The sequence below is a fragment of the Chiloscyllium plagiosum genome, unplaced genomic scaffold, assembly GCF_037043375.1.
Source record: "Chiloscyllium plagiosum isolate Xiang-an unplaced genomic scaffold, Cpla_swu_hap1 HiC_scaffold_12, whole genome shotgun sequence".
In the NCBI taxonomy this organism is placed as follows: Eukaryota; Metazoa; Chordata; class Chondrichthyes; order Orectolobiformes; family Hemiscylliidae; genus Chiloscyllium; species Chiloscyllium plagiosum.
This window is the reverse complement of record NW_028270150.1, coordinates 86,432,184-86,720,541: the sequence shown is the minus strand read 5'-3', so window position 1 is coordinate 86,720,541 and position 288,358 is coordinate 86,432,184. Positions and strand designations below refer to the sequence as shown.

The 288,358-nt window shown below is 43.7% G+C and overlaps 2 protein-coding genes and 3 long non-coding RNA genes across 15 annotated transcripts in view; 4 read left to right on the top strand and 1 right to left on the bottom strand.

The window, feature by feature from the left end:
- LOC122554960 (uncharacterized) overlaps window positions 1-8,056 on the top strand; it is a 17,707-nt gene extending 9,651 nt beyond the window's left edge. The window contains exons 3-4 of the long non-coding RNA XR_006313121.2: window positions 3,392-3,489; window positions 5,548-8,056. This is a non-coding gene — a long non-coding RNA (uncharacterized LOC122554960). The remainder of the gene's footprint in view (window positions 1-3,391; window positions 3,490-5,547) is intronic.
- Window positions 8,057-51,091: 43,035 nt separating this feature from the next.
- trim13 (tripartite motif containing 13) lies at window positions 51,092-83,387 on the top strand. 6 transcript variants are annotated; one of them, XR_015758931.1, is made up of 4 exons: window positions 51,092-51,677; window positions 67,503-67,599; window positions 75,756-75,787; window positions 76,088-77,134. XR_015758931.1 is itself a non-coding variant. In XM_043700427.2 (4 exons), the coding sequence occupies exon 4, from the start codon at window positions 77,144-77,146 to the stop codon at window positions 78,299-78,301; it is 1,158 nt and encodes a 385-aa protein (XP_043556362.1). In that variant the 5' UTR covers window positions 51,214-51,677; window positions 67,503-67,599; window positions 75,756-75,787; window positions 77,141-77,143; the 3' UTR covers window positions 78,302-83,387. The 6 variants fall into 6 exon arrangements, 4 of the variants coding, with proteins under 4 accessions (XP_043556362.1, XP_043556363.1, XP_043556360.1 ...); XM_043700427.2 differs by lacking the exon at window positions 76,088-77,134 and adding an exon at window positions 77,141-83,387 and having other exon boundaries at window positions 51,214-51,677; XR_015758932.1 differs by lacking the exon at window positions 75,756-75,787 and having other exon boundaries at window positions 51,099-51,677.
- A 15,174-nt stretch (window positions 83,388-98,561) lies between these two features.
- On the top strand, window positions 98,562-113,204 carry LOC122555484 (putative potassium channel regulatory protein). The gene is made up of 2 exons (XM_043701510.2): window positions 98,562-99,133; window positions 112,748-113,204. Exons 1-2 carry the CDS (start codon window positions 98,562-98,564, stop codon window positions 112,998-113,000), a joined length of 825 nt encoding a protein of 274 aa, XP_043557445.1. The 3' UTR covers window positions 113,001-113,204.
- A 15,062-nt stretch (window positions 113,205-128,266) lies between these two features.
- Window positions 128,267-181,519, bottom strand: LOC122554962 (uncharacterized). Of its 2 annotated transcripts, none has more exons than XR_006313123.2 (3): window positions 181,370-181,519; window positions 137,525-137,645; window positions 128,267-132,914 (listed from the first exon to the last, which is right to left on the bottom strand). It is a non-coding gene; the product is annotated as an uncharacterized LOC122554962 (long non-coding RNA). The 2 variants fall into 2 exon arrangements; XR_015758930.1 differs by lacking the exon at window positions 181,370-181,519 and adding an exon at window positions 180,351-181,048.
- Window positions 168,222-280,915, top strand: LOC122554961 (uncharacterized). Of its 5 annotated transcripts, XR_015758925.1 has the most exons (4): window positions 168,222-168,438; window positions 172,672-172,819; window positions 279,046-279,158; window positions 279,494-280,915. It is a non-coding gene; the product is annotated as an uncharacterized LOC122554961 (long non-coding RNA). The 5 variants fall into 5 exon arrangements; XR_015758928.1 differs by lacking the exons at window positions 279,046-279,158; window positions 279,494-280,915 and adding an exon at window positions 225,556-225,669; XR_015758926.1 differs by lacking the exons at window positions 279,046-279,158; window positions 279,494-280,915 and adding an exon at window positions 217,550-219,786.
- Window positions 280,916-288,358: the final 7,443 nt, after the last annotated feature.

Here is a 288,358-nt window from a genome sequence, read left to right as displayed (position 1 = left end):
GCACATCTTTGGACTGTGAGAGGAAACTGGAGAAACCAGTGGAAACCCACAGAGAAACGGAGAATGTGCAAACTCTACACAGTTGCCCGAGGGTGGAATTGAACCCTGGTGCTGTGAGGCAGCAGCATTAACTACTAAGCCACCATGCTGCCAACTCATACACCACTTCATTCCGAAGGAACATCACTTTGGAGCTCAGGCACACCTGCACATTTCTGCCTGGCTTCTTTGCACGTAGCAACTCATGTGCAACTCATGCATCTACACAGGATACACCTTAAAGCGCTTAGCTTCATTTCCTCACACTCAATAATTTTGTGCTTACTTGGTGGCTTTCAGCTTCTGTGGCTTGCCTTATTTTCTCATGCTTAGGGAGAGGTGGCAATTTGTCATACTTTGGAGAATTGATGTGTTCCTGTATGGACCCACGTTATGTCATTGTCACCTATACAGCATGTGATTTGACCAAACTGCCGAGTGTGAAAGTCAAAGAAACCAATCCTTAATGTAGTCAAGTAGGGCTACAGCCAGACAAGGGGTGCCACCACAATCAATCATGGAGCTCACCTAATGTCAGTCATAGGTTGGTCACTGTGAGTCCTAGTATTTGGATGCAACCAATCCAGGCATTGCAGGTATGTCAATCAAGCGTAATAGACACATCAGTCCAGGGAGAGGGGCAAAGTTTCCTGCAACGACAGAAGGGAGGGATTGAGAATGATGGGTGTGATTGGAGAATGAGTGGAGAACTGTTAGTGGTGATGCAGGGGGAGGACAGCAGTGAAGTTTCTCCAGTGACAGAATAAAATATGCAGAGGCTAGGAAGGATTAGTAGGTAGCTTGGCAGGATGGGATGGACGATTGGGTTCGGATAAGGAATGAGTGGATAAATGTAAGCAATAATGAGAGTTGTCATTTATCAATCTCGATGACTGGTTTGTGCAATGGCAGGGTTAGAGTGAGTTGTGACTATGAGTGTGAATTAGCAGACGGAAGTTGGTGACGCTATCCCTTGCAGAGTATGGAAGATCATTAATCGTCTTCCTGCACTGCTGTGCATTACATTTCACCAGGGATGTGGTACCAACCCTGTTGGAAAGGAAGTGGTTGGGGGAATTGAAATGGGCAGTGACTGGCTGCAATGACGAGCATGGCCATCCCTGGCCTCCTCCATTGCCAAAACAAACCAAAGTGCCTGTTGGAGGAACAACACCTCATCTTCTGCCTGGGCACCATCCAGCCTGGAGGACTCAACATTGAGTTCTCCAATTTCAAATAACATCCCTCCCCATCTTCCCAACTCCCTTCCCAGCCTCTCCCCCTCCCTGTCACCAACCAGATTCATCCCTCCCATTGACCAACCAGGTCATACCCTCTACCTGTCTTCACCTATCCCTACTTCACCACTCTGCTCCTTGTATCTGCAGCTCCCCCCACACCCGCCCCCAGTCCTGAAGAAGGGTTACACCCGAAACATCAACTTCTGCACCTCCTGATTCCAGCCTCCTGCCTGTCTACTTTAGATTCCAGCATTTGCAGTTTTTCTGTCTCTAACCAAAAATGAGGTGAAAAGGCAAACAAGCTCAAGGGAGGGAGTTAGAGAGCTTGGAACCCAGGCAACCTAAAGCATCGGCACTGATGGTAAAGAAATTTAAATCTGGGACATTTGTTTTGGTTGTTAATAGAATCCCTACACAGTGTGAAACAGGCCATTTGGCCCAACAAGTCCACATCATTAGCAGAGGGATTGAATTCAAGAGTCGTGAAGTGATGTTGCAACTGTACAGGACTTTGGTTAGGCCACATTTGGAGTACTGTGTGCAGTTCTGGTCGCCTCACTTCAGGAAAGATGTGGAAGCTTTGGAGAGGGTGCAGAGGAGATTTACCAGGATGTTGCCTGGAATGGAGAATAGGTCGTATGAGGATAGGTTGAGAGTGCTAGGCCTTTTCTCATTGGAACGGCGAAGGATGAGGGGTGACTTGATAGAGGTGTATAAGATGATCAGAGGAATAGATAGAGTAGACAGTCAGAAACTTTTTCCCCGGGTACAACAGAGTGTTACAAGGGGACATAAATTTAAGGTGAAGGGTGGAAGGTATAGGGGAGATGTCAGGGGTGGGTTCTTTACCCAGAGAGTGGTGGGGGCATGGAATGCGCTGCCTGTGGGAGTGGTAGAGTCAGAATCTTTGGTGACCTTTAAGCGACAATTGGATAGGTACATGGATGGGTGCTTAAGCTAGGACAAATATTCGGCACAACATCGTGGGCCGAAGGGCCTGTTCTGTGCTGTATTGTTCTATGTTCTATGTTCTATCAGCCCTCGAGGCCACCTCCCACCCAGACTACTCTACATTTCCCTGACTAATGTACCTAACCTACACATCCCTGAACACTACGGGCAATTTAGCATAGCCTATTCACCTAGGCTGCACATCTTTGGACTGTGGGAGGAAACCAGAGCACCTGGGAGAAACCCACACAGACTCAGGGAGAATGTACAACTCCATACAGACACTTGCCTGAGGCTGGAATCAAATCCAGGTCCTGAGCGCTGTGAGGCAGCAGTGCTAACCACTCAGCCACTGTGCCATCCCATTCATGGTATGTGGACGTAGCTGACAATGCCCATGCATTTATTGCCCATACTTAATTGCCCAAAGGATCAAAGGAACATTTGCTAAATTGCTGATGACACAAACCTTGGTAGGAATGTAAGTTGTGAAGAGAAAATAAGGAGGTTACAGAAGGATATAAATAGGTTACGTGAGTGGACAAAGATTTTGCAAATGACATATTGTGGAAAAATGTGAAATTTTCTATTTGGTGGTAAGAAAAATAAAACATATCTAAATGGTGGGAGATTATACAGCCCCAAGATGCAGAGGGATCTGGGTATCACAGAAGGTTAGTTATTAGGTACAGCAGTTATTAGGAAAGCAAACAGCAGAGTTTTTGAATATTTTTAAGGCTGTAGTCGGTAGATTCTTGATAAGCATAGTGTTAAAGGCCATCCTTGATGTTTTATGTCGAGTGACCCTTCTTCAGAATGTACTAATTAGAGAATGTTTTCTGAAGAAGTGTCACTTGACCCAAATTATTAGCTCTGTTTTCTCTGCACAGATGCTGTCAACTTGCTGAGTTTTGCCAACTATTTCTGTTTTTGTTTTGGATTTCCAGCATCTGCAGTTTTTTTTATGTAGTGGTGATATATGTTATCATAGGTAGGTCAGAATGTGAAGTAATGGAATCAACCTTAATCTTATTGAAAGGCAGAGCAGGTTTGAGGGACCATGTCACCTGCTTCTGATTTGTACATAGGTTGATGTTGTTGTTGTAATCTTTTGATGCTCGGGGAAGGATCTCTCCTGGAAAATCTTCTTAATCTTTCAGGTAGCCTCATTCTGTGGACCTCTTGAACTCTATGCTTAGGCCCTCTTGAACTCTATGCATTTCAGAAGGATGGGAAGACTGCCGAAAACTGCTGAAAGGTAACTTGCAGAATCCTGTCTTAGTTGCACAACTGAGAAACTGTTTTTTCAATTAATACAGTCAGGGTTTTCAGACAAAAGTTGGCAGATGTCCAGTGCTGAAGAGCTAAATCATTTACTAGTTTGACAGGACATGCAAGTAACTTATTCCTTTTCTCTTAGGCTTAATTAAGCCAGGTTCAATTCTGATGTAAAAAGTAGTAGATCTGGGACATAGGCATTATCCTATAAGGTGTAATTCTTGTCTTTATGACCTTTGCCCAGATTCCATTCCTTAGTCCAAAATGAATTGCAATTTTTGACTCTATTAGTTTTGAGAAACCAATTAAAAACATTTAATTTATGTCTTTAAGAATTACTTCCTCAATTCTATCAGTGGAAATGAGTCCCTCTGCTTCACTTAGAGTTATAGAGTCATAGAGATGTACAGCATGGAAACAGACCCTTCGGTCCAACCCGTCCATGCCGACCAGATATCCCAACCCAATCTAGTCCCACCTGCGAGCACCCGGCCCATATCCCTCCAAATCCTTCCTATTCATATACCCATCCAAATGCCTCTTAAATGTTGCAATTGTACCAGTCTCCACCACATCCTTTGGCAGCTCATTCCATACACTTGCCACCCTCTGCGTGAAAAAGTTGCTCCTTAGGTCTCTTTTATATCTTTCCCCTCTCACCCTAAACCTATGCCCTCTAGTTCTGGACTCCCCGACCCCAGGGAAAAGACTTTGTCTATTTATTCTATCCATGCCCCTCATAATTTTGTAAACCTCTATAAGGTCACCCCTCAGCCTCCGACGCTCCAGGGGAAAACAGCCTCAGCCTGTTCAGCCTCTCCCTGTAGCTCAGATCCACCAACCCTGGCAACATCCTTGTAAATCTTTTCTGAACCCTTTCAAGTTTCACAACATCTTTCCGATAGGAAAGAGACCAAAATTGCACGCAATATTCCAACAGTGGCCTAACCAATGTCCTGTACAGCTGTAACATGACCTCCCAACTCCTGTACTCAATATTCTGACCAATAAATGAAAGCATACCAAACGCCTTCTTCACTCTCCTATCTACCTGCGACTCCACTTTCAAGGAGCTATGAACCTGCACTCCAAGGTCTGTTTGTTCAGCAACACTCCCCAGGACCTTACCATTAAGTGTATAAGTCCTGCTAAGATTTGCTTTCCCAAAGTGCAGCACCTCGCATTTATCTGAATTAAACTCCATCTGCCACTTCTCAGCCCATTGGCCCATCTGGTCCAGATCCTGTTGTAAGCTGAGGTAACCCTCTTCACTGTCCACTACACCTCCAATTTTGGTGTCATCTGCAAATTTACTAACTGTACCTCTTATGCTCATATCGAAATCATTTATGTAAATGACAAAAAGTAGAGGACCCAGCACAGATCCTTGTGGCACTCCACTGGTCACAGGCCTCAAGTCTGAACAACCCTCCACCACCATCCTCTGTCTTCTACCTTTGAGCCAATTCTGTATCCAAATGGCTAGTTCTCTCTGTATTCCGTGAGATCTAACCTTGCTAATCAGTCTCCCACGGGGAACCTTGTCGAACGCCTTACTGAAGTCCATATAGATCACATCGACTGCTCTGCCTTCATCAATCTTCTTTGTTACTTCTTCAAAAAACTCAATCAAATTTGTGAGACATGATTTCCCATGCACAAAGTCATGTTGACTATCCCAAATCAGTCCTTGCCTTTCCAAATACATGTACATCCTGTCCCTCAGGATTCCCTCCAACAACTTGCCCACCGCTGAGGTCAGGCTCACCGGTCTATAGTTCCCTGACTTGTCTTTACCGCCCTTCTTAAACAGTGGCACCACGTTTGCCAACCTCCAGTCTTCTGACACCTCACCTGCGACTATTGATGATACAAATATCTCAGCAAGAGGCCCAGCAATTGCACATATTATAGAATCTGCTTAGAATACTGTAACCTCTGACTCACCATGAGTAAGGCCATATTTATTTTATATATTTTAATCACGTAAATTCCATTGCAAAGCAGGATGCTAAAGCTAGGTGTCTCACTGTTGTAGGAACTACGGAAATGGTCCTGCATTGGTAAGAGATGTGGTTGATGCGAGGTCAGGACCAGTGATGAATTAAGTTCAGGTTGGTGCAAGGGTCCTGAACAAGCATATGGACCGTATGAAAGCTGTGAAATCACAAATGATGAGCGAGCAAAATGTACCCCGCACCTCAACAGTAAGAAAGAGTGCCGGAACCCGTAGGTTCATTCTCTCTGTCAAGGGTTGATGAGACTTCTGAATCCGAGATGGACATGACAGATGTAGCCACATCAATGTCTCTGCCGGTGGAAGAGAGTGAATTTCTACCGAGGTATTCTTGACTCAAGAGGCAAGCTGCCATTTGTTATGTGCTGCCCGTATTGGAAGCAAAGTCCAAGGTACCTGATCCAGTGCTAAAATGCCCCAGGAGGCTTTTCAAGAAAAAGGACCAACTCACGTCCTCAGTTTTACAGGGTGAGAGATGTAATGAGGTTAGCCAGCTGGACCTCACAGAATAAGAGTTCCCTGATTGAGGTTGCTAATCTGTTCCAATCAGGAAGCCCTAGCTGACAGATATAAACAAAAGTTTTTTTTTTATTTTTAACCCCCACACTACCACCTAAGTGCGGTAGTGCTTATTTTAAAAAAAAATAAGCAGAGGAATGAAGGGCAGTAAAAAAAAAATAAAGTGCTATACCCTTTGATGTGAAGGGCAGTGCTTGTCACTGGCCACCCGGGTGTTTTCCTATCTTCCTGGTGGTGGAAATTGAATAAAGATTGGTGCACTTTGTGTCTTCCACTGTGTCTCACACCTGCACACACACACCATGGGTGCTGGGGATAAAATAAGCACTACCGCACTTAGGTGGTAGTGTGGGGGTTAAATTATAAAAATAAAGAAAAAAGGATAAACAAAAGTTTTTTTTTATTTTTAACCCCCACACTACCACCTAAGTGCGGTAGTGCTTATTTAAAAAAAAAATAAGCAGAGGAATGAAGGGCAGTAAAAAAAATAAAGTGCTATACCCTTTGATGTGAAGGGCAGCGCTTGTCACTGGCCACCTGGGTGTTTTCCTATCTTCCTGGTAGTGGAATTTGAATTAAGATTCTTTCACTGTGTCTCACACCTGCACACACACACCATGGGTGCTGGGGGAAAAAAAGAAATAAAAAAAATAAACAAAAGTTCTCCACTGTCCGGACACGCCTTGGCGTGCCCATTTGCCACCGGGCGGTGGGGATCCCCAGTGGAGGGCTCTCTACGCGGGAGTCCTCCCCCTTTCTCTCGGGGATCTGGGGGGGAGGGTGCTGCACGCAGCAGTCCCCTGCAACCGCAGATTGCGGTGGTTCACGGACTCCCAGCCCAACTGCTTGTTCTGTGGCGCTGTGGAGTCCGTGGACCATGTATATATTGGGTGTGGGCGTTTGCACTCCCTTTTTGATTTCCTGAAAAACCTTCTCCTCTGTTTTTGGCTGCACTTCAGTCCCACGCTCCTGATCTTTGGGCACCCGGTACGGAGGAAGGAGGGCAGGTCTGAAGACCTCCTCGTGGGTCTGCTCCTGGGCCTGGCCAAATTGGCCATCAACAGGTCCAGGCAGCGGGCCATGGAGGGGGTCGTTAGGGCCGACTGCCTGCCCCTCTTCCGCGGTTATGTTAGAGCCCGGGTGTCCTTGGAGAAGGAGCACGCGGTGTCAACCAATACCCTGGAGTTGTTCAGGGAGAGGTGGGCGCCGCAGGGAGTGGAGTGCATCATTTCTTCCTCCAACTCTATTTTGATTTAGTCCCTACCCTCCCCTTCACTGTTTTGATCACACAGCACTGCCCTCTGATGTGAAGGGCAGTGCTTGTCACTGGCCACCCGGGTGTTTTCCTATCTTCCTGGTGGTGGAAATTGAATAAAAGATTGGTGCACTTTGTGTCTTTCACTGTGTCTCACACCTGCACACACACACCATGGGTGCTGGGGGAAAAAATAAGCACTACTGCACTTAGGTGGTAGTGTGGGGGTTAAAATAAAAAAAAAATAAATAAATAAAAAATACATTGCTATACCCCCATTTGCCACCGGGCGGTGGGGATCCCCAATGGAGGGCTCTCTACGCGGGAGTCCTCCCCCTTTCACTCGGGGATCTGGGGTGGAGGGTGCTGCACGCAGCAGTCCCCTGCAACCGCAGATTGCGGTGGTTCACGGACTCCCAGCCCAACTGCTTGTTCTGTGGCACTGTGGAGTCCGTGGACCACGTATATATTGGGTGTGGGCGTATGGACAAAAAAAAGAAAAAAAAAATAAACAAAAGTTTTTTTTTTATTTTTAACCCCCACACTACCACCTAAGTGCGGTAGTGCTTATTTAAAAAAAAAATAAGCAGAGGAATGAAGGGCAGTAAAAAAAAATAAAGTGCTATACCCTTTGATGTGAAGGGCAGTGCTTGTCACTGGCCACCCGGGTGTTTTCCTATCTTCCTGGTGGTGGAAATTGAATAAAGATTGGTGCACTTTGTGTCTTCCACTGTGTCTCACACCTGCACACACACACCATGGGTGCTGGGGATAAAATAAGCACTACCGCACTTAGGTGGTAGTGTGGGGGTTAAATTATAAAAATAAAGAAAAAAGGATAAACAAAAGTTTTTTTTTTATTTTTAACCCCCACACTACCACCTAAGTGCGGTAGTGCTTATTTAAAAAAAAAATAAGCAGAGGAATGAAGGGCAGTAAAAAAAATAAAGTGCTATACCCTTTGATGTGAAGGGCAGCGCTTGTCACTGGCCACCTGGGTGTTTTCCTATCTTCCTGGTAGTGGAATTTGAATTAAGATTCTTTCACTGTGTCTCACACCTGCACACACACACCATGGGTGCTGGGGGAAAAAAAGAAAAAAAAAAGAAATAAAAAAAATAAACAAAAGTTCTCCACTGTCCGGACACGCCTTGGCGTGCCCATTTGCCACCGGGCGGTGGGGATCCCCAGTGGAGGGCTCTCTACGCGGGAGTCCTCCCCCTTTCTCTCGGGGATCTGGGGGGGAGGGTGCTGCACGCAGCAGTCCCCTGCAACCGCAGATTGCGGTGGTTCACGGACTCCCAGCCCAACTGCTTGTTCTGTGGCGCTGTGGAGTCCGTGGACCATGTATATATTGGGTGTGGGTGTTTGCACTCCCTTTTTGATTTCCTGAAAAACCTTCTCCTCTGTTTTTGGCTGCACTTCAGTCCCACGCTCCTGATCTTTGGGCACCCGGTACGGAGGAAGGAGGGCAGGTCTGAAGACCTCCTCGTGGGTCTGCTCCTGGGCCTGGCCAAACTGGCCATCAACAGGTCCAGGCAGCGGGCCGTGGAGGGGGTCGTTAGGGCCGACTGCCTGCCCCTCTGCCGCGGTTATGTTAGAGCCCGGGTGTCCTTGGAGAAGGAGCACGCGGTGTCAACCAACACCCTGGAGTTGTTCAGGGAGAGGTGGGCGCCGCAGGGAGTGGAGTGCATCATTTCTTCCTCCAACTCTATTTTGATTTAGTCCCTCCCCTCCCCTTCACTGTTTTGATCACACAGCACTGTCCCTTGATGAGAAGGGCAGTGCTTGTCACTGGCCACCCGGGTGTTTTCCTATCTTCCTGGTGGTGGAAATTGAATAAAGATTTGTGCACTTTGTGTCTTTCACTGTGTCTCACACCTGCACACACACACCATGGGTGCTGGGGATAAAATAAGCACTACCGCATTTAGGTGGTAGTGTGGGGATTAAAAAAAAACAAAAGTTTTTTTTTTATTTTTAACCCCCACACTACCACCTAAGTGCGGTAGTGCTTATTTTAAAAAAAAATAAGCAGAGGAATGAAGGGCAGTAAAAAAAAATAAAGTGCTATACCCTTTGATGTGAAGGGCAGTGCTTGTCACTGGCCACCCGGGTGTTTTCCTATCTTCCTGGTGGTGGAAATTGAATAAAGATTGGTGCACTTTGTGTCTTCCACTGTGTCTCACACCTGCACACACACACCATGGGTGCTGGGGATAAAATAAGCACTACCGCACTTAGGTGGTAGTGTGGGGGTTAAATTATAAAAATAAAGAAAAAAGGATAAACAAAAGTTGTTTTTTTTATTTTTAACCCCCACACTACCACCTAAGTGCGGTAGTGCTTATTTAAAAAAAAAAATAAGCAGAGGAATGAAGGGCAGTAAAAAAAATAAAGTGCTATACCCTTTGATGTGAAGGGCAGCGCTTGTCACTGGCCACCTGGGTGTTTTCCTATCTTCCTGGTAGTGGAATTTGAATTAAGATTCTTTCACTGTGTCTCACACCTGCACACACACACCATGGGTGCTGGGGGAAAAAAAGAAATAAAAAAAATAAACAAAAGTTCTCCACTGTCCGGACACGCCTTGGCGTGCCCATTTGCCACCGGGCGGTGGGGATCACCAGTGGAGGGCTCTCTACGCGGGAGTCCTCCCCCTTTCTCTCGGGGATCTGGGGTGGAGGGTGCTGCACGCAGCAGTCCCCTGCAACCGCAGATTGCGGTGGTTCACGGACTCCCAGCCCAACTGCTTGTTCTGTGGCGCTGTGGAGTCCGTGGACCATGTATATATTGGGTGTGGGCGTTTGCACTCCCTTTTTGATTTCCTGAAAAACCTTCTCCTCTGTTTTTGGCTGCACTTCAGTCCCACGCTCCTGATCTTTGGGCACCCGGTACGGAGGAAGGAGGGCAGGTCTGAAGACCTCCTCGTGGGTCTGCTCCTGGGCCTGGCCAAATTGGCCATCAACAGGTCCAGGCAGCGGGCCATGGAGGGGGTCGTTAGGGCCGACTGCCTGCCCCTCTTCCGCGGTTATGTTAGAGCCCGGGTGTCCTTGGAGAAGGAGCACGCGGTGTCAACCAATACCCTGGAGTTGTTCAGGGAGAGGTGGGCGCCGCAGGGAGTGGAGTGCATCATTTCTTCCTCCAACTCTATTTTGATTTAGTCCCTACCCTCCCCTTCACTGTTTTGATCACACAGCACTGCCCTCTGATGTGAAGGGCAGTGCTTGTCACTGGCCACCCGGGTGTTTTCCTATCTTCCTGGTGGTGGAAATTGAATAAAAGATTGGTGCACTTTGTGTCTTTCACTGTGTCTCACACCTGCACACACACACCATGGGTGCTGGGGGAAAAAATAAGCACTACTGCACTTAGGTGGTAGTGTGGGGGTTAAAATTTAAAAAAAATAAATAAATAAAAAATACATTGCTATACCCCCATTTGCCACCGGGCGGTGGGGATCCCCAATGGAGGGCTCTCTACGCGGGAGTCCTCCCCCTTTCACTCGGGGATCTGGGGTGGAGGGTGCTGCACGCAGCAGTCCCCTGCAACCGCAGATTGCGGTGGTTCACGGACTCCCAGCCCAACTGCTTGTTCTGTGGCACTGTGGAGTCCGTGGACCACGTATATATTGGGTGTGGGCGTATGGACAAAAAAAAGAAAAAAAAAATAAACAAAAGTTTTTTTTTTATTTTTAACCCCCACACTACCACCTAAGTGCGGTAGTGCTTATTTAAAAAAAAAATAAGCAGAGGAATGAAGGGCAGTAAAAAAAAATAAAGTGCTATACCCTTTGATGTGAAGGGCAGTGCTTGTCACTGGCCACCCGGGTGTTTTCCTATCTTCCTGGTGGTGGAAATTGAATAAAGATTGGTGCACTTTGTGTCTTCCACTGTGTCTCACACCTGCACACACACACCATGGGTGCTGGGGATAAAATAAGCACTACCGCACTTAGGTGGTAGTGTGGGGGTTAAATTATAAAAATAAAGAAAAAAGGATAAACAAAAGTTTTTTTTTATTTTTAACCCCCACACTACCACCTAAGTGCGGTAGTGCTTATTTAAAAAAAAATAAGCAGAGGAATGAAGGGCAGTAAAAAAAATAAAGTGCTATACCCTTTGATGTGAAGGGCAGCGCTTGTCACTGGCCACCTGGGTGTTTTCCTATCTTCCTGGTAGTGGAATTTGAATTAAGATTCTTTCACTGTGTCTCACGCCTGCACACACACACCATGGGTGCTGGGGGAAAAAAAGAAAAAAAAAAGAAATAAAAAAAATAAACAAAAGTTCTCCACTGTCCGGACACGCCTTGGCGTGCCCATTTGCCACCGGGCGGTGGGGATCCCCAGTGGAGGGCTCTCTATGCGGGAGTCCTCCCCCTTTCGGGGATCTGGGGGGGGAGGGTGCTGCACGCAGCAGTCCCCTGCAACCGCAGATTGCGGTGGTTCACGGACTCCCAGCCCAACTGCTTGTTCTGTGGCGCTGTGGAGTCCGTGGACCATGTATATATTGGGTGTGGGCGTTTGCACTCCCTTTTTAATTTTCTGAAAAACCTTCTCCTCTGTTTTTGGCTGCACTTCAGTCCCATGCTCCTGATCTTTGGGCACCCGGTACGGAGGAGGGAGGGCAGATCTGAAGACCTCCTCGTGGATCTGCTCCTGGGCCTGGCCAAACTGGCCATCAACAGGTCCAGGAAGCGGGTCGTTAGGGCCGACTGCCTGCCCCTCTTCCGCGGTTACGTTAGAGCCCGGGTGTCCTTGGAGAAGGAGCACGCGGTGTCGACCAACACCCTGGAGTTGTTCAGGGAGAGGTGGGCGCCACAGGGAGTGGAGTGCATCATTTCTCCCTCCAATTCTATTTTGATTTAGTCCCTACCCTCCCCTTCACTGTTTGATCACACAGCACTGCCCTTTGATGTGAAGGGCAGTGTTTGTCACTGGCCACCCGGGTGTTTTCCTATCTTCCTGGTGGTGGAATTTGAATAAAGATTCGTGCACTTTGTGTCTTTCACTGTGTCTCACACTTGCACACACATACCATGGGTGCTGGGGGGAAAAAAAAAATAAAAAAAAATAAACAAAAGTTCTCCACCGTCCGGACACGCCTTGGCGTGCCCATTTGCCACCGGGCGGTGGGGTTCCCCAGTGGAGGGCTCTCTACGCGGGAGTCCTCCCCCTTTCTCTCGGGGATCTGGGGGGGGAGGGTGCTGCACGCAGCAGTCCCCTGCAACCGCAGATTGCGGTGGTTCACGGACTCCCAGCCCAACTGCTTGTTCTGTGGCGCTGTGGAGTCCGTGGACCACGTATATATTGGGTGTGGGCGTTTGCACTCCCTTTTTGATTTTCTTAAAAACCTTCTCCTCTGTTTTTGGCTGCACTTCAGTCCCATGCTCCTGATCTTTGGGCACCCGGTACGGAGGAGGGAGTGCAGGTCTGAAGACCTCCTCGTGGGTCTGCTCCTGGGCCTGGCCATCAACAGGTCCAGGCAGCGGGCCGTGGAGGGGGTCGTTAGGGCCGACTGCCTGCCCCTCTTCCGCGGTTACGTTAGAGCCCGGGTGTCCTTGGAGAAGGAGCACGCGGTGTCGGCCAACACCCTGGAGTTGTTCAGGGAGAGGTGGGCGGTGCAGGGAGTGGAGTGCATCATTTCTCCCTCCAACTCTATTTTGATTTAGTCCTACCCTTCCCCTTCACTGTTTTGATCACACAGCACTGCCCCTTGATGTGAAGGGCAGTGTTTGTCACTGGCCACCCGGGTGTTTTCCTATCTTCCTGGTGGTGGAATTTGAATAAAGATTCGTGCACTTTGTGTCTTTCACTGTGTTTCATACGTATACACACACACCATGGGTGCTGGGGAAAAATAAACACTACCGCACTTAAGTGGTAGTGTGGGGGTTTAGAAGAAAAAAAAATTAATAAACAGGAGATTAGAGCCCGGGAAATAAAAAATAAACAGAAGCGTTAAGCAGTACCACATGCGGTAGTGTGGGGGTAAAAAAGAAGATAAACAAAAGTTTTTTTTTTCTTTTTAACCCCCACACTACCACCTAAGTGCAGTACTGCTTATTTTTTTTAAAAAAATAAGCAGGAATGAAGGGCAGTAAAAAAAATAAAGTGCTATATCCTTTGATGTGAAGGGCAGTGTTTGTCACTGGCCACTTGGGTGTTTTCCTATCTTCCTGGTAGTGGAATTTGAATAAAGATTCGTGCACTTTGTCTCTTTCACTGTGTCTGACACCTGCGCACACACACCATTTGTGCTGGAGGAAAAAAAGAAAAAAAATAAACAAAAGTTCTCCACCGTCCGGACACGCCTTGGCGTGCCCATTTGCACCGGGCGGTGGGGATCCCCAGTGGAGGGCTCTCTACGCGGGAGTCCTCCCCCTTTCTCTCGGGGATCTGGGGTGGAGGGTGCTGCACGCAGCAGTCCCCTGCAACCGCAGATTGCGGTGGTTCACGGACTCCCAGCCCAACTGCTTGTTCTGTGGAGTCCGTGGACCATGTATATATTGGGTGTGGGCGTTTGCACTCCCTTTTTGATTTTCTTAAAAACCTTCTCCTCTGTTTTTGGCTGCACTGCAGTCCCACGCTCCTGATGTTTGGGCACCCGGTACGGAGGAAGGAAGACCTCCTCGTGGGTCTGCTCCTGGCCATCAACAGGTCCAGGCAGCGGGCCGTGGAGGGGGTCGTTAGGGCTGACTGCCTGCCCCTCTTCCGCGGTTACGTTAGAGCCCGGGTGTCCTTGGAGAAGGAGCACGCGGTGTCGACCAACATCCTGGAGTTGTTCAGGGGGAGGTGGGCGCCGCAGGGAGTGGAGTGCATCATTTCTCCCTCCAACTCTGTTTTGATTTAGTCCCTACCCTCCCCCTCACTTTTTTGATCACACAGCACTGCCCTTTGATGTGAAGGGCAGTGTTTGTCACTGGCCACCCGGGTGTTTTCCTATCTTCCTGGTGGTGGAAATTGAATAAAAAATTTGTGCACTTTGTGTCCTTCACTGTGTCTCACCCCTGCACACACACACCATGGGTGCTGGGGGAAAAAATAAGCACTACCGCACTTAGGTGGTAGTGTGGGGGTTAAAACACAAAAAAAAAACAAAAAGAGAAATGTCTCACACACACCATGGGTGCTGGGAAAAACTTAGCACTACCGCACTTAGGTGGCAGTATGGGGGTTAAATTATATATAAAAAGAGAGAGAAAAAAATAACAAGGAGACAACCCCCTTCAGGCACCTAACCAAACGCTTGGGGGTCAAGGCCTATCCCCACCCTAACATGTCCATCGAGGCCTGCAGCAAGGCCATGGCTAGTGTGGTCGGCCCACTGGCCATCGTCGCTGCGGCCTGGATGTACGGGAAGGCCGTCTTTTTCCTGAAGACCGAGCAGGCGGTCCACCTGGCCGTGGAGAGGGGGCTCACTGTGGGCGGGATACATTTGGCCGTCGACCCTTTCGAGGTTACGGCCCAGAGGGTCGTGATCTCCAATGTCCCGCCCTTCATTTCGAGTGAGCTCCTTCTTCCCCACCTCACCACCCTGGGGGAGATCCGGTCAGGGGTCTAACCGCTCCTGCTCGGTCTGAAGGACCCTGCCCTCAGACACATCTACTCCTTCCGACGCCAGGTATTTAATTGCCTGGCCCGGGAGGAGGTCACCGAGGGCAGTTTCACAGTCATCCACGAGGGCGCGGCCTACCGCGCCTTCTGGACGGCGTGCGGTGCCACCTGTGCCATGAGGTGGGGCACATAAGGAAAAACTGCCCCACCCAGAAGGCTGCCCAGCCCGCGCCAACGGCTGATGGTGGTGCCGCCGCACCCATTCCCCCTCCCCCGAAGTCAACACCTCCAGCCCCAGCACCGAAGCCAGAGGCTTCCAATACTTCAGCCTCTGGCAGGGAGCGGGGTGAGCGTCCGGCTGGCCAGAAGGCGCAGAAGACACGACGCGTCAAGCCTGCCCATGGGGAGACCACCCTTCCCTGACACCTAGCCCACGACCTGCCCTGCCCCGGCTCGACAATGCCCCTGTGGCCGTGCCAGCGTCGCCCCGGCGCGGGAACCCTGACCCTCAAATCCCCGTTCCCGTGCCTGATCCTGACCCCACACCCACTCCCCACCGCGATAGAGAAACCCCTTGGGATTCAACGTCTGCCCCTGGCACTGCAACACCTCGCCCGGGGGCACCTGAGCCCGAGCCCTGCCCAACCCAGCCATGCCCTGGCACTAACCTGGGGGGAACCACTGCTGCCCCACCTCCTGAAGCGACCGTGTCTCTGGGCCCCTGCCCCGCCTGCCACCTGATAAACCAGGGGCGGGGCAGGAAGTGACATGGCTGACCCTGGCCACGCCCCCTGTCTTCCCCCAGCCAATCGTATTCCAGGATGGGAGAGACATTCCAGCAGCGCGCCGGCGGCGCTACCCCTCTCCGGAGGGGGGCGAACCAACAGTGGCCCTCGACTGTCCCGCACCGCGGCGCGACCTACCCGGACCCCCGGGGGCTACAGCAGGGCCTACTGCTGCCTCAACTCCTCTGGCCCCTGGGGAGGACCTTAATAACCACGAGGGCCGTGGTGTGGGCGACGACGGAGGACCCTCTGCTGGGTCGTGGAGGGGAGGAGGGTGTTATCCTCGCTCCTCCCTCCCAGACTGTTTCTCCGGGTGCCTTGGCCCTGGGGGATGACCTTTTCCCCGAGGAGCCAGGCGTCCCGGTGTCGGGAGAGGAGCGGGGCCCCGAGCCTCCGCCGCCCGACGACCCGAACTCTGGGCGTTCCGGGAAGGGGTGCGCTGAGGAAGGTACCGCCGGTGACCCGGGGGGGGGGGTCGCCAGGGGTTTGAGGCCGGTTGGCGGCGCCGGACCAGCCCCCATCCTCTCGGTGGGGGAGGGGTCGGTGACCGAGGGCGACCTCCCGGAGGAGGGTTCGGGATCGGTGGCGGACACCGGGGACGACGTGGACTCCGTCTGCAGTGACATTTTTGAGTCCCAGGTGCCCCCCACCGATCTCCCCCTCGAGGAACTCCGGGAATTTGTTGAGGAAACTCGGGGTCGCCGAGATAGAGCCCAACTGGCGCTCGACCACTAGAGCTCATTTGAGAAAGTGTACTGGTCGGCCCACGCTGCTCGCCAGGCGCCTGGGCTCGACGTTAACGAGCGAAAGCGAGTCAGGAACTTCCTGGGGGCACTCCTGGTGAGGGCGAGGGACTCCAGTGCCCCTCCCTCGTCCTCCCTGTAAATATGTAGATAGGTTTGTTAATTGTACTGTTGGTGGTTGCACAACGCTTCCGACATGGAGACGACTATAGCCAGCCTCAACATCAACGGCAGCAGGGAGTCACAGCGCAGTTTCCAGACCCTCTCGGTCCTTCGGGACGGGAGGTATGCGGTGTGCTTCCTGCAAGAAACCCACACTACCCCAGGAGACGAAGCCACCTGGCTCCTGGAGTGGCGAGGGGGGGTCTACATGAGTCACCTCACCCGCAGATCTGGCGGGGTGGCTATCCTGTTGGCCCTGCATTTTCAGCCGGAGATCTTGGGGATCAGGGAGCCAGTGCCAGGCGGTTTGCTTCACCTGACAGTTCGGCTGGGGGGCGCGGTGCTTCACTTGGTGAACGTCTACGCTCCCCTGGCCGGGCCGAGGCAAGCGAGCTTCTTCGGAGAAGTGTCTGCTCATCTCGCTTCCAACGACAAGAACCAGTGCGTCGTCCTCGGGGGAGATTTTAACTGCGTCCTCGAGGGCAGGGACCACGGCGGTGCCCGCACTGGCTGGATGTTGGGGAAGAGGTTGGGGGACTTGGTCAAGTCCTTTGACCTGGTGGATGTCTGGCGGAATCTCCATCCCGACTCCATCGCCTTAACCTTCGTGAGGCCTGGGGTCGGAGCGTCCAGAATCGACCGCCTGTACGTTTCGCAGGCGTACGCCTCCTGTTTTCCGAAGGCCTCCACGCAACAGGTGTCATGTACGGACCATCACCTGGTGTGGGCGGAACTCCTTCCGTTCGGCACCAGGCTCGGCTCCGCGTACTGGCACTTTAACAACCTGCTGCTGGAGGACGAGCGGTTCCGGGACTCGTTTCGTTGTTTCTGGGCTGGCTGGAGAAGGAAGCGGGGAAGCTTCCCCTCCCTGAGGCTATGGTGATACGTGGGCAAGGCTCACGTCCACGTCTTCTGTCAGGAGTACGCGAGGGGGTCGACGAAGAGGCGGAATCCAGGATCGGGGAGTTGGAGAGGGAGATGCTCGACCTGGAGTCACGCCTCGGTCATCCCGACGCGGACCCGGCCCTGCGCGGGGCGTACGAAGAGAAGAAGGCTGTGCTCCAGGACCTGCAACTCGTCGGGGCTCGGAGCGCGTACGTGAGGTCGCGGATCCAGCTCCTCCAGGACCTGGACCGTGGCTCCCCCTTCTTCTACTCGCTGGAAAAAAGGCGTGGCACCTGTCAGCAGCTCCTTGTAATGCAGGCCGACGAGGGATCCCTCGTCTCAGATCCGGAGAGTATCAGGGCCCACGTCTGAAACTATTACACGGCTCTGTTCTCTCCGGATCCGTCCAGCGAGGATGCTCGCAGAGTTCTGTGGGAGGACCTGCCGCAGCTCAGCCCGGAGGACGCTGGAAGGTTCGATGCTCCCGTCACTTTAGAGGAGCTGACCGGCGCCCTCGACCGGCTCTCGAGGGGCAAAACGCCGGGGCTGGACGGGCCGACTGTGGAGTTCTTCAGGGCGTTCTGGGACGTCCTGGGGAGCGACTATGCACAGGTCCTGGGGGAGTGTCTAAATGCTGGACAGCTGCCCCTTTCTTGGCGCAGGGCGGTCATCGTCCTGCTGCCAAAGAAGGGGGACCTTCGTTCGTTAAAGAACTGGCGTCCGGTCTCCCTCCTCAGCACGGATTACAAAATCTTCGCCAGGGTGTTGTCTTCTCGCCTGGCTTACGTGGTGGCCCACATGATTCATCCGGACCAGTCCTACACGGTCCCGGGCCAGAGGATACACGACAACGTCCATCTGGTCCGGGACCTGATCCATTTCTGTCGACGGGCTGGTCTGCCGATCGCCTTCCTGTCTCTCGACCAGGAGAAGGCGTTCGACAGGGTCGATCACGAGTACCTGCTCGGGACTCTCCGGGCATTCTGGTTCGGGACGCAGTTCGTCGCCCGGATCCGACTTTCGTACGCCACCGCAGAGTGTCTGGTTAAAGTTAACGGGTCCCTGACAGCGCCCTTTCGCTTCGGGAGAGGAGTGCGTCAAGGCTGCCCCCTGTCCGTCCAGCTGTATTCCCTGTGTGTGGAGCCTTTCCTGCGCCTCTTGCGGAGGAGGTTGTTGGGGCTGGTTCTGCGCGGGCTCGGGGGTGGTCCTCTCGGCCTACGCCGACGATGTGCTCCTCACTTTCACTGACCCGGCTGACCTGGGGAGGATGCGCGAGTGCCAGGCCGTGTACTCGGCGGTGTCTTCCGCCAGGATCAACTGGGCCAAATGTTCCGGGCTACTGGTCGGTCTGGCGGGTGGACTCCCTGCCGGAGGAGTTACGGGGGTTCAGCTGGAGTACCACCCATCTCCTCTACCTGGGGGTCTACCTCAGCCCGGCTGAGGAATCCTGGCCGGCCAACTGGCAGGAGCTGGAGGCCAATGTCTCGGCTCACCTAGGCCGCTGGACAGGACTGCTCCGAGTGCTATCTTACAGGAGTCGAGTGCTGGTCATAAACCAGCTGGTGGCCACCATGCTGTGCTACCGGCTGGTCACTTTGGTCCCACCTCCTGGTTTTGTCGCTGACATCCAGAGAACGTTTGTCGATTTCTTCTGGGACAAAAAGATGCACTGGGTCGCTGTGCAGGTTCTGAGTCTCCCTATAGAGGAGGGCGGTCAGTCGCTGGTGTGCGTCCGCACCCAGGTTGCGACATTCCGTCTTCAGACCTTGCGGCGATACCTTTACATCGAGCCTCCTCCTAGGTGGTGCGCACTGGCGACGTATTTTTTCCGCCAGGTGCGTAACCTCAACTACGACACGCAACTCCTGTTCGTCGACCGTGACGGTTTGGAGGTCGCCCTCAAGACGCTGCCTGTCTTTTACCAGGACCTGATCACTGTCTGGAATATGGTCGAATCGCTTCGCGCCTACCCTCCGGCTGGAGTAGAGACTGTCGCCAGGGAGGCATTGCTCAGGAATCCGCACCTCCGTACTCGCGGGTTCGAGTGGATGTCGGAGGGGAGAGCCGTGGCGGCGAGGGTGACCAGGGTCTGGGACGTGCTGGGTGCCTGGGCTGGACGCTGCCGCAGGACATAGCAAGCAGGCAGCGGTAGACGTCCGGTACATGGCCACCGCAATCCGACACCTTAAAACGGCGGTGCTCGGACCCGACATAGTGCACCAGTTGGAGGACGCTCAGGTGTGCGGTGGGATCCTGTCCGCGCTCACCCCAGCCCGGACAGAATTTCACATTGGCCCCAAGGTCCCGTACTTCCCGCGGGAGCCTGTGCCCCACAACCTGAGCCGCCTCCGAAATTTTAATTTTGTCCCTTTCAAAGATATAAAAAGGAGGGCCTTGTATAGACTGCTGCTGCACACCGTCCACCTCTTCTCCCTCATCCACCGTCCGGACATGCCTTGGCGTGCCCATTTGCCACCGGGCAGTAGGGATCCCCAGTGGAGGGCTCTCTACGTGGGAGTCCTCCCTCTTTCTCTCGGGGATCTGGGGTGGAGGGTGCTGCACGCAGCAGTCCCCTGCAACCGCAGGTTGCGGTGGTTCACGGACTCCCAGCCCAACTGCTTGTTCTGTGGCGCTGTGGAGTCCGTGGACCACGTATATATTGGGTGTGGGCGTTTGCACTCCCTTTTTGATTTTCTTAAAAACCTTCTCCTCTGCTTTTGGCTGCACTTCACTCCCTGATCTTTGGGCACCCGGTACGGAGGAAGGAGGGCAGGTCTGAAGACCTCCTCGTGGGTCTGCTCCTGGGCCTGGCCAAACTGGCCATCAACAGGTCCAGGCAGCGGGCCGTGGAGGGGGTCGTTAGGGCTAATTGCCTGCCCCTCTTCCGCGGTTACGTTAGAGCCCGGGTGTCCTTGGAGAAGGAGCACGTGGTGTCCACCCACACCCTGGAGTTGTTCAGGGAGAGGTGGGTGCTGCAGGGAGTGGAGTGCATCATTTCTCCCTCCAACTTTATTTTGATTTAGTCCCTACCCTCCCCTTCACTGTTTTGATCACACAGCACTGCCCTTTGATGTGAAGGGCAGTGTTTGTCACTGCCCACTCAGGTGTTTTCCCTTTTGAGAGTTGTATCAGTGTGAGTGAGTGCGCACGTGCAAGGACTCTCCTCCTTGAAGGGGACTTCCCTGGACTAGCTGCCCTGCATTGAGAGAGAGAGAGAGAAGGGGAAGAGAGAAGGGGAAGAGAGAAGGGGAAGAGAGAAGGGGAAGAGAGAAGGGGAAGAGAGAAGGGGAAGAGAGAAGGGGAAGAGAGAAGGGAGAAGAAGAAGACGAAGACGAAGACGGAGGTGAGAGATTCTGAGTCTGGGGCCTACGTTTGGTGCTGCAGTCTGGGCCTCACCCAGGTCAAGGGAGTGTTGCTGCTGACCTGGGGGCCCACTCGCACTGCTTGTCTCTGGGACCCTGCCCGGACCTGCCTAAGCTGTTGCTGCTTGGGGCCTGCCTCACTGCTGCTGCCTGGGACTTGCCTTGGGGCCTCTCCCAGGACCTCCACCACTGCTGCTGTTGTTGTTAGAGGCCCACCTCCACTGCTGCTGCCTGGGACTTGCCTTGGGGACCCTCCCCAACAGGTCTGCCCCCCCATCGCTGCGACCAAGGGCCTGCCTAGGACTTGCCAGAGGCCTGCCTCCACTGCTGCTGTTGCCTGAGGCCTGCCTCCACCACCGCTGCCTGGGACTTGCCTTGGGCCCATCTCCACCACTACTGCTAACTGGGACTTGCCTTGGCGACCCTCCCCAACAGGCCTGCCCCCACTGCTGCAACCAAGGGAATTGCCTAGGACTTGCCAGAGGCCTGCCTCCACTGCTGCTGTTGCCTGAGGCCTGCCTCCACTACCTCTGCCTGGGACTCGCCTTGGGCCCATCTCCACCACTACTGCTGCCTGGGACTCCATTTTGGGGCTGCCTGGGACTTGCCTTGGGGACTCTCCCCAACAGGTCTGCCCCCCACTGCTGTGACCGAGGGCCTACCTGGGACTCGCCCGAGGCCTGCCTCCACCGTCGCTGCCTAGGACCTGCCTTGGGTGACTCGCGTTGGGCCCCTCCTCACAACCTCCACCACTGCTGCTACCAGGGGCACAACAATATCCAGCAGCAGAGTATGGTGAGCCCGAAGGTCGCGGGGCCCAGCCGCACCTACGCCGGGGTAGCCGCTGCCTTAGGCTCGGCTGTCCCAACCCCGGCCGCAACCACGACCCCCTTCAGGTACTTAACCAAACGCCTGGGGGTAAAGGCCTAGCCCCACCCCAATATGACCATCGAGGCCTGCAGCAAGACCATGGCCAGTGTGGTCCGCCCACTGGCCATCGTCGCTGCGGCCTGGATGTACGGGAAGGCCGTCTTTTTTCTTAAGACCGAGAAGGCGGTCCACCTGGCCATGGAGAGGAGGCTCACTGTGGGCGGGACACATTTGCCCGTCGACCCTTTGGAGGTTATGGCCCAGAGGGTCGTGATCTCCAATGTCCCGCCCTTCATTGCAAGTGAGCTCCTTCTTCCCCACCTCAACACCTTGGGGGAGATCCGGTCAGGGGTCCAGCCGCTCCTGCTCGGTCTTAAGGACCACACCCTCCGACACATCTACTCCTTCTGACGGCAGGTGTTTATTTGCCTGGCCCGGGAGGAGGTCACCAAGGGCTCATTCACCCTCCTCCATGAGGGCGCGGCCTACCGCGCCTTCATGGACGGCGGATGGCGTGCGGTGCCACCTGTGCCACGAGGTGGGGCACATAAGAAACAACTGCCCACGCAGAAGGCTGCCCAGCCCACGCCGATGGCTGATGGTGGTGCCGCCACACCGACTCTCCCTCCCCCGAAGTCAACACCACAAGCCCCGGCACCAGAGGCTAGGCCAGAGGCTTCCGATGCTCCAGCCTGCGGCAGGGAGGGGGGTGAGCGTCCGGCCGGCCAGAAGGCCCTGAAGAAGACACAACGCGTCAGGCCCGCCCATGGGAAGACCACCCTATTCCCTTCCCCGACACCCTAGCCCACGACCTACCCCGCCCCGGCACGACAATGCCCCTGCGGCCGTGCCAGCGTCGCCCCAGCATGGGAACTCTGACCCCCAAACCCGTACCTGACCCTGGCCCCACTGACACCACATCCCCCCCCAACCTCGTTAGAGAAACCCCTCGGGCTTCAACGCCTGCCCCTGGCGCTGTAACACCTGGCCCGGGGGCCACTGAGCCTGAGCCTGAGCCAGAGCCCCGCCACACCCTGGCAATAACCTGGGGGGAACCACCGCTGCCCCACCACCTGCAGCGACCGTGTCTCTGGGCCCCAGTGAGGGAACCGGGCCCCTGCCCCGCCCGCCGTCACCTGATAAACCAGGGGCGGGGCAGGAAGTGACACGGTTGACCCTCCCCACCCTGGCCACGCCCCCTGTCTTCCCCCAGCCAATCGTATTCTGGGAAAGGCTGGGGGGAGGGACCTCGGGCCCCATGACCACCAAGGTGGGCGGGGAGGGGAAGGCCCATAAACTCCCCCCGTCTGCCTGGGGAAGAGGCACCAGCCCTTGGAGGAGAGAGACACTACAGCAGCGCACCGGTGGTGCTGCCCCTCTCCAGGGGGATGAGCCAACGGTGCCTCTTGACTGTCGCGCACCGTGGCCCGACCTAAAACCCCCAGGGGCTACAGCAGGGCCTCCTGCTGCCTCAACTCCTCCGGCCCCTGGGGAGGTCTTTAACAACCACACGGGCCACGGTGTGGGCGACGACGGAGGACCCTCTGCTGGGTCGTTGAGCGGTGGAGGGGAGGAAGGCGTTATCCTCGTTCCTCCCTCCCAGACTGTTTTTCCGGGAGCCTTGGCCCTGGGGGATGACCTTTTCCTGGGGGATGACCTTTTCCCCGAGAGGCCGGGCATCCTGGTGTCGGGAGAGGAGCGGGGCCCCGAGCCTCTGCCGCCCGACGACCCAAACTTTGGGTGTTCCAGGAAGGGGTGCGCCGAGGAAGGTACTGCCGGTGACCCTGGGGGTGGGGTCGCCGGGGGTATGAGGCCAGTTGGTGGCGCCGCACCAGCCCCCATCCTCTCGGTGGGGGAGGGGTCAGTGACCGAGGGCGACATCCCGGAGGAGGGTTCGGGATCGGTGGCGGACACCGGGGACGACACGGACTCCGTCTGCAGTGACATTTTTGAGTCCCAGGTGCCCCCCACTGATTTCCCCCTCATCCCCCACGAGGAAGTCCGGGAATTTGTCGAGGAACCTGAGTCGCCAGGATAGAGCCCAACTGGCGCTTGACCACTGGAGCTCCTTTGAAAGAGTTTACTGGTCGGCCCACGCTGCTCGCCAGGCACCTGGGCTCTATGTCAATGAGCGAAAGCGAGTCAGGAACCTCCTGGGGGCACTCCTGGTGAGGGTGAGGGACTTCTGTGCCCCTCCCTCGTCCTCCCTGTAAATATGTATATAGGTTTTTAACTGTACTTGTGGTTGCAAAACGCTTCCGACATGGAGACAACTATAGCCAGCCTCCACATCAACGGCAGCAGGGAGTCACAGCGCAGATTCCAGACCCTCTCGGTCCTCCGGGACAGGAGGGATGCGGTGTGCTTCCTGCAAGAAACCCACACTACCCCGGGAGACGAATCCACCTGGCTCCTGGAGTAGCGAGGGGGAGTCTATATGAGTCACCTCACCCGCAGATCTGGCGGGGTGGCTATCCTGTTGGCCCCGCATTTTCAGCCAGAGATCTTGCGGGTCAGGGAGCCCATGCCAGGCCGTTTGCTTCACCTGACGGTTCGACTGGGGGGGGGGGGCGCGGTGCTTCACTTGGTGAACGTCTACGCTCCCCTAGCTGGGCCGAGGCAAGCGAGCTTCTTCGAAGAAGTGTCCGCTCATCTCGCTTCCATCGACGAGAACCAGTCCGTCGTCCTCGGGGGAGATTTTAACTGCGTCCTCGAGGGCAGGGACCACGGCGGTGCCCGCACTGGCTGGGCGTCGGGAAAGAGTCCTTCGACCTGGTCAAGTCCTTCGACCTGGTGGACGTCTGGCGGAATCTCCATCCCGACTCCATCGCCTTCACCTTCGTGAGGCCTGGGGTCGGAGCGTCCAGAATCGACCACCTGTACGTTTCGCAGGCGTACGCCTCCTGTTTTCCGAAGGTAGGTGTCGTGCATGGATCATCACCTTGTGTGGGCAAAACTCCTTCCGTTTGGTGCCAGGCTCGGCTCCGCTTACTGGCACTTTAACAAGCTGCTGCTGGAGGACGAGCGGTTCCGGGACTCGTTTCATCGTTTCTGGGCCGGCTGGAGAAGGAAGCGGGGAGCTTCCCCTCCCTGAGGCTATGGTGGGAAGTGGGCAAGGCTCACATCCGCGTCTTCTGTCAGGAGTACATGAAGGGGTCGACGAAGAGGCGGAAATCCAGGATCGGGGAGTTGGAGAGGGAGATGCTCGACCTGGAGTCACGCCTCTGTCAGCCTGACGCGGACCCGGTCCTGCGCGGGGCGTACGAAGAGAAGAAGGCTGCGGTCCGGGACCTGCAGCTCGTCGGGGCTCGGGGCGCGTACGTGAGGTCGCGGATCCAGCTCCTCCAGGACCTGGACCGTGGCTCCCCCTTCTTCTACTCGCTGGAAAAAAGGCGTGGCACCTGTCAGCAGCTCCATACTGGCCCACATGATTCACCCGGACCAGTCCTACACGGTCCCGGGCCGGAGGATACACTACAACGTCCACCTGGTCCGGGACCTGATCCATTTCTGTCGAAGGGCTGGTCTGCCGAGCACCTTCCTGTCTCTCGACCAGGAGAAGGCGAACGACAGGGTTGATCTCGAGTACCTGCTCGGGACTCTGCGGGTATTCGAGTTCGGGACGCAGTTCATTGCCCGGATCCGACCTTTGTACGCTGCTGCAGAGTGTCTGGTTAAAGTTAATGGGTCCCTGTCCGCACCCCTCCCCTTCGCTTTGGGAGAGAAGTGCGTCAAGGCTGCCCCTTGTCCGGCCAGCTCTATTCCCTGTGCGTGGAGCCTTTCCTGTGCCTCTTGCGGAGGAGGTTGTCGGGGCTGGTTCTGCGCGGGCTCGGGGGTGGTCCTCTCGGCCTACGCCGACTACATGCTCCTCACTTTCACCGACCCGGCTGACCTGGGGAGGATGCGCGAGTGCCAGGCTGTGTACTCAGCAGCATATTGCGCCAGGATCAACTGGGCCAAATGTTCCGGACTACTGGTCGGTCCGTGGCGGGTGGACTCTCTGCCGGAGGAGATACGGGGGTTCAGCTGGAGTAACACCCATCCCCTCTAACTGGAGGTCTACCTCAGCCCGGCTGAGGAATCCTGGCCGACCAACTGGCAGGAGCTGGAGGCCAAAGTCTCGGCTCGCCTAGACCGCTGGACAGGACTGCTCAGAGTGCTATCTTACAGGAGTCGAGTGCTGGTCATAAACCAGCTGATGGCCGCCATGCTGTGGTACCGGCTGGTCACTTTGGTCCCTCGTCCTGGCTTTGTCGCTGACATCTAGAGAACGTTGGTCGACTTCTTCTGGGACAAAAAGATGCACTGGGTCGCTGGGTCTCCCTATTGAGGGCGGTCAGTCGCTGGTGTGCATCTGCACCCAGGTCGCGACGTTCCGCCTTCAGACCATGCAGCGATACCTTTTATGTCGAGCCTCCTCCTAGGTGGTGTGCCCTGGCGACTTATTTTTTCCGCAAGGTGCGTAACCTCAACAACAACACGCAGCTCCTGTTCGTCGACCGTGACGGTTTGGAGGTCGCCCTCAAGACGCTGCCTGTCTTTTACCAGGACCTGATCACTGTCTGGAATATGGTCGAATCGTGCCGTGCCTACCCTCTGGCAGGGGTAGCGGCTGTCGTCAGGGAGCCGTTGCTCAGGAATCTGCACCTCCGTACTCGCGGGTTTGAGTGGCTGTTGGAGGGGAAGGCCCTGGCGACGAGGGTGACCGGGGACCTGGGATGGATGCTGCCACAGGACATAGCGAGCAGGGCAGCGGTAGACGCCCAGTACGTGGCCACCGCCATCCGACGCCTTAAAACGTAGTGCACCAGGTGGAGGACGCTCAGGTGTGCGGTGGGATCCCGTCTGCACTCACCCCAGCCCGGACGGAATTTCACATTGGCCCCAAGGTCCTGTACTTCCCGCGGGAGCCTGTGCCCCACAACATGAGCCGCCTCCGGAATTATTATTTTGTTCCCTTCCAGGGGGTAAAAAGGCGGGCCCTGTATAGACTGCTTCTGCACGCCGTCCACCTCTTCTCCCACTGTCCGGACACGCCTTGTTGTGCCCATTTGCCACCGGGCAGTGGGGATCCCCAATGGAGGGCTCTCTATGCGGGAGTCCTCCCCCTTTCTCTCAGGGATCTGGGGTGGAGGGTGCTGCACACACCGGTCCCGTGCAACCACAGATTGCAGTGGTTCACGGACTCCCAGCCCAACTGCTTGTTCTGTGGCGCTGTGGAATCCGTGGACCACGTGTATATTGGGTGTGGGCGTTTGCACTCCCTTTTTGATTTTCTTAAAAACCTCCTCCTCTGCTTTTGGTTGCACTTCAGTCCCACGCTCCTGATCTTCGGGCACCCGGTACGGAGGAGGGAGGGCAGGTCTGAAGACCTCCTTGTGGGTCTGCTCCTGGGCCTGGCCAAACTGGCCATCAACAGGTCCAGGCAGCGGGCCGTGGAGGGGGTCATTAGGGCCGACTGCCTGCCCCTCTTCCATGGTTATGTTAGAGCCCGGGTGTCCTTGGAGAAGGAGCACGTGGTGTCCACCAACACCCTGGAGTTGTTCAGGGAGAGGTGGGCGCTGCAGGGAGTGGAGTGCATTATTTCCCCTTCCAACTCTATTTTGATTTAGTCCCTACCCTCCCCTTCACTGTTTTGATCACACAGCACTGTCCCTTGATGTGAAGGGCAGTGCTTGTCACTAGCCACCCGGGTAGTTTCCTATCTTCCTGGTGGTGGAAATTGAATACCACGGTTAGGCGGTAGTGTGGGGGTTAATTTGAAAAAAAAAAACAAAAGTTCGGGTGTCTCTGGAAAAGGAGCACGCGGTCTCCACCAACACCCTGGAGTTGTTCAGGGAGAGGTGGGCGCCGTAGGGAGTGGAGTGCATTATTTCCCTCTCCAACTCTATTTTGATTTAATTCCTGCCCTCCCCATCACTATTTGATCACACAGCATTGCCTTTTGTGAAGGGCACTGCTTGTCACTGGCCACTCGGGTGTTTTCCTTTTGAGAGCTGGATCTGTGTGTGTGTGTGTGTGTGTGTGTGTGTGTGTGTTTGTGCGTGTGCATGTGCAAGAACTCTCCTCCTTGAAGGGGACTGTCCCTGGACCAGCTGCCCCACATCCAGAGAGCTGAAGGAAGGAAGAGGAAGGAGGAGGCAGAAGGAGGTGAGAGCTTTGAGTCCTGGGCCTATTTTTGGAGCTGCAGCCTGGGCCTCACCCAGGTCAAGGGAGTGTTGCTGCTGACCTGGGGCCCACTTCCACTGCTGGTCTCTGGGACTCCGCCTGGACCTGCCTCAGCTGCTGCTGCTTGGGGCCTGCCTCACTGCTGCTGCCTGGGACTCGCCTTGAGCTCCTCCCCAGGATCTCCACCACTGCTACTGGAGACCCACCTCCACCGCTGCTGCCTGGGGGACCCTCCCCAACAGGTCTGCCCCCATCGCTGCGACCAAGGGCCCGCCTGGGACTTGCCAGAGGCCTGCCTTCACTGCTGCTGTTGCCTGAGGCCTGCCTCCACCACCGCTGCCTGGGACTCGCCTTGGGCCCCTCTCCAAGACCTCCACCCACTGCCACTGCTGGAGGCCCACCTCCGCTGCTGCTGCCTGGGACTCAATTTTGGGGCTGCCTGGGACTTGCCTTGGGGACCCTCCCCAACAGGTCTTCCCCCACCGCTGCGACCAAGGGCCTACCTGGGAGTCGCCCGAGGCCTACCACCACCACTGCTGTTGCCTGGGGCCGGTCTCCACCGTCGCTGCCTGGGACTCGTCTTGGGTGACTGGCCTTGGGCACATCCCCAGGACTTCCGCCGCTGCTGCTACCAGAGGCCCACCTCCACCGCTGCTGCCTGAGGCCTACTAACATCCAGCAGCAGAGTAGGGCAAGCCCGAAAGTCGCAGGGCCTAGCCGCACCTACGCCGGGGTAGCCGCTGCCTTAGGCTCGGCTGTCCCACCCCGGCCGCAACCCCAACCCCCTTCAGGCACTTAACCAAACGCCTGGGGGTAAAGGCCTATCCCCACCCCAATATGATTATCGAGGCCTGCAGCAAGGCCATGGCTAGTGTGGTCGGCCCACTGGCCATCGTCACTGCGGCCCGGATGTACGGGAAGGCTATCTTTTACCTAAAGCCCGAGCAGGCGGTCCACCTGTGGGCGGGACACATTTGCCCGTCGACCCTCTGGAGGTTACGGCCCAGAGGATCGTGATCTCCAATGTCCCGCCCTTCATTGCCAGTGAGCTCCTTCTCCCCCACCTCACCTCCTTGGGGGAGATCCGGTCGGCTGTGCAACCACTCCTGCTCGGTCTTAAGGACCCCGCCCTCCGACACATATACTCCTTCCGACGGCAGGTGTTCATTTGCCTGGCCCGGGAGGAGGTCACCGAGGGCTCTTTCACCCTCCATCACGAGGGCGCGGCCTACCGTGCCTTCTGGACGGCGGATGGCATGCGGTTCCACCTGTCCCGTGAGGTGGGGCACATAAAAAATTGCCCCACCCAGAAGGCTGCCCATCCCATGCCAACAGCTGATGGTGGTGCCGCCACTCCCCCTCCCCCAAAGTCACCACCACAAGCCCTGGCACCGGAGGCTAAGCCGGAGGCTTCCAATGATTCAGCCTCTGTCAGGGAGGGGGGTGAGCGTCCGGCCGGCCAGAAGGCGCTCAAGAAGACACAACGCGTCAAGCCCACCCACGGGGAGACCACCGTATTCCCTTCCCCGACACCTAGCCTACGACCTGACCCGCACCGGCACGACAATGCCATTGCAGCCGTGCCAGCGTCGCCCCGGCGCGGGAATCCTGACCTCACATCCATCCACCCCCCGTCGATAGAGGAACCCCTGGGACTACAACACCCAGCCCGGGGGCTCCTGATCACGAACCCCGCCCCACCCAGTCACACCCTGGCACTAACCTGGGGCGAACCACCGCTGCCCCACCTCCTGCAGCGACCATGTCTCTAGGCCCCGGAGAGTGAACTGGGCCCCTCCCCCACCTGCCGTCACCTGATAAACCAGGGGCAGGGCAGGAAGTGACATGCTGACCCTCCCCACTCTGGCCACGCCCCCTATCTTCCCACAGCCAATTGTATTCCGGGAAAGGCTGGGGGAGGGGACCTCGGGCCCCATGACCACCAAGGCGGGCGGGGAGGGGTCGGCCCGTAAATTCCCCCCTGCTTCTGTGGGGAAGAGGCGCCGGCCCGTGGAGGGGAGAGATACTCCAGCAGGGTGCCGGTGCCGGTGCCGGTGGCACTGGCGCTGCCCCTCTCCGGTGGACGAGCCAACGGTGCCTCTCAACTGTCCCGCACCGTGGGACCTACCCAAACCTCCAGGGGCTACAGCAGGGCCTCCTGCTGCCTCAACTCCACCGGCCCCTGGGGAGGACTTTAATAACGACACGGGCCGTGGTGTGGGCGACAACAGGGAACCCTTTGCTGGGTCGTCGAGCGGTGGAGGGGAGGAAGGTGTTATCCTCGCTCCTCCCTCCCAGACTATTTTTTCCTGGGGCCTTGGCCCTCGGGGAGGACCTTTTCCCCGAGGAGCTGGGCGCCCCGGTGTCGGGAGAGGAGCAGGGCCCCAAGCCTCTGCCGCCCGACGACCCGAACTCGGGGAGTTCCGGGAGGGGGTGCGCTGAGGAAGGTACTGCCGGTGACCCTGGGGGTGGGGTCGCCGGGGGTTTGAGGCCAGTTAGTGGCGGCGGAACAGCCCCCATCCTCTCGGCGGAGGAGGGGTTGATGACCGAGGACGACCTCCCGGAGGAGGGTTCGGGATCGGTGGCGAACACCGGGGACGACGAGGACTCTGTCTGCAGTGATATTTTCGAGTCCTGGGTGCCCCCCACCGATCTCCCCCATCACCCTCGGAACTCCGGGAATTTGTCGAGGAAACTCTGAGTTGCCGGGATAGAGCCCAACTGGCGCTCGACCGCTGGAGCTCTTTTGAGAAAGTTTACTGGTCGGCCCTCGCTGCCCGCCAGGCGCCTGGGCTCGATGTCAATGAGCGAAAGCGAGTCAGGAACTTCCTGGGAGCACTCCTGGTGAGGGCGAGGGACTTCAGTGCCCCTCCCTCGTCCTCCCTGTAAATATATACACGGGTTTGTTAATTGTACTGGTGGTGGTTGCACAACGCTTCCGACATGGAGACAACTATAGCCAGCCTCAACATCAACGGCAGCAGGGAGTCGCAGCGCAGATTCCAGACCCTCTCGGTCCTTCGGGACGGGAGGTATGCGGTGTGCTTCCTGCAAGAAACCCACACTACCCCGGGAGACGAAGCCACCTGGCTCCTGGAGTGGCGAGGGGGGGTCTACATGAGTCACCTCACCCGCAGATCTGGCGGGGTGGCTATCCTGTTGGCCCCGCATTTTCAGCCGGAGATCTTGGGGGTCAGGGAGCCAGTGCCAGGCCGTTTGCTTCACCTGACGGTTCGGCTGGGGGGCGCGGTGCTTCACTTGGTGAACGTCTACGCTCCCCCGGCCGGGCCGAGGCAAGCGAGCTTCTTCCAAGAAGTGTCCGCTCATCTCGCTTCCATCGACGAGGGCCAGTGCGTCGTCCTCGGGGGAGATTTTAATTGCGTCCTCGAGGGCAGGGACCACGGCGGTGCCCGCACTGACCGCGCGTCAGGGAAGAGGTTGGGGGACTTGGTCAAGTCCTTCGACCTGGTGGACGTCTGGCGGAATCTCCATCCCGACTCCATCGCCTTCACCTTCGTGAGGCCTGGGGTCGGAGTGTCCAGAATCGACCGCCTGTACGTTTCGCGGGCGTACGCCTCCTGTTTCCCGAAGGCCTCCATGCGGCAGGTGTCGTGCACGGACCACCACCTGGTGTGGGCGGAACTCCTTCCGTTCGGCGCCAGGCTCGGCTCCGCGTACTGGCACTTTAACAACCTGCTGCTGGAGGACGAGCGGTTCCGGGACTCGTTTCGTCGCTTCTGGGCCGGCTGGAGAAGGAAGCGGGGAAGCTTCCCCTCCCTGAGGCTATGGTGGGACGTGGGCAAGGCTCACGTCCGCGTCTTCTGTCAGGAGTACGCGAGGGGGTCGACGAAGAGGCGGAAATCCAGGATCGGGGAGTTGGAGAGGGAGTTGCTCGACCTGGAGTCACGCCTCGGTCAGCCCGACGCGGACCCGGCCCTGCGCGGGGCGTACGAAGAGAAGAAGGCCGCGCTCCGGGACCTGCAGCTCGTCGGGGCTCGGGGCGCGTACGTGAGGTCGCGGATCCAGCTCCTCCAGGACCTGGACCGCGGCTCCCCCTTCTTCTACTCGCTGGAAAAAAGGCGTGGCACCCGTCAGCAGCTCCTTGTGCTGCTGGCCGACGACGGGTCCCTCGTCTCGGATCCGGAGGGCGTCAGGGCCCACGTCCGAAACTATTACACAGCCCTGTTCTCTCCGGATCCGTCCAGCGAGGATGCTCGCAGAGTTCTGTGGGAGGACCTGCCGCAGCTCGGCCCGGAGGACGCCGGAAGGCTCGACGCTCCCGTCACTTTGGAGGAGCTGACCGGCGCTCTCGACCGGCTCTCGAGGGGCAAAACCCCGGGGCTGGACGGGCTGACTGTGGAGTTCTTCAGGGCGTTCTGGGACGTCCTGGGGAGCGACTACGCACAGGTCCTGGGGGAGTGTTTAAATGCCGGACAGCTGCCCCTTTCTTGGCGCAGGGCGGTCATCGTCCTGCTGCCAAAGAAGGGGGACCTTCGTTCCTTAAAGAACTGGCGTCCGGTCTCCCTCCTCGGCACGGATTACAAAATCTTCGCCAGGGTGTTGTCTTCTCGCCTGGCCTCCGTGCTGGCCCACATGATCCACCCGGACCAGTCCTACACGGTCCCGGGCCGGAGGATACACGATAACGTCCACCTGGTCCGGGACCTGATCCATTTCTGTCGACGGGCTGGTCTGCCGAGCGCCTTCCTGTCTCTCGACCAGGAGAAGGCGTTCGACAGGGTCGATCACGAGTACCTGCTCGGGACTCTGCGGGCATTCGGGTTCGGGGCGCAGTTCGTCGCCCGGATCCGACTTTTGTACGCCGCCGCAGAGTGTCTGGTTAAAGTTAACGGGTCCCTGACGGCGCCCCTTCGCTTCGGGAGAGGAGTGCGTCAAGGCTGCCCCCTGTCCGGCCAGCTGTATTCCCTGTGCGTGGAGCCTTTCCTGCGCCTCTTGCGGAGGAGGTTGTCGGGGCTGGTTCTGCGCGGCGCGGGCACGGGGGTGGTCCTCTCGGCCTACGCCGACGACGTGCTCCTCACTTTCACCGACCCGGCTGACCTGGGGAGGATGCGCGAGTGCCAGGCCGTGTACTCGGCGGCGTCTTCCGCCAGGATCAACTGGGCCAAATGTTCCGGACTACTGGTCGGCCCGTGGCGGGTGGACTCTCTGCCGGAGGAGTTACGGGGGTTCAGCTGGAGTACCACCCATCTCCTCTACCTGGGGGTCTACCTCAGCCCGGCTGAGGAATCCTGGCCGGCCAACTGGCAGGAGCTGGAGGCCAAAGTCTCGGCTCGCCTAGGCCGCTGGACAGGACTGCTCCGAGTGCTATCTTACAGGAGTCGAGTGCTGGTCATAAACCAGCTGGTGGCCGCCATGCTGTGGTACCGGCTGGTCACTTTGGTCCCTCCTCTTGGCTTTGTCGCTGGCATCCAGAGAACGTTGGTCGATTTCTTCTGGGACAAAAAGATGCACTGGGTCGCCGCGCAGGCTCTGAGTCTCCCTATTGAGGAGGGCGGTCAGTCGCTGGTGTGCGCCCGCACCCAGGTCGCGACGTTCCGCCTTCAGACCTTGCGGCGATACCTTTACGTCGAGCCTCCTCCTAGATGGTGCGCCCTGGCGACGTATTTTTTCCGCCAGGTGCGTAACCTCAACTACGACACGCAGCTCCTGTTCGTCGACCGTGACGGTTTGCAGGTCGCCCTCAAGACGCTGCCTGTCTTTTACCAGGACCTGATCACTGTCTGGAACATGGTCGAATCGCGTCGCGCCTACCCTCCGGCTGGAGTAGCGGCTGTCGTCAGGGAGCCGTTGCTCAGGAATCCGCACCTCCGTACTCGCGGGTTCGAGTGGCTGTCGGAGGAGAGGGCCGCGGCGGCGAGGGTGACCAGGGTCGGGGACGTGCTGGGTGCCGGGGGCCTGGGCTGGACGCTGCCGCAGGACATAGCAGGCAGGGCGGCGGTAGACGTCCAGTACGTGGCCACCGCCATCCGACGCCTCAAAACGGCGGTGCTCGGACCCGACATAGTACACCAGTTGGAGGACGCTCAGGCGTGCGGTGGGATCCCGTCCGAGCTCACCCCAGCCCGGACGGAATTTCACATTGGCCCCAAGGTCCCGTACTTCCCGCGGGAGCCTGTGCCCCACAACCTGAGCCGCCTCCGAAATTTTAACTTTGTTTCGTTTAGGGAGGTGAACAGGAGAGCCCTGTACAGACTGCTGCTGCACACCGTCCACCTCTTCTCCCTCATCCACCGTCCGGACACGCCTTGGCGTGCCCATTTGCCACCGGGCGGTGGGGATCCCCAGTGGAGGGCTCTCTACGCGGGAGTCCTCCCCCTTTCTCTCGGGGATCTGGGGTGGAGGGTGCTGCACGCAGCAGTCCCCTGCAACCGCAGATTGCGGTGGTTCACGGACTCCCAGCCCAACTGCTTGTTCTGTGGCGCTGTGGAGTCCGTGGACCACGTGTATATTGGGTGTGGGCGTTTGCACTCCCTTTTTGATTTTCTGAAAAACCTTCTCCTCTGTTTTTGGCTGCACTTCAGTCCCACGCTCCTGATCTTTGGGCACCCGGTACGGAGGAAGGAGGGCAGGTCTGAAGACCTCCTCGTGGGTCTGCTCCTGGGCCTGGCCAAACTGGCCATCAACAGGTCCAGGCAGCGGGCCGTGGAGGGGGTCGTTAAGGCCGACTGCCTGCCCCTCTTCCGCGGTTACGTTAGGGCCCGGGTGTCCTTGGAGAAGGAGCACGCGGTGTCGACCAACACCCTGGAGTTGTTCAGGGAGAGGTGGGCGCCGCAGGGAGTGGAGTGCATTATTTCTCCCTCCAATTCTATTTTGATTTAGTCCCTACCCTCCCCTTCACTGTTTTGATCACACAGCACTGCCCTTTGATGTGAAGGGCAGTGTTTGTCACTGGCCACCCGGGTAAAAAAAAAAAAAAAAAAAAAAAAAAAAATAAATTCCCCCCTGCTTCTGTGGGGAAGAGGCGCCGGCCCGTGGAGGGGAGAGATACTCCAGCAGGGTGCCGGTGCCGGTGCCGGTGGCACTGGCGCTGCCCCTCTCCGGTGGACGAGCCAACGGTGCCTCTCAACTGTCCCGCACCGTGGGACCTACCCAAACCTCCAGGGGCTACAGCAGGGCCTCCTGCTGCCTCAACTCCACCGGCCCCTGGGGAGGACTTTAATAACGACACGGGCCGTGGTGTGGGCGACAACAGGGAACCCTTTGCTGGGTCGTCGAGCGGTGGAGGGGAGGAAGGTGTTATCCTCGCTCCTCCCTCCCAGACTATTTTTTCCTGGGGCCTTGGCCCTCGGGGAGGACCTTTTCCCCGAGGAGCTGGGCGCCCCGGTGTCGGGAGAGGAGCAGGGCCCCAAGCCTCTGCCGCCCGACGACCCGAACTCGGGGAGTTCCGGGAGGGGGTGCGCTGAGGAAGGTACTGCCGGTGACCCTGGGGGTGGGGTCGCCGGGGGTTTGAGGCCAGTTAGTGGCGGCGGAACAGCCCCCATCCTCTCGGCGGAGGAGGGGTTGATGACCGAGGACGACCTCCCGGAGGAGGGTTCGGGATCGGTGGCGAACACCGGGGACGACGAGGACTCTGTCTGCAGTGATATTTTCGAGTCCTGGGTGCCCCCCACCGATCTCCCCCATCACCCTCGGAACTCCGGGAATTTGTCGAGGAAACTCTGAGTTGCCGGGATAGAGCCCAACTGGCGCTCGACCGCTGGAGCTCTTTTGAGAAAGTTTACTGGTCGGCCCTCGCTGCCCGCCAGGCGCCTGGGCTCGATGTCAATGAGCGAAAGCGAGTCAGGAACTTCCTGGGAGCACTCCTGGTGAGGGCGAGGGACTTCAGTGCCCCTCCCTCGTCCTCCCTGTAAATATATACACGGGTTTGTTAATTGTACTGGTGGTGGTTGCACAACGCTTCCGACATGGAGACAACTATAGCCAGCCTCAACATCAACGGCAGCAGGGAGTCGCAGCGCAGATTCCAGACCCTCTCGGTCCTTCGGGACGGGAGGTATGCGGTGTGCTTCCTGCAAGAAACCCACACTACCCCGGGAGACGAAGCCACCTGGCTCCTGGAGTGGCGAGGGGGGGTCTACATGAGTCACCTCACCCGCAGATCTGGCGGGGTGGCTATCCTGTTGGCCCCGCATTTTCAGCCGGAGATCTTGGGGGTCAGGGAGCCAGTGCCAGGCCGTTTGCTTCACCTGACGGTTCGGCTGGGGGGCGCGGTGCTTCACTTGGTGAACGTCTACGCTCCCCCGGCCGGGCCGAGGCAAGCGAGCTTCTTCCAAGAAGTGTCCGCTCATCTCGCTTCCATCGACGAGGGCCAGTGCGTCGTCCTCGGGGGAGATTTTAATTGCGTCCTCGAGGGCAGGGACCACGGCGGTGCCCGCACTGACCGCGCGTCAGGGAAGAGGTTGGGGGACTTGGTCAAGTCCTTCGACCTGGTGGACGTCTGGCGGAATCTCCATCCCGACTCCATCGCCTTCACCTTCGTGAGGCCTGGGGTCGGAGTGTCCAGAATCGACCGCCTGTACGTTTCGCGGGCGTACGCCTCCTGTTTCCCGAAGGCCTCCATGCGGCAGGTGTCGTGCACGGACCACCACCTGGTGTGGGCGGAACTCCTTCCGTTCGGCGCCAGGCTCGGCTCCGCGTACTGGCACTTTAACAACCTGCTGCTGGAGGACGAGCGGTTCCGGGACTCGTTTCGTCGCTTCTGGGCCGGCTGGAGAAGGAAGCGGGGAAGCTTCCCCTCCCTGAGGCTATGGTGGGACGTGGGCAAGGCTCACGTCCGCGTCTTCTGTCAGGAGTACGCGAGGGGGTCGACGAAGAGGCGGAAATCCAGGATCGGGGAGTTGGAGAGGGAGTTGCTCGACCTGGAGTCACGCCTCGGTCAGCCCGACGCGGACCCGGCCCTGCGCGGGGTGTACGAAGAGAAGAAGGCCGCGCTCCGGGACCTGCAGCTCGTCGGGGCTCGGGGCGCGTACGTGAGGTCGCGGATCCAGCTCCTCCAGGACCTGGACCGCGGCTCCCCCTTCTTCTACTCGCTGGAAAAAAGGCGTGGCACCCGTCAGCAGCTCCTTGTGCTGCTGGCCGACGACGGGTCCCTCGTCTCGGATCCGGAGGGCGTCAGGGCCCACGTCCGAAACTATTACACAGCCCTGTTCTCTCCGGATCCGTCCAGCGAGGATGCTCGCAGAGTTCTGTGGGAGGACCTGCCGCAGCTCGGCCCGGAGGACGCCGGAAGGCTCGACGCTCCCGTCACTTTGGAGGAGCTGACCGGCGCCCTCGACCGGCTCTCGAGGGGCAAAACCCCGGGGCTGGACGGGCTGACTGTGGAGTTCTTCAGGGCGTTCTGGGACGTCCTGGGGAGCGACTACGCACAGGTCCTGGGGGAGTGTTTAAATGCCGGACAGCTGCCCCTTTCTTGGCGCAGGGCGGTCATCGTCCTGCTGCCAAAGAAGGGGGACCTTCGTTCCTTAAAGAACTGGCGTCCGGTCTCCCTCCTCGGCACGGATTACAAAATCTTCGCCAGGGTGTTGTCTTCTCGCCTGGCCTCCGTGCTGGCCCACATGATCCACCCGGACCAGTCCTACACGGTCCCGGGCCGGAGGATACACGATAACGTCCACCTGGTCCGGGACCTGATCCATTTCTGTCGACGGGCTGGTCTGCCGAGCGCCTTCCTGTCTCTCGACCAGGAGAAGGCGTTCGACAGGGTCGATCACGAGTACCTGCTCGGGACTCTGCGGGCATTCGGGTTCGGGGCGCAGTTCGTCGCCCGGATCCGACTTTTGTACGCCGCCGCAGAGTGTCTGGTTAAAGTTAACGGGTCCCTGACGGCGCCCCTTCGCTTCGGGAGAGGAGTGCGTCAAGGCTGCCCCCTGTCCGGCCAGCTGTATTCCCTGTGCGTGGAGCCTTTCCTGCGCCTCTTGCGGAGGAGGTTGTCGGGGCTGGTTCTGCGCGGCGCGGGCACGGGGGTGGTCCTCTCGGCCTACGCCGACGACGTGCTCCTCACTTTCACCGACCCGGCTGACCTGGGGAGGATGCGCGAGTGCCAGGCCGTGTACTCGGCGGCGTCTTCCGCCAGGATCAACTGGGCCAAATGTTCCGGACTACTGGTCGGCCCGTGGCGGGTGGACTCTCTGCCGGAGGAGTTACGGGGGTTCAGCTGGAGTACCACCCATCTCCTCTACCTGGGGGTCTACCTCAGCCCGGCTGAGGAATCCTGGCCGGCCAACTGGCAGGAGCTGGAGGCCAAAGTCTCGGCTCGCCTAGGCCGCTGGACAGGACTGCTCCGAGTGCTATCTTACAGGAGTCGAGTGCTGGTCATAAACCAGCTGGTGGCCGCCATGCTGTGGTACCGGCTGGTCACTTTGGTCCCTCCTCTTGGCTTTGTCGCTGGCATCCAGAGAACGTTGGTCGATTTCTTCTGGGACAAAAAGATGCACTGGGTCGCCGCGCAGGTTCTGAGTCTCCCTATTGAGGAGGGCGGTCAGTCGCTGGTGTGCGCCCGCACCCAGGTCGCGACGTTCCGCCTTCAGACCTTGCGGCGATACCTTTACGTCGAGCCTCCTCCTAGATGGTGCGCCCTGGCGACGTATTTTTTCCGCCAGGTGCGTAACCTCAACTACGACACGCAGCTCCTGTTCGTCGACCGTGACGGTTTGCAGGTCGCCCTCAAGACGCTGCCTGTCTTTTACCAGGACCTGATCACTGTCTGGAACATGGTCGAATCGCGTCGCGCCTACCCTCCGGCTGGAGTAGCGGCTGTCGTCAGGGAGCCGTTGCTCAGGAATCCGCACCTCCGTACTCGCGGGTTCGAGTGGCTGTCGGAGGAGAGGGCCGCGGCGGCGAGGGTGACCAGGGTCGGGGACGTGCTGGGTGCCGGGGGCCTGGGCTGGACGCTGCCGCAGGACATAGCAGGCAGGGCGGCGGTAGACGTCCAGTACGTGGCCACCGCCATCCGACGCCTCAAAACGGCGGTGCTCGGACCCGACGTAGTACACCAGTTGGAGGACGCTCAGGTGTGCGGTGGGATCCCGTCCGAGCTCACCCCAGCCCGGACGGAATTTCACATTGGCCCCAAGGTCCCGTACTTCCCGCGGGAGCCTGTGCCCCACAACCTGAGCCGCCTCCGAAATTTTAACTTTGTTTCGTTTAGGGAGGTGAACAGGAGAGCCCTGTACAGACTGCTGCTGCACACCGTCCACCTCTTCTCCCTCATCCACCGTCCGGACACGCCTTGGCGTGCCCATTTGCCACCGGGCGGTGGGGATCCCCAGTGGAGGGCTCTCTACGCGGGAGTCCTCCCCCTTTCTCTCGGGGATCTGGGGTGGAGGGTGCTGCACGCAGCAGTCCCCTGCAACCGCAGATTGCGGTGGTTCACGGACTCCCAGCCCAACTGCTTGTTCTGTGGCGCTGTGGAGTCCGTGGACCACGTGTATATTGGGTGTGGGCGTTTGCACTCCCTTTTTGATTTTCTGAAAAACCTTCTCCTCTGTTTTTGGCTGCACTTCAGTCCCACGCTCCTGATCTTTGGGCACCCGGTACGGAGGAAGGAGGGCAGGTCTGAAGACCTCCTCGTGGGTCTGCTCCTGGGCCTGGCCAAACTGGCCATCAACAGGTCCAGGCAGCGGGCCGTGGAGGGGGTCGTTAGGGCCGACTGCCTGCCCCTCTTCCGCGGTTACGTTAGAGCCCGGGTGTCCTTGGAGAAGGAGCACGCGGCGTCGACCAACACCCTGGAGTTGTTCAGGGAGAGGTGGGCGCCGCAGGGAGTGGAGTGCATCATTTCTCCCTCCAATTCTATTTTGATTTAGTCCCTACCCTCCCCTTCACTGTTTTGATCACACAGCACTGTCCTTTGATGTGAAGGGCAGTGTTTGTCACTGGCCACCCGGGTGTTTTCCTGTCTTCCTGGTGGTGGAAACTGAATAAAGATTCGTGCACTTTGTGTCTTTCACAGTGTCTTACACCTGCACACACACACCATGGGTGCTGGGGATAAAATAAACACTAAAAAAAAAATAAATTCCCCCCTGCTTCTGTGGGGAAGAGGCGCCGGCCCGTGGAGGGGAGAGATACTCCAGCAGGGTGCCGGTGCCGGTGCCGGTGGCACTGGCGCTGCCCCTCTCCGGTGGACGAGCCAACGGTGCCTCTCAACTGTCCCGCACCGTGGGACCTACCCAAACCTCCAGGGGCTACAGCAGGGCCTCCTGCTGCCTCAACTCCACCGGCCCCTGGGGAGGACTTTAATAACGACACGGGCCGTGGTGTGGGCGACAACAGGGAACCCTTTGCTGGGTCGTCGAGCGGTGGAGGGGAGGAAGGTGTTATCCTCGCTCCTCCCTCCCAGACTATTTTTTCCTGGGGCCTTGGCCCTCGGGGAGGACCTTTTCCCCGAGGAGCTGGGCGCCCCGGTGTCGGGAGAGGAGCAGGGCCCCAAGCCTCTGCCGCCCGACGACCCGAACTCGGGGAGTTCCGGGAGGGGGTGCGCTGAGGAAGGTACTGCCGGTGACCCTGGGGGTGGGGTCGCCGGGGGTTTGAGGCCAGTTAGTGGCGGCGGAACAGCCCCCATCCTCTCGGCGGAGGAGGGGTTGATGACCGAGGACGACCTCCCGGAGGAGGGTTCGGGATCGGTGGCGAACACCGGGGACGACGAGGACTCTGTCTGCAGTGATATTTTCGAGTCCTGGGTGCCCCCCACCGATCTCCCCCATCACCCTCGGAACTCCGGGAATTTGTCGAGGAAACTCTGAGTTGCCGGGATAGAGCCCAACTGGCGCTCGAGCTCATTCGAGAGAGTTTACTGGTCGGCCCACACTGCTCGCCAGGCGCCTGGGCTCGACGTGAATGAGCGAAAGCGAGTCAGGAACTTCCCGGGGGCACTCCTGGTGAGGGTGAGGGACTTCTGTGCCCCTCCCTTGTCCTCCCAGTAAATGTGTATATAAAGGTTTTTAACTGTAGTGGTGGTGGTTGCACAACGCTTCCGACATGGAGACAACTATAGCCAGCCTCAACATCAATGGCAGCAGGGAGTCACGGTGCAGATTCCAGACCCCCTCGGTCCTTCCTGCAAGAAACCCACACTACCCCGGTAGACGAAGCCACCTGGCTCCTGGAGTGGGGAGGACGGGGTCTACATGAGTCACCTCACCCGTAGATCTGGCGGGGTGGCTATCTTGTTGGCCCCGCATTTTCAGCCAGAGATCTTGGGGGTCAGGGAGCCCGTGTCAGGCTGTTTGCTTCACCTGATGGTTCGGCTGGGGGGACGCAGTGCTTCACTTGGTGAACGTCTACGCTCCCCTGGCCGGGCCGAGGCAAGCGAGCTTCTTCGGAGAAGTGTCCGCTCATCTCGCCTCCATCGAGAACCAGTGCGTCATCCTTGGGGGAGATTTTAACTGTGTCCTCGAGGGCAGTGACCACAGCAGTGCCCGCACCGTTTGGGCGTCAGGGAGGAGGTTGGGAGACTTGGTCAAGTCCTTCGATCTGGTGGACGTCTGGCGGAATCGCCATCCCGACTCCATCCCCTTCACCTTCGTGAGGCCTGGGGTCGGAGTGTCCAGAATCAACCGCCTCTATGTTTCGCGGGCGTACGCCTCCTGTTTTCCGACGGCCTTCACGTGGCAGGTGTCGTGTATGGACCATCACCTGGTGTAGGCGGAACTTCTTCCGTTCGGCGCCAGGCTCTGCTGCAAGTACTGGCACTTGAACAACCTGCTGCTGGAGGACGAGCGTTTCCTGGTCTTGTTTCGTTGTTTCTGGGCCGGCTGGAGAAGGAAGCAGGGAAGCTTCCCCTCCCTGAGGCTATGGTGGGACGTGGGCAAGGCTCACGTCCGCGTCTTCTGTCAGGAGTACGCGAGGGAATCGACGAAGAGGCGGAAATCCAGGATCGGGGAGTTGGAGAGGGTGATGCTCGACCTGGACTCACGCCTTGGTCAGCCCGACACGGACCCGGCCCTGCGTGGGGTGTACGAAGAGAAGAAGGCCGCGCTCCGGGACCTGCAGCTCGTCGGGGCTTGGGGTGCATATGTGAGATCGAGGATCCAGCTCCTCCAGGACCTGGACCGCGGCTCCCCCTTCTTCTACTCGCTGGGAAAAAAGGCGTGGCTCCCGTCAGCAGCTCCTTGTAATGCTGGCCGACGACGGGGCCCTCTACTCAGATCCGGAGGGTATCAGGGCCCACGTCCGGAACTATTACTCGGCTCTGTTCTCTCCGGATCCGTCCAGCGAGGATGCTCGCAGAGTTCTGTGGGAGGACCTGCCATAGCTTGGCCCGGAGGACGCCGGAAGGTTCGATGCTCCCGTCACTTTAGAGGAGCTGACCGGCGCACTTGACCGGCTCTTGAAGGGCAAGTCCCTGGGGCTGGATGGGCCGACTGTGGAGTTCTTCATGGCGTTCTGGGACGTCCTGGGGAGCGACTAAGCACAGGTCCTGGGGGAGTGTCTAAATGCCGGGGAGCTGCCCCTTTCTTGGCGCAGGGCGGTCATCGTCCTGCTGCCAAAGAAGGGGGACCTTCGTTCTTTGAAGAACTGGCGTCCGGTCTCCCTCCTCAGCACGGATTACAAAATCTTCGCCAGGGTGTTGTCTTCTCGCCTGGCCTCCGTGCTGGCCCACATGATTCACCCGGACCAGTCCTACACGGTCCCGGGCTGGAGGATACACTACAACGTCCACATGGTCCGGGACCTGATCCGTTTCTGTCGACGGGCTGGTCTGCCGATCGCCTTCCTGTCTCTCGACCAGGAGAAGGCGTTCGACAGGGTCGATCACGAGTACCTGCTCGGGACTCTGCGGGCATTCGGGTTTGGGACGCAGTTCGTCGCCCAGATCCAACTTTTGTACGCCGCCGCAGAGTGTCTGGTTAAAGTTAATGGGTCCCTGACGGCACCCCTTCACTTCGGGAGAGGAGTGCGTCAAGGCTGCCCCCTGTCCGGCCAGCTGTATTCCCTGTGTGTGGAGCCTTTCCTGTGCCTCTTGCGGAGGTGGTTGTCGGGGCTAGTTCTGTGCGACGTGGGCACGGCGGTGGTCCTCTTGGCCTACGCCGACGACATACTCCTCACTTTCACCGACCCGGCTGACCTGGGGAGGATGCGCGAGTGCCAGGCTGTGTACTTGGTAGCATCTTCCACCAGGATCAACTGGGCCAAATGTTCCGGACTACTGGTCGGTCCGTGGCTGGTGGATTCTCTGCTGGAGGAATTACGGGGGTTCAGCTGGAGTACCATCCATCTCCTCTACATGGGGGTCTACCTCCAGCCTGACTGAGGAATCCTGGCCGGCCAACTGGCAGGAGCTGGAGGCCAAAGTCTCGGCCTGCCTCGGCCGCTGGACAGGACTGCTCCGAGTGCTTTCTTACAGGAGTCGAATGCTGGTCATAAACCAGCTGGTGGCAGCCATGCTGTGGTACCGGCTGGTCACTTTGGTCCCTCGTCCTTGCTTTGTCGCTGACATCTAGAGAAAGTTGGTCAACTTCTTCTGGGACAAAAAGATGCACTGGGTCACTGCACAGGTTCTGAGTCTCCCTATAGAGGAGGGCGGTAAGTCGCTGGTGTGCGTCCGCACCCAGGTCGCGACGTTCCACCTTCAGACCTTGCAGCGTTACCTTTTACGTCGAGCCTCCACCTAGGTGGTGCGCCCTGGCGACGTATTTTTTTTCCGCCTGGTGCGTAACTTCAACTACGACATGCAGCTCCTGTTCACCGACTGTGACGGTTTGGAGGTCGCCCTCCAGATGCTGCTTGTCTTTTACCAGGACCTGATCACTGTCTGGAATATGGTCTAATCGTGCCGCGCCTACCCTCCGGCAGCGGTAGCAGCTGTCGTGAGGGAGCCGTTGCTCAGGAATCCACACCTCTGTACTTGCGGGTTCGAGTGGCTGCGGAGGGGAGGGTCGTGGTGGTGAGGGTGACCAGGGTTGGGGACGTGCTGGGTGTGGGGATCTGGGCTGGATGCTTCCGCAGGACATAGCAAGGAGGGCAGCGGTAGACATCCGGTACGTGGCCACTGCCATCCAACACCTTTCAAACGGCGGTGCTCGGACCCGACGTAGATTAGATTAGATTACTTACAGTGTGGAAACAGGCCCTTCGGCCCAACAAGTCCATACTGCCCCGCCGAAGCGCAACCCACCCATACCCCTACATTTACCCCTTACCTAACACTACGGGCAATTTAGCATGGCCAATTCACCTGACCTGCACATCTTTGGACTGTGGGAGGAAACCGGAGCACCCGAGGAAACCCACGCAGACGTAGTGCACCAGTTGGAGGACGCTCAGGTGTGCGGTGGGATCCCATCCGCGCTCACCCCAGCCCAGACGGAATTTCACATTGGCCCCAAGATCCCGTACTTCCCGCGGGAGCCTGTGCCACACAACCTGAGCCGCCTCTGGAATTTTAATTTTGTTCCCTTTCAGGGGGTAAAAAGGCGGGCCCTGTATAGACTGCTGCACACCGTCCACCTCTTCTCCCTTCCACTGTCCACACACACCTTGGCGTGCCTATTTGCCACCGGGCGGTGGGGATCCCCAGTGGAGGGCTCTCTACGCGGGAGTCCTCCCCCTTTCTCTCGGGGATCTGGGGTGGAGGGTGCTGCACGCAGCAGTCCCCTGCAACCGCAGATTGCGGTGGTTCACGGACTCCCAGCCCAACTGCTTGTTTTGTGGCACTGTGGAGTCCGTGGACCACGTATATATTGGATGTGGGCATTTGCACTCCCTATTTGATTTTCTTAAAAACCACCTCCTCTGCTTTTGGTTGCACTTCAGTCCCATGCTCCTGATCTTCGGGCACCCGGTACGCAGCAGGCAGGGCAGGTCTGAAGGCCTCCTCATGGGTCTGCTCCTGGGCCTGGCCAAACTGGCCATAAACCGGTCCAGGCAGCGGGCCGTGGAGGGGGTCGTTAAGGCCGACTGCCTGCCCCTCTTCCGTGGTTATGTTAGAGCCCGGGTGTCCTTGGAGAAGGAGCATGCGGTGTCCACCAACACCCTGGAGTTGTTCAGGGAGAGGTGGGCGCCACAGGGAGTGGAGTGCATTATTTCCCCCTCCAACTCTATTTTGATTTAATCCCTGCCCTCCCCTTCACTGTTTGATCACACAGCATTGCCTTTTGTGAAGGGCACTGCTTGTCACTGGCCACTCGGGTGGTTCCTTTCTTCCTGGTGGTGGAAACTGAATAAAAATACATACACCTTATGTCTCTCACTGTGTCTCACACCTGCACACACGCAACATGGGTGCTGGGGGAAAAAAACAGGGGTATCAAAAATCAAAAAAATTTTTTAAAATAAACAATACTTCGGGTGTCTCTGGAAATGGAGCACGCGGTGTCCACCAACACCCTGCAGTTGTTCAGGGAGAGGTGGGCGCCGCAGGGATTGGAGTGCATTATTTCCCCCTCCAACTCTATTTTGATTTAATCCCTGCCCTCCCCTTCACTATTTGACCACACAGCATTACCCTTTAATGTGAAGGGCTCTGCTTGTCACTGGCCACTCGGGTGTTTCCTTTCTTCCTGGTGGTGGAAATTTGAATAAATATTTGTGCACCTTGTGTCTTTCACTGTGTCTCACACCTGCACACACACACAACATGGGTGCTGGAGAAAAAATAAGCACTACCGCAGTTAGGTGGTAATGTGGGAGTAATTTAAAAGAGAAAAAAAAATTAAAAATAAAAACAGGAGTGTCAAAAAAAAACAAAAGTTCGGGTGTCACTGGAGAAAGAGCACGCGGTGTCCACCTACACCCTTGAGCTATTCAGGAAGAGGTGGGCACCACAGGGAATGGAGTGTTTTCCCCCTCCAACTCTATTTTGATTTAACCCCTGCCCTGCTCTTCACTGTTTTATCAAACCGCATTGCCCTTTGATGTGGAGGGCACTGGTTGTCACTGGCCACTTGGGTGTTTCTTTTCTTCCTGGTGGTGGGAATTGAATAAAGATTTGTGCACCTTGTGTCTTTCACTGTGTCTCACACCTGCACACACACACAACATGGGTGCTGGGAAAAAAAAGCACTACCGCAGTTAGGCGGGAGTGTGGGGGATTAAAAAAAATAAACAAAAGTTCGGGTGTCACTGGAGAACGAGCATGCGTGTCCACCAACACCCTTGAGCTGTTCAGGGAGAGGTGGGCACCACAGGGAGTGGAGTGTGTTATTTCCCACTCCAACTCTGTTCTGATTTAATCCCTGCCCTCTCCTTCACTGTTGATCACGCATCATTGCCCTTTGATGTGAAGGGCACTGCTTGTCACTTGCCATTTGGGTTTTTTTTTCTTCCTGGTGATGGAAATTGAATAAAAATTTGTACACCTTGTGTCTTTCACTGTGTCTCATAAAAATAGGGAATAAAGATAAACAGGAGTATCAAAGGAAAAAAAAAGAATAAAAACAGAAAGAAGGAAAAAAAAGAAAAAAACAGGGGTTCTGTTCACTCTAAAAATTTTTTTTAAAATAAACAAAAGTGCCAGAGATTCTGGCACTCTGGGTGCTAACTCTGATAAGGCGGTGCCAGAGTCAAGGATGTTGCATGTGTGAATAAAGGGTGACTTGGTGACAGGATATTGGCCTCCATGAAATTATTTCAGCCATGTTATGAGTATTCAACAATTTAAAAGAAAACAAGAGAAAGCAGTCATTAATTGGCCAGCAACTTTAAATTTATGAGAAATTACAATTGCTATATGATTCATTTTAATCAATTTTGCTTATATAAAGGACAGGTTAGCAGCTCAACATCACAACTTTTTTCAAGACCTGAATGTTCCAATGAGTGATTACCAAGAAACTTATTCATCTTTCTCTTTTCCTGTTTAAAGGTTTGCCTATTTTTAATGTAGGAGGAGAAAGTGAGGTCTGCAGATGCTGGAGATCAGAGATGGAAATGTGTTGCTGGAAAAGCGCAGCAGGTCAGGCAGCATCTAGGGAACAGGAGAATCGACGTTTCGGGCATTAGCCCTTCTTCAGGAATGAGGAAAGTTGGTCCAGCAGGCTAAGATAAAAGATAGGGAGGAGGGACTTGGGGGAGGGGCGTCGGAAATGTGATAGGTGGAAAGAGGTCAAGGTGAGGGTGATAGGTCAGACTGGGGTGGGGGCGGAGAGGTCGGGAAGAAGATTGCAGGTTAGGAAGGCGGTGCTGAATTTGATGGATTTGACTGAGACAGGCTGGGGGGAGGGGAAATGAGGAAACTGGTGAAATCCGAGTTCATCCCTTGTGGTTGGAGGGTTCCTAGCCGGAAGATGAGGTGTTCTTCCTCCAACCGTCGTTTCGCTGTGGTCTGACGATGGAGGAGTCCAAAGACCTGCATATCCTTGGTGGAGTGGGAGGGGGAATTGAAATGTTGAGCTACAGGGTGGTTGGGTTGGTTGGTCCGGGTGTCCCAGAGGGGTTCCCTGAAACGCTCCGCAAGTAGGCGGCCCGTCTCCCCAATATAGAGGAGGCCACATCGGGTGCAAAGGATGCAATAGATGATATGTGTGGAGGTACAGGTGAATCTGTGGCGGATATGGAAGTTTCCTTTGGGGCCTTGGAGGGAGGTGAGGGGGGAGGTGTGGGCGCAAGTCTTGCACCTCCTGCGGTTGCAGGGGAAGGTGCCGGGAGTGGAGGTTGGGTTGGTGGGGGGGTGTGGATCTGACGAGGGAGTCACGGAGGGAGTGGTCTTTACGGAATGCTGATAGGGGAGGGGAGGGAAATATATCTTTGGTGGTGGGGTCCGTTTGGAGGTGGCGGAAATGGCGGCGGGTGATGCGCTGTACATGGAGGTTAGTGGGGTGGTAGGTGAGGACCAGTGGGGTTCTGTCCTGGTGGCGGTTGGAGGGGCGGGGTTCAAGGGCGGAGGATTGGGAAGTGGAAGAGATGCGGTGGAGGGCATCGTCGACCACGTCGGGGGGGAAATTGCGGTCCTTGAAGAAGGAGGCCATCTGGGATGTGCGTTTTTGGAACTGGTCCTCCTGGGAGCAGATGCGGCGGAGTCGAAGGAATTGGGAGAATGGGATGGCGTTTTTACAGGGGGCAGGATGGGAGGAGGTGTAGTCCAGGTAGCTGTGGGAGTCGTTGGTTTGTAGTAGATGTCCGTGTTGATTCGGTCGCCTGAGATAGAAATAGAAAGGTCGAGGAAGGGGAGGGAGGAATCTGAGACTGTCCAGGTGAATTTGAGGTCGGGGTGGAAGGTGTTGGTGAAGTGGATGAACGGTTCAACCTCCTTGTGGGAGCACGAGGCGGCGCCGATACAGTCATCGATGTAGCGGAGGAAAAGGTGGGGGGTGGGGCCAGTGTAGTTGCGGAAGATGGATTGTTCCACGTATCCTACGAAGAGGCAGGCATAGCTGGGGCCCATGCGGGTGCCCATGGCTACTCCTTTCGTTTGGAGGAAGTGGGAGGATTGGAAAGAGAAGTTGTTCAGGGTGAGGACCAGTTCAGTCAGTCGTAGGAGGGTGTCTGTGGAAGGGTACTGGTCGGTACGGCGGGAAAGAAAGAAGCGGAGGGCTTTGAGTCCTTCGTGATGGGGGATGGAGGTGTACAGGGACTGGATGTCCATGGTGAAAATAAGGCGTTGGGGACCGTGGAAGTGAAAATCATGGAGCAGGTGGAGGGCATGGGTGGTGTCCCGAACGTATTTTTAATGTAATAGATCAACACAGTAGCCTAGTTGGTAACACCTTATCCTATTTGTATATAAATCTTTAATAGTTCAGGATTTTCTAAATATAACAGAATAAAAATAATGGCAATACGCAGTTTTTTTGAAATTCCATAGGGCTCTCTCAGTCTCTTGCCAGAATCTCCAGGGAGGTGGCATGAACTGTGGTGTTTAGCTTTCTCCATTGGAAACAAGGTGAGAAATCAACGGAATTTCAGAACTAGTATCTTTCTATAAGGAACGCAGTTCTATAAAAATTATTCACCACTGCACAGAATGAAATGTTCACTCGATGGCTTCAAAGCTTCTAAGTTTGATTTTGAAATCAGAATATGCTGAAATACTCAGAGCTTCAGAAAAATCTATGGAGAGAGAAACAGTCAACGACTCATATTGATGGCGTCTCATCAGAATTGCAAGATGTTAGAAATGAATAGTTTTCAACAAGTGCAGAAAAGGAGTAGGGGAACATGATAAAGAACAAAACATAGGCTATGTGATAGGGTGAGGTATTTAAATGGCAAAAGGATGATGGTGCACAACAAAGTAAAGAAACAAATGATAGGTTGAGAGGAAATGTAAAAGGTTACAGCAGAATAGCAAAACAGGAGCAGAGGATGACAAATAAGCAACTCCTGAAAGGTTCTAATTTTAAAATATCCTTCCCAGAAATGGATTTCTGCATTAGAGGAAATGGTTTCTCTGGGCAGAATCTTATAGGCGCCTGAGCAATATAGGCTATAGAGGGATCTGTAGCAAAATTGCATGGGAAGCCCAGCGAAGACTTTCTCGAAGTCAGGAGCAACTTGTTGCATTGTTTGTCTATTTACAAAATAGTGAAGTAAGTTTCTCGCTCAGCAACAGCAGGTTGTCAATTAAGGGGGATTATTACTTGTTAAACACATTATTAACACCACAACTCACCTCACTAATGGTCACCTTCCTATCTGGCCAAACATGCCAAGCAGGCTGGACATCAAGAATTCTCAACACATATGTCAGAGCAGACACCTGGTGACTTCAACTTGCCTTTAGACCAGCGCCATTTGGCTCCTTGAGCTTGCTCTGCCATTCAATAGGATCATGGCTCATGTCCATTTCCCCCATAATCCTTGATTCCCCTACTCATCAAGAATATATCTGTCAACCTTAAATACACACAAGATCTGTGTCCCCACAGTTTTTGTGGCAAGGAGTTCCAAAGAGTCGAAACTCTCTGAGAGAAAAGATTCCTCATCTCAGTCTTATATTGGTACCCTTTTATTCTAAGGCGATGCCCTCTGATCTTCGACTTTCCCACGAGGGGAAACATCATCAGCATTTACTCTGTCAAGCCACTTAAGAATCCTATATGTTTCAATGAGATCATCTCTCATCCTTCTAAACTGCAGCGAGTAGAGTCACCATCTGTTTGACTCTTGCTCATAAGGCAATCAATCAATATCAGGGATCATTCTGGTGAACTTTCTTTGAGCTTTCTCTAATGAAATGATATCTTTCCTTAAATAAGGGGAGCCCTGATGGGGAGGTGTCGGTGTTGGACTGGGCTGGACAAAGTCAGAAGTCACATGACACCAGATTATAGACCCAACAGGTTTATTTGAAACCACAAACGTTTGGAGAACTGTTCCTTTGTTAAATGAAGCACATTCACTTCCTTCCTCAAGATCATTAACATACAATGTAAATAGTTGCAGTCCCAGCACTGATCACTCTGAAGCCCCCCCCCACCCCCGTCACTTGCTTTTCCATCTATTTTTGTCTTGTCTGCAAATTTGGTTAAAGTACACTGATTTCCTTCTTCAAGGTCTCATATATATACTGTAAACAGTTGCAGTCCCAGGACTGATCTCTATGGAATATCAGTGCTCATGAGTTGCCAAACTGAAAATGACTCCCTCATCTACACTCGCTGTTTCTTGCTCATTATCCAATTCTCTATCCATTCCAACCTACTGCCTCCAAAACCAAACGCTCTTATCTGATGATTTAACCTTTTGTGAGGTATCTTATCAAATGTCTTCTGGAAGTTTAAATACAACACGTCTACTGATTCCTCTCTATCCACTCTGTTTGAGAACTCCTCAAAAACTCTAATAAAGTATTCAGACAATATTTCCCTTACATGTTCAAGTCGCCAGTAACACTGTCCCTGATCATTTCCGCATCCTTAACTCTTGGAGTAATGTTTGCAATTTTCAAATTCAAAGGTACAGCCTTCTGAATTGTGGGACAAAGGCTCAAATCTTCCAATCTGGGTTTGAATTTCTATTTGTCTTGCCGATCAGAAAAAATGTTGCACAGGACATTTCAGTCTATATTCCAACAGAGGATTTGGCAGAAATCTCCAAGCATTCTGTCAGCATAGAGTGCAGGAAATCTGTGAAAGCTACCTCTGATAATGGGATTAGAAGTTGTATTCCAGTAAGTAAGCAAAATTTAAGGTCCAAAGCCTCTTTGAAAGATGATAGAGAGACAGTAAATTTTAGGTGTAGGGTGAGTGGATAGGCCAGATAAGGAGATCAGAGAGGGTGCTCAAGTGAGGTAAGGTTGGGGCATGATGGGTGGGGTTGGAGTCGGGAGTGATGCATTGAGGGGAGGTTCAATTATTGGATGAAGGGCCAGGAGATGGTGAGAACGAGCGTGAATGACTGAGGGGTTAGTTGCATAGTTATCTAGGAGTTAGAACTGATTTTAATCCTGTAATATTTCCTGGGTAACTATCCAGGTCAGAATCCTCCAAAATCTCAAGAGTTTAACTCAAAGTTGGAGATCTTCTGGGATGGTTACAGATCCTGTGTAATGTCCATCAGAAATTTAAAGTTCGTTTTGTGTTGTAAATTACTCTACTATCTACTGAATATCCAGCATTTATCATGTTTGCCTTCCCTTATTATTCATTATCTCCACTGACCCTAAAAGGGCCCCCATTCCCCCTTTTTGATTTCTTTTCAAATTGTTTTATGTATTTTTTTGCAATTTGGTGCTTTTTATAATTCCTAGCTTTCTGGAAAGTGTGCCTGCATAGGAAACGAATACATTTACAGTATTATAAAATGGTGCTTCCGGTGCATTTGAACACTTTACTCTGACGCTTGCTCAGTGTAGCCTTCGTGGTGAACAACAAAGCGATACACTGCTACCTGGCAAACCTATGGAGATCTGCTGACAGTTGTTAAGACGACAGATGCTTTATTTGGGTAAGCATACATTCAACAGGAGTGCGGGAAACGTTTTTCCGCTGTTTCATTTGCAATATGTTATCCTTTTTCAAAACCAATCGCTAAATATGGGCGTGTATATGCGATGGCCTTCTGTGTGTAAGTGGAACGTGCCCGACTCCTGTCGGAGCTTGCAGGCAAACCAGGAAGTTGGTGTCGAGAAAATGAAACTCCATTGTATCATGGCGACGCGATGTTTCCAGTTGGGGAGGTATCAGTGGTTAGACGCTGCAAATGCCCAGCAAGCAAAGGAACAACTGACAGTCTCAGAACAGAAAATGGGTTATGATTAGGACACTTTTTAAATAAATAAATACCCGTAGTCCAAATATATGAACCGTGGCAGTTCAAAGGGAGACGAACTGTTAGCTCGGTGTCTGCATTTCAGGGGCTGGTTCAGCTTGGGTGTAACGGCTGGGAAAATGTTGTTAAGGCCAACGGTATTCGCTTGGAGACAAACGTGCATTTGTTGGTTAGCGGAATCAAGCCTGATTGTAAAACATCTGATGCTTATCATTCCCGATGATCTAGTAACTGAAAAATAAATTTGCTACAGCAGTTTGCTTTGCAAGTGACTGTTTAATTCCACATTGTTGGCACAAAAAACTGAGCAGATAGTATTTGCTAACCTACGAAACGGATCTAGGTTTTCACCTATATCTCCAGATATAAACATTACTTTGAATTCAGACAGATATTGTGACTCATTTTGTAATGTTAGAGGTGGATAAATCATATTTATAGTAAGTTGGAACCAAACACTCATTTTGATATCAAACAGTGATTTAGCCATTGGCAAAATTGGATGTGGGGGTGTGTGATAATATTAATGTATCCCTTTTACTACTTGTATTTTGGTTATTTAGGTCAGGGTATGTATTCTATACTATGCCCTTAAAGCTGCCCCAGCATTTCATTTTTAACACTGGCTGAAAAATCTTACCTCATAAAAATTGTATTATTCTATCTTATTGGGACTGGGAGATCAGCTCAGGACATGGTCTTTAAATACCGTGTGATAATCATCTGTATCCTATGTAACCTGCAGTGTGCTGATTTGGATGTTTGGCAAGTCGTTCAGCTGTCAACCATAGTCTACCATGTCCCTCTCCACTGATCCACAAGCGTACCTCTGACAGAAACAGGCATTAGTCATGTGTGTAAATGGAAATCAAATTGAGGATTTCCTGGAATGTTACAAGGTCATAGACCAGTTCGTTTAGATGCTTTATAACTTTATGGACTCTATTAAGTTCAACAATTTCATACTGTTATCTCTGCCCCATTTTGTTTTCTGTATATGTTTGCTTTTCGCCACAGTGCCTCTGATGCAAGCACATCATGGTTTGTTTTTCTTGCCCAGTCTCCATTATCTGGAAGCAGAACTCTCAGCAGACCTCTTCTGATTTCCACCCAAAGATCAACCTTTTGTCCTTCCACTCAGTCCTTGCTCAAAACCTAGTGCAGCCCTAACTTTTTCAGTTCTGATACTGCAGCTGGTTAAACCACAGATCTTAAGTGTTAACTCAGTTTCTCTCTCAAAAACAGATATTTCATTGTTTTTTCCAGCAAATTTTTTTGTTTTTATTTTGGATTTCCAGTATCCACAGAAATCTGTTTTCATTAAGGATTTTTTTTTCTAAATTGTCCCTGAGTTAATCATCTTCACAAATAGGGAATAAAGCAGTTCAAGAAGTTTGAAAGTGTCTGGGCATACATAGTAATTGTTTGTTGACCACCCTTACTGTCGCAAAGAATTTCAAGTAAATGCCTGTTATGGGCCAGACGTCCTCAAAACTATTTCAAAAAGGTAGCCTAGACCCTAACTTTTTTTCTTATTTTTAAAAGCAGATGTGAAGTGGGTGTTCCAGGTGTGATGCAGCTGGTTAAACCACTCATCTTTAAGCAAAGCAGAATTTATTTAAACATTACAGTTGAAACATGAACAAAAGAAGACAGAATTTAGAATAACTTAACTATTTGAAAACTCAACCAACTCAATATCACAACTTAACTAAGGAGCTGTTCAATTCCCTTACTATCCCATAAACACATCCCTTGACAAAAGGTAAAGTCAAACACAGGCAGGAGAGATTTCAGAGAGAAAAGTCAGACAGGGATCATCTGCTGAAGTATGGAACCTTTCCTCATTGCAGCAACTTCTGACTACCTGTTTTAAAAACTAAACCAAACTGGAAAAAAACCTGAACTGAGAGAACTGGCCATTCACCTGCCATTGTTAAAGTAGACAATTCAGCATATCTGCTTTTATGACCTCTCTTGAAAAATACCAAGGACAAAATAGCCTTGTTAAAGGGGCAGCAGTGTCACATATCCTGATGTACATGTTCTGAGCTGTTTACAATGCCAGATATGAATGTGCTGAGTGCAGTATCTTGTTCTTCATTCCTTTCAATTCTTACTTTCTTCTCCCTCCTATTTCAAAAAGGAGCAACTTACATTGGACTCACAATGCATCTGTTGTGTAGCTCTGTAGCTCATTGTATGATAATTTCTAAAATAAAGACCCAGTTATTCAATTTGGAAGATTGATGGACCGTGGGACCCTAACAAATGAGCTTGATCATATTCTTGAATAACATGCACCAGTGATCGTTTCCGTTGAGAGTAGAAGCAGATATGGGACTAGATTGGGTTGGGATATCTGGTCAGCATGCACAAGTTGGACTGAAGGGTCTGTTTCCATTCTGTACATCTCTATGACTTGCTGATTTTGCTCTCCTTAATCCCAAACATCAAAACTCTGTTTTGTTTTGTAATGCCTAGCTACTTTCTTGGTTGACATTAACTGACACAGCATTGACCATCTCACCTAGAAGATTTTCTGTCTGACTAGGATCACACTAAAAGATGTATTAATCTACTGAGTCACTTGACAAAATGCAAAACCTACAGTAGATATGATTTCCATTGTCACATTTACTAACTGAGGTTTGCTATGTGTCACAAATTAGTTGGTTACAGACAAATTTTGAATTACAATTTCGTGGAAGGGTGATGGGTAGGGGAATGGGAATATCTAGAAAATTAATCTTCAACTCACTTGCTGGGAAAGCCAGGTTTATTCAAGAGATCCCTGCAGCCCTGAAGTGCTTCTCTTTTGTGAGTGGTAAACTATACAACCAGGAATAGACTCAGCTCTTGTTTGAAGGAATTGAGCAGATTCACCATACAAAATGGCAAGAGTTCCAAAGATTAACTGTTCCTGGGAAGGAAACCACCTCCTGAGATCTAACATTTCAGTGGAACCAATCTATTCTTCAATCAGCTTGTGTGCCTCAATCAGATCATCTTAGGTCTACATAGACTGAGCTAGGACTTTACAGCTTATCTGGATAACTGTATTGGGTAATAGTCTAAGAAGTTTTCTCTTCATCCTTAGTATGATATACCATCACGTGAGAGACCACAACTGGACATGACATTCTTGACCAAGATTTTGTACAAGGATAAATAATATCTGAATGCACCTGAACACAATATTTCCTTCAGAACATTGCTTATGTATTCATTATACCAAGGATTAAAGGGGACAAGTTAGCGAATTTTGAGAAGATTTTGTAGTTCAGGTTGAGGCTCTGGATGTAGGTTTGCTCGCTGAGCTGGAAGGTTCATTTTCACAGGTTACATAATTTAGGCTGCACAGCTTGAATTTCCTTGACTACTGAAGACTGAGAAGTGATCTGATCAAGATATAAAAGGATTCAATGAGGTACATCAATAAAAACTGACAGTTTTAAAAGGGAATATAAATGAAAGCCATGTATTTCTAGATTGAAATCAGGAAATACCACTTTTGTAAAAAGCATGGAAATCTGGGACGCTCTTTCCGTTCAAAGGCCATCAATACAAATGAATTGCTGTTTTTGAGATTGATAGGTTTGTATTGAGTAACGATATCAAGACTTTGGAGTTGATATATTCATAGCTATGATTTAATTGTATGCTCGGATGTTTGTTTTCTTTGACAATTTGCATTTGTATAGCACCTTAAAAATGTAAAACATCCCAAGGCACTTCACAAGAATGTTATCAGACAAAACCAAAAACAAGATCTTGGCCTACTCTTGTCCCTGTGTCACATTTTGTGAAGAGCTTTAAGTTGTTACAATCATTGCTTTTGAAGTGCAGTCTAGGCAGATATGGCAGCCAGTTTTTCTGCTGAGATCAACAAGTGAGGAGAATCAGTTATGTTAGACTATATTTATTTCTGTTTTGGTTTGGGGAGGAATGTTGACTGGGATCCAGGAGAACTTCTTGTTCTTTGAGTGGTGCTATGGGATATTTTGACAGGCATCTGAATTGAAAAGTCAGTGCGTTTGGTAATGGCGTGATGCTGTTTATCTACACATTGATTCCAAGTTTAAAGGGAATGAGCTGAGAGGAAAGATGAGAGAAATTCCAGCCAATGTGGGGGGAAAAAACATAAAACAGAATAGCTGTAAAGTATCAATATTAAATGCAGCATACACAGTCATTCCAGAGTATTGCTTAAAAGGAAAATGGGATAGAAGTGACAATACCTTTTTTTTAAGGAAGTAAAATTATCTGGTCATCATCATGGAACCATGGAATGGGGAGGCAATTGCCTAGTGCTATTATTGCTCAACTATTAATCCAGAAGCTCAGCTAATGTTCTGGGGACCTGGGTTGAAATCCTGCCAAGGCAAATGGTGAAATTTTAATTTAAAAAAAAATCTGGATCTAAGAAACTACTGATGACCATGACACTAGTGTTGATTGTTGGAAACAATCTGGCTCACTAGGGAAAGAAATACACTATCCTTTCCTGGTCTGGCCTACATGTGTCTCCAGACCCATAGCAATGTGATTGACTCTCAACTGCCCTCTGAAATGGTCTAGCAAGCCACTTAATTATACCAATCGCAATGATGTCTCAACAAAGAGATGAAACCAGACAGGCCACCTGGCATAACTGAAGCACTGGAAAAGGCAATGACAAAAACAGACCTGTAGAACCTGCAAAGTCCTCCTGACTAACATCTGAGGGCTAGTGCCAAAAATGGGAGAGCTGTCTCACAGACTAGTCAAGCAACAGGCAACATTGTCAGACATAATTCCACGAATATAGAACATAGAACATAGAAGAATACAGCGCAGTACAGGCCCTTGGGCCCTCGATGTTGCGCCGATCCAAGCCCACCTAAACTACACTAACCCACTATCCTCCATATACCTATCCAATGCCCTCTTAAATGCCCATAAAGAGGGAGAGTCCACCACTGTTACTGGCAGGGCATTCCATGAACTAACGACTCGCTGAGTGAAGAACCTACCCCTAACATCAGTCCTATATCTACCCCCCCTTAATTTAAAGCTATGCCCCCTTGTAATACCCGACTCCATACGCGGGAAAAGGTTCATACTGTCGACCCTATCTAACCCCCTAATCATCTTGTACACCTCAATCAAGTCACCCCTAAACCTTCTTTTCTCTAGTGAAAACAGCCCCAAGTGCCTCAGTCTTTCCTCATACGATTTTCCTTCCATACCAGGCAACATCCTGGTAAACCTCCTCTGCACCCGTTCCAATGCCTCCACATCCTTCCTATAGTATGGCGACCAAAACTGCACACAATATTCCAGATGCGGCCGTACCAGAGTCTTATACAACTGTAACATGACCTCAGGACTCCGGAACTCAATTCCTCTACCAATAAAAGCCAGTACGCCATATGCCTTCCTCACCGCACTATTTACCTGGGTGGCAACTTTCAGAGATCTGTGTACATGGACACCAAGATCCCTCTGCTCATCCACACTACCAAGTATCCGACCATTAGCCCAGTACCCCATCTTTTTGTTATTCTTCCCAAAGTGAATCACCTCGCACTTAGCTACATTGAATTCCATCTGCCACCTTTCTGCCCAGCTCTGCAGCTTCTCTATATCCTGCTGTAACCTGCCACATGCTTCCTCACTGTCAACAACTCCTCCGACTTTCGTATCATCCGCAAACTTGCTCACCCAACCTTCTAACCCCTCTTCCAGGTCATTTATAAAAATGACAAACAGCAATGGTCCCAAAACAGATCCTTGCGGAACACCGCTAGTGACGGCACTCCATGAAGAAACTTTGCCATCAACTACTACCCTCTGTCTTCTTCCATCCAGCCAATTCCTAATCCAAACCTCCAACTCACCTTAAATGCCATATCTCCGTATTTTCTGCAGTAGCCTACCATGGGGAACCTTATCAAACGCCTTACTAAAATCCATATATACCACATCTACCGCTTTCCCCTCATCAACCTCCTTCGTCACCTTTTCAAAGAATTCAATAAGGTTTGTGAGGCACGACTTGCCCTTCACAAAACCATGCTGACTATCCTTGATCACATTATTCCTATCTAGATGTGCATAAATCCTATCCCTTACAATTCTCTCTAAGACTTTGCCCACAACAGAAGTGAGACTCACTGGCCTATAGTTACTAGGGCTATCCCTACTCCCCTTTTTGAACAAGGGAACCACATTTGCTATCCTCCAGTCTTCTGGCACTACTCCTGTAGACAAAGAGGACATAAAAATCAAGGCCAATGGCTCTGCAATCTCCTCCCTTGCTTCCCAGAGAATCCTAGGATAAATGCCATCAGGCCCAGGGGACTTATCTATTTTCACCCTTTCCAGAATTTCCAACACCTCTTCTCTACATACCTCAAAGCCATCCATTCTACTTATTTGTGCCTCAGTATTCTCTTCGACAACAATGCCCTGTTCCTGAGTGAATACTGAAGAAAAGTATTCATTCAGTGTCTCCCCAATCTCCTCCGCCTCCACACGCAACTTCCCCCTACTATCCTTGACTGGACCTATTCCTACCCTAGTCATTCTTTTATTCCTAACATACCTATAGAAAGCCTTAGGGTTTTCCCTAATCCTATCTACTAAGGACCTTTCATGTCCCCTCCTTGCTGCTTTTAGCTCTCTCTTCAGGTCCTTCCTGGCTACCCTATAACTCTCAATCGCCCCAATTGAACCTTCACGTCTCATCTTGAGATAGGCCGCCCTCTTCCATTTAACTAAGAATTCCAATTCCTTATTAAACCACGGCTCCCTCGCACGACCCTTTCCTTCCTGCCTGACAGGTACATAATTATCAAGGACACTCAAGAGTTGCCCCTTGAACAAGTTCCACATATCATTTACACTCTTGCCTTGGAGTCTACTTTTCCAAGCCACACATCCTAAGTCATGCCTCACCGCATCATAATTTCCCTTACCCCAGCTATAATTCTTGCCCTGTAGTACACACTTATCCCTCTCCATCACGAGTGTAAAAATCACCGAATTATGGTCACTATCCCCAAAGTGCTCACCTACATCTAATTCTAACACCTGGCCTGGTTCATTACCCAGAACCAAATCCAGTATGGCCTCACCTCTTGTTGGCCTGTCTACATATTGTGTCAGGAAACTCTCCTGCACACATTGAACAAACACTGACCCATCTAACGAACTTGAGCTATAGCTTTCCCAATCAATATCAGGAAAGTTAAAGTCCCCCATAACAACCACCCTATTACTGTCACTCATCTCCTGAATCACCTTCCCTATCCTTTCTTCAATGATTCTAGGACTATTAGGAGGCCTGTAAAAGACTCCTAACAGGGTGACCTCACCTTTCCTATTCCTAACCTCAGCCCAAACTACCTCAGATGGCAAGTCCTCATCCATCGTCCTTTCCACCGCTGTAATACTATCTTTGACAAGCAATGCCACACCTCCCCCTCTTTTACCCCCACCTCTGACCCTACTAAAACATTTAAATCCCGGAACCTGCAACAGCCAATCCTGTCCCTGTTCTAGCCATGTCTCCGTAATAGCCACAACATCGAAGTCCCAGGTACCAACCAACGCTGCAAGTTCACCTACCTTATTTCGTATACTTCTTGCATTGAAGTATACACACTTCAAGCCACTTCCCTGTTTACAGGCACCCTCCTTGGAAATTGATGCCATGTTCCTCACCTCCCTACACTCCAGGCCCTGCACCCTGAAGCTACAATCTGGGTTCCCATGCCCCTGCCGAGTTAGTTTAAACCCCCCCCAAGAGCACTAGCAAACCTCCCCCCAAGGATACTGGTTCCCCTCAGGTTCAGGTGTAGACCATCCTGTTTATAGAGGTCCCACCGTCCCCAGAAAGAACCCCAGTTATCCAAAAACTGGAACCCCTCCCTCCTGCACCATCCCTGAAGCCACGCATTTAATTGTTCTCTCTCCCTATTCCTCGAATCTCTATCACGTGGCACGGGTAACAAACCAGAGACAACAACTCTGTTTGTTCTAACTCCAAGCTTCCAACCTAGCTCCCTGAAAGCCTGTCTAACATCCTCAGCACTCCTCCTACCTATGTCGTTGGTGCCAATGTGGACCACGACTTCGGGTTGCTCCCCCTCCCCCTCCAGGACCCGGAAAACACGATCAGAGACATCACGTACCCTTGCACCTGGGAGGCAACATACCAAACGTGAGTCTCTCTCGTTCCCACAAAACCGCCTATCTGTGCCACGAACTATCGAGTCCCCAATTACTACTGCTCTGCTCTTCTTCACCCTTCCCTTCTGAGTAACGGGGACAGGCTCCGTGCCAGAGACCTGAGCCCCGTTACTTACCCCTGGTAAGTCATCCCCCCCACAAGTATCCAAAACGGTATACTTGTTCTTGAGGGGAATGGCCGCAGGAGGTCCCTGCACTGGCTGCTTCCTCCCAGTCCCCCTCACTGTCACCCATCTATCTGCCATCTTTGGAGTTACTACTTCCCTATAACTCTGATCTATGACCCCCTCTGCCTCCCGAATGATCCGAAGTTCATCCAACTCCAGCTCCAGTTCCCTAACACGGTCTTGGAGGAGCTGGAGATGGGTGCACTTCCTGCAAGTGTAATCGGCAGGGACATCGATGGCATCCCTCACCTCATACATGTTGCAGAATATGACTCTGTCCCAGACACCATTATCACAATCGTTGAATAGGTCCTGTCCCAGCGGCAGGACAGATCCTTCGGTGGTGGAGGGACAGTGGTATATGGTCAGGAGGGAGTTCCCTGGGAATCCTCAACATTGACCCCATGAAGGCCTGGCAGCAGCACAGTTGAGTAGCTGCTAGACTAGGTCTGTGGCAGGTGGGGAGGGAACCAACAAGAGGGAAAAACATTCTGAGGAAGGGTCACAGGTCCTGAAGCATTACTTTGATTTCTCTGCACAGATGCTACCAGACCTGCTGAGCTTTTCCAGCAACTTCTGATTTTGTTTGTGAAGAGGGAAAAACATAATTGACCTCATCCTAATCAATCTGCAAATGCACCTCTCCATTGAGAGAATACTCTCCAATTGTGTTGTGTGGCAATAATATGGGCTAAGTTGGATAAATTTTGAACAGATTTAACAAGTGAAGTCTAAGCATCTGTGAGACACTGTGTGCCATCAACAGCAGCTGAATGGTACTTGAGCACAATCTCATGGCCAAGCATATACTCCAGTCGACTATTATCATCAAGCTGGGGATAAACCCTGGTTCAATGGAGAGCGTAGGAGGGCATGCTAAGAGCAGCATCCAGCATTCCTAAAAATAAGGGCTTATGCCCGAAACGTCGATTCTCCTGTTTCTTGGATGCTGCCTGACCTGCTGCGCTTTTCCAGCAACACATTTTCAGATAAGACAGGTGTGCCAAACAGCATAAGCAGCAACTGATGGACAGAGCTAAATGATCCCACAGCCATCACAATACAGAAGAACTAAGCTCTGCAGTCCTGCCACATCCAGTCATGAATGGTGGTGGACAATTAACTCACTGGAGGAGGAGTCACCACAAATATCCCCACCTTCAATGGTGAAAGAGCCCAACACATCAGTACAAAAGATAATGCTGCAGCATTTGCAGCAATCTTTAGCCAGGAGTGCCTAGTGGGTAGTCCATCTTGGCTTCCTCCAGTGGTTCCCAAGATTACAGAGGCCAATCTTCAGCCAATTTGATTCAATCCATGTGATTGTCAAGAAATGGTTGGAGGCACTGGATACTTCAAAGGCTGTGGACCCTGCCAACATTCTGGCTCCAGAACTTGCCACTTCCCTCGCCAAGCTCTTCCAGTACAGTTGCAAGACTGGCATCTCCCAACAATGTATAAAATTGCCCAAGTAGGTCCTATACATAAAAATCAGGACAAATCCAACATTGCCAATTACTGTCCCATCAATCTATACTCTGTCTTCAATAAGGTAATGAAAAGTGTCATCAACAGTGCTATTAAGCAGCACCTGCTCAGCAATAACCTACTCGCTGACACTCAGTTTGGATTCTGCTAGGGTTACTCAGCTCCTGATCTCATTAGAGCTTTGGTCAAAACATGAACAAAAGAGCTGAATTCCAGACGTGAAATAAGAATGATTAGCTCTTAAAATCAAGGCCACATTTGACTGAGTGTGGCATCAAGGAGTCTGAGCAAAACTGGAATCAATGGTTATCACCAAAGATCCTTAGACATCACCTTCCAGACCACTTCCATCGAGAAGGACAAGAGCAACAGATACATGGGAACATAATCACCTGCTAGTTCCCCTCTAAGCCACTTACCAACCTGACTTGGAAATATATAGCTGTTTCTTCACTGTTGCTGGATCAAAATCCTTCAATTCCCTCCCCAAGGGGAAGGCCCTCCAACGGTTAGAGTCATACCTTGCACATGGAAGATGGTTGCAGTTGTTGGAGGTCAGTCATCTCAGCTCTAAGATACCTCTGCAGGAGTTCCTCAAAACCATCTTTATCTGCTTCATCAATGACCTTCCCTCCATCATAAGGTTAGAATTGGGGATGTTTGACCACGATTGCACAATGTTCAGCATCATTCACTCCTCAAATCCTGAAACAACCCATGTTCAAATGCAACAAGATCTGGAAATATCCAGGCTTTGGCTGACAAGTGGCAAGTAACGTTCAGACCATACAAATGTCAGGCAATGACCATCTCCGATAACAAACAATCTAATCACTGCCCTTTTGACATTCAATGGTATTACTATCACTGAATCCCCTGATACCAACATCCTTAGGGTTATCATTGACCAGAAATGCAACTGTACTCATCACAAACACATTGGCTATTGAGCAGGTCAAAGGCCAGGAATACTGTGGCACGTAATTCGCCTCCAGATTTCCCCAAAGCGTGTCCATCTGCTACAGGGCACAAGTGGGGATTGTGATGCAGTACTCCCCACTTGCCTGGATGGGTGCAGCACCAACAATAGTCAAGAAGCTTGACACATCCAGGACAAAACAGCCCACTTGATTGACACCATATCCATTTGCATCCACTCCCTCCACCACCGACACTGAATCACAGCAGTATGTACTATCTACAAGATGCACTGCAGCAATTCATGAAAGATCATCAGACAGCACCTTCCAAACCATGACTACTCCCATCGAGGACAAGAGCAGCAGATACATGGGAACACCACCACCTGCAAATTCCCTCCAAGCTACTCCCCATCCAGACTGAAATATATTGCTATTCTTTCACTGTTGCTGGGTCAAGATCTTTCAGTTCTCTCCCTAAGAGCATTGTGGGTCAATCTGCACCACATGTTATGCAGTGGTTCAAGAAAGCAGCTTACCACCACCTTCTCAAGGACATTTAGGTATAGACAATAAATTCTGACCAGTGACTCCCATGTCCCATGATTGAATATTTTTTTAAAAAAAGTTGTGTGTAAATGGGCTGCAGAATTCCCCACAAATATTTTTAAAGTATGTCATTAGCTATACTGGGATGGCCTAAGTAATGTAACATGCTATATAATGCAATATTTCTTTAAATGTAAAACCAATATTAAGATGAACTTTTTAACCAAATAAAGATGTTTGAAATAACTATTGGACTTCGTCAGACATGAAATATTTCAAACATCATGAAAGCAACTAGATGCTACAATAGGAAGTTGGTTTACTGGAGGGACAAGTTTAATTAAACTGAATAGTTGCAAAATGATTATACATAGAAATTGTTAATATCATGTCTCCTTTTAGTGCTGCACTGTGTGCAATTAGTTGCTTACCAGTGTTTTAACAATCCACACAACCCACCCTGAGAAACAATATGTTTATAGGAAATGATCAACTTCAGCTTATTAGCACAAGTTCCTTATTTGAAAGGTCAAAGTGATATTTTGAGTATGCAGTGAATGCCACATCAATTCACAGCTGTGTAAAGTGTTAATCACAACAATTTCATAAACTAATACAATGAAAAATGCTATGGTTGTTCAGGTTCAAATGATTTTGGATTTATCGGCATGTGGACTGACCATTGGGTCTAACAAGTCATCTCACTCTCACAGATCTATTTCACTATTTCCTTCAAAGCCTCTTTCTCAAGGAACTGTATGAATTGTGCCTCAAGGCTATTAACACTGTCTGGGTAAATGTCGTTCCTTGATTTCTCACTTCCAAACTTTTGTTCCTTAAATGAAACAGTTGTCTCCAGATTTTACCTGACTTGGAATAATTGAATCAGGTGGTACTGAGGCCTTTTTATTTTACCCTGTAGAACTGTAGAGTTTTAGTTTCATGTATGTGTCCAATTTTTCTTTTGAAGATACTTATGTTTGCTTCTTAAAATCTTTTGGATAGATGATTATATTTTCTGCATTTAAAAAAAAATCCTTCAACTCCCTTCTGATTCTTTTGCCAGTTATTTTTAAAACCTTAAAGTCTGATTGCCAACCTTCTTGCCAGTGGAGATCGTTTCCGTTCTTAGTTTTAGTCAAAACTTGTCATGATTTTGAACACTTCGGTTAAATCTTACTTTAAATTTTTTTACGCTAAAGAGAACGACCCCAGTTTCTTTAGTCTGTGTGTATAATTAACGCATATTAAACACTTCCCATTTTAAATTTTTGTTCCCTAGTGTTTGAAGTAATAACTTTCCTTGATTAATTTAGGAACTATCCTTCATGATAAATTTTTGAATCCCACGTCCATTCTCTTCAATTTACTTTATCTTTTCCTGGAATCTGATTTTAGTTGCTGCTTGGATCCTGTACTTTAAGAATACCAGTATCCTTCTGACCATGTCATTTAGATAAGCAGGGTCGACAAGGCAGAGTTACCTGTTTTTGTTTCCATTCCCTCTGTCAATGTTGGGTGGTCCCATTTTGTTTCCTTTCAAACTTTTTAGCAGTTTGATACAACTGAAGGGCTTAGTGAGTCATTTTAGAGGGCAGTTAAGAGTCAACTGCATGGGCTGTGGATTTGGAACCACACATAGACAAGATGAGGTAAGAGTCATAGAGATGTACAGTGCAGAAACAGGCTCTTCGTCTATGCTGACCAGATATCCTTGGCACTTGGCCCATATCCCTCTTAAACCCTTCCCATTCATATACTTAGATTACATTACTTACAGTGTGGAAACAGGCCCTTCGGCCCAACAAGTCCACACCGCCCTGCCGAAGCACAACTCACCCAGACCTATTTCCTACATTTACCCCTTCACCTAACACTACGGGCAATTTAGCATGGCCAGTTCACCTAACCTGCACATTTTTGGACTGAGAGAGGAAACAGGAGCACCCGGAGGAAACCCACGCAGACATGAGGAGAATTTGCAAACTCCACACAGGCAGTCACCCAAGGCTCGAATTGAGCCTGGGACCCGGGTGCTCTGCTGTAAGGATAATAGCCCCAGTTTTTTTTCTGATTCTCAATGTAACTTGCATCCTTTCTACATCTGCAGTACCATTTTATCTCTTTTCTCTAAAGCCTTGTGAACACACTTGGTGGAGGATACCTGAATTGGATATCATTACTTCACCTGGGAACAAATCAGCATAAGCTCCTTGCTTTTGCATGCTGTATTCTGTTTATAAAGACACTTATAAAATTATAAATACACAAATTGTTGACATTGACATTATACATTTCTTTAGTAGCCCACCAACTTGGTTTGTCACCTTGACAAATTAGTGTCGATGCACGTTAAGGCATCTGATTTTACATCTCTTTTAAAATTGTGACATTTGGATTTACTTGTTTCTCCTCATTCTTCTTGCCCAAAAATTATCTCTTAACATTTTTTTTCTGTTTGGTTATTATTTACCCTGTGACTGTACACAGAACTGTTTTCTCCTGAAGTCTATTACAATAATATTCATTGCTTACTAGGTTTCTGAATTTTATATCATCTGAACAATTTGAAATTGTGCCATGGAATCCAAGTTCAATCTATTAATATTGCTCACCGAGTCATTGTCCTAATGTCAACTACAGAGGCACTCGATTATCCGAATGAGATGGATGGGCACTATCTCGTACGGAAAATTGATTGATTATTTGGTTAATCGATTTCCTCTGAGCTCGGAGTTTTCTGAGAAGTCTGCTCCCCGTTCAGGAGTCTAGGCAGCAGCACACCTAGCCACTGCCCTCCCATCTGCCCCCATTCACCCCCAACCCCGTCCGCTCCCACTCTGCCCCCCCCAAACTCTGTCTGCCCACCCCCCCCTCATCCAATTCCTGTCCGCGCCCCCGCTGACACACACATACCGCCCACCACCAACCCCCACCACCACCCCGTCCAGCCTGGGGCAGCCAGACTGTACACCAACAGTAAGACTGCTGCTGCCTTTTATGGGATAAGTTTCCAAATTGTGTGTGTGCACGCAGACACACCACTTTTTACTGCAACCTTTTGACAAGTTCCACCTCTGCTCTGTACAGGACAATGTTGGAGAGATTATATGAGGAAGAGAGGTTTAGGGTACACCCCTGTGTAGAACTCCAGGGAAAGTGTGGGGAGAGCGCGAGCGGGAAGTCAGTCATTTGGAGACGTGACTTGATTGTCTAGGACTGTTCTCGGCAGCATTTCAATGAGCCGAGTTTGTTTTTAATCACTGTACTGGTAAACAAAAGACGCAATCAGGGTTGAAACGCCTCTTTGACGTACTGTTTCTTATCCTCACCTCGCGATCTCCTTCGGATAATCTGATATTCAGATAATTGATATTTGGATAATCGAGGTTCCTCTGTACTAGGGTTTCCAATGTATTATTCCTGCATTTTAAATAAATTGTTCATTGCTCCTTCAAGTTACTGTCTGTGTGACTTTCATACCCGTGTTGTCACTGCTGCTTTGAAATTAGAGCAATGAATGAGGAAGTGACCCAATTTTAACTCACTTCCTGCCTTACACTTTAAAAACAGTTGCTTGTAAAAATTACCTGAGGTAATGAAAGGTGGGTGGTATTTAAATAAGTCTCTTTTTGAAAATATATATATATCCAACATAAACTGAATTGCCTTCACTAAGCCCTACTAATCAGTAAAGAACTTAATAAATTGCTGAGTTGGCTGTCGATTTATTAATCCTTACTTTTCCCAATGAGAATTAAACTAGTCTTGAATTCTTGTTTCTCTCTGTCATCAACATTGGACTGAATGGCTGTAATTTGCCTGCTTTATTTCTCTCCCTGTTCTTAATAAGCTGTGATATGTGCAATCCTCTGGCACAACCCTTGCACTTAAGCAGGATTGGAAGATCTAAAGTCACAGATATTGATGCCTCCCTCAGCAAATTAGCAAATATGCGTCCCATATAGTCTGTCAATCTTTTAAGTACCACTGCTTATATGTTTTAAATCCTGTCCAATTTCTGTACTGCCACCTTGCATATTGTAACATTAACAGCATCCTCATCTTTTAAAATTTTATTTGATCATTTGTTGTCACATGTACCGATGTACAGTGAAAAGTGTTGTTTTGCTATACAGGCAGATTACGCCATGCAAAGTGCATCAAGGTAACAGAACGGAGTGCAGAATACAGTGTGACAGGTGCAGAGAGAGTGATCAAACTAACATTTGAAAGGTCAGTTCAAGAGTCAGATAACGGCAAAGAAGCTGTTTTTGAATCTCTTTGTACACATATTCAAACTTTTATATCAGCAAAATACTCAACTAGAATCTGAGCCATAGCTTTTTCATTCTTAATCAGCCCCTCCGTTCCTTTGACTATTTTCAGGTTCCCCATTTCTGTTATCTTGCAATATATTTTTATGTAGTCTCTTTGCCCTTAATTTCATTTTTAGTTCCCCATGTACTCTCTGAAGCTAGCACGATCTTCTACTGTATTATGAGCCTGACATTTTACCACGCATCTCCTTTTTCTATTTCATTGTAATCTCAAAGGCTTTTGTGATCCTGAGACCTATAGCTTTACGTATGCTGCCTTTCCTTAATGTGGTAACGTCAGCAGGAGAAGATAAAAGGTAGGGAGGAGGGACTTGGAGGAGGGGAGTTGGAAATGTGATAGGTGGAAAGAGGTCAAGGTGAGGGTGATAGGTCGGAGTAGGATGGAGGCGGAGAGGTCAAGAAGAAGACTGCAGGTCAGGAAGGCGGTGCCGGGCTGGAAGGATCCGGCTGAGACAAGGTGGGGGGAGGGGGGATGAAGAAACTGGTGAAGTCCAAGTTCATCCCCTGCCTTTCCTTAATGTGGAAATGTCTTATCTGTAATCCAACTTGAAAGGCTCCCATTACTTGTGAAAATAAAGCAAAGAACTGTGGATGCTGGAGATCTGAAATAAAAACAAAAATTGCTGCAGAATTTCAGCAGGTCTGGCAGCATCTGTGGATAGATAGAAATCCGAGACAATGTTTCGAGGCTGGTGACTCTTCTTCAAATCTGCAAGTAGCTATGAAAACATGGTATACGTGTTGAAGCTAAACTGGGAGGCAGGGTGGAGATGTTGGGGGGGAAGATGAGCAAATAGGTGGAGGCAGACCCCATAGAGAGAGGGAGATATGAAAGGGGTTGATAAACAGGGAGATTATGGATAGCAAGCCAGAATAGAAAAAGAGCAATTCTGGTCTCCTTCCTATCAGAAAGATGTTGTGAAACTTGAAGGGTTCAGAAAAGATTTACAAGGATGTTGCCAGGGTTGGAGGATTTGAGCTACAGGGAGAGGCTGAACAGGCTGGGGCTGTTTTCCCTGGAGCATTGGAGGCTGAGGGGTGACCTTATAAAGGTTTACAAAATTGAGGGGCATGGATAAGATAAATAGACAAAGTCTTTTCCCTGGGGTCGGGGAGTCCAGAACTAGAGGGCATAGGTTTAGGGTGAGAGGGGAAAGATATAAAAGAGACCTCAGGGGCAACTTTTTCACACAGAGGATGGTACGTGTATGGAATGAGCTGCCAGAGGAAGTGGTGGAGACTGCTACAATTGCAACATTTAAAAGGTATTTGGATGGGTATATGAATAGGAAGGGTTTGGAGGGATATGGGCCGGGTGCTGGCAGGTGGGACTAGATTGGGTTGGGATATCTGGTTGGCATGGACGGGTTGGACCGAAGGGTCTATTTCCATGCTGTATATCTCTATGACTCTAAGAGCTGAATAAAACATAATAAGTGGGTAAGCTAAGTGGATTAGCTGTGCTGAATGCAACCCATACAGTGTGGTAATGGGCCTAGGAGAATGTGTGAATGGATCACTATGGTTAAAGAAACCTACGTTATAACAGGACCAAGTGTGGGGTGGGTAAAAAACATAGAAGGAGGAAATCAGGCTCTAAAGTTATTGAACTTGATATCAAGTCCTTGAGGCTGAAGGGGTCCCAAGCAGAAATTGAGATGTTGTTCCTCAAGCTTGTGCTGAGGCGAGCTGGAATACTGCAGCAGGTCTATATGACAGAAATATTGGCATGGGAACACAGTGATGTGTTGAAGAGGCAGGTAACCACTTGGGGTCATTTCTGCAGACAGAGGTAGGTATTATGTAAATGGTCACTATAAGTGCATTTCCTTTCTCCAGTGTAGAGCACATTGTAGCGAATACAGTCAACTAGGTTGAATGAAGTACAGATAAATTGCTGGTACGTCTAGGGCTTTAAATGGTGAAGAGAGAGGAGGTAAACAGCTAGGCATTACATTCTTCTGTGATTGTATGGGAGAGTGCTGTGGGAGTGTGAGGAGACTTTCTTCAAGTCAAAGGTGAAGCCATGCGTGCCCACATGGGTCCCAGTTATGCCTCTGTCTTTGTGGGTCTTTGGAACATTCTTTGTTCCGATCCTAATCAGGTCCCTTCCCACAATTCTTCTTCAGTACCTTGATAACACTAACAGTGCTACTTCCCTCTCTTGTTTGGAATTGGAAAAGTTTATTAATTTTGTTTCTAACTTCCACCCTGCACTCATCTGATCCATCTCTGACTCCTCCCTTTCCTTCCTCAACATCTATATTTCTATTTCTGGGGATATGCTGATCACCAATATACACTACAAACCCACTGACTCCCACCGTTACCTCCACTACACACCCTCACACTTTGCTTCCTGTGTGGGGTCAATTCCATTCTCCAGGATTCTCTGTCTCTGTTGTATCTGTTCGTCTCTGTTGTATCTGTTCTGAATATGCCAAATTACCCGGGGGGGCGGGGGGGCTCAGAAATGTTAACCTTTTTTCCTCAATCGAGAATTACCTGCCACTACGGTTGACAAGATCCTTATCCATAATTGACCGATCTCCTGCACTTCTGTCCTTACCCCTTCCCTTCCCTCCCACGACAATGATAAGATACCTCTGGTCCTAACTTATCAGCACCACCAGTCTCTGCATCCAAAAATATAGTAAGCGTCCATTTCCATCATTTCCATCTCCAATGAGATGCCATGACCAGACACACATTCCCCTCCCTTCCCCTGTCAGCATTCCGCAGGGACTGTTCCCTTTGCCTCCATCCCCAACATTTCCTCACACTCACAAGACCCCTTCCCATGCAATCCTAAAGATGTAGCTCCTGCCCATTTAACTCCTTCCTCGTAACCATCTAACGCCCCTGACATACCTTCCAGGTGAAGCAATGAGTTACCTGCACTTCATTGAATCTTGTGTACTGAATTCATTGTTCATAATGTGGTCTCCTGTACATTGGGGAGATGAAATGCAGACTGATTAACAGCATCCAGTCCCCTGTCACTTCAACACACCACAGATTTCCCATGTTAACATTTTTGTCACAGGCCTGCTGCAGTGTTTCAGACAGCCTCAGCATAAGCTCAAAGAACCACATCTAATTTTCTGCAAACCTCAACACAAGCATGAAGAATAACATCTCATTTTCCGCTTGGGGCCTTGTAGCCTCTAGGACTCAATACCTGAGTTAGTAACTTTGGAGCCTGATTCCATCCTTCCATATTTTATTACCCACTGCACACCCAGTCCTGTTATGACATGGGTTGCTTTTAGCACTGTCACCCATTTGCAAGTACTGCTAGGTCAATTATTACATTATATGGGTTGCATTCAGCACAGCTAACCCATATTTTCACTCTTGGCTCTTGTTATCACTTGTTCAGCTCTTTTGTCTTGGCCAACTATCCATAATTTCCTTGTTTACTTATCCCTTTCATCTAGAGGGCATAGGTTTAAGCTGAGAGGGGTAAGATATAAAAGGGACCAAAAGGGCAACGTTTTCACACAGCGTGTGGTGCCTGTATGGAATGAGCTGCCAGAGGAAGTGGTGGAGGCTGGTACAACTGCAACATTTAAAAGGCATCTGGATGGGTATATGAATAGGAAAGGTTTAGAGGGATATGGGCCACGTGCCGGCAAATGGGACTAGATTGGGTTGGGATATCTGGTCAGCATGGACGAGTTCGACCGAAGGGTCTCTTTCCATGCTGTACATCTCTGACTATGATTATGACTATGACTATCTCGGCTCTGCCTCCACCTATCTGCTCCCCTCTCCCTTTTTCCTACCCCTATCCCATTTTGGCTTCAGCTTAAATACCACTTTTTCCTGTTTATTTACTGTTCTGATGAAGAATTATTGAACTCAAAATATGAACTCTGCCCTCTTCCCACACGTTGCCAGACCTGCTAGGTTTCCTCAGCAACTTCTGTTTTTGTCCCAATACTCATTCACTGTTTTATCTGCCAATTTTTGATTCTAATCTATCTGATCATGAGCTCATTGAAATTACCACCCTTCCAGTTGAGTATTTTCATGTTTGATTGTTCTATGTCCTTTTTTTAAACTTGATATTATGATGACTGTTTTCCAAATGCTCAACTGCTGAAGAATTTTCCACTTGTCTCATTTCATTGCCCACAAAGAGATCCAGCACTGCCTTCTAGGGTGAATTTCCACCTGAAGCAGTGACTGTTGGAGTGAATCACTCACCCATTTGTATACCAAGAATTTACTCTTGAATCGCTTCCTCTCTTCACCCTTAATGCTGCTAATGTTTGGTCTATGTTAGAGTAATTAATGACTCTCTCATTAGTGCTAATCTTTACATGAGTATTGCTGGAAAAAAAGACACACTTTACTTAAGCTTCGTTCTTGCAATCATCAGGACAGTTTGCAAGAAATACAACATAAATGTTTGTTTGTATTGATATGAGAGCAGTATACAGGTGTTGCCATGGAGAATGTGTCAGTTAGATTGATTTACAGTTAATTGCCAGGCTCTGTTCAAGTTTTAACCCAGTCAGCTTGACTCTGGTCAAGGTATTGTCCTAAGAAATGAACTAGAGAATGTTTAAAAACAAGCTGTTATTCTGCATTTCTGAATGAATATTTAATCTGTACTGCTTATACCTTACAGAAATAAATTTTAATGGAAATTTCACAATGTCGTTTTTATTTGGTAACCTAAAATATAGACCTGTAAGATTAGTGGCTCCTATATTGTTCCTTAATTTCAACCAGATAGATTTTGTCTTTGACCCATGAAGTACATCATCCCTCTTCCCTTCATTATCTTTCCTAAATACTTTATAGCCAAGAATACTGTCTCCATTCCTGTTCCTGGTTTGAGACAGGCCTGCAATTCTCCAGTATTATTTACTGCGCTCTGTATATTTGCTTTAAACCCATTTTTAGTATTCCTCATTGTTTTACGAATGTAACTGACACTAGAAGATGGGAAAAGGTACATGTAATAGAATTGGAATTCAGACTCACTAGTAGGTTTCTGCTCTGCCTGACTTAATTATACATTGCAGAGGGAGAGCATTGGTTGAAGAGGGGGAGATTTCCTTTTTTTCAACATTTATCTGCAGTTTATGGGGTGAATTTCCATCTTGAGCAGTGACTAATGGAGTGGAACAGTCATCCATTTGAATTTGACTCTGGATCAGTGGTGCTGGAAGAGCACAGCAATTCAGGCAGCATCCGAGGACAGGCCTGAATTGCTGTGCTCTTCCAGCACCACTGATCCAGAATCTGGTTTCCAGCATCTGCAGTCATTGTTTTTACCCCATTTGAATTTTACCCCAAGCAAAGCTTTCAGTCATTTACCTGAACTGTCACCAAGAGCATTTCTTTATATCCCTGACATGGTTGCTTATTTAAGACAGATGAGGAATTTATTTTCATAGATGGTAGTGAACCTGTGGCATTCGTTATCACGAGGGTTGTCATGGCTGGATCATTAAGTATAGTCAAGGCTGACATAGAGAGATTTGTAATCAGTAAGAGAATCAAGGGTTAGGAGAAAAGGCAAGACAGTAGAGTTGAGGATTATCAGATCAGCAGCCTTGATCTCATTGAATGCCAGAGCAGACTTGATGGGCTGAATAACCTACTTCTCCTCTAGGTCTTACGGTGGAGTTTGCAAACAAGCATGAAATGTGCACTCCACTTTGCTCTTTTATTTCAAAAGGAATGGGATATAAAAGTAAAGAGGTTTTGCTAAAACTTAACATGGCACTAGTCAGACCATAACTGGAATACTATGAACGGTTTTGAGTCCCTTGTTTAAGGAAAGATGTAGTGGTATTGGAGGCAATCCAGAGAATATTCACTAGATTGATCCCAGGTGTGGAGAGTTTTCTTTAAGAGGAGAGGTTGAATAGGTTAGACTGCACTGATTTGGAGTTTAGAAGAATGAAACCTTATTGAAATATTAAAGATTCTTGAGGGACTTGACAGGGTTGCTGCAGAAAAGTTGTTTCTTCTTGGACTGGCTAGGACCAGAGGTGACAGTCTTAGAACAAGGAGTCACAGATTTAAGACCACAGATGGGGAGGAATTTCTTCTCCTCAGAGCATACTGAATCTGTGGAATTGTGTATTGCAGAGGGCTATTGAGGCTGGGTTGTTAAGTATATTCAAAGCTGAGATAAACCGATCTCTAATCATTCAGGGAATCATGGATTATGGGGAAAAATGGAGTTGAGGATTATCAGATCAGCCATGATCTGATTGAATGGCAGAGCAGTCTCAATAGGCCAAATAGCCTATCTTTTGTTCTTGCAACTTAAAGACATCATTAATTCTGCTCCAGCTTCAACTTATTTGCTGAAATCCTCATCCATGCTTTTGTTACCTCTAGATTTCATTATTTCAACAGGCTCCTGGCTGGTTTCCCACAAACTACCTTCCATAAAATTGAGGTGATGCAAAAGTCTGTCGCATAGCTCTCATCCAATCCCATTCACCATCTCCAAAGCTCTGTTGAATTCCCTTTGCTGTGTGTGAAGCATTGTTGTACTGCACTGCCTCTTTAACATTGCCATACAACCATGTGTTTAAAGGGTTTATTGCTCATGTGCAAACTTTGTTTGGGCCAATGTGGCACATTCCTGATTATAGAGGTGTACAGCACAGAAACAGACCTCTTCCATGCTGACCAGATATCCTAACATCATCTAATCTCATTTGTCAGCACTTGACCCATATCCCTCTAAACCCTTTCTATTCATATATGCATCCAGATGCCTTTTAAATGTTGTATTTGGACTAGCCTCCACCACTTCCTCTGGTAGCTCATTCCATACGTGCAACACCCTGTGTGAAAATGTTAGCCCTTAGGTCCCTTTTTTTAAAATCTTGACCCTCTCCTAAACCTATGCCGTTTAGTTCTGGACTTCCCCACTCCAGGAAAAGACCTTGTCTGGTTGTAAGTTTGCTTGCTGAGCCAGCGGGTCTGCTTTCAGATGCCCTGTTGCCAGGCAACACTACAAATGAGCCTCCATCGAAGCACTGATACTCCATCCTGCCCCCTATCCATGTGTCCTGGTCCACTGGGGCATGCAACACCAGGCAAACTCCCCATCCGAGAGGCTAGTAAATGGGGCCCAAACTGATGCGCCCACTGATGGCGGTCTGGTCCGAACGCCAGGCCCCCAGGAACACCCGTGCGCGTCCCTGCAAGCTGCTCCATGCAGCTAAGAGAAATGTTGTCCTGTTGAATTACATTCATTGGTAAATCAATATCTAGATTTTAATGTTTTCCTTCTTGCTTTCAAATCCTGCTATCGCTTGGCCCCTCCATCCTCTGCATTTTTTTTCAACATTTAGTAACCTGCCCTCTTGAGCATCGCTGCATTTGATCATTCTGTCATTTTGTAGCTGTGCCTTCAGATGCTAAGGACCAAAGCTCTGGAATTCTTTCTACCTGTCTGCGTTTTCTCCTTGGATTTTGAGTGCACTATGCTGCAATCTTATTTTCAGGCATGTTCTGCTATGATAGTTACAAAATCCTATATATTCTCAGGCAGTTGAATAGAATTTTCCGGCGCATTTTCGGCTTGATTTTAGTTGTTATAGAATAAGTTTGGTCTTCAGATTAATGATGTGATTAGATTCACGCTTTAGATTGAAACAGCTAAAATTCTTGAAACTGCATTCACTTGAACCACAGCATTTTCACTTCAACTTTTAAATTCTCTTTTTTTTTTTGGATGTGACATTACAGACAAAAAGATTGGCATGGTAGTATAGTGATTAGCACCAGAGACCTGTGTTCAATTCTTCTAACCTTGGTGACTCTGTGTGGAGTGTGCGAGTTCTCCTTGTGACTGCGTTGGTTTCTGCAGAATGTTCAGGTTTCCTCCCACATTCCAAAGATATGTAGGTTAAGTGCATTGGCCATGTTAAATCACCTTGTACTGCAGGCTAGGTGGATTAGCCATGGTAAATGTGAAGTTATGGGGATGGGGTGGGTCTGGGTTGAATGCTGTTTGAAAGGTCAATGCAGACTCAGTGGGCTGAATAACCTCTTTCTGTATTGTAGGAATTTTTTGAATCTATGAAAGGAAATAACTGGTGAGCAAAGAAAAGTGAAGCCTTATTGCTGTTTCCATGTTGATGTCTTGTATCAATAATGTCTTTGTCATGACAGGTACTACTTCATGCTTTAACTCACAGCATTCAAATATAATACATTTCCTCACAATTCTTATTGTTAAACTTTAAAAAACATGAATATTAAATTATTTTCTTGCCATTACAGTTTACCTTTGGTCAACCCAGTCTTCTCTTTTGCACTATTGTTGTCTTTTTTTAACTTTGTATTTAACTTCATCAAAATTATGCATTAGTTTCCTTCCTTGATTTTGAATCCAGGCCACATGAATCAGATGGAAATCAAGAAAAGAACTGGTCACTTTGGAGAATAATGTACATTATGGAAAGAAATCTGCTATCCTTACCTGATCTGGCCTAGATGTGACATGAGTCACAACCCACATGGCTGTCTGTTGTCTGTGGAGTGGCCTATCATAAGCCACTGTTGTATTGAATGACTTCAGTAGTTCAATGTCTTTGGGATATATTTAAATACGGTTATATAGAGGGTTTTCCTTCACCATAGTGGAGGCCTGGCTGCATTATGTACTTAGAAAGTAGCTGACCCCCCAATTCATTATTTGTACTTGCTGTGGTGCTTCTTCAAAAACTGAAAGGCGTCAGATTGGACCTCCAACTTCAAAAGCTCATTCACCACTCTTAGAGACAGGCTTCCTGTAAAGTTATGTCAGTTTAAGGATTAACCTCCATGAAAATCTTGATCATTTTCCCACAGGAAGCAGGTTTGAGAAAAACAGGCCTGATTCCTGATTTCTATGTCTCCTCAAATAAAATTGTTCAGCATTTTAAATTTCTTTGTCATGTCACTTCTTAACCGTCCTGTTCATCATTTCCTGATAGTTAATAATGTTGCAGCTCTGGCATATCCTTATAACTCTTTTTTGTAACCTTTCCAATACCTCCTACATGGTTTTCATGATATGCATTATTGATTTTAATAAAGTTCTATTTTTAAGTTGTTTTTTTTTCCCCCAGTGGTGCCATATTCTATCCCAACTAAAGCCAGGCCAGTTATATGCTTTCCGTTGCTTCTTCTCAAATTCATTTTTAGAAGTACGGTATGGTTTGACTTGTCCATGAACTATTTGCTCTCTCTTTGTCTCTTGTATGTGTTCATTACTCACAGCCTGGCTGAGATTAGATACTCATCAGGAGTGTTAAATTCATGGTATTTCTAAACAATTTATTCTGCTTCAAACCTATTATTCATTTAAGGTTGGTTCCAATACCAACCAGCTAATTATTTGTAATAATTTTGAACATATTAGTATATTTGTAATGTTAATTGTTTTCTGTTTTCCTCAAATAAAGACAATGGAACTGTTTGAAGAAGAATTGACCTGTCCCATCTGTTGTTGTTTACTTGAAGATCCACGGGTTCTCCCTTGTTCACACAATTTCTGTAAGCGATGTTTAGAAGGCATCTTGGAAGGAAATGGGAGAGGTATGCATTCCAAAATCCCTTTTAAATGTCCAACTTGCCGCAAAGAAACTCCCACCATGGGAATTAGCAATTTGCAAGTGAATTATTCACTGAGGGGAATAATAGAGAAATACAACAGGATTCAGATCATACCAAAAGTTCCAATCTGCAAGAAGCATAGTGGACAACCACTGAATATCTTTTGCTCAACAGACCTTCAATTAATCTGTGGATTTTGTGCTACCATGGGAGATCATGAAGGTCATTCCTTCTGTGCCATCAATGATGCCTACAAAGAGGAGAGAGAAGCTTTTGATGGACTTTTCCAAGGCCTTGAAACCTGGTGTTCTGCTGATGTGCAGTCATGTCTTGAGAAACTAGAAAATGACAAGAAAAAGTCCCTGCAATTAATAAGCAAGGATGCAAAAAAGGTCATGGAATATTTTACTAAGTTGCAGCACACACTCGAACAGAAAAAGAATGAGATTCTTTCAGATTTTGAAACCATGAAGCTGGTGGTAATGCAGGCCTATGATCCAGAAATAAATAAATTGAAGATGATTCTTGAAGAACAGAAAAAAGCTTTTGCTTTGGCAGAGACATTTAAGGATGTCACTGATCCAGTCTTATTTCTACAACAGATGCAAGAGTTTCGCAGTAAAATTAAAATTGTAAAGGAAACCCCATTGCCTTCCTGCTCTGTAGAGGTGCATCCTGTAATGAAAAATTTCAATACTAGCCATTGGGATAGGGTGAGGCTGAAAGATGTTGATAAGGTTACTTTACCTACAGAAACTTACACCTTCAGATTTAAAACGCCCACTAAAAAGTCAGGTAGAGTCCTTGCAGTTTTTATTATTTTCCTCCTGCTTTTTGCAGTGGCATTCTGTCATTGTGAGGTAGTACTGAGCCTAGAGATTTTGAAAAGTCAAGTGATCGCATTCACTGACTTGTTGTATTATAGTGAGATTACAGATGTATTTTCACGTGCGTGTAGAAGTACTGCTGAAGAGCTGTGGCAGTATATAGCAGAATTTATGCAAACATAAGATGCTGTAACTAGATTGAAATATCACTGCTGAATCTGCAGTTACACCATTGACCAATGTGGAGTTGCATCTGAGATCTGTAGGATCAGATATCTGGGACTAATATCTTTCACTAACAAGGTACAATACACCAGAATGTAATCAATATTTTAAGTATTTTCACAAATGAGGATTTTCAGTTTTAGATTCATTTTCGAATTTACAACAGTTGTGATTCTAAATGTCATTAGATAGACACATTTTAGCTGTTTATATTGTGCCTAAATGACTGGAGACTGTTGTAATTGAATAGTAGTCTCCCCCATCAGATTTATTTTGTCTTTGCTGTGATGATCTGGAAAGGATCTAATGAAATTAAATGTCTTTGGTGAGTAATAATTATCAATTTTCTAAACTACCACTTGTATTGAATATTCCAGATGCATATGCTTGCACACAGTGATGCGTATCTATTTCTGTAAAAAGTAGTATTGCAGCTTTTCTTTCTACTTGTTTCACCGAAATGAATGTAATGTTATTTTTATGGTCTGAGTATTTTTATGGATGAGTACAGTTGTGCATATTATTATAGAATTGTAAAGTACATTCCTCAGTATGGTGCATATGCTGACTAAAACTGATTCTGGATACTTGTGTTTAATAAATGTTTTAATAATTTATGGATGCCTATTATTTTAGAAATCAATTCCGGAATACTTAGTTTTATTATAACGTAATATTTACATATGTTCTCACTTGGATTGAGATTACTGTCCTTGTACATCATCTACACCTTAAGTGTATCAATAAAAGAAATGGTGATTTCTACATAATTCAGTCTACAGAAGTAGAAAGCATAATATCTATCATTCTACGGTTCTGTTAAAATACATTTCATAAATTTTCTTAGCTTTTTTAAAGAAGTGAAAAATTCCATCACTGGATTACCAGCAATCAAGAAAATGATTGGCATTAAAATGCAAACTGTGGTATATTTGGCTCCGTCTGATTTTTAAATTTTGTTTGGGATTCACCGTACAGGGCTGAACTAGCTGTCATATTCGTACACCTTTTTTCCTCCCTCTTCCCTTCTCCACCCCCACACCCTTTTTAATGCAAAACTATAACTCTCCAGTTAAAATGTTAACAATTCTTACTGTAAGCAGTGAGCCAATCACAAGGTTTTCTTGAAATAAAGAAGGAGCAAGTTTATTAGTGCGTATTCCAAGAAAATTATTAAAGATGAAACAAGTGTAGAGCCTTTGTGCTGTCATTTAGGATTCTCTTGTTGCCTCTTTCACACTGTCTTTCTCACACAGACAAACAAAGTTAAAAGTAGATTATATCCAATACAAATGAATTTGTCTTAAGAATATACAGTTGTTACAGGCGAGACCCCCTCAACACATTTCAAGAAAGTAGCCCGGACCCTAACGTTGCTAGTTGGTTTAAGCAGGCATTAAGTGGATATTCCAGGAGTGATGCAGGTGGCCTAACCACTTAACTTTCAACAAAACAGAATTTATTTTCAAGATTGCGGAATGAAACACAAACAAAAGAGAACAGAATAATTTAACCTATCCGCAAACCCAACAGACTATCCCAACTTAATGATGTTGTTGCAAGTAGTTGCAACATAAACACCCCTTGGCCAAAAAAGGTAAAATCAAAGACAAGGTCTTACAGGAGAAAGAGAGAGAGAGAGAGATTCAGCGTGAAGCACCTTCTTCCATGTAGCTGTTTCTTGGACTAGTATCCTCAAAACTGATGAGCAGCTCTGAACCCAAACCAGAGAAAAGCTGAACTGGGAGAACTGGCCACTCCCCTTTCATTGTACAAGTGTTTCTTTTAAAACGTAAAAGCTTCCTCAAGTAGATCAACCCCAGACATTTTGGAGTGTGTTTCTTTATGACCTCCTGATTTAAAAAAAATCAAGGACGACCTAACCCTGTTAAAGGAGCAGCAGGATCACACAATTTAAGCGTCCTCAAGGTATAAGACCTTAATCTGAGACCATGGTTAGTTAATTGATGTCATCGGCAGTAGTGAATATTGCAGTATTTTTTTTAAAAGATTCTTTGTTCTCTGATGCTTTTTTTTTCATTTCCAACATGTGAAGATTCTCAATGGTGTAAAACAGAAGAAGGCGATGTTTTTACACATTTCATAGAGCCTGACTGTCTTTGTGGGTCAGGTAATCCCTATAGATATTTAAGATTTGTATTTTGGTTCTTTTTTCAGTCTGTGTAAGTCCTAGCTATTAACTCAGCCAATGGAATTCAATGATCGATGTTCTATATTGTGCGTCATGCCAAAATGCATAGGCCAACTATGCTTAGAGTCTTTTCCTTAGATTATGAACTGATCTGTACTTATGCTTACCTGCTTTTCTTCCATATTGCTTAATACTATTTCCCTTAAATAAAATATATCAGAGTCTTAAAAAGAAATGATACTTCAGCCAGAATTTTCAGAGAGAACTACAGATCTTCACCATCCTTTGGAAAAAGATGCTCCCTGATTTCATTTGATTTTGTTAATATAATTAACAATAGTCCATTGACATGTTTCTGAAACTTACTATAGTACTCATAGAGCCCCTACAGTGTGGAAGCAGGCCCATCAAGTCCACACCAACCCTCCAAAGAGCATCTCACCCTGACCCACCTCATCCCTGTAACCCTTCATTTCTTATGGCTAACCTACCTAGCCTGCTCATCTCTGGACAGTCCACTTAACCTGTATCTCTTTGGACTGTAAGAGGAAACTGATGCAAACACTTGGAGAATGTGCAAACTTTACACAGACAGTCCAAGGCTGAAATGGAACCCAGAGTTCTGGTGTTGAGACAGCAGTGCTAACCAGTAAGCCACCATGCTGCCAAGATGGTGTCTGACCAAAGTTCAGTACAATTGCAATATTTTTTGTATTACAAAACTCCTGAAATAAAGGCAAGTTTTCTATTTGTCTTTTTGGTTACATTTGTAGTTGCCTAGGGATTTATTGCAAGAAAACCACCATTTCTGAAATGTCTGCTGTTGCACCTTGCCAAGTTTTGGTTCTCCTAGCATATTCCCCACCATTACAATGTAGACTGTATTTCATTAACAAAACTCACTGGTCTCAGGTATACGTGGGTTATCACTGGAAATGGGCCCTATAATAAGACCATAAGAATTAGGAGCAGACATGGGCCATTCAGCCCTTAGGTCTGTTCTGTCATTCAATTAGATCATGGGTGACATGGTAATCGTCAACTCCACTTTCCTGCTTTTTTCCTATAACTCTTGATTTTCGTACTTATTTAAAAATTTGTCTACCTCAGTGTTGAATAAACTTAATGACCCAGTCTCAACAGCCTTCTGCTGTAAAGAATTCCACAGATTCATAACACTCTGAGGGAATCTCTGTCTAAAATAAGCAATTCCTTATGTTGACATTATACCCTGTGATCCTAGATTCTCCCGCCTCTCTGCATCTGCCCTCTAAAGTCACCTAGGAGTCTTATATGTTTCATTAAAATATCCTCCCATTCTTCTGTACTCCAATGAGTAGAATTCCAACTCATTCAACATTTTCTTATGACAAGGTGAAAATTGGTACTGTAGATGCTGGATTAGAGTAATGCTGGAAATCACAGCAGATCAGGCAGCATCCGAGGAGCAGGAAAATTGACGTTTCTGGCAAAAGCCCTTTATCAGCTGCCTGACCTGCTGTGCTTTTCCAGTACTTCTCTAATCTATTTTCTTATGACTGACTTGGTTAACATACTGGAAATTGAACCCTGACATTTCTGATATTATCGCAAAATGTAAAGGTTTTAGAAAGTATGCAATGTTTGCCAATTCACATGACTTTCAAACCCAGATTGAGAAAAAGCAAAGACTATGTTTCTATATTGAACAAGAACAGGTACAGCTAAAGTATAGGTATAGCTACAGGTAAAAGCATTATAAACCATTGGCACATAACACTATTAAATAAAACTCTAATCTCTTATAAGTTCCCTCTTATAAGTTGCAGGAAAGATAAACTGGTCTTCCTCAGGTTTGCAGTGAGTTTTGACTTCAGAGAACAGAGATACTACTTTTAAGTCAAGGAAAAACTGATCTCTCTCTCTCTCTCTTTCCTTGCTCCAAGTTGTTGAGTTGTATGAAAATTTAGATACATGAAAGGTTTTGGTCCCTGTATCTCAGGTGGGGTCTGACTAGTGACTTGGCTAGTTTAGCAAGATCTTCCTTTTTTATATTCCCTTCCCTTTGCAATAAAGGGCAACAGTCTATTTGCCTATTACCCATTGAACTTGGATGTTTTGTTTTAAATTCATGCAGCTTTCTGCAGTCCTTTGCTATTTAAATAACATACTACTCTTTCATTCTTCCTGCAAAAGTAAGAAGTCTCACATTTTCCCACATTTCCACATCCCAAGATTTGCCAACTCATTTAATCTGTCTGCACCCCTCCGTAAACTGTGCTATCTTCACTACTTGCCTTCCCTACTGTCCTGGTCTTTCCTTGTAGTCACGACAGTCAAGAAGACACAATAATGCCACCTTTTTCTCAAGCGGCTCAGGAAGTTTGGTATGTCCATTAAAAACCCTCACTAATTTCTACAGATGCACAATTGAAAGCATACTGTCTGGGTGCATATCTGCCTGGTATGGCAACTGCTATTGCCCAGGATTATAGGAAACTACAGACGATGGTGTGCATAGCTCAGGCCATCAAGGGAGCCAACCTTGCATCCATGGACTTGATTTACATGGCTCGCTGCCACAGAAAGCCTGCCAACATCATCAAAGACCCTTTGCAACACGGTAATGATCTCCTGCAGGATCTTCATCAGGCAGAAGATAAGAAGGATGAACACATGCACCAGTAAGTTCAGGAACCGCTCCTTCCCCATTATTAGACTATTGAATGGACTCTCTAGACTTGAATAGTGTTGATCTTGCTAATGTTGATCTCTCTTGTACTTCCTGTGTAATGTTACGTATATGTCTCAGTCTAAATCTTTTGTTCTTGCTTACTATGATCTGCCTGTACTGATCATTGAACAAAGCTTTTCACTGTACTTTGGTACAAGTGACAATAAATAAAACAAATCAATCAATCCTACTTAGTCCTGTGTCATCTACAAACTTGGTGATAGTACATTCAGTTCCTTCATCTAAGTTATTAATGTATGTCGTAAATAATTGTGGCTCCAGCATCAGTCCCTGTGGCACTCCACTAGTTATAAGTTGTCATCCTTAAAATGCCCCATTTACCTTAACTCTCTGTCTTCTGTTGGTTAGGCAATCCTAGATCCATACTACTATACTATCACTGATACCATGAGCTTTTATTAGGTAGCTTTGTGTGTGGTACCCCATCGAATGCCATATTACATCTACTTGTCTATCCTTTATCTATCCTGCTTGTTACATGCCCAAATGACTTTAATAAACTTGTTAGTCATGATTTCCCCTTCATAAACCAAAGTTAATTCTGCTGGATTACATCATATATCTTCAAATGCTCCACTGTTGCATTCTTTTCAATAGATTCTAATATTTCCCAATAACATGTTAGCCACTGGCCTACAGTTCCTGTTTCTATTCTTCACCACATTGTATTTTTTCTTCCTTCAATTATAACTATCCTAACTTCCTTGGTTAACTGTGGTCTGTTTATTCTCTTTCCAGAATCTTGCTTCCTCACTGAGATATATCTTTGATCTGAGTCATGGACTACTTCTTTGAACATTGCTCTTTAACTATCCTTTTTGCTGTAATGGCCTTTTAAAAAAAGTTTTGAACAATTGTTTCCAACCTAAGTTCTCAACATTAAAATGAATGCAAATTTTTACCAAGAAATTGTCACTGTTTTCTAGAGGGTCTTTTACTCTGAGATTATTTATTAAACCTCCACCAAAATAATCTGATCCCTGGTTGGATCCACCATATATTATTCTAGAAAGTTGTCCCAAATACTATAAATTCTTCCTCATGCCTACCTTTACCAATTAGATTTTCTCAATCTATATGAAGACTAGAGTCACTCAAGATTAATGTACTGCTTTTTTACATGCCCTCATTTTGTTTAATCTCTTTGTTCTAAAGAAAGCTACTGTAACGAGGTCTACTCACAACTCACACTGATGTCTTCTTCCCTGGTCATTTCTTACCTCTATACATATGCATTATAATCAACCAAACAAAAATAATTTCACTGCCCTTCCATTCCCGTCTGTCTTTTAGTAAAGTTACATATTCCTGGATATTTATTTAACAGCTTTGACCTCCTTGCAACCATCTCTTCACAATAGATATGAAATCCTACCCATTAATCTGTATTTGTGCTTTGGAAAACCGACATATCGCAACTCCTCCCTTCCCTAAGTAGTCTAAAACCCTGACGACATCAGTTTCCCAACGACAGCAATAATAGAATGTTATCCAAAATGTTTGCTTTATTTGGAATTGGGGGCCTCGGAACTGTCAGAAATGGGATGAGAACCCACTCTTTTTAATGCAAACTCATAACTGGGTATTGCCAGCAGGATTAAAATTGGGCAAATTGACAACCAGATTACCCCAATTCCTGATGATGTAACGGAACTTTAGGAATTTCGAATTTTCAGTTAATCGATCTATGTTTATCCACGCACATTTAATAGAAAACCACTTGGAGCAGTCTATCTCTGGAATGCGTTATCTGCCTTTTTGTACTGTAGCAACAGTTTCCCTCAAAATTCCTCATGAATTAATTCAATTTAATCTTCCTCTCCACTATCCGCCTCCTTCCTTCTTTACATTTGTTTTCATAATTATTTGTTCCCTGCTAATACCTCCAGTTCAGTCCTCAGTCGGAAGTTTAACTTCTGCATTCCCCTAACAGGAATCTAAAGACATTTGCTTTGAAAAGCACAATGGGTACGTGAGAAGCGAGCGGAGGCACGAAATTGTGGGAGTAGAAACACTTTGATCGGCCGGATGGAATCTTTCTGGGAAATTCTAGAAAATCCATTTAATAAGATTACACCAAATTCAGGTGACAACTTTCCAGAATTCTGCTTTCTCAATGATGATACCGTTTGGAAATGACATTCAAAGAGCCTCTACCGGCAGACAAAAACAAAACCGCTGGGAAGTTCGAGAGAGAGAAAACATTAGATTGAAACAGGCACAGCCACAGAACTGATTTACGACTCTACCACCGGCAAGAGAGTGAGACAGTACAGAGAGTTAAAGTACTTTCTGATCAAAATAAAATAGGCATGGAGCAGAGATAGAAAATGCGGGAAATATTCAGCATTGCGTGGAGAAACAGTCGGTAAATCCAGGTCGGGAAATGGACAAAAGACAGAAGAAAGCCTTGAAACTTGAACTTTTCCAGCACCACACTCTCGACTCTGAAACTTGAACTGGTTTCTTCTCCACAGAATGCTGCCAGATGTGCTGGGTTTTTCCAGGATCTGAGGTACTTGGTACCGCCATTCGTTTTGATTGAGCATGTCCCAACTAACTAAAATGTGGAGGTGCCGCTGATAGACTGGAGTGGACAAAGTCAAAAATCACGACACCAGGTTATCCTCCAACAGGTTTATTTGCAATCACAAGCTTTCGAAGCGATTTTCGTTCTTCAGGTGCAGTGAGAGAGGGCACACCGACACAGAGCTTATAGGCAGAGAGGTCAAAGCATCATACAACTGGTGTAATTGGAGTGAACATACGAAAGATGGCCGCTGAGGAACTCTGTTAGAAAGGAGATGTAAGTTTCATTGATTCAGATTCAAAGTCAGAATCTGTTTCAAGTCACTGTCCGAGATAATTAAATGTTTTATCAGTGTCTGCTTAAATTTCCAAACATCAATCAGGCAGAGATACAAAAGGTGACATCTCAGGTCAGACACTGAATTGTAGGTGTGATGTGCCTCCTTCAGAATGTGTCAGGCTGGGAGAAAGTGAGGACTGCAGATGCTGGAGCTCAGGTCGAGAGTGTAGTGCTGGAAAAACGTAGCAGGTCAGGCAGCATCCGAGGAGCGGGAGAATCGACGTTTTGGGCATAAGCCCTTCTGATGAAAGGTTTATGCCCGAATCGCCAATTCTCCTGCTCGGATGCTGCCTGACCTGCTGCGTTTTTGCAGCACTACACTCTGGACTTTTAAATCAGGCTGGTCTTGTTCCGAAAGCAGGAATTTATAAAATGCACACTGACTGACTGACTACAAATTGTGTGTTATTTGAACAAGATGCAATGTATCTGCTTAGAAACAAACATATACAAATCTATGGGGTGAATCATTTCATCCAATGCGTATGTGTTTGCGCTCGAGAGAATGTGTGAGTGTGAGACAGTATGTGTGTGTGTGTAATCCCAAACTATATAAACTGACTAAGGTGGAGAGGTCGTAACAATTTATCAAGGTGATGCTGTCAATACAGGACAGTAAAGAAGATTTTACAGATACAGAATAGTGTGACATGAATCCAAGATCACGGATGAGGCCATCTTCATGGGTTTGGTGTTATGAACCAGGACAGACCCCCTCAAAACATTTGAAGAAAGTAGGCTCGACCATAACTTTGCTAGTTGTTTTAAGCAGGTGAACTGCAAATATTCCAGGAGGGATGCAGCTGGTCAAACCATGTACTGTAGTTTTCAACAAAACAGAATTTATTTTTAAGATTATCCCCCCCATTTAAATAAAACATTACTGGCTCAGTGGTTAGCACTGCTGCCTCACCCAGGTTCAATTCCAGCCTCCGGCTGGGTGGAGTTTGCACATTCTCCCCATGTCCGCGTGGGATTCCTCTGGGTGTTCCAGTTTCCTCCCACAGTTCAAAGATGTGCAGGTTAGGTGAATTGGCCATGCTAAATTGCCTGTTTCCTAACTGTAGGGTTTCTAGTTCTAAACAAAAGAATAGAGAATAACAATCTATCTGAAAACCCAATAGATTATAACAACTTAATGATGCTGCTCCAAATACTTGCAACAAAATCCATAAACACTCCTTGGCAGAAAAGGTAAAATCAAACACAGGGTCTTACAGGAGAGAGGGATGGCATCCTGGAACACCCTCTTCCAGGTAGTTGTTTCTTGCATCAGTAGCCTTAAAACTACCTGTCTGCTTTCAGTGAATAGCCACACTGTCAAAACCAGAGAAAAGCTGAGCTGGAGGAACTGGCCACGCCCCTTTCAGTGTACAAGCTTTTTCCCCCTAAAAACTTGAAAGTCATTTGCGTGAGGCAGTATATGTTAGCTATAATCAAATTGGCCCTAAAACCCAACCAAGCCAGATCTTTCGGAATCACTGCTTTTATGAACTCTCTGAAAAAAAAGTCAAGGACAACATAACCTTGTTACAGGAGCAGCATCTTACAGCTCCCCCCTTTAAAAAAACCATCAATATCCAAAGATGGCTTCATTTTAAAACCCCTTAATCTTAAACTGTTAGTACTCTACAACGCACATATATATAACATTGACTATAAACATGCACTACTACATTTTGTTTCCATCTGTTTTACTCCTGCCACTGAACGCCTCTGTTTCTCATTCAAGTCTCGGCAATGCTTTGGCAATCATGTTTAATTGTCCTGCCACATGCACAATTTTCAAATTGAATGGCTGTAACAACAAGCTCCATCTAAACAGCCTGGCATTTTTGTCCTCAAAATTTTCCACAAACTTCAATGGGTTATGGTCAGTGTATATGATTATCTCAGATATGTTACTGGTAACATAAACATTGAAATGTTGTAACGCCAATACCAAGCTCAAAGTCGCCCTCTCAACTGTCAATACTTCCACTGATGAACTTTCAATTTCCTGGAGAAATACCCAATAGGTCTTTCTATCTTCAAGTTGTCTTCCTGCAAGACACAGCACCGACACCCACATCATTTGGATTGATAGCCACCCTGAATAGCTTTGCATAATCAGATGCGGCTAAAACTGGGGCAATGGTTAATACAGCTTTCAGGCTGTCAAATGCCTCTGACAGTCGAATGTCCATTGAAACATCTTGCCTTTCTTTAGCAATTCAGTGACTGGAGCAGCCACACTGCTAAAATTAGGTACAAATTTTCAATAAAATCCACTCAATCCTTGGAATCGTAGTACTGCTTTTTTTGTCGATGGTCTGGGAAACTCCCCAATTACCTTTGTTTCTGCATCCCGTGGGGTCACTTGTCCAATAACATGGCCCAGGAGGATGACTTGGGCTTTGGCAAATTCACTTTTAGCATGGTTTATCACCAAGACTGCCTTCTGAAGTCAATCAAAAAAGTCTGATAAGTGTTGCAAATATTCCTTTCATGTATGACTAAAAATCACCAGGTCATCAACATACACAACAGCAATCACCTTATTGATTCGTCTCTGAAATTTAGCTGGCGCATTTTCATACCTTTAAATTGATACAGTCCATTCGGTGTTAAGAAAGCCGAAAATGCCTTCGCTGTTTCTGACAGAGGTACCTGCCAGTATTCTGTGAGCAAGTCCCACCTTCTCAATACAGTCTTTCAAACACGGAATTGGATATGCATCCATCCTTGTAACTGCATTGACTTTATGATAATTCACACATTAACATTGGGTACCATCTGGTTTTGGCACCATTACTATGGGTGAGCTCCAGTCACTGTAAAGCACTTCAATTATGTCATCTTGGAGCATGCGTTCAATCTCCTTTTGAATCTGTGCCAACTTTACAGGGTTATGCCTATAAGGATGTTGCTTAATCGGAACAGCATCTCCTATACCTAGATCATGCATATTTAGGTTAATACTTTCCAGTTTATTTCCACAAATCTCCTCATGTGATAGTAATAACTCTTTCTGGTCGTTTCGATTTTCCTCTGAAAGGTAACACAATAATTTATCCTCATTGTTCAGCTTTATTTTAGGAATATCCAATTCAGAATCCTCTGAACTTTTTTGCTGTGATACTGTGTAATGGTATGTCTCTGGAAATCTAGTGGACACATTCATTATTGCTAACAAATACTAATTCCCACTTTTTGTTTTAGATAGGGGTCCTACATAATCAGTTAAGACTCTTGTAAAAGGTTCCTCAAATGCAGGAATAGGTATTAAAGGTATGGGTTTTGTTACTGCCCGTGGTTTTCCAATTACCTGACATGCATGACATGTCTGGCAAAATTCAACTAAATCCTTGTGCAGTCCAGGCCAGTAAAAATGATTTTGTATTTTCTCTCTCCTAAATGACCCCATAGTTGTAGCTCATGTGCTACTTGCAACACCTCCATTCTATAACCCACTGGCAATACAGCATGGAAACAGACCCTTCGGTCCAACTTATCCAGATATCCCAACCCAATCTAGTCCCACCTGCCACCACCCAGCCCGTATCCCTTCAAACCCTTCCTATTCATATGCCCATCCAAATGCCTTTTAAATGTTGCAATTGTACTAGCCTCCACCACTTCCTCTGGCAGCCCATTCCACACACAAACCACCCTCTGCCTGAAAAGGTTGCCCCTTAAGTCTCTTTTATATCTTTCCCCTCTCACCCTAAACCTATGCCCTCTAGTCTAGACTCCCCGACCTCAGGGAAAAGATCTTGTCTATTTAACCTATCCATGTCCCTCATGATTATTTGAACCTCTATAAGGTCACCCCTTAGCCTCCGATGCTCCAGGGAAAACAGCCCCAGCCCATTCAACCTCTCCCGATAATTGAAATCCTCCAACCCTGGCAACATCCTTGTAAATCTTTTCTGAATCCTTTCAAGTTTCACAACATCCTTCTGATAGGAAGGAGACTAGAATGCTCGCAATATTTCAAAAGTGGCCTAACCAATGTCCTGTACAGCCGCAAAATGACCTCCCAACTCCTGTACAGAGGAACCTTGTCCCCTGCCCATCCCAAACCCCGTCCACACCCCTGCCCTTCCACCGACCTCATCCACCTCCAACCCTGCCCCCGCCCGCCCACCAACTCTGTCCGGCCCAAACCCGTCCCCTCTTTGTTCCCACCCCACCCCCCATCCCACCACCAAACCCAATCTGCCCCCACCCTGCCCCCGTGCCCACCCCCCACCCCCATCCACCCTGCCCCCACCCGCCCCAATCTCGTCTGCGCCCCCCCAGGGCAGCCGGACTGGATACCAACAGTAAGACTGCTTCTGCCTTTGTGGGGTAAGTCTCCAAATAGCGCGTGCGCGCGCACACACACATTTTTACTGCAACTATTTGACAGGTTCCACCTTTGTCCTGTACAGGACAATGTTGGAGAGATTACCTGGGAAGAGGGATTTAGGGTTCACCCCTGTGTAGAACTCAGGGAAAGTGTGGGGGGAGAGCAGGAGGTCAGTCATTTAGAGATGGTGCCTGGACTGTCCAGGACTGTTCTCAGCAGCATTTCAGTGAGCCGAGTTCGTTTTTAATCATTGTACCTGTAAACAAAAGACGCGATGAGGGTTGAAACAGCTCTTTGACATAATATTTCTATCGGGACCTTGAGATCCTCTTCAGATAATCCGATATTCGGATTATCTGAATATCAATTATCGAGATTCTTCTGTACTCAATACTCTGACCAATAAAGGAAAGCATGCCAAACGCCTTCTTCACTATCCATTCTACCTGTGACTCTACTTTCAAGAAGCTATGAATCTGCACTCCAAAGTCTCTTTATTCAGCAACACTCCCTCAGACCTTACCATTAAGTGTATAAATCCTGCTAAGATTTGCTTTCCCAAAATTCACCACGATGCATTTATCTAAATTAAACTCCATCTGCCACTCCTCAGCCCGTTGGCCCATCTGATCAAGATCCTGTTGTAATCTGAGGTAATCTTCTTCGTTGTCCACTACACCTCCAATTTTGGTGTCATCTGCAAATTTACCACTATACCTCTTATGCTCACATCCAAATCATTTACATAAATAATGACAAGTAGTGGATCCAAAACCATTCCTGTGGTACTCCACTGGGTCACAGGCCTCCGATCTGAAAAACAACCCTCCACCACCACCCTCTGTCTTCTACCTTTGAGCCAGTTCTGTATCCAAATGGCTAGTTCTCCCTGTATTCCATGAGATCTTGCCTTGCTAACCAGTCTCCCATGGGAACCTTGTCAAACATCTTACTGAAGTCCACATGGATCACATCTATCGCTCTGCCCTCATCAATCCTCTTTGTTACTTCTTCAAAAAACTCAATCAAATTTGAGACACGATTACCCTCACACAAAGCCATGTTGACTATCCATAATCAGTCCTTGTCTTTCCAAATACATGTACATCCTGTCCCTCAGGATTCCCTCCAACAACTTGCCCACAACCAATGTAATGCTCACCAGTCTATAGTTCCCTGGCTTTTACTTACCACCCTTCTTAAATAGTGGCACCACGTTAGCCAATCTTTAGTCTTCCGGCACCTCACCTGTGACTATCGATGATACAAATATCTCAGCAAGAGGCCCAGCAATCACTTCCCTAGCTTCCCACAGAGTTCTCGGGTACACCTGATCAGACCCTGGGGATTTACCCACTTCTATACATTTCAAGACATCCAGCACTTCCTCCTCTGTAATATGGACATTTTTCAAGATGTCACCATCTATTTCCCTACATTCTATATCTTCCATGTCCTTTTCCATAGTAAACACTGATGCAAAATACTCGTTTATTATCTCTCCCATCTCCTGTAGCTCCACACAAACGCCACCTTGCTGATTTTTGAGGGGTCCTATTCTCTTCCTAGTTACCATTTTGTCCTTAATGTATTTGTAAAAACCCTTTGGATTCTCCTTAACCCTATTTACCAAAGCTATCTCATGTCCCCTTTTTGCCCTCCTGATTTCCCTCTTAAGTATTCTCCCACTGCCTTTATACTCTTCTAAGGATTCACTTGATCTATCCTGTCTATGCCTGACATGTGCTTCCTTCTTTTTCTTAACAAAACCCTCAATTTCTTTAGTCATCCAGCATTGCCCATACCTACTGGCCTTTCCTTTCATTCTAACAGGAATACACTTTCTCTGGATTCTCATTATCTCATTTCTGAAGGTTTCCTATTTTCCAGTCGTCCCTTTACCTGCAAACATCAGCGCCCAATCAGCTTTTGAAAGTTCTTGCCTAATACCATCAAAGTTGGCCTTTCTCCAATTTTGAACTGCAACTTTTAGATCTTGTCTATCCTTTTCCATCACTATTTTAAAACTAATAGAATTATGGTCGCTGGCCCCAAAGTGCTCCCCAACTGACACCTCAGTCACCTGCCCTGCCTTATTTCCCAAGAGTAGGTCAAGTTTTGCACCTTCTCTAGTAGGTACATCCACATACTGAATCAGAAAATTTTCTTGTACATGCTTAACAAATTCCTCTCCATCTAAACCCTGAACAGTATGGTAGTCCCATTTTATGTTTGGAAAGTTAAAATCCCCTATCATAACCGCTCTATTATTCTTACAAATAACTGAGATCTCCTTACAAATTTGTTTCTCAATTTCCCTCTGATTATTCAGGGGTCTATAATACAATCCAAATAAGGTGATTATCCCTTTCTTATTTCTCAGTTCGACCCAAATAACTTCCCTGGATGTATTTCCCTGAATGTCCTCCTCAGTACAGTTGTAATGCTATCCCTTATCAAAAACACCACTCTCCCTCCTGTCTTGCCTCCCGTTCTGTCCTTCCTGTAGCATTTGTATCCTGGAACATTTAGTTGCCAATCCTATGCATCCCTAAGCCATGTTTCTGTATTTGCTATGATATGCCAGTCCCATGTTCCTAACCAAGCCCTGAGTTCATCTGCCTTTCCTGTTAGGCCTCTTGCATTGAAATAAATGCAGTTTAATTTATCAGTCCTACTTTGTTCTCTGCTTTGTCCCTGACTGCCGTGACTGTTTGGCTCACCTCTTTTCTCAACTGTACCAGTCACAGATTGATCTCTTTCCTCACTATCTCCCTGGGTCCCACCCCTTTACAAATTTAAATCCTCCCTCGCAGCTCTAGCAATCTCTCTGCCAGTATATTAGTCCCCTTCCAATTTAGGTGTAATTCGTCCTTTTTGTACAGGTCACTTTTCCCATACACCAGCTTGTCAGCCATGCATTCATCTGCTCTATTCTCCTATTCCTGCCCTCATTGGCTTGTAGCACCGGGAGTAATCCAGATATTACTACTCTCGAGGACATCCTTTTTAAATTCTTGCCTAACTCTGTATTCTCCCTTCAGAATCTCAACCTTTTCCCTTCCTATGTCATTGGTTTGATGACCTCCTATTGGTCCCTCTACCCTTTAGGAACATTCTGCACCCTCTCTGAGACATCCTTGATCCTGGACCCCGGGAGGCAACACACCATTCTGATTTTTTGCTGCTGGCCACATCTGTCTGTGCCTTGGACTAGACAGTCCCCTAACACAATTGATCTCTTGGAACCCGATGTACCCCTCATTGCATTAGAGCCAGTCTCAATACCAGAAACTTGGCTGTTTGTGCTACATTTCCCTTAAAATCCATCACCACCTACATTTTCCAAAACAGCATACTTGTTTGAAAAGGGGATAGCCACAGAAGACTCCTGTACTACCTGCCTACCTCTCTTACCTTACCTGGAGTTAACCCATCTCTGTGACTGTATCTGTGACTTTTCTCCCTTTCTATAACTGCCATCTGTCACACCCCTTTGCTCTTGTAAATTCCTCATTGCCTCTGTCACTCCAACCTGATAGGATTCACACCCAACAGCTTTTGTTGCAGATATAATCCTCAGTAATATGTAAACTTTCCTTAAATTCCCACACCTGACAAGAAGAGCATATCAGGTCAGGCAGCATCCAAGGAGCAGGAGAATCGATGTTTCGGGCATGAGCCCTTCTTCAGGAAGAAGGGCTTCTTCTTCCTGAAGAAGGGCTCATGCCCGAAATGTCGATTCTCCTGCTCCTTGGATGCTGCCTGACCTGCTGCGCTTTTCCAGCAACACATATTCAGCTCTGATCTCCAGCATCTGCAGTCCTCACTTTCTCCTATAGAAGAAGAGCATATCACTCTACTAAATGACATTTTTGTTTCTTCCAATCTGCAGATCCAGAAAATAGCTCTGTCTTATTCTCTAGGCTAACTTAATAGTTATGGTTTATATTTTTAAATTTAATCGAGACATATCTCAATAAACATATAATTAAGACAGAACCCACTCTATTCACTACTACAGACTTACAGCTAGGCCCCAAGGCCACAATTTAAACTAATCACTTATCTGTCTCTGTGACCTTATACAAACAGGGCCCTCCATGATCAGTTGTGTATTTCACTGTTTGTTAATTTTCCCAGATGCACTCCGGTGTCCAGTGATACATGATATGAACAGAAAGGCAGTAATTGCGCAGGTTCACTGCTGTTGATGAACTTCCGCCCATTTCTCATCTTCCTAATATGTGTTGGTCTCCATTTCCTCATTAAGACATCATTTTTAAGATAATAACACCCAGGGATACGTTCAGATTCTTTCTGTTTGTTTGCCTTTTGATCCAATTGCTTTAAATTTTCATCTTTCTGCTATAACTCAGTCAATTTATCTTAGCTAATGATGTCTACTTTGTCATCCATCTGCTCCTGGTTTGTGTCAACTATCTGATCAAACAGGGTCTCTGCTAATTCCACTTCAACTTTCTCATCTGTACTCTTTAGTGTCTCCTGTTTCAACTGGAGACTTTGTGACCTCATTACCACACAGTCAGGAAAAATCCCAGGATATGTGTCCTGCAATAGTTCAGTTGTCTGAGGTCCACTGGCTTTTAAACCACAGTAGACAGCATTCCTATCTATGAATCAGCTATATCATTAGCAAGGACAAATTGTATTCCTGGAGCTGAGAGTTTGTTCAGTACTCCTACCAAGACTTTTCCACTCTTCACCGGACACTCTAACCTCACTTTACATAATTGATTGTTTCTGGTGTTTAACATATGAGGAACGGCTGAGGATACTGGGATTGTATTCGTTGGAGTTTAGAAGATTAAGGGGAGACTTAATAGAGACGTACAAAATAATACATGGCTTGGAAAAGGTGGATGCTAGGAAATTGTTTCAGTTAAACGAGGAGACTAGGACCCGTGGACACAGCCTTAGAATTAGAGGGGGTCATTTCAGAACAGAAATTTCTTCAGCCAGAGAGTGGTGGGCCTGTGGAATTCATTGCCACGGAGTGCAGTGGAAGCCGGGACGCTAAATGTCTTCAAGGCCGAGATTGATAGATTCTTGTTGTCTCGAGGAATTAAGGGCTACGGGGAGAACGCTGGTAAGTGGAGCTGAAATGCGCATCAGCCATGATTGAATGGCGGAGTGGACTCGATGTGCCGAATGGCCTTACTTCCACTCCTATGTCTTATGGTCTTATGGTGTAACGGTGAATTCCTGTTGCTAGCACCTTTTCTGGCAATAGTCCTTCAGAGGTACATATCTCCACATCTTTCAACATCACATATTGAGAGGATCCTATATCTCTTAATTTTGTAACCTCTTTACCTGCTGACCCTGACCTATGCAAGTAAACTTTACCTTCACAGGTATATGACTTAAGAAGCTGGAAATGTGTTGCTGGAAAAGCGCAGCAGGTCAGGCAGCATCCAGGGAACAGGAGAATCAACGTTTCGGGCATAAGCCCTTCTTCAGGAATCTTAAGAAGATTCCTGACTTATGACTTAAGAAGATCTGGCACTTCCTCCTTAACCAACCTCTCACCAGGTTGTACATTCTGGTGCAGCTTTTTAGCCTCCACTGTGCTTTCCGTTATCAATTCAACAAAATTCACTGGATTATCCTGTTTTCCTATACCTTGCTTTTCCTAACCCACCAACACTGTGATTTCATGTGGCCTACCTTATTGCAGTGAAAACATCAAAGCTTTGTAACTTCTCTTTCCCCAATTTATATCCCTCATGGATTGAAATTGATTTTAGAAGCCAAACATTGATTTATGCGCCAACTCAATCATCAACTACTAACTTTGCCGTTTTAACTCTGTGTTCTTCCACATGAGTTCTCACTATTTCTGGAAGTGAATTTTTGAACTCCTGTGTATGTACCAATTTCTGAAGTTCAAACTCCCTCTCTTTCTTCCTTTCCTCTCTCTCCTTTTCTCTCTCTTCTGCTTTTAATCATAATTCAAACTGTTTCATTTCTGTTGTCCTTTCCTTGTCTTTTGCCTCATACTCAAGCTGCTTCATTTTCAATTGAATTTTAGCCATCTCAAGATTCTGATGGCATTTCCAGCAAATACAGAATAACCTATCCGAAAACCCAACAGATTCCACCAACTTAATTATGTTGTTCCAAATGTTTGCAACAATCCCTATAAACACCCCTTGGCACAAAAGGTAAAAATCAAACACAAGATCTTACACGAGAGAGAAAGAGAGGTGGCAATCTCTAGACAAGAGTGTTCACTCCCAGTCGGGGAACACTTCAGCAGTCAAGGGCATTCAGCCTCTGATCTTTGGGCAAGCATTCTCCAAGGCAGACTTTGAGATTCACAACAACACAGAATCACTGAGCAGAGATTGATAGCCAAGTTCCATACCCATGAAGATGGCCTCAACCATGATCCTGGGTTCATGTCATGCTGCAGGTGTCCCCACAACACTGTTCTGTATGTGTAAAATCTTTGTTACTGTCCTGTTTTGACAGCCTCATAAATTGAAATAACCTGTCTACATTAGTTTGTACAGTTCAGAGTTACTTATTACACTCTGTCTCTCACACACACACACTCTCACACAGACACAAACTCACACACACCCACAGGTGCACACAGGCCCTCTCTCATGCACAGACAGTCACACACATTTGCACACTCTCTCAAACACATACTCTCTCACACTCATATACTCTCTCACACACTCTTTCACACATGCACACACTCACACAAACACAGACTCACACAGGCCCTTTCTCTCACACAGACTCTCTCTCATACACACACTCTCACACAAACACACAGACTCACACAGGCCTTCTCTCTCACATACTCTCACCCACACGTGTTCACATTCTCTCTCACACACACACTCTCTCATACTCTCTCTCAAGTGCATACACACATACATAAATCTATGGGGTGAATCATTTCATCTAAGATGTAGTTTATTTGCAGATACATTGCATTTTGTTCAAAAAACACACAATTTGTAGTCACAGTCGGTCAGTGTGGCATTTTATAAATTCCTGCTTTTGGAACAAGACCAGCCTGATGTAAAACTTGGAGACAGATTCTGAAAAAGGCCTCAAACCTACAATTCAGTGTCTGACCTGAGATGTCACCTTTTGTATCTCTGCCTGATTGAAGTTTGGAAAGGTAGGCAGACACTGATAAAACCTTTAATTACCTCGGGCAGTGACTTCAAACAGATCCTGAATTTGCATCTTAGTCAATCCTTTCTAACAGAGGTCTCAATCAACCATTTTTGGTTTGTTTACTCCACTTACACCAGTTGTATGATGCTTTGATTTCTCTGGAAGAAAGTGAGGTCTACAGATCAGAGTCAGAGTGTGTTGCTGGAAAAGTACAGCAGGTCAGGCAGCATCCTAGGAGCAGGAGAATTGACCTTTTGGGCTAGAGCCCTTCATCAGGAATGAGGAGCTCTGGCATGAAACATCGATTCTCCTGCTCCTCGAATGCTGCCTGACCTGCTGTGCTTTTCCAGAAACACACCCTTGGCTTTGATCTCCCTTCCTCTAAACTATGTGTTGATGTGCCCTCTCTCACTGCAACTGAGGAAGGAACATTGCTTTGAAAGCTTGTGATTTCAAATAAACCTGTTGGACTATAACCTGGTGTGTGATTTTCAATTAATCAAAAATACACAAGAAAAAAAAACTGTTGTCCAGTCATTGAACTTTTCCCTGGTTGATATCCTAATCTTTGTATTCTTCTAGCTATAAAATCTATTGCTGAAGAACACAGTTTTGTAAGGGTTGGGTATGTCACATCTCACTTAAACAAATCAATCATGAAAGCCGAGGAGAGGTGATATTAGTTGATATGAAAAGAGAATACTGGAGAAACTCAGCAGGTGTGGCGAGGGAAACAGAGTTAACGTTTCGAGTCCCCTATGACCCTTCATTGTTCCTGTTTGTTGGGATACCTCGCAGTAACATTTCCTGGACACCATTGCCGGGTATGTGTACAGTCGAGTTGCTTGGAAACGAATCCAGTCACGAAGATTGTGGCTTTCGGTGCTGGGGTGTCAAAACCGTGCACTCAGGAGGGAGAAATAGGGCCATCGGGAATAGGGTTGAAATAGCCAAAAAGCCACAACAATGAGTAAAGGAGAGGTAGTCTTTCTGAGCGTTGGTGGCATGAAGTTCACTACCTTTGCTGCCACGCTTAAGAGATATCAGGACTCGAAATTGGCACGCGTGCTGGAAGGAGGCGACCCTGACTTCCGAGTGGTCAACGGACATCTTTTCGTAGACAGGGACGGTAGTTTATTTCGATACATCCTGGACTTCCTGCGGACCCGCCAGCTCATTCTTCCTCCCGGATTCTCGGATCATGACAGGCTGGTGAGGGAGGCAGATTTCTACGACCTGCCCTCCCTGATTGATCTCATCAACCAGGATCGGCTGAAGCAGAGGCTTGAGATTCTGGAGGTGAGGTTCTCCCTCCAGGAAACCTACTCTTATTTCCGAGTCTTCTGTTCTTGCAACAGTACAATTGAAACATTAGCCGGTCGCATTACAGTGTCTGCTGAGCAACCCAGTCAGAACTGGAACCCCTCCTTCTCAGCTCACAGATCCTTGGTTTCGATTCCATTGCAGAGACCTTCCCACCACGATCTGGTTTTCCAATGTGGAACCGACTATTCGGCTGGGGACGAGTTCTCGACAAGGTAAAGCCCATTTCCCCAAACACCCTCTTCCAATATTTCAGATCACGCAGGAAAGAACACCTGATCATATCTTTCACTACCTCATTTAATCCCAAAGCAATTTACCCCCAATTAAGTTATTTTGAAATGAGTTAATGTTTACAGGAAGTACCTATGTTTGTATTTCTTTACGTAGCAAGTTGTCACGAAAAGAATAGTGGTAATGGTACTAGTTATCATTTTTTTTAATCAACCAGTTCAGACATGTAATTGCACACCCCTGGAACAGGTAGAACTTGAACCCGGACCTTCAGATAAAGGGACACTACCACTGTGCCACACCAGCCCATAAGACTTGAATTTGAAAACTGACATTGATGGAGCGTTCAATATGTTGGCCAGGGCACTTCGGAAAATTTGCTTAAAATAGTACGGGGCAGGTGTAACATTTCATAGACGAATTTAGTTATTGTTCCTAAGAAACCAGCTGTGCATCTGATTTTTAATTTTGAAATTTATGTTTGACGGTTATGTTTGAGGGTTACCTCCAGCAAAACGCAATGCGGACTTACCCAAATATGGATAACTAGATCTGATAAAGACCACTTTAATTGCTTAGACTGTGCTCTGAACAATAGGGAAAGATGTGACTTTAAACCAAGGGACTGTAGAGGATGTTACAATTTTTTTAAAACAATAGCTACTGGTATTGATTTTGCGCTCTGTCAACAAGCTTGCCGTATTCAAACAGTGGCGGAATATGCTAGGCACCTCGGCTCCATGAGTGTGTCTTCAGGGCAGCATTGTGGGTCTACCTACGTGGACTGCAGCAGTTCAAGAAGGCAACTCACCACTACCTTCTCAAGGGCAACAAGAGGAGGGCAATAAAAGCTAGACCAGCCAGCTACGCTCATGCACCCTAGTGAATAAAAACAGAACTTAAACATTCAGCTTGTGAAAGGGTAAACCCATCTTTACACCTTCTGTGAGTGGAGAAATACAATAAAGTACTGAACAGCTGGCCACTCTGCAAATTCCCTTCTTGAAACGAAAAGGGGAAACCATCTTTAGAGACTTTTAGTAAATTAAAGATTGGGAATCAGTGTGTGCACAACCTCGTGTCCTCATCAGAATCCAAAGGAATCGGAAGAAAACAACTAATCAGTGCCTGTAATCCAGAGTGGTGCAAGAACTGTGCTTCACTGTCTTGATTGTTCCTTCCCACCTGAAATATTTGTTTCTTGTCTCTTTCTGTATCCTCTTGCATATGTATGGGAATTTTTTGAAGTTAAAGTTGTAGAATTATAAGTTAGCAATTCATTGGCAAATTTCTTTTGTGCCTTTGGTTCCGGGTTGAGTCTTGATTTCGAGGAATGCATGACAATAATATTTGGTGTATATAGTGTATATAGCTTTAGCTACCTTGTTGTCGGCCACACTATATTAATGAAAGCTTAAGAATGTTCAAATCTACTTCCAATTGGTTTCAATAGCAATTAGGTCCATTTCTGTTAGTTTTGTATGTGATCAAATTCAGTGATAATATAATACAAATGGACAAAGAAATTCTCCATTGTTTTTATTTGCCCATCCCCTACATCAAATATAGTATCTCATGAGGTGTCAGCTAACTGATCCAGTTTTTATCTACACGAGATGTGCCATATAAATGCATATCATTTTACTTCTGGATTTCAGTTCAATGCAATTAAACTGTTATGTACAAACTTATGCAAGCTAATTTTGAGTACACATCAAAACTAAAATTCATAGTTTTGCTATCTTATGCTTTGTCTTTTGAGCTTCTTCACGCTAATTGGCATAAAATGTTAAACCAGTTTTAATTCATAGGTTCAGGGAGGTGACTTCCTCTTCTATAGGTTAACTTGTCATACCAAGAGTGTTTCAAAAGTAATAATTTAGCTGCACTACAGTTTGGGATGCTCTGCACAGATTCGACATAAACATAGTGTCTCCCACCATTTACAACACACATATGGCCATCTGTAACAAAAGGGAGTCTAACCATAATCTCTTAACATGCAATAGCATTATCATCACTGGGGATCATAATTGACCAGATACTTTACAACATGGATACTGCCACACACCATGGTGTAAAATATTCTCAGTATGAGGGTGGAGCTTCTTCTCTGAAAGGACGTGTTGCGGGCACTTTGACAAATTCTGTCATGGTCAGATGTATCTGTGGCAGACACACTGGTGAGGATGATGTCAGTTCCTTATAAGGTTCCTTCCAACTAAAGGATACTCATGTTCACAATCATCTTTGGAGGGCTGTATAGAATAGATAGGGAGAAATTGTTCCCAATTGTAAACCAAACAAAAATGAAAAGGATAGCTTTAAGGCAATTTTCTAAAGAAGGGAACATGAGAAAAAGAAACATTTTTAATTTAGTTAGGGTATAGAACCTATTGTCTGGAAGTGTGATGCAGCAGGTTCAACTGAGGCAATCAACAAGATACTAGACGACTATTTGGATAAAAATACTGTGCAAAGGAATGGGGATAACATAGAACATTGACATATGGTTTATTTGAACTGCCTGAGGTGGCATGCTAAGCCATATGTGCAGACATGATGGGTCTTCTGTGCTGTGATTGAGAGATTAGTTGTTTCAAAGTCATAAGGATGGGACCAGGAGTTTGTTGAGAAATGGAATGGCACTAACCATGTAAGTATAGAGTCTACAGGAGCAGATCAGAGTCTAGGAATCCTGCAGACAGTAACTCACCTTCTGACTTCCCATAGCCTATTTGCCATCTAAGAGGCACAAGGAGTATGAGGGAATACTTTTCATTTCCCTGGATGAATGCAGCTGCAATAACACTTTAGAAGCTTAATATTATCCAACATGCTTAATTGGCACTACATCTGCAAAAGTCCACTCCTTCTGTGACTAATGCTCAACAGTAGCAATGTTACCATCTTCAAGATGCACTACAGAAAATCACCAAGATTTCTTAGATACTGCCTTCCAACAGATCACCATGTTTTTTCAGAAGGTCAAGGGCAGCAGACACATGGGAACACTACTACTCTTAAATTCTCCTCTAACCAATCACAATCCTGACTTGCAAATATATTGCTGTGTCTCTGAGTCAAAATCCTGGAGCTCCTTCCGTAGCATTATTGTGGGTCTACCTACCGCACAAGGACTGCAGCTATTCTCTACCTCTTCAAGGGCAACTAGAGATGAGCAATAAATGCAGACACAGCTAGCAATGCCCACATCTATAATGAATAATTAAAAACTGCTCTGTTAACAGTCCCCCTTTTGAGTTGGAGAATGACATCCACCAGAGAGGGCAGATGGGACCTTCGTGTATCATTGCATCCGAAATCTGCTACATCCAAAGGTTATTACAGATAATAAAAGCTCATGGTGGATCCCAGCTAATGTTAGTTCTGGACATGTCAGATCCAAGGCAGGAACCTGGCTTGATAGATCATATATTAATTTGTTTTGGTTTTAACAAAGCATGTAATGCTTAAGCATGTAATGCTGCAGATATTGTTAACAATAAAACAGAAGTTTATGAACAAGAGAAACGAAGGTGAAGAACAATAAACCAAACCATCTAATTATAATACAGATTCAAAGATTTTGATTGCAGCGGAAAAGTATAATCTCATTAATCTCAAAGTGCTCTTTCATAAATTAAAACAAAACAGCTTTTGTACTGTACCCAAAATACACTCCTGGAACAGTACACTGAAGCACCACTCATACAATACTCGCATCAGAATTGTTACATCTGTCACCTTATTGAGATTTAAGTCATCTGTGACTTCAACTTTTAGACTAGAACTATAGATAGTTTCTCGCTGGAGTGATTATACATCTGCTTAAACGTGATCTGCTTTAAGTAACCTTTTCAGCATTTTATCCCAACGATTCTGGTCTTGGACTAACAGTAACTTCTCATTACAAGAAAATCTAGTCTTTCAATAGTTTTCCCTTCTCAGGAGCACTGCTCCATACACTTGTCCTAATCCAAAGAATGCCCAAACCTTAAAGTAAAAATTCTAGTGCAAAAGTCACCTTGTCAAAGCTTTGCAGAATACCTTAGGGTTAGAAAGACATTTCTGAAGACTCTAACAAACCTTGAGACCCCATTATTTATCTTACTGAATTATAAGTCCATTAGTAACACATAAACACCCTGTTACTCTAAAGCCAGGTCTCAAAAGTCGATTTACAAGAAATCACCATGGCTGCAGAAACATTTCCAAGTTAATTATCCACATTCAGCACATAGAAAACTTACCAGTTACTAGTTCAGAAACCACAAAACCTAAACTTGCAATAAAGAATGTTCACAAATTAAGACAGACATCGCACAGTTTACATTTCAAGGGCAGTATATTGGCGTGGGTCATCTTCTGATTGGAATGAGGTAACAAAAGGTGTGCCACGGGGGTCTGTGCTGGAACCTCAACTTTTTCCAGTTTATATAAATTATTTGGATGAAGGGACCAAAAGTTTGGCTAATAAATCTGCTTATGATGCAAAGATAGATAGGGAAGTAAGCTGTGGTGATGACATAAGGATGATATACAGTCGGTTCTGATATAATGTGATTGTTCCGTTCTTGTGCAACCTCGAGTTATAAGAAAATTGCACCATAGCCACGCCATTTAAACAAATGGGGTCGGAAACACATTATAGTCAATACAGGTAAGAAAAGCTTGCATTCTACAAATAATGGCTGAAATTCTTCATTCACATATAAGCCAATTCCTGCTGAAGAAACGTGCATTATACTAGGACCGACTTGTATTAAGTGAGTGGACAAAGATGCGACAAATGGAATATAATATCGGAAAGTGTAGAATTGTTAATTTTAATAGAAGGAATAAAATAAATGATCCAAATGGGGAGAGAATGCAGATCTCTGACAGTCAGAAGGATCTGGGCACCATAGAGATGTACAGCATGGAAACAGACCCTTTGGTCCAACTCGTTTCCTACATTAATCTAATCCCATTTGCCAGCACCTGGCCCATATCCCTCTAATCCCTTCCTATTCATATACCCATCCAGATGCCTGTTAAATGTTGTAATTGTACCAGCCTCCACCATTTCCTCTGGCAGTTCATTGCATACACGCATTACCTACTGCATGAAAAAGTTGCCCATTGGGTCCCTTCTCCAACATTTCAAGGAAAATAGCCCCACCCTATTTAGTCTCTCCCAAGAGCTCAAATCCTTCAATCCTGGCAACATCCTTGTAAATTTTTTCTGAACCCTTTCAAGTTTCACAACATCCTTCCTATAGGAGGGAGACCAGAATTGCACAAAATATTCCAAAAAGGGCCTAACCCATGTCCTGTACAGCCACAACATGATCTCCCAACACCCATATTCAATTGTCTGACCAACAAAGGAAAGCATACCTAAAGCCTTCTTCACTATCCTATCAATGACTCCACTTTCAAGGAGTGGAAGAACCTGCATCCCAGTGTGTCTTTGTTCAGCAACACTCCCCAGGACCTTACCATTAAGTGTATATGTCCTGCCCTGATTTGCCTTTCCAAAGTGCAGCACCTCAAAGTTATCTAAACTAAACTCCATCTGCCAGTCCTCGGCCCATTAGCCCTCTGATCAAGATCCCTTTGTACTCTGAGGTAACCTTCTTCGCTGTCCCACCCTCTGCATGAAAGAGTTGTCCTTTAGGTTTCTTTTAAATCTTTCCCCTCTCACCTTAAACCTATGCCCTCTAGTTTTGAACTCCCCTACCCTGGGGAAAAGACCTTGCCAACCACCCTATCCATGCCCCTCATGATTTTATGAACCTCTATAAGATCCTCCCTTAGCCTCTGACACTCCAGGGAAAATAGCTCCAGTTTATTCAGCCTCTCCAACCCTGGCATCTTTGTAAATCTTTTCTGAACACTTTCAAATTTTATAGCAGGGAGACCAGAATTGAACGCAGTATTCCAAAAGTGGCCCAACCAATGTCCTGTACAGCCTCAACATGATCTCCCAACTCCTATACTCAATGCACTGACCAATAAGGGAAAGCATACCAAACTCCCCCATCACTATCCTATCTACCTATGACTCTACTTGCAAGGAACTATGAACCTGCACTTCAAGTTCTCCTTGTTCAGCAACACTCACTAGGACCTTACCATTAAGTGTACAAGTCTTGCCCTGATTTGGCCTTTCCAAAATGCAGCACCTCACATTTATCTAAATTCAACTCCATCTGCCACTCCTTGGCCCATTAGCCCATCTGATCAAGATCCCGTTGTGCTCTAAGGTGTCCACTATACCTCCAATTTTGGTCCTTGTGCGTGAATCACAAAAGGCTGGAAATGTAAGTAACTGGGAAAGCTGAAGGAATACATGGTTTATCAGAGGGGCAATGAGTATAAAAGTTAGGAGGTTATGCTTCAGTTATTCAGGCTTGGTCAACTTACTTGAGGAAGATGTCAGAGGCCGTTCTGATAAGCTCTAGCAGGCTAATGCCTGAGCTGGATGGCTGTCTTACAAGAAATTGTTGAGGCTCTTAGGCTTATGTTGGCTGGAGTTTTGAAGTATAAGAGTCACCTTGATGGGGTAGATGTGGAGAGGGCATTCTCTTTGATGGGACACTGAGCAATCATTATTTAATAATCAGCAGTTTGCCCAATTAGGACAGAGACCAGGAGAATTTCGTTTAGGAGGGGATTACAAATCTTTGAAACTCTCTTCCTCAAGAAGCAGTGGAGGCAGTCTTTGAATTTTTTTAAGAGGGCAGGGGTAGTCTCTTAATGATGTTGGGAGAATTTCTTTGCATTTAGAATTGCACAGTATAGAAGAGTCCCTTTGTACCATTGAGTCTATACCTCCAAAACTACACTAAATCGACACTTGTTTCCCTCAGTCTTGAATATTATGACACTATCCCATTGTTTGAAGAGAGAATGACTTGCATATGTCTAGCACCCTCTGCAATCTCAGACTGTTATATTCCATTGCCAATGAGATACTTTCTGAAGCATGGACTCTGTTGTAAGGTACAATATGCAGCAGCTCATACATGTACAGCAAATAACCTTGAGACAGTCTTTTCTAGGGGGAGCTATCTCCAAGCTGATGTGCTGCACTGTAGGAGGTGCCAGATTTTGGGTGAAATTTTAAACCAAGCTACTATACAAGATTCCAAGGCATTAATTCTAAAACCCAAGTTGCTCCCCTGGTCAAGTGCCCATCCAAGTACTCAATTTCCCTCTTGGGTAGTACATTCCAGATTCATACCACCCTCTGGGTGAAATTTCTTCTCCTGAAATACCCTCTAAACCTCCTGCTGTTCACTTTATAATCATTGCCCCTTGTTGCTGACCCTTCAACTAAGAGTAACAGCTGCTTTCTATTCACCCGCTCCTTGTAATCTTATACACATCTATCAGGTTCACCTCCAACCTTCCCTGCTCCAAGGAAAACAACCTGAGCTTATCCAGCCTCTCTTCATCGTTGAAAGGCTCCACTCTGGCAACATCCTGGTGAAGCTCCTTTGCACCCACTGCATACAATCAAATCCTTCCTATAGTGTGGGGGCCAGATCTGCACACAATACTCTAGCTGTGGCCTAACCAAAATTCTGCACAGCTTGTTCGTATAATCTACGCATTGACTAATAAAGGCTCCATCTGTTTTCCTAAGCACCCTATTAACCTGTCCTTCAGGGATTTGTGGACAAGCATCGCATGATCCTTCTCTTCCTCTGAGCTTCCTCGTGTCCTGTCTTTCTGAGTGCTCCCTCGATGTGTTTACTTCTTCCAGAGGGCTCCGCCTCACCCTTCCACAAACTGGAAGCAGTGTCTTTCCCAACTGTGGGATGAAGTGGGGGAAACCCAGCTTTCCCTTGAGGGTTCAGTTTTAGACATTGAGACAGCCTCTCGCTTCACATTTTGCAGGCCAACTTGAAAGAGCAGGCATGGTGTCAGCTGAACATCCCACTGAAGAACCTTGTATCTCTATCAGTGCAGCACTCCCTCAGTACTGCACTACAGCATTATCCTTGCTTATCTTTATTAGTTAAATCTATTAGTTTAAAAAATTGTTAAAAGCATCCTGTCAAGGACCATGAACAAGTGATTATCTTTCTTAAAAAAAATTGTATTCAATCTCTCTGTCTCTGCCAACTCATTGTCTGGAAATTGACAGAATATTGACTGGCTGATGAGAGAATGACCGGGGTAGCTCCCTATTTTCCACCCCTTTCTCCATGATCGGAGGCTCTCTTCCAGCACCGTGCATTGAAGAAATTATTGAACTGCCAGACCAGAATGTGTTGTCTGTCATTGCAGGTGCACTGGAGTATTCAATGACTACGATGCACAAAGTTAGGTGAAACATTATTCAACTTGCCACTATTGTTGGATCACAAGACTATCAATATCACTCTCTTAGAAGTCTTGCAGTGTGTCATTTGGAAGTAGGCAGCAGGTCAGAGATGAGAACATACCTGCGAGCTACATGCTGCACTGTAGGAGGTGCCAGCTTTTGGCTGAAATTTTAAACCAAGGTACTAGAAAAGATTCCAAGGCACAAATTCTAAAATCAAACTTCTTCCCCTGGTGAATTTTTCTACTTCTCAAAACTCCTCAAAGAGACTGTCTCAAACTTATTTGCTGTATCCATATGGGCTGCTGCATTTTGTACCTTACAACAGAGTGTATGCTTCAGAAAGTATCTCACTGGCTATGGAATGTAATGACCTGAGATTGCAGAAAGTGCTAGACAAATGCAAGTCATTCTCTCTTCAAACAATGTGACAGTGTCAACATCACAAAAATCTTATGCTCTGGTTCATAGAATCATACAATCCCAACAGTGTGAGAAAAGGCCATTCAGCCCATCAAGTCTGCACCCAACCTCTGAACAGCACTCCACCCTTTTCCTGTAACCCCACATTTCTCATGGCTAATCCACCTAACCTGCACATCATTGGACATGTGGGAGGAAATCAGAGCACCTGGAGAAAACCCTCACAGACATGGGGAGAATGTGCAAATTCCACACAGAAAGTCACTCCAGGCTGGAATCAAACCCAGGAGCTGAAAATGTGTTGCTGGAAAAGCGCAGCAGGTCAGGCAGCATCCAGGGAATAGGAGAATCGACGTTTCCTGAAGAAGGGCTTATGCCCGAAACGCGATTCTCCTGTTCCCTGGATGCTGCCTGACCTGCTGCGCTTTTCCAGCAACACATTTTCAGCTCTGATCTCCAGCATCTGCAGACCTCACTTTCTCATCAAACCCAGGACTCTGGCACTGTGAGGCAGCAGTGCTAACCACTGGGGCACCATGCCAGTCCTCTCAGACACTTTCTAAGACTGCAATCTGAACACAAGCTGAGGCATTTCTGTAAACAGAAGGGGTGAAGTGTGATCTCTGAGTGAAGAAAGATCTCTGCAACAGCCTCTGGGTCAGGGGCTCAGCTCATACTTATGCATAGGTTAACAGAAATTAAAAGTGCTGACCTAGCAAGGTCACACAAAGCTGCTTTGTAAACACAGTAAGTACTTGTCTCCACCTCCAACCCACACTCTGCTCCACCTCTTTCTCAAACCATGACAATGGCTGCTTTCCAAATCAATGCGATCACAAGCTGACCCATGGGCTGCAATAGATCATGTTCCATCCAGGGAAGGGGGAAGTATAAATCCTTAATCCCTCCCTCTGATCACTCCAAACACCATCTGCACAAGCTCCTGCTCCATGTAACCGATCCAGTCCTTACTTAATCCTGGTGAGCTGTCCTTGTCTTTTAATGTGCGACACACCAGCCTGTGCACAGAAAAATGTGAGCTGCCCTTCACTTTTAACATGCGAGAGAACAGCTGGTGCACAGAACAAAACTAAAAGCCTAATGCTGTTTAGCAACGTCAAGGCACTTGAGAGTAACCACTGGGACTCTCACTGACACCTTCTCAGGTCTTCTCATTCTTTCTCAATTTGTAGCCTTGTTACCACTGGCTGTTCACAGAGGAATTCACTTCATCCAGTTGGTGGCTATTTGCTGTCCGCTTGCAAAGCTTCACTCAGCTGTCGTCCTCGGGCAGTTCCAGAATTGGCTCCTCTGAAATCACTCTCTCACACATGGCACGCCTCAGCTGCCTCTGTTCAAGTGTCGGCTGTAGCTAAATTGGTAACAGCCCTGTCTATGAACAAGATAGGTCAAGACTCCTGGGAGCTGAAAATTACATCCACACCGACAGGGTCAGCACAATATTGAGGGAGGGCTGCAAGGCCTCCAATACCACCTTTCAGGAAAACAGGGGAGATCTTTTGAAGTCCGAGATAAAATACATCTATCAAGGAACATCACTGAAAACAGATGATCTAGTCATTACCCTTAGTGTTGGGTAATGTTGGATGATGCTGAGAGCAAAATGGCTCCATCACAACACTGCCATTAACCTTAACAAGCACAAACAAGGTCTCCACATTAGATAGACCCGAGAACCTGGGGGACACTACTCTCCCTTAGCCTGTCCTGATCTCAATCCTTGCCCCAGCTAAATTCAGCTCTTTCAGCACAAGGCAGGCTTCAGGTCTGGACTAGCTCTCAGTACCATATCCACTAGCATGCTACCTCACTGAGCCGGAACTGTAGCCCTATTTGTTGTTCTAAACTGCTCCATTTATGGGTGCAGGTTGGGGTAAAAAAGGCAGTGACAGTTTACTGTTTGCTTAAAACCCCCACAAAGGTGAATTGACCCATTGTTTGCGGTTGGCCAATCGAGTTACTCTTATCAGGATATTTCCTGAATGAGGCTATGCTGATGCCTGCACTCGAGCGGTGTTTCCCAAGCACAGGGAGACTGGTGAGGGTATTCACTTCCATTTGAATACCTTGCAACTCATGTATTCCACTTGCCACATTTTCCACTGATAAAGCCAGTTGTAGTATCTGGTTTAAGTCCAATTGAACTTCAGCTCGTAGGTGTTTTTGCAGTCACATGATTAATCCTGCATACTCGATGGTTTCTAAGTATCTCATTTAGGTTTAAACCAAATTTGCAGGTCTCTTCCAGTCATCCTAACCTAGTCAAAAACCCCAATACAGACTCCCTGTTTTCAAATTGCAATAAGAGTAGTAGCATCTCAGGATGTCAGGAGGCTGGGGTCATAATATTCCTTAACTATGTCAATTAATTCTTGAAACATTTTATTATCTGGTGCCTCAAGAAAAGTTAAGACTCCCAATGACCGAAAAAGCTGAAGCTCCACAGGCTGTCAGAATTATTCGTCATTTTTCATCTGCCAAAATGTTCTTTGCACAGAAAAAAGAATACTGAGTTCAGGCCTTGACAGCAGGATCGAATAAGTCAACACTTCCCAAACAGAGGCTTGATTAAGAAGATGCTTTCTCCCAACTTCAAAACTGCTGCAAGTGAGTTTCTTTAGGATTGTACTTCACTCTCATCTCCACTGAAATAAATCTTCAGAGTCCAGCATCCCATCACCAATTACCCTTTATTTACAAATGAAATAGACTTTGACAATAGCATTGCCTCTTCACTGAGTCAGGTATTCAGGGCTCAATATTCCTGATATTCATCATTTTATGTCAGCCACATCTACCTGATTGGACCAGGCTAACAGCTGCAATTAGGGAACTCAAATTCTGTGATGTCCAGCCTGGCTAACCTCATTACAATCACTACACCCTCACTTTCTCCCAAAGATCCATTCCATGGACCCTTGCTGCTTTATTTGACATTAACTTGCTTCCAGAAAAATAGGGACTAGAAGGGATGGGAGACAATGATATGAATAGATTAACTGACAGCAGACAAAGCAATTTTAAAATTAATTTTGGCTTTAGTAGCAACAAATGCTTGCAAGTGTAGACCAATTTATATTGAAGATGCATTTCTGCAGGGAGATCAAATTAAGAGGGATGTGTTTCTTTATCCACTAAAAGCACCAAATACAGTGGGTACAGCGTTTTTTAAAAAAAAACATGGTCATGGCCTAAATGATGCCTCTAGAATTTGGTACATCTCAGTAAGGTCTGTCTTATTAAAATTGTGTTGTTAAAAGATGACCCTACCATGTTTTACTGGCATGATAAGGGGCAGCTTTCAGGCATCATTATACTGTACGTGGATTATTTTTTTGTGTCATAAGAGCATGAAATTTAGAACATTGCCAGAAACGGGCTTAAAGAGAATTCAAATCAGAAGTCAGGTTTCTGGGCGTTTTAAATACAGTGGATTGGAAATCAGGCAGAATGAATTGATTGTTACTGTGCATCAGCAATCTTATTTGGAAAAGGTTGGTCTCATTGCTGTTGGTCAAAGTCATAGTCAGAAGAAGATGCAGTGGCTTCCAAAACTGACATAGAGGACTTGCGAAGCCTAATTAGACATCTGAATTGGCTGGGCACCAAAGCAAGGCCAGATGTGACATTTGAAATATTACAGTTCAGCACAACTATGAAAAATTCGAAGGTAGAGGACATTATTCAAATAAAACATAGGAAAAATTTAAATTGTAATACTTTTTTGAAATTTCCATCATTGGGAGTTGCCAAGAACGTTAAACTTATTGTTTTTAGTTTCCTGCTTATGCAAATCTTTGTGATGAGATCTTGAGCACAGGCAGGTTTATAGCTTTTCTTGTGGGAATGCAAGACAATTTTGGAAGGTGAACACAGATGCACCTCCTGTCCCTACAGCCATCTCTTTCAATACTCTGAAGAAGCTAAATGAGTGGGCAAAAAACTTGGCAGATGGATTGCAATGTGGAGAAATGTGAGATTATTCATTTCGGCGAGAAAAAAGGAAACACATAATCTTTCCTAAAAAGTGGGAGTCTGGGAAGAGTTGAACTTCAAAGGAACGTGGGTGTCCTTGTTCATGAGTCACTGAAAGTCAACATGCAGGTACAGAAAGCAATTAACTAGACTGCCCTTTATTTTAAGAAATTTCAGGAATGGAATAAAGATGTTTTAATGCAATTATACAGTGCCTTAGTGAAAACACATATTGAGGATTATGTGCAGCTTTGGTCTCTGCGAAGAAAGATGCACTTACCATGGAGGCAGAGTAACAAAGATTCATCAAACTAAATTCTGGGATTGAGGGGCTGTCATATGAGGAAATATTAAACAGACTGGGTCCATATTTTCTACAAGAGTTAAGAACTGATCTCATTCAAACATAAAATAGTCTTACAGAGCTTGACAGGTTAGGTACAAGATGAATACTTTTCCTCGTTGGTTTAGGTCCGGAACATACACTCTTGATAAGGGGCAGGCCATTTATGTCTGAAAATAGGAGGTATGTCTACAATTAGAGATTGCTGAATCTTTGGATTTCTCTGCCTCAGAAGGCTGTGGAGACTCAGTAATTGACAATGTTTCAGACTGTGACTGATAGATTTCTATATATTAAAAATATCAGGATGGTATAAAAAGAATTGATGAAGTACATGTTCAGTCATGACCTTGTTGAACTGCAGAATGGGCATTAAGGGCTGAATGGTCTCCACCTTTTCCTGTTTGTCATCTTCTTAAGCAGTTTTGTTCTGAATTCAATAGATAAATGTATGATTAATGACTATTAAGTCCTTCAACAATAATTAATAAATCATGATATAATTTATTTCAGATATGTGTCCATTCAGCCTGATCAAAGAAAGCTTATCAATGGCAGCAATGTACTGGGATTACTTGTTGATACTTTATTAAGAGAAGGGTTCCGTCTTGTAAGTACTCGGACAGTTTCCCCCAAAGAGAAGATTGAGTGTTACACATTTGAACGAACCAGGAGAAATGAACTTCTCAACATGTCAGTTGAGCAAGGAGCAAATCGAAATGTAACACAATTCAAGGCAGAAAAATCACAATCCAAAAGGAAGTAACAGATTCCACAATATAAGAACTCGTCTTCTTAATCAACTTTTCCTTGAGACCAAGAATGACTTAATTTGAGTGAATGAGTTGGAAAATATATGGACAACTGGTAGCAATCTATTGTCTTGGTCATGATTCACATGTAACTTACTGACATGGCTAGCTTAGGCAGCCTCAGTCAAACCAACATAATTCAAAGCTCCTGAAAAAAAAACCCAACAACAGTAGAAGATGCTTTTGTATTTGCATTATGTAAACATGCCCCATTATAACTGTGGAGCTCCTTTGTTAGCTTCTCTCCAGTTAACACATGGAACGATGGATTCAATGTGCCCAATACCAAATAACTTTGTGCTAAGAATGTTTTTCATGTTTTGAATCACTAAGTATGGAAAGTTTGAGGAGAAAGAAATCTGGATAAAATGTGATTTTGACTTATAGCAGTCCACACTCTGTTGTTTCAACAGAGAACATCTAAATGGGTGTACTGGTGTATCAAACTTCTACATGGTATAAACTCTCTAGCATCACTTGCAAGTCCAAGAAGCACAATTATGTTTCCCATCCTTAAGCAGAACATATACAGTGCAAACAACTTTAAGTACTTGGACAGCTTGATTTTAATAATTAAGAAAGCAGTCAGAAATCATAACTTTGTCAGACCATTCAGTTTTTTGATGGAAAGGCAAAGACATTTGGCTCATCTGCAAATACAAAATATTCTAAACAAACATATTATTGTTTAAATGGCCTGAAGGTATACAAGCCACTTACACAATACCCTTACAACATATAAGGTAGAATTCAATTGATGAATTTCCATTGTTCTTTAATAAAATTTATAATTATGTTTAAGAGGAAGTACGAGACACCATGAAAATCCTGCTTGTTTTGGTAGAACCAAATGCTGAACCCACAGCGGAGGTGCTTAGCAAGGCTGTTGACTTGCTTGCCATGAGCCAGGTGCTCGTGCTATACTGCCTGAATGCATTAAGCATAGGAAATAGGCATTTTCTGACAAATTAGTTAATAGGCTCTTGCAGTTACTGTCTATATGGTAAGAGTTGGAATCTAATAATCATGAAGTTAGTTTGTACCTTTCACTTGTTTTAGAGTACTCTAAGATCTTATCTGGATTTTCCTGGAAAACACAGATGCATTAATTCTCAAAGCACCTCCTTGCCAATGGCAAACAAGACTTCAAGAGATCTTTTCCCATGATCATTTATTATTTGATCTGTTAAGCAAAGCTACATATATTGCTTGAATATCTTTAATTCAATGGAAGTATAATTATGGATTGGACAGCCAATTATGTCTACTTTCCATTTCTCGTTGAAGAGCTTTGAATTTTGATTTTACTTTCATATGTTTTGGCTTCTCTCCTTTTATTTTTCTCATTCCTGCTTCTGTTTCACTATTGCTGCTCCTTTACTGAGCTTTAAGATTGCTCTCTTAAGAAAGAGGATGGTATCGTTCTATTACTGGATGGCACTTGTGCAACCACAAGGTAGGCATGGTTAAATTAGAAAACTCTAAGAATTTCAAAGGCTGCACTTTGTTTAGGAAAGCTCCAAACTTATGCCTATGGCTTTCTGTTTACTTCTAAAAAATGAAGTAGGCTAATAGTTTGTTTTTAAAAGAGAAACAGGACTTACATTTTAAGCAGAAAGTAGCTCTCCCTGAATTTTACAGATCTGTACTCAGAGCCTGTGTTGTTATTTATCTGATTGCTTTGATGTTCAGGGCTGTCACGCAACTGATGTTTACTGAGGTTTCCAAGTGTTTGCTACTTGGAACTTCTTATGAAGAGCCATTGTTGCTTACCATGATGTGTCACAGTGATGTGGGCTTTAATTCCAGCAGGTTGCTGTACCTGATGTGAGAATGCTTATGTGAGCTCTTGTAATGTAAGAACTAGACAGGAGAAATGTGCTATTGAAAAATTCAACACAAACAGTTCTTGATATATACATACATACAGTAATAGGTACATCTATGTCTCAGCTAATATTAAGGTATTCAGTTACAATCATCACCATACTTCCATGTCACATACTTATGACATCTTGATGATATCATGATCATGCCCCTTAAAACTATACTGAACATGAATCGTGAGACATAATACATCATCAACAATATAGAATGCTTGATCCTCTTTTGAATTTTGCCTTTTGCTCAGGAGACTGTATACTTCAATGTATTTGTGTGTGTTCTTAATATTTTTAATGCCATTAGAGTTATGGATTGTATGTCACGTTGGTCACTTGTATTCTGTTCTGGGGTCAGGATTAGCCTTTTAAACCATATTTTCAGTGCGTGCATGCCCAAGGTCCTTTGATATGAAGAAAAGCTGCACAGCTTTTGGCTATGTGTGACAAGTCATATCCATTAGAGATCCTGTTGGCTTGATATATTTTGTTGACTGTGGCTATAGTGTTGGTTGCACTAATGGATGTAATAATTGTTGGTGTGCCATCATGGCTTCATACTTGCATTCACCTTAAATTAGTGCATCAATGGAATAGCCTTTTGTCTTGCCCAAAAGATTCCACCTGAAGCTTTTAAGTAATATAGAGTCAATAACTATCTCATTGATTCTTTATGAGTTCCATGTTGGAAAATTTACATTCATTTTCTTTGCTGTAGTATTATCTGACAAACTGGTCATTGGCTTTTAGGCTTGCCGTGTATATGACAATATGGAATCTATTATTCCTGAAGTTAATTTTTACATTGAGCTGATCCTAGACAATCTTCCAGTTCTGAAAGACCACCACAGAAAGACTAGATAATAGACAATAGATGCAGGAGTAGCCATTCTGCCCTTCGAGCCTGCACCACCATTCAATATGATCATGGCTGATCATCCTTAATCAGTATCCTATTCCTGCCTTATCTCCATAACCATTGATTCCACAATCCTTGAGAGCTCTATCCAACTCTTAACTGAATCCAGAGACTGGGCCTCCAATGCCCTCTGGGGCAGAGCATTCCACACAGCCACCACTCTCTGGGTGAAGAAGTTTCTCCTCATCTCTGTCCTAAATGGTCTACCCCGTATTTTTAAGCTGTGTCCTCTGGTTCGGCACTCACCCATCAGCAGAAGCATGTTTCCTGCCTCCAGAGTGTCCAATCTTTTAATAATCTTATATGTCTCAATCAGATCCCCTCTCAGTCCCCTAAACTCAAGGGTATACAAGCCCAGTTGCTCCAGTCTTTCAGCGTAAGGTAGTCCCGCCATTCCAGGAATTGACCTCGTGAAACTACGCTGCACTCCCTCAATAGCCAGAATGTCTTTCCTCAAATTTGGAGACCAGACCTGCACACAATACTCCAGGTGTGGTCTCATCAGGGCCCTGTACAGCTGTAGAAGAACCTCTTTGCTTCTCTACTCAATCCCTCTTGCTATTAAGCCTTCTTCACTACCTACTGTACCTACTGCATGCTTACCTTCATTGACTGTTATACAAGAACACCCAGATCTCTTTGTACTACCTCTTTACCTAAATTGATTCCATTTAGGTAGTAATCTGCCTTCCTGTTCTTGCCACCAAAGTGTATAACCATACATTTATCCATATTAAACTGCATCTGACCACTCACCTAACCTGTCCAGGTCACCCTGTAATCTCCTAACATCCTCATCACATTTCCCCGTCACCCAGCTTAGTATCATCAGCAATATTACTAATACCATCTTCTATACCATTAATATATATTGTAAAAAGCTGCTGTCCCAGCACTGATCTCTGCGGTATCCCACTGGTCACTGCCTGCCATTCCGAAATGGAGCCGTTTATCACTACTTTGTTTCCTGTCAGCCAACCAACTTTCAATCCAAGTTAGTACTTACCCAATACCATACACCCTAATTTTGCTCACTAACCTCCTGTGTGGGACTTTATCAAAAGCTTTCTGAAAGTCCAGGTACACTACATCTACTGGATCTCCCTCATCCACCTTCAGAGTTACATCCTCAAAAAATTCCAGAAGATTAGTCAAGCATGATTTCCCCTTCATAAATCCATGCTGACTCTGACCTATCCTGTTACTACTATCCAGATGTGTCGTAATTTCATCCTTTATAATAGACTCCAGCATCTTTCCCACCACTGAGGGCAGACTAACTGGTCTATAATTTCCTGCTTTCTCTCTCCCACCTTTCTTTAAAAGTGGTACAACATTAGCCACCCTCCAATCCGCAGGAACTGATCCCGAATCTATCGAACTCTGGAAAATAATCACCAACGCATCCACGATTTCTCGAGCCATCTCCTTCAGTACCCTGGGATGTAGACCATCAGGCCCCGGGGACTTATCAACCTTCTGTACTAACAGTCTCTCCAACACCAATTCCTGGCAAATATAAATTCCCTTAAGTTCAGGTCCTTCAGCCACTGTTACCTCAGGGAGATTGCTTGTGTCTTCCTCAGTGAACACAGATCTGAAGTACCAATTCAATTCTTCTGCCATTTCTTTGTTCCCCGTAATATATTCCCCTGTTTCTGTCTTCAAGGGCCCAATTTTAATCTTAACCATTTTTTTGCCTTTCACAGACCTAAAAAAGCTTTTACTGTCCTCCTTTATATTTTTGGCCAGTTTACCTCCGTACCTCATTTTTTCTCTGCGTATTTCCTTCTTAGTAATCCTCTGCTGTTCTTTAAAAGCTTCCCAGTCCTCTGTTTTCCCACTTATCTTTGCTATATTATACTTTTTCTCTTTTAACTTTACATGTTTCTTAACTTCCCTCGTCAACCACGGCCACCCATGCCTCCTCCTAGGATCTTTCTTCCTTTTTGGAATGAACTGATCCTGCATCTTCTGCATTATACACAGAAATATCTGCCATTGTTCCTCCACTGTCATCCCTGCTAAGGTATTGCACTATTGAACTTTAGCCAGTTCCTCCCTCATAGCTCCATAGTTCCCTTTATTCAACTGAAATATTGTCACTTCCGATTGTATCCTCTCCCTCTCAAATTGCAGATTTAAGCTTATTGTATTATGGTCACTACTTCCCAATGGCTCCTTCACTTCAAGGTCCCTGATCAATTCTGGTTCGTTGCACAATACCAGATCCAGAATTGCCTTCTCCCTGGTAGGCTCCAGCTGTTCTAAGAATCCATCTTGGAGGCACTCCACAAAGTCTCTTTCTTGGAGGTCCAATACCATCCTGATTCTCCCAGCCTACCTGCATGTTGAAATCCCCCATAACTGTAGTAATATCTTTGCGACAGGCCAATTTCAACTCCTGATTCAACTTACATCCGACATCCAGATTACTGTTTGGGGGCCTGTAGATAACTCCCAAGAGGGTCTTTTTACCCTTAGAATTTCTCAGCTCTATCCATACTGACTCTATATCCCCTGATTCTGGGTCCCCCCACGCAAGGGACTGAATATTATCCCTTACCAACATGGCCACCCCACCCCCTCTGCCCGTCAGTCTGTCCTTACGATAGCACGTGTAGCCTTGAATATTCATTTCCCAGGCCTTGTCCACTTGAAGCCACGTCTCAGTTATCCCCACAATATCGTATCTGCTAATTTCCAAAAGAGCCTCAAGCTCATCCATCTTATTTCTAATGCTTTGTGCATTCATATATAGTATTTTTAATTTGTTACTACCCTCACTCTTCCCATCAGCTCCTATTTCACTCAACTTTACAGTATGATCCCTTTTTGAGTTTTCTGCTTCATTGATACAGTGGTCTTTCTTGACTTCCCTTATTCTAACTTTCCCTTCAATTTCCTTCTTAAACATTCAGTTTGTTCCCTCCCCTCCGCTACTTAGTTTAAACGCAGCTGTGTTGCAGTAGCAAACCTGCCTGCCAGAATTCTGGTCCCTAACCTATTAAGGTGCAAACTGTCTCTCTTGTATAATTTACGCTTACCACAAAACATACCCCAGTGATCCAAGAATTTAATTCCTTTAAATACCAATTCTGTGAAGCCCCTTCTAATCAATCACAAATAAGATTTTCAGTACCCCTTCTGTGGATCATCTATTGTTGGATCTGAAAGTAGAACTGCAGGCACTGTTTGTTACAGTTAGTATAATTGATTGTCCAGTCCATAATTAAATGATTGCATCTTTTTACCTTTGGAGGTCCTTGTTTTATTCTTGGAGTAAAGTGTGGAGCTTTGAGAATGAATGCATCTGTGTTTTCCAGGAAAAACCAGGTAAGATCTCAGTACTCTGTTTGTTAATTTCTTTCACTGGTATTGCGTCTCTCCTTTTTTTTCACCTTTGCTGCTTCTGTTATTTTTGGCTGTTCCTGCTGCTTTCCTAGATGATGTGCATGCAAAATAAAGAATGAAGACTTCATAAGGGCTTCCCTTCACTCTGTGCTGATTTGTTGAGGTAGAGTGGTGTAACCAACTGACCTTTGCACACAGCTAAACCACTGTGCTGATGTGGCATATGCAGATTTTCAAAAGGCATTTGACACAGTACTGCACAAAACTTGAGAGAAAATTCAGTTCATGAGATAAACCAGACAACAGCAACATTGGCTCTTCTGACTGAAAATTGTTACAAATACTTCAGCCTCACCTTTTGAGTTATACTCTGGGTTCTCCCAGGAAGGAGGATGTCAATAGTTGTGGAGTCTCTTCCTCCAGTGAGTCATTTAATTGTCCACCACCATTCATGTATGGATCAGAAGGACTGCAGAACTTCGACCTGGCCTGTTGGTTGTATAATTGCTTAGACCTTTACCACCTGTTGTATTGTGTGCTCAGCCAGCAAGTACTGACTAAATGTTGCAGCTTCATCAGGTTTATACCTCAGTTTTAGGTAAATCTGGTGCTGTCCTTCTGTAGTCCCTGCTCTCTTCATTGAATAAGGCTTGATAGTAATGATACAGTAGAGATATAGCTTGCATTAGGAATACGGTTCTGTTGGTGGTGGTGGTACACACTAGCACCTCAAAGGCTCCGTCTTGAACTACTAAATCTGTTGAAAAATCTATGGCATTTATTAGCATTCCCTTGAACTTAGAGGACTGAAGAGTAATCAAGTGGAACTATATAAACTAATAGAGGAAATTTAAAAACAAAGGGATAACCCTTAGTACAAAACAGACTGCAAGAATTTAAACCCAGAAGCACATTAACCATACAACACAACAGTCAAAGTTTCTAAAATGTTTCCTGAAAAGGCAATGAATGCTATTTTAATTTAAATTCTTCAGATCAAGAACTTCTTAGGAATAGCAAGCAAGGGACATGGACTAAAGGTGAGCAAACTGTGTGGATTCATGACTTTGAAATGAAAGCTTAGGTTGAATTGCTTATTCTTACTCCCTCATAAAAATTCAATAACTTAAAACAAATACTTTGAATTCGGCATCAATTCCTTAAAGTTCAAATAAAGGATAGTCACCTTTTGACTTTTAGGGACTAAAGAAAATTTAAAAAAAAAGCTATACATGCACGAAAAGGGATAATAGGGTCTAAATAAACAGGGAGTTTATGGCTTGCTGTAGGAAGATAGACTGCATAAACATTCATGACAAGGTTAATTAAAATAGCCCAGTGTGTTATACAGCAGATCTGAGTGTCAGTTATTATTTTGTTTAACTCTAGAAGTAATCATGCTACATGGAATCATTTGTCACAGTTAAATGAGAAAATCTGGCAAGCAGGTTTAAACTTATCTGGGTTACACCATTACTTAGATCACCACAGAAACTCTAGTGGGCACAATACTTTCCACTGTTACCACAATTTATGATTTTTATATGCCTTTGTCTCTTTGTAAATCTAACTTGTAAATCTAAGAGAGAATGTTTTGAAAACTCCAAAGTAAATTTGTATTTAATAATATCTAATATTGAACTTCCAACAGAGTTGTTTTTCGCAAATAGCTAATTAATAAGTTAAACAAATTAAATTATGGAATTATTATTTACTTTATGCTCCAATTGAAATAACATTCATAATGTTACTGGATTGGTAATAAAATCTTCTCAATCCTTTTCTATTTTCTTCCAATTTTATTGGCTCTGTTCCTTAGTATGGATGGGATGGTGAATCTGCAGATTTTGAAGTGCTTACAATTTAAACTTAAAGAAACAAATTAATAGTTGAAATTATTTTAATATGAAACCAAGTATCCACTATCTCTGAAGACATGCTTTGCGCAGTTTAGAGATGGAAATGTGTTGCTGGAGAAGCGCAGCAGGTCAGGCAGCATCTAGGGAACAGGAGAATCGACGTTTCGGGCATTAGCCCTTCTTCAGGATTCCTGAAGAAGGGCTAATGCCCGAAACGTCGATTCTCCGGTTCCCTAGATGCTGCCTGACCTGCTGCGCTTCTCCAGCAACACATTTCCATCTCTGATCTCCAGCATCTGCAGACCTCATTTTCTCTTGCCCAGTTTAGACTCCTACTCAATGAAGCTTGAAGAAACAAGTACAATAAAGGGGCATCATGGTGGCTCAATGGTTAGCACTGCTGCCTCACAGCACCAGGGACCTGGGTTCGATCCCAACCTCAGGTGATTATGTGGAGTTTGCACATATTCTCCCAGTGTCTGCATAGGTTTCCTCCCACAGTCCAAAGAGGTGCAGGTTAGGTGAATTGGTTGTGCTAAATTGCCCTTGTGTTCAGGAAGTGTAGGTTAGGTACATTAGGCAGGGGTAAAGGGTTACTCTTTGTAGAGTGCCAGTGTGGACTTGTTGGGCTGACAGACCTGTTTTCACATGATCAGGATTCTAGAAATATTGTTATTTAAGCTTTCACCTTTATCTACAATCTGAAAAGTTATTAGATAAGAACTTGTTAATATTCTATTGTTTACAATAATTTCAACAGCTTGCAATAAAAACATTTAATTGTTAACATGACACCCCTATTAAAAAAGGGAGTAGGGCAAAATAAGAAAAATTACAGGCCGATTAGCCTATCCTCGTTCATGGGTAAGATTTAGGTGTCCATTGTGAAGGATGAGATTTCTGAATACTTGGAAATGCATGGTAAAATAGGCAAAGTCAGCATGGTTTCATCAAGGGGAGGTCATGTCTGACAAATCTACTAGCATTTCTTGAGGAAGTAATGAGCAGGTTGGACCAAGGAGAGCCAACAGATTTTACCTACCTGGACTACAAGGAGGCCTTTGATAATGTGCCATACAGGAGGTTGCCAAGCAAGATAAGATGCGAGAGGCAAGGTACGAGCATGGATAGAAACTTGGCTGTCTGGCAAAAAGCATAGTGTATCAATAAAAGGATCTTTTTCAAGATGGCACCCAGCAACAAGTGGTGTTCCACAAGGGTCAGTGTTTTCACTTCATATATTAATAAACTAGAAGAAGAAATGGAGGGCATTCTTGCAGACAATACGAAGATATGTAGAGGGACACTTCGTATTGAGGTGGCGGGGAGGCTGCAGAAGGATTTAGACAGGTTAGGAGTGGGCAAAGAAGTGGCAGATGGAATAAAACATAGGGGAAAAAAGTGTGAGGTTATGCACTTTGGTAAGAATACAGCATGGATTATTTTCTAAAATGGGAGAAAATTAAGTAGTCAGAAATGCAGAGACTTGGGAGTTCTAATCCAGGATTCTCAAGGTAAACTTGCAGGTTGGGTCAGTAGTTAAGAAGGCAAATGCAACGTTGGCATTAATTTTGCAAAGACTTGAATATAAAAGCAGGGATGTGCTTCTGAATCTCTAAGGCTCTGGTCAGGCCACATTTGGAGTATTGTGCATGGTTTTGGGCCCCTTATCTGAGGAAGGATGTATTGGCCTTTGAGCATGTTCAGAGGCAGTTCACGTGAATGATCCCAGGAACAAAAAGGTTAAGGAGGAACATTAGAGGACTCTGGAGAGGGAAGAATCTAATTGAAACTTACAGAATACTGAACAGCCTGAATGTTGGGAAGAGGTTTCCATTGTTGAGAGAAACTAGAACCAGAGGGCACAGCCTTAAAGTAAATGCAAGGCCTTTTAGAACGGAGATATGGGAAACTTGTTCAGCCAGAGTGGTAAATCTATGGAATTCACTGCCACTAAAGATCATGGAGGCCAGGTCAGGGTATATTTAAGATGGAGACGGATAGCTTGATTGTGAAAGGGATCAAGGGCTACAGGGAGAAAACAGGAGAATGGGGTTGAGAAACATGTAATCCATGATTGAATGGCAGAGCAGACTTGATGGGCTGAATGGCCTAATTTCTGCTCCTGTGTCTTATGGTCTTATAACAGCCAGGCTAAATGTGCAATTGAAAAAGTTAAGTGAACTTAAGAACAGTTTGGTTAAGCTTAGAATGTCTATAGGTGAGACCTAGGATTAACTGGGACAGATCTGATACATGGGAAATCCTCACTGCTGACTGAAATGCATGGGAGACAAGTAGTCAGTAAGGACTTGTGGGTGGGGGGAGAGAAAGAGGAGCGAGAATAAAAAAAAACAGATAAAAAGTGGTAGAAAAAAGAACCTGTCAGAAGGGGAAATGGTCAATCCAGCCAAAGCTACTCTGAAGGAACTGCCACACACAATTCGGTCTCTACAGGTACAAAATAGTACAGTCCATAATCTTCCAAAATGAATAGCTGTCAAAAATCATCCACATTAAAATGAAGAATTATCCAGATTTTCCAAGGCTTTATATCAGACAAGAACTGGGATGATGTGGTGGCAGAGACTGTAACATTGACTATTTTGCAAATGAGGAAGCCAACAAAGTGAAGACAGACAAGTGGCAGGTAAAATTCCTTGTTGATCAAGGAGGAGTTCATCCATTTGGGGAAAAAAGCCACATGGAAGGGTGCGTATTTGAATGCAAAGACAATAAACATTGCTACTGTAATGAGAAAGAATATTTATCAGGGGTCATCCAGTGAAAATACATGGGTTGAAATTAGAAAAGAAGAAATGGATGATCGTTTTGATGAGTGTGCACTAAAGGCCCATTAATATAGTCAGAGGGAAACTGAGGAGCAAACATGTAGAGAGATATAAGACGGATGCAAGAATAACAGCATTGTAGTAGTAGAGGATTTTAATTTCCCAAACATTGACTAGGACTGACAGTGTTAAAGTTTAAGACAGGGAGGAATTTGCTAAGTTGGTTGAACAAAATTTTCTTTATCAATATATAAATGCTTCTACGAGAGAAGGAGCAAGACTTGACCTTGCTTGAGACTGAAGTGTTAGTAGGGGAACACTTTGGGATTAGTAATCAATCAGGCGACTGACTGTGTGGAGTTTGCACGTTCTCCCCATGTCTGCATGGGTTTCCTCCGGGTGCTCCGGTTTCCTCCCACAGTCCAAAAGATGTGCAGGTCAGGTGAATTGGCCGTGCTAAATTGCCCGTAGTGTTAGGTAAGGGGTAAATGTAGGGGTATGGGTGGATTACGCTTTGGCGGGTCGGTGTGGACTTGTTGGGCCGAAGGGCCTGTTTCCACACTAAGTAATCGAATCAATTTTGTTTTAAAATTGTTATTGAAAAGGATAAGCCTTCCATAAAAGTTAAAATTTTAATTGGAGTAAGGCAAATTTTAATGCTAGGGGACAAGAACTTTCAAAAGTTGACTGGTTGCAGGTACAGGACTGGCTGACAAATGGGAGGCTGTCAAAAGTGTGAAAACTAAAATTCAGAGGCATTGTGTTCCTGTTAGAGTCAAAGACAGAGCTGGTAAGATTAGTGTACAATGAATGAAAAGATACTCAAGTTCTAGCCAAGGATAAAAACAGAGACAACTGGAATCAAATGAATCTCTTGAAACATATAGAATAAAAGAGAGAGCATTCTTAAGAAGAAAATCAGGAAGGCAAAGAGGGAATATGAGATAGTCTTGGCAGAAAAGGATAATCCAAAGACATTTTACAAGTACACTAAGAGCAAAAAACAACTGGAGAGAGTAGGGCCTCTTAAAGATCAATGAGGTCATCTTAGTGTTGAACCCCAGGAGATGGGGGAGATATTAAATGAATACGTCACGTCAGTTTTTACTGTGGAGAAAAAAAAAATGAAGGCTAGAGAACTCCAGCAAATACTGGTGTTTTGAAAACAGCTCACATTACAAAAGAGGAAGTAATGAGGTCTAAGAAAGATAAATCTCCCAGAACTGATCAAATGTATCCCAGGATGTTATGAAGTTAGGGAGAAAATTGTGGAGAAAATATTTGTATCTATAACCATGGGTTATAACCACTGGAAGATGGTTAATGTTGTGCCTTTGTTTAAGAAAGGTGGTAAGGAGAAATCTTGGACATTTAGACCGACAAGTCCAACATTGGTGGTGGGTAATTCTTAAAATGATGGATTTACGTGCATTTGGAGAGGAAAGGAATGATTAATCAGCATGGCTTAACGTGAAGGAAAGAGAGTCTCAAACTTGGAGTTTATTTCAATAAGTAACCAAATAGGATGCAGAGCAGTTGACATTGTTTACTTGGACTTTACCAAAGCCTTTGAAATTCCGCATGCTAGATGAATTAGTAAAGTTAAAATTACATAGGATATAGGATGAGCTTGCCAATTGGATAAGAGATTGGCTTGATGGTAGGAGACAGAGGTAGGTGGACGAGGGTAGTTTGTCAGACTGCAGGACTGTGACCAGTGGTGTTCCATGAGGATCGGTACTGGGTCTGCTTTTGTCTGTCATTTATAAGCGATTGGATAAGAATATAGGAGGCATAGTTAGTAAGTTTACAGATGATACCAAAATTAGTGGTATAGTGGACAGTGAAGGTTACTTAAGATTACAAAGAGATATTGATCAATTGGGTCAATGAGCTGAGGAGTAGCAGATGAAGCTTGATTTGATAATGAGGTATTGCATTTTGATAAAACAAACAAGGGCAGGATTTACACAATTAAAAGTAGGGCCTTGGGTAGTATTGTAGAACAGAGACATAATTCTTTGAAAATTATATCATGTATAGTAGGCTGGGTAAGAAGGCATTTAATGCTTGCCTTCAGTGCTCAGACTTTTAAGTTGGAATATCATGCTGAAGTTAAAGATTGGCAGTGAGCCTCCTCTAGAGTATTGTACACAGTTCTGGTCACTCTTCTTGGAAGGATATTAAATTGGAGGAGATTCAGAAAAGATTTACCAGGATTTGCTAGGAACAGAGGGTTTGAGTTATAAAAATTAGGTGGACTTGCCATGCCTTTTTTCACTGGACTGAAGGATTTGAGGAGTTACCTTATAGAGGTTTATAAAACCATGAGGGGCCTGTAAAACATGAATAGCAAGTGTTTGGAATGGACGAGTTCAAAACTAGGAGAATATTTTTAAAGTGAGAAGATGACTTAAGAGGACATAAGGGGCAACATATTTTTGAAAAAAAGTGACTTGTGTATGGAATGAACTGCCAGCAGGAGTGGTAGTTGCAGGTACAGTTACAAAATGTTCAATAAGTACATGATTAGGAAAGGTTAGGAGGAATATGGGCCAAAACATAGATCAGTGGACTAGTTCAGTTTGGGAACATTGTCAGCCTAGTTGGATTAAAGGGTCGGTTTTCATGTGGTATGATGACTAACTCACATGGATGAGCAGAAGAAAATCAAAGGGTTAAAACACAATCATTGAAGGGACATTAAAATAACAAAAAAAAAAACCCCAAAATTCTAGGCTACATCAAGAAACATAAATCAGTAATGCTACATTAACACTACATAAAGACAGTATATGAAAATGTTACGACATGGGGTAAATAGTCCTGCTTAACTTAAACCAGCAACACAATTTATCCCATGCAGTTATCTGTGAAAATTTGAGAGGCCAAGAACGAGTTCAAGTAAAAGCTACAACATTATTTCTTAAAGTATAGCAGAGAATAATTAAGTAATAGCTATTTACAACCCTTTCCTCTAACCTATCTTTTACTTTCCCTTCTATAAGAACAGGCCAATAATTGGTTGGGCGAGGGGTTAACATGCCAAATTTCAAAACCACTCATATCGAATCATCTTTTCTTCTTTGGGGTTTTTGCTTCACAGGTTACTGATCGATAAATGCTCCTTTAACAGAGCTAGACTATTAAATTGTGTAATTATATAAATATAATTTAAACTGATTGGCAAAATTCAAATTGGTTTGTCACCAAGCAACCAGCTACACTAACTGGTGGACCACGTTACATTGTATCTTATTGAGAACACTGGTGCTGTCAGGTAGTTCTACTTAGCTTTTAACTTTCTTAAAAAGGTACAGTACACCCACATCTTCATAAGTGCAATCACGAATGCAGTTTTGAGTGATCGTTAAATTGTAAAAATATTAAAAAGGCACAAATCAGTGTAGATCCAGTTGTAAGGAATTTGAAAGTACAGTCATAAAGATAAACTAGAGATACTGGAACTATTTGAAATGCAGCCAGTGAAGAGCAAGGGGAAATCAGATAGTTTCATAAATTATGAATTTTTGATAGAAGGGTACAGTTGGACTGCAAGTTACAGTGAACTCAAACACCGTTGAAGAGAGAAGTTTAGAAAAATTTCTAAACAGAGCACTGTTGATGCATAGAGCATTTTTCTGCAAGGTGGTGGATGAGTTACAAAACGTTCCCATTTGTGAGACAGTTAAATGCAGCAAATAAAGCATGGAGTTATTTCGACAACCATTCTTCTGGGTAATAGGATCATTTGCTAGGACAGCTAGTTGGTTACAACATATGCAGATAGAAATAAATTGTCGACTGCCATATGCTAACTCTAGCAGTGCCTTTTGGCGAGATTGTGACCCTCCTGTGGCTGGGTAAGTGCCCCACTGCAGACCAGGTTTAAGTCCCACCTGCTTCGGAGGTGTACAATAACATTGGAACAGGATTAGAAAATCTGCTAAATACAAAAAAAAACTATAGAGAGTCATAGTTACTCCCGCCGTTTACCCGCGCTTCATTGAATTTCTTCACTTTGACATTCCGAGCACTGGGCAGAAATCACATCGCGTCAACACCGACCTGCGGCCTTTGGGATGCTTTGTTTTAATTAAACAGTCAGATTCCCCTGGACCGCACCAGTTATAAGTCAGCTGCTAGGCGCCGGCCGAGGCCACTCGCCTGCCATGGAAGGACGACGGGCACCGCAGCTGGGGCGATCCACAGGAAAGGCCCGGCGCGCGTCCAGAGTCGCCACCAGCCCCCGTGCTGAGGTCAATTGTAAATGTTATAATCTCCAAGTCTCTGATCAATGTTTTCCCCCCCACCTCTTTACTCCTCCCCATCCTTTTAAACATTACTAGCAACATTATGCACAGATGTTTTATTAAAAGTGATTGTTACATTTAAGTTGTGTGACAACCTTCACAAAATATAAACTTGTTACAAAAAAGAAAGTTAGATTATCTAATACCTTGACTTGTGCACAAGGTTGAGGCTAATTTTCTTTATCCAAAAAAAAAAGAGGGTCAATATTTACACAATAGTGGAGTTGAAATCCACTTTCTCCCATTGACTCACTGCCCACATTGTCAGATTGGAGACTGTTCCTGCCAATCCTTCTCCCAAATTTGTATAAAAGGAACCTTAACTTGTGCACACAGGACCTGAACAGTTGCCTTCACTAAACATGCTATTCCATGATCCTATCAATTAATTGCATTTGGATGAAGGCTGGTTTGACTTCAGCAATGTGTGGTAAATGCAGGTGGCATTGCTGTCTCGCAGTCCTCGGGACCCAGGTTTGATTCCAGTCTTGGGTGACAGTGTAGAGTTTGCATTTTTCTCGTGGTGTCTGCGTGGGATCCCTCTGAGTGCTCCGGTTTCTTTTCAGTCCAAAAGATGTGCAAGGTGGATTGGTCATGGTAAAAACTCCATGTGGGGTTACAGGAATAGCATGTACATGCATGGGATGTTTTTTGGAGTGTTGGTGCAGATTTAATGGGCGAAATGGCCTCTGCCTGCCTTGTAGGGATTCTATGATTCTATGTCGAATTTGGATTTCTCAGCGAAATGAAGAGTCAACTTTTACTCAAGATTGACCACTACTCAACTCTAAATGGCAACATTTGTACAAAATAAAACAATAAATCTGTGAGCTGCAGTAGTTCGTTGATTTTTAATTGTTTATTTCATAATTAAAACAAGATAAAATACAGTTACCATAAGAAATAATACACAAATTGGATTATTTTAAACTAATACAAGAGTATTGGTTTTCAGTATGGTATACAAGAATTGTTGTGGTAGTAATTTCAGCTGCTCTCTGCTTTATAGGATGAACTGATGAGTATCCAGGTTAAGTTTGTGTCATGTTTGGAGACTTAGAATTTTATATGTTAACATGAGCATTTTAAATTACATTTTGTAAATTGTATCAAATTACAAATCAGTTACAAAGAAGATACGAAAAGATATCCGCTTAGTGGCAGATTACAAAGCAATGTTAAGATTTCTCATACAGCAAAAATAACCATTACCTTACTCATCACAAATGAGGAGTGTGCAACTCCTTGTAGTGGCAGAAGCAGTCAGCCTTGCTCCAGCAGCACAATCAATATTGGGGACATTCACAGGAGCTTAACTCCAATATTTACGTGCTGCTAAGGCACTGCTGACATCAGAATGGTGTTTTGCTTTCAGTGTTTAGCATGACTAAAGCACCAGGGAGCAATTTGATTTTGAAGATGAAAAGACATTGTAATGAAATCAGATTATTCTCCTGTCTTCATGTGGCAGCACAATATGGCCTGCATCTCCGTACAACTCACAAACCATTATGTGCTGCTAGTTCACTACAGGATCACCATATAGAAATATTTTTCTTCTCAAAATTTTATGCAGCTCTTCTTTATCAAGGAAAGAAAATGTACCAAAATCAGTTGTGCAAAACAATTAATTATTAATTATCTTAATAATGAATGAATGGCTGAGATCAGAAATACATTTGTGGTTAAACTGTTTTATTGAATCTTCTGGGAGTAGAAAACAAGCTAAGAATTACAATATAATATGAACAGTATAGTTGTCCAGTCTAAAATAGCAAAGATAATATTCTCAATTTTTAAAAGACCTTAGAAACTAAACATAGCTGCATAAACTAAAAAAAATTCTAAATATTACACATTACAACAGTTTGATTGGTCTCCAGTTTAAATCCACTCCAGAATACAATTAACATGATGAATAAATATTCAATTTACTGTATTGTATTCTTCTACAGTAAATACAGAGTTACACAACACAGAATTAGACCCTTCAGTTCAACCAGTCCATGCTGACCATAATCCCAAACTAAACTCATTCCACCTGCCCTTATCCTTTCAAACTGCTCTTATTCATGGTCGCATCGAAGTGTCTTTTATACACTAACTGTCCCAGTTACTGTCACCACTTCCGAAAGTTTATTCCACAGATGGACCACTTTAAAAAAAAAAAATGCCCCTGGTCATTTTTTAAAAAAACACTCTCCTCTCACCTTAAAAATATGCCCCATAATCTTGAAATCCCTTACCCTTGGGAAAAGACACCTGCCATTCACTTTATGATTTTATAAACCCAAATTTAAAAAAGGTTACTCCACAACCTTTACAGTCTAGTGAAAAAGTCGTCCCAGGTCTATCCAGCCCCATTTGATAACTCAAACCCTCCATTCTCAGCAACATCCTGGTAAATCTTTTCTGAAAAATGTTTATTGCTAGTGTCACATGTATAAGGGGAAAGATCATCTTGTTTTAATGCTAGATTTGAGATTAACTTTATTGGTGACTATTTACGACTGGCAATCACATCACAAGTCGAAATTGTTGGAGACATTCAATAAGTCCAACAGAATCTGAGGAGAGATAGCACATTTACTATGAAGTCCATGAACCTTCTGTACTGGAGTCAAAACATTAAGTCTGCTTTCTCTCCATAGATGCTGCCAGATCTGCTGAGTTTCTCCAGCAATGGCTGTTTCTGTTTCAGATCCTCAGCATCCAGTTCTTTATTTTTTCACATTATGAAAGGTTCTAACCAGGATGGAGCTTAGACCACCCTCCAGGAATTTCATACCTTTGCATTCTAACAAGTAAAACCAACATGGAACATTATTTTTCTTCAGCAAGGTCTGAACATGGAGTTATTGAAATGCATTATGTTTTAGTGGCACAAATCTAATCTAATCTAAAAAAAAAATGGCCCAAGGCATATCTCAGAACAAAGAATGAGTTTTTGACCAGGAGCTTAGAAGCATCGCCCTCTTATACTTGAGGAGTGGTAATATTGCCATTTATCTCCCAGCACGAATATTGGACCTCTGGCTAGAGAGACTAAAACCAATTGTTTTAAAACCTGACTCATTCAGGAACTCATGACCAATATAATCCCCATCGTCTGACACCATTATTTGTGTCTGGTAAAACAAATAACCTACTGTTAACATCACTACCTTCAACACACTCACCAGAAAGCCTGCCTCAAATCCAATCAGTGTTCAGCTAGCTCATAAAACAACAATTAGAAGGAATTGGACCCTTGAGCCTGATCTTATGAATGACAGAGCATGGTTGGTTTGACTAGTTTACATATCCCCATTAACCTTCCACCGCAGATTGATTCTTGATCAACAATCTTGAAAAAAAGTTCTAGGATGCTGCCTCTTACAAAATTACTTCTTGCCTTCATTTCTCATCTCAACCAAACCTGCTTTAATATCCTGGCTTCGCAAATTTAGGCCTTCCCTCTCGATTGTGCTCTTGCCACCATCCATTAACCTCTAGTTTTTCCTAGATTCCTTTCCATCTAAAAGATCACATGCCCTTAAATATTTGGGTCCCAATCTCTCTCAGACCCTGTAGCCACAACATTGGTCAGATAGCCAGCATATTCATATTGTGTTGATTTGTTCTTTAAAATAGTTTGTATTGTTTTGAATAGTATGTGTATTCAGATACTGTCTTTCTGTTCTTTATAACCTTTAGCCTGATAGGAAGGCATATAGAATACAAATCTATTACAGCATGTCCCAGATTAATACCATTCTCTTTTACTCTCCTCTATCACATCTTCCCAACTTAATCACTAACCCCAAAACATTCGATTTAAAATGCTCTTGACATTCTAGTTATGCAGCTTGTGCCAGTATGGTTCAAATAGAGATCATCCTAATGGTACAACCCCACTTTGACCAGATGTGGAGAGTGCTGGCCCCAAACTTGAATCCACTTCCACCACTTGTTTTTGGGCTGCTCATTCGCTCTCTACTCATATTTGCCCTATGCCATTTTTATTTTTGTAGCTCATGTACTAATTGACATCCAATGCATTAACACCACTGAATCTACCACTAACATCCTGGGGCTTTCCGCTGACCAGAAACCAAGCCGAACTACCCGTATAAACACAGCAAACTTCTTAATTTGGTTAATCAGATATTCCAAATCATCAAGGAGGTCCACATATATCAATGGCAAAACACACTAAGTAATAGATATGTAATGCACAGGCATTATATACTTTATTCAGTGTAAATCACAAATAAAAATGTAACTTTGCCTTAAATAATAAAAAAGACTTACCAGCAGAGAGCCTTCTCGCTTGCACCCTCAACTTGACTATTTCAACATTACGGTATCGGACAATACACTGAATCAACTGTTGATATTTTGTGTGGCCATTCGATTGAGCAATAAGCATATTTAAAATGGAGGTAAGTAAATTAAAACTATAATAATTGGACAGAACATTGCCAGAAACTTCAGTATTTGAGGTATATAATTTTTGCCAGTTTATCATTAAGTGCTCTAGTTCAGAAGATGCTGGTTAAAAGTTTGTTGTAATGTGCATAATAGAGCAGGTCAGGATCTATAAATCCTGTGTGGGTAATGTGACTTGGGTCTTCCCATCAACGATGCACAAATCAAGTGGATGATAGAACACTCCTCACATGCCTGGTTAAATGCAGCTCTTAAAAACATTCACGAATGTACACCTTATGTCTTTCACTGTGTCTGACACCTGCACACACACATGGGTGCTGGGGAAAAAATAAGCACTACCTCAGTTAGGCAGTAGTGTGGGGGTAAAAGTACAAGAAAAGAAAAAAAAAGAAAAAATAGACTAAATTTTTAAAAAAAAAAAGGAAAAACGAAAAAAATTCACAAAGCTTGACACCAACCAGGATAACTGATGAAGGGCTTTTGCCTGAAATGTCGATTTTCCTGCTCCTCAGGTGCTGCCCACCCTGCTGTGCTTTTCCAGCACCACTCTAAACTCTAGTTTCCAGCATCTGCAGTCCTCACTTTTGCCTACCAACCAGGATAATGCAAGTTGTTTGACTTTGTGGATATAGAGCCACTTATTCCCTTCACCAAAGCATAGTTTCAGCATGGTGAAGCACCTACAAAATTTTACCAATGCTCTTCAGATAGCATCTTCCAAATTGCAATCACTACCAAAACAAACCAAGGGTAACAGATACATGGGAACACTTTTAGGAAGTTCCCCTCTGAGCCTTTCATCCCAATTTGGAAATGCAATTTCTGCTCCTCCAGAGTCACTGTCAATATCCTGCAACTTCCTCCTTATTTCAATGGCTAGTGGCTCAAGGCTGCAACCCTAAATCTCTACCTCAAGGACAACTCAGGATAGGTAATAAATACTATAAAGCCTACATCCCATGAATGAAAAGAAAAATCCAGAGATCATCTTTGATTTTGATTTTTGCCTAGCAACTCTGAATATGCAGAACCTCCTTTTGCCTTGCCTGTGTCATTAACACTAACATGGACCATGACGACTGGAACTACTCCCTCACACTGCAACATATTATTTCCTTTACCACTGCATTTTTTTTGCACCCACTGGCTTTCTGCCACAGATGAGCTGATTGAGCATCCAAACAAGCTGAATGTACCTCAGATCTGTTGGAGAATTTCAAAGCAGGAGACTCCTGCCCCCTTGGCACCTCCTTGCCGTCACATCCTGGTTTCTCTAGCCAGTGACCAAATCAAAAAACTCTGATCCAAAGGTTATAACTGTTTCCTGGATTAAAGTATCCTGATAATTCTTCCTCTGATGCAGTGTTTGTGGTTTTGTCTCCAATTTATGACAGAACCTGTTTAAGCTACACATCAAATGCTCTTGTTCAGTGATCATTGTGCCTTAATTTACATTGTCAGAAAAATTAACTAAGACTGTACACCAATGTCATTTTGCTTAGCCTTTGTCAGCTTTAGAAGGAATCTGAATTTTCAACTCCTACAGAAGTGAACCTTACTTGAACCTGACTTTTTAAAATCACACTTCAGAAAACATACTAACATGATCACACTAAAAACGTATGTGTCAACAATCAACCCTAAGGTTTGAATGCACAAAATCAATCATACTTTTATTTTAATCTGAAAGACCTTTTCAAATGTGACTTAAAAATGGACTTCACAAACAGGGGGATGGAGGGGAACATAGAACAGGACAGGCCCCTTGGCCCTTGATGTTGTGCCAACCTTTTATCCTACTAAGATTAAACTGACCTACATACCCTTCATTTTACTATCATCCATGTGCCTATCCAAGAGTCACTTAAATGTCCCTAGTGTATCTGACTATACAACCATTGCTGGCAGTGCATTCCACACACCCACTGTGTAAAGAACCAACCTCTGACATCTCCCCTAAACCTTTCTCCAATCACCTTATTTTGCCCCCTCACGATAGCCATTTCCACCCTGGGGAAAAAGTCTCTGGCTATCCACTGTATCTATCTCCTCATCATCATGATGTACACATTCCAATGAAAAAAGCCCTAGCTTCCCTCAACCTTTAAGGCATGGCCTCCAGTCCAGGCAGCATCCTGGTAAATCTCCTCCGCCATCGCTAGAGCTTCCACATCCTTCCTTTAAGGAGACGACCTGACCTGAACTGAACACAGTATTCCAAGTGTGGTCTAACCAGGGCTCTACAGAACTGCAGCATAACCTCACAGCTCCTAAACTCAATCTCCCTAAATGAAAGCCAACACACCATATACATTAAGAACCCTATCAACTTGGAGGGCAACTTTGAGGGATCTATGGACATGAACCCTCTTTCTCCACATTCCAAGAATCCTACCTTTAACACTGCTCTCAAATACTTCACTCAAATTTGACCTTTCAAAGTGAATCCCTTCACACTTTTCCAGGTTGAGCTCCATTCTGCCACTTAAATCATAGAGTCAGATGTAAAGCATGGAAAGATACCCTTCAGTCCAACTGGTCCTAACCTAACCAACTAGATATCCTAACCTAATCTAGGACCTATTTGCCAGCACTTGGTCCATATCCCTCTAAACCGTTCCGGATGCCTTTTAAATGCTGCATCTGTACCAGCTTCCACCACTTCCTGTGTCAACTCATTCCATACACACAACCCTCCATTGCTCCTTACATCCCTTCTTTATATTTTCCCTCTCACCAGAAACCTATGCTCCTCAGTTGTGGACATCCCCACACCCCCCGCCCCAAGAAGACTATTTATCTTATCCATGCCCCTCATGATTTTATAAACCTTCATAAAATCACCCCTCCGCCTCCTACGCTCCAAGGAGAATTGCCCCAGCCTAATCAGCCTCTGTCTATAGCTCAAATCCTCCAACCCTGGTAACATCCTTGTAAATCTTTTCTGAACCCTTTCAAGTTTCATTGCATTCTTTTGATAGGAAGGAGACCAGAATTGCACACAATATTCCAAAGGTGGCCTAACCAAAGTCCTGTACAACCGCAACATGACCTCCCAACTCCTATACTCAATGATGACCAAAAAAGGAAAGCATATTAAATGCCTTCTTTGCTATCCTATCTACCTGCGACTCTACTTTCAAGGAACTATGAACCTACAGTCCAAGGTCTCTTAACCAAGGTCCTTCACCCTACCATCCCTTCCTTGCCTCAGTGGGACATACTTATCCAGCACTATCAGCAATTGCTCCCTAACCACATTCTGTTGTGCATTTTCCTGAGAACATCTGTTCCGAATTTCGGTGCCCCAGTTCCTGCTTAATAACATTATAACTCCCCCTCCCCCAATTAAATACTTTCCATTACCATCTCCTCCTATCTTTCTCCACAACTATAATAAAGGTCAGTGAGTTGGGATCACTATCACCAAAATGCTCTCCTACCAAGAGAGATCTGACACCTTCCTGGTTCGCTGCCAAACCCAATATGGCCTCCCCTCTAGTCAGTCTGTCTATCTAGACAGTCAGTAATCAGTTCTGGCCACCTGACAAAAACTGCTCCATCCAAACGACGGAGGTTTCAATCAATATTAGGGAAGTAAAAAGTCCCCAATGATGACAACCCGGTTATTTCTGCACTTTTCCAAAACATGCTCCTCCATATCTCTTGCTACTGGGGAGGGGGGGTCTGCAGAAAACTCCCTATTAAAAAAGTGACTGTCCCTTTCCTGTAGCTGTGCTACTATCCCTGATGAGTAATGCTACTTCCTCACCTCTTTTACCCCCATCACACCCCTCCCCCCCAATTCCTTTCAAAACACCAAAATCCTGTAACATCCAACAATCATTCTTGCCCATGAAAGCCAAGTCTCCATAATGGCCACAACATCATAGTCCCAAGTACTGACCCATGCTCTAAGGTCATCACCCTTATTCCTGACACTTGAACCCATCACACGGACTGTAATTTTACTCTATCAACTGTCTATGCTCAGACTCTCTGCACACTGCTCCTGGCTGTTCACCGGCTACTCCAGCCTCTGATCCATAGTTCCAGTTCCCATGCCCCCGTCAAACTAGTTTAAACCCTCCCAAAGAGCACTAGCAAAACTCCCACCTAAGATATGGGTACCCCTCCAGTTCAGGTGCAACCCTTCCTTCTTGGACACGTCTGATCTTCCACAGAAGGTATCCCAATGATGCACATATCTGAAACCCTCCCTCCTACACAAGCCCTGTAGCCACATATTCATCAGCACTTGCTCTCTATTCCTCACCCTACTAGCCCGAGGCACTGGTAGCAATCCTAAGATGACCAGTCTGCCCATCCTGCCTTTAGCTTCCAATCTAACTCCCTATAATGGCTTTTCAGGTCCTCATCTTTTCCCTAGCTAGGTCATTGTTACCAATGTGTACCATGACTTCTGGCTGCTGTCCCTCCCTCTTAAGAATCCTGTAGACTCTCAAACATCCCTGATCCTGGCACCTGGGAGCCAAAGACCATCCGGGAGTATTGATCATGACCACAGAATCTCCTGTCTGTTCCTCTAACCATTGAATCTCCTATTACTATCACTCTCTTATTCTCCCCCCCTTCCCTTCTGAGCCAGAGCTAAGCTCAGTGCCAGAGACCTGGCCACTGAGGGTTTCCCCAATAGGTCCCCCCCACAACGGTATCCAAAATGGTATGCTTATTGTTGAGGGGGATGGCCTATTTCAAAATAGAAAACAATAAAAAAAAGTTAAAAAAAAGCTTCTGCTTAAGAATTGGGTGGGGGAGTGCACTTTAAAGTCACTTTAAATGTCATTTACCTCTACGTATAAACACTAGAAGCATGAAGCCTGGCATGCTTTACAGTATTAATACATTGTCTAAAACTGAAGCAATTATACCAAAGACCAAAAGGAGGTACTTTCATCCTACTCACCAACTCAAACTTTTGACTCAACAATCATGGACAAATCCAGAGCACAGCAAAGCAATCTGCCCCTCCAGTTAGTGAGCAGGAGGACCTCATCCTCATGACGGAGCTAAAAGTGTCAGTTGTGCTAGAGGAAACAAAGGAATAAACAGAAAAGTTTCTTTTAATTGCAAAACAGAATACCCCCGTTGGAGAAAAAAATTCAATTTTGGCAAAGCTTTTTGATTTGCACTCATCAGGACAAAATCACAAGAATATGAATTGAAGGGGCAAGATCAAATATACTACACAAGAAGAAAGTGCTGTTTTTTTTAAGAAAAAAAATCAGAGTCCAGTTGCCAACCATCATCATGAAGAAAGGTGCCCAGTTTACTTGCAATTACCCTGGAACGGAAACATTATCTACAAGTTTGATTAATGAGTGAAGCTACCGGTTTCGTGCTACTATGTAGGAGGAGGAATGGTTTTGCCATTAACAGAATGTTGTCAAGCCAAAGAACAGTCTGCTTATCACACAAGTGGGTAATATTGACAAAGACAGACAATTACACAAAAGACAGACATTAATTCACATTTTAGTGCTGGTGTGATGTCAGGATTGTAGCCTATGCAATCTGTCAGTCCTCGACATTTAATCAAACAGCCTATGCCTTGTGTTGTTTGCAACAAGATACAACCATATCATCTGTTCGTCCACTTGAGAAACTTGCAATTTTGCCCAACATTAGATGTTATTCTGCTACTGGACACCATTTGCTTGATAATCTAAGCATGCAAAGAAATATACAGAATCAATTTAGTAGGTAGTATTGAGGCAGCAGAACAATATACACAGTTTAGGAAAGTGGGCAATAAGTGGCAGATGAAAAATAATGTGGGAAAGTGTGAGGTCATGCACTGCGGTAGGAAGAATAAAGGTATAGAATATTTTCTAAATGGGGAGAAAATTCAGAAATCTGAAGTGTAAAGAGACTTGAGTGTTTAGTCCAGGATTCTCTTTAGGTAAACTTGTAGGTTGAGTTGGTAGTTAGGAATGGAAATGTGTTGCTGGAAAAGCACAGCAGGTCAGGCAGCATCTAGGGAACAGGAGAATCGACGTTTCGGGCATTAGCCCTTCTTCAGGAATGAGGAAAGTTGGTCCAGCAGGCTAAGATAAAAGATAGGGAGGAGGGACTTGGGGGAGGGGCGTCGGAAATGTGATAGGTGGAAAGAGGTCAAGGTGAGGGTGATAGGTCAGACTGGGGTGGGGGCGGAGAGGTCGGGAAGAAGATTGCAGGTTAGGAAGGTGGTGCTGAATTTGATGGATTTGACTGAGACAGGCTGGGGGGAGGGGAAATGAGGAAACTGGTGAAATCCGAGTTCATCCCTTGTGGTTGGAGGGTTCCTAGCCGGAAGATGAGGCGTTCTTCCTCCAACCGTCGTTTCGCTGTGGTCTGACGATGGAGGAGTCCAAAGACCTGCATATCCTTGGTGGAGTGGGAGGGGGAATTGAAATGTTGAGCTACAAGGTGGTTGGGTTGGTTGGTCCGGGTGTCCCAGAGGTGTTCTCTGAAACGCTCAGCAAGTAGGCGGCCTGTCTCCCCAATATAGAGGAGGCCACATCGGGTGCAAAGGATGCAATAGATGATATGTGTGGAGGTACAGGTGAATCTGTGGCGGATATGGAAGTTTCCTTTGGGGCCTCCTCCTTGGTAGTTAGGAAGGCAACTACAATGTTGTCATTTATCTCGAGAGGACTGGACCATAAAAGCAGGGATGTACTTCTGTTATGAAGGTGTAAGGGGCATTATACCTTTAAGAGAGTTGAAGGACTTAGCAAGCACACAGAATGCTGGAGAATTTACAATGTAACATTTGGTCCAGTAGCTTAGCAGCACCTGGGTTACTATAAGACAAAAACAACAAATTCAAATTTGACCAGTTTAAATTATGCCCCAAGATACTAAACTCCAATCAAGTTTGAATTTGGCATTTTGACAATATAAAAACCAATGAAACGGACCAATGGTTTGGGATACAAGACCAGGAAAAATTGAATAGTTGGAGAACTGCTAAAAGAGCAACAGATGTAGGCTATGAGCAAAAAGTCCAAGGGGTACCTGTCTAGAGAAAGAGGTTGCATAGAAAAAGACAGACACCGACCTGGAGAGCAAATCTACAGAGGAAGATACAAAGAGAAGATTTGACAGCTGGCTGGTTGAAATATGAATTTTTTGGTAAATCTTAACTGGGCGTTTTATCCGACCAGTATTGTCAAGGGGAAGGTGGTAGATAGGTTTAGGTAAATGAGTTGTAAATAGTTGTTAGTTGATACTCTGTTAGACCTAAAAAAATAAAGTTGTTAATTTTTACTTTAAAAATACACTGTAGTGATTTTTAGAGTAGTTCTTTGCCTCGCAAATTTTCACAGATTACAGCATAAGGTGAATTTTTTTCTGTTGCTAGTTTAAATTAGCTGTGCGGAGTTGGGGGGGGGGGGTTTACTCCAGGTTTTAGCAACCTAAGGCATTATAAGGCTCTGGTCAAACCTCAGTATGGGGAGCACTTTTGGGGCCCTATACCTCAGGAAGGATGTAATGGTCCTGGAGCAGCTCAGGGGAGATACACAAGAATAAGCCCAGGAATGAAAGATTTAACATAGGAGGACTCTGGCACTATACTTGGGGTTTAGAAGGATGGGGACAGGGGGAAATATCTGATTGAAGCTTACAGAATACTGAATGACCTAGACAGAGTGGATGTTGAGAAGGTGTTGCCATTGGCAGGAGAGGGGCCCCAAGGGCATAGCCTTAGAGTAGAGTAAAGGGAAAACCCTTTAGAACAGAGATGAGAAACTTTAGACAGAGAAGTGGTGAATCTGTGGAGGTCATTGCCACAGAAGGCGATGGAGGCCAGGTCATTGAGTATATGTAAGGCAGAGATAGATAGATTCTTGATTGCCAAGGGAATCAACAGGTTACGGGGAGAAAGTGGGAAAGTGGGATTGGGAAACCCATCAGCCATGACTGAATGGTGGAACAGACTTGATGGGCTGAATGGCCTAATTTCTGTCCCTTTATCTTATGGTCTTACCTCATACAGCATGTTCTGAAGCCAGCCACAAAGCAAAGTACTAAATCTAATGTTGTGCAAAAAACTATCCTGAAGATATTGTACAAACTCATCTAGGTTACATTTGGCCATACTTGAATTTTCCAGTCTGTAAATTGGAAGTACCACACATTCCTAGCGGAAATATCTTGCAAAGTAAAAAAGTATAGTATGGTTAAGGATATGTGTTAGCAAAAAAGTTGGTAAAGTTAAGACACAACTTCTAAAATTTAAATCAAAAATATTGCAGATCACTCATTCACTGCAGTTTTAAGCTGACCAGGCTCCATCTGGTGGCAGAAGTTGATCAGCTGGACTCCCAGGCGTACCTGTACTTATCAACATATTCCACTAGATGGCACCTAAGGTTTCAATGTTAACCAGAAGAGATTAGCAGCTAAACTAGTGGGTGGGAACAGACTCTTGGATACTTTAATGGTCTGAAGAAAAAGGCAAAAATGGGAGTTGGGGAGAAGAGGGGCTGAAGGAGACTAGAAGAGCGGCAACAAGTTTGGGAGCCAGGGTAAAGCAGGAAATGCAAATAAAGTCCCTAGTAGTTGGGATAAAGGGAACTGTAAAGTAAGAACGCAAGGTCAGAACTGGAGCTTTCAAATCAACAAAAATTGTGAAAGTTGACAGAAGATTCATATTTAGTTTTTTTCAGAGCAGAAGTCTTCATTTGTGCACAGGTAGTGCCTTTAAAACAAGAAAAAGTTGCTTTTCTAAGATCCATTAATTTTGGCTTTTTTGGTTAAAAAGTTGTTCACATTATCATTGGACTCATATTTATGGATAGTTGTTTTGACAGGATCATCTGGCCCCTAGCTCGAAAAGCCTTAATATTTGTCTTAGATATTATGCAAGCATTTAGAGTCATGACAAATAATTTCTACTTCAAATCTGCAAAAGGCATGTTGATAAGGAGTTTGGGATATGGGAAATTGCAACATCTTCGGTGATGCTCGCTCCCATTAGGATGCAAAGCTCATTGCAGATGGAGGTGAAAGAATTTATTTTTCTTAACATTCATTCTTCGGATGTTGGCGTTGGTGACTATGCCTGCATTTATTACTCACCCCTCATTGTCCAAAGGGGTGGTGATGAGCTGTCTTCTTCACAGTATCATTACAGCACAGGAGGCCATTCAGCCTGCTCTCCTGTCCAGCAAACATCTCTGGTCTTTTCCAAACCACTGCCCCCCCCTCCCCCATATCCCTGCACAAATTTCAAATCAAATAAGTCATCCAATATCCTCTTGAATTCATCCGGTCTCTACTTTTCTAGGCAGGGCATTTAGACAATAAGTAGTTAAGAGTATGGAAAAAGCTTTTCTCAGAGCACACTTGCTTCTTTTGTACATCACTCTAAAATCTATGCCTTTCTTAAAAAAAAAAAGTGGGAACAGTTTCTCCTTCTTTAGTCAATCTAGCCCACTATTTTTAAAACCTCCAAATCTCCTCTGGAGGAGGAGGACAGTCCCAACATCTTCAGTTTACCTTCATAACTGAAATTTCAGTCCTGGAAACATTCTTGCATATTGCTTATGTATGTCCCTCAATGCATTTATAGCTTACCTATATATATCTTACCGACGTGATTCCCACAACTGTACACAAATAGTCCAGCTGAGGTCTAATACAAGCATCTTGTACAACTTCAACATACTTCCCCACTGTTTTACTTTATGCCCCTATTAATAAAGTACAGAACACTAATGTTTTATTAAGTACTTTCTCCACCTGTACTGCATTGTGCACATTTGCACCTCGGTTATTTGTGCATCCTCTTTAGAACTGTAACTGCCATTTTAGACTGTCTTTCAGTATTCTTCTGGCCAAAGTGCACCACCTCACATTTTAGAGTCAGATGTGCAGCATGGAAACAGATCCTCTGGTTCAACTCGTCCATGCCGATCAGATATCCTAAATTAATCTAGCGCCATTTGCAAGCATTTGGCCATACCCCTCGAAACCATTCCTGTTCATATAACGATGCAAGTGCCTTTAAAATGTTCTAATTGTACCAGCCTCCTCCACTCCCACTGGCAGCTCATTCCAATGAGGGTGCCCTACAAAATTAGAGAGAGTTTGGCATGTTTTTTTATTTAATTCTAAAAGGTGGGGACTAACAAGAAATCAGTAAACAGTTTTAGCATTGTATAGATTTAAACCGATGCCTATAGAATCAAATAGGAATAAATATTCCTGAAGACATGGAAAACTGCTCACTTAGAAGCTCACTTACCAAAACATAGTATTTTGACAGCACTTTGTTACGACAAGAGGTAAACCCTCCTGCTTAATTTAAACCAGCAACACAAGATTTATCCTGTGCAGTATTCTGAAAATGAGAGGTCTAGAACTATTTAAAGTAAAACTTAACTTTATTTCTTAAAGTATAATCGAGAAGTAATTAGCTATTTACAACTCCTTCCTCTCACCCCTTTTACTTTCCCCTCTACAATACTGGTCTGATAAAAATCCCGATTAAGATTTACAAAACAAAACTTCTCTCAAAACCAGGCAGCTTTTGGTTCTTCTCTGTATTCCTATCTTTTCTTCTTCTTGGCAATTCTGCTTCACAAGTTACTGATTGATACAGGTACCTTTAACACAGCTATTTCTTGGGCAGACTTTACATGTTAATGGCTTGGCAGTTCTTCTCTCATCTGTTTAATTTTGCTCGGTCTTATACGCCCAAAGCATTGGATTGTGTCATTGACTTTTAAGATTTCAATATACTAAATTCAGACTGGATTGGAGTTTGCTTCTTTTTTGGGGTATAAATTTAAATTGATTGGCCTAATTTGAATCTGTTTTTGTCACCAGACAACCAGCTACCCTAACTGCTGGACCACATAATATATTGAATCATGAGAACACTTGGTGCTGCCTGGTAGTTCGACTAGCTTTGAACTTTCTTAAAAGAAAGAGGTACAGTACACCCACATCATCACTTTAAAGCTTCATTTTTGTTTATTACATATTTTCATTATTTAAAAATCAGGAAACTGCAAATGTTGGACCACTCTAAAGAGAAAAACTACAGTCAGAAGGTTGACTTAAAATATTCAGAGTAATTTAGACAAGGCACTTTTTGCTGATTTGAAGGGAGGCATCTACCACAGTGCAAAACCAGACTTTTGTCAAGTGGATATTATAAATACTGCAGTTGGAGTCAAAAAGCGCTTCTCTTGATCCATTACAAAAAATAAATCAGTTATTTATCTGATTGTCAGTAGATATTGTGGTTCACAAGAGGACGAGAAGATTGTCAATAGTAATACTGACATGGGGCTACTTTTGCTCCTTCACCCCCTTGAGCCTGCTCCAGCATTCAATAGGATCACGCTAATCTATTTGTGCTGAGAGTTACACATTTCCACCTACCTTCAACAATCTTTGAAGTAAATACATTCTTGGGCAAGCCTAAAAGTATTCAATGAGATATTTAAGCAATGACTGGGCAATCTCACTTAAACTATTCAGCATAAAGGCAGGATATGCTTGTTACTTGTGGATAACTTGTTTGCACTGTTGAGTGACACTAGGCTGAATATTAAGGCATCTTAAAATACAAGCTCAAGTACTCTCAGAACTTGAGATGAAACAATGGCTTAAACAAGCATAAACCCAGAAGAACGGATATTGCAAATCAGCAACAAAAACAGAAGTAATGCTGGAAAAGCTCAGCAAGTCTGGCAGCATCTGATGAGAAATCAGTTATCGTTTCAGGTGACCCTTCTTCACTATCTGGAATGTTGGGGAAGGTTGTGTTTGACAAGATTGATTGGATGTTGTGGATTCGGTGCTTTTTCTGCAGCTTCCGCTTGGCCTCCACACGGTGACAACACAGTGGCTGGTGTCAGCTTCTTTGCCAGTTTGAGCATTCTAGGGCAAGTGTGAATGGCAGGTAGAGAATAGGTAGTTTCTGGATGTTTAGTCTGGGGTCCATTCTCTCATTCCATGGATGCATTCACCAAGCTGTTTGTAGCTTGGCCTTGTGCATGCACACATGCTGGTGTCATTTAGAGAGCAGCTTGATGACAGAAAATGGGTGGTCTTTGTTTAACCTTCACCTCCAGGCCAAAAATCATTTCCTGTTTGCCTTGTAGGTGAGCTCCAGAGAGATGGCTGGTTTGATGCGAGCAATCAGGGTATCTAGGATCCCCTATGCCACAAACAAAGGAATCCTAAACGTACAGCTCCACCAAATTCAAGCAAGAGGAAGCAAGCCAACTGCAGGTTGAGGTACCACATCCTGGAGTGGATCAAACCCCTGAGAGTTAACTGCACCTTTACAATGTACTGTGTTCCTTTGGATGTACCAAGCCTCTGAAGACTGAATGCTTGCTTTCAGACGTGGACCTGCATTGAGGATTTTGTGAATTCTATGTGGGTTTTGTAATAGTGTTTCAATGGGGGCCAGAGTGGGCTAGTCAGTTAGTGGGGTGGCTGGCAGCTGAAGGGTCAATGACTAGCCTGGGGGGAAACAGGCTGGGGGTTGAGGGGAAAAGAGGGGGGGTACACAAGGCAGCTGAGGGCGAGGCAGCAGAGTGTGTTCGTAGGAAACCTGGTCAAGGGAGGGGCAACCAGTATGTGGGCTGGCTGTGGGCCAGAGGGCTGATGACCGGCCTGGAGGAAAGCAACCTGGGAGGAGCCTGGTCAGTACATAGGACAGGTGGGGCCAGGCAACTGATGGCGTCTTCTCAGGAAAGCCGGTATAGGGCAGGCCAGTTAGTATGCGGGGAGGCCGAGTCAGGCAGCCTATGGCAGGCTGTAGAAGGCTGACCAGTCAGTACGCTGGGAGCCAGTCAGCCGATGGCTAGTCAGCTGGCCAGGAGAAAGGGTCAGTCAGTATGCGTGGCTGTGCACTGGAAGGCACTGTAGGAAAGCAGGTCGGGAGTGGTTTGGTTTGTACGCAGGGAGTCAGTGGCAGATGTCTGTCCCAGAGGAAAGTGGGCTGGGGAGGGTCAGTCAGAACGCAGGGCAGCCAGAGACCAGAAGGCCAACAACCAGTTCGTAGGAAAGTGGCCCCGTGTAGTCTGGTCAGCATGTGGGTGACAGAGCTGGGTGGTCGACAATCAGCCTGGAGGAAAGCAGGTCTGGAGAGGGTCAGTTAGTATGCAGGGCAGCCAGAGACTTGAAGGGTGACTACTGCCAGGTGTATTTTTTACAGCTGTATTTGGTCTTTGTTCAAGCACTGTCTTGCCTATGTTTGTTACTGTTATGTTTGTGATGAATGAGAAGTAGGATTTGAGGTTTGTGCTCATCTCCCTGAAAATTGGTTGAATGGTGGGGTTTGGCTTTGCTGCCCTATTCCCTTTATATAGGGAATTTGTGAACTGCTGCTTTCTATTTATTAACTGCATTTTGTACTAATTAGTTTTTAAAAAACCCAGGAGATTTAGGAAAATAAGTCAATTATGCCACTCCAGCTTTATGGCAGCCATTTTTAAAATATCTGTTGTATATTTGAGATTCACATGAGAATTGATGGAAGGCTACATAGACTGCAATCCACTTTGTTAAGAGCTGTCAATGTAGGTGACCCACCCTCTCAAAACATATTCCTTTTTGACACCATCAGGTTTGAACTTCCATTTGTTCCCACTCAGCCCTTTATTTACAGTGACCAGACGCCTGATTGATCATTTTGCAGCTGCTCAGCTGACTTACCATTAACTCTTCCTCCCCCACCCACCACCACTATTTGGACTAAACTTGTAGGACTGACCATGACTCAATCCCATGATGTAATGATACAGAACCCTTGACCCTGAACCCAAGTGGCTAATTGGCAATGTCTAAACTCCTGAACAGAGGTTGGATGGCAGAATGTGGTGACATCTCCTGATTGACAACAGGTCACCTGGACTTTACCACTCCTGAGGCATGGCCATTTGGATTCAGGACAATAAGCATGTTTGCTGCATCAGCCAAGCACAATTTAGATGTGACATTGTGCTGTTTAGCAACTTGCTGATCCTATTGACTGATCATTGCTGACAACCATGACAAGTTGCCTGGGCTGTGTTCATAGTAGTTCTATTCTATATGGGGAATAGCCAAAAATTAAAATTGGTGACATTCAAATGCAAACCTTTCCCAGAAGAGTTTCCAGCAAGCCATAACCATCTATTCTCAAGACTGGATGGAAGAAAGAAGTTGAATATATGAAAAAAGAAACATGGAATTGGAGACCAGGTGGACAATGTAAATTAATTTGCTTATTTGTGATAAGTTAAAGATTAAAGATTAATCTTGTCAACAATATAACCAGTGTTGTTAGATCAACTAATGCTGGCATGGAAGCTATTCCAAGTGCTCGAGTGATGTTCAACTCTCAGACACGATTATGTATAAACCTCAAGGATAATATCCAAAAAGATGTGGAAAGGCAAAAATAATTCACGAACAAAAGTGAATGAGTATCTTCAATAGCAACACAATTCCAATGGATGTATGAAGGCACTTATAACAGTTAAAAAACCCAAAATGCAGTATATTAAATTTACTTGACCGTAGAAGGATTACTCGTGGAACGATGCCATTACTACGGTCAATGATAACAAGGAAGATCTACACGATATAACAGTGGATGACTCAATCCATCCGGATCTATTCTGACTCAGCCAGATGATCCCATTGAAACGGCTTTGTGTCCAAATCATGTCAATCCCTCAAAATTACTTGCTTTCAATTAAACCACAAGACTTTTGGTGTAAAGTATGGTACAAAACATTTGATGCATACAAACAAATACATAGTTATTTGTTGATTCCATAAAGTTGACGTTACTGATGCACCACTTGCATCACATGGACCATATTGTAGCTAAGAGAAAACATCAATTTTTAATTGTTGCAATAGTATCATAAAATGATTTCCTTCCTCTTCATGGATTGTTACATCTGGGATCCCTCATGGATCCTTCCTGTATCTTATCTGCATGTTGTCCCTCAAAATGATCCTAACACACATTGGAGTGTTTAGAGGAGTGCTAGTGAAGTACTGCATCAGTATACATGTTGAAAACCAATGTCTAAAATGATCAGATAGTTTCTGCAACATCCGCTGCCAGGAATTTTCTCCGACTAAATATCAAAAAGACCAAAACCAATGTTCTCTAGCCACTGACTCAATTTCTCTTCCTGGCAACAGTTTGATGTTGAACTAGTGTTTGCAGTTACTGTGTCAGATTTGATCCTGTAAGGAGTTTCAAGCACATATCTGCACCATCCTGTCTGCTCAAGTGTTGCTTACCTCATCTTGACTATTCTCAATAACTAAGAGGTTGTCTAAAATCTTGCTTCCTGTGTCCAACCTTGCACCAAGCACTGCCAACAAATCTATAAACACTGCACGAAGATCTATAGTGGCACTCAGTTAAGCACAGACATGATTGAAATTTCTCATCCTCCTTTCCAAATCCTTCCATCTCTCTAATCTCTGGTCCTTCTGATCGCTTGACTTTAACTGCACTTCCACAGGTGGCTGCACCTTCAGCAACATGGGCCCAACTTGTGGTTTTCCCCATAAGATTGCTCTGTAATAACCTCAATTTCTTTCCTTTAAAACAATCCCTAAATTCTACTGCTGGCTAAAATCTAGTTCAGGGAACAGGAGAATCGACGTTCCCTGGATGCTGCCTGACCTGCTGCACTTTTCCAGCAACACATTTTCAGCTCTGATCTCCAGCATCTGCAGACCTCACTTTCTCCTCTAAAATCTAGTTCATCCAGTCTCCACTCTACATTGCTAAGTGCCAACTTGCTTTATACAATGGACTTTAAAGTCAATGAAATAGCTAAATTCAGGAGGGATGAAAGTTCTGTTCTAAACTTGCTTTCAGCTTTTTCTTTCCTAGTTAAGCTAGGAAATCAGATTTTGAAAAGGTCAGATTTTCCTAAAGCCATAATAATTCCTCATTTAACTGGCACTCAAAAGGAGAGAGTCAAATTGAAGCTGATCTCTTGCTCTTGCACAGGGGTCCATTCAGCAACTCTGCAGAGAATTGCCAGTCTATACTACAAGGCAGATAAATTGGACAACAATCTCAAGACAAACTTCACCTGATCAATTACATTTTTGAACCATATTCAGTAGCTTGTTCTCCAGATCACATTTCAATAGGATTTTAAGAAAAATACATTGCTCAAATGTGTCTAACTTAATTGAAAACATATTTCACTGATACACACAATGTTTAAACCAATGTTTAAGAAGATCCATACTTCATACATCAAAACAGAATTTTAAAAACACATACCTGTGCAACCCAGTAAATCTCTTCAAATACTTCCAGTATAGAATAATTTAAATAAGAATTTCAGTGCTATCAGGTGCCACACAGGAGCAACACATTTTCTTTGGAGTTCTAAATGTGATCTTAGTCTGGCCTCAAAAAAAAAGCTAGTCCAACCTGTGTAGTACACAAATCCTAAGAGTCACTTTAAAGTCAGGAGGTTGTTTAAAAAAATCTTAGATCCATGGGTTACTGTAATGACAAAGTACACCCTTACCCTTCAGTTCTTTTCCTGAATATAGCTCCTTGTATTGTAGCTTGATATTTTTATCCATTACAAATCTTTTACTACATTTCCCAAGTCTGCTAGCATTTAACAGCACGGGGGTGGGGTGGGGGGGTTGCACAGAGGAGGAAGGGAAGGGACATTTGGAGGGGACAAAAACAGCACGTGAAAATATTTTACAAATACTAAATACCAGATACTTTCTAGAATAAGAGACAAAAAAAAGAAGTGTTTTTGATTTTAATTCAGAAAAAACTTTTGACAAAGAAACTGATAAGTGGCATTAGGCATAGTAAAAAAAACTAAAGCATCTCTTCTCCTATTAACTTTGGATCAGTTGCCACTGCAGATAAACAATTTTTGATTGCAAGCCACATATTTCTTAAGGAGTTTTGCTTTATGGATGAACAATTTGAGGGGACATGTAAAGTAGGCGGCATTTTGTTAAGATACTGGCACCTGGCAGGAAAACACCATACTGCTTCTACTTTTCTGTCCAAATTCAGCCAACATCATATATAGCTTCTTTTTCACGATAGTGTTAAAAAATTAAGTCAACAGCAAGCACAAAATTGAGGAAGCAAATTCTAAAGTTTAAGAATAATCAACATTGCAGTTTTTAACCGGAAGTAGTATTCTAAACCCAGTCTCAATGTACAGGATGGCAGTAACAATGAGATCAAGAATGGGGCTTGTGGGCATCTCCTGTCATTAATTTCTTTACAATTACTCACTTCAAATAAGCTTTCAGCTGAAGTAAGCCTCCAAACACCTCAATTTCTAGCAACTGGGATTGTGTCACAATTCAGTAACATTTATATCCCTGTTAAAATTTTAGTATATTCTTTATTAAAAGAAAGAGGACCTTCCATTATATTTTTATCCCTTCAGACTTCGCAATAATTCCTGTTGTTTTCCTAGGCAAATCAAGTCAAGCAGTGGTTTTAAGGGTGTGGTTGACAATGTTTAAAAAGATCCATACTTCATACATCAAACAGAATTTTAAAAACACATACCTGTGCAACCCAGTAAATCTCTTCAAATACTTCCAGTATAGAATAATTTAAATAAGAATTTCAATGCTATCAGGTGCCACATGCCCATAAAACAAACAAAAACTTCACCATTGACTACATTTCCAGGTGCTCTTGCAAATCATACAAAGGCCCACTTGAGTCAGTGTGGCTCATCGTTGGGATTTCACAAGCTGCTTTCAAATTCTCCTGTAAATCCTTTACTCTCATCTTGCACAAATTCTGTAAATTGTACGATTTTCATATTTATTAGCTTCTGGTGTCAGAGAAAGACAGTCCAAAAGCATAAACTGAATAGGTTTTTCAAAGTATTAACTAACTTACTGCTGGACATGCCACTGCTCAAATCAGAATGCTGGTTGTAATACTGGCAAAATAATTAAATCTCAGTAGCAAACGCACTGTGCTTAGTCATTGGAAAGTAGGTAGCTGAATTCAGAACCTACGTATTTTCATTGTGTTCTGATAGTGTTATCATAATTCTGAGTTAATACAAAATTCATTTCTTTATAAAAGGCCTCAGTGCATAATTAGGCCACTCAATGGCATTTTTTGCTACTACTACTTTGCCATGTGCAAATATTTGTACATTCAGGTGGTACAATTGTTTGCCGAAGCTTACAACTATATTTTTATCAACCATCCATGATCACAATTTCCATTACACTTGCAATTTACAATAAACACAAATTTAAATACTTCACATCTTGGGTTTAACTCAGATTAATTATAGCACAAACATGTAATGATAAATATCTAGAATAACTTCAGAACAAAATCAAAAAGGATACTGAAGTCAATGCAATCAAGACAGGAATATCTTTCTATAGCAGCCCAGGGTTGAAGAATTGTGTGTGATAAGATCCCAAAATTCAAAATGCTAAAAGATCTTAAAAGATAAATCTGAAGCAATTGTGTACTAGGGTTTTAATAAAATATGCATAGTATGGCATTTCATTTCTTTCAATATTATTCATTCACAAAAACAAAAATCAGTGGCCTTTGTATTTAAGACAAAATGATACTGAATTTCAAGTCTGAATGCAAAGGATTTTATACTCAAAATGATTTAATTTTTGTTTTTCAATCAGCAACTTCCTTCTAATTTAATTCAAAAAAGAGCAGTCAAAATCTCAAGAGCACAGATGGGTTTTTCCCAGTTAAGTACAAACAAAAATAAACTGAAAAGCTTCTGTTCTATCAAATGTCCACAATTTAATGTTCTTTTGCCTTTCATAGGTTGATTGCTATATTTCAAGTAGTTCTTTTGAATATATACAAACATGCTGTCATAAGATAAATGAAAAATGAGCATGGAAAAATAAACTTTGGCAACAGTGAAAAGGAAACCAGAAAAGTTTCTCATTTGAATAAAAAGATTGTCCAATCATTTGTAATATTGCATGAAATATATGCCAGAATTTTCCAGCATTTTAAGCAGCATATCAGATGAATCCTTATGATCTAACAATTAGTAAAGTAGCATAGCCATTGTCACCTTTATTAAAGCAAGATGTCGCAGAAACAAAGCACAAACAGACCGACTGCCAAGCCTCTCTGACCAGGCCATGCCAGCTCCCCACTGACATATCTTGCACTGCATACTATTTTCAAGCACACCTGATTCTGATTCTTTTCACAGCACATACACACACCCCCAATCCTATAAATAATGTCAAAAGTCGAGAAATAAGCACTGCCTTGTGTAATATCAATGCAAAATTAAAGTTTAAGGAGATTCTTGTATGGCGACTTGCCAAAAGGCGTATCTTTCTCAGTAAATTTGTAATAAGAATGTGGGTGGGTGGTGTTGAAAAGGAGGGGTAAAAGAAAGAGGGACAATTAGTGGCAGAGAAAAGATAAGAATAGTACATATTTTATTTTTACATTTTATAATATTCAGGCTGAAGAATACCAAAAAGGATTTCCTTTGCAGGATATGAGTAAGACATGTACTCAAATTTGAAGCTGTTGATATTGAACTGAATAAACGATAAAATCTCATGAACCAATAAGTAGAATTTCAAGTACTTCAATATTTAGTTCTGTTACAGATGGGCCTTAAGAAAAAGTATGCCATTAAAATATTAATTCTTAAATGTTTGTTTTTCAAATGCCATAAAAAGAAAAATGAAATATACTTAAAATAGTTTGCAGGAAATCCATTTCTGGATAACTGCAACCTTTTAACCTGAAAGTTACAGGTTTTATACACCATGAAAAATATCAGATGCTTGGCATCAAAATACAGCTGACTCAAAAACGGTCAATTATCATTTTCTTCTTTTACAGCTTGCTGTGTGGCATGTACAAGATTATTAAAGAAAAATGTTAACATCTTACAAAAGCTGTCATTCCCAAATCGAGGAAGAACAGATTATATTTAAACTGTCAATATATGCATCTCAGTCACTGCAACAAGACATAAACAAGCGAGAGAGTGTAACTTCAAATCTGATTTATTCATGCAAAATTTTAAAATTTCATTGAAGACTGCACAGATGTTTACAAGGTCAACAAATGGCATTTTCAAGAAATGAAGTTTCTTTTAAAAATATTCAAAATTACACAATTTACCTGAACAAATTTGTATTACAGTAGAATTGAAAATTTATTTTGATTTGGGAAGTGTAATTTTTGTTTTGGTTAGACATTAACATCACTCAAATTCATGCCACAACTTTCATAAAAACTGGATTTAAATTTTTCTGTCTGAAGTGAAAAGCATAATGGTGACCACGTATTTGTGTTATCATTTTCAGTTTTTCAGTCACAAAAGCTGAATACAAGCAGTTTCATTTTTCCCTGATCAAACTATGATATTCAGTTAATATAAACCTATATAGCTTTTTTTTTTAAAAAAAGTGTAAGCTAGGAGATCTATCGAAATAATAAGAGCATTAAAAAATCATATTAAACAAAACTAACATAATTAACTGGACAATTCACAGAAACTTTTGAATTGTATAGTTACCCTCACACCCCCCCCAACCCTGTTAGAACTTACCATTCAACTTTAGGAAATTGGAAGCTGTAGGGGAAGAGGTGTAACCTCAACCATTTAAAATAATTCAAGAATAATTAAATAACATGCACAACTATAACTAACTGAAGTTCAGAAACTAATGATTTCGTAACAGAAAAAAAAAAGTGTGCTAATCTACATTAACTTTAAAGAATAAAGTACCACAGAAGGCATTGCAAAAACTATTTACCAAGCTTTAAAATTTATCTTTACAAAGTTGGGGTACCAGTGTGGAGAACATTCTCCTTAAAAAAAAGTAATGACTTAGAATAGAGTATACAAAGAAATTATTTCATTTTAATTGCAGATATCAAGATTTAACACAAAAATTGTATGGAAGCAAGGTCAGGGTCAGCATGTAATGATTAATATCCTTCAATTTAATACTGTTCTCCCACTGCCCCCCATCCCTCAAACTAGCAAAAGACTGAGACAATAAACAGCCAGAGACATTCCAACAGCCACCATATTTACATTACACAACTGAAATTTAATTATATGAATATCTAAAACAATTTAATCTAACAGTAATTCAAAATTGTATTCATATTAATGAAACTCGATATTCAAGTTTTTTGTATTACATAAGATTCATTTCCCTTTCTTTCATACCGACAGGGCATAGATCCAACTAGGTATCCTATAAGTACTGACAATCTGAATTTTTGAACATATGCTGCAAGCAGTAACATTTTAAATATTTAAGACACTAAAAATAGCAAGATGCAAAATGCTTTAATTTAAGAAAGGCAGGATGAGACCCCTCCCCCAATCAAGAACTGTTCTGTTCAATAGAAAGAACAAAAGTTTGCAAAAAAAAAACAATACTCATCTACCATTTGTAGAAATTTCCCTTGGCAAAACGTAAACTGTTATTTCACTAGCTTAAAAACACTGCACAGCTGCTTGGTATAATGTCACCAAATAATAGAGGTTTGGTTCAAACAGAACAAAAAGTTAAATAACTTTGGTTGAGTATTTAACAAGCTATATTTAAAAATATAGAATATTAATAAGATGTTGCGATGACAGTTATAAACCTACAACTACACAGTTCTCAACTTTCAACAATTGTTAAACCTTTCAAATAAGTACATACAGTCTCTACTTAAATTTGGTTACTTACCCTCTAAACTATTTAAATATCTAACAAATTTGCATTGTGCAATGCAATTAATACAAAACAAAAAGGATTTTTTTAGCTTAATCCTAATGGAAATTGAGCAGATTACTCAAGTTAAAATGTGCTCCTGAATTAAGACTGCATAGATATAACACAAACAGGTACATCCATCCAAAAACATTTGATTTCTATTTGGTGAAGATTTTCAAAATATAGCTTACCTTCCCATTTAAAAGTACCAATTATTTGCTTAAGACTAAATTTTTTTAAAATCAATTAGCAGTAAAGTGCCAACTTGGTGTCTTGCACCTAGTTTTTTTTTCTGCAAAACAAACCTTCAAATTAATACAACATGTGCATATATTTCATGAGTTTTGCAGTCTCCCACAGAATTCTGTATGCAAAGACCAAATCTGGCATATTGCTACAAACCAGGAATTGTAATGTAAACGACAGTTTTACAGCATTTGATTAGTTAATTACAATCTTCCAATTTTCAACAGACCACCTGGCAAGATTCAGCAAGTCTATAATAGAGTTTCACAAGTTTTAAATTAGGTTTATCCGTCCATTGGACACTGAACTGAATTGATCAATTCTTAACAGTGAGTAACTTAGTTAACCTGCTTCCAGTACTATCCTCCACCCTCAATATCATGCAGAAAGTCTTCAATATGAACGAATAAAAAGGCATCTATTGAAGAACGAAGAGGACAAAAATCAAAAAACGTTCCACAATTTAAAACACCACTTTCTGAATAATAGCCTTTTTTTTGTGGTTCAGTAATATTTGCAGTCTATTGTTATTGTGAATAGCTAGCTTTGCTGATTTTGTCTTGTGCAAAATGTGTGTTTGTAGGCACTTTAAAGCCCTGCAGCCAAACTGGGCTAGTAAAAATTGGGCTTAAAACAATTTTATTGAAAATGGCAAGATTTGTAGTAGTACTAGCTTGCCGAGTCCATGAACAAAGTTAACACCAAAGTAATTTTCAAACCGTGCCAGACATAAAGTTCCCTGATATGATGTTATAACGATATAACATGACAGCTGTTGGGGTGAAATTATGGATCAATAATACATAGGTGTTTTGGTAACCTATGTAAATAATGAAGTTTTTTAAAAAATGGAGACATGCTCAGATCCTAAGTTCTTGAAGAAATGGCATCCACATTGTGGTTATATAAAGGGGATCTAACATCTGTAGTTCAACCCTGAGATGCATACCTCACAACACTGATCATATGAATTAAGAGGAGCAAGATATTTGGCCCCTCAAGTCTGTTCTGTAGTGAGATCATGGCTGATCAGATTTTAACCTCAACTCCACATTCCCACCTACCCCAACAAATTTTGGTCTGCTCCCTCATGCATTAGATGTGGTAATTGCATGTTTCCTTGAAAATGCAATCACCATGCAATTACACTTTATAGTCATCACAACTCAAATTATTTTTCTAACCCAAAATAAGACTGCCCTTTGTCAAGCTGATTCAAAACCAAAAGAATCCAGTAGTGTCATCACCAATTCACAAGTCGATCAAGGTTGAACTGAATTAGATAGGTAGATTGATGATGATCTGAAAAAAAATCCTTCAGAAGGGTGAAAACGTACACGCTGAAGTTTCATTTTCAAATCATAGTGCAACAAAAATATCCTTGGGTACTTCAAATGAAAGTGGACTACCGTGTTTAATACATGCAGAGGATGTTGATTTATGGCAGAGAGAACATTCTAAAAACAAAAGTACCACATCTGATCCAGTGTACGGTCCTTAGTGATTTCATAAGGAAAGTGACTCAATGAATTTGAAGAACTCTGTAGATAGTTGACAGTTTGAAAACAAAATTTAAAAACCTTGATAACCATATAGAAAATTAACATTGAAAAGATTCTCCACTTGCCTGAATGAAGGTAGTTTCAGTGTTGCTTAGAAGTTCAATGCCATCCAGAACAAAACTGGCACAGCATTCATCACCTTAAACATGTCTTCCTTCCTCAAACAAGCAAATGGCAGGACCATGTACTTTCTACAAGATGCAGAACTGCACAAACACCTTCCAACCCTGTGATCCCCACTACATCAAAAGCAAAGAAAAAGCGTAGTAGGTGCATGGGAACATCACTATTTCTGCACCAAGTCACACATCGTTCTGACTTGGAATTATGTTAGTGTCCCTTTACTGTTGCTGGACCAAAATCTTAGAACGCCATTCATAAGACCCTGGCATATCCACCTCATGGACTAAAATGGCTCAACAATGACAACCTCCACGCCTACAACACAATTAGGAATGGATAGTAAATGCTGACCTATAAGCAACAACCACATTCTAAACAAAAATACTTGTGGATTTTAAGATTACCATAGAAGTTGACATTTGTTTCTCGAAGGATGTTTGGAGGCAAAAGCAGTCAAAAACATCACGATCAACTATAACAGTCTCTGAATTCAGGACACTACAGGCCCCATATTTAGAATGTGGAAACATTATACTACTTGACAAATCTAATACTCAGACAAACATAATAATTCCAGTTGAAGATGAAGTTCTTTTAATAGCCTTCATATACAATTGATGAGTACTAGAGCAGTTCAAATTGCAAAATGTTTGCTTGCAATTGAGTACCATCAAGGGGAAAAGTTAGTCTTCAAAACTTGTACAGATTAGTTATAACATTCTGCAATACTTATCAAAATGAGAAATGAAGACCCATAAGAAAAATGCTGGAGCTCTAAATAGTACTGAATTGTACCAAATGTGCACTCTTGGATAGCTGCATAACCACTGATTGTTTAGAAAAAAACCAAATAACTAAACTGTTCAACCAACTCATCTTAGCACCTGTTGTACTCTTACAACAACAGGAAAACAGTAGAGACAGAAGTTCCAATGAATAGCAGCATTCTATAATATTGTGCTTTACAAAAAGTTTGAAAGATGCCAGTCCCTCAAAAGACAAACTTTGTTTTTTTTTAAGAATATATATTAGAGTTGACCAGGTTTTTAAAATCAACCGGTTCAAATATTTCATTACACACATCTGTCCTGGGTTAGAGGTAGGGGCACTATCACTGTGCACAGGGCCTCTAGTGGTAGGCTCTGATCTTTAAGACTATTTATTTTCTAATGAATCTGTTCAGAAGATGTTTGTTACAAAACTCTGGAGCAGGTGGGCCATAAAGACCCACCCATTCCCCCCAAAAACCTGGTCAACTCTAATTTTATTTCAGGTGTGCAGCTAATTTAGTAAAACAGAGCATTTGGAATCTCATTAAAAATTAGCCAGTGAAAGATCTGACTAGACCAATTTCACTGAATTACAACACCAGGTTGCAAGCTTTCCGTGTGCTACCCGAGGGAGAAATGCTCCAAAAGCTTGTACTTCCAAATAAACCTGTTGTGACATTTTTATTTTTGTCCACCCTAGTCTGACATCAGCAACTCCACCTCATTGGACAATAGAACTGAATAACCCTATACACAGTAAACAGAATTTAATATTCAAACTTGCTATCCTGTTTAAAATTTTATTCAGTAGAAAACTTTAATATCAAACCTTCAGGTCACAACTTAAACATTAAATCTTGATAACAGCATATTTGTCCCCTCCCTATCATCTACTTTTCAGAAAAACAACTTGTCGAATTAGCTCGAGATAACTTTCTCAGTTTTTAATTACACTCTGGGAAGAAATTCAACACTGGGTATGGAGTGTCACTGATGCCAATTTTGAAAGCAGTGTAGTTTGAAAATATGTCAGGACATAGCAAAAGTGATCTCAAAGCAGCAAAAAGGACAGATTTATGAAATTTGTGTCTTCTTCCTTCCTGAATCTTAGGCTAAGAATAGTGTGCTAAACTGAAACCTATCAAACTGACCATTTTCATGCAGAAACACTAGAATTTGCACAGTAGCTGTACAAATCATTAGTATTATGCTCAATTCCTCCTTCCAGGCCAGACTACTTGCAAATGGTTCCTTCACAGAAAACAGGAAAGAATTTAAGTACTGGGGGGAAAAAAAAACCTTGATAGGAAAAAAGTGTGGCCCAAAAACATATGTTGACACCTAAAATGCATGTTTCCAGAAGGTGAAGCTAACAACTAGCTCATGGAGTTCTCAAACCTGTTAGGCCACACTTCTGCATATCAGTCTCATGCAGTGTCAAGGTTTTACTCCTGACTAATTTACCACAAAAGTAATCCTATATATTTTGCCAACTGTATATTGCTGGTAAATCTTCCTTCATACCAGTGTTTTTACTTTCAGAAATTCACAGTAGAGCAGCCTTAGCTTTGTGAATGCAAAATTAAGGCAATTACACTATCTTAAGTACATAAAATAGTTTAAAAATTCCTGTCATGACATTCATCGAGATAGCAACCTGCTGTTTCTGGAATTCTGAGTGTCATAATATATGTAAGCTACGATATCTGGTTAATTTTTTAAAAATCCAAACCACAAAACATACAAATCTATATTAATTCAGAGCAGAAGTAGGTCGTTTGGTCCCTTGAGCCTGTTCTGCCATTTGTTCAGATTATGGCTGATTGGTGTTTCAAATTCCACATTCCCATCTACTCAGATAACCTTGGAATACTTTTAAAATGGAAACAGATTTTTATTAGAGGAACGAATGACACTACCCAACTCCACCAGTTTCTGAAGTGTATTTCATGTATTTAACTCAACATTTCTCCTTTGCCCTAAAGGCCCTGATAAAAAGAAAGCCTCACATACATCATGACTAAAGGGATCAAAAGGGTAGGCAGTGGAGGTGGGGGTGGGGGTGTGAAGAGAGAGATAAATTGGAGTATTGAGTTTGATGATCATTGAGGATATTGGAGGGCACATCAGACTCTAAGTCGAACAGCCTACATCCACTCCTATTTTATGGGTTTCTATGTTCAAACTGTGCCCTGAACTCTGTACTCACCCAAGAAACATTGTTTCCACATGAACCTTGGCAAGTCCATTTAGAAGCTTATGAACTTCAATTAACTCAGTCCTTACTAAATCTCAGGAAAAAACCAACCCAGTTCATTTGGCCTTTCCTCATAACACGAATCGCTCATTTCAGGTATTGCTTCCAATGCATTTACAACCTTCATTAAATAAAGGCAACAAAACCACAGAGGATATTCAAAATGTGATCTCATCAATATCCTGCATAAAAATAAAAGTTATGTTCAATTCCTCTAATAAAAATGCACTATTCTATTAGCATTTAATTACACATTATACCTGCATGTTAATCTCAATGTAACTCATGCAACAAAACACTAAAGATCACTCTGCAATCGTTTTCCACTAAATAATAAGTAGCTTTTATTCATTTCAGCAGGAAGAATTTTAAAAATTTCTCATTATACTCATTATTTCCATTTGCAATTTCCTTATGTCGTCTTCACAGCATATCTTCCTATCTTTTTCATTTGCAAATTTAGTTGCTCGACCATTGCTCCCTTCATCCAGTCGTTGACTTAAAATTGTGAAAAATCCCACAGATTCCATGGAACCTTGCCAATCAAAAATGCATACCGTTTTCTGTCTGTGAATTTTTTCATCCATGTTAGTACAATGTCCCCACATCACACGCTACTGCTTTGCACAATAACTGTGTAGCACGTTGTCTTCTGGAAATCTAAGTATAGTATATCAGTAGGCTTTTCTCTATCCACACCACATTATTCTTTCAAAAGAACTTAAAAATTGATTCAAATACAAAGAAAAAAAACTAGGATCTTAATTGTTACTTTCAAAAAGTTGTCAAAATATTTTAGTTGCCAGGCATGCCCGAATCTTTTCCTAACTGCCAAATGGAATAGAAATAAAAACGGTAAATATTGTAGAATAATTCGATTAACTGGCTGATCCAAGAGATCAAAACCAACAGCTGGTATCAGGTGATTGTTAGCAATTACACTTTCAAGTAACATTGAAACCTTTGCAAGAGGAGAAACATAGCTTGTAAATTCAAAAAGTTAAAAATCAAAAGAAGTCAAAATAGATTGAACAACGTTAAGAAGAAACAAGTCAAATCTGTAGGGAAAAGTTACTAAAATGTATTCGTACAAATATTAAAAAGTTGCAGTTTCAAGAGTGCAAAACAAGTTAAAAGCATACAAAAACAGTTTTGCAAGATGGCCTCCCCCTCCTGCCAAGTACAGTAGTGACATTATCATTTGTTTCAGTGTACCAAGGTGAAAAACAAAAAGGAAGAATACTGAAAGTTCACATTCATCACAAATGTGCTGTTAGGCATCTATGAATGGGGTGAAAATATCTTCAACTTGATCTCTTCTATTTGAGTAACACTTCTTGGATTGTTGGTGGCTAGTCTCGTGCATGAAAGGGGATCATTTGGCTAAGGTGCTGCAGCTTGTTGGGTAATGCTTCACAATTTCCCAAAACCAATGCCTTCAGGTGGAATAAAAGCAGAAAATTGGCAAAGGAAAGTAAAGAAATAAAAAGCAAAGAACACTATTGCATACCAGTCCAAAGATCAATATCTCTCCATTATATAGTTTTTTGTATTCCCTCCCCCCCCATTTATATTTTTCACAATATTTACCTTTATTGTCTGCTTGGACAACTTTGTTTCTCATACACAGGTTCATTATGAATTGTTTTTATTACATCAAGAAATGTTGTGACAGTAGAGAAACTGGAGAGGACCATAAACTTCAACATAAAAGTTGAGTCATAACAGCTTTCAGTGCTATCATAGATAAATGATTGAAAATCATAGAAGTGTTTTGCCAATCAAATATACAAATAAAAGTTCACAGGCAATATGAATTAGAGAAATACCAATGATAGAGTTCTGATTTGACTGGTTAGTAGCCTCTTTCAATTTCTAAAAAAATGATTGCAAAAAAAAAGGGTGTAATAAGTCTTAGTTGGTCTTGCCTTCTCAATCACTTTGAAATCAGCTGTAACAGCAGACAATGAATGTATCAACTAAGCAGTTTAAGGTCTGCTACACAGAAACTGAAGTCACATTGCATGAACAAGATGACATATGTCAGATGATGAAAGTTTTAAAAGTGCATCTAGAAGGTCAAGAAATACTCAATTTAGACCTGTGAACTAAGGAATCTGCTTACAGTTAGAGTCTCTTATCACATGAACTGAGGCCACTCAACCCATCAAGACCATGCTAGTAGAGCAAATGTCAGCCAATCTCACCTCTTTTGCTCGATCCACATAGCCCTGAATGTTTATTTCCTCAGGTGTCCCTTCATTTTTTTTGTTGAAAATGATTGACAAATCTCTGCTTCCACCTGCTTGGTAGTGACATGAATCTTGCTTCCTACAATCTTCCTCACATCTGTTCCTGCATCTGACCCAAAACTCTACAATGTGTCTGCTGGTCAGGTTTTCTTCCTTAAAACAAAAGCTTGACTGTTATCGAAACATGTAAATTTTGTATACCAACATCAATCTCCCCCAAATCTCTCTTGCTCCAATTAAAAAAAGAAAGAGAACATGAAAAAGTTTTCCAAACTAACCTTGTAGCTAAAATCTTCACCTTTGGAATCCTCTTGGTTAAATCAAGTCTACATCCTGTCAAGGACCCTAATGTCTTTCTTCAACTTTGACAATGTGTACTGGAAGTAATATTCCAGTGGAGGTCTAACCAGTGGTTTATAAAAATGTTCAACATAATCTCTTATTTTTGTGCTCAATTCTTTTATTTCTGAAGTCCAAGATTCCGTATGCTATGTTAACTGCTTTTTTGAGATGCCCTGCTATCCTCATAGATATATCTTAGTACACATGTCCCCAGTTTCCATTCCACCAACTTATTCAAAAGTGCATCATTATATCTATACTGCCTGTCTAATCAGTTTGCAGCATTTCACACTTCCCTGCATTAAATTCCATCTGTCCCTCATCTGTTCATTCTGCTAGCTTATGTCCAATTACAGTTCATTTGTTGCATCCTTGCTTTTTTTTTAAATTCAATGCTTGGGACCATTGGCAAATCTTAATTTTATTCTTTATTCTATTTCCGAAGTGAATTCCACATTTTAAAAGAACACTGCTTTCAACATTAACCTTTGGGGAAAATAACAATGCCTGACCATCCTCCAGTTTGAAAATAATCATTTATCATTATTAAGTGTAATTCATTTGCTGCTACAACTTAAAAAAAAAATTGAATTAGACCTTTAGTTCGACACATGCTTAACACTACAATAAATAAAAATGTTTTATGATAATCAGACTGATGTGATCCTCAGTAAATCTTCCCTTCAGTTACATCCACAAATTTAATTAAAAATCTAGGAGGTTGGTAAATTTTGATCTATGCTCATACATGACCTAAATGTTTCGGCAATCTCAAAGTGGCGTGAATTTTTGGTGTGGCAAATTCACACAAAAAAAATGACACTAAAGTGGATAATGACAAAATGAAAAAGGTTTCCACATTGCAGTGTAGGTACTCCTTTGCAGCTAAGGTACACTGATCTATGCAAGTGACTTTACTTTGTAATTAACTACTATACAGATTTCCTAAATCTGTATAGTAGTTAATTACAAAGTAAAGTCACTTGCATAGATCAGTGTACCTTAGCTGCAAAGGAGTACCTACACTGCAATGTGGAAACCTTTTTCATTTTGTCATTATCCACTTTAGTGTCATTTTTTTTGTGTGAATTTGCCACACCAAAAATTCACGCCACTTTGAGATTGCCGAAACATTTAGGTCATGTATGAGCATAGATCAAAATTTACCAACCTCCTAGATTTTTAATTAAATTTGTGGATGTAACTGAAGGGAAGATTTACTGAGGATCACATCAGTCTGATTATCATAAAACATTTTTATTTATTGTAGTGTTTAGGAAATCTGTATCATTAAAGTGATTATGTAACTGATCTCAGAATAGTATTTAGTTCAACTCAATCAAAACTATAGGTCCTACAGCATTCCACAAGTAAAACAGAAATCAGTTTATGAATCTCTAAAGAGTCTTAAAATGTACAGAAGTTTCAAATCATGTTTGCAATGCTCATTTTAGTGCTGAAGGGTTAAGAATCAACTTCTAATGCATTTTTAAAATAAGAATATGAAACCCTTTCAACATTATATGCATCGCTCAGTCATTTTCTTCCTCCTCTCCCCATATACAACTCTACATTATTAAATTTACTGAAGATGTACTGAAGAAAATAAATGAAGATAAAGGAATGCACTGTGGAACTTAAAAGTTCAGTCTTGAATTAGGCCTAGCTCAAAATCATGGCAATAGCGGAAAAGACTTCTCCAAGGTCCTAGTGCTTTCAATTTCATAAAGCAGCAGAGTGTTCAGTTTAAAAATAAACCAGTAGTCATCACATATGAAATTGCAGCAAATGCACAAAGCAGAAATATTATGGATTTACATAATTCTAAGATCATACCAAAGAAATATTAGTTTCCCTTGTATAATTTAGAGGTATTTGTTGACTTCTGCACAGATGCTGCCAGACCTGCTGAGCTTTTCCAGCAATTTCTGTTTTTGTTTCTAAGTTAAAATAGACATTTGTGTTACAATTTTACTGAACTTTTGCAACTTCAATCTGGACAGGAACACAAAAATAAATAAGCTACTGACTTGTTGGCCATCTTTGTCTCAGTTTGTACGCTTATCTTTTCCAAATCAGTGAATCAGAATTTCATGAGCAAGCCCTAAAATACACTTCACCTTTGCATTCAAATTAAAAAGTTAACATCTGTTGCAAAATGTGAATTAAGATACTACACAATTAATCAATCAGAAATGTTTCTGGAAATGTAATGGTTGCCATTGTACTGTTCTCTGCAGTTCTGAAATTTACATTAAAATCTGCATCTTACTTGGACAAAGTTGTCCACATTTTTGTCTTTTACCCACTTATGTACAAAATTATAAACTGTAAAAGCAAATTGAGAGACAATGATACGAGTGTAGGAGGGACAGAAAAAAATAGCAATACTATAAGTCTGAGTACTTGCAAATTAGTATGTTTATCACGCTGCAAGATAAAAATCAGAACTGTATTGATAGCTATAGTTAGGCAAACCTGAGAGTAACTAATCTATTATGCAAATGTTATGATATTGTATTTCTGATGTTAAGAAAACAACTACTTTAACTACAGAAGTTGACTTAAGGGAAAAAAGTGTATTTTGCCGAAATAATTCTTTGCACTACTTATTAAATCAGATTTAGAAAAATGTAAAAGTGATTTTCCAGCATCACATGTTTCACTATAGAAATATCTTAAAAATTACTGTATTCTTCTTGATTAAAAAAACTCCCGTGATTTAAGAAAACCCTATTATTGGCTCACAATGCAAAATCTATACCCAAGGATGTTTATAATTCTTGCGTGCAAGGTAGTATAGCTCAAATATGATCCAAAATGTTCAGACATTAAAGGCAAAAGCTCAAAAATGGTGTGTAACCTGGTTGAGAAACGAGCAAAAACAATTTAATGGTCACATAGCCATGCTGTAAGTGCTTTCCCTAAATCGGTAAAAACAATGACTGCAGATGCTTTCCCTAATTGTCAAAAGGGGCATAAACCAACCGTAATTTTTGCCAATGTTTCAGTATAGCATACACATCATCCTTAAGTAATCTCATCATTGATATAATTTCAATTGCAATCTCTCAATAGCTTGCAATAATAACTGATTCATAACAGTAAGCTACCTAATAATTTTCTTAAGATTGTTTGTGCAACCTTCCAATTAGGACTTCTGTAAAGATGAGTTGAGATGGTAGGGAAGCACAGCTCACTTCCTTCAACTTTAGTCAACAGGAGATTAGAAGGCCATCATGTCGGCTTCCTTTAGAATTGACAACAACTTCCATTTCTGAAGCATGCCAAGCATTAATTTTAGATGTCCCTGTGCTAATTAGCAATCTATGACATTTGGGTCAAAAACAAAGGTGTGCATAATTAACTTTTTCAGACTTTCTTTTACGCAAACAAAATTACTACTGACAGAATATAATTTATGTCTGTGATTTTTGAGAAAATTTGTAGCTCAGGTTGATGTTAAGCATGCAAGTTAACTCACTGAGCTTATGTATTTTGTGGGTCCACTAAATGGCATATTTAGAAGATATGCTAGAAAATTTTACATTATTTAACACATTGCAGAATTCTTTAATAACAAGCCTATCATCATATCATTTAGTCATTCTGGTAAGTCTCACTTTGATTCAGACTGGTGTTGTGCAAGGAAAATAGAGTGATGGTTTGTCAATATGAATATACCGTCGAGGAAAAGTTATCACTGTTGCATAATACAAATAGGTACAATATTTTAACAACAGTTTGATTATCTGTGGCTGTTTTCACATAAACATTATCCAGATGATTGTAAGCTGCAGCAACAATAGGCATAATTACTAAACTATATGTCTGTAGTCTTCCTGACAAACAAGTGAAACTATTTCATGGCACTTTTCTGTTTTTATTTTTTTGAATTAAAGCAAAATAAAGCACAGCATAGCTAGTAATGCCCAAATACTGATTGCACATCTTGTCCTAAACTTTTTTTTGAAGGGCTGTTTTATTTTGCCATGACTAGAGGAATACAGTATATTCTTCAGAAAACCCTGTGCATTAATGCTGTAACTTAAACTACATGCAGAAATTTGGGAAGACAGTAAAGAGAACAGCACCATTCCAACTTCACGATGTACTGATTGAGTTTTATCACCAGTGGCCTTGACCTACTATAGATGAACACATTTGGAATAAGTTGGACTCAAATTATCCTTAGCAAGTGTAACTACATTTTTAATACTGCTCAGTTTTCTGTCGCAAACCTTTTCAAGAGGTGTAAACAATCTCAAAGTTTTTTTTTTATATAGCAATTGTTCAAATACTGTAAATACATTGAAGAAATTACTACAAAAGGTTTAAGCCCACGTACAACGACACCCATTTTACGGACTTAATCGGGGACAACATTTTAAAACCCAAGTATATCTGAAACGTCGACTATGATCCACATCTAGCTTTTTCAGCGGACATTTATAAAAAAACTAAATTTGATACATTTTTCTTTCAAGGGCCCCAAGAATTACTTAACCATGGGCAACATGCAAAGTAATTAATTGCATTTCACAATTGTTACCATACATTATTAAAATCAAATTTATTTCAGATTTCACATGACTGGGTCATCAGCTTTCAGTAAGTCTGCTTATTGCCACACGTTACATTTCTTTTCTATATTTCATCCCCATAAAACTACTCTAATTCATCTCAGACATCAGCCAATAACGGTTTTTTGCGAGTCAAAGATTTCATACGTACACATACTCATTTGCGCCCACGCCAGCGAGGAAAAAAAAGTTTACTCAAATACCGTTATTCTCGCAATCTAAATGTCACGAAGTGTCTAAAATTAATTCCAATTAAAAATTGAAACTTCTAACTCACCACATTTTTAAAAATCCACTAAAAGTTTCGAGAAAATAAGTGTAGGGACTGGGTGGGAAAAATACAAAAAGGCTGACATTTATTCATGGTTACTGGGGGGGGGGGGGGGGGGGGCTGGTATTGGAGGAGAATATTTCAGATGAATCGGCGGTCTTAACATTTAGAGTTATAGCGAAAATAAATGAATGTTACAAGACAGGTACCTCGGATCGCGAACTATCCTCGCAATAAAAGACTCTCTCTCTCTCCCTTTAAAGCTCAATTAAAGCTGAGGGATGGTTTTAAAATGCAGTTTCATTTTTTGGAACGAGCGGTTCTGAAGAACTCAGCCTACCCAGAAAGGAGTGAGGGGGAAAAGAGCGAAAGTTGTGACCCCGAAGGAGAGGCTGGTGCCTGGTTACTTGCGGTAAACGCCAATGGTCGCCGTACTGTACTTACTGTAGCCGGGCGGCTAGGAAACCCAGTTCGTCCCCCCTGCCACCGTTAAAATCAGACTAAATTATACATCGACACATTTAAGAATAGTCTTGATGCCGCCCTGAAAATTTTAAAACACTTACCAAGCAGGACTGACTTCCGAGAGAAATGATAACGTGTGTTTAGTTTTTTTTTTGGGGGGGGGGGGGGGGAAGGTGGCATTTGACCAAGTAGGAAACTGTGGGAGTTCGAGATCGCCTCGCACTGTCACATACAATAAAAAAACTTTCCCCAGAATCAGCTATATTTGTGCGCATCTCCCCATCATCGCGTTGCCAATTTTTAAAACATTGCACCAATTATAACTTCGTTGCGACAAGCCACCGGATTCAACCGTTCAAGTCCCACTTTCCCCTTTCAGACACCCTATTGTTTTTTTCCTTCCTCTCTGGACAAGGAGTAAATGAAAACAAACTTTAGGGGGTGCCGGAGGACAGCGAAGGAGGAAGAGACGCGTCCCGCTCAAAACTTCTTTTAAAAAGTGCCAACTGACAAGACAGGAAAGAAACAAGAAAAAAACAAACCTGCTCATTCCACACTGGGCAGATGATATGCGTCTTTTATCCTTTTGCTCCTCTTATACTGGATTAATTATTTGAAGTGGGGGTTAAAGAGAGAGAAAGAGAGCAAGGTCCCATTGGTTACCGCCGGAGTTATCAGTATCCAAGCTGCTTTTACCTGTGTGTGAGCGGCTTGACTTCAACTCTAACCTTCCTCGCTTTTTCTGTCCCTCTCACCTCATTACTTCTTTCCGTCTCTCTTCGACCCTCAGTATTGTCTCCTCTGCTTCTCTTCACCCTATGCAATCTGCATGTAGTGCTGCTGCTGCTGTGTTTTTTTCGCTTCAGTCGAAAATGGCGCCGAAAACCGAGATTCGACTCAAATTCGTTAGTAGCGGGGGAGGGGTGGGGGAGGCACGCGGCATGATGGGTAATAGCAGCTCCTCGCGCTGACAGTTTGAAATTGGGCTCCAACGGCAGCGGCGCAAGTTACCGCCGCCGCCACTCGGCCAACGGTTCTTCACATCACAAAACAAGCTCCGCCACCAGTTTCCCTCCTTCCAACTTCTCACCGCGCTGACATTCACTCCAATGACGACCACTTCTTCAAACCATACCAGTCCGAACGATTCAGCAGTACACCAATTGCGCCGAGCTTTCACATTGAATTTACCCAACTGGCCCACGTCTTTGCAGGTCTGTTGGCTTTTTTTTGGTTTTAAAAAGGGCTCTATTATGTTTCTGATGAATATTTACAAGTACGCAGTCCTGATCCGTTTCGTACTCGCAATAAAGATTGGCGTCAATGAATTAGATGGGTGCGTTATTTTAGATGGCGATTAACTAGTTCATTCCCTGATATTCCCCCAACCACCCTTCCGTGGAGGTTCTGTCAAACTTCCCGATGTTTAGAGTATCATTTAGGAAAGATCTCGAAGCTTGTACATGTGGCTCCACTTCTGCCTCCGTGTATTTGGTACGCATCTGGAGTTTGTGGGTACCACTCAGCAATTGCGAAGATATGAAAAACATTGTTTGTAGTCATGGGAAACTTGAACTATTGGGGTCACCTGACTGATTCAGACTTGCAATCTTTTACTGTATCGACTAGGATGGCCATCTGTAATTATGAGCCCTACCAACCAGCTGAATAGAGTGGCATCACTGAGGTAAGGCAAACGATCAAGCAACTCATTGAGACGGGTAACCCTCTGAAAACAAATATCTTACTGCAAATCTTGAAATGCTAATAATTTGAAAGTGGCTACCAGGATGTAGGTTATTTTATTGCCAGTGGACTAGAAGAAATGACTTCCAGTGTTTACATTGCTCAAAAGGTTTCAGCAATCTGGCAAAGTCCAGAGGTCCTAAATGTTTGCAGAAAGTGTTAGTTATTTCCTTGCCCACATTCATCTGGATAACGTGTACCATGGAACCTTGGATTATATAGAAAATTTAAAATCTGTTTTAATTGAATTAGCCTATTTCAGTTGTTGCTACTGCTCAATATTAGTAGTCCGAATAGGATTTATTCAATAGGGTAAAAAAAAATCACCTCTTTAAAAGATCTACACCTATTCAAAGCATGAATAGAACTAAATTATCAGGGTAAAGAACTTTTGACAAATCAGTTGGTTGTGGTCCATTGGCTGAAGTATGAGCACCTATGCCTCCAGTGGGACGCCATTGCACCATCGAGAATTTCCTGCGAAATCTGATCACTGAAACAATTCTAGATTTAAAAATCAATTTCTCCATTAACCTGAATGGAAGTTTAATTTTAGAGCCCTACTGTTGCTGTAGTATTTTTATTTAGCCATTGTTTTCATAAATTGTCCACAACTCAGTGTTCAGACATTATTAGAGTGTTTGTGAAGTAGCACAAAGTGTTCACAGTTGATATTAATTTTCACTCTGAATCTAAGGGAGAGGTAGGGTAGATCTGAAAATTCCAGTGGAGGTAGAAAATGCACAATTATTCAAGTTGGGTATTCTTGCAGTTACTCATGATTAGTTATGACCTACACTTGCAGACGATTGATGGAAGACACTTATTTTCTCTTCCCTCTGATAGTAATTGTTTGACACGCAAGGAAACTGAGGTTTATATTTGTTTGAGATACCAAAGGAACATAATATAGAAGTTTATCCTTTTTCTAATGTTGCAAAACAGTTTAGTTTAAATAGAGTAATAGTAAGGAAAAATCAGCTATAAACAGGACAATACAATATGAATGTGAGCAGCCCAAGTGGCTAAATCCTCCATTCTTCTACAAATGTTTATGTAACCCAGGACACACAATTTTGAGGATAAGTACCAGATTAAATTATACACAAACAATCTTTTTTTAAAAAGTGGGGGTAGGGCATGGAATGAACTCCTTTTCTAAAGTTAATTTGTGGCAGATGATTGTGGGTAAATTATCAATGACAAATGTGCCCTCACAACTAAGTGATTGCTTATTGTATTTGGCAAGTCATTTTAAAAAGATGTTGGAAGTCAGTCAGCTTGGTCAATAAAGTAAAGAACAAGTTTAAAAATTATAATTTTCTCCAACTGACAAAGTGCATTAAAACTATATAGCATGTTGACTTCACTGGTAAAAGATTTGCATTTTTTCACACAAATGCATTCAAACCCTAACAATATTAGCAAGAGTTTCTTTGCAGTCACCCACTTATGAAAATGGTTGGTGGGAGGAACAGTTGCGCAGATATATGGGAGAAGAGGTGGGTTAGACCGTAAGATTATAGAAGCAGATGTAGGCCATTCAGTCCATTGAGTCTGCTCTGTCATTCATGACTGATCTCAATTCTCCAACTTCACTTTCCTACCTTTTCCCCCATAACCCTAGATTCAATTTCTTTTTAAAAACACTCTCAGCCCTAAATATATCTAGGGACTCAGTTGACAGCCTTCTACAATAAAGAATTCCACAAATTCACAAACACCCATCTCCTGACAAGAAATTCCTCACTTATTTTAAAATACATAAGCCCCTATTCTGAGATAATGCTCTCTGCTTTATAAACATCTCCACAAGGGCAAACAATTCTTCTGCATCTACCCTGTCAAGGGACCCAAGAATCTTATGTATTCAATAAGGGTGCCTCGTTGTTTTGTTTTCCCAAAAAGTACAAACTCAATCTATCCAACTTCAAGAAATCCCTCCACAACTTGCATCAGTTTAGAAAATCTTCCCTGAATCTGCCTTCCAATGCCAGCATCTCTCAGAAAAAAGGGGCCCAAAATTGTTCCGTATTCCAGCTGGAGTTTGACTAATGGGTTGTGTAGTTTTAGCAAAACCTCCCTGCTTTTATACTCCATTCCCTTTGAAATAAGGCCAACATTCCATTTGCCTTCCCAATAGTAGTTGAACTTGAATGCTAGCTTTTTGTGATTCATGAATGAAGACTCCCAAATCCTTTGTTCTGTTGCATTCCTGCAGTCTTTCTCCATTTAAGTAATCTTCATCTTCCTACCAAAATGCACCACTTCATATTTTATTCCATTCACCATGTTTTTGCCCACTTGCTTAACTTGTCTATAGCTGTCTGCAGACAGATATTATCCTTGGCGAAAACGTGAGGACTGCAGAGTAGAGTCAAGAATAGAGTGGTGCTGGAAAAGCACAGCAGGTCATGCAGCATCTAAGGAGCAGGAAAATCGACGTTTGGGACAGGAGCCCTTCATTATCCTTACCAATTGCCTTCCCACCTATTTGTGTCAACTGCAAACCTGGTGATTTGTATATGCACTTTCCTCATTCAAATAATTTGATTTATATGGTAAATAATTGTGGCCCCAATGCTGATCAGTGGCACACCGCTAGTTAAGGACTGCCACCCTGAAAGTGTCTCCTTTATCTCAAATCCATTACTTAGCCAGTCATCTAGCCATGCTACCTTCAACACCAGGGACCCTAATCTTAGCTTATTAAATGATTGTGTGGTACCTTATTAAACGAGTTATGAAAAGCCAAATATTATATCCACTGCTTCCTCTCTATCCATCCTGTTTGCTGTCTCCTCAAAGACTTAGTAAATTTGTCAGGCATGATTTCTTCTTCATGAAGCGATGGTGAATCTGCTTAATCATGTTTTGTATTTCTAAATGCTCTGCTATTTCATCCTTTAACAGACTAACATTTTCCCAAAAATAGAAGTTAAACTAATTGCCAATAACTATCTTATAAGAAAAAGTTTACATTTGCAGTTTTCCAATATTCTGGGATTTTTCCTGAATCTAAGGATTACTGGAAGATTACTATCAAGGTATTCACTATCTCTGTAGCTAGTTCCTTTAATATCCTAGAATGTACTACATCAGGTTTGGGGCTTATTGGTCTTTAGTCGTAGTCATTTCCCAAGCACTGTCATCTAGTGATATTTGTTGTATATTTATTTTCTCTCCACCTTTTGCCCCTAGAACATTTAGTCCTTTTGGAATGCTTTAGAGACTTGATGTGTGTGCAATATCATGCAGGGTCTCAGCTAAATAAATGGAGAGAAACTATTTGTACTTTCAGATGGAAGAAGAATTCAAGGATGTGGATTTAAGATGATTGGTAAATGAACAAAAAGATTGCTTGAGGAAATTAATCTTTTTGGGAAGAGAAATAAAAACACACTAAATGGTTAGGGCCTAAGAATGCATTGCATGTACAATGTCCACCAGTGGCTTCAAATGTGATGCAAATAGGCACTCAAAAAGAAACAAAATGGCATGGCTTCTAGAATGGTACATGGGAGTGGGACGAGTTGAGTCACACTTGCATAATAAATCGGTATGGGTAAAACTATTCTTTGATCCAAGTGGTCGAAATATTCACATGCTAGTCAACAGACTAAGAGGTAACAATATAAAACTGACTGTAATCATTTTATATGAACATGGTAATTAATGCTACACATTCTTTACAATTCCAGGAATTGTGTCCAGCTACATTTATGTCCAGTGGAGCATCATGCTGGATTGTTAAAGTCCTAATCACCACTTATCAGGACAGAAGTCAACAGGATTCAAAATGCTACACTTGACCCAATGTGAATTTGATAATTAAATTGAAAGCTTGAGGTTAGTAGTTGTAAATTCCATTTATAAAAATATATTAAAAATGAGTTATCATTGCTCTGAGGGAAGAGTTTCTACTTCAGGAAAACAGAACTAAGAGGAGAGTTAGTACTGTTTAATATTGACAATGGTGTCAATATGGTTACAATTGGTTTCAGTTGAGAAGCAAGGTACAATTACACTCCTGCTTGTATTCTATTGGTCACCAATAGGAAAAAGCAGAAGTGTGAATTTGCAGGAAAGTTAGTAGTATAGGAGCACTATTGAGTAGATTAGGATGGTAATATACTGTAAAGGGAACAGAAGAAAGCTTCTGAAGTGCATTCGGTAGCATTTTCTTTTGATCATTATGTTTTCAGGCCAACACAGATGGAAGCATTGCTAGATTTGAATCTGGGAAGGGAGGTGGGTCAAGAGATCAGAGCAATGTTTGGGGAATTGTGATCATAGTATTATGGCTCGCTATTGAAAGGACAAGGAGCAACTGTAGTTTAAAGATATTCAATTGGAAAAGGACCAATTTCATTGGGGTGAGATTAGACCTTGACAAGGTAAATTGGAATCAAATATTGCTAGGCACAGCTGTAACAAACTAACGGGCTGCATTGGAAATAAATTCTCAAAAACTGAGGAGAGAGAAAGGAAAGACAACCAATGCCAAAACTCATTGCATGACAGGCGAAGCAGAAAATGACATGTATGACAGGTCTCAGGATGACACTAAGTGAGAAACAGGCAGAATATTGAAAGTTAAGGGGAGATATGAAAATGAAACTAAGAAGAAACACAATAAAAGGGAGCTATCAGAAAGGGGAATCCAAAAATCATCTATGGCAATTTAAATAGTAAGAAGGAAGAAAAACGAGAGCCATGAGGTTTCTCAGGTTAGATAGAGACAAACGGTTTTCAATGGCAGAAGGATCAAGAACCAAAAGATAGCAATTGAAGAAAGTAACAAACGCAACTCAAGAAACAAATTTAAAAAAATACAACCAAGTGGTTAGGATCTGAACTGCACTTAGTGTGGTGGTAACTAATTTAATCATTGCTTTTAAAATAAAATTGATTAGTACCCAAAGAGAAAATCTGCAAGGTTTAGGAAAAGGGAGGGAAATTGGGGCTGGCAGAGTTGCTTTAGCAAATAGCCAGCAGACAGGATGGGTTGAAAGCTTGAGGGCTCCAGTCATTCTATGATTCTGACACTAAAGCTAGTCACTAACAACATGTAACTAGAACCATTAACATTAGTGAAATATCTGAAGCTCTTTACAGAAAAAATAATAAACAAACCTGGAGCCAGAAGGAAATATTAAGGCCAATGACTAAAGTCTCTTAGTAGCAAGGCTTAAGGAACATCTTAAGAAGCAGCAAAAAAGCAGTGGCTTCCAGAATTTTGGGCCTTGGAAGCTGAAGACGTTGTCGCCAATTGAACAACTCTCATATCTCAAGTTGTAAGGTTCAAGGAAATTACTGAGACTTGAAGGATTGAGATGAGGGAGTGATTTCAGGGGAAAGAAAAAGCATTTTGTTAGTGAAAGGCATTGCTCAGGGGGAAACTAGTCTAGGTCAGTGAACACAAGGTATGGGTTAGAACATGAATAGCAGAACTTTAAAAAGTGACGAGATTAGACAGTAGAATGTTGAATCCTATACAGAACTGTTTGTTAGAGTTCTTTGATGAAGTGATCAGGAAGGTTGACAACGGTAGGGCATTAGTCCCAGTCTGTATGGATTTCAGTAAGGCCTTTGATAAGGTTTCACATAGTAGGCTGCTCTAGAAGGTTAGAGCACAGAATCCGGGAGTAGCTGGCAAATTGGATACACAATTCACTTGATGGTAGGAAGCAGAGAGTAGTAGTGGAAGGATGTTTGTCGGACTAGAGGCCTGTGACTAGTGAAGTGTCTCAGGGTTTGGTGCGGACCCATTACGGTTTGTTATTTATCAATGATTTGGATGAGAATGTACAAGGCATGATTAGAAAGTTTGCAGATGCCACTAAAATAGGAGATATTGTGGGGCAGTGAGGAAGATGGTCAGAAATTGCAGCAGGACCTTGATCAGCTGGGGAAGTGGGCCAAGAAATAGAAAATGGAGATTAATATAGATCGGTGTGAGGTCTTGCATTTTGGAAAGTCAAATCAAGGTAAGAGTTCCATGATGAATGGTAGGGCCTTAAGGAGTGCAGTGGAACAGAGGGACCTTGGTATTCAGGTTCACAGTTCTGAAAGTCGAGTCACAGGTAGACAGGGCAGTGAAGGAGGCTTTTGGCACACTGGCCTTCAGTCAGGGAGTTGGGACGTTATGTTGCTGTTTACAAGTCTTAGTGGGGTCACACTTGGGAGTATTGCGTTCAGTTTTGGTCACCTTGCTATAGGAAGGTTATTAAACTGGAAGGAGTGCAGAAGAAATTTATAAGGATGTTGCCAGGACTCAAGGATTTGAGATATAGGGAGAGGTCAGCCAAGCTAGGACTTTCTTCGGAGCGTAGAAAACAAAGATGGGGATCTTATAGAAGTGTTTAAAATAATGAGAGGCATGGATAGGGTGGAATGCACTCAGTCTTTTTCCCAGGGTTGGGGAATAAAGTACTAGAGGATGTCAGTTTAAGGTTAGAAGGGAAAGAATAAAAGGGAACCTGAAGGGCAACCTTTTTTTAAAAAAAAAAGAAAAACACAGCATGATATGCATGTGGAATGAGCTGCCAGCAGAAGTGGTTGAGGCAGGTATATTAACAACATTTAAAAGGCATTTGGACAAAAACATGGATAGGAAAGGTTAAGAAGGATATGGGCCAAGTGCAGGAAAATGGGGTTAGCTGATGGACATTTTGGTTTGCATGGACCAGTTTGAGCCAAAGGGCCAGTCTCCATGCTATAGGACTTGAACTTCATTCATAACTGCTTTGGAGTGCCGTTTTCTGAATTGGAAAAATGGCCATGCTTTGTAGGAAGCTAGTGTTCAAAATATAAAATGTTGTAGACATGTAGTAAAAGAATTGCCATTATTGTCACTGTCACACAAGACAAAATTTATGACATTGAGAGCTATTTCAGTGTTGTGGCAGGGGTAGAAACTTGGAGAGATTCAGAGTTCTAGGATAAATGGGCATGAATTTGGGATGACAGCATGTTTGAGGGCTTTGGAGAGGAAAGGGAGATTGGAAACAGGTTCATTAGTTAGCAAGCTCAGCTATGTCAAAGGTTACCCAGAGTAGACTGGCAATAAACAGCAGTTAGATGGTGGCATTTGAAAGCAGACAGCATGTTCATTTAGCAATGTAGGGAATATCAAAAACTTTCTGAATTGCTTATAAAATTTCAAGTTTTATAATTACAGAAACATGATGAGTGTTTTTAAAAGGAATACATGAGAAAAACAGCAGCTGTTCAACCAGTTCTTGTTAAATTACACAAAGTGTCTTTACCCCAGCCACACAGTGCTATCATAGATATTTTTAATCAACTGGTTTAGACATATTATAACATTTTTGAAGCAGGTGGAACTTGAAAACAGACTATCTGGCCCCAGAGATAGGTCTAGTATCACGGTCCCATAAGACCCTCAAAAACTTAATGCCTCTGGCATTCTCAGATGGTCTCCCATCCAAAAGTATTAACCAGTCCAGAGTCTGGTTAACTTCAAAAAAATTCAGACCAAATAAGGTGTTTTCAAACTAGTATGGCAGTAGTCAGTGCTATTGAAGTTATTTTTAATGAACTTGTTTTGACATGTTATGACACTTTCAGGACTTGAACCTGGACCTTCTTGTCCAGATGTAGGAACACTGTACTACAAGATTCCAAACACTGCACTTTGCCACAATGGGAACAAACCAGGGACCTTGAGATCTTCAGAATAACACTCTCCCAACTGAAATACTGATCATAATACTACTATACTTTGGTCTAATTGAAATGTTAAGCAATTAATGAGGAAGGAAAGAGGAGGGTGGAAGTGTGAGTGCACTAAATGGCAAATAGCTGAAGTTCCTCTTTATCACAAAAGAAATAATAGTTAAAATAATGTACCTACTGAAAGTCTGAAGAATGCTGGAGAAACTCAACAAGTCTGGCCACATCTCTACAGTGAGAAACAGAGTTTGCATTTAGTTCAGAATAGCTCTTCTTCAGAATGCTGGAGTGTCTTACTGGACTCGGAAAAATTAACTTTTTCTTTCCACAAATGCCAGATGTGCTATGTTTCTCCAGCATTCTGTTTGTCACAAAAATGTTTTATACAGTAAAGGGTTTCACCCCTTTCAGTCTTTTGCAGTGACCTTCAATGCTTTATATAGAGTTTTGCAAATGAGTTACAAGGATGCACAAACTCACTACAACTCATTCTTTGCCTTGAAATGAAGCAAAAATGAGAAGGGCTCATGTAACTATGTAAAATACAATGAATAGAAAAGGTAAATTTGCAGCTTAGGTTAACACATGGCTTCAGGTCAAGGAAGCAAATATAAAGTGGCAAAATATGGTGGTAATTAATATAAGGATATACTTTCTCTTGCTAGACAGAATCAGTATCTGGATATTCAGAATGCAGTGGTGGAGACAAGGTGATGCAATTGTTCTAGGCTGACAGCAGTGTAGTAGATTTCTATATTTACATAGGCTGTATGACCATTCTTGTCTTTTGAGATTTGTGCTTTGTTATCAAACAAAGGATGTAAACAGGAATGAGTTTACTGTTGACAATTGTGATGGAACAGCTTTGACTTACCATAAATGTAAATTGGATATCAAACATTAAAACTATGTTTGTCTTAGCTTTACTCCTGTGATAGTATGAATATCCTATACCAAAACATCTTTTGAAAAATAAACCTATACTTATGAATTAATCTTTACGCTTTGGATAGCTTTAACTCCAGAACTAAGAAAAACAAAGGCTGTGAAGAAAATGAACTTTTTCCTCCTTGTCTGCAGCTTTTTACAGTTGACCACAACATTCTCCTCTAACACCTAGCCATGGTCATCCAGCTAAGTAGGATTGCATGTCTATTTCCAGTCAGTCAATCACAAGAAATAGTTTTATCTTCTTGATCTACACCATTATTCCCTGTTGCCAAAGAATCTAACCTGGGATCCCTCTATTCATGTTTTGACTCTCAGCAGCAAAAAGCATGAGCATTTAAGCTGTTGAAAAACAACTGTGTCATCATTACCTCCTTGGAACCCTCTGTCTCCAAGCTCTAGGAGAACTTAACCAACACCAAGTACTAGAAAAGCAGAATCTTCCAATGAAATACTGGGAAGACCAAAAGAGGAAAAAGATTGTTTGCAATTATGATGTTATATCTGAATCAGAGATGAACTCCCACCCGCACATCCATTCCATCTCTAATTTTGCCCATTTCATATCCAATGTTGCACAACGTTTCCCCACCTCCACTATCTACTGCGGAAATGCTCATCCACGTTTTAGTTACCTCAACTAAACTATTCTGAAAAAAGAAAAAAGTACAGGAATAGACCACTCAGTTCCTCAAGCTTGTTCTGCCATTCAATAAGGCAATGGCTGATCCGATCACTTTACAATCCCATCTACCTCAGTAACCTTTCACGCTTGCTTATCTAGAATCAATCTTCCTGTGGCTTAATAATGTTTCAAAGAGTTTGCTTTCACTTTTGAGGGACAGAGTTGCAAAGACTCTCAATCCTGAGAGAAACAAGAAATTTCTATCTGTCTTAAATGGGGGACCCCGGTTGTAGATTTTTCAATAAAAGGAAACATTTTCTTCAAACACTGTCAAGACCCCTCAGGATCCTACATTTCGAATCAAATCATCTCATTTTTTAATATTAGATTAGATTCCCTACAGTATGGAAACAGGCCCTTTGGCCCAACAAGACCACACCGACCCTCCGAAGAGTGACCCACCCAGACCCATTCCCTGTATTTAACCCCTGACTAATGCACCTCACACTATGGGCAATTTAGCATGGCCAATTTGCCTAACCTGCACATTTTTGGATTGTGGGAGGAAACCAGACAGGGAGAATGTGCAAACACCACATAGTCAGTCGCTCGAGGCTGGAATTGAACCTGGGGCCCTGCTGCTGAGGCAGCAGTGCTAACCACTGAGCCACCGTGCCGCCCCCATTTTACAAACTCTAGTGGATACAAGCCTGGGTTGTCCAATCTTCTTCACAAGACGGCCCATCCAAACCAGGCATTAGTTGAGTGAAGGTTCTTTAGACTGCTTCCAACCCATTTACATCCTTCTGTAGCTCAGTAGACTAAACTATACACTGTTCTCCTGATATAGTCCCACTAATGCCTTGTATAGCTGAAGCACACAAACATTTCACATTCTACTAACAGTCAAGTCAGAACTCTGCAGTCTAAGCCCTAATTTCCATTCACCTGAAGCCCTTGTACTTACTGATCAACACAGATTCGTGGATAAAAGAAATTTCAAACCAAGGATTTTTCTGTGGACATGCCTCTTCTTAATTCTGTGATCTCCTCTGAAACCCTTCTATGCTTCACAAATTTTGGTAATCCAAATTTTAAATTATTCCATCATTTGATCAGGTCTTCAGCTGTCAAAAATCTAACCATCTGAATTCCTGAACTAAACCTCTACCTCTTTTCCCCTTTTCAACTCAGACTTCTCAATTTTTAAATCTGACCTAGCAAATGGTCATGGAGTAACATTAGGAGATATTGGGGGTCAGTGTGAAAGTTTGTTAATGGAATACTCCTGTGAAGCATTCTGGGACCTTATTGCATTAATGCAAAGAGGTTCTTAAATGTAACCCATGATCAATGATAGCTGTGTTCCAATTCTATGTAGTTGGAAAACAAATTCTAATAGCTAGTAGTTAATATTTGAGCAAACTGTACCAGTGCTCAGATAACCGTTTCAATGAATCCTTTCACGTTTGGAACGAATTCGAAGTCTCTGTCGGAGAAGTGTTCTGTTTTGATCAGACCAATAGAAGGGGGGGGGGGGGGGGGGACTCAATTTCACCAGAACGATCAACAGTGGTTCCGCTTTTAGATAGGCAGAAATTTCGTAGTTAATTGGAAACATAAATATTGTCTTGTCAACATTAAGATTGCTGGTGCTAAAGTATAACCATAGGAATTTTCAAACATTAACTGTCCAGATTGTTGAATTTTTCCAGGTAGCTAAAATGGTGCATGATACAGAAATACGCCCTTAAAATGCAAACAAACAAGATTGCGGAAAACGAACCGCTCACAAAAAGTGCCTCTAAATATGCCGTACCGACAACAACTTTTTACTGGTCTGTTTCAACAGGATGATTGTAGTAACCTGTAAGATAAAATGTATTTCTAAACCAGACTGCACGAGACCTATTTTCTTTGCTTAAAAGCACTGTATCTTGCATTTGCTGTACCAAACTTCCACCAGAATAAACATTTTCGGGTACTAAGGACCTGCTCCTCAATCGTGCTTTGAGTTACAGTCGTTTAACCACGGTGCTATTTGTAATATTTACACTTACAGCACCAATGTTTAACAGAACTACATTTGTAAATATTGTTTTTCCTAACTTTTAAAATAAAAATCCAACCCATCGTCAAGTAGTCCGATGATAATACGAACTTGGTTTGTAGCGATACTTTCCGTTTATTTCATCCACACGCAGGCCTACTTGCCTAAGTTCTACTTTGAATCGGTCATTATAAAACATAACATCTACCCTCTTCCAGTCTTAGTATTGTAAATGGCTTATTGTTTGGAACAAAGTACTCCGCGAAAGCGGATGTCCCACCCTCATGGCCACGCTGAACATTGATGATTGGGTCGGTGACGCCATCACTATCCTAATTTGGAATTTTCCCAGTTCTAAATTGACTATTGTATGGAAGTTCGGTCTGTCAATCTCCTTACGCAGAGTACCTCTGTGTATCAATGTAAATACGGTAGTATTATTGCTTCTCTACAATGTTGCCAGATTGCTTTATGTTACCTTAGCTAAGGTGTGCTGTGCTTACACATGCTGCACTATCCGGCGATGTTAGTTTAATAACAGAGGTAAACAGAGAGCAGTCGTACGCTTATTCTCTTTTCCCTTATGTTTTAACCCGACTTCAAACAAACAAATAAACAACGTATCACGTTTCTCCAGTAATTACGGACATTCTAACATCAGTTCCACAGTTTAGCTCGATAGTAATATACGGATTAAGAGTGGACAAATTATCTACGTGAAAAATCGACATAAACAAACCGGAGTATTATGTGCGAATGTCATTTTGCAGTAAAGAATTTTGTATCAGCTGTTTTAAAATTAAAGCCTGTAATTGCGTCATACCGTCGTTAGGCACAATTACTACAATCAAGTTGATGCCCGAAAGGGTACGATTTAATATACTCCAAATATGCACTGTTTAGGAATACGCTTCACACTCATCACATAAGTTGAACGCTCCACAACTAGTCTGTTTTGTATCTAAGTAATCTTTCAAGTACTGGACAAAAGAAACAACAGTCTTTGATAAAATTCACACAGGTACATGACTAAATACTTCCTGAGTTTTAATAGAAGAAAACAGTGTGAGACACTTACTGACTCGCGAACATCTCATGTAATCCAAGTCTTAGAATGTGTACTCTTTAAAATAAAAACAATCTTCGCAAAAATATCAACGCTTATGTTTTCCCAACGTCAACATTTACCCTTTTATGCAGTTTCAGCAAGCTTCAAGGAAGTTGTCCTTTTGTTCTACTATTTATAGATTGCGTCAACATTGCGAAAAGGGTAGGCGGAGCGGTCCCTGCAAGAAAGCGCACAACACACGCGACCTGCCATCCAGTTGTAGTAAACCAGCGGGTCAAATTATCCCACGTGTTTTTGTGATAAGCTTTGTAAAAGAAATCTATATCGCACTGTAGAAGAGGCAAGGTTGCAAGTAACATTTTTGCTATAAGGTCATATTGTTGTCATTACGATTGCTGTATTTTGAAACAAATGAAGTCACACACACACACCAGGTTATAGTCCAACAGGTTTATTTGAAAGCACAAGCTGTGCAGTACTGTTCCTTCATCAGATGAAGTCACTGTTATCAGGCAACTCCATATCATTTTAAAAATGTGTATCTATATTTACATATACGTGCACATTTCGTGGAAAGGACTCAGTCAGTTCAAATACTCACTCGAAATCAGCAAACTTGTAAAATGCTATTGTTTTAAATCAGCTATTATTAATGTTAATTTGTGACAGTTATTGGTTAACAAGGTTATCAGAGATAACAAACACTGTTTAATAGGTTTAGTACCATAATATCACTTTTGAATTTAAATATGTAGTGACATTTTAAAAATTATAATTTCTCCTTATAATTTGATGTAAAACAAATTGAGTTATGAGTATTGAAAAATGTGGTGCTGGAAAAACACAGCAGGCCAGGCAGCATCCGAAGAGCAGGAGAATCGACGTTTCGGGCATAAACTCGAAGAAGGGCTTATGCCCGAAACGTCGATTCTCCTGCTCCTCGGATGCTGCCTGGCCTGCTGTGTTTTTCCAGCACCACATTTTTCAACTCTGGTCTCCAGCATCTGCAGTCCTCACTTTCTCCTGAGTTATGAGTATGTGTTGGCAAATAATCTACACGATGCAATGCAACCTTCCTATCCTGTCAAATAATTTAGTAATGACAGTCAGCTTTTACTTATTGACTTCCATATAAGAGAAGAAAATTGTAATAAATTGCTTGGCTTTGCATTGATGACAGTCATAACTTAGTGTCATAGTTGTCTAAAGCACAGAAGGTACATGTATTCATGCTTAATAGATTTAATAAGGCAGAGGGTTTTCCGGGTTTTTGTCTTTGTGATTGTGTTGATGTGCACTATGAGTCTTGGGCATGACATGACAATTATATTATATTTATTAATTTACAAATATAGTATTTAAGATTGTTTGGGAATATTGAATTACTAATCCTTAACTACCAGCACAGGAAGACTGCTAAATAAAAACAATTCTTTTAAATTCATAATGTATTTAATATAGCCACCAACAGAGCTGAGTTATTTAAGCTTTAGGGCTGCTTGGGACTCTGACATCACCTGCTGGACGTTGCTGGAGAATGTCAGCTCCTTATAAACATGAAAGGAGAAAAACAGATTTAACAATGTCAGGTGTCTTTTACACAGACAAATTTAACAATATTTAGCACAAAGTTTTGCATGAAGGCTGCATTTAAAAAAAAACGTTCTGAAGCCCACAAGATGCAAATTTAAATAAAACACTGCAGATGAGCATTACACAATCAATGCAGTGTCATACACATCACCACTACACACCATAGCACTGCAACATCATGTGTCCAAATGCTGACACTCAGGGGAAACAGTAGCAATTAACACAAGAATGCACTTTGAGAGCATAGAAATGTGTGCTGGTAGCTGCTTTCTAATCCCTTGAGTAGTGGATAGACAGGAGGCTGGAAGAAGACAACAAGCCAGGCAGCATCAGGAGGTGCAGAAATCGATGTTTTGGGTATAAGCCTTCTTCAGGATTGGGGATGGATGTGAGGGGAGCTGTAGATAAAGTGGGAGGTGTGGGGCAGGGTGGTGAAGTGGGGATAGGTGAAGATGGAGAGGGTATGACCTGGTTGGTCAATGGGATGGATGAATCCGGTTGGTCGCAGGGAGCAGTGGAAGGCAGGGGGAGGAATGGGAAGAGAGTCAGGGGATGGGGAGGGAGGTTATTTGAAATTGGATAACTCAATGTTGTCCTCCAGGCTATAGGGTGCTCAGATGGAAGCTAAGGAGCTGTGGTTTGTTTTGGCAATGGAGGAGGCCAAGGATGGTCATGTCGGAAAGGGGGTCGTTGAGGGAATTGAAATGGGCAGTGACTGGGAGGTCCGGTCGAACCCTGTGGACTGTTCCCTAAGTTTATGTTCTGTCTCTCTGCTGTAGAAAAGACCACATAGGGAACACCTGATGCAGTAAACTCGGTTGGAAGAGAGGCAGGTGAATGGTCATTATATCCAAAACGTCGACTTCTGCACCTCCTGATGCTGTCTGTCCAGTTTGGATTCCAGCATCTGCAGTTTTTTTTGTTTCTAATCCCTTGAGCCAATTTTTATTGTAAAGGGAATAATTTACAATGAGGATTGCTGATATACATAGAATTTACAATCACACATCCTTTTAATATATTGGAACACCCCAAGGTACTTCACAAGACAATACATTAATTAAGAAGCCAAGCCAAGCCAAGAGATAAAAAGAGGTAGATTTTAGTAAGTGCTTTAAAGGAGGAAAGTGAGAGGTGGAAAGGCAAATGAGGCAATTCCAGAACTTAGAACCTAGCCTTCTGAAAACATTGACTATTGTTGAAGCAATTATAACAGAGAATGCACAAACATGAGAGCAGTTAACATGTAATGTTGTAATATTGGGGGAGATTACAGAGATGAGGAAAGGTGTTGACAGTGCTGTTGGGAAGGAAGTTGGGAAGGAGGGAATTGAAAACAAGGATAAGACTGGGAACTAATGTCGGTCAGCAGGCACAGGGATTATGGGTAAGTGACTTACTGTGGGTTAAGTAACAATCAGTAAAGGTTAGTGGGTAGAATGTGGGAATCCAGCTAGAAGAGTGATTGAATAATCAAGATGAGAAGTCACAAAGGCAACGATGAGGGTTTTTGCAAATCAGCTGACAGCGTGAAGCCAAACATATTATAGAAGTAAGAACACAGTACTGTGGAATTCTGAAGCAAACACAGAAAATGCTGATGAAACTCAGCATATCTGGCAGCATCTGGGGAGAGAGAAACAGAGTTAATGTTTTGAGTCCAGTATGACTTCTTTTGAATTCAGTTACAAAAGTTACTGAAGAAGTGCTGTGAACAGATGCAACATTAATAATAATTTTGAGTGTCAGTCAACTGTATGAAGTCACAGATGTAAAATCCAGTATAGATAGGTCAATATTTCACATTGGTTTCATTTGTTCATATGTGTATCTTTGTTATTGATTGAGACTCGCTTAGAAAGATAAATGTACTGGCATGCCTCATTATGCAAGTTTTGAGAATGTTTATAGCTCAGGCTGAGGTTCAGGTTGTAACCTTGCTCGCTGAGTTGGGAGGTTTGATTTCAGATGTTTTGTCACCATGCTAGGTCACACCATCAGTGAGCCTCCTGTGAAGCACTGGTGTTCGTCCCGCTTTCTATTTATGTGTCTTGTCATCACAAAACGGAATAAAGAAGAAACCTATAACATCATCAACAACATCCTTACTGGCATAAATTTCACAAAATATGAAGAGATCATCAACAGACTCCCCTTTCTAGATGTCACAGTGGAACGAACAATTAATGGAGAACTGCAGACCAGCATCTACAGGAAAGCAACACACACAGACTAGATACTTAACTACAGAAGTAATCATCCCAACACCCACAAATGCAACTGCATCAGGACATTATTTAAACGGGCCACAACCTACTGTAGCACCCAGGAACTATGAACAGCAGAAGAAAAATACCTATACAGTATCTTCAAGAAGGACAGGTACTCAATAAACACGTCCGCCGATTCTTAAACAACAAAACCCAAACAAGTAGACACAACAAGCCCCGAAACCCTAGCCACACTGCCATACATCAAAGACATCTCTGAGATGACTACCAGAGTACTCTGACCCTTGACATCATTGTCACCCACAAATCTACCAACACATTGAATCAGCTACTGATGAACCTAAAGGACCCTATACCAACAACCAGCAAAACGAATGTAATTTACAAAATACCATGCAAGGAGTGTAACAAACACTACATTGGACAGACAGGCAGAGAACTAGCCAATAGGATACACAAACACCAACTAGCCACCAAAAGACATGACCCACTATCACTAGTATCCTTACATAACAGAGGAAGAGGGACACCACTTTGATTGGGACAACACATCCATCCTAGGTCAGGCCAAACAGAGAACGGATGGGAATTCCTAGAGGCCTGGCATTCAAACTGGAACTCCATCGATAAACACACAGATTTGAACTCCATTTACCAACCTCTGAGAAAAATGATATCACCCATCTTAACAGACCAAGACAGATAAACAGAAAACGGACAGAACACCAGCGCTTCACAGGAGGCTCACTGATGATGTTACCTAGCATGGTGATTAAACATCTGAAAGCAAACCTGCCAGCTCAGCGAGCAAACTTACAACCTATGCCTCATTATGGTTACATGGAAGTTAGATGAAACATAATGACTGCTGTCATTGTGTATCAACTACAAGATACATTGTAGCAACTTATCAAAACTCTTCCACACCTGCAGTCTCTACCATAAAGAAGAACAAGATCAGCAGATGCATGGGAACATGACCTCCTGCATGATGCTCTACAAGCTACAAATCCTTCTGACATGGAACTAGATCCTGTTCCTTCACCGTTGTTGGGTTAAATTCCTGGAACTTCCTTCCCAACAGCACTGTAAACACCTTTGCATTATTATATTTACTGAAGGACTGAAATTGGAAAATCTAATTAAGTGAATGTTTTCAACGAATATATATTTGACCTATCTATATCGGATTTCTGTGACTTCACACAGTTGACTGAAACTCATGAATTGTTATTAACTTTGCATCTGTTCACAACACTTCTTCAGTTTTCTGAGCAAAGACAGTTCTAACCCATAGCAGGAGAAAGTGAGGTCTGCAGATGCTGGAGATCAAAGTTGAAACTTTATTGCTGGAACAGCACAGCAGGTCAGGCAGCATCCAGGGAACAAGAGATTCGACGTTTTCCTGAAGAAGGGCCTGTGCCCGAAACGTCGAATCTCCTGTTCCCTGGATGCTGCCTGACCTGCTGTGCTGTTCCAGCAATAAAGTTTCTAACCCATAGCACAATGACCTCTAGAGTAAGGAGACTAGTCTAAAATCCATTCCAACTATTCTATTGACAACAGTCTGACCCACCCTTGCCACCCAGCCAGTTGGGCCAATTAGACCCCAAGAAATCCAGTTTGCTTGAGCAGAATGCACTTGTATAATCACTCAAACTGTTTGGCCTTGTTATGGATATGTCTTCTTTGGCCAATTCCTGGAGTGGGATATGAACCCAGAGCTCTGAATCACAGGAAGGGAAAAGATCTAATAAGCCAAAAACGTCCTCTTTAACATTACTATTAATGTTCAATTGTACCTTAGTTAAGAACGGCATTCTATATGCGAATAGATAATGTGATAGAACAATTCTAAATATTTGCTCACTTTGTAAATTACCTTCCCATTTGAGCTCACAGGAGAAAATGCAGTGTACGTCAATTGTAAATCTGACCATTCTTTTTTACTGTTGCAACAGATTATTCCTTTTGAAATTGTAGAAGTCAAGGAAGAAACCAGACTTTTTAATGGCAAGTCTTTCTTCCCCAGCCATTTTTTATATTTTTGCATCATATGGAACACTGGTGAATATTTTTAATCAACTTTTTGAAGGATATTATCGTGTAGACCAGGTGTGAAGAGATTGTGGAGGCTTTAATAGTGATCTTTCAGGTATCACTGGAGTCAAGAAGCGTCACAGAGGACTGGAAAATCACTAATGTAACCCCCCTGTTTAAGAAGGAAGCAAGGCAAAAGACAGGAAATTATAGGCTGATTAGCTTGTCCTCAGTCATTGGGAAGATTTTGGAGTCCATTTCTGAATACTTGGAAGTGCATGGTAAAATAGGGCAAAATTAACATGGTTTCATTAAGGGGAAGTCATGCTTGACAAATCTGTTAAAATTCTTTGAGGAGGTAACGAGCAGCTCAGACTAAGGACAGACAATGGATGTTATCTATCTGGACTTCCAGAAGGCCTTTGATAAGGCCTTCCAGAAGGTGCCGCACAGGAGGTTGCTGAGTAAGATAAGGACCTATGGTGTTAGAGGCCAGATACTAGCATAGATAGAAGATTGGCTGTCTGGCAGAAGGCAGAGAGTGGGGATACAAGGTTCCTTCTCAGGACGGAAGCCAGTGACGAGTGGTGTTCCATAAGGGTCGGTGTTGGGACCACAACTTTTCACTTTATACATTAATGATTTGGATGAAGGAACTGAGGGCATTCGGACTAAGTTTGCAAAGGATATGTGGAGGGGCAGCTTGTATTGAGGAGGCGGGAAGGCTGCCGAAAGATTTAGATAGGTTAGGAGAGTGGGTAAAGAAATGGCAGTTGAAATACAATGTGGGAAAGTGTGAAGTCATGTACTTTGGTAGGAAAAATACAGGCATGGACTATTTTTGAAATGGGGAGAACATTCAGACATCTGAAGTTCAATGGACTTGGGAGTCCTAGTCCAGGTTTCTCTTGAGGTAAACTTGCAGGTTGAGTTGGTAGTTGGGTAGGCAGATATAATGTTTCATTCATCTCAAGAGGGCTAGAATATAGAAGCAGAGATGTACATCTGAGACTTTATAAGGCTCTGAACAGACACATTTGGAGTATTGTAAGCAATTTTGGCCCCATATCTCAGGAAAGATGTATTGGCCCTGGAGTGGGTCCAGAGGAGATTCATGAGAGTGATGCTGGGAATGAAAGACTTAACATATGAGGAACGTTTGAGGACTCTGGATCTATTCTTGATGGAGTTTAGAAGGATGAGGGGGGATCTGATTGAAACTTTCAGAATACTGAACGGCCTGGACAGCGTGGACGTTAGGAAGGTGTCTACATTGGCAGGGGAGACGAGGACTCGAAGACACAGCCTTAGAGTAAAGGGAAGACCTCTTAGAATGGAGATAAGGAGAAACCTCTTTAGACAAAGAGTGGTGAATCTGTGTAATTCATTGCCACAGAAGGCTTTGGAGGCCAGGTCATTGAGTATATTTAAAACAGAGATAAATAAGTTCTTCAACCCATTTTCCCACTATCAGCCATGATTGAATGGTGGAGCAGACTCAATGGACTGAATGGCCTAATTTCTGTTCCTATGTCTTATGGTCTTATTATGACACACCTCTGATGTAGTTAGGACATGAATCCAGGACCTCTGGCCCAAAGGTAGGGACACTACTACTGCAGCACAGACCACAATACTGGGAAGATGCTTTGGACTTCCGTAATTAAATGTCAATTGAGTCTTGCAGTTCCTTAATAAGACTTAAATTCCACTTGAGCCACTCAAACCAATTACTGAATGTGCCACTTAGGTGAGGGAATACTAGTAGATTATTTGTTTCTAGGGGGTCCAACAAATAGGTCAGATATGTAACTAGCAGAGTTCTAGAATCAAGTTACTTGCTTACTTTCTCAATCAAGAATTAGTGCATGGCACGGTGGTGAAGTGGGAAGAGATGGCCTAGTGGTGTTATAGCTAGAGCATTAAGCCAGAGATGAGGGTAATGTTCTGGGGACCTGAATTTGATATGGTAGATGGTAGAATTTAAACATATTAAAAATCTGGAATTAAGAGTTTAATGATGACTATTAAACCATGTAGAAAACCCACCTGGTTCACTAATGTCCTTAATGGAATAAACTTCTGACCTTATCTGTTCTACATGTGACTCTAGACCAATAGCAATTCACAGTTCTCTGGGCAATTAGGATTGGGCAATAAATGTTGGCCTAGCCCATGATGACCACATGCTGTGAACAAGTAAAAAAAAGCGGTGAGTGAAAGAAAAGTAATAAAAATTGGGAGCAAAAAGAGAATCAAACATGAAATGTCATAATTCAGAGAGCCAATGATAAGATTTATTCAATTTGATTGAAGTTCATACTTGTACAACTGTTGAGTAATGTTAGAACCTCAACACAATGCTCAAGCATTATGCCCTTGTGCAAATGTTGGGCCAAAGTGCACTGCTGTGTAAACGGAACAATGTAGACTTATTTGATGAAGGTGCTGTTGGGAGCTTATGTTATGTGGTTTGGTTTGGTGATCGTTAAAGTTATTTCCCTTATTGGAATCTGAAGAAATAATGCATATTGTACCTGTTTACAGCTAATTGTCTGATAGCTAATTTGCTACAAAAACCTGAGGACGTGAGACCTATATGCGATCAACCAAGATAGAAATTTTACTAACAAATCCCAATAATAACAACAAGAAAGTAGCATCTTCATCAGGAAATCATTTAATTCGAATGAAATTTGTTCATTCTTCAGGATACTTGAAGTTTCAAATATCCTGGAGGACCTATTATTTTTATTTCTATCTTGAAAACTTAGTTTGAGATACTCGTGACCCTCCCATTGGAGAATCTATGGGCTGGATCTTACTAGCCCCATAGGGACGAGCTAAGAGGCAGGATACTTAGTATACTAGCATCAGAAAGCAGGAGATGTGAAACCTGACGTCTTCCTATCACCATAGGTTATTCTGACAGGGGAATGACAAGTGGTGGGCAACCAATTAAACCAATCAAAAGTAACTAAATCACAAATGCTTTCCACCCTGTCCAGTACTTCAATAGGCATCAGGTGGACTGCTGCTCTGTGATGAGTTGCCAGACAAACAATTGTAGCTTCCTAGCAATGAAGGTTGGGGCCTTTTTTTAATGGTGTGTCCATGGCCAATGGTGGTGTCCCTTGATGGGAGTGGCTACTCTGTGGCTCTGCATGAGTGCTGGAAAACTCACCCCTCCTTTTGTTGGGTTCTGCCTGCCTAACCCTGGCACAGGAACTGCAAATACATACCTGACCTTCGAGGCACCTCAAACTTTAGGCACTTTCTTCTACTATCTGCAGCCTCAGCCGAGCCTTTTATTTTCCAGTAGTTCTAAATGAGGGCTGATGGCTACGGCTGGTATTATTTCTAACAGGTTCTCGCCATCCATTCAAATAGACCAAAGACCCACTTTCAATCCTGGCAGTGGGAGGATAATCTGGCATTTGGAAATAAAATATATATTTAACACCATAATGAAAATTATTGCTGAAGACACGAGCCTTGAGGAATATAAAGGATGCAAGAAAGAACTTAAAGAATTAGGAGGATTAAAAGGGGCCATGAATTGCTTGGAAAGTATGAATAAGAAGAAACCCAAGGTATTCTATTTGTGTATAGAAACAATAGGGTAGCTAGAGAAAGAGTATGTCATTTTAAGGACAGAAGAATTTATGCATGAAACCAGAAAAAGTGGATGAGGTTCTTAATGAGTACTTTGCAACAGTATTAACCAATGAGAAGGACGTGGATGATGGTAAGATTAAGGAGGGGTATGTTGGTGGCAAAATAAGGAAGGAGGGGGTGTTGGATGTCTTGAAAAACATTAAGGTAGATAAATTCCCAAGGACTGATGGGATCTAACCCAGGAATCTGAGAGACACAAGGGACGAGATGTCTGGGGCTTTTACAGTGATTTTTGTATCCTCTTTAGACACTGGCGAGGTCCCAGAAAGTTGAAGAATTGCCGATGTCATTCCTTTGATTCAGAAAGGTAACAGGGATAATCCAGGAAATTAGAGGCTGGTGAGCTTTAGAGCAGTGGTAGGGAAATTTTTGGGAGAGTCTTAGGGACAGAATTTACTTGCATTTGGAAAAGAATGGACCTATTAGAGATAGTCGGCATGGCTTTATGCTGGGGCGGAGGTCTTGTCTCACAACTTGGAGTTTTTTTGAGGAAGTAACAAAGATGATTGTTGATGATAGGATGTAGTCCTCATGGACTTTACTAAAGCTTTTGACAAGATTTCTCATAGGCTGGTCCAAAAGATTAACTCACATGGGATCCACAGTGAGTTGATAAATTAGATACAAAATTAGCTTGTTCACAGAAGATAGATGGTAATTGTGGGAGGGGTGTTTTTCTGATGAGAGACCTGTGACCAGCAGCGTTCTGCAAAGTTCAGTGCTTGGTTCTCTGTCATGATTTAGATGAAAACGTAGGTGGTTTGATTAGTATGTTTGCGGCCTACATGAAAATTGGTGGAGTTATTGGTGGTGAGGAAGATTGTCAAGGGACACAGCAGGAAATACATTAGTTGGAAAGTTGGGTGGAGAAATAGCAGATGGAGTTTAATCTGGACAAGCGTGAGGTGATGCATTTTGTGAGGTTAACTGCAAGAGGAATCAGTACAGTAAATGAGAGGACTCTTAGCAGCATTGATATACAGAGGAATCTTGGGGTGCAAGTCCATAGTTCCCTGAAAGTGGTAACACAAGTGGATAAAATAGTAAAGAAGGCATGTGGCAATGCCTTCATCGGTTAAGGCATTGAGTAGAAAAGTTGGCAAGTCATGTTGCAGCTGTATAAAACTTTAGTTCGGCCACATTTGGACTATTGTGTGTAGTTTGGTCGCCATACTATAGGAATGATATAGAAGTTTTGGTGAGGATGCAAACGGAGTTTACTAGGGTGTTGCCTGGAATGGAGTGTATTAGCTATGGGGAGAGGTTGGAAAAAGTGGAATGTTTTCACCAGAGCATTGGACGCTGAGGGATGCCCTGATGGTATATCAAATTATCAGAGGCATAGATAGTCGAAGTCTTTTTTCCCAGGATGGAAATGTTAAGTACTGGGAGGCATAGATTTAAGATGAGGGGGTAAAATTTTAAAGGAGAAGCAAGTTTTTTAAACAGTGTGGTTAAATGATTGGAATGCGCAACCAGAGAGGTGTAGAAGCAAAAATGATAGTAATGTTTAAGAGGCATTTAGATAGACACATGAACAGCCAGGGAATAGAGGGCCATGGACCATATGCGGGCAGATGAAATTAGTTTAGAATGGCATCATGGTCAGCACAGATATAGTGGGCCAATGGGCCTGTTCCTATGCTGCATTGTTCTATGCTTAATGTTCTAAAAAGACATATTTTGTTGAAGTGCTATCTCTTGCACTTATTAGGACAATTTGAGGGGAAAACCATATTTGTACCATATGGGAGGAGAGTACTGATTGTTTGTGAATCCAATTGATAGACCCATTGTTATGGAAAATATACAAGTTAATGATTGTCAATTAACTGCCAGGTTTTGTTTAAATTTTAAACACGCCAGATGGACTTTGTCTGGTGAAGGCATTACCCTGAGAAATGAACCAAATGTGGTCTAACTAAAGTTTTTTATACAGCTGCAACATGACTTGCCAACCTTTCTACTCAATTCCTCAACCGATGAAAGCAAGCATGCCAAGTGCCTTCTTTACCATTTTATCCACTTGTGTTGCCACTTTCAGGGAACTATGGACTTGCACCCCAAGATTCCTCTATATATCAATGCTGCTAAGAGTCCTCTCATTTACTGTGCTGATTCCTCTTGCAGTTACCCTCACAAAATGCATCACCTCACGCTTGTCCTGATTAAACTCTATCTGCTATTTCTCCACCCAACTTTCCAACTGACCTATTTCTTGCTATATCCCTTGACAATCTTCCTCATTACGCATAACTCCACCAAGAAATGAACCAATGAATAGCTTTCATATATTTCATTGAGTTGAAACAGGGCACAGTGCCTCACATGTTCCTTCTGTCTAGAGAAAATAGGACTTTGTGTACTGATACAAGTAGTTTTCAGTACATTCAAGTGCATAACACTGTGAACTTGACTGACAATCCGAAATTGGTTGTCAGTGTAATTGTTCACCTGCTTAGAGTGATGCAGCAAACATTGTAGAAGCACTTCTAATGTTGGACACTGTGTTGTGAGTTTTGCAAGGGCAAACTGGTTGGATATGGTCAATACCTTGTTTGTTGCGAATAGCTGAAAGCCATGCTGTTTTATATGATCCATTTGGGATGTGTGGCCTGTATACCTGGCATCCATGGGCACTGAAATTGATGAATCACATTACTCACTTGTGTGTTGGGCAGAATACCGTTTGTATTGTTAGTAGCAAGTTGTTAGTGGCTAACACTACTTGTGTTGCTCTGAATAATAGCTATGTGAAACACTTGTTGATCAAACATTTGAGATATCTTACCTAATTTTAGGTAGACTGGGCATTTTTCAGAATTAGAAGTCAGGGGCAGGTGGGATTTAAATCTTTATTTTCTAGCTCAGAAGTAGGACTATAGAGTCTTAGATTCATAGAGGTCTGCAGAATAGGAGTCCAACTTGCCCATGCTGCCCAGTTTTCACAATTCAAATTAATCCCATTTGCCTGCATACTGTCTATATCCCTCCATAGCTATTCCATCCAAGTACCTGTCTAAATGTTTCTTAAATGGCAAAATTGTACTCTCTTCTACCACTACCTCTGGCAGACCATTCCAGACACTCGCCACTCTCTGCGTGAAGATATTGTCCCTCTGGCCCTTTTTGTATTTCACCCCTCTCATCTTAAACCAATGCCCTCTAGTTATAGACTCCCCTACCATGGGGAACCAGCAGTCAGCTAGCTATCTTATCTATGCCTCTTATGATTTTATAGACCTCTGTAAAGCACTTCTAAGTCTATTATGCTGCAGGGAAAGAAAGTCCCAACCTATCCAACCTCTCCTTATAACTCGAACCTTTCAGTCCAGGTAGCATCCTCGTAAATCTTTTCTGCACTCTTTCTGGTTTAATAATATCTTTTCTATATTCGGGAAACCAGAACTGCGTACAGTACTCCAGACATGGCCTCACCAATGTCTTGTACTGCTGTAACAAGATGTTCCTACTCTATACTCAATGCTCTGACTAGTGAAAGCAAATATGCTGAAACCTTTGTTCACCCCCCCCTCTCTACCTGTGGCTCAATTTTCAAGGAGCTATGAACTTGTACCCCCAGATCTCTTTGTTCTATAACACTCCCAAGGGCCCTACCATTTACTGTGTAATTCCTGCCCTGGTTTCTCTTAAATGCAACACTTCACATTTATCTAAATTAAACTCCACATGCCATTCCTGAGTTCATTGGCCCAGTTGATCAAGATCTCACTGTTTTCCCAGATAACGATCTTTACTGTCCACTATACCACCAATTGTGGTGTTAGCTGCAAATGTGTGAACCATACTTTCTAAATTCTCATCCAAATCATTTGAATAACTGATGAATGACAGTGGACCCAGCACCAATCCCTGCAGCACACCGCTGGTCACAGGCCTTCAGTCTGAAAAACAACTCTCTACCATCACCCTCTGTATCCAATTGGTTAGGTCTACCAAGATCCCATGAGATTTAGCCTTACTCAACAACCTACCATGCAGTACCATGTCAAAGGCCTTGCAAATGTCCATGTAGATAATGTCTACTGCACTGCCCTCATCTACTTGCTTGCTCACTCATTTAAAAAACTCAACAAATCCGTGAAACACAATTTTCCATGCACAAAGTCTTGCTGACTATCCCAAATAGGTCCTTGCCTCTTCTAGTACCTGTAGATTCTATCTCTCAATCCCCTCTAACAACATACCCACAAAGGATGTTAAGGCTCACTGCTGTGTAATTCTGAGGCATTTCCCTGCAACCTTTCTTAAATAATGACACAACATTAGCCACCCTCTAATCTTTGGGCACTTCACCTGTGGCTGTCAATGATACAATAACTCTGCAAGGGGCCCTGCAAGTTCCTTCCTAGCCTCCCACAAAGTCCTGGGGTACTCTTCATCAGGTCTCAGTGTGCTACAAAACCCCAACCCCAATGTGTATTTACCAATGAAGGTAGATTTGCAGTAGCCAGTAGTAGTATACCCCCAGGCCAATTTCACAATTATGACATTGAGAAAAGGGAGCTTATTTGAATGTTCCATTTTAAAGATGAATTTAAGTGTAAGGTGAAGTCTGTTAAGCCATGTAGGTGGTATCTGATAAGTTTTTGAGGAATGTATACTTTAGTGAGATCTGTGGTAGAATCGGGTGAGAAGTCCAGTGAGACTCATCTCAACATCAGTAGCAACTCACTGCTTGTTTTATGAATTTGATGAGTGGTGATGCAATTTTCCCATTAGAAAGTCGTGAGTTGCCAATTAAGGGGGATTATAGCTTGTTATGAATGCCTTATTAACATTGCAACATATTTCATTCATAATCAATTTCCTATCTTCCCAAATGTGCTGAGCACACTGGTAGTTGTGAATTCTCAACGAAGATGTCAGAGAAGGTGTCTTGTGACTTCAGCTGGCTGCTGGCTGTAAACTGCCTCCATGTCGCTTAGCACCAAACAGCGTCTCAGGCATGAACCATGGGCACCAGTTGTATGCACTCAGCATTCCCTCTAATTTGCTTTCTAGCTGCACGGGCCTCTGACGTCCATGCATAGCAGTGACTTCTGGATCGAGAACTTCTTGAAATGTGCTTACGGGGAACATTGCATGTACTCCTCATTCATCAACATTAGCATTTCACATTTTTCAGTCTCTGATGACCATGCTACAGGTCGCATATGCAGCATAAGTTGGCACTGCAGGGCACACCGGCAATTAGTACTGAAAAGCTGCTGAAGGACACTTTGCATGCAGGGACCCAGCTCACAAATGGACCAGGTTGCGTTTCAGGGCTGCTCACTTGCTTAGTGCTTGCTTACTTAGTGCCAACCTGCCTGCTCACAGCATCCCTGTCTTTCCTGTTAGCACAGTCACACAACCAGGCTGATTGCCTTGCTGATCAGCAGACCTCATCCAATTTTGCTGTATGGCAGTGTGATATACCACTTTCACACCTACACCATGTTACAGCAGTTTACACAGCAAACCTGCTATTTGCAGTAAGCAAACACCATATTTCAAAGTATTAGGGGAGTAGTCCTCATCAAAGTCCATGGAGGTATCCATCAGTCAGGGGGTGATTACACAGACAACCTTGCAAACCAGTCTTGGGAATTGGCCAAGGTCAGGTGGAAGGATAATTGTTTGGACTCTGAGGGAGGGAGCAGCAGGACTCACTGATGTGAGGCTGTTTAAAGGGAAACAACGTTATACACAGACCCATGAATCTGTGAGATTCCTAAATTCTGGCCGGCCATGAAAAATGCTTTAGCTCCGTTTGTGTTGTGCACCTTCGGGTCCCATGCATTGCTGGTTAACTCATTCACACCAACAAGTCAGGACACAGGCCAAGGAATGATTAGGGATATTGTAGAATGGGGGGCAAAGGTGTCAGCAGGACTCAGTGCCCTGTATACGTCTTGACTATTTTGCTTTCACCTGCTGCACTAGATTCTTAACACAGATGTTGAACCATGGTATTTCCTGAATTGAGGTTTCAGCTGCCATCGTTACATTCAGGCCACGCAGTCAGTCAGACAAACAGATACAGCCAAATTAAGAATTTATGTGCAGTACAATGTGACTGATGCCACCAGAGTGCCCTCAATAGATTTTCTTCTTTTTCACCCTCCCACTATGTCACAGTGTAGTCCGTGATTCCGCAGTTGGGGTGAACGGAGCCTTCTTAACAGCAGAGCCTGTTGACCTTAAAGGTTTAGTCGGATGACTAAGGGGGCATTAGTCAAACATGCTGAGGGTCTTCTTTCTAAAGGCAAGTGAATGCTATAGAAAGTGGCTTGAACTTTCAAGGGCTGATGGGATCTGGCAGGATGGTAGTGAAGGGTCCAGGCACCTTTGGTGTGTCCTGCATGTGGTTCCTCATCCAGCTGGATGCTTTCTGGCACTCCCCTGACTCTTTGCAAGGGAGGGGCATGTGAATGCATGCCAGATTCTCACAATCTCCACATCGCCATGTCTTCAGTTCTGAGAACCAGTTTCTGGGGTGATGGGGTGCAGGTGTGTATGCCTCTCCAGCAGACCCTGAGGTTACTGGATCTAGCTCTCAATGGCAACTGCCAACCTGCCCAGGAGGCAGCCAGACAGTCGTATTACAAGTTGCTGCAGTTCTGCAGCTTCTTGGCAATGAGGGCCATTGTGTCTCACATACTTGGCTGCTGCTGCTGTTCCTCCCTGACCATGCAAACCAAATCCCTGATTGCCAACTGCACTGGTCAGTGGCTCCTCTTTGGCCAAGAGGTGAAGAGGTCCCTGATCTCAGTGGTCCTGTGAATGCCAGCAGCCTGAGGTATATCTTCTTCAGTCAGCTGTGGAGCTGTTGCAGTGGTATCTGGATGAGTGGTGCTGGAAGAGCACAGCAGTTCAGGCAGCATCTAAGGAGCAGCAAAATCGATGTTTTGGGCAAAAGCCCTTCATCAGGAATAAAGGCAGAGAGCCTGAAGCGTGGAGAGATAAGCTAGAGGAGGGTGGGGGTGGGAAGAAAGTAGTATAGAATACAATGGGTGAGTGGGGGAGGGTATGAAGGTGATAGGTCAGGGAGGAGAGGGTGGATTGGATAGGTGGAAAAGGAGATAGGCAGGTAGGACAAGTCCGGACAAGTCATGGGAACAGTGCTGAGCTGGAAGTTTAGAACTAGGGTGAGATGGGGAAGGGGAAATGAGGAAACTGTTGAAGTCCACATTGATGCCCTGGGGTTGAAGTGTTCCGAGGCGGAAGATGAGGCGTTCTTCCTCCAGGCGTCTGGTGGTGAGGGTGCGGCGGTGAAGGAGGCCCAGGACCTCCATATCCTCGGCAGAGTGGGAGGGGGAGTTGAAATGTCGGGCCACGGGGCGGTGTGGTTGATTGGTGCGGGTATCCCGGAGATGTTCCCTAAAGTGCTCTGCTAGGAGGCGCCCAGTCTCCCCAATGTAGAGGAGACCGCATCGGGAGCAACGGATACAATAAATGATATTAGTGGATGTGCAAGTAAAACTTTGATGGATGTGGAAGGTTCCTTTAGGGCCTTGGATAGAGGTGAGGGAGGAGGTGTGGGTGCAGGTTTTACAGTTCCAGCGGTGGCAGGGGAAGGTTCCAGGAAGGGACGGTGGGTTGTAGGGGGCCGTGGACCTGACCAGGTAGTCATGGAGCGAATGGTCTTTGCGGAAGGCGGAAAGGGGTGGGGAGGGAAATATATCCCTGGTGGTGGGGTCCGTTTGGAGGTGGCGGAAATGTCGGCAGATGATTTGGTTTATGCGAAGGTTGGTAGGGTGGAAGGTGAGCACCAGGGGCGTTCTGTCCTTGTTACGGTTGGAGGGGTGGGGTCTGAGGGCGGAGGTGCGGGATGTGGACGAGATGTGTTGGAGGGCATCTTTAACCACGTGGGAAGGGAAATTGTGGTCTCTAAAGAAGGAGGCCATCTGGTGTGTTCTGTGGTGGAACTGGTCCTCCTGGGAGCAGATACGGCGGAGGCAGAGGAATTGGGAATACGGGATGGCATTTTTGCAAGAGGTAGGGTGGGAAGAGGTGTAATCCAGGCAGCTGTGGGAGTAGGTGGGTTTGTAAAAAATGTCGGTCGTCATTAATGGAGATGGGGAGGGAGGTGTCAGAGATGGTCCAGGTAAATTTAAGGTCAGGGTGGAATGTGTTGGTGAAGTTGATGAATTGCTCAACCTCCTCGCGGGAGCACGAGGTGGCGCCAATGCAGTCATCAATGTAGCGGAGGAAGAGATGGGGAATGGTGTCGGTGTAATTACGGAAGATCAACTGCTCTACGTAGCCAACAAAGAGACAGGCATAACTGGGGCCCATACGTGTGCCCATAGCTACCCCTATGGTCTGGAGGAAGTGGGAGGATTCAAAGGAGAAATTGTTAAGGGTGAGGACCAGTTCGGCCAAACGAATGAGAGTGTCGGTGGAAGGGTACTGTTGGGGACGTCTGGAAAGGGAAAAACGGAGGGCTTGGAGGCCCTGGTCATGGCGGATGGTGGTGTAGAGGGATTGGATATCCATGGTGAAGATGAGGCGTTGGGGGCCCGGGTAAACGGAAATCTTGGAGGAGGTGGAGGGCGTGGGTGGTGTCTTGAACGTATGTGGGGAGTTCCTGGACTAGGGGGAATAGGACAGTGTCGAGGTAGATAGAGATGAGTTCAGTGGGGCAGGAGCATGCTGAGACAGTGGGTCGGCCAGGGTGGTCAGGCTTGTGGATCTTGGGAAGGAGGAAGAACCGGGCAGTGCGGGGTTCCCGGACTATGAGGTTGGAAGCTGTGGGTGGGAGATCTCCTCAGATGATGAGGTTCTGTATGGTCTGGGAGATGATGGTTTGGTGATGGGGGGGTGGGGTCATGGTCGAGGGGGCAGTAGGAAGAGGTGTCCTCAAGTTGGCGTTTGGCTTCAGCGGTGTAGAGGTCAGTGTGCCAGACTACCACTGCGCCCCCTTTATCCGCTGGCTTGATGGTGAGGTTGGGATTGAAGCAGAGGGATTGGAGGGCTGCGCGTTGTGAGGGTGAGAGGTTGGAGTGGGGGGGGGGGTGGGTAGACAGGTTGAGGCGGTTAATGTCCCAGCGGCAGTTGGAAATGAAGAGGTCGAGGGCAGGTAATAGGCCAGCGCGGGGTGTCCAGGTGGATGCAGTGTGTTGGAGGTGGGCGAAGGGGTCCTCGGAAGGTGGGCGGGGATCCTGATTGTGAAAGTACGCTCAGAGGCGGAGGCGACAGAAGAATTGTTCGGCGTCACGGCATGTATTAAATTCATTGATGCGTGGACAGAGGGGGATGAAGGTGAGTCCTTTGCTGAGGATCAACCACACAGCCCCGTGGCCCGACATTTCAACTCCCCCTCCCACTCTGCCGAGGGCATGGAGGTCCTGGGCCTCCTTCACCGCCGCACCCTCACCACCAGACGCTTGGAGGAAGAACGCCTCATCTTTTGCCTCGGAACACTTCAACCCCAGGGCATCAATGTGGACTTCAACAGTTTCCTCATTTCCCCTTCCCCCACCTCACCCTAGTTCCAAACTTCCAGCTCAGCACTGTCCCCATGACTTGTCCGGACTTGTCCTACCTGCCTATCTCCTTTTCCACCTATCCTCTCCTCCCTGACCTATCACCTTCATCCCCTCCCCCACTCACCTATTGTACTCTATGCTACTTTCTCCCCACCCCCACCCTCCTCCAGCTTATCTCTCCACGCTTCAGGCTCTCTGCCTTTATTCCTGATGAAGGGCTTTTGCCCGAAACGTCGATTTCGCTGCTCCTTGTATGCTGCCTGAACTGATGTGCTCTTCCAGCACCACTAATCCAGAATCTGGTTTCCAGCATCTGCAGTCATTGTTTTTACCTTGTTGCAGTGGTATGCTCATAAAATTGTGCTTCCAAACTTTCTTAGGCTAACTGAGGTGTCAGTATCTGAGCTGGTGAAGGAAAATTGAGATTGTGGTTTCTAGTGGAGCTGGCCAATTCTGCATGGAGGTGGTGAATATTCTGGCAGTACCAACAAGAGACAAGGGAGCAAAGGTATTGTGGCCATTGCTTAGTGGTGATGTGTAGTGAATGAGACTGACAGCGGGGTTACTGTGAGAGTTGATGTTAAATGAAGAGTGGTACGAACTCAGTTGGCAGGCTATGGATATCTTGTCATCCCAACAGGACCAATCTTCTCCATAGAGGCTGAGGACTGTGAAATTGGTCATCCCTCCACTCATCTAAGCTTTTTCTGTCTACTGTCCCTATTATGCCCTTTCATCTCCTGGATTGAGAGAAAAGGAGAAATTGAGTGAGTTGAAAGTGGGTGATGCAAATGTGGAAATGGTGGTGAGGTGCTCTGAGGGAATGTTGTACCTCTGCATTGTTAGATGATGAAATTGCCATTTATTGTGTGCCTCTTGTCTAATAGGAATGCAATAGTGCTTTTGCCAACTCCGATTGGCTGTATAAATGTCATTGAAATGCCAATTGCTAGTCAAAACTGGAATGCAGAGCAGCAGATGAAAAATAAATTCAAAGTTTTCCTATTGGGAGAGGTGTTCGTCTCAGACACTGACAGAACCCAAGAGTACATAGTTGTAAAGGATGGTGGCTAAATAAATTAAGTCAACATAGAGTGTAGAAGTTTCAGGAAGGGCTCATGTGGTGCCAGTGTTAGAGTCCTAACCCAGGAGGCCCAGTTTCAAATCTCACCTGCTTCAGAAGTGTGTACTACCATTGCTGAAGAGATTGCTTAGAAAAATGGAAGTCTCAGGATGTAATAATTAGAAAATGGTATATTTGCTGGTATCAAGTATGCTGGTCCGGATGCAAGGTGAAAACTTATTCTGTACCTCTGATCGATTTAGTAAATGTATTAGTTTTGGCCATGTATAAAGTTTCAAATCAGTCAAATTCTTCTCCAGTAAGAGAGAATCTAGCCACCTGCCATTAAAATGCAGCACTGTCACTAAATTCCCCACTGCCAGCAATTTGGATGAGGTCACTATTAACCAGAAACTTGAACTGGACCAACCACAAAAATGTTATGCTGCAGATCACATGAAAAGTTTAAAATTCTACAGGGGCTATCTCACTTCTTGATACTTCACCACCTACAAAACACAAGACAAAAGTATGTTGGAATACTCTCACTTACCTGGATGAGTGCTCCAAAAACATTCAAGAAACACAAAACCATTTACAAAGTGGGAAGTCAGGGGTGCAAGAACTGTGAGGGTAGGCATTTAGGGAGATGGGGTTGTGAGGGTGGGTATCAGGGTTCGGGAGCTGTTATGGTGGGTAATTGGGGTGTATAGGAACTGTGAGGGTGATGACGGAAACTGTGATTGTGGGAGCGAGGTGGGACAGGGACTGTGGAATGTGGAGTCCGGGGGGCACGGACTGTCTAAAAATAAAAAACACAAGATAATGAACGTAATGCTCAAATGGTTTTTATGTATACAGCACATACATTCACAAAAAGTTGATAGCGTGAGATCTAATGTAGGAGTAATCTGAGTCCATGCTGAAATGTCATGAAATCTATTGGTGCCAGATTTCTGACCAATAGATTTCTGATCAGTATTGTGGTCACCTCCAGTACATATCCAGATCCGCACAGCTCAAAGCAACTTTATGCCAGTAGATCTCAAATTGGTTTCATATGGGTCCATACAGGTTTTTCCCTTCTGGGATGTGTGCTCTTTAAAATTGTGTAGGTATCCTGCTTGCTTCATAAGATTCCAAAGACATAAATATACAAGATTCTGGATTAGTGGTGCTGGAAGAGCACAGCAGTTCAGGCAGCATACAAGGAGCAGTGAAATCGACGTTTCGGGTAAAAGCCCTTCATCAGGAATAAAGGCCTGAAGCGTGGAGAGATAAGCTAGAGGAGGGTGGGGGTGGGGAGAAAGTAGCATAGAGTACAATGGGTGAGTGGGGGAGGGGATGAAGGTGATAGGTCAGGGAGGAGAGGGTGGAGTGGATAAGTGGAAAAGGAGATAGGCAGGTAGGACAAATCCGGACAAGTCATGGGGACAGTGCTGAGCTGGAAGTTTGGAACTAGGGTGAGGTGGGGGAAGGGGAAATGAGGAAACTGTTGAAGTCCACATTGATGCCCTGGGGTTGAAGTGTTCCGAGGCGGAAGATGAGGCGTTCTTCCTCCAAGCGTCTGGTGGTGAGGGTGCGGCGGTGAAGGAGGCCCAGGACCTCCATGTCCTCGGCAGAGTGGGAGGGGGAGTTGAAATGTTGGGCCACGGGGCGGTGTGATTGATTGGTGCGGGTATCCCGGAGATGTTCCCTAAAGCGCTCTGCTAGGAGGCACCCAGTCTCCCCAATGTAGAGGAGACCGCATCGGGAGCAACGGATACAATAAATGATATTAGTGGATGTGCAAGTAAAACTTTGATGGATGTGGAAGGTTCCTTTAGGGCCTTGGATAGAGGTGAGGGAGGAGGTGTGGGCGCAGGTTTTACAGTTCCAGCGGTGGCAGGGGAAAGTGCCAGGATGGGAGGGTGGGTCGTTGGGGGGCGTGGACCTGACCAGGTAGTCACGGAGGGAATGGTCTTTGCGCAAGGCGGAAAGGGGTGGGGAGGGAAATATATCCCTGGTGGTGGGGTCCGTTTGGAGGTGGCGGAAATGTCGGCGGATGATTTGGTTTATGCGAAGGTAACCTACTTTCAGCAAGGGCCATCACTCACCATTTAAAACACGCATATTAAATTGCCAGGGTGTAGGAGCGTGTACCTGTAGGAGGGTCACTGTGCCTGTAAGAACCCCCTAATCATCCTGTTTGTATTGATTGCAGAGTTAAAATTGGCCCTTAGGAAAGAACTTTATGCTTCTCTGAGCTGTTTAGCTGCTTGACTATCTCCTTTGTGTATTGGTGACCAAAAGTAGATATGGTACTCAAGTGTGGACAGACTAGTACACAGTGCAGTTTCAATATGACTTCCTCTGCTTTGTGCTCTGCTCTTTGATAATGGAGCTCAGCGTTCTATTTACTTTGTTGACTTGATACTCTGCAATGATTCTCATGTTGAGCAAAGGGTGTAAAAAAAAATTCCTAATTTTTTAAAATAAAGATGAAATATTTCAGCACATGTACATATGCAAGCTATTTTTCTTCCTATTAGAAGTAAATTACATATAAATAGTATTAAATTTCATATGCCATTGTTCTAACTTGCATATTTTGTAGAAACTCATTTTGAATTTCCTGCTGAGTTAAAATAATGTTCTCCTACTAGTCTGCACACAATTTTGAATCGTATGAAGAAAAATCAGAATGTACTCAGAACATTAACTCTCCACAGTCTCTGCCAGAATTGCTGAGTTTCTCCAGCCTGTTCTGTGTTTGTTTCAAATTGGTTTAATTAAACAACATAGAAATATTAGTCTCAAGGATCACGGGTAAACGTTGAATAACTTTGTTGTGAAGAAGCTTCACCATCCAGGCCGTAGAGGTGCAAGATCCCCACAGCAACCCAAATAGACTGCAGAAGTTAGCCTGCTGTCATCTGTAAGACACCAATTCCACTGAGTCTCAAGAAATCATATCTTGATGTCTACATTAAAAATTCATTTGATGTTGTTCACTTCCCTTTTTAAATATACAATCAATTATAGATGGTTTTCTATGTTCAGGAATTAACTGAACTGTTGTTTGTGACCTGATGAAAGGAGCATCCAAATCTAAGCAGGAACAAAGTCTGTCCAACAATTTTAGTGCAGCTGGAATGGTAAGGACAAACCACATTGCATAGACTTTCAATGCATCTTACCACAGTATTTCCTTTTGCTGCCACTTTATGAAGAATATTTGCTTGATCCTAACCTTACGTTTCTTTTAGGTGCTACTTCAGTAAGAAGCGTACATGAGGTAGCTGGGTGCTGTAATTATATACGAGTGTGTCTGAGATTGATGCAGTCTTTAACTCATGACAGACAAGTCCTGACATGCTGTAAACTGCACATCTTCCCTGTTGAGTTCTATATTCTATTAGCCATTTAAAAGTGTTGGAGGATACTACTGAGAGAACATGCACATGCTGCTATATTCCGAATATCATCTTTGTTCATTCCTTGCATGCTTCCAGCATTGGATATTACATCATCCTGACTACTAATTTGCCAAAAAAAGTCTAAATTCCATGATAGCAACCAGAATCTTGATGGTGATCAGGAAGCGGTCTACATTGCATTATGGATTGGAAGAAGTAAACTCAATACAACTATACAGTCAACAAGATAGAATTGTGAAGCCCAGTGAATCAAGTGTTGGCGGTGGGCAAAAAGGTGAGGATTGGAGATAATAGTGCCATTTATAAATTGCAGCCAGGTGACACTGTTTGTCTTTCACAAGAGTATGTTGATTCTCCCCATTTGTACTACAATGTGTTTTACAGATATATAGACAATTTGGCAGAGTTCCTTGAGGATGTAATAAGCAAGATAGATAAAGGGGAAACAAGTAGATGCAGTGTATTGTGATATACAAAAGACATTTGATAAGGTGTAAGGTTTGATTCATGCAACATTGCATATTGCACCTCATGGTTTTGGGGCTTATCTATTAGTATGGATAGAGGATTGGCTAATTGAAGTTGGGATAACTGAAAATTCACAGACATTTTTAAATTCATTCACAAGATGGGGCATTGCTGGCTAGGTCAGCATTTATTGCCTATCCCTAATTGTACAGAGGGAAGTTAAGAGTCAGCCACTTTGCAGTGGGTCTGAAGTCACATATAGGCCAAACCAGATGAGGATGGTGGTTTCCTTCCTAAAGGACATTAGTGAACCAGATGCGTATTTCCAACAATTGGCAATCGATTCATGGTCATCATTAAACTTAATTTCGGACAGTTTCTCATTGAGAGAAAAAATTCCATCATCTGCCATGATAGGGTTTGAATCCGAGTCCCGAGAACATTATCTGGATCTCGAGGCTATCACCTCCCCATGTAATTAGGGGAATGCCAGAGAGATCAGTGTTGAGGAGAAAGTGAGAACTGCAGATGCTGGAGATCAGAGCTGAAAATGTGTTGCTGGAAAAGCGCAGCAGGTCAGGCAGCATCCAAGGAGCAGGAGAATCAACGTTTCGTGCATGAGCCCTTCTTCAGGAATGAAGAAGGGCTCATGCCCGAAACGTCGATTCTCCTGCTCCTTGGTTGCTGCCTGACCTGCGCTTTTCCAGCAACACATTTTCAGATCAGTGTTGAGGCCTATTTATGATTCCCATTAATGAGATAGATGAATGGGGACTCAATGTTTTATAGAAAAATTTACTGATGATACAAAGTTACAGCCTTCAACAAGAGACAATCTAACCACTGCCTTGACATTCAATGGTGTTACCATCATTGAATCTCCCACTATTAACATCCTTGGGGTTACCATTGACCAGAAATTCAACTGGACTCACCGTATAAACAATGGCTACAAGTGCAGTCAGAGGCTGGGAATACAATAACATGTAATTTGCCTTCTGATTTCCCAAAGCCTGTCCACCTTTTACCAGGCACAAGTCAGGAGTGTGGTGGAATATTCCCAATTTACATTGGTGCATCTTCAACAGCAGTCAAGAAGCTTGACACCATTCAGGACAAGTTCACCAACATTCACCAACATTCTTTAGGCAGCATCTTCCCAGCCCACAACTACTTCCATCTAGATAGACAAGGTCAACAGTTACATGGGAACACCACCACCTGCAAGTTCTCCTCCAAGCCACTCACCGTGCTAAATTGGAAACCTGTCACCATTGCTGGGTCAAAATCCTGAAATTCCCTTCCTAAGGACATTGTAGGTCTACCTACAGCACATGGATTGCAGCAGTGCAAGGAGGCAGCTCACCATCGCATTCTTAATAGCAACTAGGGATGGGCAATAAATGCTGGCCTTATGTGATTCCTGAAACCATCTTCTCATCTCTGTCCTGCCCCTGAAGAATAATTCCAACTCGCTGCTTCCATGGAAGAATCATGACCATTCCCCCACTTGAGCAAGAGACCAACAACAAAGTTGCAACAGTGCGTGGGGTCTATCAGCCTACCTATTAGTGGTATTATTGACTTTCTCTGCAGTGCCAAGGAGAGTGTAATGAATTCTGAGAGGGCTGTAACTTTTATCTGGACAGCATGGGATGGACCTCATCATATAGAGGAATTGGAAGTCAGCGAAAGAATTTTATGCCCAGCTGCAGATGCCTCATGAGCAATAGCTGCATGTTGATGTCAGACATCTGCTTCTCATTGCCAGACTCCTTCAAGTCCCTTGAGTGTGGGCATCTGGATGTGAGATGATCTGAGAGCCCCCATTAGGTATCAGTGCAATGACAGTTGATCATTGGGTGCAGGTTTACTTGTATCAGCAGGATAAGAATGTCCGCAATGGAAGAGAGAAGGCAAGACAGGTGGCGGTGTGCTTGAGATCCGTGCCCTGACATCTGCAGATGAAAAAAGCATTCAATCTGACCTGGAGAGTAGATCGTTGAGACAATAATGGGTGATAAGAATAAGAGTACAATTGTGGAAAATGTGAGAAGGGCCCAAGCTTTGTGTCCACTGCTGGGCTGAAAGGTGGAGATGATGGTGTAATAGTAATGTTACTGGATTAGTAATCGAGAAACCCACACTAATATTTAGGGGTGTATATTTGAATCTCACCATGTAAATTGTGAAATTTGAATTCAATGAACTCCAGAATTAAATACTGGCCTAATGGTGACCATAACACCATTGACAATTGCCATAAAAATCTTTTTGGTTCACTAATGTCCTTTTAGGGAAGGAAATTTCCCTCCTTAACTAGCCTGGCCTATATGTGACTCCAGATCCACAGCAAATTGGTTGACTTTTAACTGCACTTGGAAATAGCTCAGCAAGCTACTCAATTCAAGTGGAATTAAGAATGAGCAATAAATGCTGGCATCACAAGCGATGCTCAAATCCCATGATTGCAAAAAAGCACCTGGCAGGCATGCATAAGAAATGGAAATGTTGTTATTATTACTGTTCACCCAGATAGGTTTCTGCACTCTGGAAAGATGGGCTGTTGCTCTGAGCAGAAGCCTGCCACCCACCTTTGAGGAACAGTTGAAACTCACGTCTGAGGATCCAGCATTACATTATTCCCTGACACCCTCCATCTGTTCACATCAATGGGTATGTACCCATAATTGGATTTTGGTCACAAACTGGTAAGCAACTTACAGACTTGCATAAGCATCCAACAGAGACAATGATAGGTCAGGGCTCTGACAGAGGACTGTTGGAGGAAGGTCCATTCTGAACTTTGGGCTGATGATGGTGTCGGTTGCACTGAGCTAGCTGGAGATGCATTGACCAAAACAGCTAACGGAGCTGCCAGAGGCTGTGTGCAACCATGCATGAATGAGGGAGGAATGCATCCAGGTAATGAGTTCGGACATGTCTCAGATATATGTGCATTCATCGAGAGTTTGGGTATAAATCCCTCAATCCCTTTACCAAGCCTGCTTGAAGGGGGTATGAACCCATACGTTAAGAAACTCTCTCGTTTTTGTCTCCGTGGCTGTTAACTCTGGTGCAGATGCCTCATCCAGCTGTCCTGCCTACTCTGCCTCTCCTGAACATCAACATAGTCATTAGATGAATATTTCAGGTCTTCTCTCTCTGCTTTGCTAGGTTGTACACAGCAGAATAGAGGACTATGATTCAGGAAAGCCTCACTGGGACTTACTGTAGTGCACACCCGGAGTGATCTCTTTTTCCATTTTTTCCTTCACTGAAATAGTGTAATGAACAGGATCCCTTGTTCAACAGGTCACATGTTTACTCGATTGTAGCTGGGGTTGACCTTTGACAAACAGTATAAACTGTCCTTTGGCTGCAATACAAGACTTCATCCCCATCTTCAACAGCTGTGTCTTAAATGGGTATTCCTTGTCCCCAAGGATCCAATGCTGAAGGTATGCATACAGTTGGAATAGTTCTGAAACCAGGATATGTCAGAGTACATCGGCATCGCGAGTACTCCTACAGAACTAAGTATATACCTGCAACATATTTCTTTTTAGTGATAACATGTCACTTGATCGAGTGGCATCTCTTCATGTTATCAAAGCTGCAAGCTAGTTTTGCTACATAGATTCAAAATGGTCCAGGTCATCAACTTCTCTACCTAACTAATCAAGTCAGCATAGTAGAGTGCAGTCAGTTCTGATATAATCGGTAGTTCCATTCTCATGCAATCCCGTATTATAAGAAAATCGCATAATAGCAGCACCATTTAAACTAACCGGGCTGGAATCACATTATAACCAATACACGCTTTGAAAGTTCACTCTATAGAAATAGTGTCCCAAATTTGTCAATTGCATTATAGTGAATTTGCATTAATGATACGTGTGTTATATTATTAATTTCCATTTATTTAAATGCAAATGAGCCATAATTGCCCTTTTTAACTATTTTATTTGCTTTCCTATGCTTCCATACAGTATCACCATCTGGCTGTTTTGCTGCCACTGGCATAATGCATTCCAGAGTTCCCAGCATCAGGTTTCCAAAACAACACCTCTTATGCAATTCTACAGACCAACCCACCTTGTTTCCTGTTCCAACATCCTCTATTAAATTCTGTTCAAGTGTTCTGTTGGTATCAGCAAATATTTCCATAATCCTTGTCTGCAATGGTGAGGGATAAACGTTAACCCCTCTCAGGGCTTTGGTTTAATGTCTCTGGAAGATGGCTCCTTTGATAATGTATTATTCTTTCAGTGTTACTGTTAACTATTTACTCTGTTTATGTGCTTACACTTTGAAATTGGTCTCAAATTCACAATGTTCTGACTTAGATTATGAATGCTACCAATTGAACTATTTTGATGCCTAACTTAAGCCAGGCTACAGACATGATAATGCAAAAAGGTACAGATATCAATGAAGTTTATCTGGCAAATATTGTCTTATAGTTGATATATACTGACTGATATAATAATGATGAGTCGAATTCTGTCACCAATTCTTCTTCCAATGCCAATCTAGTAGTTTGTGAGTAAGGATGATCAATGGTTGAGTCTCAGAAGAATTGATACATATCTTTGATAATAAAACGTATTATATATTGTTTATGTAACCTGCATATAGTTATTACTGAGGCATATTAAATAAACCTAATAGGACTGCAGATGCTGGAGATCAGAGCTGAAAATGTGTTGCTGGAAAAGCGCAGCAGGTCAGGCAGCATCCAAGGAGCAGGAGAATAGACGTTTCGTGCATGAGCCCTTCTTCAAGAATGAGGAAAGTGTGCCAAGCAGGCTAAGATAAAAGGTAGGGAGGAGGGACTTGGGGGAGGGGCGTTGGAAATGCGATAGGTGGAAGGAGGTTAAGGTGAGGGTGATAGGCCGGAGGGGGGGTGGGGGCGGAGAGGTCAGGAAGAAGATTGCACGTTAGGAAGATGGTGCTGAATTCGAGGGTTGGGACTGAGACAAGGTGGGGAGGGGAAATGAGGAAACTGGAGAAATCTGAGTTCATCCCTTGTGATTGGAGGGTTCCTAGGCGGAAGATGAGGCACTCTTCCTCCAGCCATCGTGTTGCTATGGTCTGGCGATGGAGGAGTCCAAGGACCTGCATGTCCTTGGTGGAGTGGGAGGGGGAGTTGAAGTGTTGAGCCATGGGGTGGTTGGGTTGGTTGGTCCGGGTGTCCCTTCCCAACCTGCAATCTTCTTCCTGACTTCTCCGGCCCCACCCCCACTCTGGCCTATCACCCTCACCTTAACCTCCTTCCACCTATCGCATTTTCAACGCCCCTCCCCCAAGTCCCTCCTCCCTACCTTTTATCTTAGCCTGCTTGACACACTTTCCTCATTCCTGAAGAAGGGCTCATGCCCGAAACATCGATTCTCCTGCTCCTTGGATGCTGCCTGACCTGCTGCGCTTTTCCAGCAACACATTTTCAGCTCTATACCTAACCATAGACAGGTAAGGCACGTGTCTACATGAAGAGACTGGGCCAGACTCCAACTGCTATCTGCCTGAACTGCCTGAGATTGCTTGGTGTTCCACGAGTAGTTGAGTCAGATATCAAAATGAGTAGGACTTTCTCAGATGACCCCTTTCATATCCATTATCTTACAGAACAGCCTCCATCCAAGTTTTTTTATCCCTTAACCCAATACGCAATGTTATTAACAACAAGCTTACATATACCACGACCTCTTTTTTCCTCCCAAATCTGTGATGTCATAATTCAAGTGACAGGTTGTTGGTTTAAAGAAAAGCAAGAACTGTGGATGTTGGAACAGTGGAAGTAATGAAACAAAATCAAAAATTTATGGAGGAACTCAGAAGATCTCACAGCATCTATGAAGAGAAACCAGAGTAAACTGAAAAGCTTCTGAAGAAGAGTCACGACGTCCAAAATGATAACTCTACTTTCTCTCTATGGATGGTGCCAGACAGGTTGTCTGACAGTGCTTTCAGAATGGGTTCATTTTAAACTTATAAGATTGGTAGATTTGTTGACTTAATGATTGTTAACCTTGATATTAGTATTATTTGTTCATTTCTTCTCTGGAGGATACTTTTTTTTTGCAAAAACCTTTCACTATGGAGAGGGTTGACTATTGTTGTGGTAGTTGGTAGTCCATTATGCTTTCTAGAGACCTTTTGAGTTCATGAATGTCATTCATGGAAGACAATTGGACTGATGAAATAGTACTTCCAGTTTTAGAATGACATACTGGATACACAACTAATCTGTTTCAAGAGACTGGATGTTTTCCATGTCATGTGTTCTTTTATTTGGTGTAGCAAATTTCTTTCGTAGTAATGTCATCTGTGGCATTTATTGTTCTGTGTGATCATTGTGTGTGGTTGAAAAGTACAATGCTTGGAAAAGCACAGCAGGTCAGGCTGCATTCGAGGAGCAGGAGAGTGGACATTTCGGGCATAAGCCTTCTGTCATTGTATGTAGTCACGTGTAGCAGACTGCTTTGGTGGCAGTACTGGTATGTTACAAGTTCATCAATGATCTGCAGTGGACTCTATTGCTTAATTTTGGCAGTAGTATTTCATTGTTGTCTCAGATTTTGTTGGTAGTTACCTACTGATGATTCTTCAGTGGTATTGGGAATGGAAAACATTTTCTAAAACTCTATGCAATCTGCGGCTTCTTTACTGATCATGTGAAATAAATCCTGGACTTCAGTGTAATTGATTTTCATTTGTGAACCTTCTTCCTTGGTTGGAACAGGTTTCGGACGCCAATGTAACTGATCTGTAGGTTCAATCTTTTCAGGTTCAACCTTAACTCTTAGAAGGCCTATGAAGCTTTCCACTGGTTATGTTTTCCTGAGTCGGTTGATAGCTGTTTTTTTTAATGAAGTGATGGAATTGCAGACTGTTGAGTGGAAAAATCCCGCATCCATACTTGAGTGAGTTTTTTTTGGTTCTGGATAACAGTGTTCTTGAACATCAGATATTCTAACTTTAGGTGTTGTTCTATATGCAACGAGTGACTATAGATCTGTAGGTTGTAAATTCATATGTTTCAGCCAAGATATTTTGGTTGTCCTTGTATGAGGCTCAATTAAAGTAAGATGTCAATTGAGTATAAATTCAGTTATATCTGGTTGTGATAGATTTCCTACTTCCCCTAGGAATGTCTCAAATATCTCTTCCAGTGGAGGCATGTCTTGAAATGCCTTGAAATAGCTTGAAACATCCCTTCTAATGGAAGGAAGTAACCTTCTGTGTACAGTATGTGTGTACACCTGCTATTGCTTCCACTGTTCTAGAACTGTTTCAGATTTGTGCCTGTCTTTTGGAAGTGACCCATTTTATTATGGATATAAGAATTCTTTCGGTAGTTGGACACTGTCTTTGTCTTTGAGGCTTATTTGTGCCACAGCACTTACACTAAGACTCTTAGTATCTGATGGTCTACTTTTTTTATTGATTGTCATGTCTGTGCTTAAAGTGTTTGTACTTATAAAATTAATAGATTCCATTGCACTTCTGTACGAAGTTTGTTCTTAGTGTTTTTCTGTGATTTTTCCTGGTCTCTATTTTCAAGATGATTTGCATAGCATTTTCCAAAGTTAAATCCTCTTTGGACTGTAAAAGATCTGAGAAAAATTGATCAAAAATTCTGATGCAAATTCTGCCTATTGTGGATTCAAATTGCATGGCTCTATAATCACAGGTTTCATTTATTCAGAAGAGTCATTAATGAAATTGTTTGCAGATTCTCCACCAGTTGAACTCTTCTGTTAAATGTTGTTCATTGAAGAATTCTATTTGTGCTTAAGTTAAAGTAATTGTTCTAGATTCTATAATGTTACCAAAATTGTCGGTATCTTTCTAGCAGTCTATTACATCTTCAGCTTTGGATCTACTCAGTAAAATAGTGTATTAAGTTGTTTTGATTCTGGTTTGTGTTATGAAGATGTGGGTATATTGTACCTTTTTAAGAGAGTTAACAGCTAGCAGAACTACCTGACCGCACCAAGTGTTCTGAACAAGATATAATGTAACATTTGGTCGAACAACTCGATTAGTTGGCTGCCTGAAGACAACAAAACAGATTCAAATTAGGCCAATTGATTTAAGTTATATTCTGAAAAATACCAAACTTCAATCAATGTTGAATTTTGGGGGTATAAAACCAGGAAAAATTGAACAGTTGGGAGGAGAACTATCAAACCACTAGCATGTACAGACTGCCCAAAAAAAGCTCTTTGAAAAGTACCTTTATCGATCAGTACCTTGTGAAACAGAAACCCCTAACAAGAAGAAAAGAAGACAGAGGAAGATATAAAAAGAAGATTCGACATCTGGCTGATTTTGAAAAGTTGATAAATCTTAATCGGGGATTTTATCGGACTAGTATTAGAGAAGGGAGAGTAAAAGATAGGTTAGAGGAAGGAGTTGTAAATCATTGTTACTTAATTATTCTCAGTTATACTTTAAGAAATAAAGTTATTAATTTTTAATTTAGTAGTTCTTGGCCTCTTGAATTTTCACAGATTACTGCATGGGATAAATCTTTTCTGTGTTGCTGGTTTAAATTAAGCAGGAGGGTTTGTCTGTGTCATAGTAGTTTGGGGACTTGTCGCTGGGATTTGAACTATTTGGGGGCTCGTTGTCGGGATTTGAACAGGTTTAGACAAAATTGAATAGATTTGGAGTACAAGAAATCCCAGCAGATTTGAACACTTGCAGGTTAGGTAAAATATAGGTGAGACAATTTGTTTACTTTCAGTGATTTGTGGTTGATTAAATTAAACGTGAGAGAAATGGCGCTTAAAATTGCTAGAGATTCTGGAATTTGAAGATGATTCTCAAATTTGCCAAGGAAGTTTAGAAGGAAAGAAAAGGGCCATATTTTTAGATTTAGCAAATAGGTTAGTTTGGGTTTAACCAAGGACAAACGTAAAGCTGAAATTGTAAGGGAATTACTCAAACACTTAGGTGTGTCAGAGAAACAGACAAGTGCAGCAGAGGTAGAAAAATTTAAATTACAATTGAGGAAAATGGAGCTAGAAGTTAACCAAAGAGGGAAGAGAGGGAGAGAGAAAGCGAAAAAGAGAGAGAGAGAGAGAGAGAGAAGGTTCTTGGCTGAGGAAAGAGAGTGAGAGGAAAAAGAAAGCGAGAGAAGGTTCTTAGCTGAGCAAAAAGAGAGAATTTGAACTTGGGAAGTTGCAATTTAGCAAAGTCAAGTTAACGGATTGGAGATTAAAAGAGAAGGTAGTGATATATACAAATATGTCAAAACTCTGCAACATTTTGATGAGAAAGATGTTGAAGCTTTCTTTAAATCATTTGAAAAATTGGCTAGGCAGATAGAGTGGTCCGAGGATTTATGGGTAATGCTAGTTCAGTTTAAAATGGTAGGCAGAGCTAGAGAAGTATTTGCCGCACTGTCAGATGAGGTGTCAAGAAATTATGAAGAGGTTAAACAAGAGATTATGAAGAGGCTATTTTAGGTGCTTATGAATTAGTAACAGAAACATATAGGCAGCGGTTCAGAAACACAAAGAAGGAATAGGTCAGACTTGTGTTGTGTTCGAAAGAATTAAACATAGTCATTTTGATTAATGGATGTGGCTTTAAAAATAGATGGACCTTTGAGGCTCTAGGAGAGATTATTCTGCTGGAGGAGTTTAAAAACTCACTTCCAGAGATGGTAAGAATTCACTTGGAGGAACAGAAAGTTTAGAAATGAGAAGAGCAGCAGAACAAGCAGATGAGTACAAGTTGGTGTATACGACAAGCTTCTGGCCAGAATTTCATCCTGTGAGGGATAGAAGTTGGGAGAAGGGGAGAACCCCACTGCAAAATCAAGAGTAGTAAGCCCCAGTAAGAATTTACCACAGGATAAAAATGAAGTCCAAGAGGGGGGAAAGGAGGTGAAAGGCCTCAGGTGTTTCCACAGTGGTAAAGTGGGACTCGTAAAGTCACAATGCTGGTTGTTAAAGAAAGGCACTGTGGGAAAAGATGTGGTAAAAGAAGCTATGCCAGTGGCATTAGTGAAAATAGTAAAGATGACCCAAGAAGAGCTGAGAAGCTGCAGGACAGTGCACTGCCTAGGCAGGGGCTGGACATGGAGTTAGTGCCTGATCTCTACAAAGAATTTGCCTCTGTGAGTAAAGTTTACTCAGAAAGAACAGGGGAAGAAGGACAATAATTTTGAGAGATACAGGATCTAACCAGTCGCTGATAATAAGGGATGAGCGAATATGGACTCTTTCTGATCTGTTACCCGAGAGTGTGGTAATTTGTGGGAGAGATGGACAGAAACGTAGCGTCCCTGATGTAAAGTTGGAGTGCCAAGTCAAGACTGGGAAAGTTAGAGTGGGAGTGATTGATAGTGTGTCACTTCCAGGAACTCCGTTTGCTCTTGGGAATGATTTGGCAGGATCCAAGGTGGGAGTGACACCCCTTGAAGACAAGAAACTGATGAGTTAAAACAGAAATGTCCTGGTATTTTCCAAGACCGTGTGGTAACCAGATCCCACTATCATAAGTCACAGCACGAAGTGAAAAGTAAAGAAAAATATGAAGGAGTTGGAGTTCAGTTAGCGGATACCTTGTTTGACGTAATGGTGCAGGAAAAACCTGAACAGGCAGAGGGACAGACAGAAGTGCTTAGTCCTGAAAGGCTAAGAGACTTGCAACAGCAAGACAAGACGATAAAAGATATCCATGTGGATGCGTACTCTGAAAAGGAGGCAGTGAATATTCTGGAGGTTTATTATCTGAAGGATAGAATCCTAAGACAGAAATGGAGACCACGGCAAGTTAGTGCAGGGGAGAAATGGGCTAAATTGCACCAGATTGTGTTTCCGATAGTATACAGACAGGAGGTGTTACGGATGCACATGAACTACCTGTAGGAGGTCACCTAGGGGTACAAAAGACTCAGGCTAAGGTACAAAAACATTTTTATTCTCCTGGAATGCACAAGGATGTGGTTAACTTTTGCTGAACATGTCATACATGCCATCCCTAGGTAAGCCACAGGTGGTAATAAAGCCAGCACCTTTGTTGCCAATTCACACATTTGAAGAACCTTTCACGTGGGTTATAACTGATTGTGTAGTCCCCTCCTGAGAACTAAAAGTGGAAACAGTATTTGTTAACCATAATGGATGTGTCTACCAGATTACTGGAGGCAATTCCATTATGGAGTATCAAGGCAAAAAAGGTGGTAGAGGAGTTAGTAGCTTTCTTCACATGGAATGGGTTACCCAGAGAGATTCAGTCAGACCAACGGTCAAGCTTTACTGCTAGGCTGTTTAAGGAGGTTATGGATAGCTTAGGTATACACCACTTAAATCCAGTGTGTATCACCCTGAATCCCAGGGAGCTTTAGAACGGTTGCATCAGACCTTGAAGAGCATATTGAGAGCATTCTGTCAGGATTAACTGAATGATTGGGATAAAGGTATCCCATTCATATTGTTTGCCATTAGATGCCCCAAATGAATCTCTTCAGTTCACTCCTTTTGAGTTAATATTTGGGCATAAAGTGAGAGGTCCTTTGAAATTAAAGAAAAATTGACAGGACCAATGCCGGAGATCTCACACGAAAGTTATGTATCAGAGGTAAGGGAGAGACTAAATTGAGTTGGTGAGTTAGCTAAACAGCAACTAAAGAGGGCACAGTATAGAATGAAACAAGTGGCAGATAAAAGCTCTGAGACTCTGACATTTCCCGTGGAAATGATGTGTTAGTACTCTTACCAGTGATAAGAGATCCCTTCAAAGCCAGGTTTAGTGGTCCCTATCAAATTGAGAAAAAGTTGAGTCAGGTCAACTATCTAGTAAAGATGAAAAATAGAAAAAAAAAACAGTATGGGATACGTCATGTGAACATGCTGAAACCGTTTTGTACTAGAGAGAAAGAACTGGAGGAACACGTGTTAGTTACCGCTCCACAGAGTGAGGAATCAAATCTAGATGATGTGGATTTTGATGCGCATCAAAAATAGATTTAAAAAATGAAGAAGTCCTTGAGGAGTGGGAGAGGTTAGTTAGCTAAATGTCTTGGGAGCAGAAGACGCATTTGAAAGCTTTGGTACAGCAGTATAAGTACGTATGTAAGAATCAGATGGGGAGGACTAATGCTGTTGCACATGAAGTAGACGTAGGGAATACTGCTCCAATAAAATAACACCTCTATCGACTTAATCCTTTCAAAGCCAGATAGGTCCAAATGGAGGTGGTGGCCATGCTCGATGAGGACATTATCGAATCAAGCCAGAGCGAGTGGAGTTCGCCGATCGTCTTAGTTCCCAAACCGGATGGGATTCTGCGTGGATTATCGGAAGGTCAACGCCGTTGCAAAGTCTGAGTCATATCCAGTTCCTAGATTGGAAAACTGCATCGAGAAAGTTGAACAAGCCAGTTACATCACCAAGTTGGACTTAATACGTGGTTACTGGCAGGTACCTTTGTCAGAGTTGGCGAAAGAAATCTCTGCATTTGTAACCCCAAATGGGCTACATCAGTTTAAAGTGATGCCCTTTGGAATTAAGTACGCACCCGTCACATTCCAAAGACTCGAGCAGAGTTGTGGCTGGGTTAATAAACTGTGCAGTGTATTTGGATGACGTAATCCAAATAGAGGACGATGTAGGACTTTAGTAAGTTCTGGAAAGATCACGTGGTACAGTTGGCAGAGTTCTTTGAACATCTGCAAGAAGCAAAACTGGTGATAAAGTTAAATAAAACAAAATTCGCAAAAGCAGAGGTGATGTTCTTGAGACATAACATTGGTCATGGAAGGTTGACCCCACGGAACACAAAGACGAAGGCCTTTGAGGAATTTCTACGACCAACCTCAAAGAAAGAGATGCTTTGATTCTTAGGTCTCAGTGGATTCTATCAGAAGATTGTTCCAAACTTCAGCAGTTTCGTGGCACTGTTAACCGATTTGCTGAAGAAGAACACAGTTTCGGTGAACAGATCCATGTCAAGAGGCATTCAACCATTTGAAAGCCATATTAACCACCAAACCAGTTTTAGCTACACCAAACTTTTCAAAACTTTTTAATGTTGCCATTGATGCGAGTGACATTGGAGTTGGAGCTGTGCTCTGACAGAAAGATGAGGATGAGATTGAAATGCCAGTTGGTTAGTTTTCGAAGAAGATCAATATCTGCCAAAGGAAATACTCCACGATCGAAAAAGAGCTCAATTAGCTGGTTGCCTGAAGATGACAAAGCAAATTTGAATTAGGTCAATCAGTTTAAATTATACCCCAAAAAATACCAAACTCCAATCAAGTTTGAATTTAATATATAGACAATCTTAAAAGCCAGTGATACAATCCAATGCTTTGGGGATATAATACCGGGGAAAATTGACCAATTGGGAAGAGAGCTGCTAAGCCACCAACATGTACAGTCTACCTAAAAATGAGCCAGTTCTGTATCCAAGTGGCTAGTTCTCCCTGTATTCCATGAGATCTAACCTTGCTAACCAGTCTCCCATGGGGAACCTTGTTGAATGCCTTACTGAAGTCCATACAGATCACATCTACTGCTCTGTCCTCATCAATCATCTTTGTTACTTCTTCAAAAAACTCAATCAAATTTGTGAGACATGATTTTCCATGCACAAAGCCATGTTGACTATTCCGAATCAGTCCTTGCCTTTCCAAATACATGTACATCCTGTCCCTCAGGATTCCCTCCAACAACTTGCCCACCACTGAGGTCAGGCTCACCAGTCTATAGTTCCCTGGCTTGTCTTTACCGCCCTTCTTAAACAGTGGCACCACGTTTGCTAACCTCCAGTCTTCCGGCACCTCGCCTGTGACTATCGATGATGCAAATATCTCAGCAAGAGGCCCAGCAATCACTTCTCTAGCTTCCACAGAGTTCTTGGGTACACCTGATCAGGTCCTGGGGATTTATCCCCCTTTAACCGTTTCAAGACATCCAGCACTTTCTCCTCTGTAATTTGGACATTTTGCAAGATGTCACCATCTATTTCCCTGCAGTATACATCTTCCATATCCTTTTCCACAGTAAATACTGATGCAAAATATTCATTTAGTATCTCCCCCATTTTCTGTGGCTTCACACAAAGGCCGTCTTGCTGATCTTTGAGGAGCCCTATTCTGGAAGGGCTTGAAGAAGGGCATTCTTGAAGAAGGGCTTATGCCCGAAACATTGATTCTCCTGTTCCTTGGATGCTGCCTGACCTGCTGCGCTTTTCCAGCAACACATTTTCGGGCCCTATTCTCTCCCTAGTTACCCTTTTGTCCTTAATATATTTGTAAAAGCCCTTTGGATTCTCCGTAATTCTATTTGCTAACACTATCTCATGTCCCCGTTTTGCCCTCCTGATTTGCCTCTTAAGTATACTTCTACTTTCTTTATACTCTTCTAAGGATTCACTCAGATATTAGATTAGATTACTTAGTGTGGAAACAGGCCCTTCGGCCCAACAAGTCCACACCGCCCCGCCGAAGCGAACCCACCCATACTCCTACATCTACCCCTTACCTAACACTGCGGGCAATTTAGCATGGCCAATTCACCTGACCTGCACATCTTTGGACTGTGGGAGGAAATCGGAGCACCCGGAGGAAACCCACGCAGACACGGGGAGAATGTGCAAACTCCACACAGTCAGTCGCCTGAGGCGGGAATTGAACCCGGGTCTCTGGCGCTGTGAGGCAGAAGTGCTAACCACTGTGCCACCGTGCCGCCCACTCGATCTATCCTGTCTATACCTGACATATACTTTCTTCTTTTTCTTAACCAAACCCTCAATTTCTTTAGTCATCCAGCATTCCCTATACTTACCTGCCTTCCCTTTCACCCTGACAGGAATATACTTTCTCTGGATTCTTGTTATCTCCTTTCTGAAGGCTTCCCATTTTCCAGCCGTCCCTTTACCTGTGAACATCTGCCTCCAATTCGCTTTTGAAAGTTCTTGCCTAATTCTGTCAAAATTGGCCTTTCTCCAATTTAGAACTTCAACTTTTAGATCTGGTCTATCCTTTTCCATCCCTATTTTAAAACGAATAGAATTATGGTCGCTGGCCCCAAAGTGCTCCCCCACTGACAACTCAGTCACCTGCCTTGCCTTATTTCCCAAGAGTAGGTCAAGTTTTGCACCTTCTTTATTAAGTACATCCACTTACTGAATCAGAAAATTGTCTATTACACACTTAAGAAATTCCTCTCCATCTAAACCTTTAACACTATGGCAGTCCCAGTCGATGTTTGGAAAGTTAAAATCCCCTGCCATAACTACCCTATTTTCCTTACAGATAGCTGAGATCTCCTTACAAGTTTGTTGCTCAATTTCCCTCTGACTATTGGGGGTCTATAGTACAATCCCAATAAGATGATCATCCCTTTCTTATTTCTCAGTTCCACCCAAATAACTTCCCTGGATGTATTTCCAGGACTTTCCTCCCTCAGCATAGCTGTAATGCTATCCCTTATCAAAAATGCCACTTCCCCCTCCTCTCTTGCCTCCCTTTCTATCCTTCCTGTAGCATTTGTATCCTGGAACATTAAGCTGCCAGTCCTGCCCATCCCTGAGCCATATTTCTATAATTGGTATGATATGCCAGTCCCATGTTCCTAACCATGCCCTGAGTTCATTTGCCTTCCCTGTTAGGCACCTTGCATTGAAATAAATGCAGTTTAATTTATTAGTCCTACCTTGTCCCTGCCTGCCCTGACTGGTTGACTCACTTCTATTCTCAGCTGTACCCATCTTAGATCAATCTCTTTCCTCACTATCTCCCTGGGTCCCACCCCCCCTTACTAGTTTAAATCCTCCTAAGCAGTTCTAGCAAATTTCCCTGCCAATATATTAGTCCCCTTCCAATTTAGGTGCAATCCGTCCTCCTTGTACAGGTCACTTCTACCCCAAAAGAGATTCCATTGATTCAAAAATGTGAATCCTTCTCCCATACACCAGCTCCTCAGCCATGCATTCATCTGCTCTGTCCTCCGATTTCTGCCCTCACTAGCTCGTAGCACTGGGAGTAATCCAGATATTACTACCCTTGAGGACCTCCTTTTTAAATTTCTACCTAGCTCTCTGTAATCTCCCTTCAGAGTCTCAACCTGTTCCCCTTCCAATGTCTTTGGTTCCAATGTGGACAATGACCTCCTGCTGGCCCCTCTCCCCCGTGAGAACATTCTGCATCCTCTCTGAGACGTCCTTGATCCTGGCACCAGGGAAACAACACACCATTCTGCTTTTTCTTTGCTGACTACAGATACGTCTCTCTGTACCTCTGACTACAGAATCCCCGAACACAATTGATCTCTTGGAAGCCGACATACCCCTCGTTGCATTAGAGCCAGTCTCAACACCAGAAACTTGGTTGTTCGTGCTACGTTCCCCTGAGAATCCATCACCCCCTACATTTTCGAAAACAGCATACCTGTTTGAAATGGGTATATCCACAAAAGACTCTTGCACCAGCTGACTACCTCTCTTACCCTTCCTGGAGTTAACCAATCTACGTGACTGTATCTGAGACTTCCCCCCCCTTCCTATATCTGCCATCCATCACATACTGTTGCTGTTGCAAATTCCTCATCGCTTCTATCTGTCTCTCTCTAACCATCCACTCGATCTGATAAGATTCGCATCCAACAGCATTTATGGCAGATATCGACAATAGACAATAGGTGCAGGAGTAGGCCATTCTGCCCTTTGAGCCTGCACCACCATTCAATATGATCATGGCTGATCATCCTCAATCAGTATCCTGTTCCTGCCTTATCTCCTTAACCCTTGATTCCACTATCCTTGAGAGCTCTATCCAACTCTTTCTTAAATGAATCCAGAGACTGAGCCTCCACTGAACTCTGGGGCAGAGCATTCCACACAGCCACCACTCTCTGGGTGAAGAAGTTTCTCCTCATCTCTGTCCTAAATGGTCTACCCCATATTTTTAAGCTGTGTCCTCTGGTTCGGCACTCACCCATCAGCGGAAACATGTTTCCTGCCTCCAGAGTGTCCAATCCTTTAATAATCTTATATGTCTCAATCAGATCCCCTCTCAGTCTTCTAAACTCAAGGGTATACAAGCCCAGTCGCTTCAGTCTTTCAGCGTCAGGTAATCCCACCATTCCAGGAATTGACCTAGTGAACCTCAATAGCCAGAATGTCTTTCCTCAAATTTGGAGACCAGAATTGCACATAGTACTCGAGGTGTGGTCTCACCAGGGCCCTGTACAGCTGCAGAAGAACCTCTTTGCTTCTATACTCAATCCCTCTTGTTATGAAGGCCAGCATACTATTAGCCTTCTTCACTACCTGCTGTACCTGCATGCTTACCTTCATTGACTGGTGTACAAGAACATCCAGATCTCTTTGTACTGCCCCTTTACCTAAATTGATTCCATTGAGGTAGTAATCTGCCTTCCTGTTCTTGCCACCAAAGTGGATAACCATACATTTATCCACATTTAACTGCATCTGCCATGCATCTGACCACTCACCTAACCTATCCAGGTCACCCTGTAATCTCCTAACATCCTCCTCACTTTTCACCCTGCCACCCAGCTTAGTATCATCAGCAAATTTGCTAATGTTATTACTAATACCATCTTCTATATCATTAATATATATTGTAAAAAGCTGCGGTGCCAGTCCTGATCCCTGCGGTACCCCACTGGTCACTGCCTGCCATTCCGAAATGGAGCTGTTTATCACTACTCTTTGATTCCTATCAGCCAACCAACTTTCAATCCAAGTTAGTAGTTTTCCCCCGATACCATGCGCCTTAATTTTGCTCACTCACCTCCTATGTGGGAATTTAATAAAGCTTTCTGAAAGTCCAGGTACAGTACATCTACTGGATCTCCCTCATCCATCTTCAGAGTTACATCCTCAAAAAATTCCAGAAGATTAGTCAAGCATGATTTCCCCTTCATAAATCCATGCTGACTCTGACCTATCCTGTTACTACTATCCAGATGTGTCGTAATTTCATCCTTTATAATAGACTCCAGCATCTTTCCCACCACTGAGGTCAGACTAACTGGTCTATAATTTCCTGTTTTCTCTCTCCCACCTTTCTTAAAAAGTGGTACAACATTAGCCACCCTCCAATCCGCAGGAACTGATCCCGAATCTATCGAACTCTGGAAAATAATCACCAACGCATCCACGATTTCTCGAGCCACCTCCTTCAGTACCCTGGGATGTTGACCATCAGGACCCGGGGACTTATCAACCTTATAATGCGCAGTAACCCTTAAGCTCTCCTTAAACTCCTACATCTGACAAGAAGTACATATCACTGCAAAGGCCATTTTTGCTCCCTCACAATCTTCAGACCCATAAAATAACACCGTCTTATTCCTCTACAAACACTGTCCCAGGTTAAATTAATAGCTATGGCTAAAGTATTCTGAACAAAAGATAGATCAGATACATATATCTCCATGTGGAGGTTGGGAAGACTCCAATTGCTGTCTGCCTAAGACCAACGACTGCGGGATTGCTTCACCTTAGATCTGATTAACCCTTTTGTATGATGCTGTGTGCTTCCTATTTAAAATACAATTAATGAAGTATTGAGTAATTGCACAGAGAGCGAAAGTTATATTTCCTTTAGTCATAATTTTTCACTCTATTAATGTGTTTGCAATAATAATATGCCAATCAAAGAATCTTGCTTTGTTTCACAATCAGTATTTGTTCAGTTTTTTGCCTTTTGAGTTGGTAGAATTTCCTGTCCTGACAGAAAGCAATATTGGCCCTTATATTTATGGGAAGGCAGGGAAGGTTTGGAAAAGCTGATTACCATCTGAATATTCCATCAAGGATTTCTATGCACAGATTCTGCAGAAATTAACTACTGGACCTCATATTCATATCTTTATTTTATTTCCGATCTGAGAACGAGCCAAGTTGGCAGCCTTCCTGAGTCTGGGAGGAGTGTGCAGTAGGTCAGCATCACTTGTGATGCAGACTAGGAAGGTGGACCGGTTTGAGAAGAACAGTTGTGGCAGGAAATAAAAACCGGCAGCAGACAGCCCCTTCAAACCTTTTCTATGTGTCAGATCCAAGTGTGATGTCATAGGAAAACTGGTAGTTGATTAGTAGGTATTGCTTCCATGTCTCTTTTGTTTTAAATCAAGTGATTTAAATCCGGGGGTGTTGTTACAGATGAAGAGTACAGTTAGGAAATTAACTTTTAAAATATTTAACATTCAATTAACAAATAGATTAATTTATCAGAAGGTTGGGTAAGCAATGTGTTTCAGCTGTCATATGGGGGAGTTGGTTGATGCCTGTCTGATCTAAGGTGAACAAATCTGAAGCAATTGTTGGCTGCCCAAGGAACTTCAGCTCAGAGGTGAAGAGCAACTCTGAACAGTATTCTTTTCATCACACCAAGCAGGGGGAAAATTACTTGAATACAGTACTATATTTCAGGAGACACACCCCTTGGATTAATTACATCACATTTGATCCATGGTCAGAGACAGGAGGGTATGGCTGTGAGTGAGGCAGAAATTGTGATCCAGAATTTAACTTTGGAGGGAACTCAACTAGTGCTATTGTCCAACAGGCATGAGGTCTTAGTCCTGGTGTGGATGAGGACCCAGTTTGCAGGGAGGATGTGCAAACTGATCAAAGCACTATGATCCAGGACATCTCTTCTGGGCTAGAGAGGAACTTGTAGTGGGAGGGGAAGAATCCACAAAGATACTAATTGCATTGGCAGGACTAGGAAAGAGATTATGCTGAGGGATTACAAGCAGTTTGTGCTAAATTAAAAAGCAGAACCACAAAAGGTAACATCTCAGGATTACTACATGAGCCATGTGCAAATGGCATAGGGTAAACATAAATTGAGAGGGAAATGCATGCTTAAAGATTGGTGCAGGAGAAATACATTGAGATCAGGGTTTGATTCTTAGAACAGCATGTTGTATAACTTACCCAGGAACAGGCTGCTTTATATCTAAGAATGTGAATAGAGGCAGGATTAATAAGAGATCATATAGTTAAGAATTTTTTTATGGTGTAGCAATCACAACATGGTAGAATTACATGTTCAGTTTGAGGAAGAGCAAATTGAATCTCAAACCAGTGTCCTCAGCCCAAATAAGGGTAATTACAGATAAATACAGTTCTCCTGTAACATGCATTTATTAAAAGCAATTTGTAATAAGATTTGTGAATTGCTGACTTTTTTTTAATAAAGTGAACTCCTGTTCGCTGTTATGTGACTCTCGTCCTCGTCACTGAATGTCGTGGTGCTTGGAAGACTGGACTCCGCGTTGCCATCACATGATCAGTTGGCTCATGTGCATTCTTGTGAAGAGCTTTGTGAAAGGTATTGTGAAATGTTTGTGCTAGTGGACTTGGAAAAGCAACATGAAAGTGTCTCTATAGCCTGAGGTCAAGAAACTGGGATCAATCTGTTAACTAAAAAACTTAAAAAGAGTTGAGATAAGAGTGAAATTTCACTGGAATTGATTAACAATGAAAGGACAGTGTTGAGGAGTAGTTTGAAACTTGGCTTTGTTGGTTGTATTGAGTTTTTTCTCTCTCTTTTTGTTTAAAAAAATATGATTAGATGTTAAAGCGTATCTGCAGACACATGTGAATCTGTTTCAGTGACTAGTTACTATAGTAACCAACTGCAAAAAAAACCACTACAGGAGCTTGGACATGGTCAGTCAACTGCTCAGGGTGGTCAGGGTCAGGAAACTCTGCACATAATGGGTGAGGGCGAGAAAGGTGGGTGGCACACTGTGACCTTTGGTGCATGTGGGGAGATGTCCTGCATAGATGAGTAGGCTATGCAGAAGAGATTCAGGGTCAGATGTAAGCGAGGATGAGTGTGAGTGGAGAAGATTTTGCAAGGAATGGTGGGTGAAGTAACAGAGAGTGAGTGTGAGTATCAATGAGAAGATGGTGGCACTTTCACTGGCACAGTGGAGAAGGTCATTGATCTTCTTCCTACATTCTGTACATTCCTTCAGTTGGTTGAGACTGCACTGGGCAGGACAGTAACTCTGGTCCAGGTTGGCATGGTTCCAATAGAATGGCATTCTCTTTTGGCCTGGGAGAAAAGGACATCCTGCCTCTGCATCACCTGTCCTCATCAGCAGCATCTCCATGTCCCTGCCCACAAAGAAAGGCACCAATTTTCTATTGTCTGCCACATCCAGGGCCAATGTCAGGAACCATGCAGGGAGCCCCAGAATGACAGCTCTTGTTTGGGGGCACAATATATTTTTAAAGATGGTGCTGCATCACGGATGTTGGTCAATTCTGAGATATCCAGGAAGTGGCGAGTTGTTTTAAAAGTGGCACACAGTATGATGGTGTGAGAGGGGCATTAAAGGGTAATAAATCAGGCAGGCTTTGTAAAGTAAGATGATAGATCTCCCCAAGCATCACAATATGAAACTCTCCAAAACACTTAACAGAACTGACACTCAACAAAATAAATTAAGATTCAGCGCTTGATCTATCAAGGCAGGTTTCATTCTGGGATCTAAATTGTGCAGTATTACAATTGGATGGGATCAGATGACTGGCTAGAATGTAGTGCAGCCAGCAGGTACAGATGTCAAGCGAGTGTAATCGGTTGAAGATTCTGATGAATTGCACTATATAGCAACATACAATAGATGAGTTACAACAGGTCAAAATTTACTTAGACTGTGCTATTGTTTGAGTTCGGCTAACTATTACTTTTGTTTTGATTTTTATTGGTAGTGTTTGTGATTCGCCCTAACCCTGTTTTTCCCATGGGCTCCATTATTTCTATTGCACGTTTTTCTATAACATGGCGTTGCAAGGGAACATAACTACGGCATTATAGGAGAGCTACCTGTATCTAGGCTGGGAAAATAAACTAAGGGAAGTGTCAGTAGATGAGCAGTGGCAGACATTTAACCAGAAATATTTAACACTCATCAAAAATTTATTCTGATCAAAAAGAAGGACTTGATGAAAAGGATGAACCATCCATGGTTAACAGGGGCAATTAAAGAGCATATCCAATTAAAAACTAAACCACACAAAGTGGTGAAAACTAGTGGTAGACCAGAGGATTGGGTTTTTTTTTAGGAACCAACAGTGTATGGCTATAAAGCCAATAAAAATGGAGAAAATTGATCATAAAGCAAATTGGCGAGAAATATATAAACAAACATGAAGGCCATCTGTGAATATACAAAAAGAGAGTAACTAAAGTGAGTGTGTGGGCCTTGCAGGAGGAGACTGGGAAATTGATAACAGGAAATGGCAGGTCATTGAAACAATATGTTGCATCAGCCTTAATGCTAGAGTATTCTTTACATATCCCAAAGATAACAACTAAGTAAGGTTCTAATGGAAGAAAAGGTTTTGTAACAGTCTATCACCAGGGGCAAAGTATTTGACAAACCATGGGATCGAACGCAGACTGGTCACCAGGACCTGATGCATTTTCAAGGTTTTCAAAGGAAGTGGCTGCTGAGTTACTGGAGGCATTGGTTGAAATATTCCAGAACTCGCTGGAATCTGGGTAACTGGAAACTACTGAAACCTCACTGGAAGCCGCTAATATGATAACCCGGTTCAAGAAGGCAGGAGGACAGAAAGCAGGAAATTATAGAACAGTTAGCCTAAGGTCTGTCATTGGGAATATGCTAGAGTCCATTCTTGAGGAAGAAATTGATAGACTATAAAAAAGCTAATGCAATCAAATGGATTAACCTGAATGGTTAATCAGGTTTGACAAATTTGCTCCGGTTCTTTGAGGATATAACAAGCAGAGTTGGTAAAGAGGAATTGATATATTTTGGGTTTGGATTGGTATTTGGAATTCCAGGAGGCATTTGATAAGGTGTCATGTAAAAGGTTAATGCACAAGATAGGAGCTCACTATATTAGGAGTAAAGTGTTAGCAAGGATTGAGGACTAGCAGAAGACAGTCAGGATTAATGGGTCATTTTCAGGTTCGAAAGGCATAACTAACAGATGCCAAGGATCAATACTAAGGCCTTAGTTATTTATTATGTGTATTAATAACTTGGAGAAGGCGGAAGAGTGTATCCGAATTTGCTGATGATGGATAAATAGGTGGAGGAAAATGTTGTACTGAGAACATAAGGAATATGCAAGGGGATATAGTTATGTTTAGTAAATAGGCAAAAACTTGGCAGCGGAGTTTAATGCAGGAATATGTGAGGTCACGTACTTTGGTAGGAAGATTCAAAAGTAAATTAGTATTTAAGTGAGACTCAAGAAAGTGCAGTGTAGAGGATTTGGGTGTTCTTGTGCATGAAACACAAAAGGTGAACATACAGGTATAGCAGGTAATTAGAAAGGCAAATCCAATGTGGGTCTTTACTGCTGGAAGGCTGGGGCTTGGAGTTTAAAAATAGGGAAACCTTGTTGCAACTGTACATGCTGTTGGAAAGACTGCACTTTAAGTACATGTACAGTTTTGGTCCCGTATTTAAGAAAGGAGATACTGGCAGTTCAGAAGATACTCACGAGACTGATTCCTGGGATGAGCAGTTTGACTTATCATGAATGGCTAAATGAGTTAGTCTTTTAGTCATTAGAGTTCACAAGAATAATTGGTGATCTTATTAAAATATACAATATGAGGGGATAAGTCAGAGTTAGGGTTAGGTCCATGTTGGGAAGATAGTTCCACTAGTTGGGAATCTTATACTAGGAACATAGTTACAGAATTAAGGGGACCTTCATTTCGAACTGAGATGTGAAGAAATTTGTTTTAACAGAATAGACTCCCTACAGTGTGGAAACAGGCCATTTGGTCCAACAAGTCCACACCAATCCTCTGAAGAGTAACCCACCCAGACCCATTCCCCTACCCTATTGCTCTACATTTTACCCCAAACTAATGCACCTAACCTACAAATCCCTGAACACTGTGGTCAATTTAAGCATGGCCAATTCACCTAATCTACACATTTTGGACTGTGGGAGGAAACTGGAGCACCTGGAGGAAACCCACGTAGACACAAGGAGAATGTGCAAACTCCATTCAGACAGTCACCTGAGGCTGGAATTGAACCCGGGTCTCTGAGGCAGCAGTGCTAACCACTGAACCACTGTGCTGCCCTTTCTCATAAAGTGGATGTCTGAAATTCTCTGCTCTCGAGCATTGTGGAGGCTAGATCACGGAAAGTACTTAAAAAGGAGATAGATCGATTATTGAAATATCAAGAAGTTGAGGACTGTGAGAGTCATTGGCAGGAGAAAGGAGTTGAGGTCTGGGGCAGATCAGCCCCCGACAGACTTAAGTGGAAGAATATCCTATTCTTGCTATTGTATCTTATATTCTTACATTCCCTAGTGACTCTGAATAGTGGTGTAGCCTTGAGTGTACAAATAACCTACTCCTGTTCCAATTTCTTATGTCCCTACATTTACTAGCGGCTGTAAACTAAAATAAAAAGCAGCAAGTTGAAGTGGGGCCTCTTTTGGTATTCAGAATAGGTATGGTTGGTAGTTGTGGTTGGGGACAAGTGAAGAATAAAAAATCTATTACTTTTGTAGTCTGTCTGAACTTTACACCACTACAAAGTGAATACAAAACATCATGAGACTGTTTGGTCCTGTAAATATTACTTAAAAAGTACTGTTAACCATGGTTTCACAGTTCTGAAAGGATGGTCATTCATAAAAGTACATCTTCAAACTCAGGAATTCTCAATGAGGCATATGTGAAATCTGTAATTTCCAAATTAACTATGACTTTTTGAACTTGGATTCGATATCCCAGCACTTAAGCTGAACACTGATATATGCAAAGCAAAATAAAAGGAGAATAGCACTTTGAAATGAGAAGGAGCAAGCCTTGGCACAAACAGCCTGATGCTACAATGGCAGCAGCAGGCAGAGGTACCAGGCTGTAAGTCACCACAATACCCCTCCCTTGTATTCTACAAATGGAAATGGTTGTTGAATCCTCAATTTGCCAAAACATTGTGCAAAAACACTGCCAAATTTCTGCCCCTCGATGTCAAGGAACCACAGAACTCTCTGGATATGCATTGTTTACAGAGGTGACCATCTTCAGAAAGGTAAGACACAGGCCTCAGAGCCAGTTGATGCGAAGACAAAAATTGTTGTGCATAGTTAGTACGACTATACATCGTACACTCCAAGTTTCACATTGACTAAGTAAAAGAAAGGTAATAATAGACATGTTTAAGCACCATATGATTTTATGGATCATATTTATGTTCAGATCATCCATAAAATCTTTAATACACATGGGCTGGCCTTGAGAGTAAAAAATGTTGGGAATTAGTGTTCCAATTTATATAGAATAAATAATATTCTGGCATAACAGAATGGCTTTTTTGAACATCCTTTCATCAACAAGCTACATTAGATATTAAATAACCTTCATTTTATGAAGTTGGGAATTCTCCAGTTGTAAAATATACCTTGCTGTAGACAATTGGGTATATCTTGGGAAGATGCATATATGGCTACAATCTAATTGAACATTCAGTACAAAAAAAAGTGGTCCATATTTTGTGGTAGTAATAATGACAGAATTTAGAGCATTCACAATCATTATTCCTTTGTAACTGAAAGGAACTTCTGAAGTCTGCACATATGAACATTGAAATTCAGAAGTTACTGGCAATGATTCTATGTTTCTTATGAGCACTGTTGAGCTCCTCAAGGACTAAAATCAATTAGAAATCATGACACGAGCTCTTTTCTCTTATTAGTCTCACCGTAAAAATTCTTAGTAAAAGTTACACTTTGTTATTTAGGATATAGTGGGCTTTCAACAGTGTACAATGTTCATAAATGTTGTTAAAATTGTGAAATTTTTATTTGTGGAATGTCAAAATTTTCAATTATCACTTTATACAACAGGGTTCTTAAAGTATGATCTTAAAAGTTTGATATTTTAGTTTCTACTTTAATCTATTGTATATATCCAATCATTTATTCCATTCTCTGTAAAATGATTAGATTAGATTCCCTACAGTGTGGAAAGAAGCCATTTGACCCAACAAGTCCACACCAACCCTCTGAAGAGTAACCCACCTACCCCTGACTAATGCACCTAACACTGTGCAATTTAACATGGCCAATTCACCTGAATTGCACATGTTTGGACTGTGGGAGGAAATCGGAGCACCTGGAGGAAACCCATGCAGAATATGTAAACTCCACACAGAGAGTCGCCTGAGGCAAGAATCAAATCTGGGTCTCTAGTGGTATGAGGCAGCAGTGCTAACCACTGAGCCACCATGCCACTCTACTATTGGAAAGTGAATCATAATGAGTGCATATTTTACTTCCTGGTTTGTGCTTTGAAAATTGTTGCTAGCTGTCTAGAAATCATCTTGATTTAGTGCTAGATTTAAACCTGTGTTGGAAAGATGAAGTCAACAGTTCAGAGATTTTAAATCTTTGTGGGCAGCTTCAAGGTCAATGGCAAATGCAATTGTTTCACCAATGATTACAAAATCTGGCCATTACTTATGCAAATATGTTGTAATGATTGCAATGAGGTCAGCCATGTGGACCTCATAGTATATGTGTTTCCGGATTGGGGGTGTAAATCTGGTCCAATCAGAGAGTCCTCGCTGGCAGATAAAAGCAGGAGTGTCATACATCCTGACATACTAAGAGCTGACTCTAAGGGTGCTAGATCTGTGTCAAGGACTTTCAGCTTGTAAATAAAGGGTGAACTTTAAATGGAATACTGGCCTTCGTGAAATTATTTCAGTGGTGTGGAGAGAAGAACATGCCCCTGAAGAGATTAGCTTGAAACAGTCGTTTTTGAGTTAGGGTACATATTTCTGGCATCATGCCACTATTTGGAAAGCTTGACTCATTCAATACTGCCTTTGAAGACTAAGCCCAGTGTGTGGAAAGAATGCATTATTTTTTCGGACAAATGACATTGGGACAGACGAAAAGCAGAGTAATTCTGGATGTGTTTGCTCGCTGAGCTGGAAGGTTCGTTTTCAGACATTTCATGACATACTAGGTAATATGATCAGTGAGCCTCTGGTGGTATGGTCCATTTTTTATTTGTGTGTTTAGGTTTCCTTGGGTTGGTGATGCCATTTCCTGTGGTGATGCTATTTCCTGCTCTTTTTCTCAAAGGGGGGTGGTGTGGTAAATGGGATCTAAGTCAATGTGTTTGTTGATGGAATTCGGTTGGAGTACCATGCTTCTAGGAATTCTCGCATGTGTCTCTGTTTGGCTTGCGCTAGGATGGATGTGTTGTGCTAATCTGATGAAACATCTGAAAACTCTTCCAGCTCAGTGAGCAAACTTATATCAAGAACCTCAACCTGAGACAAATCTTCTCAAAATCTGCAGAGTAATTCTCCTAACAGTGTGTGGACAAGTAGCTTTTTTAGTTATTAGGAGACTGACTTCCCAGAAGCATCAGATACTAAACCTTTCAAGAGTTGATGGATTTAGCTAAGGAATATTACAGTCCCAAGCGTCCTCTAATTCTGAGATTTTTATCAGTTTTACTCGAGTTTGAGAACTGGGGAATCCATACTGGGATTTTTGACAAAGTTAAAATGACTGGCAGAAGAATGTGATTTTGGTTTAACCCAAAGTGAGATGTTGAGAGACTGTTTACTAATGTGGGATTAATGATGTGACCATGTAAAAGGGCCTACTAGCTGAAGCCCAATTGGACTTCAAACAGGCACTACAACTGGATTTGTCGTTAGAAAATGAGGCAAGTGGAGCTTATGAGTTACAGGATATTCCAAAGAAAGTGGACACCCTTGCCAGGCTCTCTGAACTTGGGAAACACTGCTTGAGTGAAGGCAATTGCATCGTCTCACTTAGGATCTTTCCTGAACAGAGGAACTCCCTGTCAGCCCACAGCATAACTGAAAGTAAAGCCAAGTCACAGCTAAACGGTTACAATTTTCTTCAGAATCTGGACCAGCATGCCACTATAGTTGCTACCGGTATGTAGACTTAAGACAGCAAACAAGTCTCACTAGGTCTGAATTCAGTAAGAGGACTCATAGGATGGTATTCAGGAGAGTGCACACCTTGGAAAGTCCACCTACAGCTGGCTTGGAACAGTTAAATTGCTTAGCAACATTCAAATCAAAACCAAACAAACTAACGTGCAGTTAAATCGTCACCCAGTTCTAATGGAGGGCATTACTGCCACGGTTGTTTCAGTCATTGTGGAACCAACCTTTACCAAAATTCACTTTTGACTCAAACTCTTAAGTTAGCATAAGACCTCAGCTAGTCTGTGAACCTATACCAGTGAACCCCTACAGATTAAGGGTACAACTTTGAGAAGCAGTTGGTTCAGTTACCACTGATTGTGGTAAAAGGCTCAGACCTAAGCTTGGTGAGGTGAATTTAGTTGAGAAAGATTCAATTTGATTGGTTCAACATTTTTCGATTAGAAAATAACTGCCTGAGTGAAGTCCTAACTAAATAATCAGAGTTTTTCAGGAAGATCTAGGGCCTATCCAAGGGGCAAAGGCCACCTTACATGTTGATCAAGAAACAATTCCACAATCTGCAAGGTCTCCCCTTCCCAGCCAGTGCCATTAGTAGATGCAGAAATCATGAGTATAGAAAGCAAAGGAATCATCAAGCCTGTATAGTTTGCGAATGGGCAGCACTAGCCATATCAATTGTGAAGCCTGATGTGTTGGTTCACCTTTGTGGCAATTTCAAACAAATGGTAAACCACTTTTCGCAGCTGAATAAATACCCAATCCCTCCGATAGAGAACTTATTGCAAAGCAGGCAGGGGGGCACACTGTCCTTCACGAAGCTGGACGTGAACCATGCGTACCGCAATTGCAATTAGATAAGCATTTCCAGACATATGTTACAAATAATACCAAAATAGGTTTGTACTGCTATACAAGACTACCTTTGGGGTATCATCAACTTGTGCCAAGGTATATCCCAAGTTGCCATTTATCTGGATGACATGCTTATAACTGGGAAAACCAATAAATAGCATTTAGAGAATTTGGAAATCGTACTAAAATGTTTCTCCAAAGCAGGGGCATGTTCTAGGAGGGAAAAACGTGTGTTCTAGGCACCCCCAGTAACCTACCTGGGCTACAGCATCAACAAGACTGGGTTATACCCTTTGGAAGATAAAGTGACAGTGATCAAAGGTGCCCTGGCTCCCATGTCTGTACTGGAGCTAAGATCTGGGGTTGGTGAATTATTACGGAAAATTCATATGCAACCTGGCCTCCATCCTGATATCCTTCCATTTGCTATTGAAAAAGAGTCAGCCTTGGAAATGGTCTTGGAGCCAAGATGTACCCTGACAGCATTTGCTTCCTCGATTTTAGTTGATGCCGAACAAAGATACGCCGACAAAGAGAAGGAAGGTTGGGTGGTCATTTTAGGTGTGAGAATGTTCCATCAGTACCTTTATGGACATAAATTTGTAATAGTAATGGACTTCAAACCCCAGCTAGGGCTGCTTAAGGAGTCAGGGCCTTGCAGCCCATAGCTTTCTGTCAAATTGAACAGTGAGCTCTTAGTCTGAGTGCATGCAATTACAATTTGGAACATCGTACAGAGGCCAAATGCGGATGCCCTGAGCCACCTCCCACTGGTGGATACACCACTGGTGGTGCCGCCACTAGAAGTGTTTGTTCTGATTTTAAACTTTCTGGACACCCTTCCATTCACTGCTTACAATATCAGACTATAGACACAAAATGATCCCATCCTGGCAAAACTAAAACAGCCGGTGGTGATGGGGGAAACAAAAGGGGCATCAGAACCGACATTGAAACCTTTCTGGATCTGGCAAGACATGACCATCATAGAAGACAGCATATTATTATGAGGAGCAAGAGTGATTGTACTGAGCAAAGGTCACCATAAGATTCATTGGGGTCATCCGGACGTGTCCCAAATGAGGATGTTGGCAAAACATTATGTCTGGTGGCCAAGATTGGCTGCCAACGTAGCCACATTGATGAGTCAGTGCCCAGAGTGCCAATAAGGACTAAAATTATCCATGTACATGGGAATGACCAGGTAAACCCTGGACTCGGTGACACATCAATGATGCCGGTCCTTTCACGGGCTGCATGTTTTTAGTCATTGCAAATGCCCATTCAAAGTGGTTGAACGTAAATAGACTTGATGCACCAAACACGAGGACCACAATAGAAAGATTGCGGGTATCTCTTGCAATACATAGACCCCAGAAGTGTTGGTCACAGGCAATGGGTCATCATTTACCAATAGGGAATTCAAGTATTTTCAAAAGATGAACAGCATTTGGTATGTAAGGACAGCTCTGTAATGTCCATTGTCTAATGGTCTGTCAGAGAGAACAGTCTTAAGGCAGGCTTAAAGAAACAGCCTATTGCTTCAGTCGATATCAAACTGACCTGGCTCCTGTTTGATTATAGGACCACCCCATTAGCAACTACTAATTGTAGTTGGAGGAGTGTGGGGAGTGAATCAGCATCAGGAACACCGATGCCAAACACAAAACTCCTGTAAGGAAGAGGCAGTTTACTTAGGGGGAGAAAGTTTTATCTTGAGACCACAGAAATTCAATCAACTCGCAAAGCCAACAATCTCAAAATCACTACTCAACTATTACTGTTATTTCATTAACTTCACTAACTATTCTTTAAATTGACATTATTGTGAGCTTCTGAGAAAGCAGATAATAAAGAAGAGGAGCCTATTCATCTCTCATTACCTGGGAGCTTAACAGTTTTGGCTATTCATCCGAAACCTTAATAATCTCACCAGGGAAACCCAGCAGGGCTTGGTTGTAACAGCGCAAGGCTGACCTGGGGAGGATGCGCGAGTGCCAGGCCGTGTACATGGCAGGATCAACTGGGCCAAATGTTCCGGACTACTGGTTGGTCCGTGGCGGGTGGACTCTCTGCTGGAGGAGTTACGGGGGTTCAGCTGGATTACCACCCATATCCTCTACGTGGGGGTCTACCTCAGTCCGGCTGAGGAATCCTGGCCGGCCAACTGGCAGGAGCTGGAGGTCAAAGTCTTGGCTCGCCTAGGCCGCTGGACAGGACTGTTCCGAGTGCTATCTTCCAGGAGTCGAGTGCTGGTCATAAACCAGCTGGTGGCCGCCATGCTGTGCTACCGGCTTGCCACTTTGGAGCCTCCTCCTGGCTTTGTCGCTGACATCCAGAGAACTTTGGTCGACTTCTTCTGGGACAAAAAGATGCACTGGGTCGCTGCGCAGGTTCTGGGTCTCCCTACTGAGGAGGGCGGTCAGTCGCTGGTGTGCGTCCGCACCCAAGGTCGCGACGTTCCGCCTTCAGACCTTGCAGCGATACCTTTACGTCGAGCCTCCTCCTAGGTGGTGCGCCCTGGCGACATATTTTTTCCGCCAGGTGCGTAACCTCAACTATGACACGCAGCTCCTGTTCGTCGACCATGACGGTTTGGAGGTCGCCCTCAAGACGCTGCCTGTCTTTTACCAGGACCTGATCACTGAACATGGTCGAATTGCGTCGCACCAACCCTCCGGCAGGAGTAGCGGCTGTCGTCAGGGAGCTGTTGCTCAGGAATCCGCACCTCTGTACTCGCGGGTTTGAGTGGCTGTCGGAGGGGAGGGCCGTGGCGGCGAGGGTGACCAGGGTCAGGGACGTGCTGGGTGCCGGAGGCCTGGGCTGGACGCTGCCGCAGGACATAGCAAGCAGGGCAGCGGTAGACGTCCGGTAAGTGGCCACCGCCATCCGACGCCTTAAAACGGTGGTGCTCGGACTCGATGTAGTGCACCAGTTGGAGGACGCTCAGGTGTGCGGTGGGATCCCGTCCGCGCTCACCCCAGCCCGGACGGAATTTCATATTGGCCCCAAGGTCCCGTACTTCCCGCGGGAGCCTGTGCCCCACAACCTGAGCTGCCTCTGGAATTTTAATTTTGTCCCTTTTAAGGATGTAAAAAGGCGGGCCCTGTATAGACTGCTGCTGCATACCGTCCATCTCTTCTCCCTCATCCACCGTCCCGACACGCCTTGGCATGCCCATTTGCCACCGGGCTATGGGGATTTCCAGTGGAGGGCTCTCTACGCGGGAGTCCTCCCCCTTTCTCTCAGGGATCTGGGGTGGGGGGTGCTGCATGCAGCAGTCCCCTGCAACCACGGATTGCGGTGGTTCACGGATTCCCAGCCCAACTGCTTGTTCTGTGGCGCTGTGGAGTCCATGGACCACGTGTATATTGGGTGTGGGCGTTTGCACTCCCTTTTTGACTTTCTTAAAAACCTCCTCCTCTGCTTTTGGTTGCACTTCAGTCTCACTCTCCTGATCTTCGGGCACCCGGTATGGAGGTGGGAGGGCAGGTCTGAAGACCTCCTCGTGGGTCTGCTCCTGGGCCTGGCCAAACTGGCCATCAACAGTTCGAGGTAGCGGGCCGTGGAGGGGGTCGTTAGGGCCGACTGCCTGCCCCTCTTCCGCGGTTACGTTAGAGCCCGGGTGTCCTTGGAGAAGGAGCACGGGGTGTCCACAAACACCCTGGAGTTGTTCAGGGAGAGGTGGGCGCCGCAGGGAGTGGATGGCATTATTTCCCCCTCCAACTCTATTTTGATTTAGTCCCTACCCTCCCCTTCACTCTTTTGATCACACAGCATTGCCCTTTGATGTGAAGGGCACTGCTTGTCACTGGCCACTCGGGTGTTTTCCTATCTTCCTGGTGGTGGAAATTGAATAAATATTCGTGCACTTTGTGTCTCACACCTGCAAAAAAAAAACCGGAGTGTATCCAACTCTATTTTGATTTAATCCCTGCCCTCCTTAACTGTTTGATCGCAAAGCATTGCCCTTTGATGTGAAGGGCACTGCTTGTCACTGGCCACTCGGGTGTTTCCTTTCTTCCTGGTGGTGGAAACTGAATCAAGATTCATACACCTTGTGTCACTCACTGTGTCTCACACCTTCTCACACAACATGGGTGCGGGGGAAAAAAATAAGCACTACCGCAGTTAGGTGGTAGTGTGGGGGTTAAAAAAAAGGAAAAAAAAGAAAACAGGAGTGTCAGACATCTTGTTCAAAAAAAACAGGAATGTATCCAACTCTATTTTGATTTAATCCCTGCCCTCCCCTTCACTGTTTGACCACACAGCATTGCCCTTTGATGTGAAGGGCACTGCTTGTCACAGGCCACTCGGGTGTTTCCTTTCTTCATGGAGGTGGAAATTTGAATAAAGATTCGTGCACCTTGTGTCTTTCACTGTGTCTCACACCTGCAAACACAGCATGGGTGCTGGGGAAAAAATAAAATAAAAGGAAAAGAATTAAACAGGAATGTATCACACACCATTGCCCTTTGATGTGAAGGGAACTGCTTGTCACTGGCCACTCAGGTGTTTCCCTTCTTCCTGGTGGTGGAAATTGAATAAAGATTTGTACACCTGTTGTTCTTCACTGTGTCCTACACCTGCACACACTCACAACATGGGTGCTGGGGAAAAATAAGCACTGCTGCAGTTAGGCGATATTGTGGAAAAAAAAGGAGAAAAAAAAAGGAGTGTAAACATCTTGCTCAAAGGGAATGGATCAGTGAGAGTGAAAGACTCTCCACTTTTCTGTTAAGGAAAAAAAAATAAACAGGAATGTATCGCGCAGCATTGCCCTTTGTTGAGAAGGGCAGTGCTTGTCACTGGCCACTCGGGTGTTTCCCTTCTTCCTAGTGGTGGAAATTGAATAAAGATTTGTACATCTTGTGTCTTCACTGTGTCCTACACCTGCACACACACAACATGGGTGCTGGGGAAATATAAGCACTACCGCAGTTAGGTGGTAGTGTGGGGGTAATAAAGAAAAAGGAAAAAACAGAAAGAAGAAAAACAAAGAACAATAAACAGGAGTGTCAGGGGTTCTGAAAAAAGGAAAAGAGAAAAGAAACAGAAGTGTCAGACATCTTGTTGTCTCTGAGGGAGTTGGATCAGTGTGAGTGAAGGACTCTGCTCTTTTTTCTTCCCTGCATTAAAGAGGAGAGGAGACTGATTCTGTTGGTGTTTTCCCATTGAGGAAGTTTATTTTGAAGTTTTTGTTTTTTTTATTGATTTTTGTTTTGTAGCTTTTCTTTTTTTGCTAATAAAAACAAACAGGAATGTGTCACACAGTATTGCCCTCTGGCAAGAAGGGCACTGCTCGTCACTGGCCACTCGGGTGTTTTTCTTCTTCCTTGTGGTGGAAATTGAATAAAGATTTGTACACCTTGTGTCTTCACTGTGTCCTACACCTGCACACACTACATGGGTGCTGGGGGAAATATAAGCACTACCACAGTAGGCAGTCGTGTGGGGGTAATAAAGAAAAAGGAAAAAAAATGGAAAAAAAGAAAAATAAGCAGGAGTGTCAGGGGTTCTGAAAAAAACGCAAAGAAAAAAGAAACAGGAGTATCAGACATCTTGTTGTCTCTGAGAGCTGGCTCTGAGGGAGCTGGATCAATGTGAGTGAAGGACTCTGCTCTTTTTTCCCCCTTTATTAAAGAGGAGACTGATTCTGTTGGTGTTTTCCCATTGAGGAGGAGTTTATTTTGAAGTTTTTGTTTCTTTTTTATTGTGATTTTTGTTTTCTGCACACACATGACATGGGTGCTGGGGAAAATATATGCACTACTGCATTTAGGCAGTCGTGTGTAGGTCAAAAAAAAAAACAGAAGTGTCTGGTTCCTTTCACTCTGAGAACTGCTTCTGAGGGAACTGGAAGAACAAAAAGAATAGTAGTGTCAGACATCCTAAAAAAATGTATCACATAGCTTTGCCCCCTGTCAAGAAGGGCACTGTTGTCACTGGCCACTCTGGTGTTTCCTTTCTTCCTGGTGGTGGAAAATGAATAAAGATTGTCTTTCAGTGTCTCTCATGCCTGCACACACATGCACGACAAAAACAAAACAAAAAGGAAAAAAATAAACGGAGAAATAAAGATTTACACACTAGGTCTTCACTGTGCCTGACACCTGCATACACACACAACATGGGTGCTGGGGGAAAATAAGCACTACCACTGTTAGGCGGTAGTGTGGGGATAAAAGGAAAATAAAGATTTAGAATCCCCTCAGTTTAGGGACTGACTCTGTGCTGGCAGGGCCACAGTCAATGTGTTCCTGCTATTGAGGAGGAGAGTTTTTCTTTCCCCTTGTTGAGGGAAGACCTTTGCTTTTTTTGTGTTTCTTTATTGTTTCTTTTCTTTTGTGTTTGTTTTTCCTTTTGTTTGAGCTGTGCTCAGCTGCACAAACAGCTACCACCACCACTGCTGCTGCTGCATCCTGGGAAAAAAAGAAAACAGGAATGTATCAGGCAGTATTGCCCTCTGTCGAGATGGGCACTGCTTGTCACTGGCCACTCTGGTGTTTCCTTTCTTCCTGGTGGTGGAATATAAGTAAAGATTCACATGCTTGTTGTTCTTCACTGTGTCTGACACCTGCACACACACGACATGAGTGCTGGGGAAAAATAAGCACTACTGCTGTTAGGCGGTAGTGTGGGGGGGGGGGGGGGGGGGAAGGAAAAAAAAAACAGGAATGTATCATGCAGCATTGCCCTCTGTCAAGAAGGGCATTGCTTCTCACTGGCCACTCTGGTGTTTCCTTTCTCCCTGGTAGAATATAAATAAAGATTCACGCACTTGTTGCTCACTGTGTCTGACACCCGTATACACACACGACATGGGTGCTGGGGAAGAATAAGCACTATTGCTGTTAGGCGACAGTGTGGGGAAAATTTAAAAAAAGAAACGAAAGGAGTGTCAGACATAAAAAAAAGAGGAATGTCAGGGGCTCTGTTCACTATCAGATCCAGCTTTGAGCTACCTGGATCAGTGTCATATACTATGTACGTGTAAATAAAGGATGACCTGGTGGGGGAAACTGACATTCGTGGAGTTATTTCAGAGGGCAGACAATATTTGTGAGGTCAAACAAATCAGGAAAAGTAAGACATTGTGGTCAATGCTAATGGAACATAGGTAAAAGTGTAATTAAAAGCAAGTGAGAGCAGAACAGCATTGATCAGTGATCAAAGGAATCAAAATGATGGAAGAGAGCATGTATTTGTGTTTTTAACAATAAAAGGTAATGATGTCAAAGAAACAGAAGCAAAAGGCTACATTTGCCTTCAGATTGTCCCAACAAACACTTTTTTGTTTTAATTGTACATTGTTTAACCTGATTTGCCTTTGCATTGAACAAATGCCCAATTTCTATCCTCCATACAACTTTGGAACAAAATTGTTTCTAAAAATATATAATCTCCATCCTTTCCATTCATTATTTCAAAACTCAAAACCACAAAGAAGGGAAGTGCAGGGTGGAGTTCTTGCACAACAAAATAATCTCACTGTAGTTGGTCTGAAAATCGTAATTTCTGGTCACATATATTTGTAACTTGAGTACATCTTTGCATCTTGATGAAAAGCCAATTTGGACTTTAGCAGAAACATGCATCCTGGTATTGGGGGCGTCCATGAATAGCCCCACTTGGACAATATTGTGGATTGTCAATGTATTTGGTTTTGGCATCAGTAAAGAAGAGCCCAAGCTGGGAAAAGGCAGTATAGGTTGGATGTTGGGTTTAAACATCACACCCAGTCTGAGGAAGAGCCATACCAGACTCGAAATGATAACTTGTTTCTCCCTACACAAATGCTGAGGTACTCCAGCATTTTCATTACAGTATTTGTCAATGAAGCTTTCCAATTTCAATGAAAATTAAACAGTGATGTTTCTATAATGAATCAATTAGGATCATAATGGGTGTGGTGCTCGGCCCATCAAGTTCATACTGCCCCTCCAGAGAGCATTCGACCCAGACCTGTCTTATTCCTGCAACCTTGCATTTCCCATGGTTTACCCTATACATCTCTGGACATTATGCCAGAGGGAAATCAGAGTGGTTCATTCATCCTCTGACAGCCAGGAGTAGCACTTTGGGTTTTGTATTGCAACCAATTGTTCTTATCCTTTCTCCCAACAAATATCTTGCTAATCAGGATGTCTCAGAGAAGACAAGTTACCTCATGACTCAGTGACATTTTGCAATAGTTTCTCCAGCAGGAAAGGACCTATTTCCCCATCTGGCCAAAATGGCCTGGATGACTGTCAAATTGAGGGTTAGCACCACTAAGTCACATTTCAGAACCTGGGTGAAGTGCAGGAATTAGTGAACAATCTGCTGTACTCTGCAAGGCTCAGTGATACAATACAATCATTGCAAAATTATGCTCACAAACACATCAAACAATGCAAATATGTGAGTGCAGAAAGTTAGACAGTAATTTTGTAGCAGGCCTCAGTAGCAGATGGGAGGTGAATTGAATTTAAGTGAGCCACATCAATGTTTTTCTTAACCATTTAATGAGAACAGCTCAGGAGCTGAAATAAGCATACATGCTTATAAAGTGGTTATGCATCCAGTAATCAGTTTGTGAGAAGATTTGTAGCTCGGGTGCTCGTTGCTGTGGTTCTGTTCGCCGAGCTGGAAGTTTTTGTTGCAAACGTTTCGTCCCCTGTCTAGGTGACATCCTCAGTGCTTGGGAGCCTCCTGTGAAGCGCTTCTGTGGTGTTTCCTCCGGCATTTATAGTGGCCTGTCCCTGCCGCTTCTGGTTGTCAGTTTCAGCTGTCCGCTGTAGTGGCCGGTATATTGGGTCCAGGTCTATGTGTTTGTTGATGGAGTTTGTGGATGAGTGCCACGCTTCTAGGAATTCCCTGGCTGTTCTTTGTTTGGCTTGCCCTATAATGGTAGTGTTGTCCCAGTCAAATTCATGTTGCTTGTCGTCTGCGTGTGTGGCTACTAGGGATAGCTGGTCATGTCATTTCGTGGCTAGTTGATGTTCGTGGATGCGGATCGTTAGCTGTCTTCCTGTTTGTCCTATATAGTGTTTTGTGCAGTCCTTGCATGGGATTTTGTACACTACGTTAGTTTTGCTCATACTGGGACCAGCTATCCCTAGTAGCCACACACGCAGACGACAAGCAACATGAATTTGACTGGGACAACACTACCATTATAGGGCAAGCCAAACAAAGAACAGCCACGGAATTCCTAGAAGCTTGGCACTCATCCACAAACTCCATCAACAAACACATAGCTCTGGACCCAATATACCAGCCACTACAGCGGACAGCTGAAACTGACAACCGGAAGCGGCAGGGACAGGTCACTATAAATGCCGGAGGAAACACCACAGAAGCGTTTCACAGGAGGCTCCCAAGCACTGAGGATGTCACCTAGACAGGGGACGAAACGTTTGCAACAAAAACTTCCAGCTCGGCGAACAGAACCACAGCAGTAATCAGTCATTATTTCTCTGCATGCAGGAAAAGAAAGAGAGAAGAGAATATGATAGGTCTGTGTGGATGTCTCTCAGTCATCTATTGAGGAGACCTCCAGTCTGTTGTTGGCAAGTGGACATATAGAAATAATGCCTGAAACTTTGTTGAGGAAAGGGATTGTGCATAACCATCAGCTAATTGTTTTAATTTGGTTCTGACAGCAAGACCAAGCAGAAAGGATAGCCTTTCCATAACTCTACCTCGAGCATATACTCTGAACTTAAAGACTCAGAATCAGCAAAGGATGCACTGTCATGGCATCTCCCTATAACCACTACCAAGACAAATGTTTAACTCAGTGCATGCACATTCTAGTTTGGGCTTTGATCATGATCTGGCAGCAACATTGTCAACTGTTGATGGAGGATATGAAAGCTCAGGTCTCTGACATTTGGAGGACTGCAGGGCATCAGTGCTACTCTGAAACCCATGTTGATGATGAACCTCTGGATTCTGTCATTGGAGATGTTAAAATATAAGGAATAGAAACAGGCGTAAGCCTATCAAACCTGCTTTGGTATTCAATAGGATTACAGGTATTCTGCCTACTCCAGATTCCTGCCTACCCTGATGAACTTTGGATAATTTGGTCCTGTGGATACACTATTTGAGGTCTCATATAGTCAATTATGACAACTAAGTATACTTGGGTAAAGTTTCAGCCTTGGAATGTATCTGAAAACTCATCAAGGAGTGTTCATCTGATTTATCAAGACTCAGGCTGCTGCCTATGTGTCATTTGCAACCAAGTCATTGCATGTTTTGCTGCTGACCACATGAGAGAGTTCTTAGCAAGGTATTGCCCCCCACTTGTAGAATGTTTCAGTGAGACATGGGTGACTCATTGCCACATTAAGATTCCATGTGGCTTCCAGTGTGGGCATACAGGCTTGCTTGTGCTAAGAACCTGCAGCATTTTTCCTCTCAGGTGTCAGATGTGGGATGGTAGGTCCAGGGTAATGTTTCGTTGGTGGATGATCTTGTATGTGGGGTTCACAGAAAGGGGGAAAACAGCTGGAGCATATGATGGGAGGTGTGAGGATCGGGTTAGGCATGGGGAGAATAATAATAATAAAAGAAAGCATGCTGACAATGATAATTATAAGATCAAGCGTAATGGAGATTCAAATGGGATTATGCAGTAATGTTGTGATTCTGTTGGAAGTATGTGTTACATTTCATATTGGTCTATATAAAGGAGCACAATAACTTTAACATGAAAACATAAAATTTAATGCAGCCACCAAAATGCAAGGACAATGAAATGAAACAAAAATATCCAGAGCACATCCCCTCCTCCAGTTCCTGAGCTTCCTGGGATCTTGCTGAAAGCACTGCTATGACTCCAGTATTAATTCTTCTGTATTCAAAGGGTATCTATAGAAAGAAGAACAATCTGAGCATGGTTCTCATCCAGATGATTTGTGATTACTAGAACATCCCTTCAGTAAGCAATTGTAGTCTCCTTATACTTCACCCATCTGAAAAGACCCTCTTCGCACTTCGAGATATCACATTTCCATGGTAACTAAATATAATGATGGTGTGCATCACCTTTCAAACATATTCCACTATCATCTAGTCTCCCCTGGTTACTCATCTACCTCCCTCCACCCCCAATTACGCAATGCATTAATATAACCATTCCTCACCCTTGTCAAGTTTGAATCTCCATTAGGCTTGATCTTATAATAATCATTGTTGGCATGCCTTCTTTTCCCTCTGAGTCTATGCATATTATTCTCCCCATGCCTACCCTGATCCTCACACCTCGTTACATACTCCAGCTGTTTTCCGCCTTTCTGTGACCCCACACACAAGATCATCCACCAACGGAACATTACCCTGGACCTACTATCCCACATCAACTCAAAGACCAACCCCTACTCCATTATCACCATCTTTATCCCAGCATCCTTGCCTGGAAGTTTCTATAAATATATAAAATGAAAAAGAGTGGCTAAAGTAAACTTTGATCCTTTAGAGGATGAGGAGGGGCATTTAGTTATGGGATATGATGAAATGCCTGAGGCATTGAATAGGTATTTTGTGTCTGTCTTCACAGTGGAGGACACTAATAACATGCCAGTAATTGCCAAAGAGACAAGACTTGGCAAGATGGCGGCGATTCTGTAGAACTGCTGTGGATGGTTCTGCCTAACAACTGAGGCATATTGGTGTTTTTTGCCATCCCTGGCCAACTTATGTGGTGGAATTATTAGTTTAAAACCTTACGGAACACATATTTGTTAATATTTGGGAGTGGGAAGGATGCCAAAGGGAAAAGGAGTGAGCAAACAGCAGCAGGGAGGACACTCACCTGCAGCACCGGGCACACCAGAGACTGCAGCAGCAGCAGCCTCTCCCGACACCCCCCGGGGACCTGACAGACTCAAAGGAATTGGTGGCAGCAATGGAGAGATTTACCTCGAAGGTTTGGGCTGCGATTGAGGAGATTTGTGCCCAGTTCCAACCCATCGCATCCATGCTGCATAAGCATGAACGGGAGATCCAGGGCCTTGGAGAGCAGCGGGAGGATGTGGAGGGTCGAACCAAGGCCTTAGAAGTGGTGATGGAGTCCTCATCTGGTCAGATGCTGGAATGAGAGCTGCGGGCCTTACGAGATAAGGTCAACGACATCGAAAATCGAGGTTGGAGGATGAATCTTTGGATTGTCAGGCTCCCGAAGGTTGAAGAAGGAACTGCGGCAGCCAGTCAGCTTCTTTGAAAACTGGCTGCTGCAGTTCCTGGGCCTTCAAATTGAGTCCAGCAACTGCAGATTGAAAGGGCCTACCGGATCGCAGTGCACAGGTCTGGGCCAGTGCAGCACCCTCGCCCGGTCCTAGTGCATTTCCATACAAGGACCAGCAAAAAGTAATAGAAGTGTCAAGATTACTGGGAAAAGACCCGCAGGCACTGCTGCACAAGGGGTCAAAAATCATGTTTTTCCAGGATTTCTCGGTAGCTTTAATTCAAAAGAGGAAATCCTTCGATGAAGTTAAAAAGAGGCTGAGGAACCTGGGTATCCAGTACTCCATGAGGTAACTGCAGTGCTCCGTTTCAGCCACAAGGACTCAGTTTATACATTTGACTCTGGATAAAGCTAAAAACTTTGTAGACACTTTAAAATAGACAGAATAGACATGGTCTGAAGAATATGGTTAATGTTCGTCCTCTTTTCCTGTGTTTCCCCGTGCTCATCCTGACTTTTTTTGTTGATTTATGGATCATCTTTTTTTTTAACCTAAGGCTGGGGCACAGGCCAGGCTTGAAGGAGCTGTGAAGAAGGGGATGGGCAGGGTGAGTGCCCCCTAGGTTCAAGTTTTTATAGTTGATTTTCTTTGTAGTTTTTTTGGTGGTTATGATAGAGTAGTTTTTGTATTCACGATTCTGCAACTCTATGAGTCTTTATTTACTTGTGCTTAGCGCATTGTAAGCATGGTTCTCCCTCCCAGGGGTTCAAGGGTCTCTGAAAGGGGATATGGCTAAGTGTCTTGTTAAATGGTACACCTGGAACATCAAGGGAAGTCATTCACTTGTTAAAAGGAAAAAAGTGCTTTCTAGCCTTAAGAGGGAAAGGGTTGATACCACCCTGTTGCAGGAAACCCCTATCTCGATTTTTGGAACACCTGAAGTTACAACAGGGGATTATGACCGGGTATTCTTTTCATCCTTTACTACTAAAAGTAGGGGAGTGGCAGTACTTATCCAGAAAAATCTTCCATTCAAATTATTAGAGCAGGTGAAAGATGAGCAGGGGTGGTTTGTGATACTTAAAGGCCTTATACATGGGGAGGAATATGGCATTTTAAATGTCTACTGTCCTCTGGCACATCCCTCAAATTTTTGATTAGAGCCATCTCTAAGCTGAGTGCCTTTGGAACACGGCACATTATTATAGGGGAGGGGATTTCAGTTGCCTTTTGGATCCGACAGTCGACAGGATGCCTCGTGGGCCCCCAACTATTCACAGGCCAAGCAGGTGACTGACTGATGCGAGGAGTTGGGGCTGGTGGACAATTGGAGATGTCCTCACCATACCAGCAGAGACTTCACCTTTTTTTCAAACCCCATAAATGTCATATGAAGATTGATCTCTTTCTGGCTCCCTTAGCCCTTCTGGATTCGATTACGGGTTGTAAAATTGTGAATATAGCTATCTCTGATCACGTGGTGGTATATTTGGAGGTTAAGGCCAAGAGTGAGGGGCTAGGTTTGCGGCACTGGTGTCTGGACCCTTTTCTCCTTAAGGATTCCAAATTTGTGGAAGACTTTCTGAAGGAGTTTTAGGAATTCTTGACTATCGACTCAGGCATGGCTAGTAGTCCATCTATGCTATGGGAGACCGCTAAGGCCTTTGTTAGGGGATTAGCTATTTCCTATTCAGCTAACCTGAAATGACAGAAGGGGGAACAGCAGCGTCTACATGAGACACGGTTGAAAGCCGCCAAGGCGGCGCATTTTGCGTGGCCTTCTGTGACTAAGCTGCAACCGATCACAGCTCTCCAGGTTGCCTTGAATTCAATACTTACACAAACCGCAAAGAAAGAACTAGACAAAGGCTGTTCGAGTATGGGGATAGGCCAGGGAAGTATTTAGCGTACCTGACGAGACAAAATCGTGCTCCCCAATCCATTACTGCAATTAGCGACAGTGCCAAGGTCAATTACAGAGGCCTTTCAGAGCTTTTACTCTGAATTGTATGGGTCTGAAGGTTGCAAAGACAGGAGGGCCAAAATGGAGGCCTTTTTTAAGAACCTGGACCTCCCAGGAGTAACCTTAAAACAGATCTCTTTCCTTAATGCCTTCTTGACAGTTCAGGAAATACAGGAGGCAGCGAGGCAGCTTCAAAGTGGGAAAGCGCCTGGCCCTGATGGTCTCCCGGGTAAGTTTTATAAGGAGTTTATAGGGATTCTGTCAGGGCCAATGTTGGAGATGTACAATCACTGTTTATATATTAATGCTTACCGCCATCTTTGAGAGAAGCTAATACTTTCATAATTCTTAAGAAGGGGAAGATTCCTGAGGAGTGTGCCTCATACAGGCCCATCTCTCTATTAAATTCAGATTTCAAGATTCTGTCCAAGTTCCTGGCGCTGAGATTAGAAAAGGCGTTGCCCCATATTGTTAAAGAGGACCACACAGGTTTTATAAGGGGCTGGAAAGTTGCTGAAGATGGTCCAAGTTTGTCAGCAACGATTGATTCAGGGTTGGTGATTTCCTTAGATGCAGAGAAAGCATTTGACCAGGTGGAATGGCCAGATCTTTTTTATGTCTCAGAGCAGTTTGGGTTGGGTGGGGTCTTTGCTAGGTGGGTGGAGGTTTTATATCACATCCTCTGGCCACGGTCATCACCAACTGGGTGAGTTCTCGGAACTTTCGGATTGATGGGGTAGTCGTGAAGGCTGCCCCCTCTCACCATTGTTGTTTATGTTGGTGATAGAACCGCTGGCAGAGGCCATTCATCAGAATGTCCACATAACCGCTCCGGGAATGGGATTGAGGGTACACAGATCACACTGTATGCAGATAACATCCTTATGTTTTTATCGGAACCAATGACCTCCGAACCCCATCTGATAAAATGTATCAATTCATTTGGGGCTATTTCAGGATATAAGATCAACTTCGCAAAATCAGAGGCTATGTCTTTTTGGGAACCTCAAGGAAGTGCCTGAGGTTGAAGTTGGCTCTAGGTTCCCTTTTAAGTGGTCACGGGCGGGGTTCCAATACCTAGGCATTTTTATTACCCCCAAATTTCATCGGTTATTTTGGACTAACTTTGCCCACTTGCTCGACAATATTAGACGGGATCTCCAGAGGTGGAAGACTCTTCCAATTTCATGGTTGGGCCGAATATCTCTCTGTAAGATGGATGTTCTTCCTCGTTTGCTTTATCCCATGTGTATGCTCCCTATAATGTTTCCCAGGTCAACACTGCGGAAACCTATGGGTTAGTTTGATTCCTTTGTTTGGCATCGTGGGTGACCCCCCCCCCCCCATCAAATTTAATAAATTGCAGTTGCCTCAAGGAGGGGGAAGAGTTGATTTCCCAGACATCAGGAGGTATCAATTGAGTTCCCTACTGTCCTTTGTTTGCGATTGGGCAGAGAACGATCCAGGCTCAAATGGTTGGATATCGAGGCCCTCCAGGCAAAGTGCCCTCTTATTAACCTGTTGTTCATGGATAAGAATATGGACTACTGTCGGAACCCCATTCTTATTAGTGCGGTCAAGGTATGGAGGGCGATGCGTCAGAGTGAGGGTTGCTTATCCAAGACTTTGCCACTTATGGCTATAATTGGTATGCCATGGATCTGACCAAGGTTGATTGACTCAGGGTTCAAGCTATGGGCAGCAAGAGGAGTTTCTAGTTTGGGAGACTTATTTGAGGGGGATGTTATGATATCTTTCGAGGAACTGAGCTGCAAATATGGATTGCCCAGCAGAGACCTTTTTGGTTTTTTTCAGGTTAGGGATTTCATTCAGAAGAAGACTACGCTTCTTACTAAGTCCTATAAGCCTGATACAGAGAGGTTTTTGCTGCGTTCCACAAGCACACTCTCAATTAGTGCCCTCTATCTCCTGCTGCGTGGTAGGGCCTGGCAGGATATTAACTAGTTATGTAAAGTCTGGGCGCAAGAGCTGGGAGTGGAGATCTCTTCTGAAACGTGGGAGAACATATGGGAGAATGTGCAAAAGATCTCAATCCGTAATAAGACATGCGCTGTGCAGTTAAAGGTTATGCATAGGGTTCATCTGGCTCCGGACCATTTGGCAAAGTTTTAAAAAGGGGTATCTTCAATGTGCCCCAAATGTAAAATAAGTGTAAGTACTCTTATACATTGCTTCTGGACATGCCACAGACTCCGTGTTTATTGGAGTGCTGTGGCGGGAGAGATAGGGAGGATATTGAAGACTGAAGTTAAAGCAAACCCGATATCTCTCCTCTTAGGTCAACTGAACTTATCATCTTTAGACGGGCGTGGGAAGAAACTATTTAATATTCTTGCATACTGTGCACGGAAGAATATTCTGATGAATTGGGTGTCTGAGAACCCTTGCTGGGATGGCTGAAATTAATTTTGGAGCACATTCCCTTGGTTTTTTTGTACAAACATGGTGCACCACACAACAGATAACTTTTATAAGACATAGCAGCCCTATTTAAGTTATTTGGATATAGATTTGTCGGCTATCTTAACTAGGGCGTTTGTTTAACCAGGATGGTTAGGTTTGTTGAGCCTTGGGCCCTGGAGGGGGTCTCCTGAGTTAATATGGGTATATATACAATGCTGAAAATGTGTTGCTGGAAAAGCGCAGCAGGTCAGGCAGCATCCAAGGAACAGGAGAATCGACGTTTCGGGCATAAGCCCTTCTTCAGGAATGAGGAAAGTGTGTCCAGCAGGCTAAGATAAAAGGTAGGGAGGAGGGACTTGGGGGAGGGGTGTTGGAAATGCGATAGGTGGAAGAAGGTCAAAGTGAGGGTGATAGGCCGGAGTGGGGTGGGGGCGGAGAGGTCAGGAAGAAGATTGCAGGTTAGGAAGGCGGTGCTGAGTTCGAGGGATTTGACTGAGACAAGGTGGGGGGAGGGGAAATGAGGAAACTGGAGAGATCTAAGTTCATCCCTTGTGGTTGGAGGGTTCCTAGGCGGAAGATGAGGCGCTCTTCCCCCAACCGTCATGTTGCTATGGTCTGGCAATGGAGGAGTCCAAGGACCTGCATGTCCTTGTTGGAGTGGGAGGGGGAGTTGAAGTGTTGAGCCACGGGGTGGTTGGGTTGGTTGGTCCGGGTGTCCCAGAGGTGTTCTCTGAAACGTTCCGCAAGTAGGCGGCCTGTCTCCCCAATATAGAGGAGGCCACATCGGGTGCAGCGGATGCAATAGATGATGTGTGTCGATGTGCAAATTCCGCCACAAATTCACCTGCACCTCCACGCACATCATCTATTGCATCCGCTGCACCCGATGTGGCCTCCTCCATATTGGGGAGACAGGCCGCCTACTTGCGGAACGTTTCAGAGAACACCTCTGGGACACCCGAACCAACCAACCCAACCACCCCTGGTTCAACACTTCAACTCCCCCTCCCACTCCACCAAGGACATGCAGGTCCTTGGACTCCTCCATCGCCAGACCATAGCAACATGACGTTTGGAGGAAGAGCGCCTCATCTTCTGCCTAGGAACCCTCCAACCACAAGGGATGAACTCAGATTTCTCCAGTTTCCTCATTTCCCCTCCTCCCACCTTGTCTCAGTCAAATCCCTCGAACTCAGCACCGCCTTCCTAACCTGCACCTCTCCGCCCCCACCCCACTCCGGCCTATCACCCTCACCTTGACCTCCTTCCACCTATCGCATTTCCAATGCCCCTCCCCCAAATCCCTCCTCCCTACCTTTTATCTTAGCCTGCTCATTCCTGAGAAGGGCTTATGCCCGAAACATCGATTCTCCTGTTCCTTGGATGCTGCCTGACCTGCTGCGCTTTTCCAGCAACACATTTTCAGCTCTGATCTCCAGCATCGGTAGTCCTCACTTTCTCCTCCTATATATACAATGCTCCCGTTCTTTTGTTTTGGAGCTTTGTGCCGAGCATAGCTATTTTGTGTTTTCTTTTGCTTTCTTTGCTTTTTTTTGATCTATTAGTCACTTACTTATTTATTGGTGTTGTTTTGCACAGTGTTTGGTTTTGTTTTGTATTATAAGGTAGGTTAGTAGTTAGTAGGCAGTAGCTTTTTGTAATTTGTGTGTTTTTTTTTCTCTTTATTATTACTGGTATTTGTTATTGGTTGTATTTTCAATAACTTTATATTTTTGTAAAGTTTGTTTTGCTCATAAATATATTTACAAACAAAAAGAGACAAAGGTAGTTGAAGACCTGGAAACAAGAGATAGTGTTCGGCAAGCTAATGAAGCTAAGGATAGACAAGTCTCCTGGCCCTGATCGAATGCTTTCCAGGGTACTACAAGAGATGGTGGGAGAAATAGCAAGTTCATTTGTGGTAATTTTCCAAAATTTGCTGGACTCTGGGACAGTTCCAGCAGATTGGAAAACAGCAAATGAGACACCACTGTTTAGAAAGAGAGATAGACAAAAGATGAGGAATTAGCTTAACTTCTGTAGTGGGGAAGATGCTTGAGTCTATTATCAAGGAAGGAATAGCAAGGCATCTAGATAGGAATTGTCCTGTTGGGCAGAAGCAGCATGAGTTCATGAAGGGCAGGTCATGCTTAACTAATCTTTTGGAATTCTATGAAGCTATTACAAGCCAGGTGGACAATGGGGACCCAGTAGCTGTGGTGTACTTAGATTTCCAAAAGGCCTTCGACAAAGTGCTGCACAGAGGCTGCTGCATGAGATAAAGATGCATGGCATTATGGGTAATGTATTAGCATGGTTAGAGGATTGGTTGACCAGCAGGAAACAAAGAGTGGGGTTAAATGAGTGCTATTCTGGTTGGCAATCAGTATCCAGAGTTGTGCCTTAGGGATCAGTGTTGGGACCATAATTATTCACAATTTATATTGATGATTTGGAGTTGGGGATCATGTGTAGTGTGTCAAAGTTTGCACAGGACACCAAGATGAGTGACAGAGCAGAGTGTACAAAGGACTGTGAAACTTTGCAGAGGAACATTGATACTTTAGGTGAGTGGGCAATGGTCTGGCAGATGGAATACAATGTTAATAAATGTGAAGTCATCCATTTTGGTAGGAGTAACAGTAATAAGGATTATTACTTGAATGGTAAAAAGCTGCAGCATGCTGCTATGCAGAGGGACCTGGGTGTCCTCATGCATGAATCACATTGGGTTGATCTGCAGGCACAAGAAGTAATTAGGAAGGCAAATGGAATTTTGTCCTTCATTGCTAAGGGGAATGAGTTTAAAAACAGGGAGGTTATGTTGCAGCTGTACAAGTGCTGGTGAGGCCACACCTGGAGTATGCGTGCTGTTTTGGTCTCCTTACTTGAGAAAGAATGTACTGGCACTAGGAGGTTCACTAAATTGATTCTGGAGTTGAGGGGGTTGGCTTATGAGGAGAGATTGACTGGGATTATATTCATTGGAATTCAGAAGAATGAGGGGGATCTTACAGAAACTTATGAACATAGAACATAAAACATAGAACAATACAGCACAGAACAGGCCCTTCGACCCACGATGTTATGCCGAACTTCTAACCTAGATTAAGTACCCATCCATGTACCTATCCAAATGCCGCTTAAAGGTCGCCAATGCTTCCGACTCTACCACTCCCACGGGCAGCGCATTCCATGCCCCCACCACTCTCTGGGTAAAGAACCCACCCCTGACATCTCCCCTATACCTTCCACCCTTCACCTTAAATTTATGTCCCCTTGTAACACTCTGTTGTACCCGGGGAAAAAGTTTCTGACTGTCTACTCTATCTATTCCTCTGATCATCTTATAAACCTCTATCAAGTCACCCCTCATCCTTCGCCGTTCCAACGAGAAAAGGCCGAGAACTCTCAACCTATCCTCGTACGACTTCCTCTCCATTCCAGGCAACATCCTGGTAAATCTTCTCTGCACCCTCTCCAAAGCTTCCACATCTTTCCTAAAGTGAGGCGACCAGAACTGCACACAGTACTCCAACTGTGGCCTAACCAAAGTCCTGTACAGCTGCAACATCACTTCACGACTCTTGAATTCAATCCCTCTGCTAATGAACGATAATACTCCATAGGCCTTCTTACAAACTCTATCCACCTTTGCAGTACCGTTGGCAATGATCTTCTCATCTTCACTGGCAACGGGGGTGGTACCAGGGGACTGGAGAGTAGCGAATGTTGTGCCCCTGTTCAAAAAAGGGAATAGGGATAACCCCGGGAATTACAGGCCTGTTAGTCTTACTTCTGTGGTAGGCAAAGTAATGGAAAGGGTACTGAGGGATAGGATTTATGAGTATCTGGAAAGACACTGCTTGATTAGGGACAGCCAGCACGGATTTGTGAAGGGTAGGTCTTGCCTTACAAGTCTTATTGAATTCTTCGAGGAGGTGACCAAGCATGTGGATGAGGGTAGAGCAGTGGATGTAGTGTACATGGATTTTAGTAAGGCATTTGATAAGGTTCCCCATGGTAGGCTTATGCGGAAAGTCAGGAGGCATGGGATAGAGGGAAATTTGGCCAATTGGATAGAAAACTGGCTAACCGGTCGAAGGCAGAGAGTGGTGGTAGATGGTAAATATTCAGCCTGGAGCCCTGTGAAGGCTTCATGAAATCATGAAGGTGTAGATAAGGTGGGAGTAGAGAGGATATTTCCACTGGCAGGTGAAGCTAGGGCAAGAGGGCATAGCCTCAAAATTAGGAGAGCAGATTTAAGACTGAGTTGCCCCTAATTCCCTGCCCAGTGAGGTAGTTGGTGCTACTTAAGTAAACATTTTTAAAGCTAAGATAGATTTTTTTAACAATAAAGGAATTAAGGGATACGGTAAGAGGGCAGCTAAATGGAGCTAAGTCCATGAAAAGATCAACCACGATCTTATTGAATGGCAGAGCAGGCTCGAAGGGCTAGATGGCCTACTCCTGCTCCTAGCTCTTATGCTCTTAGACCACACTTGGAATATTGTGTTCAGTTCTGGTTGCCTCATTATAGCAAGGATGTGGAAGCTTTAGAAAGGGTGCAGAGGTGATTTACGAGGATGCTGCCTGGACTGGAGGGCATGTCTTATGAATAAAGGTTGAGAGGGCTAGGACTTTTCTCATTGGAGTGAAGAAGGATGAGAGGTGATTTGATAGAGGTATACAAGATGATGAGAGGCATAGATAGAGTGAATAGTCAGAGATGTTTTCCCAGAGCAGAAATGGCTATCAAACGGGAGCATAGTTTTAAGGCGATTGGAGGAAGGTTTCAGGGAGACGTGGGAAGTTGGTTCTTCACACAAAGAGTGGTGGGTGCGTGGAATGCACTGCCAGTCGTGGTAGTAGAGTCAGATACGTTAGGGACATTTAAGCAACTCTTTGATAGGCAGATGGATGCGAATAAAATGAATGGTGTTGAAGGTTAGCTTTATCTTAGAGTAACATAAAAGGTCGAGGGCTGAAGGGCCTGTACTGTGCTATACTATTCTACATTTTATGAATCAAATCTCAACCAATCTACAAAACTAAGGATTGTGAAGATGCTTGTTCAAATACCAGTATCAATGTTTCCGATAACCCCCACCACAACGGCCACAACGGTCAAATATCCATTCTTTGTGAACAAATTAGAGATTGATCTGCACATCTGATTTTTTAAAATTTCTTTTTTTGAGCTCACCTTTATTTTCCAATCTGTGTATATGTGTTATGTTAATAATTCTTCCAACATTTAGTAATTAATAAATCTAATTATTGTTAACTCAAGAAAGCCTGATTAAATTAGCTTATTTTAAAACGTAAGTTCATTTGAGTCTGGGGAGACAGGCATCCACGAGGGAAGGGTTCCTTTTTGAATTAACCGTGTTACAACCAACCAAGAGGTTGAGTGAATAAAGAAGGGGAGCCAGTTCTTTTCTCCTCACCCATTTCAGGATATCCCTTTTGGAACTGATGAATGGGGAACCTCATCCAGGTCTGACCACAGTTGAGAATCTGAAGGCATGTATCACTTGTTTGTATTTAATATAATTCGGAAGGAAAACTTAATTCTGGTGAGATTGCTTTTTAATGAATGCTGCATTTCAGTCAAACACATGTGAAAGGACTTCCTGATGCTTGCCATCGGAAGTTTCAGACCAGTCTTCAAACTTCTCTGAACTTAATTGCTTAGTTTCTTCTATACTTGGGAATCTGAATTTTTGGCCCATCGCTCAATTAAGTTTCACCACCATCTTGCCTGGAGTATAAAATGATACCACTTAGGAAGCAGCTATCAGATCTAGCTAACTTGTCAGTTCTAATTCTGTTAGTTTGTCCAGTACTTTTTTTCTCATGGTCAAGAATATTTTAAATTCCATATTCACTTATGTCTCTTGATTTTCTACTATTCTGGGGTAAGTGAGGACTCCAGATTCTGGAGACCAGAGTTGAAAAATGTGGTGCTGGAAAAACACAGCAGGCCAGGCAGCATCCGAGGAGCAGGAGAATCGACCTTTCGGGCATAAGCCCTTCTTCAGGAATGAGGCTGGTGTGCCAAGCGGGCTAAGATAAAAGGTAAGGGGGAGGGAATTTTGGGGAGGGACGCTGGGAATACGATAGGTGGAAGGAGGTGAGGGTGATAGGCCGGAGAGGGGATGGGGGCGGAGAGGTCGGGAAGATTGCAGGTCAAGAGGGCAGTGCTGAATCCGAGGGTTGGGACAGAGATAAGGTGGGGGGAGGGGAAATGAGGAAGCTGGAGAAATCTACATTCATCCCGTGTGGTTCGAGGGTTCCTAGGCGGAAGATGGGGCGCTCTTCCTCCAGGCGTCGTGTGGCCAGGGTCTTGCGATGGAGGAGGCCAAGGACCTGCATGTAATTGGCGGAGTGGGAGGGGGAGCTAAAGTATTCAGCCACGGGGCGGTTGGGTTGGTTGGTCCAGGTGTCCCAGAGGTGTTCCCTGAAATGTTCCACAAGTAGGCGGCCTGTCTCCCCAATGTAGAGGAGACCACATCGGGTGCAGCGGATACAGTAAATGATGTGTGTGGAGGTGCAGGTGAATTTGCGACGGATATAGAAGAATCCATTGGGGCCTTGGAGGGAGGTGAGGGGGGAGGTTTGGGCGCAAGTTTTGCACTTCTTGTGGTTGCAGTGAAAGGTGCCGGGAGTGGAGGTTGGGCTGGTGGGGGGTGTGGACCTGAGGGAGTCGCGGAGGGAGTGGTCTCTCCTGAATGCTGGTAGGGGTGGAGAGGGAATATATCCCTGGTGGTGGGGTCTGTCTGGAGGTGGCGGAAATGACGGAGGATGATACGATGTATCCAGAGGTTGGTGGGGTGGAAGGTGAGGACCAGTGGGGTTCTGTCCTGGTGGCGATTGGAGGGGCTGGGTTCAAGAGCAGAGGAGCGGGAAGTGGAGGAGATGCGGTGGAGAGCGTCGTCGACCACGTCGGAGGGGACATTGCGGTCTTTGAAGAAGGAGGCCATTTCAGTTGTTCGGTAGTGGAATTGGTCCTCCTGGGAGCAGATGCGGTGAAGGCGAAGGAATTGGGAATATGGGGTGGCGTTTTTACAGGGGGCAGGGTGGGAGGAGGTGTAATCTAGGTAGCTGTGGGAGTTGGTCGGTTTGTAGTAAATGTCTGTCGCCCGAGATAGAAATGGACAGGTCTAGGAAGGGGAGGGAGGAGTCTGAGACAGTCCAGGTAAATTTGACGTTGGGGTGGAAGATGTTAGTAAAGTGGATGAACTGTTCAACCTCCTTGTGGGAGCACGAGGTAGCGCCAATACAATCATTGATGTAGCGGAGGAAAAGGTGGGGGATGGAAGATGGACTGTTCCACATATCCGACGAAGAGGCAGGCATAGCTGGGGCCCATGCGGGTGCCCATGGCTACTCCTTTGGTTTGGAGGAAGTGGGAGGATTGGAAGGAGAAGTTGTTAAGAGTGAGGACCAGTTCAGTCAGTCAAAGGAGGGTGTCAGTGGAAGGGTACTGGTTGGGTTGGTGGGAGAGGAAGAAGCAGAGGGCTTTGAGGCCTTCGTGATGGGGAATGGAAGTGTATAGGGTCTGGATGTCCATTATGATGTTAAGGGGGCCGGGGAAGCGAAAATCATGGAGGAGGTGAAGGGCATGGGTGGTGTCCCGAACGTAGGTGGGGGGTTCTTGGAGTAAGGGGGACAGGACAGTGTTGAGGTATGCAGAGATGAGTTCGGTGGGGCAGGAGCAGGCTGAGACAATGGGTTGGCCGGAGCAGTCGGGTTTGTGGATTTTGGGTAGGATGTAGAAACGGGCGGTGTGGGGTTGGGGGACTATGAGGTTGGAGGCAGTGGATGGGAGATCTCCTGAGGTGATGAGGATGGGGTTGCTTATTTGAGTCTTCTGTTCTGGCGAAAGGTAAGGATTATGATTTCAAAAGCTATGTTATTTCTTCTCGTTTTCTGTCATACTCTGATTTCTTCCTCTTCATTTTGTCATCTTTTGCAAGTCTCTATTTTTTTTCCAATCTCTGACCTCAAATGTTTGCAATATTGTAGTTTTATCTTGCAATTTGATATCATCCTTAACTTCTTTAGTTAGCCATTAATGTTGCCTTCTCCTCATAGAGACTTTATTTCTCAATGGAATATATTCTTAAGAAGTATCCTTAATTGTCTACCACTGCTTTTTACCATGTTGACTTTTCATTCATTTTGCCAGCCCATAACTCTGCCTGTATATCATTGTAATTGGTTTGAAGATCATAAGAAATAAGTAAAGAGTAGGCCACTCAAATCTGCTCTGCCGTGGCTGATCCAATATTCCTCATACCCACTTTCCTGCATTTTCCCTTAACTCTTTTCCCCCTACTGATTAAACATCTATTTACCTCAGCCTTAAATATACACAAGGACTCTGCTACCATAGCTCTTTGTGGTTAGGAGTTCCAAAGACTCACATCTCATTGAGAGAAAAAATTCTTCCTCATCTCAGATTTAAATTGGCACTCCTTTAATCTGAGGTTATGCACTCTGGTCCAACATTCTCCCATGAGAGGAAACATCCTGTTAGCATTCACCCTGTCAAGTCCCGTAAGAATCATATATGTTTCAATGAAATTACCTCTCATTCTTCTAAACACCAATGAGTAGAGTCCTAATCTGTTTAGCCTTTGCTCATAAGACAATGCTCCATTTCAAAGATCATTCTAACGAACCTTCTCTGAACTGCCTTCAATAAAATGATGTCTTTCCTTATATAAGGGGACCAAAGCTGCTCACAGTAATCCAGATGTGTTCACACTAGTAATATGTACACTTGTAGTAAGACATCCCTGCTCTTATATTCCAAGTCCCTTGAAGTAGGGGCCAACATTCCATTAGCCTTCCTGATTACATGCTGCACCCATGTGCTAGCTTTCGGTGTTTCATGTACAAGTTGTCCCACGCCCCTTCGTTTTGCAGCTTTTGCAGTTTTTCTCAATTTAAATAATATTAAGTTCTTTCGTTCTCCCTTCCAAAAATAACAACTTCACAGTTACTCAAATTATTCTCCATTTGCCACCTTTTGCCCATTTACTTAATCTATCAATCTCTCTCTCTAAACTCTTTGCAATCCTCTCACACCTGCCTTGTCACCTATTTTTGTGTTGTCTTCAAAGCTGGCTACAGTACATTCACTTCCTTCCTCCAAGTAATTAATATATATTGTAAACGGTTGTGATCCCAAACTGATCCCTGAGGAATCCCACTGGTCAACAAAATGAAAAAGAACCCCTTATACCCACTTGCTTTTTTCTAACCCACTAGCCAATTCTTTATGTGAATATACTGCCCCCAATACCATGGTCTCTTACCTTATGACTTAACCTTTTGTGAGGTTTCTTGTTGAATGTATTCTGGAAGTCCAAACACAACACATCAGATGGTTCCCTTGACATACTCTGGTTGAGACTTCCTTGAAAATCTCTAATAAGTTATTCAGACATTATTGCCTTTCAGATAGCCTTCCGACTCTACTTATTTAGATTATGTTTTTCCAAATGTTCTGCTATTACTTCCTTAATCGTTGATTCTAATAATTTTCCAACACTAGATAGTTACCCATTTTTGCCTCACTCCCTTTTGAATAGGCATGCCCAATCCTCTTGTACTTCTTCAGAATCCAACAAATTTTGGATTTTCGCAAGGATTCTATTAGGTTCGAGGCACTAGTTAAAGACTTAAGTTTTTAACCTTTAACTGAAAGTGAATTTCTATCACATTATGATTGCTCTAGCTTAGTGGATCCTGAACAGTGAGGCAGTTAATTAATTCTCATTATTCATTATCAAGTCTGAAATAGCTTTCTCCTGATTGGTTTCAGAATGTAGGAACCTGTCTTGCAGATACTCCATCAACTCATCTTCTAGGCTTTCTTTATCAATTTAATTCACCAAATCTGTATGAAGATTAAAATTATCCATCATTATTATAGTATCTTTCATGTTAGCCCCCATTATTTCTTGATTTGTACTTGAACAATAATAGACATTTTTAGGGAACCTATAGATTTCTGCCACAAGAGACTCTTACCTTTCTTATTTCTTATCAGAACAACTCTACATTTTCCAAACCGAAACAATTTCTCATTACTGTACTATCTCATCCATCCCACTTCTCTTCCCAACATGCCAAATACCCATGCTCCAAATCCTACTCAGTTGCCTCTGTCATAGCTATCCTTTTAGAAGAGGACATTAGCTACCATGTACTCTAACTGGACTGGTCCTTAATTTTGCTTGGCAAGATATACAGGGTTGTGTCATCGCTTTCACCAGTATAGCTAGCCAGGAATTTTGTCAATCTGTCATCAGGTGTACTGGAAGGATTTACAGACTCATAATTAACCTGTTTTGCTACATTGTGAATACACCCTTCAAGTCCTTAAGTGGGACTTGAATTTTGAACTTTTGGTCCAGAAGTAGGGATGTTACCATTGTGCCATGAGAGTTCCTGGCTAACATAACTTACCCACTATTTCTAAGTATTCTAGCAGTTCAACCAGCCTATTATAACAACTACTGCATTCAGATAACGAGCTTTTAATGCTCTCTAATTACCATTTTTTCCTAGTCTAAATTTATTTGTTGGTGCACTGTCATTTTTGTAGTTTCTGCCCCTTGCTTTCATAACTTCAAATCTCATGGTATTACATGGGTTCACTACAAGATTTGATGAAGCCATGGAGCTACAGCACATTGCAATCATTTTTAACCAACCTATTCAGCCATAATATGAGACATAGCCAGACTTTCAGACTTGAACCCAGACTTTCAGACTTTCTAATTGCACCACAAGAGTCTTGCAACATACATTGTAGGCTGATTACAATCTCATAATGTCTAAAGTATGAATGCAGCCATGGAAGAAGGGAGATAGATGCAATCCATAAGGTAATCTGTTGGCGTAGGATAACTGTCTCAAGTACTACATGCTCCTAGCTGACAATGGGAAAGGTGGGGAAGAGGTGGAGTTGAGGGATGTCTTTTTGGAAGGTCTGTCATTCCAAGGCAAGATTTCAATAGTTCCCATTGAATCCTACAGGGTGGAGGCAAGTCATTCAGCCCATTGGATCCACACCAACTCTCCAAAGAGCAGACCCACCCTCTAGCTTATCTCTGTAACCCCGCATTCTCCATGGCCAATCCACCTAAACTGCACCTCTTTAGACTGTGGAAGAAAATCAGACCACCTGGAGGAAACCCACGCAGACATAGGAAAATGTACAAACTGCATAGGCAGCTGCCCAAGGGTGGAATCAAACCCGGGTCCCTGGTGCTGTGAGGCAGCAGTGCTAATTACTGAGTCACCGTGCTGCCTGTTCTACTGCATCATCCCTGAAGGAAAGCTGACAATTATGCATGGTAAGTTGCATTTGCATGCTTTAAGTATCTGGCCCTTGCTCAATGTCGTCATGCACTTGAATATTTGGTTGCAAGGACCAGCACTCTACTGCTATGTAGAATGGGTCTTTCTATGGAATGAATACTAGTTGGAGAGGAGGTCCAATGAGGAACCTTGTTAACCTGAGTTAACCTGTGTTAACTCAGCATTCCATATTTAGTATTTCCTGTGTAGCATGAGACTCATCTAACTGTGTCACATTAATGACTAAAATTCTGCAAATATAAACATATCTACATGAAATGTTGTAAGAATCATCAAACCACCAAACTCCATTATCAACGCATTGTATCAAAAATAAGAGGCATTTGTTCTTAGAAATAATGGTAAACTAACCTTGAAATGGAGGTGGCATGGAGACAAGTCATCTGAGTCATAAGTAGCTGGCCAAGACTGTTGGCCAAGATAGGTTAGGACAGGTAATTGACATGGCATTGAAAGCCAGCCACCAAAACAAGGTATATTAACAAGGACAGAAGGGGAGGATGTGGCAAGAAGATCTGGGGGCAGGGAGCCACTCTACCTCCTTGGGGATGAGCAAGAGCTTCCCCTACATTAATGTGAGGGAAGAACAAAGACTGTTGGAACCAAGACCATCAAAAACTATCAGAGACCATAAGAAGAGGACACAGGACCACTGAGATGGGGGAATGTGTAGCCTCTATTCCATTCTACAGAATTTCTCAGACTATCAGATGTCTATGTTCTATTTGCGAAGAAAGACGGTGATAGTATGTGAACTGCTAGGTGTTGCAGTTTCTTTTATTTTTCAAGTGTGAACCCTGGCAGATGTGTTAGAGCCAGTGTCACTGTGGTGCCAGTAATGTTAGACTTGTGACTACAAACATTACTTGCACATAAGGCATCTACTGGCACTCAAACTTGTTTGTGACAGTCCTCTGCAGTGGTAACATTACAAAACCAATTCACAGTCATAGGAACATGAAGCATTGAGTAGACACATTCTGGCAGAGTACAGCAGATCATTCATTCTCTTGTGGCATTCAAGCTTGCCTATTATGCCATCCACAGCTGTTGATCTCCATAACCATCTCTGTCTATGATGCCTTTGCCAGTAGGAATGTCTTCCTGCTGCCATCCAAAGGCAAAGGAATTTCCTTTCTCTACTGGACATCCTTAAGGACAGCTTCAAGGCAGACTAAAGCATAATATCACTTTTCACCTGGTCTCTGACATCGGTAGGGGTGATTGTGGGTGATGAGCAACGGTTGTGTGGTCTCTTGGAGAAGAGAAAGTGAAATTCTGCTCTAGTGCTGTTTAAACATGATGCCTGGAAGTTGGTATCTAGAATGTCCAGGCAGGGCACAGAACCTCCTGCTTGCCTACCCTCCCATAACATTTGGCTTTGTTCCCTCTGTGTGCGTATGTAATAAGCTGAGAAAAATGTAATCAAACTAATTATGTAAATACCACATAGTTCAGGCCAAAGTGAGACACACAGTCTCAAAAAAAAAAGTTGCACCCAGAATTAGTGTTTTAGCTGTAATTTTTTCCCATCATCAGGTTAGCTAAAATAATACCCTGAAAACGGATGCTGCATTAAATTGACATCAAGTGGAAAATATCTTTGAGCAAACAACTCAGCATCCCTTAAATAGTAACAAATACATGAAGGTTAGTGATCCATTGGATGCAATGTTTGCAACTATTTGCAATTTGCCTGCTCTTATTTAGAACTGCCATTGGTCTCAAAACTGGAGTAACCATTGTTATATTTGAAGTTTATATTGTAAAGAACATATGTGGCTGGATCATAGGCTTAGGGTAGGCATAGATTTTGAGGATAAGCCAGCTTCTGTTTGGCCAATTAGTCTCACTTCAATTCTCTTAGGCAATGTCTCTTTAATTAGAGTGAGGCAAGATTTCCATCTATCTCCAGAATATCCCACCACTGCAAGATGTCTGGGAGGAAGAAGAATCATGGATATCCCTAAACCCAAGGAAGTTCAAGACTGCAGCCACAATAGCAGGGGGCATGTTGGAGCAGGTGAGGACAGCATTACTGTTGAGAGGTTGTGGAGGGGGAAGGATTGGGAGTCTCCAAATTACACTGGGGAGCCAGGAAGGAGGCTTTCACTGATCAGCTGTGTCGCAGGTAGATAGGATAGTGAAGAAGGCATTTGGTATGCTTTCCTTTATTGGTCAGAGCATTGAGTACAGGAGTTGGGAGGTCATGTTACGGCTGTACAGGACATTGGTTAGGCCACTGTTGGAATATTGTGTGCAATTCTGGTCTCCTTCCTATCAGAAAGATGTTATGAAACTTGAAAGGGTTCAGAAAAGATTTACAAGGATGTTGCCAGGGTTGGAGGATTTGAGCTACAGGGAGTGGCTGAACAGGTTGGGGCTGTTTTCCCTGGAGCGTTGAAGGCTGAGGGTTGACCTTATAGAGGTTTACAAAATTATGAGGGGCATGGATAGGATAAATAGACAAAGTCTTTTCCCTGGGGTCGGGGAGTCCAGAACTAGAGGGCGTAGGTTTAGGGTGAGAGGGGAAAAATATAAAAGAGACCTAAGGGGCAACTTTTTCTCGCAGAGGGTAGTTCGTGTATGGAATGAGCTGCCCGAGGAAGTGTTGGAGATTGGCACAATTGCAACATTTAAGAGGCAGTTGGATGGGTATATGAATAGGAAGGGTTTGGAGGGATATGGGCTGGGTGCTGGCAGGTGGGACTAGATTGGGTTGGGATATCTGGTCGGTATGGGCAGGTTGGACCGAAGGGTCTGTTTCCATGCTGTACATCTTTATGACTCTATGACTCTATGCTGGTAGACTGAACAATGGGCATAATTTTTGGTGCATCATGATTCTGTTTGACCAACTTGTCCTGCTTCAATTGGTTGCAGGATATGGCCCTTGATTTCCCATTAATTGTCAACTTAAGTGCTACAACTGGACCATGACTAGACAGCACCAATGCCTCTCCCACCACCTAAAATTGTGACTGGCTCAGTTAATTTCCAGGTCCAGCTGCCTGTTTACCAGACCACAGGTGGCTCATAGAATTTAACATGGTATGGAAAACTGCAGAAATGTAATATAAGATACATTCTCAGTTAAGTTCCCTTTTAGGGTAAAAAATGTGCAATGCAAGGGCCTGGAAATTAATTGATGGCTGCAAAACAAATACCTAAACATCCAATTTTGGATTTGGCAGCAGCATAAATGCAGACTTTACCAAATGTATGGGTCCCACCTTAGCGTCTTGAGCCCATGCTGGAAATAGCTTTTCCATCCTCTGTCAAGCTCAAGTCAAGAGTGATGGAATATCCTCCACTTGCCTTGATGAGTCTAATTCCAAAAACACTCAGAGGTTCTATGCCATCTATGCTTGATTGGCACCTCATCAACCACCTTAAACATTCACTCCCTACATTCCCAACATCACCTTGGCTGTGGTGTATGACATTATAGTATTCATAACAATAATGGTATTTTATTCAGGAAAATGCTAATAGCCCAAAGTCTGAATTGCATGATAACTCACATTTATAAGTTCATATAAAGGTTAAACGATAAAGATAAAACATGCAAACTTGTTACAATCATGTAGTAACTAGAAAAATGGTCAGTAACAGAGGAATGTTGATTGCAAATTAAAAGAAGGGTAAATTGGATTTAAATTCTATTAAAATTATACATCAAAACACTATTTTTCATGACTGGCATATAAGTTTCATTGTTAAGTATTCTGTTGAGGACCTAAACCATGGTAAGAATAGGGCTGTTCTGTAAAATAAGGCATTCAATTTAGTTGAACTTCTGAATTGTCTTGATTGCTCAGAGCCTGATGGAGGTAACCAGTTATGAAATTTGGCAGCATGCCCAAGGGATTTTCTGAACTTTTCAAAAAATTCAGTCATGGGATGTGGACATCACTGGGCATTTATTGTCCATCCCTTATTGCCCTTGAGGAGGTGATAATTAGCTGTCTTCTTAAACCATTGCAGTGGTGTAGGTACACTTACAATGCATTAGGGAGGGAGTTTCAGGATTTTGATTCAGTGACACTGAAGGAATAATAATAAGTATATCCAAGTCAGGAGGGTGATTGGCTTGAAAAGGAACTTGCAGATGGTGTTCCCATTTATATGCTGCCCTCACTCTTCATAATGGTGCTGGTCATGGGTTTGAAAAGTGCTGTCTAAGAAGCCTTGGCAAATGTCTGCAGTGAAACTTGTAGATGGTATTCAGTACTGCTACTGAGTGTCAGTAATGGAGGTAGTGAACATTTGTGGAAGCAGTATCAAATAAGTGGGCTCGTGAGTGTTGAACTTCTTGAGTGTTGTTGGAGTTTCACTCATATAGTCAAGTGAGAAGAATTAGATCACTTGTGACTTGTGCGTGTAAGATTGTAGACAGGCTTTAGGGAGTCAGGTGGTGAGAAACTTAGTTCAGAATTCAGAGCCTCTTATAGCCACAATATTAGCTAGTCCTGTTCCTGGTAAATGGTAACCCCAGGATGTTTGGGGGGGGAGTAGTGGTTGTGGGTGGGGTGGTGGTGATGGTGGGATTCAGCGATGGTAATATCATGGGGTACTGGTTAGATTATCTCTTGTTGTCATTGCATGCCACTTGTGTAGCATGCATTTTTCTTGCCTTTTTGTCAACCCCAAACTTAGATTTTTTTTTGGTTCAGGTATTGCTGCATTTGACAATGGACTGCTCCAGTATCTGGGGAGGTGCAAATAGTGCTGAATATTGTGCAATCATCAGTGAACATCCCTACTTCTGACCTTATCATGGAAGGAGTTCCTTGATTTAACAGCTGAAGATGGTTTTAATTCAAATATTAACTGCTTGTCTGTACAAATATTATAAATATCCTTGACTGGAAGGGATTCTTGTGGTGCAGTGTTAATATCTCTACTTTTGAGCCAAGAGACCTTGGTTCAAGTCTCATCTGCTTTCAGGTACATAATAACACCTCTGAACATGTTGATTAGGAGAATATCTAACTCCTTTTTTGTAGACTTTCAAGATTCGTGACATGATGGATGCTAGTGTATTTATGGTAGCAAGGGCCTAAGATTAATTTTGGTGCGCACTTATGTTTCCCTTTGAACTGGATTTTTTAGGTGAAGTCAGACTGTTGCACAAGAACAGCATATTCAATCCACTATTTATTTGATACACTATAGAAACTCAACAAGGTTCCTTCAATAGCATCTCCCAAATGCACGTACTGCTTAGAAGGTTAAGGTCAGCAATACATGAAAACCCTACATTCAAATTTTCCTTTAAGTCAAACACTTGTCACTTGGAAATATATCACTTTTCCATCAATGTCACTGGATCTAAATCCTGGAACTCCCTACCAAGCAGTACTATGGATATACTTTACCATGTGAATCAGAGGGTTTTGAGAAGGTGACTCATCAACATTTTTCTAAAGCAATTAGGTGTGTGCAGTAAATGTTGTATAACATCTCAAAATGCAATAATTTCTTTATTAATGAAATACTCATGCCACAAATGATAAAGAAAGTCCTAATTGCCCCTGTTGATCGTTCCCTTCATTATAGTTCCCTTCATTACTTGGTTGGAACTACTTAAGGGTTATTGCCACAGAAGCAGCCAGCATAATTTTATCTCCACCAAACCAACATACTATCTATGAATTTACAAATGCCATCTTTAATTCATTAGTACTACAGAGATAAGACTCAATTCCATGCTTCTGGTAAGCCACCTATTTCAGCCTGAAAAAAGCCAGAAACAAATTTTAAACCCAATGTCTATACAAACTTACAGAATGCATTTTTAAATGGTATATTCCAGTGGTTGTAGTTTTGGGGCTAGTTCATTTGTATAGCAATTATTATGCAGTTTCAAGGATAACCAGATTTTAAGTCATGTTTCCATTGATCAACATATTTCGAGACTATCATTAAGATTGTGAATGTAATGTTTCATGAATATAAAGACAAATGATTTATTTCAAGTATCTCAGAAAAAATATACTTGCTTGCTAAATTGGTGTTACCTATTTGTTATTTTAAAGATTGAATCAAAACAGTTGGTAGCATCACTTTGCAATGGAGGCCATTCTCTTCAGGGGGTTTGAGTGAAAAGGAATGTGGTAAGTTATAATAGTCACAGGATTAGTTTACATAAGGAAGAAAGATTTGAATAGAAAAAGTGAGCTTTTTAAGCATATTAGGACATCTCAAAAAAATTTACAGCAAATGAACTGCTACTGAAGTGTAGGTCACTGTGGCAATATGATGGCTGCAACCAAAGTATTAATCTTCAATAAAGCCAATTACAAAGGTAAAAGTGGGTATGGTAGATTGGGAAATGAGCTTAAAACATACAAAGGCAAACTTTAAAAATAATATTTCATAATCCTCAATGAATTTATATACCACCTAGAAATAAAGTTCTTTGGGAATCCTGAGCTAATTAAAGAGGTGAAATTGTTTCCAATGATTTCGAAATAAATTTCATTGCATAGCTTTTGAAAATATTCTTAGTGCTTGTTGCGGGAGTGACTATGGAAAATGCATGGAGTGCATGAAACCATAAGACTAAAAGGTGTAGAAGCAGAAGTAAGCATTGAACCAATTGAGTCTGCCCCAGCACTCTCTGAAACCATGGCTGATCTGAATCCTCAATTCCATTTTTCTATCGTTTCCCCATAACCATTGCTCCCCTTACTGATCAATACTTTAAAAATCTGTCAGTCTCAACCTTGAATACCCACAATCGCCCAGCCTTGACAGCCTTCTGTGGTAAGAAGTTTCTCAAATTCACTGCCCTCTGACAGAAGAAGTTCTTCCTCATCTCTGTTATAAATGGGTGACACCTTACTCTGAGATTATGCCCTTTGGTCCTATACTCTTCCACAAGAGGAAACAATCTTTCCACATCCACACTTTCAAAGCCCCCTAAGAAATGTATATAGAATCCCTACAGTGTGGAAACAGGCCATTCAGCTCAACAAGTCCACATCAACCCTCCAAAGAGTATACCAGCCAGACCCATTCCCCTTCCCTATTACTCTACATTTCCCCTGACTCAATCACCTAACTGACACATCCCTGAGCATTATGGGCAATTTGGCATGGCCAATTCACCTAAGCTGCACATCTTTGGATTTGGGAGGAAACCAAAGCACCTGGAGGAAACCCACGCAGACACTGGGAGAATGTGCAACTCCTCACAGACAGTCGCCCGAGGCTAGAATCGAACCCATGTCCCTGGCGCTGTGAGCCAGCAGTGCTAACCACTGAGTCACCGTGACACCACTGTCCTAACAGCAGCAAGAGTTGCCTTTCTGACTGATGCTTACAGCTCGATTCCAGTTCCCAATATTCACACACACACAAAATCTTTGCGGTGTTTAGCGAACATGTTCATAAACATGAAATGTATATATTTCTACAGATCTGTTTTCATTCTTCTAGACTCCAATGAGTACAAGGCCAAACTACTCAAACATTCTTCATAAGAAAATCCTTCATACCTAGAACCCAGTGAACCTCCTTTGGACTGTTTCCAATGTCATTGTAATGTTGCTCAGGTAGGGGACTAAAACTGTTCATGGTATTCCAGGTGTGGTCTTACTAGTATCAAGTGTTGTTTTAGCAAGGCTTCCTTAGTTTCATACAAAAACAGGATTTTTTGGAGAAACTCAGCCAGGATGAAATGGCCTAGTGGTATTATTGTGAGACTGTTAGTCCAGAGATCCAGGTAATGTTGTGGGGACCAGGTTTGAATCCCCCCATGACAGACATTGGAATTTGAATTCAGTAAAATTCTGGAATTAAGAGCCTAATGATGACCATGAAACCATTGCCAAGTGTTGGAAAAAGCCCATCTAGTTGTCGAATACACTTTAGGAAAGGAACGTGTTATTCTTACCCACTCTGGACAAGAGCTAAATCCAGACCCACAACATTGAGGTTGCTCTTAACTGCCCTCTAGGATGGGCAATAAATGCTAGCCTGGCCAGCCACACCCTCATCCTGTGAATGAATAAAAAAAATTGACAGCAAGTGTGGAGAAAATAATGTCCAGTGACATTTCTTCTCCTTCTCCTCCCTATTTTTATATTCCATTCCATTTGAAGTAAAAGCCAACAGTTTATTTGTTTTAGGAGAAAGTGAGATCTGCAGATGCTAGAGATCAGAGCTGAAAATGTGTTGCTGGAAAAGCGCAGCAGGTCAGGCGGCATCCAAGAAACAGGAGAATCGACGTTTCGGGCATAAGCCCTTCTTCAGCAATTCCTGAAGAAGGGCTTATGCCCGAAACGTCGATTCTCCTGTTCCTTGGATGCTGCCTTACCTGCTGCGCTTTTCCAGCAACACATTTTCAGCTCAGTTTATTTGTTTTCCCTATTATCTGCTGAATTTAAATGCTAGCTTTTTCTGATTCATGTTTGAGGACTACTTAGCTTGTCTATAACCCTCTGTGCACGTCTTCTTGCCTTCCCACCTATTTTTATATCATCCACAGACTTGGCGATAATAAATTCACCTCTGTCATCCAAGTCTTTAATATATATTGTAAACAATTGTAAATACCTTGCATCTTTACTTCCACTACCCCCCAAGTTGCTCATCCTGAAAATATCTCCCTTATGCCAATTCTCCATCTTCTATTAGTTAGCTGATCCTTTATCTGTGCTAATGTACTACTCCAATACCATGGGCTCTTAGCTTATTAAGTAGTCTAATGTGTGATACCATATCAAACTATCTCTGGAAATCCAAATATATTAAATCCACAGCTTACCCTTTTCCTATCTTGCTTGTTACTTCTTTTAAGAATTCCAGGCATGATTTCCCTTTCATTAAGCTATGCTTACAGGTCACCATTCTGGAAATGCTCTCTTTATCCCAATTCTTTGCCTTCTATTAGCATACTAATCTTCTATACATTGTAATATGCTATCCCTAACTCCACATATCTAACCTTATTAATTAATCTTATATACACTACTTTATCAACTCCTTTTTGGAAATCCAGATATATTACATCTAATGGTTTCCTTTTATCTATTCTGCTTGTACATCTTCAAAGAGCTAATCAATTTGTCAGACATGATTTATTTTGTGAAGTCGTGTTTACTCTGCTTGGTTGTGTTATTTATTTCTAAGTGCCTATATATTACAATGTTTACAATAAACTCAAATATTTTTGCAATGACAGATGTTCAGCTAATCCCTAAAATTAAGTGTTTTTTTTTTTGTCTCCCTCCATTTTTGAATGACAGTGTTACATTGGCAGTTTTCCAATCCTCTGGAACCTTTGTAGAATCTCAGGATTCTTGGAAGTGCATCCACTTTCGCTGTAGCTATTTCCTTTAAAATTGTCGGATGCAACCCGTTGGGTCCAGGGCACTTATTGATGTTTAGCCCCACTATTACCAGTAATAGTTTTTGTCCAGTGATAGTAAGTTTGCAGATGACACCAAATTTGGAGATGTAGTGGATAACGAAGAGGGTTACCTCAGATTACAACAGGATCTTGATCAGATGGGCCAATGGGCTGAGAAGTGTCAGATGGAGTTTAATTCAGATAAATGCGAGGTGCTGCATTTTGGGAAAGCAAATCTTAGCAGGACTTATACACTTAATGGTAAGGTCCTAGAGAGTGTTGCTGAACAAAGAGACCTTGGAGTGCAGGTTCATAGCTCCTTGAAAGTGGAGTCACAGGTAGATAGGATAATGAAGAAGGCATTTGGTATGCTTTCTTTTATTGGTCAGAGTATTGAGTACAGGGGTTGGGAGGTCATGTTGCGGCTATACAGGACATTGGTTAGGCCACTGTTGGAATATTGCATGCAATTCTGGTCTCTTTCCTATTGGAAAGATGTTGTGAAACTTGGAAAGGTTCAGAAAAGATTTACAAGGATGTTGCCAGGGTTGGAGGATTTGAGCTATAGGAAGAGGCTGATTAGGCTTGGACTATTTTCCTTGGAGCATCGGAGGCTCAGGGGTGACCTTATAGAGGTTTACAAAATTATGAGGGACATGGATAGGGTAAATAGACAAAGTCTTTTCCCTGGGTCGGGGAGTCCAGAACTAGAGGGCATAGGTTTAGGGTGAGAGGGGAAAGATATAAAAGAGATCTAAAGGGCAATGTTTTCACACAGAGGGTGGTACGTGTATGGAATGAGCTGCCAGAGGAAGTGTTGGAGGCTGGTACAATTGCAACATTTAAGAGGCATTTGGATGTGTATGTGAATAGGAAGGGTTTGGAGGGATATGGGCTGCGTGCTGGCAGGAGGGACTAGATTGGGTTGGGATATCTGGTTGGCATGGATGGGTTGGACTGAAGGGTCTATTTCCATGCTGTACATCCCTCGGACTCTATTTCCTCTCCCCTTTAGCCTCTAGATTATTTAATATTTTCGGAATGCTCTATTTCAAAGACTGATGTGAAGCATTTATTCAACTCTTCTGCCATTTCTTGGTTACCCATTATTGGTCCCTAAGGAGCTGGTGGTCCCTTTGGTGCCTCTCTTCTTTTTTATATATTTACAGAAACTCTTACTGTGTCTTTACTTAGCATTACTTGCTAGTTTGCCCTCATAGTTTATTTTCTAAATTTTTCTAGTCTTTAGTTGGATTTTAAAAGTTTCCTAGTCCGTTGATTTACTACTAATCTTTGCCACACTGCATTTTTTTTGTTTCAGTTTGATATTATCTTTAATTTCCTTGGTTAACCACAATCAATTTATCCTCTTTCTAGAATCCTTCTTTCACACTGGGATATATATCGTAGATGCATCGCAAAAAGGGGCTGGAGTAGGTCATTTGGCCCTTCAAGCCTGCTCCACCATTCAATATGATCACAGCTGATCCTCTATCTCAATGCTATATTTAATCTTTTCTTCCAAATCCTTTGATGACTTTAATCTCTCAAAATTTATCAATCTTTTACTTGAATTTACTCAGTGACCCAAACTCTACAGTCTTCTGTGGCAGTGAATTCCACAGGCTGATCACCCTCTGAGAGAAGAAACGTTTCCCCATCTCAGTCATAAATTACCTACCCCCTAATCTGAAACTGTGTCCCCCGTTCTAGATTCCACAAATAGGTGAAACATCTTCCCTACATCTAGCTTGTTTAGCTCTATTAGGATTTTATACTTTTCAATCAGATCACCTCTAATTTTTCTAAGTGTTGATAAATACAGGCCCAGTTAAACCAATCTCTCCACATATGACAATCCTGCCATATATCTTTGTTATGCATCTTGAACTATTTTCTTATTTAACTGCCATAGTTCCTCAAATATCTTTTATGCTGAACATCTTTCCTCAGCCAACTCAGCCCTCATCTCTGTGTATTTGCATTATTTAAGTGTGGCATGAGGTGACATGGGGGTTATAGAGATGGCATAGGGAATGTGAAGCAGTATAAGGGAGAAAGCCATAGTACGGGGTTAACATCAAGGATTGGGAGGTGTCATGGGTGTGTGTGAGAGCTGTAATTGGGTGTCAGGACCATTAAACAATGCTGCAAGCTGGGCTGCTATAGTGGAGAGCTGAGAGGGACCTTGTCCTGGCATGACTCTACACCCACGCTCCTCATGCACTTAATCACTATTTGCAAAATGGACAGTGAACCCCATTTGCATGAGAAAATTCCTTATAAAATCACACATTTGTGCATTTTGTGAACCACAAAAATGCGCAGATTAGGTTTTCTCAGAAGAAAATAAGGCTTGTAATATTGCCAAGCAAGTGGTATAAGCCTGAGGATTGAAAGAGATTTAGAAGCCATCAAAAAGACCTAAAATTGACAAGTGACAAAATAGAATGAGAGTAAACTACCTGAAAAGCAAAGGTAAGAGGTTCTACAATAATGTAAAAAAGAAGAGAAAAGCAAAAGTAAACATAGATTCCTTAGTGGCTGAGACAACAGAAGTTATAACAAAGGATCAGAAAATGGCAAGAATTTTGAACAAATATTTTGACTCTTCACAGCATAGGACACAAAAGAAATACAAGAAGTAGAGGGAGTATTAAGATCTAATGACAGTGAGGAACTTTAACTAATGCTAATAAAGGAAATGTACTGGAGCAGGATTGCTTGCTTCCACTCTGGATTAAAATGTTTTGAGGTGGTTGATAAATCCAATATGCAATCTGCAGACTCTGACACATACAGTGAAGGAAATGATTGAAGGACTATGGAGTGAAATATTTGAAATTTGTGTGCTTTCTCCTATTCCTTGACTTTGTCTCTGCATGCTTTCAATAAACTCTCTCAATGTATTCAGTATTTCTCAAACAGAACATGGAACATAAACCTAAATCTTTGTCATCCTCTAGCCAGGAAGCCCCATAAGTCATTGGGAATGTTTGGTATTCAGGCTGGCTTTAAGGAAATCCTTAAAATGTTTCCATTATCCTCCTACATGTTTCCTGCCATGATCAAGTTCAGTTAGAAGAGTCACTTGAGAATCTGATGTCAGACATTCAATCAATATATCTTATCAGTTGGGGTTGAATTTGCGTGATTAGCACTTGATACAGGACATGTTGGCTTGGGAGAGGGAATTGATATTGCTATAGATTTTGGAGGATCTGGCGAAAGCACCACTGATAACACTTCTCCATTGAGGTCTCTGCTTATGTTTTCACGTCTCCAGAGAAGCACAGTGATCAGAACGATCCAGTAAGTTACGACTTTAGTTGAAATGTTAAATGGTTTAAAATCTAACCTGAGATTTTAAAAAACCTTTTATTGCTAAATGGCTAAATTATATTTGCTTCTTCATGTAGTGTTCCAATCCTGGTCCTGCTTGCTTGCTAAGTTAAAGGTTTTTGTATCAGTAGTTCATTAAAAATAATAACTTTATCGGCTTGTTCTATGGCTAACAATACAACTGGTGAATTTGGGATCAGATTGCCAATCATATACCCTGTAGACTATTCCAATGAAAATTTCACATCATTACAGTAGCAATTTTCTTAGTTGAAAGCATTGTTGGAAAATGCTCAGAAACACCTTTCAGTGAAACCTTTGGTTAATAAAGCACTAGTTTGACCAAAGCTAGAGCATTCACTTCCTTTCAAAACTACGTCTGTTCATGCATTATAGAAATGCCACACTTAGCTTCCAAGTACTATCCTATATACTTCTCTGGCCAGCATAATTCAGTTGTTGTAATCAAATTGTGTCACATTTCAAAAAGGGAGTAAAATAAATGAAGGCAGCTATTTCACACATGAACCAGAATGCTGAAGACCTCAAAGCAGAGCATAGTGGCCTCAGAAATGTTATGATCTTTAAGATGATCTTTTAATTCAATAAATATACATATGCTAAATAATACATTCTTAGACTTTCAGTTTCTCCTCAGTAGTAGATTAATACCTCCTGCATTAGGAAGTAAAAAATGGGCAGAATCTTTTCAGCCCTTGAACAAGTTGGGCATTGATGAGAAATTTGGGAAAATTGGGTGAGATTGGCAGTAATGAGATCATTGATTTTGAGAGCAAAATGTCCCTTTCTCCAAGCAAGTGTTGAATGGAAAGACATTAATTTTACCAGTAAGCAGATAGAGGTCTATTTGCATGTTTTAACATCTCATCATGAGTAAATCTTACCTCATTGATATACAGTTTCCCATTCTTCCACCTGCTGGATAGAAACTGGATAGAGGCAATTTCTGATAGCAGTGCCCTTGAACTGTGAGATAACTCATTTGGAAATGCATGTACGCACCTTCCAGACCTTAATGCCATTGCAAGTCCATAATGTATATGCGCACAGCACAGGTAGACTATTGAAATGTGAATCAAATGGGGACAGAAGAGAATGGACAGAACTGGGGGAAGGGACAGAACAGTTGGGACTGAGATGGGAGAGAGAACAAATGGAGCTGAGGGTGAGAACACCCCAAGCCCTGGCCCAATCTCTCCAGCACCCCATCTGATGTCTCTCCCCCTCCTCCTCCAGCTCTATCTCTCCTATTGGCCCGATCTCTCTCTTCCAGCCCAGTCCATCCGCAACACCCTCCCTATTCATGGTTGCATCAGTTAATGCGGATGCACATATTCAAGGGAAATAGTACACATTACCCACAGTGTCAGCAAATGTAGTCTTTCCCGACAAGAAAATCAGACTAATTACCTGAGGAATCCAGCTTGCAGCTGGCTCCTGTACCTCGAGGTATGCTTCATGGGCAATGACTGCATGCAATCTTTCTGTCAACATTGACATAGGACACCTAGTAGCCTTTCCACTCTCTCATGGCACATCTGTCAACCACTTACAATGTGGCTCTGTATTTCAATATTGCATTATAGAATGCACCAGCAGCTTTTATTGCAATGCTTCTGCCAAAACATTTGCGCACAGAGTCAGGCAATCATCTCATAGATTTGACTAGATTGTTCAGCGCTCCTTGCTTGCTCACCTGCTTCATGCCTACTTCAATGCTCGCATCTCTGCTTTGTCTTGCCTGGCTTTTTTATGCAGTGACCCCTCGGCCAGAACTAAAGGGCTCCAATACCTCTGACCTGACCTGCCTTTTAATGCAGACACAGAACCAGACAGCATTTCACGGGTGTCAGTAGTCATCAATCAAGGGTCTGGGCATGTTGCTATATGGCATGGTGCTTTGTCAATTTCACACTTGTACCATGTGTCAGTAGTATATATGGTGAACACACTGAATGTACTTCAACCAAATGATCATGTCTCAAAGTTTAAGTGTTGTAGTCCTCAGTGAAGTAAAGTGAGATAGTGTTTAGTCAGGGGATCCTGGCACAGTAAGTCACCAGCCCAAATGTCCGGTTATTAGTCCAGGGGCTTGGCTGCGATCAGTTGACTGCTTGGAGTAGTCAGGATTGGGGATTCGTATCACTACAGTCTAGGGAGAGGGCTATTTTGCAGCTCCAGTACAACAAGTCTAGCAATTTGCAGTAAGACAGTTAGGGAGCTGCAGAGAGATCACTCAGGAGTCTAGTCACTCATCAGTTGGGGCTCACCATCCAGGTTGGATAGGAGGGTTGGCCTTGGTCACTCCTGCGAGTCAACTTAATGAAAGTTAAGACGGGTTATCAGAGTCCATAACTATGGTAGAGAAATTGGGTCTCAGTTCTGAGATTGGAAGTGGCATGTTGGAATGCAGAGGGAAGAATAATTGTGAAATGATAAGGGAGAGAAAAATAAAACATTGGAGGATATGGGCTTCTGTGGACGTGAGGGTCATTGATGGTTAGAAGAACCCTGAACTTGATAGGAGGACAAAAGATCATAGTATCCAGGAACAAAGGTAGACCATTCAGCCCATCGAATTCATTCCACCATTAGATGAAATCATGGTTGATCTGATAAACCTCTATTCCACTTTCCTGCCTTATCTCCATAACCTTTGATACCTTTACTGATTAAAAATCTGTCTATCTCATCTATCTGTGTTCTTAATAACCCAGCCTTGACAGTCTCTATGGGAAAGAATTTCACAGATTCACTACTCAGAGAAAAAGTCCTCCCCACCTCAGTCTTAAATGGATAGCCTTTTATTCTGAAATGATGCCCTCTGGTCTTAGATTCTATCTTTTGAAAATCCAAATATGTGATTCCACTGGTTCTCCTTTCTCTATAATGCTTGTTACCTCCTCAGACAACTGTAATGAATTTGTCAGGTATGATTTCCCGTTCATGAAGCCATACTGACTCTGCTTAACTGCATTCATTTTTTTAAACACTCTTATTGTACCTTTTATAACACAGTTGGGATGTCATGTTGTGGCTGTACAGAACATTGGTGAGGCCACTTTTGTAATACTACATACAGTTCTGGTTACCCTTCTACAGGAAGGATGTGGTTAAACCTGAGAGGGTGCAGAAAAGATTTACAAGGATGTTGCCAGGCTGGGAGAGTTTGACCTATCAGGAGAGGCTGAATAGGCTACGGCTTTTTTCCTGGGGCGTTGGAGTCTGAGGGGAAATCTTTTAGAGGCTTATAAATCATGAGGGGCCTGGATAGAGCGAATAGACAAGATCTTTTTTCCTAGGATGGGCAAGTCCAAAGCTAGAGGACAGAGGTTTAAGGTGAGAGGGGAAAAAAATTTTAAAAGGACCTGAGCGGTAACTTTTTCACGCAGAGGGTGGTACATGCGTGGAATGAGCTGCCAGAGAAAGTGGTGGAGGCAGATACAATTACAACATTTAAAAGGCATCTGGATGAGTATATCAATAGGATTAGTTTAGAGAGATGTGGGCCAAATGCTGGGAAATGGAGCTAGGTCAATTGGGATACCTGATCAGAGCAAATGTGTTGGACAGAGGGGTCTGTTTCTGTGCTGTATGATTCTATAACTCTATAAAAGACTCTAATATTTTCCCAACTACAGATGCTAAGCTACCTAACCTATAGTTACCTGATTTTTGTCTCTCTCCCTTTTTGAATAAGATTGACATAAATAAGCTATAGAGCTGAATCTCATGGGATAATGTTGACATATTAAGTTGTAATTCAAAGAGGTGTGCGAGAACAATTGGAAGCTCAGTACTGATGAGCTTGATAGGGAGTACTTGAGCTTTGAGGAGAGAGGTTGCCTTGATTACAAGGTGAGCCTGCATTTTGCTGCATGAAGCATGACCTGCACTGCCTTCTCTGTTTGTGTGGTTTGTAAATGCACATTGGAAATGGAAAATGACTGTGACCATACCCAGAGAGCGCGGAATAAGTGTTTCTCTTCTGTCTGGGCACATAAGGGTCTATCTATGAGCAATGTAATGCCTTTCAAGTGGCAATTTCATTAATCAGGAATTTTCACCCTACAAGTTGCATCTGTTTTCATGCCCCTGTATATGAAATGCATGCAGTGACCAATGTGTGGGTTACACATCCTGGCCATAACAATCTTAATCATGTTACTCATCATTGCAGATTGAAGATAGTCATCTCTGTGAAGCAGAAGTAATTACAGGTGATATTAACATTGGCATCTACAGGCCACAATACACAAAGGCAATCCAAGATGTCATGGACTGCATAAGGGGGTGAGCTGATTTCCTCTCACCTCAAAATATATGTCTTTGGCAACATGTTCTCATATGCAATGCTAGCTTTCTTGAGTGATGCGGAGGTGGGAGGACAAGGTATCAGTAATTATACATCACTTATAATCATCTATTGTATGTGCATGACATAACTGGTGTGGCATTTATTGGAATATGGCCTATGTCAAAGGTCTATATCGAAACATTAGTCCTCCTTGTCAGACTCCTCCGTGCCCCACTGTATGCAGTACTACTCTAAACAATCATTTGTGAAAGATGTGAATGATGATGCTCCCATTCTAAAGACCTGTTCTGTTTCATTTTTCTCTACACAGGTTGATTAGAAGCAATGACCAATGGATACAGCCACAGCATAGTTCAGAGAAACTGAGGAATAGTTGATGTGCCAACAAGCCCAAAACTAGCAGCAACCTCCAATGATGACCAAATAGCTCACACATGAAGAGTTTGCAGCTGAAGGCACTTTCAGGATATGTAGAAGGTACAAGGGGTCTCGAGTTAATTGTCTTTAATGCCATTTCCTACAGATTAACAATGCACAGTGTTGCCACACCCTGAGGATATCCTGGGACAGTCCCATAGGGCTGTGTGAACTGCTGGATTGGGACTTGAAGGAAGGAATGAATGGCTATCCTACCCTGGTGGCTGTCAAGGTGACAGCTGCACAAAATCATGATGCAATATAAATAGCAATTGCTGGAGAAACTATACAGCATCTGTGGAGAGAGAAAAACAGAGTTAATATTATGAATTCAATGACTTTTCTCTGGAACTCATTTTAGCAGATGTGGTCTGCTAGAGATACTCCAGCACTTTCTGTTTTTACTTCAGAACTCCAGCATCCAGTACTTTGCTTTTTGTTTTTTAAACTTCGAGAAAGTGGTAGCAGTGGTAATGGATCCACTAATAATCTTCCAAAATTTCTTGGATGTGGGAAAGATTATAGTGGACTGGAATAATGTTAATTTAACACCCTTATTCAAAAGGGAGTGAGGCAAAAAGTAGGAAATGACAGACCAGTTAGTTTAACATGTGTTGTTACAATTTTTAGAATGCATTTTAAGTAAGTAAAAACAGGACATTTGGAAAGATAAAATACAATCCATTAAAGTCAGCATAGTTTTATGAAGGGTAAATCATGTTTAACTACCTTTCTACAGTTCTTTGAAGATGTAACAAGCAATTTGATTATTGGGGATTCTGTAGATGCAGTACATCTGGACTTCCAGAAGGCATTTGGTGCCACACAAAAGGTTAATACACAGGTAACGTCAGATGGGATTATGGGCAATTTATAAGCTTGAACAAAGGACTGGTTAACCGACATTAAACTGAGAGTGGGGATAAATGGGACTTTTTCTGGATGGCAAGATGTAACTGATGGGATGCCACAGCATTTGGTGTTCAGGCCCCAATTATTTACAATCAAAATTAATAACTTGGAAATGGGAATAGAAGGTGCTATGGCCAAATTTACAGGTGGGAAAGTAAGTTGCAATGAAGAAATAAGAATTATACATACGGATATGGATAGGTTAAGTGAATGGGCCAAAATGTAGCAAATGAAGTTTAACGTAGTTAAGTGTCAGGTTGTCCATTTTGATTGAAGGAATAGACTTATTATTTAAATGGGGAGAAACTTCAGAGCAGAGTGAGACATGCCAAGAAAGGTCTGCTAATACATAAATGAGTGAAATTACATTTCAGTGTCACATTTGCAAATTTCAACGTCAGTATTTTTAAAGTGTGAAAAATAAATAAAACAAATATTTTTCTAGAAGCCAACAATGTCCTTATTTTTCTTGTTCTGACATTACACTGAAAAAGGGATTTACAAACATTTATAAAGACATCATCTCCTCATTGATCTCAGGAGGTTCTTAGACTCAGATTGATCTGAGAATATCCATTGTACCCCTAAGGAGTCAGTTATACAGAGCTCCACCTTGGAAACTCAGTACCTTATTATGATTATCCTAATAAACCAATATGACTTCTGACTTGCTTTAGAATACAATGAGAAATTGAATTGTATTGATAAATTATTCTAAATCCTATAATATCCACCAATAACACACATTTATTTAATCAAATTCATTTTGTAATTTTGTGTAGTCAACTTAATATAACCCTTGAGAATGTAATTAGAGTCATAGAGTCATAGCGATGTATAGCATGGAAACAGACCCTTCGGTCCAACCTGTCCATGCCAACCAGATATCCCAACCCAATCTAGTCCCACCTGCCAGCAACCGGCCCATATCCCGCCAAACCCTTCCTATTCATATACCCATCCAAATGCCTCTTAAATGCTGCAATTGTACCAGCCTCCACCACTTCCTCTGGCAGCTTATTCCATACACAGACCACCCTCTGTGTGAAAAAAGTTGCCTCTTAGGTCTCTTTTATATCTTTCCCCTCTCACCCTAAACCTATGACCTCTAGTTCTGGACTCCCCGACCCCAGGGAAAAGACTTTGTCTATTTATCCATCCATGCCCCTCATAATTTTGTAAACCTCTATAAGGTCACCCCTCAATGTTCCAGGGAAAACACCCCAGCCTGTTCAGCTTCTCCTTATAGCTCAAATCCTCCAACCTTGGCAACATCCTTGTAAATCTTTTCTGAACCCTTTCAAGTTTCACAACATCTTTCCAATAGGAAGGAGACCAGAATTGCATGCAATATTCCAAGTGGCCGAACCAATGTCCTGTACAGCCGTAACATGACCTTCCAACCTCTGTACTCAATACTCTGACCAATAAAAGAAAGCATACCAAACACCTTCTTCATTATCCTATCTACCTGTGACTCCACTTTTAAGAGCTATGAACCTGCACTCCAAGGTCTCTTTGTTCAGCAACACTCTCTAGGACCTTACCATTAAGTGTATAAGTCCTGCTAAGATTTGCTTTCCCAAAATGCAGCACCTCGCATTTATCTGAATTAAACTCCATCTGACACTTCTCAGCCCATTGGCCCATCTGATCAAGATCCTGTTGTAATCTGAGGTAACCTTCTTTGCTGTCCACCACACCTCCAATTTTGGTGTCATCTGCAAACTTACTAACTATACCTCTTATGCTCACATCCAAATAGTTTATATGAATGACAAAACGTAGGGGACCCAGCACCGATCCTTGTGGCACTCCACTGGTCACACGCCTCCAGTCTGAAAAACAACCCTCCACCACCACCCTCCGTCTTCTACCTTTGAGCCAGTTCTATATCCAAATGGCGAGTTCTATCTGTATTCCATGAGATCTAACCTTGCTAACCAGTCTCCCATGGGGTACCTTGTCAAACGCTTTACTGAAGTCCTCAACAATCCTCTTTGTTACTTCTTCAAAAAACCCAATCAAATTTGTGAGACACGATTTCCCATACACAAAGCCATGTTGACTATCCCTAATCAGCCCTTGCCTTTCCAAATACATGTAAATCCCGTCCCTCAGGATTCCCTCCAATAACTTGCCCACCACCGATGTCAGGCTCACTGGTCTATAGTTCCCTGGCTTGTCCTTACCGCCCTTCTTAAATAGTGGCACCACGTTAGCCAACCTCTAGTCTTCCGGTACTTCACCTGTCACTATCGATGATACAAATATCTCAGCAAAAAGCCCGGCAATCACTTCCCTAGCTTCCCACAGAGTTCTCGGGTACACCTGATCAGGTCCTGGGGATTTATCCACCTTTATGCGTTTCAGAGGAGGAGCATTTCCTCCTCCTCTGTAATATGGACATTTTTCAAGATGTCACCATCTATTTCCCTACATTCTATATCTTCTATGTCCTTTTCCATAGTAAATACTGATGCAAAATACTTGTTTAGTATCTCCCCCATTTTTTGCGGCTCCACACAAAGGCCATCTTGCTGATCTTTGAGGGGTCCTATTCTCTCCCTCGTTACCCTTTTGACCTTAATATATTTGTAAAAACCCTTTGGATTCTCCTTAATTCTATTTGTCAAAGCTATCTCATGTGCCTTTTTTGTCCTCCTGATTTCCCTTTTATGTATACTCCTACTGCCTTTATACTCTTCTGAGGATTCACTCGATCTATCCTGTCTATACCTGACATATGCTTCCTTCTTTTTCTTTACCAAACCCTCAATTTCTTTAGTCATCCAACATTCCCTATACCTATCAGCCTTTCCTTTCACCCTAACAGGAATATACTTTCTCTGGATTCTCGTTATCTCATTTCTGAAGACTTCCCATTTTCTAGTCGTCCCTTTACCTACGAACATCTGCCCCCAATCAGCTTTTGAAAGTTCTTGCCTAATACCGTCAAAATTGGCCTTTCTCCAATTTAGAAATTGAACTTTTAGATCTGGTCTATCCTTTTCCATCACTATTTTAAAACTAATAGAATTATGGTTGCTGGCCCCAAAGTGCTCCCCCACTGACACCTCAGTCACCTGCCCTGCATTATACTTAACAAATTCCTCTCCATCTAAACCCTTAACACTATGGCAGTCCCAGTCTATGTTTGGAAAGTTAAAATCCCCTGCCATAACTACCCTATTTTCCTTACAGATAGCTGAGATCTCCTTACAAGTTTATTGCTCAATTTCCCTCTGACTATTAGGGGGTTTATAATACAATCCCAATAAGGTGATCATCCCTTTCTTATTTCTCAGTTCCACCCAAATAACTTCCATGGATGTATTTCCAGGAATATCCTCCCTCAGCACAGCTGTAATGCTGATCAAAAATGCCACTCCCCCTCCTCTCATGCCTGATCAAAAATGCCACTCCCCCTCCTCTCTTGCCTCCTTTTCTATCCTTCCTGTAGCATTTGTATCCTGGAACATTCAGCTGCCAGTCCTGCCCATCCCTGAGCCATGTTTCTGTAATTGCTATGATATGCCACACCCATGTTCCTAACCATGCCCTGAGTTCATCTGCCTTCTCTGTTAGGCCCCTTGCATTGAAAAAACTGCAGTTTAATTTATTAGTCCAACTTTGTTCCTGCCTGCCCTGACTGTTTGACTCCCTTCTGTTCTCAACTGTACCAGTCTCAGATTGATCTCTTTCCTCACTATCTCCCTGCACCCCTCCCCCCCACCTTACTAGTTTAAATCCTCCTGAGCAGCTCTAGCACAGCCTGTTTTCACTCTGTAAGTAATCTAATCTAATCTAATCTAATCTAATCTAATCTCCCTGCCAGTATATTAGTCCCCTTCCAATTTAGGTATAAACTGTCCTTCTTGTACAGGTCATTTCTACCCCAAAAGAGATTCCAATGGTCCAAAAATGTGAATCCTTCTCCCATACACCAGCTCCTCAGCCATGCATTCATCTGCTCTATCCTCCTATTCCTGCACTCACTAACTCGCACCAGGAGTAAATCAGATATTACTATTCTGGAGGACCTCTTTTTAAATTCCTGCCTAAATTCCTTCAGAATCTCAACTTTTTCCCTTCCTATGTTGTTGGTTCCAATGTGTACAATGACCTCCTGCTGGCCCCTCTCCCCCATGAGAACATTCTGCACCCTCTCTGAGACATCCTTGATCCTGGCACCAGGGAAGCAACACACCATTCTGCTTTTTTGCTACTGACCACAGAAACGTCAGTCGGTACCTCGGACTAGGGAGTCCCCTAACACAATCGATGGCCTGGAACCGGACGTACCTCTCATTACATTCGCGCCAGTCTCAATACCAGAAACTTGGCTGTTCGTGAATCTTATTATAAGATGATTCTTAAGAAGTCATACCAGACTTGAAACATTAAATCTGTTTCTCTCTCCACAGAAGCTACCAGATCTGTTTAGTTTCTCCAGTATTTTGATTTTGTTTTGACAGTTTATTTATGTTGCAAGCGAAAAGGATCAATATAAAATCAAGTAAATTGAACATTATTGCCAAATTCAATCCATGGTATTAATTGCAAAGGGTAATCGGGGACGGGTATAATTACCGTAATTGAGGTGGTATCTTACTTTCGGGTTCAATATCTTAAACTACAGCGAAAGGGGTTCGGCACTATCTCCGAATGGGCACATTCTAAAGGGAGGTGAAACAAATGACAAACAGCGGCTGACTAATCGCTATACCTTTTACTAATGCAATTTCTTTTCCGCGGAAAGGGAATTCCACGAAATAATAGTGTAAACTTGAACCATAGCATTTGTTTTTGGCAAATGGAACAGGCAACATATTCTTGGAAGTTTAATTCTAAACAAAATATACCATCTAGCAATCTTTCCGACGCTCTAAATCTCGACCCTTAGCTAATATATCAGTTAGGATAAGAGTTCCGTACGATTCAATAAGCAGTGTTCTAACAATCTCTGTGGAATGCGTCGTTTGATTGTGACACTCTCTAGTCTCGACTCAGACAAACCAAGAACGTATGATATGAGAACTAAAAGAATGAATCATTGTTTCATAAACTGTTGACCTTATAACTGTTATGATTTTTAAAATTGTCTACCATACATACATCCATACTCAAAACCCACATCCATTTCCCTTTCACATTTTCAATATTGGGCTGATCAACTGATATTAGTTTTAGGCTTGCCTTGAGATGAGATCTACCCACGACAGCATTAAAACTGCATCTTACATCAGAAATCGAAACTACCCACTACAGTATGCTTGCAGACTTTTCATATGTCTTTGACACTCCGTGTGTGTTTCCTTGTTCTTAAATAGCGTTTCTTTTCATGTGTAACTTTTTAGTTTTCTCATGAACACCAAAACTGCTTAATTAAAAATAATAAATTCCACAGTTGTGACTATAAATCGTTCAGCAGAGAATAAGTTTTTAGATGTATGTTTGTGCTATAATCTGTACCAAGGACTTTTAACGGCTCGAGTTTTGCATTTCTTTTGGAATGGAATACCTCAATTGCTATCTTCTAATTAAGTCCCGATGTTAGTGACAAACACTGAGTTGTGGTGTACAAATTTAGATTCAGAGTTATTATGGAAGAGGATCTAGTGAAAGCATTGCGTTAGGCATCTGTACAGCGTAGTTTAACTTGACAGTTCAACTGGGCCTTGAGGGATTCTGAATGTGCATGACATTGGTCCACCCCCAATCGATCAAAATAAATGCATGTCATTTCAGTGTTTCACAGATATGACCTACGATTGTGCCGAGGTACAACTGAAGATGGGTTAACCGTGATTGACAGTAAAAGCATGCACAGTTGTTTCTCAGTTTCGGTAGCATCTGGCTAGTTTCATAACTTCCTGTTTTTTTCTCTGTTGGGTCGTGTAGTTATTGATTTTCCATTTGAATAAGAAAAGCCCTGCATCTCGCACGGTGTTTTAATGCACGAGGGGCTAGGAGATAACATGACTGTTCATTGTAACCAGGACCCTTTGTTCCACAATCTTTCGACAATTAAACATAACATTTTGAATACATGACGGCAACGGTTTAATTTAGTTTCATGGCTCACGTATGTGTGTGAATCAATTGTCGGCGAAGAAAGATTCTTCTATATAGATAAAAACTGCGGATACTGGCAATCCAAAATCACAAAATAACAAAAATTGCTGCAGAAACTCAGCAGCAGCGGTGCAGAGAGAAATAAAGTTGACGTTTCGGACTACACGACTTCGGAACTGAAGAATTGAAATTAGACTCGAAATGTTAACTCGCTTTCTCTCACTCTAGACCTGCTACATTTCTCCAGCGCTTTCTGTTCTATTAAAGTGTATCTGTTCAGAAGGAAAAGAAATGCAAAGCTGGATGTGAGCAGGAATGAAGTTCGTTTAGTTTTGAGATTGCTCTATTTGACATTTACTTCCAACCCGTTAAAGGTCAAATTCTATGGTCGTCCGCAATATCGCAGCATTTTACTTCCACAATGCAGCTCATTTAAGGCTGCGTGGCTTTGAGTGAGTTGATGTCACAGAGAGCCCTGTTAGACAATCCAGGGAAATGGAGCCAAATTCCACTCCCCTTTCTCCGACACTTCCTCAGCTGAGTGGCGGAGTTTGGAAGCCGCGCTCTTTAAACAAAGGGAAACCACAAAGGGAAAGGGTAAAGAGCTGTAATAAAGTTAGCAAAGACACTAGCTCGATAAAGACAAAAATGCTGCGAATGTTGCACATTTGAAATAAATCGGGGAATACTGGCAGTCCAAACAGCGGAGACAAAAAATTTAACATGTTAGATCCATGATCCACTGAGGCGCACAGATACTGCCCGTTTCATAGCCTTCGAAATTTCCTGACACCTCCAAGCCTGTCGGAAACCAGACTACAGAAATGACTGTACAATGGCGGCATGGATGCAACATAACTCCTAACGTTTGATCCTGTGTGAACCCTTGACCAGTTAACATTTCTTTCACACACTGCCTTTTGATTGTCGACTTGCTCCCGGGTAATCGCGGGCACAGAGAAGATTTCATCATGAGCTTGCAGTGTTCAATTAACTCAGTATGGACCACATCGCTGACTAGAAATCTGCAGGGAGTTCAAGGTTTTTAGCTTAACCCTCTGCTCACTGCTGTCCACAATGCACCGTTTGGAATGAAAGCAGAGGGACAGCAGGAAGGACTGAACATCAAAGGCAGGGGAAACATAAATAGGATAAATCCGCGCTCTTTCACAGGATGATATTAGCCATTAAACCGAAAGTCTTTTCATGTTCGATGACAATTATCGGTGCCAATCGGCATTAATTAATGAATTATCTCGAAACCGTTTTTTTTCCACTTTAGAAGGCGGTGTAAGTCTTTATGACAAAATAAAAGCACCGAACACCCGGTAGTTATGCTTGATAGGTAAAAACAATGACTGCAGATGCTGGAAACCAGATTCTGGATTAGTGGTGCTGGAAGGGCACAGCAGTTCAGGCAGCATCTGAGAAGCAGTAAAATCGACGTTTCGGGCAAAAGCCCTTCATCAGGAATAAAGGCAGAGAGCCTGAAGCGTGGAGAGATAAGCTAGAGGAGGGTGGGAGTGGAGAGAAAGTAGCATAGAGTACAATAGGTGAGTGGGGGAGGGGATGAAGGTGATAGGTCAGGGAGGAGGGTGGCGTGGATAGGTGGAAAAGAAGATAACATGCAGGTAGACTGGGAGAATCAGGATGGTATTGGACCTCAAGAAAGAGACTTTGTGGAGTGCCTCAGAGATGGATTCTTAGAGCAGCTGGTGCTGGAGCCGACCAGGGAGAAGACAATTCTGGATCTGGTATTGTGTAACGA

Coding starts and splice junctions, on each gene's coding strand:
- trim13 (XM_043700428.2), top strand. CDS start 77,144: ATGGAACTGTTTGAAGAAGAATTGACCTGTCCCATCTGTTGTTGTTTA.
- LOC122555484 (XM_043701510.2), top strand. CDS start 98,562: ATGAGTAAAGGAGAGGTAGTCTTTCTGAGCGTTGGTGGCATGAAGTTC. Junction 99,134..112,747: donor GGGGACGAGTTCTCGACAAG/GTAAAGCCCATT, acceptor AATTTATTTCAG/ATATGTGTCCATTCAGCCTG.